This window comes from Dermacentor albipictus, unplaced genomic scaffold (genome assembly GCF_038994185.2).
Source record: "Dermacentor albipictus isolate Rhodes 1998 colony unplaced genomic scaffold, USDA_Dalb.pri_finalv2 scaffold_16, whole genome shotgun sequence".
Taxonomy (NCBI): domain Eukaryota; kingdom Metazoa; phylum Arthropoda; class Arachnida; order Ixodida; family Ixodidae; genus Dermacentor; species Dermacentor albipictus.
The window spans coordinates 13,200,689-13,489,046 of record NW_027225570.1 but is presented as its reverse complement, the minus strand read 5'-3'; the positions used below and the strand labels follow the sequence as shown (position 1 = coordinate 13,489,046).

The window sequence follows — 288,358 nt, the reverse complement described above, 5'->3', positions numbered from 1 at the left end:
GTTCTGCCAAAGCCACATGCGCACGGGTGATTTATCATTCTGAATGACGGCGCATAAAGTTTGGGATGTTAATAATACTTCCACGGAGTTTTTTGTTTGCTAGGTAGCGTTTTAAACTTTCTTTATTGCTTTCTATTAAAATAATATTGATTTCGAAACTCAGTGCTTCGAATGTATTTGAATATAAACGGAAATTGTAACTTCCCGTGGACTATGGTTGGCACCGTGGCAAACCCATTTGGGCGGACATCGGAAAAGCCATCCGACTATGCTGAGACCTGTGTTTAAAATGGCTGGTTCAGTATTCTTTGGTCACCATTTGCGTGAATAATTTTCCCTTTACTGCAATTTCGCGTGACTTGGCACCAGGCGCACCCGCGTTTCAACCGACATTGCTTCTGAGGTTGTGCCAAGTTCGCTATCTCCACAGATTACCACGTGCACTGTCGGTTGTACGTACTTCCACGAGTCCAGCGCCGAGTCCGACGGAATCTCCAAAGGCCCCGAGAATGATCACTCGAGAATACAGCCTACTGTAGGACGATGCATCCAGCTTGTGTTTTTTAAGCCCACGATGCGATTACCACTTGGTTGCATTGCTCCAAACGACAATCCTGTCGTAATTCAGTATGGCAGGAAACAGTGTGGCATTCCAGAAGCGACACAGGCAGCTTATGTGTTCACGGCGAATGACAGCAAATATAGTATGTAATACTCGTTACCATCACCATCGGTAATAGTTCGGCTGCGCTCATCCTCTGACGCTCTAGCGATTGCGCTGAGACTTGCTACAAAGAACTGATGTGACACAAAAAAACGTGGCACTTCTTTATAAAGGGTCACGATGAACAGGACCACATCAATAATTGGGATCATAGTAACTCCGGCAGTGTGTCTTTCTGAATTTGCCATAAAACCTCCGACGTTGCGAAGGATTGATGTGCTCGACGTGCTCTTTATTCTCGGCAATTCACATGTAGCTGTGCGTTCCATCGCCTTTGCATCAAGGAGAATGCAGCCACATTCGCAACCTGACTTTTTAGGCTTGATTCGCATGACGGCAAGGAGTGCCAATTTAGTCTAAGGAGGACTGTGAAGCGGTTGGGCTGTAGCAACTGACGCCGGTAGCACCTCGTCTTCGGTGTGTTTGAGCGTGGCGTGATTCGGCGGTGCTGTGCAACGTCATGCTCATCACTTGGCTGGATTGTCAATCCATCCTGTCATGTGAATCTCGCTTCAATCACAAAACTCCGTTGCCGCTGAACACGTAGCAATGAGAATGTCGAAGCAGTGCGAATGGGAGTGGTGGAGGGGAAAACTGTAGCAGACGACGCGCCAGGTGCTCCGCCTATCGCTCTGACTGCCCTGCGCAGCAAGGCTTCACGAGGTGGTGGCAGTGCGCAAAGCGCTGCCACAGGCACCCGCTAGCAGTGACTGAACCTGCATACAGTGCTTCATCGCCATCGATGATCAGCGCCATCGATGATCGCTGGGTGATTGGTGAGGCGCCTAACGCAGTTACCATGCATCACAAAGGCTGTCACTTTTGTGTGATGAAAAACTTTATCAGCTCGGTGTCGCCAGCATTCACTGGTGGCGCAAGAAGTGCAGACAGCCGCACGTTCCGAGTATCGAGTTTCAGTCGCTGAACACGGCACCAGAAAACCGGACCGGTTTGGCGAGGAATATTCGGTTTGCAGAGACATTGGTTCACTTACGGTGCGATGCAGAGTTACAAGCTTTCATTTTGTTCTCGTGTATTATTCCCAACGTTCCCTGAGAGAAGTCCTTCTGAAATAAATAACTAAATTAATAACGAAGATCTTCAAAATACATTCTTACACGTGATAATAGGCATATTTCATTGGTAGAACCTAATAAGGACGAACTACGCACAAGCTCATTAACAGCGCAAGATCAGTCGGACAAAAATACGACACGGATGGGCGCGGAGACTCTTCTATGCGGGCTTCTCATCACACACGAAAATTCGTGCGCAAATCTCGGCACAATAAAAAAAAGACATATTCCTGATAAGAATGTGACAGTAATGGTCAATTTACCGGTTTTTTTCCGCCACATGTTATGAAATACATTCTCTTCAGTTTTAAAACTTTCTTTTTGTGCGTGTGTTGGCGTAATGTAAAAGCACTCTTTTTTCAGCTTAGGAGCGAATGAACACGTCTTACGGCGCAACTACGAGCGGTTGCCGTAACCAATGTGCTCATTAAGTCTGCGTTGCCTTGCACGCTCCTTAAAACCCTGTCAAAGCTGTTCACTGGAGATGTTACCTCAATAGAATGCTATTTCCTAGACTACATCCTTATTAACAGAAGAAAGTTTAGTTTGGCCATTAGACGGTGCTGATCTGAACGTGTTCTTTATGATTTATTTATTTTTTGTCTGGTTTCTCACATCTTTGTACATGACGCAGCACGACAGTTACAGGTGCGTCTTCCTTCCTTAGCTCCAGAATACTACCATGATAATGAATTATAAAGATCGCTTCCCAATCGAAATTGCTGGGGCGTTTCACATGCAGCGCCTGTCCGATTTTTGCCTTTAATTCTCTTTCTGCATGATTGTACAAGAGCGAAATCGGTTTTTTTGTAACATTTCATTTTTCCGTCTTTTCTGCGAAATTTAGGTCAGTTATGCATCGAAAGTAATTCCTATAGTTGCTAACGTTATATTACGTCACTGTTGCAGAAAACAAACCCTTCGATCGCTGCAGCCCGGACGTGCACATGGACTGCACCGACGTGAAGCATCTAGCTTCTGGGTCGGTTGTGGTTGGGAGCTGCCTTCACGAAAGCATATTCAGCACCAATTAGAATCGCTGGCACTTGTGCATGCAAAGTCTGCGGCTGCGAAGAGAAAGTTTAACTCATATTGCGCTACTGTCCTCAATTTGAAATACATATGGAATCTACATCCAATGCACTGAGGCTGCTGATGATCGCCCACTGAGCGTACAGTCACTACCAGAACACAGTCGCCGCTTTCATTAACTCTGAAGGCGGTGAGGGCGGTGTTGTGCTTTTTGAAAACGAATCATTTTCAAAAGGCTGGTGCGAGTGCCTATGGCTGTGTGATGCTGTCCGTACGCGTTCACCACCTTCCTCTGTGTCTTCCTTGTATTCCCCTTTTTCCCTTCCCTCAGTGTAGGCATGCCAACCGCACACTCTTCTGACTAAAATCCCTTCCTTGTCTATTTATTTTCTCCGCCTCACTTAAATGAAGACAATCAGAGTAGCCTAAATGAAAGGGCTAGTGCATAGAGTTGCGAAATGGAAAATCGACCATGTCAATTGCAATGCGTTTCAATATAATTCCAACTAACCGACAGGAACGAGCCAGCAAAGAACATGCGCATAAAGCGAATCACGGAAATGCGTATGCACATAAATAGAAAACAGAAACAGCGTCCTCGCACGAGGACAGGTTAAAGCGATTGAGCGTATAAGAATTACGTGTACTTGGGATGGTAGACACAAATTTAGAATTAAAGGCTCAACTATTGAATTCGTAACGTTTTAACGTAACGTAACGTAACGTAAGAAGCTTACGTGCGGGAGCAGCTTCCTCGGAAATTGAATGAAAGCACGTGAAAAAATTGAGGGTATACCATGTCCAAGATTGACGACGAACGACACGTGTGGTGGGCGATATGGTCAGGCGACACGGTGAGGTGGGCTTACAGTGAGATGGGCTGTGGTACTTCGAAAGAATCGGTAATTGCTACCTTTCTTTTTTATTTTCCTTCCTATTTTCTACGTCAAATGGATAAAGCTGCGGTGCTTTTACTCCGGAATTCGTTGCTAACGCTCCTTTGGTAGATTTCAAAGCCTCTTTAGGTTCATTTCATCTGACCTTCATCCCCGCCGAACCGATGCGCCGCGGACCATTCTTTTAGAATTACACCAGCAAAAACAAAAAATCAATTTGGAACCGCCAGATCGGGAACGCAGCTTTAGGGTTGAGTTAACGGCAACGTTTGGTCTGCAGTATAGACCTCGAAAAGAGGAGCAATGCGTTCGCCCGCGTTGCCTCAGGCTACGCCGCACGCACGTCACAATAATAGGGAACCGGAGAAAAAGAAAAAGTGAAAACCTCTGTTGATTTCCTTGCGTGAATTCCATTTCATGTCTCTTACTTCGGGGGCTACATCGAGCAAACTACAGAGCATCCTCTGGGGCTTAGATGATGGGCGGAAGCACGAGCGGTATTTACAACTTTGGGTACCGTGATGTAATTACCTAGGAAACCATCAGTGTCGTTGCAACTGAACTTTCTGCAATTTTAAGGAGCGTGCTAGGAAATCGTTGCTCAGAACTTCCTGTGCGGTTTTTATAGCACTAAACTTGCCTCTAATGGTGCTGTGAGCAGATAAACTCGAAGTAGGGATATTAGGTTGTCTATGAGCAGCTTTTTCTTCTTGAATGCGTTCTGGAATAATAGACTAATTCCTTGGTCAAAACTTCAGTTTCAGTGTTGTTTGCGAAACTCGTTGTGGTTGCTGAAAAAATTAAGCCTGGAGAAATGTGAACTGGACGAGCATTGACGTTTGGCCATTCATTCGGAATACGCAAGTATTGAAGGGTGTACAAGTGAGTGGTGTTATAGCGTTATGATTAAAACATATGGCGCAGAAACACACAGGACGTTGAAAAAGAAACACACAGCACACGCACTGTGGTAGGTGTGTCTTTTTCTACGTCCTGTGTGTCTGTAGCACCTTTTTGTTTTACGGGAAACTGCTATAGTGTGTCCACATTCGATACTGGAGAATTGACGCTATGTTTAAAAATTCTAAACCATTAATTCTAAATAAGAATTCTTGCTAATACTTTGGGTGCAGTCGCAGTTTTAGGTACGCTGCCCCAAAAAAGGACATGCCTGATTGCCTGCTGCACTTTCTTTGCGTATAGGAACAGCTGTTCCTAGACATACGCGGGATATACATTTCGATTGGAAAGTGCAAGAGCTTGCATATGAACCGCAGTTGATTGTTTCGAGTCTTAAAACACAATTAATTCTTTCTGGGTAATATTTAGTGTGATCAACGTAATCCACTACCTTATACTGCGCATTCCCTTCATTGGGGCATAAACTTTTTTTTTAAGTTAGCGGCACGGAATCATTGTATAGTGGCCAGGCGAGCATAACCTATTTTTTTAATACAATGAAACATTTTTGACTATGCGGTTACACACCCAAAATAACCAATGTTTGTGCTTTCATTAAACGATACCTAATCGCACTAGTTGTGCATGTTTAGACTTTCTGCCATTTCTTACGTAACATATCAACTGGGCATATCCGATTGAATGCGAAACCTTAACGACCCTTACCAGTTATAACAAAAATACCGCTGGTTTCCTCCTTTTTCGCCCAAGTGTATTAGAACCTCATCTGTAGTTTTTCGCATGAACAGGCACTTGTAGGTGCTCGTGCCTGTTCAGTGGAAGCGCCTTAAGAGAAAAAACTTCGCATCACGCATAATGAAAATGCTCATTGTGGTATCTGTGAAAAACAATGCCTTCATTTAGATATGTGTCATGTGATATCGCATGCGCCGGCAATTGAGGATGTCAAAACGCTACGTGGCTCAACAAGTTTCCAATCTGCAAGCGATGACCAGTAACTTACACAGCAGAAGTGATTTCTCGCATGCGCAACCCTCATCGCGCAAATATACAAAACGGCGACTTGGCGTTTCCTGGACCGTAGGGACAGTTAGATTAATAAGGCCTCATAATGTGAGTGGTAAGCCCTCCTCACACGTGAGGCTCCTAGTATTTGCTTGCGAATGCAGAAGCAAGGCATCATTCATGTTTTCATGTTTTTTCCAGGTTGCAGTGACACCAAATATTGTAAATAATTTCATGCTACATCTCAAAACCTCCTCCCAGCTGTGTTTTCTGGATTCCTACGACCTCCATCAAAGATCCGTTTTGTGCAGTGGGCTAGCGACAGAGCACTTCATTAAGGAACGTATATTGTTGCTTGGGGTAAAGGTAATGAAAGGAAATCTTGGCATGCTTGGTCTGACAAGAAAGAAGGGCGTACTCGTCACAACTAGCATGTTTGCATTTTTGTACAACGGTATGCATTGTATTTCCCTAGTCGTTCCCAAAACAGATAGAGACAAGTCGTAAGAATCATCCCTTTTCAAAGTGGCACTGCATCGCAAACAGGAGTTTTTATTTTTGTAAGCGATTGTTTGATTAAGTTGGTGCATACTGACGATTTTATAATGCCACTATCATGCTATGGGTAAAAAGTGACAGCGTTTGTTTCGGTAATCTGCTTTCTGTTCAGTTGCCTGTACTTCAGACAAGAGCTCATGGACTCGGTTGTTGATGCGAGAGCATCAAATGGCCCATTGAATGAAAAAGAAGGCGTCTGTAGCAGCGAAACGCCGCCTAAATTCCCATTGGCTGTAACTCCACGCGACGAGCGCGCCTCGACGGAACAGAACGGGCGAAATGGAACGCCTGCGGAAGCACTAGCACGCCAGGCATTGCGTGAGGGGAGAGGGCTCTCGGAAGCCGGCGTGCGGTTCGTATCTTTCTCTCTCTCTCACCCCCACTGGGCGTAGCTGCTGCGCACCTGCTAGCCTTGGTGGCCGCTGCGGCTTCCCCGTACGGCAGCGCACACAGATAGTGCGACAGATTGTGATTTGCCATCGATATGACCAAGGCGCCGGAAAAGACGCATTCTCTCTTGGAACAACACTGCCCGGGACAGAACGTTGCGGCATTCCATCTTTATCACTCACGCCTCGTGTTGATTCATCGCGACAACGTACCCGACCTCTCCACAACAAACGGGTACTTCCTCGTCCCCCAAATCTGCCCATCTCGCACAAGTGAACCCCGTCAGCGAAATACTCATTTGCCCACGATTGCCGTTGACGAATAGTAAAAAAAAAATTGCGCCAACCTAATCGCAAAATTTGATAACATATCGCGCACCAAACTCGAAAACAGTACTCGCACCTCAAAATTCGGAAGACTGCCTAGCGGCGTTAAATTATACAGTAGTGCTTCTGCATTCACAAATCGTAAGAACCGCTCAAGTGTCCTCGGATTTTCTATTTCATGATCATCAATAACACAATATGGCATTGAATTCCAGTTGCCTATCATGTCTGTTGTTCGAGGCCTTATAATATTGTGAAAGTAAAGAGCTCAGAAAAAAGCACTTACTACAAGTGCACCAAATTGGGTCTGCTACGTTCTGTTTTCATGATAGGGTGCTACGGCCTAGAACAAGCCGTATTTACTGTAAGAGAAGGAAACCTAATTATAGAGCATCATCTATATGTATGGAATGGAAACAGACAGCGCCTACGGGTGCCCGGCTGGCTCATCTTGTTTATTTCTGCCGACAGTCAAGGAATATGGCGATCGTATACTTCATTGTTCAAGCCAGTACGTCCGCTTTCGCCCAATTCAGTGCCTGCTTGCGGGACGCCCTATAGTGACTCCATAAGCGGCTTTCATTTATCCAGCTACTATCGCGCGTGATCGTTGCTTGATGCACGATAATCGTAAGCCTTCCCTTACTTAAATCGCCATGCCTGAATGACGGGTGTACCACGAAAGTTTCCATCTTGCTCTTGCTTCTGGCCGCGAGGACGTGACCTTTCTGTACAAATTATCATGTCGCTGCTGCCTTGGTTTATCACTTGCTTCTGGTAAACAGAGCCATGTTACGCAATCTTATTTTGTGAATCAAACTGAGCTCCCTGGGTAGGCGCAGGTTCTGCGTCTTGCGCAACATCCATTACTGCGAAGAGCACTTAGTTTTCAAAAAGAAATGCCTGGTGCTGCGGTTTGCTCGCGCTTTCATCCGCTCTACTTCTGATGTCTGACATGCATCTCGCTGCCTCTCGTGCAGCGCGTGGTACAGGAGCAGTGGGTAATTGGATTTGACGGTGCTCTGCGAGGCTTTCCAGAGAGATTGCACTCCATGCCATGTTTGTGCTCTCTAGCTCATTTTCTACAAGTGTGCGTACCTCACTATACTATTACTTGTGGGAAAATGCGAGGGAAAAACGCGCCTTGTCTAGCAAAACGTTTAATGGTAAACTAGAACGTGCACACAGATGCACTGCCTGCGACGCATCGTTAGCATGAAGGCTTCCAGTCAGAATTACCAGAAAGCATTTTAACTCATTTAACTCACACTTTTGCACCTACTGCTCATGTCATAGTTCTCTATACGGATCACGACCATCTCGATCCGACCTCTACCTCAATGTTCAATCAACCATAAATTATTTTTCATAGAACACTTCCTGAATTTTAGCCACCTTTTATTACCGCGCCAAAGCAATCGTAGCAGCTGTCTTATCACTTTAGAGTAAACCAATTTTCTTTAAACACGCATTTTCTTCCATCTCCCCAGAGACAAGACGTTGCATTTCGCAATGTAGTTCCAACGCAATGTATGCCTCTCCATGTGCCAAAGTATCTCAAACATGAAGCTAGGATGCGTTACAGCAATTGTTCCGGCAAAACATTATAGAGCACAAAGTAGAACAAAGCTTCTTCGTTTTGCTAGGACGTCATAAAAAAAACATTGTAGAGTGGATTGAACGATGGCATTAGCATCGTTGTGAATGACAAATTAGTGGAGAGCTATCTGAAGTTAGGACAGTAGTTTTATCGGCAGTTTAAACTTGCAGACATAGGAACACTAGCTAAAGTTACAAGCGCGGTGTCACGCACGCACAAGCAAACATGAACAAATCTCACTCGATGACCCCAGACACTCGCTGTCATAACGTTGAAGTGAGAAAGCGTGGCAGCAGCAGCGAATAAATTGACTTTCGTGCTGCGTCTCGCATTACCGCGAACTAAGCTGCGAAAGCACACCCCGCGGCGGGCCCTGTCACCGTCGCAGATGCCTTTCAAGATACAGTGACCCGGGCAGACGCGCGCGGTAGCTCAGCCCGCCCTAAGTGGAACGCCCCCCCCCCCCCACCCTCTACCTTCCCTCCGTAGCCTTCCACGCGACGGAAGGGGACGCGCATGTTCGCCACTTTCCTCCGTTGCGCCAGCTCGCCCTCTGATGCTGTCACTGACACATACAAGATACGGTGCGCGGCGACGATATTACCGCCCTTGGGCTTTATACAAAACATCACGGCGACGGCGACGGCAGAAATACGCCTGGTGTATCCATATATTTTCTAACGCAATAATAAATTTTCACTAGGGAACTTGAAGGGGTCATTTCCCGAAGATTCGGTTTGACGTGCATGCGTTTTATTTCTCTCCATTTCGCTCTCTAACGCGCTCTACTTCAGAATGTATTGGCAAGATTGTTGGATTTATTACAGACGCACCTCAAGAAATATAGCATATGCATCAATACTGGACCCTAGTTTACGATGTTCACAATATTTCCCGTGTACTTTCATACTAAAGAACTGAGCACATCCAAGAAGAACTTAAACAAAATGGCAGCAGTGCTAACAGAAAGTAACTAGCAAAGGCATCAGGCCGTATTTTTCCGAGGTGGTGAACACCAGAGCTCTTTATATTGAAAATGCTGTGCATTTTCATGCGCGTTGTTGGGTTCCATATAAAACCTTGCTTTACATAATCTCTTAGACGACACTTAATAAGACAGGCATAGACAGCTGTGTGTTCATTTTGCTGTAGTAGTAAATTTGTAAATCCCGTGACCAGTGGTAACAATTGTTTGTAAAATACTGTTGCTTGCGCGTGCAAAGTGTAGCATTATTTCTGTAACATATGACAGGCATTTTGAATCCATGTTGGCGGTAAGGGCTTGTACAGTTAACGATGTTATTCATGCATTTTGCCTACGACACAACCAAATTATTTATATTATAATGAGGGTGAGCAGATGTGGAGAAGTAACTCCATGTACGGCCGACGGGAAGCTGGTGCGGAAGGGGAGGGATGCATAGCCAATTCAGCGGCAATGGAAGCTAATCTCCTTGTCGTACCGAGCTTTCACCTAAGCCGAATTGTGATGGTCAGGAGCGAAATTCTGGTCTTTGCCAGGCGCTGCCATCTGTACCAGTCGTGACTTAGGTCGGGAGATAGAGCAGGAGGAAGAGAAACCGTGATTGTCAAATTTTTACTCCATGACTGCCTGAATGCGGCAGATGGCTTGGGCTTAGTAGTCAGTGGGGCGGTCAAGTGGTGGAGCATGTGGCGGGGCCGGACTTGCAGCCTGAAGCACACGGCGAAGGAACTGCGCATTATGTCCTAGTTCGAAGGTGGCGCGGTGCAAATATCATCGCAGGACGACATCGCAGCTGTATTAGGTACACGCGAATTTAGAATGACTACAGTCAAACATTTACGGAACATGTGCCGGTTTCGAAAAGAAGACCAAGCGATGGGTGCGCTACGTGCATGCATCTGCCCAACTACTTGCACATGGATTTCAGCAACATTGATATCCAGAAATGTCCAAAATTTCCATTGGATGACCCGAAAAACCACAAATTGCCTCTCTTTTCTACGTTTTCTCTAACGCTCCGAGTAATTCAATTGGTGCGTTTGTACTCACTTTGTCACTCAAGTGTAGGTAACACACTATCCTTGACAGAAAAGGCAACTTTTATCTGTCTATCCGCCCACGGCGCCTTAATCACTTGTACGCAAATCATCACACCCATCTGAAGCAGCATGCTATGCATACAACCACGCAAGCCTCTCTAGGATAAAGTGAAGAGCTATCTTTGTCTCGCTAATCTTGCTTTGTAAAACCTACGAAAGCAAGAGCTTTCGTTATTACTTTTAAAAAAATACCTGTCATTGGGTAGGCTCGAGGAGTACATTTAAAAGCAGTGGCTTATTCCTCACTAAACAAAATAAGTAAAGGTGCGATGGACATGCATGTGTACTTTTTAGAGCATGTGAACTCATTGACTTCGTTTTGCTGCACGTAGGCTGCGCCCTGTAGAGAAGCTAATTTATATAACCGTGTTCATTGTGGTGTTTTCCATATCTAGGAGGCACTCAGAATAAATAGGCGTTACAGCGCAAGGGTACGGACGTTTTTTTTTAGCACATTTTGTTTGGTCGAAAAGTGTCATTGATGTCATCAAAATTTCCACGAGAGGGACCTAATCAACTTTAGTGCCAGGCGCTCCGCTGTAACAGGACTTCTGGCACCGCACTTACACGTTGCGGGCCGTTGTAAATTTTGCGCTTCTTGATGTAACCCGCTGCTATAGGAAAACCTCGTATAAGGTGCCGCTATTCATGGCATGCAACCATAAATAATGCTAAGAGTACCAGGTTCCGTTAAAATAGCGAAAATGAGCCTTTATAAAACCTACAATGTCAAAACTATATTTACCGCACGCTAGGTTACCGTTGGGTTAGAGCCCACCCATTTTTGCAAAGTCTCGGAAGTTGCGGCTGCGTTTGTGGGTTGCAGGGATCCTAGCTGCCCGACATGCAATTAGGCGATACGTGCACTTGGTGAAAAAACCACGCCCATGGAAGCGCAGCACTTCCTGCAAGGAACACAGTCGGCACGTAGAGGTGCACGAATACGTGACGAGACGCGACTTTACGGACGTAAATAGTGTCGTCCTGTGCACGGCGCAGTTTCTGCTGTGCAAGTCATCTCCATTTGACTAATTATACGTGTTCATCAACTTAAAACCAAAACTACCTTTGCAGTGTGAGATTCTTTAACTGGTAGACCAGCCACGGTGTTACATATTGCCTCTCCAGTTTGAGACACGCCAGATCCCATCGCCACCCGCCACGAAGTCTGCAAGCTTAAAATCGTCCTGTTGGAACAAACAATATCGAGGCTTCTACACACGGCTGGAGGAGGTCAAATACCCATGGTAACGCAACCGAACACATATTCTAATCTTTTATGCGTTGCATATTGCAATCACTCAGTTCATCCCTTGGGCGCAGCCGGGCAGCCACCATTGAGGGTATGAGCCATTGTTCATTGCTGCGCATCTCATATGTGGGTCTATTCTCTTTTAAGTTTGCTATGTTTGTTATTAGGTTGCTTCTATTTTTATGCGTTGCACATTGCAATCACTCAGTTCAGCCCTTGGGCGCGGCCGGGCAACCACCATTGACCTTTAGCGCAACCACATGACGTGACGTCACGACAGCCGGAGGAAAAGCTGGGCCCCAACTCGCGCAATATGCAACGCATTCTTGGCTTAACCAAGCTAAGCCTGGCCATTTTGTTCCTCATAGTTCAACACTCGGGCATCAAACATGACAAATATCGGCGTGATAATGAGTCGATCCCCTCCGTGTTTCGTCGAATAACGGGCAGCATAAACTTTTTTTGGAAATCTAGGCAAGCCATGCATTTACTCGGTATAGGACATAAAGTCTTGTGTGTGGTGTACCAAGTTTCTGTATGCAGTCGCGTAGATCAAAGAAAATGCGGCAATAAAGCAATAGGTATTGCGCTATTTTTATTCTGCCTTAAATATCAGTTACCTTATCGACTCTTTCTCATCATCAGTTAAGCACGTTTTGCATGCTTCTGCTTGTTATGGAATTTCTAAACCACGATATTTCCCCTAATGTACAAATCTTTCTCATCCACTTAAGCAAATGCGGCATGCTCTTGTGTCTTTAGCGGCCGAGAGCTGGAAATACATCCCGCTTATATGAGGCATAGTCATGTTTCGCCAATATTAGCACATAGTTTCGGTCTCATATACATAAGCACCCGGCGAAGTAGGCTCGCTTCCCATTTTCTTGGTTTATATGGTTTTATAAGCTCAGTCATTGGACTCATTCTGCAAGGATGCTACACAGCACTCGACAAATCCAGCGCTAAAGCAAGTCATACCAGATAGCCCTCCAAAAATAGCTCACCTACAACAATATCAGCCACAAATAGAAATGGTTCAATCAAGTAACGGAGCTTTCCATCTGGTCCTTATACGGACAAGCAGCGTTTATAGACCTTTATTGTACACTGACTATAGCCTGCAAACTTTATGCGTTACATAATTTCAGACGTTGATTGGTAATTTATACGTTCGACTGTTACTGTTAGACGTTGAAGGTAATAATTAAACAATCACATCATTTTCATACGATAAAAGAACCTTTACACTTTAGATTATTTGTATATTGAACTCACATAATACATATACCATAACACAGAAAATAAAAGTCTTGTTTTCTATAGTTTAAACATTACAGAATACTTTGAAAATTTGTTCCCATGTACTGTATAATAAACTGAGTTTATTAGTCGATCAAAGTAAAATTGATCCATTGTCACAAATTATGTGCACAACGACGGTTTAAAATACGGTGGTTCTACTGCCCATCCGCGAAAATTGTCTGCCTACCTAAACACCATTACGTATTTGTTATCAGTGCTTCGAACGTTATGTGCAACGACTGTAGTTTCCTTCCGCATATATTGATCATCCTATACTTTCTTGCCATTCGCCTGGGCGAAAAATTCGTAGTTCCTCCCGAAAGGCGAAGCACCGATTGCGATAGAAAATTACTAGATAGCTGTACGAAGTAAGGTTAGTAGTTCTATCCGACGTATATAGTTGTAAACATTCGCTTACTAACCAAATTAACAATGATAGAATATGTAAGCGTGACTCAACGAGGACGTAGTAAGAAACATACACACAGAGACAGCGCTGACTGTGCGTTTCTGCTTCTTTCTACGTTCTAGTTCAGTCCCGCTTACCCATTCTATCATGGATTCAAACCAACTAGCCCGTGAACGTATTTTAACTAAATTAACCAGCACGGTGTCATTCACGCACAGGTAAACATTGTGGGGTCTTAGGGTCTCACAGGGGTACCGACCAACGCGGGTTCGAGCTTAGCGAGCTACAGGGCCGCGTCAGCCGTCAGCCTCTAGCGCCGCTGCGCGCGAGCTCAGGCCACAAGGGGCTACCGAGCGACGCACGCAAGAAACACAATATTGCCCTAAGTTGACGGAAACCGTTTATTGTCTCCAACGGCACCCAACACTGCACAAACGCCCGGTCCCGGGACGGCGGGGAACCAAAGGGGTCCCGCACCAAGGGCGAAAAATGTAGTTAGGGGCGCCTGTAGCACGTCGGTGCGAGAGCGCAGGCTCAAGCTGGGACGCGCCGCTAGGAAATGTCCCGGCGGCTATGCTACTTGCTCTCACGATAACCAATGGGCCAACTCGCGAGAGCTCGGGCAATCTCCTTCGGCTTGGGCCTCCGATGAGTGCGGCTCGGCGTGGTACGACCTCGTGCGAGCACTAGGCACGCGTTCTTCTGCTTAGCGTCGGGATAGGAACAACACGAGGTACGCGTTCCCCGCACGGGAAAAGGCACCGTGCGTGAGCTCAATCCTAGTCACAAAGGTGTCGGTGGACGAGAGAGAGCATGTACGTACCGGGTGCTCTCCGAAGGAGGAAGAGAGCCGGTACCGTCACGGCAGTAGCCACCAGGGGCCGCCTCGTGACGTCACTAGCCCCGCCCTCACCGCGAACCACCGCGAGTGGAGCGCCACCGCTAAAACTGGTCCGGAGCAAGCACGAGGTGGCTACGGATTGCAGACATGGGTGAAATGCGCCCGCGCAATGGCGCGTCGAATTCCCCAAATCCCCGCAACATGAACACGTTTCGCTCGATGACAGCGGAAACTGTCTCGGAAAACGATGGAGTTAGGAATCACAGCAGCAGCCACGAGCCAATTGGCATCCGTGCATCTGTTGCTTCAACGCAAATGAAACGTCGAAAGCACAGCGCATACGAAGCTACTCACACTACGCGCACTCTGCAAACATCGCAGATCGCTTTGAAGATGAGGCCTTTGCCGGCGTGGACATTGACCACGTCGCAGATTGCTTTCAAGACACACGAGCACTGGCAACGCGTTTCTATGCCAAAGGCGTCTACTATGGCGACTGCAATTCGCGTCGCCAGCGCCGTAGTAAAGACCACATTGTCGCCACTCTGTACAGAGCGACGGGCGAGCGGGACACAGACACCCTGGCAGCAGCCGGACAACGCCCTTCCTCCCATGCGTGACCTCTTTACCACAGGGGACGGCACGCATCCTGCCGGCATTCCTTGCTCGCGAACGCCATATTCAACCGTATTCGCAGGCTCAGCCTCAACCACTTTCGCTCATTCGGAGCCTCACGACAATGGTGACGGCAAAAATGAACCTGGGGAGTATCTTGTAGAAGTCCACCTAGTGGACTGTCCATTTCGGCCGCTGCTGATTGACTGGGGCCGCTGTTCTTCTCCTCACTCGTACAGCTGCATCCAATCAGCAGCGGCCGAAATGGACAGTCTACTAGGTGGACTCTTGCAGAATACCCTCCCTGGAGTGTACATATAATTGGTAGCGCAAAAAAAAAATGAAGGCGGGGCCTGTGATGTACGCGTCACGCGATCCTCTAGGTCCTGTGTGGGAGAGCGCAGGGAAGAAATTTCACTTCCGGGAGGCTAGACGGGGCACGTGGAGAGAGCCTCTGTGTTTGCGATGAATCTCGCCTTCTGAAATCATTGGTTCGCGACACAAATATTTTACAGCGCATCTCTTTGGCCCCTGTTCCTGCTCTTCGCGTCGCCATTGAGCCTCGTCGTCGTCCTCGTCGTAACCAAGGTCACGCGCTGCTGTAGCTGCGCGCATTCCTGCCGCCATTTCTCAAGCGCGGCACGATTCTCGCTCTCCCCTTGTCCTCCAAAGCGCGTGTTCTCGCCTATCCTCACGCCCTCTCCCTCCGCGCAGCTGCGTTGCGGTGACTCGCCACTACCCTCAACTCCGCCCTCACCGTCCTCGCCGGTGCCGGCGGCAGGCGCTCCTTGCCGCCTCGCGCGTGATCCGCCGCTCTCTGTCTCCGCGTCGCGTGGCTGTGCGCATCCGTACACCGGCACACTAGCCATAATCCTTAACCAAAGCTCGAAACATGACAGAAGACCTGTGCAGACAAGGTAGAGGGACTTATGTAACCCTTAATTCGGCGTCATTGTTACCTCGTTATATCCGTATTGTACTTCTTGTAAACCTCCTTCTTTGTATTCTACTTCTTGTTAAACCTTAAGTTGCATGTGATCAAAATATATAAAACAAATATTTTTGTTCCCACCGCCACTTACTCTGGAAGGGCCTAAAAACTTTAAACCATTAAAGCATCGTTTCCTTTAACGTGTTGGCTTTGGTTCAGAAGCAACGCACCTGTCTATGCGGTAGTGTAAGGCCGTTCAACTTTTAGAGGCTAAACAATAACAGTCCTACCTTTCAAACAAATATCTGATGATGAATTTCCTTTAATAGGAGCAATGTAAAACGCAGAGCAATGCCAAGACAAATCATGACACTGGTCCTCATTTTACAGCTCACATAGGGGCTAGACCACAGGCGCGCACGCTCATATTACCGCGATGTTTACGAGTGTTCCCGAAATTCAGTAGTTTGTAAACGTCGTTTTTGAGTAGCTAAAAAAAACAACAGTTGCCATCCAGTTCAATGTCGCCCGCACCTTGCAGATGTCGGCAGAACTTATTTGCCGCGATATTCTCCCATCTGTGAAAATATACAAACGTTTCGTGTTCAGCGGTTTAGAGCACCAATATTTCTTAGTTATTAAGGAGAAAAGACTGTAGAATATTCCAACACCGGAAAGAACATGGGAGTCGCGTGATGTTTGCTGCAACACCACGGTTCCCTGCTCACATCAAGCGAATATGGCGCCCTTAGCCGAAACCTGCATGTCCAAAATCAGGTTGAAAGGGACACTAAAGCGAAATAATAAATCAGTTGAGACTAACAAAGCGTTGTTTCAGAACCCATCATGCACTCATTTAAAATAATAGTTTGATTAGATAACAAAATAAAAGTCGAAGTATTAGTATTTGAATTTCGAGCAAAAACCTCGACGGCTGTATGTCAAGTGACGTCAAGGATTCCAAAGTATGTTTTCGCAGTTAGGCCGCCTTGGCTGAGTAAAGGTTCCCGAAACTTGCCATGTTTGATAGTTCCTTTAGAACACAATGTAGTCTATCTGTACCGCTATGTAATTAAGTAGGCTTTAGAAGATGCCATCAAAAGCCATGACGTCACAGCGACCAGTTGCGGAACTTCAAGAAGACGTCGCCATCCGTCCATCATTCTTGCGCATTTTCTGGTTTACCAAGCGTCTTATCGTGGTAAGGTTGGTGTTTTTGGTGTCATAAAACGGCAATTGACTGATTCAGAAGAAATAAATTTTCTCTTGAGTGTCCCTTATACTTTTCACTACCCGGTAACTGCCCCGCTATTAAAGAAAAGACAATGATAAAGAAAAAATACAATCTGGACAGGTCAGTAATATGTCTATGTCCTTCGAATAATAAGATCAGCTCCTTCCCCACTCGTATGAACACGGATTGAAGTGCATCGCAGAAAAGATAAATGTTTAAAAGGTTTCTGGATCAACTACCGAAGAAACTCATACAGAAAGCCTGTTATTGCTGCTCCTGGAGATAACTGGAAGCGTGTTCCTACCTATTTTAGTGCACAGTGAACGATTAGTTGTCCATCAATAATAACATCCAGTGGCGAAAATTCTAATTCATAACCAATACACATAAAAGAGAAGAACAAAAAAAAACATAGGATTACTTTAACTTTCATATGCAAAAAAGATCATGATGTGTTATTTTTTGTGAAGACAATTTATGCTTAAAAATCACGGCAACTCCTAGGAAATATATTCAGCACTAAACCAAATAAAGTTCATGCGCGGTTTAATAACATCACTCAGGAGTGCTCCGATCCCTGCATTTCATAAAAACAGCGCAACGGAATTGAGAAGAAAGTGGAAAACCAATGAACAAATTAAGAGGCTTCTGAGTTTAGATTTTTAGTCTCAAAGAATTCAAAGTTTCTGCTTTATTTTATGAAGCAAGATTATATTTCTAAAGTGGAGACATTTAGTAGGAAAAGAACGAGGGATGAAAACTGGTGACGACGTGGGAGGACATGTCCAATGTCGACAGAAAAGCAACGCAAATTCATCTGTGAACTGCTTCCAGAACCAACAATATTCCCGCGTGAGCATCACCGGAACAATAATGAGATCTCTAAAACTACGCTAAATGTCTTAGAAAGTCGTAGCTCTGTGATCAATGTACCCGACTGCGGAGTGAAGATTTCACGTAGGTCCCACAAACGTAATCGGTATACTAGTACATTCTACCAACCAACCACAGTAAAACAGATATAGTGAAACTACCTTAGGAAAAAAAAATGTTACCAGAAGAGGATATTTTCTTTCTATGAAGTCAGCGCATCTAAATACAAGTCTGTTAGCGCGTAACTAGATGTACCTCCATTTAGAATTGCCTGCACGTATGCACAAATTGGAAACGCAACCGTATCGCAGTGTTCTACACACCTCCAGATACAAAGACTGAGATGCAGGTTTGATTCATAATTAACTTCCTGTTCTTACTGTCTTTTCACTGATCCTAATATTATGTGGAAGCGCCATCCATAACACAACAATGGAATATGCATTTGTTTGAAATGTAATTTTCCTTTCCTTATTTAACGTTTAATCCGAGGCTGTTTAGGTTGCTTACACCAGTTGCTTTTAGGTTTGAGTCACCATGAAGTGCAGATTCAGAGTAGTTCTTCATAGAGTTTTTGTCATATGCAGAGTTAGCACATTCGGCACTAAAAAAAAATTATTATTCGTGTCTACTAAACGATACCAATTTGCTATCTACGCAGTAGCGTTACATTGTTTAGTATCTGCGCTTTCGAAGAGCATGAACGCTACCGAAAAATTCTGGAAGGGGTGGAATATTAATATGTCGTTTCCTGCTCCCTCGACCCATATTCCTTTTTGCTTATGCAAGCGAGCTGATTACTATTCTTCCAAGCAGAGCTTTTCTGGAGACGCTGAGGTGTTTCTCGCACCGCCGTGTTTTGCGGATCCGACGCAAAAGAAACATATCTGTTATCTTTCTTGGTAAAACGCTTAGCCGTTCGTATGTGATCTCCGTGTGGGCGCCGTTTTTTTTTACCATTTCTTTAATGAAATTGTTACCGACTAGACAATATTATTGCCACCTCCTTGCAAGTAAAGACAACAAGAGTTTCCCCCTCTTTCCAAAGACGGTTCATAAGACAACAAAAGAAGCGCGAATGTTGGTATGTTGAACAGAACGTTTGGCTAAAAAATTGGAGGACGCTTAAGCTTCGCCTTCAAGAGTGGGACGCGACAGCGTTCCCGTCGACCCGCCAAGGGGTATAAGACAATGCGCTACGGCACAGCGATCACTTACGATGCGCCCCGCATCGGACTTAGCGCCCACCTATCACGCGGTGAGCGTCGAGCAACGCAGCGTTCGGCGCGGCTACGAAACGTGCGCCTGAGCGAACGGAACGAACCAAAGAACTCGGTGTCTCGGAGGGGAAACGATCTACGCCAGCCAAACGTCGTGATCGGCACGGGCAGAGAGATAGTAATCTAAACCGGGAGCACAGCGAAGCGTCGTCAGGGGAGAGGGAGTCCCGCGACGCGCCTGGCAGTGGTCCCAATGCGGGCGCGGCGCGCCTCCTGTCGGGGCAGCGCCGTACATTGAGAGGAGGGAGTCTTCTGTGTTTGCCGCAAGATGGCTCTGCGTGTGCGGAAAGCGCAGAAGAAATGCAGCGGAAATTCACTTCGCAACTCGTGTAATTGCGACTTCTGTACGTTACATGTTCATAATTACCGATATACACCGCATTATTACTTTCCACGGCTCGTTTCGAAGGCAACACCGCATTCACTAGAGGCGCGTTTGCACCGCTTGGAAGCATCGAACTCGTGGCTGAGTGGTAGCGTCTCCGCCTCACACTCCGGAGACCCTGGTTCGATTCCCACCGGGCCAATCTTGGAAGTTGCTTTTTATTTATGAAGCGCCTGCCGTGATTTATCGCTCACGGTCAACGCCGCAAACGCCGACACCGACGCCGACACCGACGCCGACGACACCGGCTTTTCTGCGACACGAGCTCCTTAACGCTATCGCGTTAAAACCTTCCGGCCGAAGAGGCTATGGAGGAGTTGGATGCCCAGGCGGGACTCCGTGACCCAGCCTGGAGGCGACATTCACATGGTTAAGTGAGGCTGGTTTAAGTGCCTTCTTTCTTTCAGAGTCAACCTGGTTCCTTCTTTTTATTCCCAGCCCTAGGAGACGAAAGGCGTGAGACGAGGCTGCGCTGTAGATAGACACCATTGTACCAATGTTGGTACAAGCCGAACGCGCACTTGCGATTCTTTTAAGGCGTAGCTTTGAAATGTGGCAATGCTTTGCATTGTTTACGCAGAGGATAGTGTAGAGAGGAGGGGGTGCGAAAGAACGGAGCAAATGCAAGGAAGATCATAAGACTGCTTGCTGCGTTGGCCCGTCATCGGATGACATTTATTTTAATTTTTGCCTTTCTCTGATGATTTCGGTGATTTCAGCGAAATCTAAATTATCATGCCCGGAAAGTGGGCAGCAATGTTTTGTATTCCTGAACAAGTTGCGAAGGTCCTCCACTTTCACTACTACTTTGTCGACAAAAATACAAATTATCGTTCAAGACTGTAAAGTGTATTGGGAGTGTGGAGATTCCATGTAAAATGGGCATTATCTGTCACAGCCCCTTCGCTGCTGGAATGTCGCGTATCATAGCGTATAGCTATTGCGTGAACATTACACTGCATGAACGTGGTAAAAATAACCATAGGCACTGTATTTCGTCAAGAGATATGTTGTTTTCCAATTTTTCGATCATTGATAGTAGCCGTGAAGAGTCTGGGCGACAGCAGTGACTCTTGCATGACCAAGCCATTGAGGAACGATTATAAAAACGAAAAAAAAAAAGAAACTGAACTGCATTGTAGCGCAACTTCGCCAAAGTCTCTTCTGGCCACTTGGTCTAATGTCACATGTAATGGTGCGACATCTTACTATTCCATTTGGTGAGGTTTGGTTGTAGGAATAACGTCCCACTGAAGTATTTGAAATATTCATACGGCTTAGGAACCTAGTACGATAATGTCACGGTGCTCCAACCTTCTGGAGACGTTCCCAAGTGGGACTTTTTTATTCAGATATAAATGGAACCCGCATTCATATCTGCGCTTTTTTCCAGGAAGTCAATTTTTGTCTGTGGTGTGATTACAGCTACATAGCGCCACGTGCACGCCGGGCGAGAGAGGGCATTAGACGTCTCGCGTGCATGGTGTCACGCCTTATTGGGCGTGGCCTTCCATTGCAGCTTTTAAAAGAGATCGGTACGTGAGCCTTGTAACAGGCGCCGTCGAAAAGTTGGACAAAGCCACGAGCGAGTATGCGCTTCTACTTATTAATCGATGGTGGCGCATTTGGGCCGTATTTGGGGCGCATCCTGAAACATGTTCAAAATATCTAAGTTTATTTTTTCTCAAAATGACAGCCAGGAACAGCCGCAATAAGGTACCATGGAATAAGAGGTACCAATGTCGCACATTGCTAATAAATATTTGTTATTTCTTATCTATATTACATATTTCTTCTTTGTCACGTTTGCTACTTTTCTCATTTTTCTTCGTGTCGCACACAGGTAGCTTTAGACGTTTCCTTCCGGTATTGGGTAACGTGTCCATACAGTGCTTGAACTGACCAGCCCTCGGACACAAGCGCTTGGACTCATGCGGTATGTGCAATGCTTTCGTAACTCTCAAACGAACTTTAACGTTCCACTTGAAAAAAGAATTTCTGTTGTTCCAAATACGAATTTCGAAAATACGAAGCTATGTTACCTGCGTGTGCTGGGTTAGTTTTCGGTGGTTGGTCTGCACAACAAAATTCGGCGACGGCAAAAAATAGAGCAACAGTGAGTGAGGATGACAACCACATGGCGAGGAAGAATGGCTGACGTGCTCTTCACATAGTTATCAACAGGTAGATGCGCCTGAATCCGTCCACGAAAATGAGGTCTGAAATGTGACGCACGTGTCAAATGCACCGGATGTCGCCCACGGTGTGTCATGTGTTCTCAACTGAACCGGATCAGATCGCATCTTTGGCGACGCAGACGGAGGGGCCAAGAAATATGGCGAGTCTTCCAAGGGGAACGCAGAGCCGAGGTGAAAACCAACGTTCGCTAACGCTACAGCATAATCCAACGCAGCGGCAAATGTAGGCTAAATCTCGCATTGTTCGATATGCGCCATATTCTCGACTACATATGGCATACGAAGCAAGTGGATGGGCTTGCAATAGGCAATGCATTGTTGGCATTTGGGAGCCGCTGGAACACCTGTGCATTTTAGCGACCCTTTAGACCTTTTCTTCCTCAATCTATTTGCCCTTTGCAATATCCTGTTTGTCTGTGGGATTCCTAACCTACCGAAACAGATGCAAATTGTCACTTGCAATTCCTTCAGGCACGAGGTAAACCAAGTCCGATACTCTTATTACAAATGTTCGACAGAATGCCACGGAATCCCTAATGTGCACTGTAGCACAGCGGATATGCCTGAAATACCGAGGAATGTTTATGAAAAGGGAGAATTGTCATCCCTTCGACTACCCCACGTAACTAGAGATGAAATGCCTAGATGTTTTCCTTACCCTTGCAAACTTACGCAGAACTACATTTCCACGTTCTCTGTCCCTGGTGCTTCTAGAGCATGATTATTTTTGTCTCTCTGTATGATATGTTAGCCACCTGGTCAGCTCACATGTTAGAACGAGCTCTAGCACGTTGGTCCGCGATTAGATTCGCATTCCAGGAAGAATTTTCCTTAGACAGCAAAGCTTTATTTCTTACTGTAGAACGCAGTATCCCAAAGTAATAAGGATGACTCAATGTGAAGGCGCGCAGGAGGACGAAGTTACAAGACTTCGTATAAAAACTCTAGTCGTCAGTGTAGAAGCCTATTGATCTCCTTACCGATCGCTCACATGCACTGAGCTGGACAGTGCAGACAAGGTACTTAGGTAGGCTTACAAGCAGGCTCTAGGCATTGACCCTTCACTTGCACTCTCTGCTTTAAATCCCTCGGCGTCTGAAATACTGCTACAGGGACCTTCGGGGCGCACATAATGAACCAACAAGAACGTCTAGTAATCACACCGGCAGACCGCACCATCCACCACCACCTAGGGTACCCTGTTGCACATTTCTACTTCGCTACCACCAAAGCACTACCAACAAAAATCTGGCAGTACATAACCGTTGGCTGTATGCCAGGAAATTAGCACTCAGATTTCCATGCCTAACATCGCCACACGCTTGCTAACACGCTACAACAGTAATATCGCGATCAACCCATGCGACATTACATATGTAGACAGGGCTACGCACCCCGGTCGGCAAGTCCACATGGTCAGAGTGGTCGACCACACCTTGCAAGAGGTAGTGTAGGCTCCGTTTAAACTAACCTCCATCACTCAAACTGAAGATCCGGCCTTTTACCTTGCCATTACTTGTAGACAAAACAGAGAGCACGTATCCGCGAACACGTCAGCGTGATCTCTGATTCCCAAGATTCTTAACACAGCTTCATACGAGGCCGTCTCCCCAATGCAGCCAATTGCGTCCTTTGCCATGCTACCATAGTACCAACCAGCATCAGCATCGTATAAACCCAAGGCGACCATTCCCTCAACGGAAACCAGCGACCCCATGCGGTCGCCCGAGGCTGTGTCATTCGGGCGCTACATTACGCAGATCATAACTCCGAAGTCGAGTCAATACACCGAACTTATCACACCCTACTTCAGCACAATCTACTACACCGCCCTCTTTACCCGTTTCTAAGAAAACTTTCACGAGAAGAGCAGCTGTTGCGTGGCGAAAACGACATACCTTCCCACGTACACCTAAACCATTACCATGCTATTCACCCCAACCTCTACTCCTGAAAACGTCCACACTGCGGCGAGTACGCAACCTTTATCACTTCACTTGCGTCGGCGCAACACAGTGAAGGATGAAAAAGTGAAGGTGGAGCACTGGCGGGGTCTGAAAGACGGCGATAGTGAAGAGAGCGCGAGAAGGAAAGTAGAGAAGGAGGGTGTAGCGGAACCATGGGTGGGAAGCGGAGGAGGAGGAAAATAGGAGGAAAACCGGGCAAGATCGACGATGCGGCGATGACGGCGACGAGATGGCATCACAGAAGGGTGCCGTCGTCCTTTCACCGATGGCACGCAGTGTGCGCCCGCCGATGCCATATATGGAAGCAAAAGCCCTGCATGAGCGGAGGTTTTTCTGCGGCGGCTGCTTCGAATCGCGCCCACGCACCACCACCGCTGTCTCGCGCGATCTTCCGATTAGCTAGAGTTCCCTGTGCGGGAGCCTTATGCAGTGACTCTACGATTAGCCAGACAGTAGCGCCACACTTCGCCCCATTTTGAATGTGCAGCACGAGACCGATTTTTCGTCGAATGAAAACACGTATAGACTTCGCATTAGGGATCATGGTATTCGATGGTGAATTTTTTACTCCAGAAAGAAACCGTACAACCTGGGTCGAACCAAAGGGTGGTACAATGTCTCACAGCGTGTTCGTAGCGTTTAACTACGAGGAAAGCACTGGGGAATGAAAGCCTACCGCAAAGGAGCACGTAGGGTGGGGTGCAGCTTAAGACAGCGTCCCGCAGCGTCAGCTGCCACAAGGCGAGAATGGGACAAACTGGCACACTGCTGCTCGTGACGCAAGGAAAAAAGTCATGAATTCTGGTGACCGAAAGGAAACTATAAAGTGCACACATGAGCGCTAGTTCGTTTAATGTGGGACTTGAAGCCTACGTGCCAGTCGTACCAAAAGGTGTAACACAGTACCACCTTTATAACGAAGTGTTTGGGGCCTCCGAAATCTCTCGCTATGTAGGTCACTTCATTGTAAAGATCGCGCAGCACGCAGCTGACACAGACACAAACAGAAAATCACCAACCCTTCCCCTACTGGGAAATGGGGGTAAGCGAAGCTTGTACTGCGTGCACCTGGCCTTCGTCACGGTTAAGTAAGCCACAGGTAACGGTGCCGGATTGCTTCGGCCTCCCGCTCCATCAGCTCGGTATCTTCTTCTCGTTGCTGTCGGGTTGCCTGGTCTCGCACGACTCTAGCGGCTAGATCGGCGCACGGCCGGCGAGCCCTCCAGTGGGCGTGTTCTAGCCGCCGCTCGTAAAACGCTGCATCTTCCTCGGGCAAACCCGCAACGTATCGCTGGCCCATCCGTTTTCCCAGACTAAACTGAACGGAAACGAAGCCGGCGCAGCGCGTGCGACACCCTTTCCTTCCCCGGCTAAAGCGAAAGCACTCTGATTGTCGGCGCGCGTGGCGACTATACTGCTCATATCCTTCCTAATGGCTTATACTCCGGTGCCGGCGTTGCTGTCTATTCATGAAACCGACCTTTCCCGCAGCTGCTCTGCTCTAGGAGCAACTGGTTTTCTTGCGTGAACATAACCCCGCCGAAATTTGCGAGCCAATACCAGCTTCCCTTGAAAACAGGGACAGAATTATGTACTCGGTCCACAGGTAGGTAATTAACTGTTACCATAGAGAAAGAAATTCAACTTTCTCTATGCTGTTACTGTCGTCGGCATAAGTTGGCTGCTACGCCAGTGTCATCGGAACTCGCGAGCTATCGCACTTGCAATGGAGCCGAATAATGCACGCACACGTCTACGCGCTATCGCTCATAACCACTGCAATTCTCTCCCGACGTTTGAAGTTTTATGACGAATACTACGTCAGTTTATAATTGTTGAGAAAAACCAGAACAGCTGACCCTAACCGTTTCGGCAGCAGCAAAAGCCCTTTAGCTAAGTTTTCCATGCAAAACTCTCAAACAGCAGACACAAGATGTTAAGGGTCATCTTTCATAAGAAGGCACTTTTTCAGAGCCCCGCCAAAAAAAGCGGACGCGTAAGCTTCGCCTTCAAGAGTGGAACGCGACAGCGTTCCCGTCGACCCGCCAAGGGGTGTAAGACAGTGGGCTACGGCGCAGCGACTACGCGCCCCGCATCGGACGCGGTGAGCGTCGAGCAACGCAGCGTTCGGCGTGGCAACGAAATGTGCGCCTGAGCAAGCGACGCACGTCTGAACCTTAGAAACAGCTCGTTTCTAAGGCAACACCGCGTTCACTAGAGGCGCTTTTGTACCGCTTTGAAGCATCGAACTCGTGGCTCAGTGACCAAATTATTCAATGAGCCACGAGTTCGATGCTCAGTGAATAAGTTGGTCACGAAAACAATTGTATAAGGATCTTGCTGAAATGTTTGTACCTACACCAGTGTATCGTTCTATGTATTACTTAGGGCCTGAACGAGATGTTTTCAAGCGAGTCATTAATATGCCTGTACCAGCTAACATAAAATCATTCTTTTTCAAACTGCATACCGGCACACTGCCTGTTAAGCCATGGCTAAGAAGCAAGGGTTTGCTTGTCCCATGGTCAGACAACTGTCTTATATGTAACAAGGAAAAAACTGTCGAACATATTTTTCTTGACTGCCACGATGCCCGCTTTTTTTGGACATCCTGCAAAGAACATTAAAAAAGGAGCTTCCTATCACTGCGTTCGCAATAAGGTTTTTGCCATGTGCTGAACCTGACGGTGTGCCGGTGGACATGTTGATGCTATTGTGTATGCAAAGTGTGTGGCGAACTCTTATGGCTGTACGCAATGCTGATGTTGATGCAAGGCCAGCAATGTATTATTTTACTGAGAATGTTAATTATACAAGCGAAGTGTTGAAACTGCTAAGTGATCCGCCAAATTGGCTTTCAGTGTTGGACAGTTTGGCTTCGATGAAGCCATTTTAACAAGACACGTCAGTCTTAGTAACGACTAGACGTTTTAACATTCGGTTTTATTTGACAATATTTGTATGTACATGCCAAGCCGGTAATAAAGAAAAAAAAACTCGTGTTTCAGTGGTAACTTCTCCGTCTCACACTCCGGAGACCCTGGTTCGATTCCCACCCAGCCCATCTTTTTTGAGGGCGAGGTATGGATGGATGGATGGAAGGTAGGAGCGTCCCCTTTGAAACGGGGCTATGGCAGTTGCCACCATGCTCAGATTTTTATTTCGCCTTTTATTTTTATCTTTGTTGTGTGTTATTGAATTTCTCGATTTTCTTTAAATACATCTTCCTACCCTTTTAACCTTATGTCACCTATCTGCTTTTGAGCCACCAATCCTCCAATCGCCTTTTGCTAATTTCCACCGCACATTTATTTACATGACTATCATTATCTCGGAACCCTAGGGCCTCAGGAAGGGTGAATGTGGCCGCACCGACATCGGGATTGATACCATCACATTCTAGTATGAGGTGTTCCATCGTTTCTACATATTTACCACACACAGTACATGTGTCTTCTTCTTCGTTAAATTTCTTTTTATAGCTCCGCGTTCTAAGACATCCTGATCTAGCTTCAAAGAGTAGGGCAATGCCTCTTGAGTTATCATAAAACGCTTCCTTCCTGATCTGCTGTTTCCACTATCGATATAGTTCTACACTATGCTTCTTTTCCATTGAATTTATCCAATTTTACCTTCCGCATTTTTAACCTGTCGTTTATTGCTCTGTCTTTCTTCGTCCTCGTGTCTGGCATATTTACTGGTTAGCTTCCTAGTTCTTTTCCGCCATTGTGAGTCAACGCTCTTTCTGTATAGGTATTTAAACACCTTAGTTGCCCACGTGTTATCATCCAATTTCCTCAGACGTTTTTCGTATAGGATTTTACTCTGAGCTTCCCGTGCTTCGAATGATGCCCAGCCCATATCTCCCTGTACTGCTTCGTTTGTGGTTTTCCCGTGGGCACCTAGTGCTAACCTTCCCACAGCTCTCTGATTTACTTCTAGTCTCGACTGAACCTCTGCCCTTAAACACAGGACCGCATTCCCGAAAGTAAGCCCCGGCACCATTACTCCCTTCTAAATGCCTCTCAGTACCTCATACCTGTTGTAACCCCACAATGCCTTATGTGTCATTATCCCGGCATCTCTTCGCCCTTTTGCTATTAGAGACTGTTCGTGCTTTTCCGTGTACATCTGCCCTTTGTTTATCCATACCCCGAGATACTTGTATTCGGCCACTCGGGGTATTTCGTGGCCTTGTATTGTATCACGCGCTGTATCACGCCTTGGTATGGATGGATGGATGGATGTTATGAGCGTCCCCTTTGGAACGGGGCGGTGGGTTGCGCCACCAAGCTCTTGCTACTATACAACCTAATATTCTACCTAGGTTAAACAATGAAAACGGACACCAAAAAACACTATGAACTGCCACGTCCAAATTTTCTGATCCCCTATTGCGAACTGTGCTTTTGTACGTCTCCGTCTTTTGTCGTTTCCCTACTTTTCTTCCACCAATCCTCCAGTCGCCTCTTACTAATGTCTATTGCGGACATGTTTGCTTTACCACTGCTCCCTCTTAACCCAAGGGCTTCAAGGAGACCAGTGGTGCCTAAATCGACCGCTGGGTAGACGTCTTCACATTCTAATAAAACATGCTCCGTAGTTTCCCTAGCTTTACCACAGCAAGCACATGCATCTTCTTCCTTCTTATATCTCGCTTTATAGGGGCGTGTTCTAAGGCATCCTGATCTCGCTTTGAAAAGTAATGAGCTTCCTTTGAGTTATCATAAATGGTTTCTTTCCTGATTTTGTTTTTTCCTCTTAAGTAGTTACTCATGGCAGGTTTCTTTTCCATTGCTGCCACCCATGAGATTAATTCAGCTTCTCTGACTTTCCGCTTGACCTTTGTTGTTGTGTTGTCCACCCTACAGGCCGCATACATGCTGGTTAGGCTTCCTAGTTCTTTTCCTCCACTGTGAATGAATGTTTTTCCTGTACAGATACCTGAACACTCTCCCAGCCCATTTACTTTCTTCCATATTCCTCAGCCGTTCTTCATACTCAATTTTACTTCGAGATTCCCTCACTTCAAAACTAGTCCAGCCCATATCACCCTGCACAGCTTCATTTGTAGTCTTTCCGTGAGCGCCCAATGCGAGGCGACCCACTGACCTTTGGTTCCCGTCGAGTCCTGATTGTACCCCTGATTTATAACAAACAACCGCATTTCCAAAAGTAAGTCCTGGAACCATTACACCTTTCTACATACCTGGGAGGACATACCTCGGAGGTATCACGCGCCGGCGCAGCGCCCCTAGCGGGAGGAGCGGGAGTCAGGTGGTGGCTGCGGCCGCGCGCGACCGCGCGAGTTGTGGCCCAGCTTTTCCTCCGGCTGTCATGACGTCACGTCACGTGGTTGAGCTCAAGGTCAATGGTGGCTGCCCGGCCGCGCCCAAGGGCTGAACTGAGCGATTGCAATATGCTACGCATAAAAAAACACGACTTCGACGCCGACCGTCTCTTGCAAGGGAAAAATCTTAAGTGACTGTCGCCGTGCAGGTGTGATGTTGCTGTGATACTAGCAGTTAAATGATTCACTGAAGAGCGGCACACACCGGTAGGCCTCTGGGGCATACGCCAAGGTGCACACACCCAGCAGCCCCATGGATACAGATTATTATTATTATTATTATTATTATTATTATTATTATTATTATTATTATTATTATTATTATTATTATAATTATTATTATTATTATTATTATTATTATTATTATTATTATTATTATTATTATTATTATTATTATTATTATTTTGTTGAAAACATATTTGCATTTAACAGGAAAGGGAAAGCAGGAGCAGGCTGGCAACTTCCGTCAGAAGGGGCACAACGGCTGCCTACCCTTCAGAAGGGAGATGACAGCAACACAGAAATGGATGATAGGAAGGAGGCGATAAAAGAGGAAAGAAAGAGCAACAGGAGAAATGTAGAAGAAAAAAAATTACCGACGATTACGTTACTTCCTAATGCGAAATTTGAGCGCAGCAAATAAGCTGTTTCACCTTTTCGATAGATTGAGGCAAAGAAATCGAGCAACACATGTATGCGCTGGCCTCGAGGGATATTTGTAACCGTTTGTTGTCGAAAAATGAGGAATGTCACCTTTCCGCACAGATTGCATGCATGAAGAACACAGTCTGAATTGACACAAGTCCGAGTTGGGAAACGCACACCGGAGATTCTCACGGCACGTATCCGGAAGCGGTTTCACGTCATTTTGGAACCAGAGCCGATCACACACTGAACACAAACTTCCAAACGGATTGTCTGTAAACTGTCGCCGGAAAGCATTTGTTGCACCCTGACTGTTTGCGAGCCTTTGTTTGCGTTTGGCCTCGGCCTCGGCCGCGCGAACGGTAGAGTCTTCTCTGTGACGGCGATGAGCTTCTGCTTCAGCCTCGCTTACTGCTGGTTGCTCTCGACGGCGGCGATGAGCCTCCGCTTCGGCGGTGCGAACGGCAGGGTCTTCTCGGCGGCGGCGATGAGCTTCTGCTTCAGCCTCGCTTACTGCTGGTTGCTCTCGACGGCGGCGATAAGCCTCCGCTTCGGCGGCGCGAACTGCAGGGTCTTCTCGGCGGCGGCGATGAGCTTCTGCTTCAGCCTCGCTTACTGCTGGTTGCTCTCGACGGCGGCGATGAGCCTCCGCTTCGGCGGCTCGAACGGCAGGGTCTTCTCGGCGGCGGCGCTTAGCCTCTGCTTCGGCGACGCGTACTCCTGGATCATCTCGATGGCGGCGACGGTAAGCTTCTGCTTCGGCGGCACGCACCTCTGGATTCTGACGGCGACGGCGCTGGGCCTCTGCTCTGGCAGCTCGTTTAGCAGCAGCAGCAGCAGCAGACGGAGGACTTCCATCGGTCGTCTCGCTCATGGCTCAGAAAGAACTGGCAGATAATTTCGCAGTGGCGAACGGCAGCGGCAATTTCGGCTCGGGCGGTGCACATATACAGATCCGCCGCCACCGATCTGGCTCTCTGATTGCCACCGCACAGGGCGAACGGCAGCGGCAATTTCGGCTCGGGCGGTGCACATGTACAGATCCGCTGCCACCGATCTGGCTCTCTGATTGCCACCGCACAGGGGTTGCATTGGAGGAGGAGCGAAGAAAGGAATTAAGTTCGAGCCGGCGCTTTGACAACCGCAGACTCGCAGGAAGAGGGGGGAGGGGGGCGGCGTGTACACCCAGCGGCAAACGATGGGGGCAGAAGCGCGCGCAGCAAGCGGACAACACGATAAAGGGAGGAGGGAAGAGATAGCAGCGACTGACTGATGCCGCTGACGCCGATAGTGAGTCAACCCCAGCTGCGGAGTTGGTTTCAGGGACAACGCCGCCGATGCCGACACAAACAATATGATACCCTCGCTTCCGCAGCGCTAAGAACCAGGTCTAGCCGTGGGAAGGTGGTCACGTATTCGTCGACGTGCCGGGGCCTACGTGAAATAACCGGCGCGTCGGCAACTGAAGAGCACCCTATCCGCCACACAAGAACAGGGGGGGGGGCCTTTCCTCCTCTTTCTGCAGGGCGGCGACGGTGTTCTATGCAGTCACGTTATCTTGACTCTCTAGCGGCGTCAGCGGCATCCAGCGGTATCAGTCGGTCGCTGCTAGCGCTGGGGGGATGAAAGGGGGGCGGAGCTGGTTACGAGGCCGACGACAACGCCGACGACAACGCCGACGACGACGCGAAACACAGGAACGGACGCCAAAGAGCTGCGCTCTAAAAGTAGAGCACGCAGTACAGATCACACACAGTAGGGCCGGTGACTGAAGGTCAGGCAACTACAGAAAGGTAAATAGAAGAAAAAGTATCGGCCTTACAAACGTGAACCTAAGTTAGTTAACTCTAGAAAAGCAACCACAGCGCCAAGAGTCTGATCACGTTGAGACGCACAACCACTGGGTAGAAAGATTCGTCGAGTGTCTTACAGTGCAAGCCAAGGAGATGATAGTTTGTCACTAGCGACATGCGCTGCTCACTGAAAGCGCGACACGTATATACCAGGTGCTGAAGTGTCTCGCAGCAGCCACAAGACGTACATGATGGACTTGCCACACGTCCATGTCTGTAAAACGTTCGTGTACGTTCACGCAGCCAAACCTCCGCTTGAGTAGTTGCGCTCTAGCGCGATGAGGCAAGCCCCGACCATGTCCAATGGGTGGTAAGTTCCATTTGCGACGTGCTGGACTGGATGCTCCTTGAATAGGTGCCGACAAATCAGTGGTCGAGTGTGATCGAACTTGCAGAAAATTTCAGGGCAGGCAGAGCTATGAGCGCTAACTTAAGCCAGCTGATCCGCATCTTCATTACCGACGATTCCTACGTTCGAAGGTATCCACTGAGCAACCAGAGATACCCCATGCGGTGAAATTTTGTTTACAGTGATAGTCATCCTTCGCACAACTAGGCAATCAATCTGACTGCATTGCGACCTGCTTAGGGTAGCGCGGGAGTCCGTAAAAATGGCAATCTTTCATGTGGTTAACTCTTCTTTCACGTATTTCAGTGCAACATTAATCGCTCCTAGCTCCGCAGTTGCTGATGAGGTTGCATGAGATATTTGAAAAATGCGTTGTACTTGAGTCGAAGGGCAGAAAAAAAGCTGCAGAGGCACGTTGACCGTCTCTTTGTACAGATGCATCTGTGAATACTTGAAGACAATCTGGAAATCTTTCGAACGTGGGGGACTGAGCCAATGGATATTGCCGAAACAGGCATAGCAGACCTCTTGTTTGTCAGGGTTGTGAGGCGAATGGGGAATATGTGTTTCGGGACATTTTTTGAAGGGGTAGGCGTGACTGAAGCAGCAACTTCACAAAGTTCAGTGATATTGCTAAACAATACCACCGTTTCTCCCATGCGAGATAACAGCAGGTGAATGAGGCGATCAAGGAGTGATTGACCATTCGATGCGCGGTGCAGACGCTCAATGTAATATAGAGGTCGCTGGTCTGCCTGCAGCCTCAGGGGTAACTGATGCGCTTCAGTGAATAATATAACAGATTGCGCTTCACGAGGTAATTCAAGCAATAGTCCAGGGTCAACGCGATGACCTCATTCCAGTTGCACAATCAAACTAGGTTGTACGTTCAGCACTGGCCGCGCATACGTAACGCCTGAGAGTAAAAAAATTACCGACGATTACGTTACTTCCTAATGCGAAATTTGAGCGCAGCAAATAAGCTGTTTCACCTTTTCGATAGATTGAGGCAAAGAAATCGAGCAACACATGTATGCGCTATCACAGAATTTTTTTTTATTTTTCACACGTATTCCTTTAACAAAGACTCCAATAACAGTTCTTGACAGTCATGAAGGAAGCTTTGTGGTCGGAGAAATAGACTGATATATGTTCGACTTGGTACACCAATGCTTGAATCTCAAAGATGAGATCTATACAAGTGCCTCGCGAGGTTGTCACAGCCGTGGGACGCGTTACGAGCGAGAGGAACGGGATGTTCTCCCGCATAAGTGTTAGGAAATTGCTGTTTGTCTTTATGTCAACATTAAAGTCCCCCACTACTAACATCGGTGTGGATTGATGGACGGTTAATGCGAGTTGCAGGAAGTGCACGACGTCTTTCGTGAGTGCGGTAGCGGACTCACGAAAGCGGTATCAGTCGGTCGCTGCTAGCGCTGGGGGGATGAAAGGGGGGCGGAGCTGGTTACGAGGCCGACGATAACGCCGACGACGACGCGAAACCCAGGAACGGACGCCAAAGAGCCATTTGTGTAGCCAGCCCTCCTCCACAGTCTCCCCTCCTCCCTTCCATCATCCTCCCTCGCCCGGAGAGCCGACAGCGCGCATGCGCGGCGGCGGAGCAGATTCGTCGGCGAGCTGGTTACGAGGCCGACGACAACGCCGACGACGACGCCGACGACGACGCGAAACCCAGGAACGGACGCCAAAGAGCCATTTGTGTAGCCAGCCCTCCTCCACAGTCTCTCCTCCTCCCTTCCATCATCCTCCGTCGCCCGGAGAGCCGACAGCGCGCATGCGCGGCGGCGGAGCAGCAGATTCGTCGGCGAGCTGGTTACGAGGCCGACGACAACGCCGACGACGACGACGACGCGAAACCCAGGAACGGACGCCAAAGAGCCATTTGTGTAGTCAGCCCTCCTCCACAGTCTCTCCTCCTCCCTTCCATCATCCTCCGTCGCCCGGAGAGCCGACAGCGCGCATGCGCGGCGGCGGAGCAGCAGATTCGTCGGCGAGCTGGTTACGAGGCCGACGACAACGCCGACGACGACGACGACGCGAAACCCAGGAACGGACGCCAAAGAGCTGCGCTCTAAAATGACTGGTACACCTGGAGAGCCGTTGTTTGGTCGCAGCCAGCACCTCCAGCAGTCAAGGAGGGAGTGAGATTTGCGTCGTACAAGTTCAATGGCAGGACGTCAAGAGATGCGATTATCCACAATTAACCCCCAATAAGGGTGTTGTTATAAGCATTTCGTCAAGGTACAGTCGACTCGTTCTACAAGCACGTTGTTAGTGTGATATGTTATTGCAGCCGGCTTAGCAGGTGATATGAGCAGGCCAACTTCACCCAAATACTCCGAAGTCACGTTTAGAGTTTTTTGCAAGCTTGCACGAAACCGTGGACCAGGGTGCGAAGGACCGCTTATCCGCAGAGCAATGTCATCTTCGTAGACAGATATTCCCAAAGGGAAGTCACTCTCCCGACGCAAACGACTTGGAAACGTGGTGAGTGCGATGTTAAACAAAAGCTGCGATAAAACCCTTCCCTGTGGGACACCGCACTTCACATTTGGGTATTCACTAGTTATTCCTCAGGCATGCACTTTTATTCGGCGCTCCGACAGAAAATTGTGCAGAAAATGGAGCAGACGAGCCGAAATGCCTGACGTTGTATAAGAGCGAAAATATTCGCCTAACGGGGAACTGAGTCGAAGCTTGCTGTATCTCTAGGAAGAATGCTTGTTTGCTCTTGCAAATTCAAGCGCTGAGACAAAGTCTGAGATGCTGTCCAGAGGCGACAAAAGGCGACAAAAACCACTCATGAGATCAGGGAAAAAATTCAGCTTCACTAGCCTGACATATAGGCTAAACAAGACCATTCGCTCCATTAACTTGATGACATGTGAAGTTAGCGTACAATGGCCGCTAGCACGTTGAAGTGTTTTCCAGGGCGCCCGGGTTTCAAAATTGGTATCACCATGGATGATTTCCATTCAGCAGGGATTACATCGGTTCTCCACCTTCATTATACTCGTCCAATATACGGTCATGAAAACTCTTATCCACATTCCTCAATACTTGAACATCACACCATCTTCACCTGGAGGAGTGACGCGTTTGGATTGCCTCAGCGCGTGTCGCAGCTCCTCAAGAGTGACATCTGCCTCGTCCATCTGGCAGGCTGGACAGTAGGAATTAGGGCACTGTGACTTGTCAAAGAAGGAAGGTTGCCATTTGTGGCATCACTGAATGCAGGAGAGACATAACCAGTTGTATTTCTTTGACAAACTAAACATTCATCACCAGTGAATTTTTTTCTGGCTCTTTTCCTATTAACATGATTAAGTACGCAGAAATGTTCACGCGCAGAGCAAAATAAAAGCTGGAACATAAATGCAGCAGCTCCACGTCTCAGCTTCCGCGGTGAGCTCTGTTGACGAGGTGTACCTGCAGCGAAATTCGCACTAGTTTTCCACATTATATAGTACCAGGTACCATGAATGTGGCCTGGATCGTACAACTGGCGATCTTTCTCAAAGGCGGAAACACGAAAATGCGTTTTACAGTATATCAGGCATTACCCGCAGTGCGAAACCACTCGAAGCACCATGATCGCCTCCATCCCTGTCGTCTGCTTTGCATGCCAGTGCTCACTTCTGCTGTTCGCCAGCACGTCGTAGTGTTCCTGTATATGCTCGCGCAGGGAGCACAGTTGCGCATAACTTTTCCGGCGGCGCTCGCAACGCTATTCGCTGAGCGCGATCACGTGGTGCAAATGACGTCGAAAGGCCAACAGCGAGCTCCGAAGTGAACTTTACGGAAACGGCGCCAACTGGTTGGTGTCAGTGCCATCGAAATTGCAATCAGCGGACCGTCGAGCAGGCGTTGCAACGATCGGCTCCTGGTTGCAGGTACGCTATTCCAGGATATTAAGTCGATGACTTTGGTGAAGTGCTACGAAGCAGATCATTTTGACAATTGTATTCCAGCATGATGGGGTGCAGCGCACCAGACTCCCCCAATCACACGGAAGGTGGCAAAGCTTTTTACGTGGTGCCATGCGGACGGACAAGATCAGCCGGCTCCGAAAGGGGTCAGGATATGCGAGGTCCCTTTGCCTTGTTTAGAGAGGCAAGTTCGGCTTGTCTACACTAAAGCGGCATTTCTCTAGAGTAACACTCCTGTGCACGCTGAAATGCATACGCCTGGCATAAGAGGTTGTTTTCTAGTGAAATTTTTGGTGTATATGTGCAGCGCGACACAGACGTGGTGCAAAGAAAGGACGACATGTCTGTGTCACGATGCACATATACGCCAAGAATGTTAACTTACCAACTCACTCAATTCGCATTGTCGCTTGTAAGATTTTTCTGACTATGCGGCTCCGGTAAAGTGTGTTCAGAAGAGACTAAATACTAGCAGGCACCGTTTGCCCGTTGCACCCGGCTTTTCTCTGCTCCGTGTTTTTCGTTTTATTTTTTGTTGGCATTCTGATTTTTCATGTAAAGTCAATTGATGTGCTGGTGTTCATTATTTTGTAGTAAGCGAAAACACCATGCTCTCCCGCTTATGAGACAGTTGTGATAGCTTTAGCATTTACCGCCCCCAATATGTTGCTGGTTCTATCAGCCTTAGTCAACGTGAGGAATGTGATATTATTTTTGTACGTTTAAGAAGTGCTGTGCTATAGTAAATTAACCTGAGTAGTATAAAGATATAACGAAAATTGAGCTGTCGTATTACAGTCTGCAATGCGTGAATAATTGCTTTGCCAGTTTGTCCTCTTATGTGATCAGTCCAAGAAAGATAACCTGTTGTTACTCTTAGTAACTTGTTGCCTTTTCGCTGGCTTTGAATTCTGCCCCCCACGGCTCCAAGAAGCAGCACTCATCCCCTGCTGCCACCAGCCATTGCTCATCTGTTCCCTTGTACGAAATAAATTTGATCTAGAAGCTCATGCGTCTTGCATCTTTTTCCACTTGCAGATTTGCTTCTTCGAAGCAGCTGTTAAATTTTCCGGATGAATTGTAAAAATAAGCTTTGCATAAGATGTGCGCATGTGTACTTTTGAAATGCGTTTAATTTTAAACGTACGGCTGCTTTGAACGACGTTTAGTGACGAATGATGGTCAATGGTCACTGACATAATTGCAGGCATGATTGTTTGTTGGAGACATTATTTATTCGCCTCGTTTCGGCAGCCAAAGAGTGCTCAAATAATTGTCTACCACACGTGTGAGAAGTTTTCTTTAAGCACCCTTTAAAACTTTTCTTGCCTTCCGCTTTCGCGAGAAAACTTCGTGTGCATGCTGAAAAACATTGCACCGCTTTTTGTTGCAAGGTAATGCGCTTTCGCGCGCGAACGTTTGAGCTGTACGAGCCATGGGCATAGTCAGGATTTTCTTTCAAGGGATCGAGGGGGGTCCATTTCATTATATGTACATTCATGCGTGTGTTTGTATATTTGCGTGTATATATGTATGCACAAACTAAAAATTTCGGGGGGCTGGCACCTCTCCGGCTACGCCAATCGTTCGAGCTTAGCCTGGATTAAAAAGTGCCATCTTCCGCACCGCTTGCGTACAGTTGCCGCATGTAGCTCGCGACCAGCAGACAAAAAATTACCGACGTTTACGTTACTTCCTAATGCGAAATTTGAGCGCAGCAAATAAGCTGTTTCACCTTTTCGATAGATTGAGGCAAAGAAATCGAGCAACACATGTATGCGCTATCACAGAATTTTTTTTTATTTTTCACACGTATTCCTTTAACAAAGACTCCACTAACAGTTCTTGACAGTCATGAAGGAAGCTTTGTGGTCGGAGAAATAGACTGATATATGTTCGACTTGGTACACCAATGCTTGATTCTCAAAGACGAGATCTATACAAGTGCCTCGCGAGGTTGTCTCTCCTCCTCCCTTCCATCTTCCTCCCTCGCCCGGAGAGCCGACAGCGCGCATGCGCGGCGGCGGAGCAGATTCGTCGGCGCGCTGGTTACGAGGCCGACGACAACGCCGACGACGACGACGACGCGAAACCCAGGAACGGACGCCAAAGAGCTGCGCTCTAAAAAAATTGGAGGACGCTTAAGCTTCGCCTTCAAGAGTGGAACGCGACAGCGTTCCCGTCGACCCGCCAAGGGGCGTAAGACAATGCGCTACGGCGTAGCGATCACTTACGAGGCGCCCCGCATCGGACGCGGTGAGCGTTGAGCAACGCAGCGTTCGGCGCGGCAACGAAACGTGCGCCTGAGCAAGCGGAACAAGCCAAAGAACTCGGTGTCTTGGAGGGGGAAACGATGTACGCCAGCCAAACGTCGTGATCGGCAATGGCAGAGAGGTAGACAGATAGTGATCGAAAGAAAGGAAGGACGCTTGATTCTGCAACCCGTGAGGAAGCGAAGCGAAGCGTCGTCAGGGGAGAGAGAGTCCGGGCCGCGACGCGCCTCGCACTGGTCCCCGCACAGCCTCAATGCGCGCGTGGCGCGCCACCTGTCGGGGCAGCACCGTACATTGAAAGGAGGGGTTCTTCTGTGTTTGCTGCAACATGGCTCTGGGTATGCGGAAAGCGCAGAAGAAATGTAGCGGAAACGCACTTCGCTACTCGTGTAACTGCGACTTCTGTAAGTTACATGTTCATAATTACCGGTATACACCGCAGTATAATTTCTACGGCTCGTTTCTAAGGCAACACCGCATTCACTAGAGGCGCTTTTGTACCGCTTTGAAGCATCGTACCGCTTTGAAGCATCGAACTCATGGCTTAGTTAGTTGTAGGCAAGTCTCCGGGACCTGATGGACTCGGAGCGGCCTTTTATAAAGCCTTCAAAAGTGATGTCAGTGAGATCCTGTTACGGTTGTTTAAGGAGGCCTATGCGCAAAAACAGGTTCCTCCTTCTTTTCGGACATCGCACGCAGTCCTGATACCGAAATCAGAGGACCCAGAAAAATTGTTAGCTGTTGACGCTTACCGGCTGATATCACTAATGAATGTAGACTATAAGATATTTACAAGAGTGCTGGGAAAGCGATTACAGGGAATGGTGACCAGAATAGTACGGTCGCATCAAACATGCGGCATTAAAGGAACGTCTATCTACAAACAGTTAGATATGCAGAAGGCTTTCGACCGTGTGGCACATAAAATTCTTTTCAGTATTCTAGAACACATAGAGGTAGGGGATTTGATCTTAGATGGGGTAAAGATGTGCTATCAAGACTGTACCGCCAGCCTCATTATAAACAAGGTGGTTACCAAAACCTTTAGTGTCCGATCATCTGTGCGCCAGGGGTGTGGTTTGTCGCCTCTTTGATTCGCAATTTACCTAGAGCCGCTTTGTAGGAAAATCAAGAATGGCAATAGAATATCGGGTTTCAGAGTGCAGTCCGCGGAAGTGAAAGTGCTGGCATACGCGGATGACATCGCGTTGTTTTGTCGGGATAAAGAAAGCATCGAAATCGCGGTCGCAGAGGCTTTATCATACTGCAGAATGATAGGCAGTGCTATCAACTTTGATAAATCCCTAGGGGTATGGATCGGCAACTGGGAAGACCATCCGAGTACGTATGCAAATATCCGCTGGACAGTCACGCCGGCAAAGTACCTGGGGGTGCCGCTTGAGCACTACCGTGACGCCGTTGATTACTGGAATGCCGAAACTGAAAGGGTTCGTAAAGGTACACTTAAATGGGGAGGCCACAATTTCTCTATGTTTGCTCGTGCGACAGTGTGCAACCTGTTTGCCGTTGCCAAAATTTTTTACGTGCTCCAAGCATTGTGCATGTAAAGGGCTAACGTACAACGTTTACACAGAGTACTCACAGTGTTTGTAAGGGGTTCAAGCTGGGAGCGCACCAGTCGCACTAATCTCTTTCGTTCGGTTAAAAATGGAGGATTAGGTCTGGCACATTTGTTCATTAGGCAGATTGTGTCGAGGTTTGTTTTCTTACGGGACCAAAATGACCCATTTTTATTAACTATGTTTCAAACAAGGCTGAGCGCAGCTATACCTGAGTTTATTGTATCGTCACATCGGTGCAGTGAAGGCAGAGCGCGTGGTTTCCTAAAAGAGGTAGTCTTGGCTTTTCAGCTGTTAAAGGTTCGGTTCTCCATGGAATACCTAAGTAGGGTACCACGAAAGCGCTTATATAAGGGCCTGGTAGACACAATGTTGCCGGTGCCATTGTATCGCTCGATGTTCTGCATTGGACCTGAAAAGGACGTACTAAAAAGAGTAAAACGAATGCCAGTACGCCCGTCGGTAAAGTCCTTCTTTTTCCAGCTCCACACCAATACTTTACCTGTGAAACCGTGGCTAGATGAAAAAGGTTTTTCCGTGCCTTGGAGCGTCAACTGTTTACTATGCCGGAAACCCGAAACAATAGAACACATTTTTCTTGACTGCTGGGATGCTGTGTTCCATTGGGACATCATACAGAGAACACTAAAGACGGACTTGCCGATTACACCATATGGGATTCGTGTCTTGCCTACTCTAAATACCCTATGACATGTTCATGCTGGTGTCCTTACATAGTTTATGGAAAACTAGAATGGCCGTGAAACACGCCGAAGTAAATGCCCGGCCTGTTAGAGAATACTTCATTGAAACAATTTGTCATATTAAGGAAATGTATAATTTGCAAAAAGAAAAACCAACATGGCTCAGTGTGATAACTGAGCTAGCAAATTTCAAGCGTTTTTAGCCCTGTGACTGCCAACCAATGGCAGAGATATTGTCGTGACAGTTGTCTATTGTTAAAATGTCTTGTTTTGTAGCCTTGTTGCCATGTCGGTAATAAAAAAAAAACTCATGGCTGAGGGGTAGCGTCTCCGTCTCATACTCCGGAGACCCTGGTTCGATTCACACCCAGCCCATCTTGCAAGTTGTTTTTTATTCATGAAGTGCCTCCCAGGATTTATCGCTCACGGCCAACGTCCCCGACGCTGACGACACCAGCTTTGCTGGAACACGAGCTCTTTAATGCTGTCGCGTTCAAAGCAAATGGAACACCGCGTGGCATCTGCCTCCTGCGCGCGCGAGGAGTGGCTCCACTGCAGAGCTGGATCCTAAACCATACCTATGCGCAACTCTAAAGGCACACTAGCGCGTCGGTAACGCGCCGCTGTCGCATTACGACGGCCGCCCGATGCCTATAAACCCTCTCACTATTTGTAAACTTAGTACCTGGACGGTTTCCGGTGTTGCTCATTAACGCGGCCCCCAAAATTTAGCCAGAAAGAAAAGCATTGGCTGAGATAATGACTAGCAAAAGGGCTGTAAAATCCAAGCCCGCATTTCAACACTTTTCATCTGTACATAAGAACAATTTTACAAGTGAATGTTGCCCTAAGCTACACAAAAATGTTGATGTATTTGTCTGGGGGCGTATGCGCATGTCTTGCATCTGAAAACATAAAAATAACACTTTCTGCGAGTAAAAACAACTTCAAACACACTTTGTGTTTTGACGCAGTAAACTGATAAGGCCCACGACTGGAAGTTTCTACGGGGCGCACTCTCGCTGCAGTAATCGCGCGAGAAAAACCGTCTATTAGCGGCGAGAATTAGGAGTGGCGCCCTCTTGCGAGTGACGTCACGGCCAGGACGCCGCTCGCTCCGGCTCGCTCGGCTACCGCGCGCGCTCGTTCTCTTCGTGTATGCTTGGGGTATGGGTGGCTCGAGCCGTACGTATGGAAGAATACGTCGGCTTCTTTCAGCTGCCATACATTAACCACAGTTTCTTCTTCAAAAGCGTGTGAGTCGAATAACTTTGCGGCTTGGATATCGCAAGCTAAGTAGCGTTAAAGGGGTCTACTAGGTTTTGCAATGCATATATGCGCCGTGTCTATCGGTAAATTTTGACTAAAAAAAGAATATCTGCAAATTCAACGCGCGAAGTTGTGTATGATGCTTCGCTAAACACTTAACATTCCTTTAGTATTTAGCTATGAGAGGCATTGCATTTTACGTGGAAGAAAAATTTGGTAATTGGCGTCAACATATTATCCGATGTTAGAAAGACACTGCCCAGCGAAGCTGTCATCATGATTCCTATTACTCTGGCGTGTTGTTCTATTCAAATATGGCCATTCATTAATGCGTAAAAAAATAGTTAGGTGCGCATTTCTTCTGAAAAAGTTTGCTGCTACTTTCATCCCTCTCTGAAACAGGCCTCCAAAAAACGAATTGCTCATGGCTGCTAACATGACGGCGCGTCATGTAGAGTATTTACATAGTTAATTCACAAACACCATAGTAGCAATCACCTGAGAGAAAAGTTTCGTTGTTACGATCGAGAGCCACTCAATTGAAAGTGATGAAATGTTTCATAGTGGCCCTCAAAAGCCTTTATCGACAATATGGCACGCCCCTGATCACGTAACGGTAGCAATCGACTGTCCGTATGGCGAGGCACGCTATGTTCGCGAAACCCATCAGTTCACTACAACTTCCAATTAAAACCATAAAGCATTTTTTTACAGTGCCAACTGGAATGGCTAAAGTATTCTCGAGCTACTACACCGCAGCTTAGATTGCCTCTATACAAAAGGAAAATTCAAGCACCTTCTGTCTCACCATGTCTCGATCCAGCGTTATTTAATTATACAGGCGGATAACTATTCGCTTCATCGGTACACAAAAGAGAACCTCGCAGGCTAAGTTAAGTTTGCTCCAATCCAATCGCAAACATTTATAAAGAAAACACCACAAGCCTTGCATATACTTTCACTTGATTTCTGACCCTCCACCGGGGGAATGCCATATCTTCAATACGTCCCATACTACTAGTCATTGACGCTTCGACTTCTTTCTGGCTGCAGCTATGCGGTCCAGCAGGCATACTTCACTAAAAAAATTGGGCCGAGCAGCCTGTGTCAATTCGCCAAACAGATTCGTCATGTATATTCCTCAAGCAACAAGCACCAGTAAATTTATCAAGTGAGTTTGATTTGATTTGATTTATTAATTTCCATTAACACACACATGTGTACATAGGAGTGGTAAATGGAGGTGGATGAGGGAAAAAAGCCGCACAGACGCGGCTTGAGGTAACCTCACCCCCTTAGGTACAATATGGCTGCATAGGGTAACACATCAAGCGCCATATAAATTACATTTATATAGTGGCCATAAAACATCGCAGTTATACAATATATGAAAGAACAGTGAAATATTTTTACAATAATAATGCAAAACACACTGCGGCATTGAAATAAATAAATGATATACACTTGGTAACATAGGCAAAAAAAGAGGAACATAACATACATTATCGATCATTAACAAACGCACTCTCAAGAGGTGAGTTGAACGTGTAGCACGGAAAAGGGAATATATATTGGTACATTCCTATGTGTACTCTGTAAATAGCTGTAAGCCTTCATTAACTTTACTTCAAATTTCCGCCGCTTAAAAAAGATGAACACGTGAAGAACCGCCTAATGTTGACAAGCAGTTAAAGAAGCAAGTGAGGCGTGTAGAATGTAAGCTCCAGTATTAGTTAAGTCTCCGTGCTACTGCCGAGCGTTCCTGTGAGGAAATGCAAAAATTCGATATTATACCATGAACAACTCGTCGTGAGCAAACCTGTGTTAGCGGAATAAAATCAACGTAACTGCTGTAGAAGTCATATATAGCCAGCTTTGTGACATACTTGTTGCACCGCGGCAGGTATGGTATCATAACTGGATTCCTATATGCTATGCTTTTGCGATTGTCTATCCGCGTATGCAAAACCCGCAATGGGCTGATCTGCGTCGCTTCGGCTGGCACTGTAGCGTTGCCTTCGAGAGCTGCATTGTTGTCTAAGAAATTAGCTCTTTGAATAAATGTTCGCAAAGGAAGACGTCGTAAAAATATATTTGAGACGACCACCATCAGTATACAAGCAGAGAGAACGAGGGCGAACAAACGAAAACACCGCAGAAAGCGCCCGGACAACGCCCGAACTGTAGCAGACGACAGGCGCGAGTCCGTGCCCTGACGTCACGTGAGCGGCGCTCGCAGCGCCGCTCGTGTTCGTTCTCGGGGCTAATACGCGGCTTGTTAGCTGCGGTGGGCTTCGCTGCGTAGGCACCGCGGCTGCCGCGGCGTGCCGCCACGAGTCCACTAGCTAAGCGCACTACGGCTCGTGGAGGGAAACCGCGCTAAGCTTACGTTAAGAACGTCGTAGGCATAGAAATCGGTAGTCGTGGCCTTCTACCTTAGCATGCAAACTGATATTGAGGTGCGCGGCAAGTTGACATTTAGAAGGCGGAGCGTTGTGGACACGCCCCATTCCGCCGTAGCCTTCGCAGTGCAAGACATTGAAGAAGGAACGGGAGCGCAGCGGAGGCCGTGTTTCAGTACGAATAGCCCTGCTTCAGCTGAACGCATTGAAGTACTTTTTGCGGCGAAGTATTTCTGAACTAGCTATATTTTTATTTTAAGCGATTTTCTTCATTCCGATAACAAGTGGTTCAGAAACCCTTTATTAACATTTTTCCTCCTCCTCCTTTGAGAATTCGGTAAGGGCGCACAAGGGGAGAGTTCGTTTTTCATGGCGCGCTTGCGACCGTCTCACTTTTGTTTATTTCGTTCACGGAAACAATTAAAAATGGAAATGGGCACTAGATTTTGCATAAGCACTTGCCAATCTTTCTTAGGCGATCAAGTGATCGCTTAAAAAGATTTGAGGAGGAGCACAGCTGTAGAAGTCAACGACGTCGATAGCTGCTTCGCAGGTCGTACCAAAGTGAGAAGGTGGACTTCAAGAAAACAACAGGAATCGAAGTACCTGCACATTGGCCGGCAAGTCTTACCGCGAAGTAATGACTCACCGCCACCTTGCACGCTTTGCGAGTACCATGCTGCACTGTGGTGTTTTGTGTCATCGGTTCGCCGCGAAGCCGTGCTTCCCAGGCACGTAGCAAGGACTTTATTTTTTTTTTCGGGGGGGGGGGACAATTAAAAGTAACTTTTTTTGCAAATGAGGGGGGTGAGGTACCTTTACTGGTGCAAATGTGAGTAATGCCCACAATTCGCAATAAGCACGCGTAAACCCGCAAAAGAGAAGTGAAATATGGTGCTGCTCATAGGTACGCCTGTCAGGTACAGCTCTCCGTTACTTGGAAAACAAGGAACCACATGAAATGCACTCGCACATTGCAAAAGCGCCGGAAAATACTGCCAAGAGCAATAAACAAGCGAAAATGTAAAATAAAGATTTCCAGTAGCGTAGCGTTGTTTGAATTAGCTCTGGAAGGATTATTTCTCTCTCTCTCTCTCTCTCTCTCTCTATATATATATATATATATATATATATGTATATATATATATATATATATATATATATATATATATATATATATATATATATATATATATATATATATATATATATATATATATGCGGAACAATCACAGTTCTTTTGGATCCCTCGTGTGCTGCTCTACCAATTTAGGTGCCAAACCCAATTCGGGTTGTTCCTCGGGGAACGCATAGCGTGTGGCCCTCCCATCCGTTTACAGAGACTGAACTGAAAGGGAACGAAGCCGGCGCAGCACGCACGAAACACTTGCTGGCCCTTCCGCTCTCCAGCTGAGACGAAACGGCTCCGATTCCGTGGCGTGATCGTGCGCCTCTGCAGCTGGAATCCTTGCTACTGACTCACGCTCGGGCACCTGCGTAGCTGTCAGCTCCTCAAAGTGCCCTTTCCCGCAGCTGTTCTGCTCTGGGAGCAACTTGTTTTTTTTTTTTGATGGCGTGTTCACACCGCCACCGAAACTTGTGAGCAACTACAAGCCTCCCTAAAAACGGCAAACGTACAGGCACTGAAACATTGAAACACGCCCAAAAAAGCTGTTTTCGCCGGATAACTGTTCATGGCTTGCTCATATATGCGCATACTTGCGTGAATGCCCTTAAGTTCACGGTTTCTGAACTGCTGCAAGCGGAGTAACCAAAGGGAGGACTTTCTTGCTCTACATTGCAATCAATGCTGTTGCGTTTTGCAGATTCCATTAAGAGACGAAGATTGACGTCATGCGCGACAATGATTACACAGGAAGAATTTGAGCGGTTATAAGTGTAACCAGATATGGTACAGTAAGTAAAATCTCGATTGCCCTCTCTAAAAAATAATTGTAGCCCCTGGGTTGAGCGCTATTTATTGCTCATTTGTATGTAATCGGTCTTTTTTGCATTTGGGTGTTTCTATTCGCGTCATTGTTGCTTTATTTCCAATATGTTTTGCGATATTTGCGGTCACGCGTTCACACATTTGTCTATGTGTGTGGGAAAAGTAAACCGTAAGTCGGAGGTCACCGCTTTCGTTAGTATTATTTATACCTCACCTACGCAGCGCCATCACCTCACAACCACAGCGGCCTGCTCAGTCACTGGTCACATTTGGTCTCTCCGTTCCACTTCACCCGTTACCTGTCCATCAGTCACTGTACACTCGAGACCGATGGCCAATTTTTGTGCATATGTTAGTGAATGTCTGATTTTATAAACGTCTTTTGCGCTCTAGAATTCGTGAGAACGTTCAAGAAATTTCGGATATTTTGGGTGCGTTTTGCACCGAGCGAAAACTTTTTCTTTTAAGAAAGCTTTTAAGCAAGAAATCCGCATGACACAAGACAAAGACGCTTGGCAATGCATCAAAAAACGTGGGACATTTTCTCTTCATGTGCACCAGAAATATAAAACTTAACAAGTTTTTCGCACGTTCGAGCACAATACCCGTACGTCGGCTAACTGCACAGGCGCTTTTTGATCGCATTAACGGTATTATTGCCCATGTGGCCATGGTTTGCCACAGTGTAGCATCTGCAGCAATTTCTTCGAGTATTTTCGCAGCTCTCGACCTTGGAGCGCTGCCACGCTATAACCAGCTTCGCAGTACGTGCCTGCCGGTGATAACGACACCCGCGGGATGTGACAGTTTTTGTGAAAGTTTGAATTGGCAGGGAAAGGTAAATGACCAAAAAGGCGTGCCTAATGGTGACCGCGCAAGCCTTCCCTACGACATTTCCTTTTATACAGCACGCGGTACATTTCTGCGAATACTTGAGGTCGAATCGAAACATTATCCCGCTTTCGTGTAATTGATGGCTGAAACAGGCTATGCGTGGGCTCGTGTCTTGACAAAGCTAAATGTCTGCAACAACACGATAGAAATGACAGAAGGGGAAACGGTGGCCACTACGTTGTCCAGTGTTTTGTGTTAGTTCGAGTTGCCTGGGAGTAACATATCACTTTATAGAAGGAACTTACAAAAACTTGCTCCTATTTGCATACCTACGCTGATCTACTAATATCTACAAATATCTCATGTGATGTCGTCATAAATTTGTAATGAAAAAACATTAGGCAAGCGTGAATACCAATGTCATATAATAAAGGTTCCTTTGTTTGATCTCATCTTCTATTAGTGCAGTATCTATTATCTATCTCTTAGTGCAGTGTTCTCTTTTACGTCTCTTGCCTACGGAGTGTTTTTTCTTTCTCCTACCTAGAGACTGTTCTCTGCGGCACTTTTAGTCACGGCGGCATTTCGTTTTGTGCATTCTTGTATCACAGCCAGTTTGATATTTCGAAATGAGTGAACATAATAAAATCTCTTCTCTTTTTGGTGTGTGCTCTTCTTCTTTTTCAAAACGAACACTCCACAGGGTGAACAACAATCTCTTCAGTATGAGCGATCTTCATCATCATCATAAGCCTGGTTACGCCCACTGCAGGGCAAAGGCCTCTCCCACACTTCTACAACAACCCCGGTCATGTACAAATTGTGGCCATGTCGTCCCTGCAAAATTCTTAATCTCTTCCGCCCACCTAACTTTCTGCCACCCCCTGCTAGGCTTCCCTTCCCTTGGAATCCAGTCCGTAACCCTTAATGACCATCGGTTATCTTCCCTCCTCATTACATGTCCTGCCCATGCCCATTTCTTTTTCTTGATTTTAACAAAGATGTCGTAAACTCGCGTTTATTCACTCACCCAATGTGCTCTTTTCTTATCCCTTAACGTTACATCCATCATTCTTCTTTCCACAGCTCATTGCTTCGTTCTCAAGTTAGGTAGAACCCTTTTCGTAAACCTCCAGGTCTCTGCCCCGTAGGTGAGCACTGGTAAGACACAGTTATACACTTTTCTCTTGAGGGGTAATGGCAACCTGCTATTCATGATCTGAGAATGCCTGCCAAACGCACCCCAGCCCATTCTTATTCTTCTGATTATTTCCGTCTCATGATCCGGATCCGCCGTCACTGCCTGCCCTAAGTAGGTGTATTCCCTTACGACTTCCAGTGCTTCGCTGCCGATTGTGAATTGCTGTTCTCTTCCGAGACTGTTAAAAATTACTTTAGTTTTCTGCAGATTAATTTTTAGACCCACTCTTCTGCTTTGCCTCTCCAGATGAGTGAGCATGCATTGCAATTGGTCCCCTGAGTTACTAAGCAAGGCAATATCATCAGCGAATCGCAAGTTACTAAGGTATTCTCCATTAACTTTTTTGCCCAATTCTTCCCAATCCAAGTCTCTGAATACCTATTGTAAACACGCTGTGAATAGCATTGGAGAGATCGTATCTCCTTGCCTGACGCTTTCCTTTATTGGGATTTTGTTGCTTTCTTCATGAAGGAATACGGTGGCTATGGAGCCGCTATAGATATGTTTCAGTATTTTTACATACGGCTCGTTTACACCCTGATTCCGTAATGCCTCCATGACTGCTGAGGTTTCGACAGAATCAAACGCTTTCTCGTAAACAATGAAAGCTATATGTGAGGGTTGGTTATATTCCGCACATTTCTCTATCACCTGATTGATAGTGTGAATACGGTCTATTGTTGAGTAGCCTTTAAGGAACACTGCCTGGTCCTTTGCTTGACAGAAATCTAAGGTGTTCCTGATTCTATTTGCGATTACCTTAGTAAATAGTTTGTAGGCAACAGACAGTAAACTGATCGGTCTATAATTTTTCAAGTCATTGGCGTCCCTTTTCTTATGGATTAGGATAATGTAAGCGTTTTTCCAAGATTCCGGTACGCTCGAAGTCATGAGGCATTGCGTATACAGGGTGGCCAGCTTCTCTAGAACAAGTTGCCCACCATCCTTCAACAAATATGCTGTTACCTGATCCTCTCCAGCTGCCTTCACCCTTTGCATAGCTCCCAAGGCTTTCTTTACTTCTTCCGGCGTTACTTGTGGTATTTTATGTTTCTCTAGACTATTATCTCTTCCACTATCGTCGTGGGTGCCACTGGTACTGTATAAATCTCTATAGAACTCCTCAGCTACTTGAGCTATCTCATCCATATTAGTAATGATATTGCCGGCTTTGTCTCTTAACGCATACATCTGATTCTTGCCAATTTCTAATTTCTTCTTCACTGCTTTTAGACTTCCTCCATTTCTGAGAGCATGTTCAATTCTACCCATATTATACTTCCTTATGTCAGCTGTCTTACGCTTGTTGATTAACTTCGAAAGTTCTGCCAGTTCCATTCTAGGTGTAAGGTTAGAGGCTTTCATACGTTTCTTGATCAGGTCTTCCGTCTCCTGCGATAGCTTACTGGTTTCCTGTCTGACGGAGTTACCACCGATTTCTATTGCACACTCCTTAATGATGCCCACAAGATTGTCTTTCATTGCTTCAACACTAAGGTCCTCTACCTGAGTTGAAGCCGAATACCTGTTCTGTAGCTTCATCTGGAATTCCTCTATTTTCCCTCTTACCGTTAACTCATTTATCTGCTTCTTATGTGTTATTTTCTTCCGTTCCCTCTTGAGGTGTAGGTTAATTCCCGTTCTTACCATCCTATGGTCACTACAGCGCACCTTGCTGAGCACGCCCACATCTTGTATGATGCCAGGGTTAGCGCAGATTATAAGGTCTATTTCATTTCTAGTCTCGCCGTTCGGGCTCCTCCACGTCTACGTTCGGCTATCCCGCTTGCGGAAGAAGGTATTCATTATCCGCATATTATTCTGTTCCGCAAACTCTACTAATAGCTCTCCCCTGCTGTTCCTAGTGCCTATGCAATATTCCCCCAGTGTCTTGTCTCCAGCCTGCTTCTTGCCTACCTTGGTATTGAAATCCCGCATCAGTATACTGTATTTTGTTGTCACTCTACCCATCGCCGATTCCACGTCTTCATAGAAGCTTTCGACTTCCTGGTCATCATGACTGGATGTAGAGGCGTAGACCTGTACAACCTTCATTTTGTACCTCTTATTAGGCTTCACAGCGAGAACTGCCACCCTCTCGTTAATGCTATAGTGTTCCTGCATGTTACCAGCTATATTCTTATTAATCAGAAATCCGACTCCTAGTTCTCGTCTCTCCGCTAAGACCCGGTACCAGAAGATGTGCCCGCTTTTAAACACTGTATATGCTTCTTTTGGCCTCCTAACTTCGCGGGTGGCAGGGATTCTTCGCACCCTCTGCTGCGTCGCAGGTCTGACCGCCGCCGTGGTCAGTTGCTTCGCAGCTGCTGGGCACTGAGGGCCGTGGTTTGATTGTTGTGTTCATATAGGAGGTTGTGGCCAAGTACTGCACCAGGGTGGCCAATCGTGCTCTGGTGAGGGAGTGCGTTACCTGTTCTGGTCGACAGGATCAGGCCACACTCCAGGCCTGTTTATGCAATTTTATCAACACGCGGATTTTTTTTTATCCGGTGGAAAATTGTGCGGCACTGGCATTCGAACCACAGACCTCTTGCACGCGAGGCGGGTGTTCTACCTCTACGCCACCGCTGCACCTTAGAGGAGTTCTCGAGGGGAGGTAATTGGCGGAACCTCCCCATGCGCTTTTCGAGACACTAGACAATGGGCTACCCGGGTGCGCCACCCGGGACGGCTCCGAGTTCGACGAAGCAGGCTTTGTGCGCAACACGACAACGCGGCCCTGTTCTGCTATGAGTGAGGGAGTTGCCACGGGAACGCCTACGAAGGCTCCTTCCCACGCACCGACCAAGACGCAATACAATTTGCTACCCGGGCGCCCTTCCCAGGAAGGCTCAGACTTCTACGAAGCCCCTCTGACGTCGGCTCTGGACCATTGCACCTATGTGTGTGTCTGTGTACGTGTGTGTGGGCCCTCCTCCTCCTCCTCCAAGTGGAGAGCCTGCCTACTCCAAATGGGTGGGTCATCTACAATGACGTCGAACTATGACGTCGAGCGCAGTGCTTCTAAGCAGCGATTGTCGGCTGCTAGAGGGTGCTCGTCGTCGTGCTCTGTGCTCGAAATGTACTCGTGAGCTGTGTGCTTGTTTGCTGTATGCTTCGTCTTGCGTGCTCCATTTGGGAGTCACGCTAGACTGTCGATGTATCTCATGTTCTAATGTAAATGCTGTAAATAAATCGTGCTTTCCTAAGTACCGACGAAGAGTCAAGTTGATGCCTACGACTACGACTGCCAAAACCTTACAACTGAATGACAGTGGTGAGATCTGCCTACGGCTCGTAGTTCGTAAAATTCTTCACTTCATCAAATAAAGGAAACCATTGTTCTAGCGCATTGCTTAGACGGTGGCGAGTGGACTTACGCAGTTTCCATGACTCATGTTCCAATCGACGCCCTAAAAATAAATCCTGTTCAAAACATATCATTCTAGCGTGGAACTTGCATGTTTTCTACATAGCCACTGCAGGGTGCATAACTATCAAGTTACACGACTCAAATCTTTCCAGAATAGATTATTGCAAAATATTCTTCTTTCATTCTAACCAATCGCACATAAACACTACGCTTCTTTTATGGTAATTTTACAGATCACCGCATGCTTTAGACCATACGCTACATGCACGACTGGATCTAACGTATAATCGTTGTTGTAGTCTGACACACAGCCAGATTAGAAGATGGTAATGCCTTAGCCGCAAGTTCTTCGGTAGAAGCGGCGTATTGGGCGAAGGTATGTCAATGAAGAAAATATGCCCAATAAATGCGCCAATGCTGAACAAACTGCCACATGACATCGTATATGTCGAAGGAAAGTTTGCTTATCGCCTCATTTTCACTAAATTAGTATTTGACTGGTACTCGCATTGCCGTCGACAGTCACTGTGAGACGAGTGCTGCCCTAGTTCCTTCGAATACGAATCACATACAAATATAGTAAGCGTGGAATATCGAATGCAAAATCTAATATCCAAACTCAAACGCATATATATACAGCAGGGTTAGTTAATTTCACAAAATTAAATACCACGTCGAACTGACAAGCGCAAGAAAGACAATCGTCAGGGATAAATCGTCATTATTAAGCACAACATTAGCAATTGTCCCTTAAAAAGGAAAAACTGCAAGATCACTATCTCTACCTATTTGTCGCCTTGTAGCACACGAGCTTTACAAGAAATAACTAAATGTATGGTTGTCCAAAAAATACAACAAGTTGTGGCAAAAAAATAAATATATCTGCTTAAAGTATTGTGCACCATACGCAAATCAAAACGGACCTGTTGCAAAGAAAACATGATTCATTGTAACCTAAATTATACAACTGCTACATGACCACACATTGAAAGACACTTCATGACGTATTACAAGCCAAAAAAAAAAAAACGTAGTTTTCCGAATACACGGCTTGAATATCCTTTTTTTTTTTTCGGCATTGCTTCGCAAACCTTTGCTCATGTTCCACTTGAAATAATTTGCAAAATGTTCTGTAGTTTACAGATAAAAGAAGGCAGACATTAACGCACGGTGGTTGCGAAATATTTAGCTAGTTTCAGTATTAGGAGTAGTTTCATTTCGGACAGGAATACGAATAGTTAGTGTGTAATATTCGATTCGTATTTAGAACTTTGAGTATACGCCCACCCCTTAAATAAGCACGGAGCTGCGTACACACGAGAAGGGGCTAGTGTCTGACATCATATTCGGTAGTCACCACTTATTCCATGCTGATTTTTTTAGTTCTTGTTTCTCGGTGATAAATATTTCGACGCTGAAAATTGTATCTTCAAGAGTGGCCGTCCCAAAGTAAATTTTAATTTTCCCCACAAAACAAAAGCAATGGAAACATGAGCAAGGCAGCATCCCCACGCGGAATTCAGCGTCTAAGAAACCGGCAAAGTAGCTTCCAGTGAAGCTTCCAGGGGGAAAGCCGATTCTCAATTTTCAGGCGTTCGTGCGTGATCGTTTTTAAGCGTCGCTAGAAATCAAAAGTAGCCGCGACGAAACGATCCACTTTAGGAATGATTATAAGGTCTTAATTGCTTGCCAAAATGTATTAAATGGGCGCTCTTATTTCCCTAGGACAAAGAACACAACGACATCTTTTTTGTTGTTGTTGTTTCAGCACCGACAGTTCTCACTTGGTCCACGTACTCCAACACAAGACCTTAATTTTTGGCGTGCTTATGGTTACGTTGAGACTTATTCCTCCTTGACTTAGCAGACTGTCAAAAATGAGTTCCACGTCACAAACGACCCGTAAGGGTTCCCTTTGTAGCAGTTGCGACGATCGGATGGAGGCCTCATTTTCCCTTAATAATAAGTTAAAATGATGGTTGGGATGCTTGTTTTCAGGATGTTATTTATTGAAACATACGCTGTTCTGCGTGCTGTATGGGTGATTTCGATTAATGAATAAAGCATTGCATTTTTTGCTTGCTTACGAGGATTGAGCTGTCAGTGATAATGATAATTTTTGTACCACTCGACTAGACGCCGCCTTAAGGAGATGTGAGCCATTGCAACGAGCCACTGAAGGGTATCACTTTAATAATACGAAAAGCAAAACCCTTGTCATTGGCTTCCCTGCGTATTCTCGTGACAAACATATTTTGAAAAAGCGTCTTGCAACTTACCAGACTTCCAAAAGCTTTGTCCGTTTGAAAACTAAGGCAAGACTTTCGACAAATTCATAAATACCCATATGCCACCAACAAAGCAACAAAATGGTAAATAAGTAAAGCGGCAGCATTTCTCAAAAGTCGATAAATTTACAAATCACTTGCTCACTTTTGTTTCATAGAATATTCATTGTGGTCCTTTTCGGATTGATATATATTATAACTTTAGTGGATAGATATGTAATAATACATTCCTTAGTTTGAGCGCAGAAATTGCGTTTCTCTTTATTCTACGTTACTTCTCTCGATGGTTTGTTTGCACATTCCAGAACTAGATATAATTTCCCAACACAGTGTCTCTGTGAATACCAGGGTAAACGTAGCCAAATTTCTGCATTTGGGACAATTACCTGCGGTGCGACGACAGTAGAGCAGCTAGCTGTTAATTATTACTATTTTAGAAGGCGGTACGTTGCGCAAGCTACGTTCGGAGTTCTGAATGGTTTGGTTGGAACGGTTCTAGTACTTTCTTCCTTCTTTATCCTTCACACCCCCTGCAACGGGCACCAAAGCCAATCAATTCTCGAGCCCTGCTTTCTTTAAACTGCTAGCTCTCAAACACCAAATTATACACCCCCGTCTTCGTTCCGGATAAATTCGATTAAGCTATAGCAATGTCTGCCAAATTTCCACATCTGGGGCGCGGTTACCCGGAAGACCTACGACCCTGCGATTGGCGATCGCATGCGTGAGAAAAATGCTTAGCCATAAAACTCCATAAACGACTGCCATAAAACTCAATCAACGAAAGAATATGGCTTAATTTACTCGTAATTGTGGAGCCAGAAATAGGCGTCACGCCGTGTTATTCAACCTGTATAATATTTTATTTGAAAATTTCGATGTAGTTATATATAGTCAAATTCAGGCAGTGATAGAGTCTTACTCACATTTCTTGCTGTGCGCTAAACGGCCAACTTCATGACGCCAGAGATAACTGCCTTTTTCTTTTAATGGTCCAAGTTATTTTGCCGTTAATTGCAGAACATTTGGTCCATCCGTAGCGTGGTTTGATAGGTACGATATGGGGCGAACTATGGAATACTTCTAACGCAACAAAAATGCTAGAGATTATAGAAACTATGTGTACAACCATCGTTGAGATTAAGAAATATGCGAGGTAAATCTAAAAAAAAATATATGGGAATTTTCTTCAGATCGAGATATTGCCGAAGTGCCGTTCAGGAAGCTCCATGGCGCTTAAAATAATACTGAATAATCTCTACCATCAAAGCGTTAATGTTTTCGGCGTGAAATTTTTTAAAGTAATGAAGCAGACCATCAAATTCAATAGGTGCCCTAAGGGTGTCTCTAAGGCAATATATAACATTTGGCAGAACAAAGAAAGGCCACAACAGTTCGTCCCAGCATGCGTTGAAATCGGAGGCGAAGTTCAGCAACTGCCCTAAAAGCACTTTTACAAGCGCACGTGAGGACGCTTCCATAAGAGCGTTAGGTGTAACACGGGGTGCGTTAGAATGCCACGGGTATTAAACGAGGTGCACAATGTATTGGATATGTATTTGATCACCACAGGTCATACGCACATGCTTACACCCTAAAAACAGCACCAGTCATCACCTGTAGTTATGGTGGATAGCGACCGCTCTAGGCCGGAACCCTCTCCAATCGGCTCGATGTCTCCGCAGTCTCGCGAAGAAATCTATGGCATCTTATTACGGAGCTATTAACGCTGTAGAAAAAACACTTCCCCTATGTTACGAGCTGTAGAAGTAAGAAGTCACAAAGGCCATGGCTAACGAGTCATCTTCGCAGCCAAATCAAACTAAAGAAATATCTTTACTGGGATTTTATAAAAAACAGAAAGCTTAGCAAGTGGAAAATTTTTAGATTGTGTTGAAATCCCTTGAATGCCAGACTTAAGAGCGCAAAGAAAGAGTACTATGCTATTTATTTCACCGTCGCGGCCAACAATACTGAGCTGCTGTGGAAACGACTAAAAACCATAATTAATCATAACGCTGACTGTAGAATTTCAGGTCTGTGCATAGAGAGAGAGACACAGAGAGAGAAGGGAAGAAGGAAAGGCAGGGAGGTTAACCAGACTGAGTCCAGTTTGCTACCCTACAAGTGGGGAGGGGAATTGGGAGTGAAAGAGAGAGAGAGAGAGAACTTAGGTGTAGGATGTCTGTAATCAGACACTCAAGTCTGTTGCCCTCAGGTAGTGAAAAATCGCTCGAACTGCTTTCTGGGCTTATGAACTGTGAGGCCAGGCTCCCAAGATCTTCGTTTCCGTAAATGGCCTGTCATCTTGTCTATTTAAGGCACACTGGAGAGTCTCACGTTGATTATCGAAGTGAGAACAGTGGCACAGAAGGTGACTGATGGTCTCTTCACACTTGCACTTAGCGCACATTGGTGAATCCACCATTCCAATACGATAGCTGTATGAGTTTGTGAATGCTACTCCTACCCACAGCCGACAAAGCAGTGTTGCGTGACGTCGTGGAAGGTTCGCTGGTAATTTAAGTTTTAGGGATGGGTCGAGGATGGGTCCAGTAACCTAACGTGATGGTACGCGTGAGACTGCGAAGCTCGCTTGCAGCGTCGACTCTCGATAAAGGTATAAGGTGTGTCGGCGAGCCAGCCTGGTCAAGTCGGGCAGCGTCATCGGCGAGGTGATTACCAATGATGCCACAATGGCCCGGCAGCCACTGAAATATGATATCATGTCCACGTTCAGAAGCGCAATGGCAGGTTTCGTTGATTTGTGACACCAGCTGTTCATAATTGCCACGTCGTAAACTTCACAAGCTGTGGAGGGCTGCTTTCGAGTCACAAGATATTGCCCATTTGTTGGGTGGTTCTTTCTCAATGTATTCGGCCGCAGCGCGAAGAGCGGCCAGTTCGGAACCTGTAGATGTCGTTACGTGTGAAGTCTTAAGCTTGATCACGACCGATCGAGATGGTAGAACAACGGCGCCCGTAGAATTTTCCGATGCGGAACCATCCGTGTAAACATGGATTCGGTTAGCGTATGAATAATGCAAAAGTTCCAATGTGATCTGCTTGAGAGCCCCGGTAGTCAGGCTAGCTTTCTTCACTATTGCTGGAACAGAAAGGTACAGAGGAGGCTTTTTCAAGCACCACATAGGGGATGGCGTTCTTGTTGCGGGTGAGTGCCTCAAAGACAAAGAGTACCGGTTAGCTGCTATTGATCTGAAGAACGCTGCCTTGGGTCTTTTCTCAGGCAAGCGAGCGAGATGGTGGTCAGAGATTCTGGATGTATGGTGAACATGCAGCTGGAGTTCATCGATAGCTATATAGGTCATTATGGGGTGGTCTCTCGCGGCAATTATTGCCATGGTTGATGATGATGAAGCAACATTTACTGGGCCCGACATAAATCGGTGGTGCACTCAGGCACCAGATGGGGTGGTTCCCTAGTTACGGGACCCATATGTTTATCCTCCTGAGACCCGGGGTGCATTTGGGTGCACAGATTTTCCCCAAACTTTCAGAATAAGTCAGTAGGGTTATGAAGGTGAAAAGTGTTAAATATTTTTCCAATAGACCTGATAGTTACAGCTCAGCACGATGTCCAATATATTGGACACTGGGATTCTGCCCGGTCTTTTCTCAGCCAGCGCACACGTAATGACGTACCGCAGATATTGCGCTCAAACTCGTGTGCAAAAATATTTTAACAACTTGAAAGGCAAAGTAGTGAATAATGTACATAAAAAGAGCATTCGTCTGTTAAAAAAAATTGCTCTTGTGTTCACTTCCTGTGAGAAACTTCAAAACACCTTTTTGTCCTTGGTGATGCAGAAGAAGAGCCGAAGAGCTGCGCGTACGATGTTGTATTAGCTTTAATATAAAATCAAAGATATGCCCTGAAAGCAGGTAGAAATACCAGAAACAGTGCTTACTTCTCCGGCAGCTGCCGTAAAACGCCGCACCGCTGAATGCCGCCATTGTGGAACTGTTTCGGCGGGAATTTTAACGATGTATTTTAATCAAAGCTGCATAGATGGCGCGATTTGGTGCTAAATAACTTTGTTTTCATGTTGCAGCCTTTGTTGTCTGCAACGGGCAGCGTTTGCAGTGTCTGCCAGCATTTAGCAGTGGGTAGTGCTCTTTTCTTGGGGTTCCCCAAGAGACAGTCAAGCCTGCTTTGATGGTGGATGCCACTCGGTTTCGTTCTCACTCTCAGTTTCATCGTGCTGCTTCCCTTGAGCCACGAGAGTCTCAGCAACAGATTGGCGGAATTGCATATATTTCAGTATTTCTGTCCGCTGTTCCTTTAGGGAGCGTATGTCCCGCGTGTACTGCACCTTGGAATTCCTGAGGGCAATGTCGAAGAGGTGAAAGATGGCTCTGATTGCCCAGTTGTTGACGCGTGCTTTTATCCTGTAGTAACTTTGCATTCCGTCTGCGTTGTCAACACCGGCCATGTTGACCGTACATGCGCACAATATCTGGTAGAGGGATATCGATGTTTTTTTCCTTATGAGACCGCCTGCGATAGGTGTCTTCCGGGTTCTAGCCATCGATTGAAAAAAGATAAGTTATCGGCTTAATTCATCAGAGACGCGAGGGCGGTCCCCTAAAGAAAAAAAAAGAGACGTGATTTCGTCCACAAGCCGCTAAATGCCAACAGTAGTCGCCTGCTGTTCATAACAAGGCCATCACAAAAGCACGGTCAAAATAACCGGGTTGAGTCCTAGCGTCCAACATAATGGACACGCGAAATCAAAGGAAGCATAAAAAAAAGTGAGCGCGCGAACAGTTTAAATTCCGACGTCTGCACGTACGCTGTTGTATTAACTTTAATATAAAATCAAAGATGTGCCCTGAAAGCCGGTAGAAATACGAGAAACAGTGTTTACTTCTCCGGCAGCTGCCGTAAAACGCCGCACCGCTAAATGCCGCCATTGTGAAACTGTTTCGGCGGTAATTGGAACGATGTATTTTCATCAAAGCTGCATAGATGGCGCAAGCAGGTATCCAATAAGTAGGACAGCGCGGTTTTATGAGGATGAAAGCCTTGTCACAGGAGTACTGGCTCATTCATGAATGTCCAATATATTGGACAAATCTCCATAGCCGGGTCTCAGGGCCAGCTCCTGGCCCCTGTCCGTCAGTGCGAGCTGAATTGGTAGGGCGGGGCTGGATAACAAGGTCTCCCATCGCTCAAGGGGTTGGGGATTGGGGTGTTGGGGGGAAGGGGAGGAGGGGGGGTCTTGAGTCCTGTTTACTCTTCCAAGACGTGCGGCAGGGTGCCCTTTTCTCTTCTGCAAAACGGACAGAGCATATCGTATTCCGCAGGGTACATTCGGTTCATCAGTACGAGATACTCAAGCGATCCTGCCTGCGCTCGACGCAGGATCGTCTGTTGTTGCCTGGTGAGTTTGGGTTGCGGTTCTGGCAGAGTGCACCTTTCCTCTCGGTACATCTGGGTAATGTCCCAAAAGCTGGTAACCGGGTGCGGTAGCTCTTCCGGCTCGTGCTCGGCCCGGATTGACATTTCTCGGGCATGGTAGTCGGCGATGGTGTTGCCTGCTACCTGCGAGTGAGCCGGCACCCACACGAGCTCTATGGCTCTTCCCGGAGGCTTGTGCTTGGCTAGAATGGCTTGGGTCGCGGAGGAGATTACCCCCCTGCTGAAGCTTCTGTAGGCTGTCTTTGAGTCGGTGACTACGGTGTCCACGCTCGGCTGTGCGAGTGCGTGGGCCACGGCCGCTTCTTCGGCAACAGCGGGGTCTGTTGGCTTCAGGGACACGCTGACGATCAGCCTGTCTTTTGATGTAACTATCACCGCTGCACGGTCACTGTGTTTTCGGAGTGAGGCATCCGCGTAGAGGACCCTGGGGTTCTCTTCCAGCTTCCGGGCTAGGGTTCTGGCTCGCGCGGTGCGCCTCTCATCGTCCTTGTCCGGCGTCATGTTCCGGGGAAGGGGTTTTGTCTGAATGATCGTTTTCCAGTCTTCCGGAAGGGCCGTCTTGATGAGTACTGGCTCGATATGCCATCCTATCTTGCGTAGGACGGCTCGTCCGTGTTCCGTGTGACTGAGCCGGATTCTCGGATTAGAGAGGTGGGCTTCGATGAGCTCCTCCACCGTGTTGTGGGCGCCCATGTCTAACAATTTTTGCGTGCACGAGTATACGGGCATGCCCAGTGCTTGTTTCGTTGCCTTACGAAGCATCGTGTTTAGGGTGTCCGTATTCGCATTCGTCAGCTGGAGATGCGGGACGGAGTAGGTAACCCGCGACACGATGAACGCACGTACCAGGCGCATGGCATCGTCCCTTTGAGGCCTCGGTTTCTGTGGGATACCCTCGGAATCATATCAAGTATCTGTTCGGTGATAGTCTTGATCTTTGTGATGGCGGCCTGTGCCTTTCCGTCACTTTGAAGAAGTAGGCCGAGAATCCTAATCTGCGGTGTTGGCTTGATGGTCGTTCCGGCGATCGTGATAATCACGTTCGGTGGCAGCTTCTTCTTGGATTTTCCCGGTTGGATCATGAGCAGCTCTGATTTCTGGGGAGCACAGCTCAATCCGCACGACTCTGCGTTCTCGTGTATGGTCGTTGCCGCCCGCTGCAAGACTTCCTCCATCCAGGCATCGGATGCGGCTCGGGCCATCCACACCGTAATATCGTCGGCGTAGAACGCGTGGTCCACGCCTTCAATTTGCTTGAGTAGATCGGGCAGGGGCAGCAGGGCCAGATTGAAGAGCAGGGGCGACAAGACCGATCCCTGAGGGGTGCCCCTATCACCACACTCGACACGGTCCAACTTCTCCTCCCCTATCCTGATGGTCGCCGTTCGGTTTGACAGAATATCTTTTATGTAGCTGAATGTCTTTCGGCCACACCGGGTTTTGTCTCGATTCTGCAACACGATCGCGTGGGACACGTTGTCAAACGCTCCCTTCAGGTGGAGGGGGAGTATCCCGCGCGTCGCGCGCCTCGTTGCCGGCTTGACAACCAGTTCGTGGAGTTGGATCATCACGTCTTGGGTGCTGAGATGTTGCCTGAAGCCGTACATCGTCTCTGGCATCTGATCCGTTTCTTTGAGGTGCTTCTGCATCCGGCGAAGGACCATGCGCTTCATCACATTCCCCACGCAGGATGTAAGGGAGATGGGCCACATGTTGTCTATCGTGAGGGCCTTGCCGGGCTTTGGAATGAAGCGGACCTCGGCGTCCTTCCATTCCTTCGGCAACTGCGAGCTCTCCCAGGCTTCGTTATTATGCTCTAGGAGGCCGCGGGCCGCTGTACCACTCATGTTACCGAGTAATTTGTAAATTATGGCGTCCCTGCCGGTGGCACTTCTCTTGTTACTGTCATCTATCGCTGTCCACAGTTCCGTCATGGTAAACGGCTGGTCCAGTTCTTCGTTGTCGGGTCCTTCGTACCTCTCGGGCACCGGATACTGGCCCTTCTCTGTCTTTAGGCACTTGGCCTTCAGGTCTTTCAGGAGCCTGCGGCCGTCTCCCTTGTACGTGTTCAATACTTTGGTGAGGTTGCGATTGGCCGCAGTTTTGCTATTCAGTGGGTCGATGTGGGCCTCAAGAGACATGTGGGCCTCAAGAGACACCACGTCTTCCACGTCGAGACCTTGCCCTGTAGGCAGTCGCAGGTCCTCAGCCAATTTTCCTTACATAGTTGGCCGCGTACTCGGCGATCTGTTTGTTCACGATGCGTTTGGCCAGCTTGCTGTTGTGTCGCTGACCTTTCCACCGCCGCGTCAACGAGTGTCAGGCCGCCCACATGTGGGTCAGTCTGGTGTCCACGTACGCTGTCTGCGACGTCATTGCGATTTTTTGTGTAAATTTACCGAGGGCCTTCTTCTGGTCCCTCACCCATTCGGTGTAGGTCCTCTGTGTTTCAGCTTGTCCCGTTTTTTCCTCGGACGCCGCTTCTTGTTCTTAGGTAATCTTTCTCATCTTGTCCCAATCCGTGATCCGCGCCATCCCCAACACAGCCCGATATCGGGAGCCTCGGATCGTGATGACGATCACGCTGTGGTCAGACCCCAGGTCCACATCTTCGCTTCTCCAGGGGACATCTAGCGTGCCCGATAACCACGACAGGTCTGGCGTGGTGTCCCTCGCGGCACTGTTGCCTCTTCTGGTGGTTACGTCCGGCTCGTTCAGGAGGGCCATCACGTGATCCTCCATTGCTTTGGCCAATGCTTTTCCTCTCTTGGACTGAAACTTATAGCCCCACGTTGTGTGAGGGGCGTTAAAGTCGCCGAGGACCAGGAGCGGCCTGGTCCCCGCCAACCCTTTCGCCTGGCTCACGATGCGGTCAAATTCGTACTGCCGTTGTGACGGCCGGTAGTACGCACTCATTACAAATAAATTGCCCGAGCTGCCGAATTCTCTAGCATGAATTTCGACCAGCGTGTGCTCGCACCCACCCTGCGCCGTTACATGCCGAGTTGCCACTACGTTGCTGCGGACGAGCACCGCCGTTCCGTTCTCCGTGGGGTCCCTGTAAGTGACGTACCCCGGGAGTCTTGGTTTCCCGTTTGTTTTTTGTAGAGTAATTACATCGGGCTTGTTTTCTTGCCCGTCAATGTGTAATAATAGCTCCGCTTCTTTGTTGCGATTCCCGCGGCAGTTCCATTGGTAAATTACGGTGGTATCCCCCCCGGTTTTCTTCTTGTGCTGCTTACTTGGCTTCTGCATCATCCTTTCCGGACGTCTCGAGTCGATTGCGCCTTTTCGCGATCACGCCTTTGATTTTTTCGGACCGCTCCTTTTTCAGGGACGCGAAGCGGTTCTTCACCGAAGTTGAGGCTACTTTCGGCGCTAGGCGCTTGGGCTTCATTGATCGCGTGTGAGGCTGACTCTCGACAGCCTCGAGTCGGGCGTCCATTTTGCCTAGCCTTTCATTAATTTGGGAAGTTGCGGCCATATTAGCCGACAGCTGTCCTTCTCGCGGGATCTGCGTCGTTGCCATGATCGCGGTCTCTGCGATCGCCGCTTCCTCTCCACTCGCGGGGCTCATTTCGTTGTCCATCACCTCGTGATTACTTGAAGCACGTTGCGTAACCCCAGCCTCCCGTCGCCCGCCCTAAGCGGGATGAGGGGGGGGGGGAGTCCCTCCGCGGCAATATGCGCAAGCCTGCGGCGTTGTTTGCCGCCGTACTGTTGTTTTGGGGGCTAGCATTTGCCGAGCTGCCGTTATTCGCCAGTGCTTCGATCTTATTCATAAGTGCCCGTATTTGGGCGTTCTGCTTCTGGGTCTGAGCGTTTTGGCGCTCTATGATCTTCTTAAGTTCTATCACTTCGCTACTGTCGTTTTGCGGATTCGCTTGTGAGTTAAGGCGTTGGGAGGGGTGAGCGGTGGGAATTCGGTGTTGTTGGTTCGAGTGACGGGAGACCTGTTGGTCCAGCCCACCTTTTTCTCGGCGATCCCTCGGCGTCCGGTTGACTCGCTCCGGGACCTTGAACTGGCCCCAGATCTCGAACTGGTCCGGGAGCGCGAGCGGTGGTTGCCGCCGCCGTTGCCACCCCCGGATGGTGTCTTCGATCGGGAGCGACTCCGGCGGCCGTTTCCACCTCCACTGTTGTTGCTGCTGCAGCCTGGCGTGTGTGACCGGCACCGTTGTTTGGAGGCGCTCCGGCGGGGTCCGCCTGCAGGACCTCTCTTGTCTCGGTTGCTTCTTCCGGCGTCTTCTTCCTCTGCTCGGCGCCGTTCCCAGCGTCGCCAGCGTACGACGTAGGGCGTCTTGAAGCGGGCTTTGCAGGCCTTGTCCGCGGGCTTTGCAGGCCTTGTCCGCGGGCTTTGCAGGCCTTGTGTTTGCTTCCGCACCGTTCGAAGGGCTTGACCTTGAATGCTCTGTAGGACATGAATGTTAGTTTTGTTAGCATTGGTTAGCACTGGTGTGCTCTATCGAAAATATCCTAGGAATAGTGTCCTGTATAGTTGAAGCATAGATGCTACGGATGTGCCCCACGTTTTACCGGCAAGAAACTTTACTATATGGGAGACAGAAGTAAGCCTCTTCTTCAAGTATGAGGTGTGGGGGCTCCGTGAAAGATCTCTGTCTATAATACCGCCTAGGTATCGGTGAGTTTTGGCGTACGAAATTGGTTGATGGTCAATAAAAATGGGGTACCGGGTCATGGGCGTGCGGGTGAAAGTGACTAAGGCGCACTTCTCGGTTGAAATGCTGAGGCCTTGAGCATGCAGGTACGATAATGTTAGGGTCACTGCTTTTTGGAGCCATGCACGCACCTGGAGACGTGTAACTGCCGAGGCCCATATGCATATGTTGTCAGCATATATGGAAAGGTTTACTGTATGTGGTAGAAGGTCGGCAAGTCCAAGGATTGCAAGGTTGAAAGAAGTGGGGCTAAGAACCCCACCCTGAGGGACGCCACAGCAAGTGTAATGGTCAGCGGTTCGGCCGTCTGCACTGTGCACAAAGAAGGATCTTTTGAATAGATAGCTCCGAGTCCACTGAAACACGCGTCCACCAATTCGATTATTTTCCAGGGCATCAAGAATGGCTTCGTGCTTTAGATTATCATAGGCGCTTTTGACGTCGAGGAATAGTGCAACCGATATACGCTTGTGGTGTTTTTCTTGTTCTACAGACGTGACGAGGTCGATGACGTTGTCCATAGAGGAAAGGCCTCTTCTAAACCCTGCCATGGCCTCGGGGTATACGCTGTGGCGCTCAAGATACCACTCTAGGCAGGTGAGAATCAATCCATGACTTTCCCAACACAGCTGGACAGCCGAATGGGTCGGTTGGACGCTAGGTCAAGTGGCGACTTTCCAGGCTTCAGGAGTGGTATCAAGTGGCTGGACTTCTACCACTCAGGAACGACGCCATCATTCCATGAGTGGTTATAACATACCAGAAGCAGCGTAGGTGATGCTGTCTGGTCCCGGCGACGATGAGCGTCTGCGTGTGGACAGAGCAGCGTCCAATCCCTCAAGTGAGAAGGATACAATCAATTCTGGGAAGCGTGTCGCAGGAACCTCACCCAGAATTTCGCTATTTATGGTGACCACACTGCCCGCAATCTTCACACAGAAATCTTCGGCTATATCGACCTGTGAGTGGCCTTGATGGATGGCTAGGGCTGAGAATTGGTGTCGTTGCTGTGGAGACGAGCTAAGGCCGCGCACCGTCCTCCATATGATAGACAGTGGCTTGCGGGGGTCAAGTGATTCGCAGAACGTCTTCCACCGTTGTTCCTCCAGCCTGTCCACACTACATTGCACTTTCTTCTGTATGCGTTGAGCGACTCTAAGGTCATGAACTGACTTCGTGCGCCTGTATCGCCTCTCGGCCCTTCTGCGAATCGTTCAAAGTCGCTCAAGTTCCATGTCAAAATCCGTGCGTTTTTTTAGCGGATGTAAATGTGTACTTATACGATTCCAGTACACTGTAATTAGGTTCTCAATGCTACTGATAAATCCTTCATTGTATGCCTCTTCCACCTTTGTCTTATACGTTGACCACCTTATATATAGTTGTCGGGAAGTAGAAAAGGAGAAGCTTCCAAATCCAGTGATGCTTAAGTAGCTGGGAATATGGTCACTGCCATGAGTCTCGATGTCAGAGAACCATCGAACATTTTGAACAAGTTGCCGTGACACCAAGGTCAAATCTAAGCAAATCCTACAGTTCTAACCACGCAAGTACGTCGGAGTGCCATCGTTCATAATGCTGAGTTCATGGGCGGAAGCAAATTCCACAAGTTTCCGGCCCCTGGAATCTATCCTGGAGCTTCCCCAAGCCAAGTGAGGAGCATTAAAGTCTCCTAATTCAGGGTCCAGAAGACCCCGTCAGGATGTTTCGCAGTCGGTCGCCGTCGAACCGACTATATGGGGAGATGTAGGCGCCGATAAGGGTGAAGGCCACTTTATTCTTTGTAATGCGGAGACACAGGTATTGGTTTCCATCATGAGGCTGCACCGAGTGGGGAATGTAAGTCAGTTCTGTACGGATGTAAACAATTACTTTGCTGGATTGCCCGCACGTCGACGCCATAAAGGCTTCATATCCAGAGAGTCTTAGCGCTTTTGACACGTTTGGTTCACATATTGCCAATACAGGAAATCGGTTCGTAAAAACATAGTGGCAGAAACATGAAATCAGTGATTTAAGTCCTCTGGCATTCCCCTGGAAAATCGTCGCGCTACGCCCTCCATCAAGGAATGAAGGCGGTGGAATAGCCATTGTGCTTACGCAAGATTTGCAAGCACTGGGCTAAGGGCATTCAACACTTGCACTGCGCTTCGAGCTGTTGGCGTATTCGAGTGGCCCACAAGCGTATGAACTGCATTTATCAAATGCTTGAGCATTGTTACAATTCGGCGGTCATGCTCTGTCAGCTCATCTGGGTGAGGGGTGGAGCATTGTGGTGCCGCTCCTTATTGGGGTTTTCCCACAGGGCTTATCCTTGGCCGTCGTGGCCATTCTTCATCCACGGTATTCTTTTCAGCTGCTCCGTTATCTATACGTGGTTTGGACACATTCTGCACTGGGGTTGGAGCAGTTTCAACGGCAAGAGGCTTTGCGGCATGTGTATTCTTTGTGCGGAGTGCAGAATTCCTTGATGAGCGTCTGCGACGAGAACGACGTCGCCTGACGTCAGCAACTGCTTCACGATGAGTCGACCGGTCCCTCACCATTTTTTTCAATATGGAGAGTTCTCGCTTAACTATAGGACATTCCTTTTATGAGGCATCGTGAGGCCCTTGACAGTTGGGACACTTATAAGTTTTTGCCTGCCAGTTACGTGCAGAGTGTTGTGCTGCACAGCGGGAACATATAGCAGACTTTCCACAGACTGCGCTCACGTGACCGAATTTCTGGCAGTTTCTGCACTGAAGCGGCTTGGGAACAAAGGGCGGGACAGCATGTCGCAAATGACCCAACTTCACATGCGATGGAAGGCAGTCACCTTTAAAGATAATATTCACGCATCTGGAAGTTCCGAGACGGGCCACCTATAGTATGTCGGTCCCATGATTGGCAGGCTCTATTGAAAGTGCCAAATCCTTGCCTGAGATTGCCGCATCAATGTAATATATGACGCCTGTTGTAGCCTCTTTTCCCATCGGGGTGATGGTACGGACGCTCATGCCACCGAGAACAGTGACAGCTCACAGAGAATCTAACGCCGACGCGTGCATAAATGGTCAAATAAAAGATGAAAGAGATTTGTCAGGTGCACTCAATGACCATATTATAGTGGTAGGCCAGCCAAATTCTTACCACGTAAGTCTGCACCCTAGTCGGGGAACTAGTACATACTCTTCTACTATCATGTTTTTTCCCGACAACAGATTGAACTTGTTCAGATATGTAACAGCCTCAAAAATTCAAGTTCGCTTGAAGCACATGAGATGCAAATTCGCCTTATCATATATATCAAACATCCTTGTTCCTATGCTGATTAAAATGTTCAATTCAGTGCTCGAAACTAGTTCTTTCCCGCAAAAGATGCAAACGGCGAGGGTGATTGCAATTCACAAGGACGGCGATAAGAATGATCTGGGAAATTTTAGGCCGATATCCATACTACCAGTGCTATTCAAAGGATTGGAAAAGATTATGCACGTGCGACTTGTTCGATTCCTAAATAAACACCATCAAACTCACCAGGCCCAATGCGCTTTTTTCTGAGAGGCAAATCTACAGAACAAGCTCTTCTTGCTCAAAAAGAATTTATAATTGATGCCTTTGAGGATAAACAGCTTGTCTTAGGTGTATACATTGACTTCTCGAAAGCTTTCGACTGGGTGCAACATAATCTATAATTATATAAGTATAACAGTATGGCGCGCGTGGAAAGTCGAACGACCTTCTGCGTTCATATCTACAGTACCGTAGTCAATTTGTCTCGAAGTGTAATTTCAACTCACAGTCTAAAACAATAACACTGGTGTCCCTCAATGTAGCATACTTGGGCCGCTATCATTCATTTTCTATATGAACGACATTTTTGGCTCTGTTACAAATTGTAAACGGCTTCGCTATGCAGATGACACAGCACTTTTTTGAGGGGTGTAAATCCAGATAGGATGCTTTTTTAGCAAGTGATGCGCTTACACAGGTATTAACTTGGTCAAAAATATATATTGCTTGAAGATCAATAAAAAGTCAGGGTATATTTTATCGCACTAAGCACACTATTCTTGAAATGACAGAAATCTTGTATATTGATAACGATGCACTTGGTATTGTTCACGAACTTAAGACTTGGGAGTTGCATTTTCAGAGACACTATTATGGAATAAGCAAGTGGGAAATATCTCCAAGAGCTTAAATTGAGTCACTGGATTCATTAATAAAAACCGTCAAATAGTACCAGTAAACTTTTAAACGCTTGATTTACAATGGATTATTTTCACCAACAGTAAATTATTGCACACTCTAAAAACAAAGAGAGATCCGAGCACTCTCTTTGTGAGAGTAACTGCTTGTCCCATATTTCACTCTCTTTTCGAGAGTAGATCGACCCTCTTTGAGAGAGAGTAGGTCAACTCCTCCTGACAGAGTTTTGTTACCCCATACAAGGGACTGCTAGTATTCTTCTAAGAGTGCGAATACTCTCCCCATAGGGAGTGCTAGTACTCTTCCAGCAGAGTGCTAATACTATCTCCACTGGGGTAACAGCACTCCACCAGACCGAGTGCTTCCACTCCTCCAAGCTCAATGTTTCTTCTCCCTCAAGCAGAGTGCTTGCACTCCTTTTGAAGAGAGTGCTAGTACTCGTCCCAATAGTGCGAAAGCGCGATGTAGATCCATAGTCACGTTTGAAGGGATTCGCAATACGTACCTATGGGGGACATTTCATTCCTTCATAAGCAGCTTCTGCACTTATGCTTGGTGAATGGGTGGTAATCTGTAGTCGCCGAGTTACTCAAATGAAACATTTTCTCTCTTAAAAGGTCAAAATCTTTACTGATCAGTCACAAGTCAAATTGAATATTAATCTGCGAAACATACTGACAAACACGTCAAATCAGATTACAATAATGCCCAAGAACTTTAGAACGCATCTTGTAATAAAACATAAGTATATTCTCTAAAGTTTCATCAGTATTACAGTGTAAAAATGTCCTTTAATTTCAATTGGCTCCTTCTTGTCAAAAAGATAAAATGGAAAGTTAAACGTAGAACAAACCTGTGCAAGCTCACAAAGTATTGACACTATGATCGAAGAGAAATGTGCTCCACATTACTGGCCAGCAAACGCATTTCTGGCACAAAACGGGTGCCCTTTTACGGCAGAGGTCACCAGATGAGCTCTTTAGCATGGGGCTCGTAATGTACATAAATTGTGCAAGAAACTCTTTTTGTGTGCCACATTTAAGACAACAGCTCATTTGATAATATCCTGTACAGCGCATGAATGTTCCTGACTCAGGGTACAGTGTATTTAGAAATGTGTTGTATATTCTCTTGTGAGGCCGCAGGTCTACGAAGCTTTGCTTATACTTCACATAAAGTTATTCATGTATGGGCTGCACCCCATTGTTTCTATGTGTCTTTTGTTGTGGTTCTGCAGCAATATCCTGGGGACACGGTGTCCAACCGGTACCGAGGCATATATTTCCTGTTCGGTTGGCCTCCTCACGAAAGTAGTTTCCTGGTGCTGTTGGGAAACACTTTCTCACAAATAAATAAAATTTACAATATTATCTAGTGTGTCGCAAATGAGTAGAAAACTGCAAGAAGCATTCGCATTAAAATCTTGCGCATGAAATTTCTTGTCATCTATGGTAGCTTTTCATTCCCCTTATGGTGTGAATGCTATACTTCTGAGGAGTAGCTTGCATAACTACAAGATCAAGTATTGTGACACGATGAATATGCGATGTAACTAAAGTATAGCATGGCTTAAGATGTGAACCGAAAATCAAATGTGTGGAACACGATGCATCCAAGGGCAAATAAGCGTAAGTACAGGCAGGGAAATGCACGAACACAAACAAAGACAAACAAAGAAGCAAAACATAAACTGAGAATGGCATGAATTGATAAAACCTGAATTGAGAATGGAGTCCGATGCTTGAAATAACAAACCAGTTGTTAGTCTACGCTCGTATTGTGTACTTCCTCTCGTCCTTTGTCCGGGTTGCGCTGCCCACCCATAGGAACATGGTCAATCACCAACTCGCCCAGCTTGCCATGTGAATTCAAAATAAAGCTTCCCGGCTACAGCACTATGGCGTACGCTGCCCGCACCGCAATTCTTGTCAAGAAGACACTAACCGCACAGCCTCGCGAAAGTGAAGACACTGAAATAGAACAAACCATAATGGAGGTGTTGCCGACTCGCAAGAATCAGCAGAGCCTATACTTGGCCAATCTTTACAGCCCGTCGCGGGAGCAGCTACTCCACTACGACCACTTCGTCCGGGACCTTCGCAAGAATGTTAACGGCAACCGGTTTGTTATAGTAGGGGATTTTAACGCCCCACACGTGGCCTGGGGCTCCCCAATGCCACCAAGAAGGGGCACAGGTTCAAGACGCCGCACAGCAGCACGACCTTACGTTGTGGAATGACCTGCTCCAACCCACTCGAGTGGGCAACAGCGTGTGGAGGGACACCAATCCTGATTTCACGCGCACTCGAGACGTGCGAAAGGCCACGTGGACCCGACTCCCGAACACGCTAGGGAGCGATCACCACATAATTCAAGTCGAGGTTGAACAATCTCACCGCGCGGCCAAGACAGGAAAGGCACGACTCACTGACTGGAACGCGCATAGGAATGAGCTTGACAACGATTCGGAAATCAAAGACATTGAAGCTTGGCTGAACGGTATCCTAGGTGTGGCTGACGGCCACACCGGGATGATTAAACTAAACTAGGACAATCCGGTGGTCCGTAATCACATGCTGTACTTATGGGAGGCTCGGTGATCCCTCCTCAATCGATGGCGACGCCAAAATCTCAACCGCAAGCTCCAGCGCCAAATTTCCCTATTAAGCACGCAGGCACAAGAGTACGCTGAACCGCTAGCAAGTCAGAACTGGCGATCCTTCTGCGACCAACTTCAAGGGACCCTTAGCACAAAGAACATTTGGCATATACTTCGAGCCCTGGTCAACGACACCTAAACCAAAACCAACAAAGACATGCAATTCACCGAATATTCCACAACTATGGCGGCACAGATGATCAGCTACTCCAAGAACTTCAGACCTAGCTACACGGCTGAGCTAACCCGCAAACCACTGCCACCAACCTTTCCACCTCTAGGGAGTACCAAGGAGCGCCGAACGAAGAGCTAGGTCGGCATTTCACACAGGCAGAGGCACAGGCGGCCCTCTCTAGGCTAACACGCAATACGAACGCGGGCAAAGACAGAGTCACTAACACGCAGCTTCGACAACTACACCCTTGGGTGCTTACGGCTCTCCTTCGGTATTATAACCACTGCTGGTTTAAGGGCGAGCTACCAACAGCCTGGAAACACGCGGAGGTAACAACGGTACCCAAGCCAAGCAAACCCATCTCTATCGCAAATCTGCACCCCATCTCCCTTACGTCCTGTGCCGCGAAACTGTTTGAACACATAGTAAAGGAGCGCCTCACCACACATCTTGAAGAAAACCATCGCTATCCGCACACCACGGTCGGATTCCGCCAGATACTCTCTACGAAGGACGTCCTCTTCCAGATAAAGGAAGACATTCTTGACCATTGGACCAAACAAAGCAAGTCTTCCATTTTAGCTCTAGATGTAAAGGGCGACTTTGGTAACGTGAGTCATGAACCCATTATCAGTAACCTAGAAAATATCATCTGGGGTGCCAAAACACACGCATACAAGCGTGCTTTCCTCGTCAACCATAGGCCACGCTGGGGATTTCCAACCTCCGGAGCAAGACATTTCACCTACCTAACAGGGGTAGGTCACATGGTTCAGTAGTCTGGCCACTCCTCTTCAACGTGGCCCTCCTCAAATTTCCCCGCCTCCTATAGACACCGTCCTATGGATATTCCATGGTCTATATGCAGATGATATCATACTGTGGACGAGAGGCGCGAGCACGGGCGAACAGGAGGCTCGTCTTCAGGAGGCGGTCAACATAATCGAACGGTACCTCAACACCTGGGGCCTGCAGTGTGCCCCCGATAAATCCGAGCTATTAGTACTCGGGGCACGCATCCGGGGCCGGCCCCCAAGCCATGATGCACCGGACGCACAAGTTCTTCATGGTGTCCCGATACCGAAGGTTTACTCACTTCGAATCCTCGGAGGCCATATACACAAGGACGAGTCCAGGCTGCGCCACACTCTCCAGGCTACACAACACTGTAGCGCAGCTTACTCATCTCATACGACGGGTGGCCAATCGCCAGAATGGCCTCAAAGAGCACGACACCTTGGGAATGGTACAAGCCCTCCTTTGCAGCCGCATTACATACCGAACTCCTTACCTCAACCTGAAGACTGCCGAGTAACAAAAGCTAAACCTCGTAATACGAAAGGCGACGAAGCTCGCCCTAGGACTGCCGACAACCGCCTCCACTGACCGATTGCTTCGCATGGGAGTTCACAACTCCTGATCAGAACTCGCGGAAGCGCACCTAATCAACCGGATAGCGAGACTCAAGCTCACAACCACAGGCCGAGCAGTGATCCAACGAACAGGATACGTAACCAAACTAGAACACGATGACGAACGTAAGGAAAAGATCACGTCGAAGCTCGTAGAATGTCTACAATTTTTCAGATACCTCGGAACATGCATGCAGAATACCATCGAGGCAGACGGCTCACCAGGGTAAACGCCATCGGACACAAGCACCGTTACGACCCGAAAGCGCGCTACGCGGACGCAGCTAAGTATCCAGGCTGAAACGCCTTCACCATCAGCGTCACAGACTACAGGGGGACGACACTGGCCTTGGCGACAATTCTCGCCGAACGCGGGGACACAGCTGAGGAGGTCGCTATAGCACTCGCCACCCATACAAGCGAGGATGCCACATTGGTATTCACCGACTCTCAGACAGCGACACGCAACTGCATGAAGGGCAGGATCCCCATCAAAGCGATCAACATACTGAAACGTGGCGACGCTCCTCCCCCTACACCTGCATGATGTGTGTTCCGGGACAGGAGGGACTCGAGGGAAATGAAGAGGCACAAACCGCGGCCCGCGCAAGCCTCAACCGGGCCTCCCCGCACGAGATTCTAGACATGTTCCACCCACCCAAATCAGTGGAGGAAACGGAAACAATACCGCTAAATTATCAAGCACTAATGCAGCACTATCGGTTTGGACGCAGAATATACCCTCCACCACATCCAAAACTAACGAGAAACGAAAGCACCGACTACAGGCGACTCCAGAGCAATACCTTCAGCCACCGAAGCTTACTGCATCATTTGCACCCGACGCTATACAGCTACAGCTGTCCGCACTGCAACGTGCCAGACACACTCGTGCACCTCCTACGCAATGCAAGAAAACCTGAACAAGCATCACAGCGACACAACTAGTACCAGCAGACGCAGACCTAAACCTCCTCGCTGAAACGTGGGTGGCTGCGATCTCCAAGCCGGACCTGGTCGACCAGCGCGCACTCGTCGCCCGGGCCCGGAGGGCGATCCAAGCCATAGAGTTTTTGCAACAAGGGACCCTCCCCCCTCGACTGACAAGTCACTGTTTAGATTAAAGGTTTCATTCTCTCTCTCAGGTCACGATATCATTTAGTCCCCCCATGCCCATCAAGCCATTTTACCGTCTGCTGCTTCGTTAGTTTCAGCAATACCGCGTATTATTTATCGCAGCAGTCGCAAAAAGCTGCCAACTGCACTTCTAGCGCATTAGTTTGTCAGTGACTATCTGATTCGTTTTTCTTGAAGACTGTTTCTTTTTTAATTTTTCCCTGGTACTAACTTCTTACTATACGTCACAAATTTTTCTCTTTGTGCTTTTTTGGATTTTTCTGTTACTCTGTTCTTGAAAATGGCAAACTGTTTTTGTTCCCTCTTTCCATTTCGAGATTTCATATGCTCGATAGGACACTGATATTTCAGCGTCATATATTGGTAAATATTTTTTCCCTTTATATATTATTGTATGTTTCCTTTTAGTTCGCAGCCTTGTAATTCGTTTTGATCGAGTATTTCTGATATTCCCACGCTGAATAACGAATGAAAACCAATTCTGCTCATTGCGTAAATTATAGGTTATTTGTATATCTCTTGTCAATGTGTATCTTTTTTCAAACAAGTATGTTTAGTTGTTTTCCATTCGCATTTATTCAGAAGTGAAAGCGCGCTAACTTGGTGCTTGACATTGTAGGGCGCCAGAGCCTTGTCAGGCTGCAGTTAGCGGCTTTTTTTTTTCCGTACTCCCCCCCCCCCCCCATATTTCTCTTGGATAAATGAAAGTTCCTTTGATTGATTCACTTGACTGAGACATCTGTATTGGATCAATTCGGGCCATACGCGAGTGCTTACACACACGAAAAAAAAAGAACACCACTCGTCACCTCTGGTTATGGAGGACCGTGGCACCCCTAAAATGGAACCTTCCCCAGTCGCCGTGATCCCTCCGCAGTCTCCTGAACAAATCTACGGGGTCTTAAGGTTTCTACGGGGAATTCAGCGGAGTGCCGACGTACAGGTGATAAAATTAACTGGACTTCTAAAGTTCGCATTTATCTGAGAGTGCCTTGTATAAACGTTTTTATTACGTTGAGTTACATTTCTATTACTCCTACAATGGTTATTACTGATTTGGAAAACAGAAAGTAGAAACTACCTAAAAAGAAGGCCTCTCAAATTTCCCTGTCAACATTATTTTATCTATGTTGCCGTTCCGCGTATATTTTTGAAGATGTGTCGTTTTCAGCATCCTGGATTTTCACCATTCGCCGTCTCACTTTCCTCAGAATTCAAACCAAAACACTTAAACTTAAGCCTTTGTGGGTGTACAGAAGGAACAGTGCCAGATGTGAGCGACCGCTCATATTCCCAACAACATTAACAAAGCCGCACTACAGGTTACTTATATATGCGAATGCTTACACGAGAGACATAAAATATATGAGAAAGCCCTCGGTTGGATGCTTTGCCAGCCTCTCCCTTTACCCTCGTATTTCGTCTTCATTGCAACTTTGCCGATAAATTACAGCGTCAAGTGCGACTTTAAACTTCCCATTCTTCACTCTGAGGGAATGCTTCGTAACTATGCTGAAGTCCGGACTGAGCTTTCACCGAAGTATGTGTTTACGAAACGGGTGGTAAGAAAGTGCATCTCAAAACTATGCAATGGGTTAGAGTAATTTGGATAGCGATTTGATCGGGTTAGTCCAAGTTCATTATTTCAATGAACCGCAAATCACCCAAGTTCGGGAGAAAAACGATGTGGTTAGCATAAAGGCGTGCTAACACATGCATTGTGCGACTTTTCTTACGGCTTTTCGTTAACCACGTACTACACGCACTACTGTGCTTTTTGCTGAATTGACATTGTTAAGTGCTACATAGAGCTCATGATAAAGCCAAATGTGATGGAAGATGCCTCCGAGTGTTCAACAGCCGCACTGTCTGACTACATTGTCATGCCTGTATAATTTTCAATATTTTTCACTTCCTATCTCTCATGTCTGTCAAATATTTCTTTTTCTGACCTAACCTTTTGAGAGAAGCTATTAGGCATATGTTCCAGCGTTGAGCATCGGCGTCGTTGTCCCTGGGCGTAACTGAGCGACCGAGCACTGCGAAGGATGAAAGAGCGAACGCAGAGCTCAGCGGGGCATAAAAGACGCCGATAGGGAAGAAAGCGGGAGGAGAGCGGCGGACGAGGTTGAAGCGCAAGCATGAGGAGGAAAGCGGAGTGGGCACGTGTTCTATGGTGGTGACGAGGCATGTGGTGAGCGCGTCCACCGATACCATATATGGACACAAAAGCTGGCGTGGGAGTCGGACCTAGTGCGCATGCGCACATCGCTTGCGGTAACGGCGCTGGAGAATGCGCTCTGTGCTTGCGACATGTTCCCCTGTTATTCCTTTCGTTCTGAAGAATTATCGACGCAATCGGTGTAGATGCTTCGTCTGCGGCTGTTAATAAACGAGCTGCCCGAGCTGAGGCGCACGCGCCGCTCAGAGGTCCCTGTCGTTCTATGCCACAGTATGTAGTGAATTGAAACGCCCTACACAGCTGCGCTCCAAGCTCAGGCTGGAGAGTAATGTTATCGTCGGTGAGTGAGTGAGTGAGTGACGAAACTTTGTCTGAACGCCTGCAGAACGGTTAGCCTTCCCCTGTTAGGGAGGCGTTACCGTGACGCGGCCATGACGTCTTCGCGGCGTGTGGCGCGTCTACTTCGGCCGCGGCCACACTATTCCCTTTGGTCGACCGCACCTGCCCCTCCTTTGGGGTGGCAGCCTCCCTCCGGTTTCGCTCGGTCGTTGCCTTTCGAGGGCCGCCGAGATCTGCTGGACGGCCTGGGTTTGAACATCTTGGTCATAGCATCTCGTTGTGGCCTCGAGCCGCGGCGGGATCGTTGTTAGTGTTGCAGCTTCATGCGGATTCCTAGCACAGTCCCAAAGGATGTGAGCTGCAGTGGCTCTTTCCTTTCGGCACACACAACACAGATCACTTTCATAAGCACTTGGACACACGTGCCTTATCAGCACCGGGGTGAATAACGACCCCGTTTGAAGTTGTCGGTATAAAACCGCCTCCTTACGGGTCAAGCCCGGATGAGGTGGCGGCATAGTCCTTCGCTCTAGTCGGTACCATTTCACAATTTCATTGTAGGAATTATCATCGGTGAATTTTTTCCTTCGGGTGCATACGTACAAAGTGGGCAAATGAACAAAAAGTTACAGTGATGTTTCACTTCGGCAACTCGAGTTACGCGCACGTGTGCGGACACCGCGAGCATGCACAGTGGTCACCACGGCGTCGAAGCCGAAAGGGAAAGGGCGCGAGCCCGTAAGCGGATGCTACATCAATCTCGACCGTGCTACGCCTTCTGTGCCAGACCGAACGTTCTCATTGCTACACATGCAAAGAAAAGACGCCGCGAACATGCACTGTGAGCAACGCGGCATCGAAGCACAAACGGAAGACGCGCGAACTCGGCGACTCTTTTCTCCATGGCTCAGTGCCTTCCTCCTCCGGGCTCGTTACTCTCGCGGCTTCAAATATAATGTCGACGATCTCAAAGACGGGCCATCTACGCTTACGCATAAGAGAAACAAAAAAGAAACTGGTTTTATTGCGATAGCAATTATATGGACACTCTAGGTACGTTTCTGCTGTTGGCGTGGGCATCGCCGTGATCTTACGAATGAATGAAAATTTAATCTCGCTTGCACGAGCGAGGAACACGGCCTGTAGGAGTGCCCGATCCTGTCACGCTTGAGGCAGGGGTTTCAAACGAGGGAGGAGGGCCGTTCTTCTCTGGCGGCTGTTAGGATGCAGAATCAAGCGTCTTTCCTTTCTTCAGGTCACTATCATCATCAGCATCGTCATCCTCCTCGATGACCTCCTTGTCGCGCTACCGGGGCTTGTGTGTCTTGAAAAGGATGTGCGACGTTGTCAAAGTGCGCGCTCGCGCGGGCCTCATCTTCAAGACGATCTGCGAAGTTCGCCGAGCGCGCGGAGTGCCGGTAGCTTTGTATGCGCGCTGCTTTCGATGTTTCGATCGCATTGAAGAGCGACATGCATGAAGGTCAATTCGCTTGCTGTTGCCGCGATTCCTCACTCAAGAATTTTGACGGTGAGTTGGCGCGCGCATCGAGCGAGATCTGTTGAAATCTACCTGCGCGCGCGTGACACCAGGGTAGTTAATTTAGTTAAAACACGTTGGCGTGTTAGTTGGCTGGAACACATGATAGAATGTGTAAACACGACTGAACAAGGACGTAGAAAGAAGTAGTCACACAGAGACAGCGCTGTCTTTGTGTTTATGTTTCTTTCTACGGTTACAAGTTTATACGGCCGACAAAACTACTATCCTTACTTCTTACAACTATTAACTAATTTGCTATCGCAACCAGTGATTCGCCTTTCGGGCGGCACTGCGATTTGTGTTTTACGACCTAACGCAAATACGCAGTCATATTTGGACCATGGCTGTCGGTAGCAGCTGGTGACCTTTATTTTATTTTGTATTAGCCCTAGACAGAACATATTTTAGAGCGCAGCTCTTTGGCGCCCGTTCCTGGGTTTCGCGTCGTCGTCGGCGTTGTCGTCGTCGTCGTCGTCGGCGTTGTCGTCGTCGTCGGCGTTGTCGTCGGCCTCGTAACCAGCTCGCCGACGAATCTGCTGCTCCGCCGCCGCGCATGCGCGCTGTCGGCTCTCCGGGCGAGGGAGGATGATGGAAGGGAGGAGGAGAGACTGTGGAGGAGGGCTGGCTACACAAATGGCTCTTTGGCGTCCGTTCCTGGGTTTCGCGTCGTCGTCGGCGTTATCATCGGCCTCGTAACCAGCTCCGCCCCCCTTTCATCCCCCCAGCGCTAGCAGCGACCGACTGATACCGCTTTCGTGAGTCCGCTACCGCACTCACGAAAGACGTCGTGCACTTCCTGCAACTCGCATTAACCGTCCATCGATCCACACCGATGTTAGTAGTGGGGGACTTTAATGTTGACATAAAGAAAAACAGCAATTTCCTAACACTTATGCGGGAGAACATCCCGTTCCTCTCGCTCGTAACGCGTCCCACGGCTGTGACAACCTCGCGAGGCACTTGTACAGATCTCGTCTTTGAGAATCAAGCATTGGTGTACCAAGTCGAACATATATCAGTCTATTTCTCCGACCACAAAGCTTCCTTCATGACTGTCAAGAACTGTTAGTGGAGTCTTTGTTAAAGGAATACGTGTGAAAAAAAAAATTCTGTGATAGCGCATACATGTGTTGTTCGATTTCTTTGCCTCAATCTATCGAAAAGGTGAAACAGCTTATTTGCTGCGCTCAAATTTCGCATTAGGAAGTAACGTAATCGTCGGTAATTTTTTTTTTTTTCAAGCTTACGTTACATAAAAGCTTCATGCTACTTCTGCTGCTGTATAGTGCCACATGTGCTTTTTTTTTCTTCAATATATTCAGTTTGAAAATTATGTTAAGTAACTTACGTAGGTACCTTGAGAAGCAAAGTACGTTATACAAAGTGGTATGTCACGGCCCTGCCGTAACTATTGGCTCCAAGGACAGTCACAGGGTCCCCGAAAGTACCAACCGATATCTTTCAAATGTTCGCATTATGAAACATTTGCCTTTACAAATTCTGCAGCCAGTCTATGAAATAGCTTGCCCAAAGACATAACATGATTCTTATCTATTCAGTACTTTTTATGCTCACTGCACCAGTATTTCCTGTACAAATATTTAATTCACAAAAAGTTTTTTTTCTTTTTTATATTGTTAACGTTCTGCCTTATATTTAATGTGCACATCCAATATTGTTACACGGGTGTAAATAACACTATCTATCACAAGGACGCCTTCGTCAACTCGCTTTCAGTTCGGGAGTCCGAGCTGCATAAATATAAATGCAATCTATTCTATCCCTTTGTCGGATCGCGGGACAGATACACTGCACTTTCTGCAGAAAACTTCTGCGCCAGCGCCCATCGCAACCAGCGCAATAAGACGGTGCTGAAAATATAACCTACGATAATATCAGCTAAAAAAAGCGTTTGAACACGCTTTCAACAGGCGGCACTAGTGCCATAATTCAGCTAAAATTTGTTCTGTTCCTTAGGACAGCTTTTGAATTTTCTCCCTGTTAGGTTTAAAAAACCTGCCCTTCATAATGCAGTCAAGTTACACCTTTTGTGGTTTTTTAGAAAAGCAATTTTATCTCCCAACCATCTTGTGTTTTTTTTTTTACGAATTTCTGCACTAACTTGAGCGGTAAAGGCATCAAAGCACAGTCCGCAACATTGCGTCGTCTCTCGCTAAGCTTATTTGTTGTGAATGGTACATTGAAATATTGCAGGGAAATTGGTAGAAATTCAGGGACAGCAGCAGCATTCGACCATATCGACAGCAAAAAGTAGGAAAAAAATGGCCAAATTGTGATTGGTGTATGCGATCAAGTGAGATTCGTAGGAACAGACCACAATGCTATGAAGGTTCCCAAGAGGCGCAGAAGCAGTTGGTGTTCTACTGCTGGGAATGAGGTGCGCAGAAAGTTCCTCAGTGCAGCTCGTGAAGTGCCACCCTCAGAAATTTGTTTCGAGCCCTTTCATGCCAAAAAGCTGACAGACTGTTTCACAAGATGGTGGCGTCACGAGACAGTGGAACAACGTTTTCCCGCTTTTGTAGGCTCCCTCATGTGTCAGCGGGACATAACTGTACTAGCTTCTCTTTAAATAATGTATCGGCTTGATTTTGATGAAATTTCTTTTATACTATTTCTAAGTGCTTTATACGTATAAACCACAGCCGCTTTTGATATCATCAGATAACAAATATAAAAAAAAAGCAGGTGGACAGGCTTGCTATAGGCAATGCAGCGGTGGGAGCCGCTGGAACAGCTCTACATTTGGCTACCATTTCTTCGTCAAACGATTTGCCCTTTGCAATATCCTGTTTAACTGTGGGATTCCTAATCTACCGAAACCGATGCAAGTTGTCGCTTGCAATTCTTTCAGGCACGAGGTAAACCAAGTCAGATACTCGTATCACAAATGTTCGACAAAATGCCACGGAATCCCTAATGTGCAGGGTAGCACAGTGCACATGCCTCTAATATGGAGGAAAGCTTATCAAAAGGGATAACTGTCCTCCCATCGACAACACCACGTACCTACAAAGGAAACGCCTAGAAGTTCTCCGTAACCTTGCACACTTCCGCAGAACTACATTTCTACGTTATCTATCCCTGCTGCTTCTAGACGACGATTATTTGTCTCTCTATGTGATATGCTAGCCTCCTGGTTAGCTCATACCTTAGAACGAGCACGGAAGGCATAGGTCCGCGATTCGATTCGCTTTCCCGGAAGAATCTTTCCTTAGACCGCAATGCTTGATTTCTTACTATAGAACGTAGTATCCGAAACTAACAAGGATGGCTCGGCATCAGGGTCTGCAGTTGGACGAAGTTACAAGTCTTCGCATACAAACTCTGCTCGTCAGCGAAGAAGCCTATTCAGCTACATGCGTGTCGCTCACATCAAAGCTGGGCAGAACAGAAAGGTGCATAGGAAGGCTTACAAACATGCTCTAGGCCTTCACATTTTACTCTCTGCTTAAAACGCTTGGCGTCTGCAATAATGCTACAGGGAACATCGAGGCAGACATTATCAACTAACAAGACCGCCTAGTAATCACCAAAGCAGGCCGCACCGTCGTCCACAGATAAGGAGACCCTGCTGCAGATATCGACTTCAACACCAGAGCACTACCTCCAAAAATCTGGCATTGCATAATGGTCGTCTACATGCCACGAGATAAACAACCAGATTTCCACGGCGAACATCGCCGTAATCATCCAAGGGTACTAAAATGGCAATATGGTGATCAATCCATGCAGCATCATCTAGGTAGACACGGCTGCGTACCTCGGTAGGCAAGGCCACATGATCCGATTGGTCGACCACACCCTGAAAGAGCTAGCGTAGGCCCCATTTAAGGTAACTCCCTTCACTCTAGCAGATGTTGCGTCCATTTACCTTGCCATCCCTGGCAAACCAAACAGAGAACACGTAATCTAGAACACATCAACATGGTCTCTGATTGCCAGACTTCTTATCGTAGCTTCATATGAGGCCGACTACACACAGCAGCGAATCGCATCCTTTGCCGTGCTACCATAAGGCCACCCAGCATCAGCACCGTATGAACCCGAAGGCACGATTCCCACCACAACAAGCAGCGACTCCACGCAGTCACCCGATCCTATGTCATCCGGAAGCTGCACCAAGTACCCCATGACCGCCAAGTCGAGCTCTTACATCGTACTTACCACCCCCTCCTCCAACACTATCGTATAGCGTAGTCATTATTCCCTGCTAAGAAAACCTTCTCGAGAGAAGCAGCTGCGGCGTGGCGGCAGCTACAGACCTTCCCGCGCGCACCTAAATGGAAGCTGAAACGGCTTTCAATTTCCATGAATTGCTGGGGTTGGGAAGAACAGACCTTTTAATTTACGATTCTGAAATTTCTTATTTGTGTTGTCAATATAAGGGGCAGAAATCGCTTCCCCCCCCCCCCCGCGGACACGCCCCTGCGGCTTTCCGTAGCGCCGGATGAGGAGGCAGCCGGAGGAGAGAACCGGCGAGAGTGACGCCATTCCCGGGGTCCGTACTGCCGGACCGGCATGTTGGCAGGTGCTGGCATGTTTCTTTCCGTCCTGCGCTTCATTAAACGACGCTACGAGAGATCTGCCGCTGCTCACGTTTGTTTTCGTTTGCGATTTTCGTGAACTGTGCTTCCTTTCTGTGCTGCGCGAGTGCCTAAAGCTGAGGGCGTCCAACATGCCCTCGTTCTGTGCAGCATTCGGCTGTGCGAACACAGGCGGGCGAGACGATGTGGTGTTTCACATGTTCCCGAAGGACAAGAGACGTGCAGCGCAGTGGGTCCGTGCGGTGAGGAGAGATAATTTCTTGCCGACGAAATCAACTTTGGTGTGTTCGAACCATTTCCGCGACAGCGATTATCATCGGAGCTTGACAACGAAGCAGGCAATCGGTATTCCAATTAAATCGGCGTGACTGAAGGCCGGTGTCGTTCCGTTTATATTTTCCCACAAGAGAAACACCTCGCCACTTCCAAGAGCGGCCTTCGCCAAGAGGAGAAAGGGTGATGTAAGGGTTTTAATGTGCACACGGGCAATTTTTTAAACGGATGATCCCCTGAGTGTCAAACAAACGGCCTTACAACGGCCGTTTGTTTGACGAAGCGAGGTGGAGGCACAGCCTGGAATATACACATGCGTGCAAAGTGCTTGCCGATTTCATCCTGTTTTGCCACTCCACTTTGTCACAGAAAACTGCACTACGGCTCTTTGTTCGGCGCTGTTTTGGTACGGCGAAATAACTGGCCGGGGGTAAGCTTGCGCATTCAGAGGAATTTGCTATTCCTCCTGCCACGTGGTGCCCGAATATTTAGCTGTTTAGCATTCGTGTTCAAATCGCCCGACAAGAGGCGTTACGGTAATATTTTCATGCCCGCATTAGCGTAATTGAACTCGTTGTGTAAAAACTTCTATCCGTAGATTTCGCACTCCCAGCTTGCTACCAGCAGCGAAATGCCGCAAAAACGAGCGTCGGCACAGCCGCGCCCGAGGCAAGGCAAACGGGCTCAAATAATGAAGTAACGTTGTGAGGTATTGAACTTGTCAGCGTTCGACCTGGTCTAGCCCAATACAGGCAACGCTGATGGACAAAAAATGTTTTCTTGCCTTTAACTAGCTATGCATCACGCATAGAAAAATTATTATTTGAAAGTAAATATGATACGTTACTCAATAATTTCTTATTACGCTCATTGATTTGAATTACACTACCAATTACCGCTTCCAAAAGAAGTAATGGTACTACTTTACGATCGCTTCCAAAAGGTTTTCATGCACACCAGAAGCAAAAAGCAAAGTATAGAGGGATGCCAACCTTTCTTCAAGGTAACATACACTTGCCAACATCTCATGCCCTCCCCCCCATGTGCCTGCACGACCACCTCAAGACACTACGAAGGTTATGGCGCCGTACACAGCTCACTGGTGCATATTTAACGCATTAGTAAATTACTTTAGCCATGAAATTACAGACACCAAATAATTCACATTACTATATCACTAGACAAATAATCCATCACATAATTTACTGAAAAAGTATTTCAATTACTGTAAGTAATCCAACTGTTGTCATGTTTGCTGACACGCATGATATGCTGAAATTCGTGACATCCATGCCTTGCACTATTTCAGATTCTAGCAGAGCACCTTGAGACCCGAGCCCCGGATGAACCTGTTCCACTACCATCACCAATCGAAGAGCTTGGAACAGCCAGTGTGACACGGGCACATAATATTGCACTTATGTTCGCGAACGTGTATCAACACGCAAAAAACCACGGAACTTTGGACGAGCAGCGGCAAGGTGCATGACATCGCGGAATTGCACCCGTATTTACAATATAATGATGTTAGTGCTTCGGCATTCTTCCAGCAGCAAGTTCCCACTGACACTTTAGCGCGTTTTTTCTCCCGTCATTGAAACGTGCAGCTACATGAAAAGACGCATGTACCAGCTAAGATTTCCAACGCGCGAGAAGGTGTACACATCGCTCTCGCTGTTGGCACACTCAACATCGTTGTTGCCCCCGTTGCCGCCATCGTTTTCTGTGTCGGCTGTCGGTTCGAACATGTACGGCGAAAATACAAGCTCTCCGAGACAGCGAGAACTTTCCATAATGCTTACAACTCAGCTGTGAAGCCAGTACAGAACAGCGTGCTACACTCTGAAACGGCGGCGCCGACCGGCGATCCCCATGAATGACGTCAAAGCGGTCCCGACAAATCCAGGGCAACAGCGGCGTTCGCGCGATGCCCTGAGGCGCTGGTACGCGTTTTCATGCACAAAACTGCCGCTTGAGTTTGTTTCCGCCCTTTTTAAAAAGATATTCGTGTTCAGTGGACTCAAAACTGTAGAATGCCGCAGGGAACTCATTTTTTTCGAAAAGTGTTTCAGCTTCCCTTTAAGTCAATACCATCCTATTCACCCTACACTCTACTCCTACAAACGTCCACGCTTCGGGGAGTACGCAACCTTTATTACTCCAGCAGGACACGCTCATATACGCCCACCATCGCCGCATCACAAATCCTCCCCTCGAAAAGTGAGAGGCCACGCTGTTCTCATTGCAACCCGCGTGACCAGCAACAGCACACGTGGCGGGCCCAATTAGTAGCCAAGTCGGTAAGCATCCTCCAAAAAGAAGCCCCAGCACTGGCGTAGGTCGGAAGTTGGACAAAGCTGCCGACGCGCGTTCTTTATTTTTCTTACATAGTTTGGTGAAATCACAGTCCGAGTATTGCGCTTCAATCACTGAGCATTGTACATTTCCTACGGTGCGTTGCTATTGTCGTGTAGTTCTAACATTACCATAGGAGCTGTTCATAAGCAAGAGACTTGTGTCCCTTGGAAATTGCTTGTCTTCGCCTGCGCAGCTGTAGTGTCTCCGCAGCTTGGGCTACGAAGGCAAACAGTCAGATTTGCAGTCGCCATTTTGTCTCATTATTAGTGCAACAGCCTTCCGTTTAATGTATGCTAACCGTCCTCGCACTTCCCAACTCTGCTTCCGTCCTGCGCGTGACAGTTCGCTCTTCATCGACGGCGAACACAAAGGCACCAGCGCATTCACACTTGCCGCCACCGACGGCTATTGATCTACATTCTAAGCCATTAAGAATGACGAAGTATTGCAATCATAAATACGATTACAACGGACGCAGAGCAAGAACTTATCGGCATATATATCACCAGCGAAGCCGTTCAAGAGACAAAAGAAAGGGAAACATACGTTTTCTGTTTGTGTCCATGTCTTTAGAGCGCAGGTCTCAGAAGTCGGTTCCTCCATTGAGCGTAGGCGTAACCGAGCGGACTATAGCACAGAGAAAGATGAAAGAGCGAAGGCAGAAAGCAGGGCGGGGAACGAAAAACGGCGATAGTGAAGAGAACGCGAGGAGGACAGCAGAGGAGGAGGGTGCGGCCGAACCATGAGCCGGAGAGCGGAGGAGGAGATTATGGCGAAAGCGTGAGGAGAAAAGCGTATTACCGCGCAGGACGGGCTCTGCGATGACGACCTCGACGAGGCTGCAACACAGTAGCGCGCCGTCGTCTGTTCACCGATGGCATGCGGAGAACGCACCCACCGATACCACATATGCAAACAAAAGCGCTGCATGAGCGGAGGTCTGCCTGTGGCGGCTGCTGTGAATCGCGCCCACGCATCACTCACGCGCTCTCTCTATTGATGTCCCAATTACGAACCATTCGCGCCGCAGGTCGTTCCGTTTTTAATTTGCTGCACGTGACTAATTTTATGTACAAGCCAATATATCGTGAAATAAAAATACATATAAACTTCTTATTAGGGAGCAACGTAATCGACGGCGAATTTTTTACTCCAGAAAGAAACGATATAACCCGGGCCGTACCCGAAGGCGGTACAATATCTTGCAGTGTGTACATAGCGTTCTGCTTCTAGGAAAGGAGTGGGGATAGAGAGCCGACCACGAAGGCGGAGATGCAGTTTAACACAGCGTCCGAAAGCGTTAGCTGCCACATGGCGAGAGCGGGACGAACTTAAACGCTCACACTCGTGACCCAAAGAAAAAAAGTCATCACCTCTGGTGGTAGTCGAACGGAAGCTGGTGGGCACACAAGTGCTCTAGCTCATGCTATGAGGGACGTGACGCATACGTGACAGTCGTATACAAAGTGGGCAAATCGACAATACCTTACAGTCATGTTTGACTTCGTGAACTCGAGTTACGCGCAAGCGTGTGGACGCCGCGAGCACAGCGGCATCGAAGCGCAAACGAAAAGGGCGAGAACCCCGTTCGCGGACGCTACATTGATGGCACACTCTCGACCATGCAACACCTGGCAAAAGAAACGCACTTATTGCAGCACATGCAAAGAAGAGACGTCTTCAACATGCTCAGCGAGCACCGCAGCATTGAAGCATCATCGGAAAAGGCGCGAACGTGGCGATTCTCTTCTCCACCGCTCCACGCCTTCCTCCTCCGGCGCTCGCTTTCCTCGCGGCGTCACCCATTATATCGCCGATTTCACAGACGGGCCTTCTATGCTTACTTATGAGAGAAGCTTATAACTGTTTCGTAAAACCTAACGTCAAAATGAAAAGCGTAATGTTTCGATGGTGGATGTCGGTAGCGGCTGGTGACATTTATTTTATTTTAATTTTCTATTAGGACTACGCGGTACATCTTTTTTTTTCAAGCGTAAGTTAGCTGAAAGGTTTATGCTAAGTGTACAACTGTATTACACCACCTAATATATATTTTTTTTGTAAAATAATCAGATTTTAAAAAACTATTGTTAACTTACATAGGCACCATAAGCATAGGTTCCAAGGACAGTTCCGTCGATGTCCATTTACCTTTAAAATGTGTTTCCATTGTTAGCATTCACACCATCATTGTACATAGCCATTGTGTAGACTGTAGATATAACGGCATTTTATGTAACGTCACAAATAGGTAATGCGTAACTGTGCATTTCTCTGGGTCTTTGTCATAGGATTTGGTGCCAAAGACAGTGCCGTCAATGTCCATCGACCTTAAGGATGTCTTTCGACTGCTAGCAGTCACATCATAATTGAACATAACCATTGTGTACACTGTATATATCGAACATCATTTTTTGTAATGTGACAATTGCTTTATGTGTAACTGTGCGTTTCCATAGGTGTTGGTCGTTGAATGTGGACTCAAAAACGTGTTTCAAAATGTGCCATGTATACAATGCTTCGCACTTTGTACATGTTATCGTCCTGATGGAATTGTGCCGCGATTGTGACTTCGTGTTCGTATCGTATCTTGTTGAACTAAACTTTTCTCAACCAGCACTCTCACGTACACACACAGATTATGGAATATTTTGCCTTGAGAAACTATGCAAGTTATACATAGTTTTTGTCTGTTTTTCTACAGTGGAGGTGCTAGAACCTCGCTAGGTTTCTCTTGACGTTTGCAGCTATGCCAAGCTGGGGGAGGGAGAGCTGAGAGAAAGAGTGAAAGCAGAGTATTAAAATAGCATTGCGCAGCATACGCGGCGCGGGTGGGTGGAGCCTAGCGGGGCAGAATGAGCGGCGAAGCGGGGACACAGTTTGTGCGACGTCATTGCTCTCCGATAAGAAACCCGCGCGCTCTCTTCGCCCCCCTCAACAAATCGCTTCTGTTGCGGCGGCCGCCTCAAATGGCGCGCCGTCCCAACGAGAACTAGAGTCACTGGAAAAAATTTCAGAGTACCGCAAAGGTCGGGATGTGCCTGGCAACAGTGAGCGGCCACCGCCATATACCTTCCAAGCCGCCTGCGTCGCGGGAAGGCCACCGTGTTGGAAGAGCTTGATATTCGGTGACACATCGGGTTGAGTGTTTACTCAAGTACAAATACTTTGTGCCCGGAGATAATGGTTGCTAAAAACGAGAAGAAAATGTTATTTTGTGCGAAGTAATGCAGCCTGTGGTTTTTGCACGCCGATCGTGTATACTGCTGGAACTGTGCTACGATTGTGGGCAGCAGCTTAGCGCTGGTATCGGGAGCTTATGCACGCGTTTTTTCCCCTTATGCACGCGTTTTTTTTTTCCACGCGCGACACACTACGACTGCCGTGTGCGAACCATTGTTTGGCCGTGATCGTAAAACGATCTTTGCACAGCAGGTGTAAAAACCAACTTCGATGACAATTTTGCGCACTAAATCTTGTGGAAGGCCAATATGAGCCATTTGCGTGATTACAGCAACGTATATGTGCACTGATAATGAGCGAGTTTGCTACATTGCGACTTATGAACGCGGCTGTCTAGTGCGTGAGCGGCTACTCTTCTCAACGTATTTATGACTGTTACCTTAGACTGCCAAGATTTGCTGCCTGTGTAAAAAAAAAAGCAGGAACACCCGCTGGTGACGCAGCAGTGTTTTTTCTAAATTGCATGGGCGATGTATAAAATTCTTGTGCTATTCATCATCATCATCATCATCAGCCTGGTTACGCCCACTGCAGGGCAAAGGCCTCTCCCATATTTCTCCAACAACCCCGGTCATGTACTAATTGTGGCCATGCCGTCCCTGCAAACTTCTTAATCTCATCCGCCCACCTAACTTTCTGCCGTCCCCTGCTACGCTTCCCTTCCCTTGGAATCCAGTCCGTAACCCTTAATGACCATCGGTTATCTTCCCTCCTCATTACATGTCCTGCCCATGCCCAGTTCTTTTTCTTGATTTCAACTAAGATGTCATTAACTCGCGTTTGTTCCCTCACCCAATCTGCTCGTTTCTTATCCCTTAACGTTACACCTATCATTCTTCTTTCCATAGCTCGTTGCGTCGTCCTCAATTTGAGTAGAACCCTTTTCGTAAGCCTCCAGGTTTCTGCCCCGTAGGTGAGTACTGGTATTAGAGCGGTTTATCTAACATGCATACTGACGTGAAACTAAAGCTAATGGGTGTTTTGTTGTTTTCTATTTCTTCTTATGCATCAAGCACAACATTATTTTGGTATGCACCGTAGCATTTGAACATAAAACATAATATGTATGCTGACTTCAGTTCACTGCATGTGCTCGGCCTACAAGCTCGAAATTTGAAGCATGTGTTGAGAATATCACCTGGTCGTTTATTTCAACCTCAAAATGCGTATGTATAAGTGTGCAAAGGATAAGTGGAATGCCCATCCACTCTAGGCTTATCAAAGTCTTCAGCACAAAAGTGGTCCTGCAGATGTTTGTTGCATGGTTAGAAGTGTGATGCGGGTCACCCTAACGCTGGGCTGCCCAAGGAGGTTGCCGGGGCTTTTTTGAATAAAGCCCTGTTTCAGACATGTGAAACAAGAAATACTTGGAAGATAGCTGTAATAATAAGTTGAAAGACCCAACTAAAGGGACGAAGAATACGTTGTAAAGGTTTAGAAGTTTACGTACTGAGACAATTAAAATAGCTCAATAGAGATGTACACGCGCGTTTGGCCGCAAACGCGCAGCTTCAAGGATTACTAACATTTAACCCATTTGTATTTTTCGACCAGTGCCAATACAACTGCACAGCAAGCGGCCGTTATGTGGACGCACGACATGCACTGACCATGTTTTTATTAACTGCGATCCTCACGGTCTGAGAAAAACAAGTGCTATATGGGTCGAGTGACTCGAGGCGACAGTGCGCTCACGTGCGCGGAGAAATAATGCAAGTACGTGGTGCACGTAAGGACGCGGAATTCTCGCGCGACAAGTGTGCCTTCGCGTGCCACGACCATGGAATAACCGCGTGTGTTGAGCAACAAACGCGTACACGTGTACCCGCGTCAAGCGTGCAAGACGCGAACGATCCCTGCAATGAAATCCTATTTTCGTAGCGTCGCTAACAGGGCGTGCAGTTCGCTTAAATATCTTCTAAAACAGTGCCGAAAAGCACAAGCAAGGTGTACGTATACCTCGCACACTCGGGCCGATTTGGTGTAACTACGCAGAACGACGCTCTCGGTCATTTTTCCCGGTCGGAATCGAATAAAAAGTCTTTCCAGACTCGGTTCGGTTGCTGCATCCAAAGGCGCAGCAGCCAGGCATGATTTCCTTGCAGTCAAACGCGAGCGCGACAATCGCAACACAAAAAGACGTAGGGAAGCTGCGCTGCCTGCGCTCTAACTCAGCCGTGTCGCCCGGCGCTTGGAAGGTATATGGCACCCCAAAGTCACGTGGTACGGTTGGGCCAATGAACGCGTCGGCGGCATGGGGAAAACGAATGCGGTACTCTGAAATTTGTTCCAGTGACTCTAACGAGAACACCTCCAACCCCCCCCCCCCCCCCCACACACACAGATGATGGCATGGATTTTTTTTTAAGCCTTAACTTCCCCGACCTCCGCCAGTCTTTGGTGTTTCAGATAACAAAATCACACACAATTTTTTTTCAAGCGTAAGTTAGATAAAAGGTTTATGCTGCGTGCGCAACTGTGTTGCGCCATATCCGCTTTTCTTTTCAACGCAATAACATTAAAAAATATTGTTAAATAACTTACGTAGATAGGTTGAGTAACTATATGAGTTATACAAAGTGGTATCTCGTGGCCCTGCGATACGAATCGGCTCCAAAGACGACGCAGTCCACGATTGCCACTATAAGTTTCACGTACACGCACAAATTATGGAACATGTTACTTTGAGAAAATATGAGCAAAACGTGAACAAGGTGAGTGCAGGAGCCAACGTTTCGACAAGTGGACTTGTCTTCTTCAAGGCGACATATGCTTTCCTCAAACGTCACGCAAAAGTCAGCCAGCACCATTCCCCCGTAATAATATGATATGATAGAATGTTTTCACCGTCATCTCATCTGAATATGTTTGGTTTAACCCCTCTTTCCCACCGTCGTCACATTATATCTCTGAAACTTCTACACTCTCTATTTTACTCTCCACATTATGCTTCCCCTAACACATATCTGACCCGTGCAAAGCCCCTAATCACGAGAAACAGCAATGACTTAAACTTATCCGTCTTTTTTGCTCGTACCAACACTTTTAAATACAGTTTTTTTCCTCGGACAATTGAACTCTGGAATGACCTGCCTGGTTCCATCCGTTCTTTACCACACAGAGAATTTGGGGATGCCATTGAATGCTCCCCTTAGTCATGTCACTCACGTATGCTTCTTTTGTATAGTGATTTTATTTCTCGCATTTGTATTCACCCACTCCTGCAATAGCCCTTCTGGGCTGCAGTATTTGTAAATAAATAAATAAATAAATAAAAGCATGTTGTCGCCCTAGGTGCAAAACCTGCAGGCACCTTCAAAGTGACATTCAAATTAAAAGCACCGCAAATAATTATACACTTGAAGTCAAATCTAGCTTCACTTGCACAAGTTCGGATGTGATTTATATGCTTGAATGTTCCTTCTGTAAGAAACAATATATCGGTGAAACAGGACAATCAATGAACGTCAGATTAAATGGACATCGCGCGGACACAGCTAAAAAGCTTCCCAAAGCCGTCGCCGAGCATTTCAACTAACCAGGTCATAACTTTAATGAACTTAAACTCTACATGTTACTGTCAAATTTCCGTTCTGAACGAGAAAGAAAATACAGAGAATCATACCTTATTCATAAGTTCAACACATTGCAACCAATAGGCATAAACGTTTCAAAGGGAGCTTTACAATCTATTCGCTATGCTAAACCTCAAGCTATAGGCAACAACACTTAGTTTGATTTCTTGGCGTATCCCCCCCCCCCTTTCCTTTTTCTTCCCTTCTTTTTTTTTGTCAGCCGGCGTGTCAGACGCCCTCGACACGCCGGCTAACGCGCGTGGGTTAACAGACTGGGGTGAGGGGAGGGGGGGTCCTGGCTTTGACCTTGTACACAGCGTTCCTTTACTAATTCGACACGCTAACACACTTTCCCTCGTTTCCGCGCCTTCCCGCCTCACACCCCCTCCCCTTTAGAAGAACCCCACCTATATATACTGTGGCGAGGAAAGCATATGTCGCCTTGAAGAAGAGAAGTCCACTTGTCGAAACGTTGGCACCTGCATTCACCTTGTTCGTATTTTGCTCATCGTCTTGAATTGCCATCTCCCGCATTCCCCGTCTTTGAGAAACTATGTAGGTTATACAAAGTGCTTTCTCATGTCCTTGAAATAAGATTGGCTCGAAAGACAGTACCATAGATGTCCTCTGAGTTTAGAGATGTCTTTTCGTTTTTACAGTTTCATGTGCACGAACAAGTTAGGGAACATTTTCCTTAGCAAACACTTAAGCCAGTCTTTGAATTGCCGTTCCTAAAGACGTGCCTTAATCATCATCCATTCAGTATTTTACAACGAAACTATATATGGCTATGGTTTCGTGAGCTTTTATTCTCCCTGAACAGAAACTCTCATGATGAATGGCTCATATCCCCGGAAGCACGTAAACACTTATAGCTCGTATCCCCATAAGGCAGAGGGTACAAGCACTCAGTAGTGCTTATATTCTTTGTTTTGTTGCGGAAGCATATATACGCTTGACCGTACATTGTAATCGAGGAGCACACTGGAAACTGCCACCGGAAGGGGCACAATGCCTGCCTACTATTTAGAAAGGAGGAGACAGAACCATAGAAAATCACGCATACAACATACAGAACAGCATACGTTTCAACAAAACACAAGCTGAAGAAAGCACTGGAACCCCATAATTCATCATAAGGTGCTCGTGATAGCAATGCGAATCACGTAGCGCTCTCCGCAAACGCTTCCCGGTAAACATTACTGTTACACAAGCTAACGCGGCGACCCCAGCTGTCGACATAGGGTGTGACGTCTCTAGCCTTTCGTATATAAGATAACCAGCCGAACAACTGATCTCAATGTTGTTGCAGCACTGCTATGGGCCGCGGTGTGCTGTCAAAATTACGATTACTCCCATTCCTACCATTACTAATGTCACTCCCATTCCTACATCACCACTGTCACTACTCTAAAGCCATAAATCACTGCATAACACCCTCAGAGGTTGTAGTGATGGTTTCAAGAGCTTCGCTGGTCATTTGCTTCGGAGTCGACTGGCTAATGTTTATTTCTTCAAACTCACAGCGCCAGTACCTCCTGTAAAATTCTTAAATTAACAAAAAGTTTCTTTCGTCTTGTGTATTGTATAACGTTTTGCCTTTATTTTTAATGTGTACACCCATGTATATGATACTGTGACAGATACATAATTAGCAATATCTATCATAGGGACCCCTTCCAAAGCTCACTTTGAGTGCTGGGGTCCCAACTGTATAAATAAATAAGATGCACTGTATTCTACTTTGCTATGAATAATAAACTAATTGAAAGTGATATGTACAACAGTTCTGAGTACAAAAGGGCGGAAGAGCCACTTAAAACTGCTTACGTGCGGGAATGCGTGCCCGTTTAGTACCTTCGGTCAAATGTTTTACAGCGCGGCTTTTAGGCGCCGTGCCGGTTCCTGAGGCGACCTCCAGCGTCGGCTTTCTGTCGCGTAACCGAGCCAACGTGCACAGAGAAGGATGAGAGCGAACGCAGAGCGCAGCGGGGGTTGAAAAAAGCGATGAGAGCGAAGAGAGTGCGAAGTGGAAAGCGGAGGAGGAGGGCATGGCGAAAGCATGAGACGAAAAGTGTAGTACCGTGCACTCAAATTTCGCATTCGTAATAGTCAGTGCTGTTTCTACTCACACTTTCGCCATACCCTCCAGCTCCGCTTTGTCTCCTATAGTTCCACTGCACCCTCTTAATACGCTTTCCTCCTCGCACTCTCTTCTCTGTCACTGTCTCTTATCTTGCGCTGCACTGCGCGCTTGCTTTCATCATTCGATGTGTTCGTTCGGTCGGTTACAAGCATAGAGTTTCCTACAAAATTACTAGAGGGAACTGTGGCACTGCAGTCGTTGTCCTACCATGGGAATGATGGGAAGTACATGGATTTGTCTGATCTTCGTGCTTATGGATTCAAACGTTCTTGTGGCTTTGTATATTACGCTATATAAATCTTATTGTCGTATATTTCAGCGCAATCTATATTCTTCGAAGTGCAGAAGACGCCAGGAACGCGTACAATTGCTATTAAATGCAACAATTGAGCTTGTCTATGTGCCCAAATCGAAACGCGCCAAGCGTCTCTAGCGTCTCAAAGCACTGGCATGCCCGCGATAAGTTCATAAGTGCGTTTCATTCGCTTGTCGATACATGCATCCGTGGCTTAATGGCTTCAATATCAGGCTTCTGTACTAGAGTCCCTGTGTTCGAATCCTGCCGTCGGGCAATTTAAATAATATTTATTTAATTATTTATTACGCAATAAACTGTTGAAAATGACGAGTTTACAAAGTCACAAAGCTGTTTGAAGCCAAAAGGACGAAGTTTAGGCAAATCCATGTACTTCCCATAATTCCCATGCTGGGACAACCGCTCCCATTGTAGCTCACATAGACACTAGCGCCAGAGTTCCCTCTAGTAATTTTGTAGGAAACTCTATGGGTTACAAGGGACCACGCCCATGCTCGTGGCAGGAACGCGCGCCTAGGAGCTGCGCTCTAACGTTAAGGGTGCGAAACAATAACAGAGCTCATACTTTAAAGTGATGGTATTTTATTGTCGCGCCTGTGCACTATCTCCGTGATCTGCCCAGGAGGGAGGTTCGAAACGTACTCAATGACCAGAAGTCATGGTAAAGTCGCTAAGAAAGACGCTGGCTTTAATTAGTAAAAAAAAATCGGAATTGCCCGACGGCAGGATTGAAACGGAGAACCCCTAACACAACAGCGTAGTATTACTTAGTCAGCGCCTTATGTTTTCCTGAATTCGTGCTAACACAACATCTACGAGTCTTGCGTATAATTCAGTGTCACGCTGGAGTGACGAAGAAGAAAACAGTCGCGAAACTAAACAACGAATCTAACTTTTAATTGGGTGAGCCTGTGCCCACAAAAGCAAGTTACACTCATGTCACAAGGCTTGCGGCGAACACAGTCGTCTATCGTCGAAATCTCATCTGCGGGGCAAACGCGTCTGCTTTTAGGCATAAATCATCGAACGTTCCCGAATAATTGCTGGTGTCGGTTTGTATTCTCTAAAGTACTACACAATTCGCTTGACGCATACGATCAGATTACGAAAAGTTCGATGACAACAGACAACAGATAGAATCATCGATAACATTAGAAAAACTTCCGATATATGCAGGTGCGTCCTGCGCTGAGCGATAACATTTACGCTTTGTTAGATGGTGAAAAAAAAAATGGTCTCCCGAGAAAGATAAACAAGTACACGTGTCAATAATAACGTGTTTCTATCTCATTAATTGTGTCAGTATTATGCCAAAACTGTGATATTTTTATAGCGCAGCTCTTAGGCCCACGTTCCAGAGGCGAGCGTCGGCGTTGTCCGTCGTAACCGAGCAGACGAAAACAGCAAAGTATGAAAGTGAGCGCGGATCGCAGCGGGAGATGAAAGACAGCTATAGCAAAGAGAGCGCGAGGAGGACATCGGAGAAGGAGGGTGCAGCGGATGCACGAGACGGAAAGCGCAGGAGGAGGATATGGCGAAAGCGTGAGAAGAAAAGCGTAGTGCTGCACCAAACAAGCTTTCCGGCGACGATATTAGCAGAGCATAGATGATGACTTCTGAGTTTTAGGTGCCGAAACTGCGATTTGATTATGGGGCATGCTGTAGTGAAGGACCCCGGATTAATTTAGACCACCAGGGAATCTCTATCGTGCGCCTCATGCATTGGGCACATACGTTTTGACGCGATAGCGCTAACGGCCCCATGTCGCATAAAATCCGACGTCGGCGTCCCGCCTCCGACGACCGGCGCGAGGCACGGTGTCTTCAAAAAGATTTTTGAACCAGCCACATCCAGGCCCTTCAGGTGGCACAAGGAAGCTACTGAATTAATTGAATTTATCACGGTAAAACACGTAGACAAATTGTAAAGTACGATTTGCACACAACCTACAAACATGACAGCATCGTATTGTAATTCGACAATACGAGAAAACATAATTCTGTTACGTGTGAAAACTCAAAGAAACGCTTTTTCTAGCGTTTCACGATCCATAGACCGGCCACGGCGTCCACCATTTGCGCGTGCCGGTGCGTGAGTTTCTCGCAGGCCACTGGGCGGCGCGCCCGGTTACTGGAAATACCTCCAGATGGCGCTCGCCTCCACAGATCGGCACTGGCCTCCTTGAAGCCTTTGGGTTCAGCGAGAGCAGTGGAAAAGTAAACATGTCCACAATAGGGATTAGTAGGAGGCGATTGGAGGAATGTTGGAAGAAAAGTAGGGAAACGACGAAAAACGGAGACGTGCAAAAGGAAAGTTCGCAATAGGGGACCAGAAAATTTGGTTGTGGCAGTTCATTGTGCTTTTTTTTCTTTTTTCTTGTTTAACCTAGGTAGGACATTAGGCAGTATAATAGCATGAGCTTGGTGGCGCAACCCACCGCCCCGTTCCAAAGGGGACGTTCATAACATCCATCCATTCCGTCGCAGCCCACGAAAGAGGACGCGCTTATATCAGAAAGCCTGCCTTCGTGCATAGTGTTCGCGCCCAGCTATTACCGCTAAACATTACGGTTACATACGCTGCAGTTGGCGGGAAGCTTGAGAAGTAGTCAGGGATCTTTCTATGCAATGGTGTTCCACTCTTAAAAGCGAAGCTTAAGCGTCCTCCGTGTTTTTTGCATTTCGCCTCAATCAAAATGCGGCCGCCGCAGCCGAGATTCGACTACGCAATCTCGTGCTTAGCAGTGCAGTACCATAGCCGCTGAGCAACTGCGGCGGGCCGCCAAAGTAGCGGGCGTCGTCTGTATGGTAACAAAGCGCTGCATGAGCGGAGGTCTGTCTGCGGCAGCTACTGTGAACTGTGCCCACGCGTCAGACACGCGCAGCCTCGTACGATGTCCGGATTACTAAGGCAGTCGCACCACATATTGCTCCGTTTGCAACGTGCCGCACAATACAGATTTGCTGCACCAGCCAATATATCGAAATGAAAACGCGTATACAGCTGCGCTCAAGTTTCGCATTATGGAGAATTGTAACCGTCGGCAAACTTTTTTCTGTATATTTTCATTGTTACTTTGTAACAGCGGATTTCTTTTTTTTTAATGCCAAGGTCTTTACAGTGTCTGCGACGGACTCAATCAAGTCAATATAGTCCCCAATCCAGTTCCTGAAGCTTGTGAAAGCTCAAGAAACCTGACCAACAAGAATCTGTCCTTTTCGCTCTGTTTCTTTCCTTTTCTTTTTCCTTTTGTTTTCTTCAACTTTATTTCATACCACAATAAAACGGTGTGGTTGTCAAGATCTCCCGTGCCAAACCTTTCGTGATAACATAAGATTTCTACATTTAACACTTTATATATTATGTGTTATAATTAACTTTCTAATAAATCTTCTTTTGGGTGTTCAACCACTACTATGTGTAATAGTAGTAATAGTAGTAGTAGTCTCGAAATAGCAGAGTCCTATAAATATCTAGGTGTCACTGTATGCAATGATCTATCCTGGCATAAACATATTTCTAATATCATATCATCTGCTAATAAAACACTAGGTTTTTTAAAACGTAATCTCCGCTAGGCCCCTCAAAACGTAAAACTGCTTGCCTACAAGTACCTTGTTCGGGCAAAACTTGAATATGCATCTGCCATCTGGAGCCCGCACCAAACATATCTTATCACCTCACTTGAATCTGTTCAGAACCGCGCTACTAGGTTGATTCGACCCGCCGTGGTTGCTCAGTCGCTATGGTGTTGGGCTGCTGAGCACGAGGTCGCGGGATCGAATCCCGGCCACGGCGGCCGCATTTCGATGGGGACGAAATGCGAAAACACCCGTGTGCTTAGATTTAGGTGCACGTTAAAGAACCCCAGGTGGTCAAAATTTCCGGAGTCCTCCACTACGGCGTGCCTCATAATCAGAAAGTGGTTTTGGCACGTAAAACCCCAAATATTATTATTAGGTTCATTCACTCACAATATTCATATGATGTCAGTATTTCGGCACTTAAAACACAATCCGGACTAACATTACTATCTAATCGCCGACGCATTGCTAGTCTTGAGCTCTATCACAAGTTCTTTTTCAGTACCCTTCATCATGCGCCATACATCGTTCCTGCAGCACGCATCTCTCACCGCACCAGTCATCCGCAGCAAGTCGCACGGCCACGTGCCCGAACCACTCATTTTTCCGCCTCGTTAATTCCTCGAGCAGCTAAAGACTGGAACGGCCTTCCTGCTGACATTGTTAGCATCACTTGCCTGTCTTCATTCCTACAGCGTGTGATTGATCACTTTGAATATAACTTATGAAGTGTACCAAATGTGGAACTTATGTTAAACCCACCCCTTATGTAATACCCCCTCCGGGGGTCTTTAAGGACAATAAACTGAACTGAACTGAACCACTACTATGTCCTTTTCCAAGGCTTTGCAGGGGAGCTATTTCGTAGGAATTCTATTCCTTGCTTTAAGCCTTTTGCCGCCATCACCGCGCATCCATTGGTCGAAAATGACCGGGCCGCGCCCATTTTATCTGTCAATCACGCGACGTCAGGAACCCGCGAAAACTGTAATCGTCATCGTGACGTTGACGCACTCATTTTGCGGAGTATAAGGCACAGATTTTTGGCACGGCCAGAGGCAGGTTCTTTTCCGAAAGCATAAAAAAAAATGGCCGCCCCTCTGACTGCTATGGCCGTGGCTCTTCGCCGTCGCCGACGTGAACACGGAGAGCCAGACGACGCGTTTGACATGAAGGATGACCATTTTCGACGGCATTTTCGACTCTCGAAGGGAACGGTGTGGTTGTTGTGCGAGGAACTGGCGGGGGAGCTACAAGCGGAGCGAGCGACGGGACTGTCAGTCGAGCGGAAGGTGTTGCGCTTCTTTTCCACTGGGAGCTTCCAAGCGTCCGTTGGGAGCGAGGAGACGATTCGTGTGTCGCAGTCGGCAGTGAGCGAGTGCGTGCGACGGGTGGCAGAGGCTCTTGTGAACGTCGGGGCGCGCAACAAGTGGGTGCATTTTCCTAAGGCGGCTGAGGAAAAGGCAGCCGTGAAGGAAGGTTTTCTTCGGCGCAGTGCTATCCCCGGCGTCATAGGATGCGTCGACGGCAGCCTCTTAGCTATTGTCGCACCGAAGGGTGAGCGCAAAGCTGCGTTTATGTGCCGCAAGGGATACTACGCCCTCGCGTGCATGTTCGTAAGTAAACCTCACGTTTTCTGGTGCCGATCTTTTTTGACAGTTATGTTGCTCATATCAACGGGCACTTTCTCTGTTTACGTTTTACCAGATCTGCGATGCGGACATGAAAATTTTAGCCGTGGACCCTCTGCGACCGGGCTCGGACCACGACGCTTTCGTCTGGCGGACGACATGGCGGCGCCGGCGGTTTCAAGCGGGCTGCATCGTGAATCCCGGGGAATACCTCCTCGGTGAGGCAAAACACCTTTTTTGGCGCAGTCACGCTCCAGTAGCGCAGAACGCCGTGTCCACTCCAACCCAAACGTTTAACCGAATTACAAACACATAAGTCGGGAATAAAAAAAAAATGAATTCACCATTGTCACCATTGCGACTGCCACCATTGTCAATGTTCGAATTGTTCAGTTACAAGCACATTATGTGCCTGCAAGGAGCAGACGAAAGCAACACGTATTAGTGCTGCTACTGCACCCAGTGCCTGCCAGAAGCAGAAGAAATTAACAAACATTAGTACTGCTACTTCTACTACTGTCATTGATAGTACCAACAAGTGTTGATTTATTTTGCTTGTGGCAGGCACCAAGTAGTGCACTTGTTGAAGTTGAAGTTGAAGTTTATTTTCCTTCAAAGATGAAAGAGGGCACTGCGGCAAAAGGCGGTAAAGCCTGACGAGGTCACAGTTCCCCAAAACAGCCGATACAGCAGTGAGCAACACAGAAATAAATATTAACATAGTATGATAGTGAAGAATACATTGCATCTTAGTATGATAGTACAAACCACAAACTATGATAGTACAAACTACATTTCATAAAACGACAATATTACCATAAAAAATATTACATTTAATACAGAGACAGTGCACCATAAATCGAAGGCAGTGTATAAACATGGCATGAGGTCGATAAAGAAAACACACACATAAACAACTTGATACGAAAACAAGAGATGCTTCGCTAAGTAAAACACTGAAATTATATTGAGTCAGCGCTAATTAGTAACTATTTTATGTCTTTTTGAAATTTGTTCTTAGAGAGATCAAACATGACGCTTAAAGAGGGGTTATTGAGAACAACTGTCATTTCGTAATCGAGGTTTTGTTTGCCGTAATTTGTCCTCGTTTTTTTTTTTCTGTGTTGCCGAAGGGAATATTTAGAAGGAGGGCGGTTTGGAGCAATGGAATACAAATGATTACGTTGGATGTACTGTAGCAGGCGATATATGTAAATATGCTTTGCTTTAAGTAAATTATGCTGATGATATAGTGGTAATGTTGGTAGGTTTTCGGGCCTACCATGGTAACCCTCAATAGTCCGCAATGCCTTCTTTTGCAAGAGCAATAACTTCTGTAAATTACTTATTGTTGTAGTGCCCCAGACCAGTGCACAATAGGACAATTTGGAAAAAAATTGTGCATAGTATATGGACACCTTTAGGGAAACGGGCAAGAGATCGCTGATCCGGTAAAGACAACCTACAGTTTTACTAAGGTCCGTAATAAGTTTTGAAATATGTGTCTTCCATGACAAGTGCTCATTAAACCAGACACCAAGATATTTCTCAGTTGTTACCTGTTGCAGTTTTGTGTTGGGGTATATTAGGTTAAGTGTGTAATGAACAGAGGCATTAATGGGTCTGAAAATTATGTACCTCGTTTTTGACAAGTTTAAACTAAACTTAGTCGCCTGCATCCAAGCGTATAATTTTACGAAATAAGCGTTCACGATAGTTTCTAATTCCGGCAGAGTACGTGATGTGAAAAAAATATCTGTATCGTCAGCATACATAACCAAATCTGGAGAATCAGGTATGCTACAGATGTCATTTATATACAATAAAAACAAAAGTGGACCGAATATAGACCCCAGCGGAACCCCTTGGGTAATATGCAAACGGTCCGAAACAAAACTATTCCATTTAACGTATTGTATCCTGTTATTTAAGTAACTTTTCAGCAGGTTTAGAGCTATTCCGCGTATACCGTTACTGTTCAGCTTACTCAAAAGAATTTCATGCTGTACGCAGTCAGAAGATTTCCTGAGGTCTAAGAACAGACCGAGAGTGTATGCTCTGGATTCAATGTTGTCAATGATCTTTTCTTTAACGGCGAGTAATGCTTGCTCAGAAGATTTATTTTTCAAAAAACCATACTGAGAAGGGTTAATAATGTTATGTACGCTAAAGAACTCTTTAATCTGCTATTAATGGCTGCTTGAAATACCTTAGATAACACTGATAACACGGAGATGGGACGATAGCTTGTGATTTCATTTCGATTTCTTCCTTTATATATAGGACAAACACGAGCAATCTTCAATTCATCTGGGAACGTACCACATGTGAACATCAAATTTATAATATACGCTAGAACCTCGCATATTATTGCAGACACATACTTCAATGGTATCGCTTTGATGTCGTCATGGCCTGCTGAGACATCGTTTTTTATTTTCCCAATGTAGGTAGCTACTTCTTGTGGGATCACAGGGAGCAACGAAATGGAGTGAGGTAAAGGGATAATGAGGTTGCATGCGGGAGCATTAGACAGAGCTTGATCTAATGTAGGCTTGCCAGCTTGTTAGCCTTGCTAAGTTAACCTTGTTAACCTTGTTAAGCTTGCTTTGTTAACCGTTTGTGTCGGGTATGGACATGCTCAACTCATGCTTTTACTTGGGGTTGACCTCTGAAGCCTGCTGTAAATTTCCTAAGTTTACAACTTGCTTCTCGTCAGAGGAGTACTCAATGTACTATTTCCATCTTCGTGCAGGTGACAGTCGCTACCCCTAGGAGCCGTGGCTCCTGACCCCAGTTCCTGGCCATCCTCCAGCGCAGACAGCCGAGGGGCAGTACAACACAGCACATGGCGCCATGCGTTCAGTAGTGGAGAGGTGCATTGGGCCCTTAAAGATCCGTTTCCGCTGTCTTCAGCGATATAGCACTCTCCTCTACGAGCCGGAACGTGCAGCCAACACTGTCGCGGCATGTGCTGTGTTGCAGAACCTTCGCCTTTTTGAGGGCGACATAGAATCGGGCGATACCGCAGAAGCTTCAGTTATCGCGTTAGCTATTAAAACTAAGCACACTCTGGGACAATCGTCGATAACTCTTACAGATTCCCAAGTCGCATGTAGACTCTTCCTCACCGGGAGGCTACCACAAAGCATCACTAACCTATTAGGATCCAACCTAACGCATAAACACATGATCATCTGGTGCCCGGGTTCCGCAGGGCTCGAGGGAAATGAGAGAGCGGACGGTGCAGCTCGTGCTTTTGTCAACCGAGCGGCCGACCACTCTGACGAAAACCCCTTCTTACCACGAGACATCCTTGAGCACCAGCGGCGCGAGCGAGGAAAGTACAGTGCACCTCACCCTGACCTATCCTGGCGGGACTCGTATGTCTGGCGCCAAATGCAGACGCACATATTTGCAAACTTTTATTTGAGACATGCCATTCACCCAACGCTGTACAGCGTTCGCTGTCCTTGGTGCGGAGGCCGGTCAACTCTCGCCCACCTTACGGGGGATTGCCAGAACAGGCCACCCTAAATTAATGCACCAATAATAACCGACAAACTTTCCGGAAGGGAGCAGTGGGAGACTTGGCGCGCCAGCGAGGATCGGGAGATGCAACTAGCGCTCCTCGACCAGGCACGGCGGACCGCTCAAGCCAGTGGAGCCCTGGACTAAGGGCTCCACCCACTCGCTTTCTGCACTTTTTATGCGAAGCATATTACGAGAGCTCAACCCAGCTCCTCAGGCGCGGCGGTGTCGCCTTGAATACCACGTGACACCGTGACGTCACGACAGAGGAGAAGTGGCTTTGGCTCAACTCTTGCAAGATGGGCTGGGTGGGAATCGAACCAGGGTCTCCGGAGTGTGAGACGGAGACGCTACCACTGAGCCACGAGTATTTTTTTGTCTTTATTACCGACATGGCAACAAGGCTACAAAACAAGACATTTTAACAATAGACAACGGTCACGACAACATCTCTGCCATTGGTTGGCAGTCACAGGGCTAAAATCGCTTAAAATTCGCTAGCTCAGTCATCACACTGAGCCATGTTGGTTTTTCTTTTTGCAAATTATACATTTCCTTAATATGACAAATGCTTTCAATGAAGTATTCTCTAACAGGCCGGGCATTTACTTCGGCATGTCTCACGGCCATTCTAGTTTTCCATAAGCTATGTAAGGACACCAGCATGAACATGTCATAGGGTACTTTGTCTTCATTTAGAGTAGGCAAGAAACGAATCCCATATGGTGTAATCGGCAAGTCCTTCTTTAGTGTTCTCTGTAATATGTCCCAATGGAACACAGCATCCCAGCAGTCTAGAAAAATGTGTTCTATTGTTTCGGGTTTCCGGCATAGTAAACAGTTGGCGCTCCAAGGCACGGAAAGACCTTTTTCATCTAGCCACGGTTTCACAGGTAAAGTATTGGTGTGGAGCTGGAAAAAGAAGGACTTTACCGATGGGCGTACTGGCATTCGTTTTACTCTTTTTAGTACGTCCTTTTCAGGTCCACTGCAGAACATCGAGCCATACAATGGCACCGGCAACATTGTGTCTACCAGGTCCTTATATAAGCGCTTTCGTGGTAACCTACTTAGGTATTCCATGGAGAACCGAACCTTTAACAGCTGAAACGCCAAGACTACCTCTTTTAGGAAACCACGCGCTCTGCCTTGACTGCACCGATGTGACGATACGATAAACTCAGGTATATACGATGCTTCAAAGCGGTACAAAAGCGCCTCTAGTGAATGCGGTGTTGCCTTAGAAACGAGCTGTTTCTAAGGCTCAGGCGTGCGTCGCTTGCTCAGGCGCACATTTCGTTGCCGCGCCGAACGCTGCGTTGCTCGACGCTCACCGCGTCCAATGCGGGGCATCCAAGGCGAAGCAGAGTAACGCATGAGTTGTTTCTTCGTCTAGCCGAACCAAATATATCCAAGCAACAGCAGTTCACCAAGCTAAACAGTGGTTCAACAACTAAAATAAAGGCTAGTATGCTTCGCATCCTGGGCTTAACCTTACCTAAGCCACAGCCATTTTTTTTTTAATAAGCGTTTTGATATATATGGTTCCGTTCGCTTTCTCCGCGTGCCACGCCACTGAAAGCGGCTGCTCTGTCTGCTGCCACAACCTGGAATATACTGGAAAAAGTGTGTTCGCATGCAGGAACTTTTCCAACAGAACTAAGGCACCTGACCATAATTTTAGCCATGCCGTGGAGAAACGACGGAAGCTATTCCTCTTGATTACGGCAGACAGTGAGCGATGGCCACTCCGTGAGGCTAGGGATACGGTGAAAAGCCGTGTTCCTTTTAGGGCCTAACAATAAAGCAATAACAAAAAAAAAATAAAACAAAAAGAAAACAAAAGCGAGCTCTCTTTCCAAGGGAAGTTTCTATCACCCTTCAAGTTTTTTTCTGCTGTGTAAAATTTATTCTACACAATTATATTTTTATCTCAATAAACTGAAGTGGTAGCTCTTGTGCAATTTAGTTAGAAGATGGGACTGAGAGCAGAAATAACGAAATCACTGTGAGATGAAATGCAACAGCAATGACGGTCGCCAATTTTATTCAGCGGTGTGTATGGACAAGGCGAATCGAATAGCGAACTTTTGTGCTTTATTTTAGGGGCTCGAGCTGATTTGCACAAAGAAGTGTTAACGTTCTAGAGAAGAGAAAAGACAACAATTATGTCAGATATACTAAAACATCGCGACAGGCAAGTTCTTACAACTCAGAGTATAGCCTGCGAGCATCGCTTCCGCTAACGTACCACAGATGTCCTTTAGCCGCCTAGGAATGACAAATGAGTTCTCCGGAAGACCGGAAAGAAACAAGACATCATTGCGATAGTTGGTTGGAGAGCTACATTTTGACCTACAGACGTAGCTGAAACTAGGAATGCGACTTTGCTATATCCAAGAATTCATGGTAATACACTCCGGATAAGCTCCCTGAAGGCATTTCACTCAGTTGATGGTGAACGTTCATAAATCACACTCTTGTGCCGGCTGGTCGACATTTCCCCACGAAAAGAGAGCATTAGACAGAAAAATTACAGCAAGCTCGCTGGTTCGTATGCTCGTGGAATGAGTTGCGTCCGGAGAAAACGCCTATTGCGTTTAACATTTCCTTTTGCTTCATTATTTTCTCGAGTGATGGCTCGCCGCGATGGTGGCAGATCCTCGGAATGGTATACCCTCGTCAGTATGCTTATAGACTATAATTCACATACGAAGTAATAATAATAAGCTGATTTGATTTGATATGGGTTAGATAAGATGGGAAATAAAACAACGCGAAACAGCGTCGATTACCAGACCCTGGAACAACCGTTAAACCCATAAGCAATATGACTGTCATCCGTTACCTTGTCTGGCTTTCCCTAATTGTACAGCCCTTTTCCTGAAAAATTGGCAACTGAAAACAGGAGTCGCAAGGAGTTGAGAAGTTAAGCGATCTACTAAGGAAGAGTGCCAAGGCAACCAAACGGGAAGCAAAAGCGAAAATGAAAAAAATAACCATTGTATGTGAAATATTTATGGATCAACAACTTTTTTTTAGTAAGGAAGTAGAGGAAACGTGGCCAGAAGTGGGGAATGATTCCATGTGTTTAGTTGACGCTTCTGCAGTTATCACTCGAGCCGCCTGACGTAGCCACTTCTATGCCGTGCTTATGTAGGTGTTTTTCTAATCTTTCGCGGTGGGCGCAGCACGTCCAGAACCGCATATATATATATATATATATATATATATATATATATATATATATATATATAAACGAGAAGAAAGGGGGTTAACCGAGGGGCCCGCTTTTTATTAGTCATATCATGAGAAGCCAACAAACACTGACACCAAGGACAACATAGGGGAAATTACTTGTGCTGAATAAATGAAATGAAGAAACGATAAATAAGTGGAAAATAAAGTGGATGAAAAAACAACTTGCCGCAGGTGGGAGCCGAACCCACAACCTTCGCATTTCGCGTGCGATGCTCTGCCAATTGAGCTACCGCGGCGGCATTTCCCCATCCACTTTCTTGGGTATTTATGTGCACTAGTAGAGCCCTGGGAGTGTTAGCCAGCGCCACCACTTATAGACTTTGGCGGCGGACGTGGAACGTCATTTTCGCCGCAGGCGTCACGAGAACGTGATCTTTTTTGGGTGAAGGCAACTGGTCAATAAACCCACATATGCTACCCACATTACAAAAATGACGTTCCACGTCCGCCGCCAAGGTCTATAAGTGGTGGCGCTGGCTAACACTCCCAGGGCTCTACTAGTGCACATAAATACCCAAGAAAGTGGATGGGGAAATGCCGCCGCGGTAGCTCAATTGGCAGAGCATCGCACGCGAAATGCGAAGGTTGTGGGTTCGGCTCCCACCTGCGGCAAGTTGTTTTTTCATCCACTTTATTTTCCACTTATTTATCGTTTCTTCATTTCATTTATTCAGCACAAGTAATTTCCCCTATGTTGTCCTTGGTGTCAGTGTTTGTTGGCTTCTCATGATATGACTATATATATATATATATATATATATATATCTTCCAGACCTCATTCAAGAAATGCTACTAGAAATCTTTATTTTGCATTTTCGCGTCTTCACTTCTCCTTGGCAGTGTTCTTGCTGCATTTCTCTTTCGCGGCTTTACGCGTCTTTAGTTGCACTAGTAGAAGTACCCCCCCACTCCCTCATTTGCATAGAAAAGTTGCATTGGGTTCCCCCCCCCCCCCCAAAAAAAAGAACATCCTGGGTACGTGCCTGCTACCCGTTATTAGAATTGAATCACATCTGTAGGCAGTATCGGTTACTTGTGTTTCTCTCCAAGTGGAAACCTCAGATTTTACAATATGTCAGCCAAGTTATCAGAACATTGCGTTGTTACATTTTGCCATTATCGCGAAAGCTTTCAAACCACGCTATGCCGGGTATATCGTATTGAACATTCGATAAGCGTAAGACAAGTTTCCTGACAAAACGCACATCTGAAAAGCTAACCCCACATCAGCAAGTAATGTAAAAAACATTGTCGTGATAACCTCCCAGCGCTTTTACGACCGCAGCTTCTAAAAGAAGTTGCGGAGTAAATGCATTACCATCAGGCTCCCCTCGCGGTATTTTTTTGTAGTTTTGTCCTCACGCGATGTACTCGTACAATATTTACCAGCTCTGTGCAGTAGAGCAAAAGCTACGGTTCGCGTTACCAGTCCAGAATAGTATAGAAGCACAAGGGTCCCACCGTCGTCCGTTTCGGATCGTCCTCTGTGTGACGAAAAGTGAGTGCAAGCTCCTCGGGAGGGAGAGAAGCTATTTGTTGGAAGGGCGATATTTCGTGTGTGCATGTGACCACGCTCTAATATTTAAGATCCCATTCTCGGAAGGACTAGTTGAGTACAATTGATGAGCCTTCCTCCCATCTCCGAATGCGCAACCGATCTCATTACTTAATGAATGACAAGAATGGCGGCCTTCGCTGCACTGCGCTAAATTAGTGAGACTTGTTTGTTTGGCACAGTTGGTGCCACGTGTTGGCAAAGAGATTGCGAGAAAGCTTTGTTCTAGTTAAATTTTTTTCTAAAAAAGCTAAGGTCTCAAATTTGCGTTAGCGAGGAAAGTTGTTTTCATGATATCTACAAGTACACCCTCTCTTTTGTAGCACTTTAAGATTTATTTATTTATTCATTTATTTATTTAATGATAAATTTTCGTTCTGGTGGTAAATTTCGCAGCGTTCGAATAATATATACCACAAGCTATAATAAAATACAAAAAAATGGGGGGCTGAGAAGGCTAATCACGTGCTATTCAAAAATAGAAGTTGAAATGCGTATTACCACCGTACTGCTGCTTACTCGATCGATTGAGCCACGGTTGCCTAGTCAGCGGAGATGAACATGGAAAACAACAGAGGAGCTACGAGAGGCGCTGTAGTTAAGGGTTGCCACCGAAGTTTGATCATAGCACTTGCAGAGCACACAAGCAATGCAGAGCACACAATGCAATGCAGAGCACACAAGAGCATCTGCATTCCACCGTCGTCGAAATTGAGACGCAGTGGCCAGGAATCGAACCGGGAACCTCGCGCACCTCAGCAGAGTGTCGCAGCCAAGCACTGAGCCAAATGGGTGAAGGCCGTTACTGTGAACAAGTTCCCCTCATTTTAAGCCGTATATACGCAGCAAATGCTAACAATTACGCCTATAGGCGGTCCTACCAGCAAGTGTTTATTTACAGTATCTCTAATATAAAGCAGGCCCTCAGTTAAGCTCTAACTACTGTCACGTGGTATATAACTTTCTATTCAGGCTTCAGTGGAGCCATTTACGCACGGAGGAAGGAAATGAGAGGAAGGAACATACCGCAACGCGAATGAAGCCGAAATCTGCTGGGCCAGTGGTGGCCCAACACGTGGTTACACGTAAAAGTGCGTGGTAGGTTTTAGCGTTCCTGTTTTGCAGGAAGAGCCATGGCAGGGCAGCTGAACAAGCGCGCACCAATTAAAAGCCACTGGCATAGCTACTGGGAATCAAACGTGTAAGGAAACCTCGATTCCTGCTCCACGATCTCGACCCAAGAGGTCACGTGTTGGGCCACCACTGTGGCTTCACGGAGCGTTCGCTTGCCAAGGCTAGCTGCGTGACGTGATGCTCCCTCGTATATTTTCATTCGTCCATTCATTTATGAACCAGGCGGTGGAATGCACCGCCATGTTCGGAAGGTACCGCCAATGAGGTGGGGTCTTTGGACGGTGATAATTAATGCGATAAGAGGCACCGTTGTCACGAAAACATTTGAAGCTTCTTTTATGTGGTGAGCAACTGCACCGCCATCAAATTCGAGTCAGACGTAATAAAGCATTAGTGAAAGCCAATGCTCTGTTTAGTAAATCCTAGTCGAATTCTGAATGAAAGTGGGATTTGTGTGTTTTATGGGAGCATTCGGCAAACACCGAGGTGCGCCGTTGAAGTCGAGTAAAGAAGGTGCCGTTACTCAAATGTTCGCACAGAATCACATGATTTCCCCTGACAGATCTGTCAGAGAAATCACGAGATTCTTCGCGAGAGTATTATGTGACTTATTACGAGAGTACTACGCGAGACTATTACGTGGTTTAGTACGCCACAATATTTCCTAAAGTGAGTCTACGTTAAAGCGATTACTCATCACAGGGCATATTATAGTAGAGTGGCAAGCTTCAAAATGGGAGATAAGGCTGCGAAGAGGTAAACACGGAAGATATGTACGGGTATCTTTTATTTTATGGCTTTTACACTACCAGCTGCATCATCCATACAAGACGTCATCATAGGTCGGCGTTGTAGTAGCTTCACGACAACATGAACATGTCATTGCGCAACAGCTGAAGCACACTATGCATAACATACCAGAGAGAAGGACGTATATCAAGTTTCAACCTGCGACGTTTCCTCTTGAACACGCACGTTTTCAACAACCACCTCGACACGGCGACGATAAAATACGATGGCATAAGACAGCACTGGCTCAAAATGCGGTCGTAGCCATGCGCTACAGTACAGTAAAAGACCATCCCTGAATTTAAACAGGTAAAGTGGTGCCGGGTGGGTTTCAATGACCGCCAAGTCACAAGGCTGAAAACACCGAGACTCGTTTACTTTCAGCCACACACAGCTGGACACTGGGCATGCTCAAACCCCTTTATTTTTGGTGGACCCTATGTGTGGAAGGAGGCACAAGTCGTGTAAGTGGGGGTATTTGAGGCGCGTGCAGAAGGAAATTATTCCTCAAGGGCCTCGCAATAGACGATGCGATGGAATGAGACGAAGAGGGAGTTGGTTTGGCGTGTATATTTAAAATGTGCATACTGCAGACCACTGCACCTGGCCGCCACTAAGCTACTTGGCCTGCGCGATAACCAATTTTTTGAACGCAAAATAGTTCGTAGATTGTCATCGTGGCCCTGATAATGTTTCTGCAAGTTATGCTGCGTAAATAGACTTGAGGCTCATCATGTATAATAATTGGCCGGCTGCGTATGTCACGGCGCCGAAATATGGGCAATGCTGCATGTTCTTCTATACCGATGCTTGAAGCACAAAGAAATGCGGGTTCTTGTACGTGAGACTTTCTTCAAATTGCACAAATAATCTTACTCTTCCTTACAGTAGTCTTGAGAGTGTGAAAGAAATTAAGGAGGTGATTTTTCACCGATAGGGAGCAGGACTGCCAGAATCAGGCGTCCCAATCCCGAAATTCAATTTCAGGATGCCTAATGAGATAACTTTGTCAGAAGGTAAGATAGCCATCAGCCGCAGGTATTACAGCGACCTGTAATGGAGAACGGCTCAATTCGTTCCAGCAATGAGTTTTCAAATTCAAGCCTTTCTGTCACAGGCAAGATCTCTTAGCCCCGCTAAATCTATGGAACTTCCGTTTAGCCGCAGAAATACAATAATAAGAAAACTTTCGTCCGTTCCCAAGGGCTTCGAAAGGAGCTCTCACTTTGTCTTTCACATGCATAATGCATACGCTGATTTTAATGCGTTAGTTTGAAGAGTGCCAAAGCGTGAAAAAAGTTTGTGAGGTGTGGGGGCAACGAACTGCGAGATAGAAGTGTTTACATATATATATATATATGTATATATATATATATATATACACACAAAACGCCGAAAGGTAGATGTCAATATTTGCACTTCGATAGCAGCTACGTTAGACATTGCAAGACTAGCATTCCTCATAGCCAAGCCTTACGTTTTAAGGGAATCTGTTCTGAGCAATCAGAGTTTCAAAATAATTGCGGTACACTAAAAAAAGCTTTAGCCAAACAAAATTACCCACCACAATTAAATGACGATGCAATAAAACGCGCAGACGTGCATGACCGAATGACGCTTCTTTGCATTAAGAACAAACCGACTCCCTCACCCCAGACAAATCTTGTCTTAACCCACAATGCGTCAGTCCCAAGTGTTTCGCATGTATTAAGGAAACGCCACAATATCCTAATGCAAAGTGAACGCCTCAAAAACATATTCTCTGATCCGCCTAAAGCAGTGTACCGTAAAGCTAGAAATATTCGAGACATACTAGCATCATCATCTAAGACTGACTGCCCTGATGCCATCGGATGCCATCCTTGTCGAAAACCGCGATGCAAAGTATGCCCCTACTTGGTCACATCGCAACAGGTTACTAGTACGTCTTCAAACTTTTGTTTAAAAATGAAAGGCGATTTCGACTGCGACACAAAAAACGCAATATACATGCTTGAATGTACGCTCTGCAATAAACGGTACATCGGACAAACAGAAGGGCCTTTCAGATTCCGCTTTAACAATCGTAAATCCCACGCTAACACGTTGCCCAACCTGCCCATCTCAAGACACGTTCATCTTCCTGACCACTCATTTGATAAACTGAGAGTCACGTTGCTTGAATCTGGATTTCGTTCAAATTATGATAGAGAAGCCCGCGAATCCTTCCTTATATATAAGTTTGATACCGTCGCGTGTGGTATGAATGAATGTGTAGGAAAATTGAGTTGCCTGTCTTTGTGGCCCGTCGCTTGTCCCTTCTGCTACTAATACGTCGCTATTCCCCTTTATCTGTGCCTGTGTTTGCTTGATAACATAGCACATATTGAGCACATATTGACGTTTTGTTGTCACGTGGTGATTGCTTTTTACAATTCATTCCAGTGCGTTTTTATGCTTTGTATTTTAGATGATATGTTTGCAATCGCCATAGGTCAATACACGTGTCAGCTATCCTTTGAACGATTCAGATGCATTATGTTCACCCATTTTATTCGTTTTTCATGTAAACGTATCTTCATTTGGTCGATAAGCACATGTATATTAACTGGACTGACACCATGCAATGTATTCTGGTGAAGGCCGGACCACGGCCGAAACGTCAATAATCCGCTTCATACGCGCGTCTAATTCATTGTGTATGTATATATATATATATATATATATATATATATATATATATATATATATATATATATATATATTATATATATTATATATTACTGACACCAAGGACACCATAGGGGAAATTGCTTGTTAATAAATCAAATAAAGAAACGATCAATTATTGGAAAATGAAGTGGATGAAAAAACAACTTGCCGCAGGCGGAATCTGAACCCACAACCTTCGCATTTCGTCCGCCGCCAAGGTCTGTGAGTGGTAGCGCTGGCTAACACTCCCAGGGTTCTACTACTACACATAAATACCCAAGAAAGTGGACGGGGAAACGGCGCCGCGGTAGCTCAATTGGTAGAGCATCGCGCGCGAAATGAGAAGGTTGTGGGTTCGGTTCCCTCCTTCGGCAGGCTGTTTTTTCATCCACTTTATTTACCATTAATTTATCGTTGCTTTAGTTCGTTTATTCACAAGCAATTTCCCCTTTGTTGTCCTTGGTGTCAGTGTTCGTTGGCTTCCTATGAAATCCCTAATAAAGCAATCGGGCCCCTCGGTAAACCCCTGTCCTTCTCGTTTATACATATACACACACACACACACATATATATATATATATATATATATATATATATATACGTGTGTGTGTGTGTGTGTAGCGCAAGAAGCCCACAAACAAAGAAACCAAGGGAATAACAGGGAAAATTGCTTGTAAACATTAATTTACCCCCAAAATCATAAATAATTGTCTATAATTTAATTATTAAGTACACGTCATTTCCCCTGTCTTGTCTTTGGTGTCTTGTTTGTTGGCTTCTTATGATAGGATTTAAAAAAGTTGGGTGGTTCTTGTTCAACTATATTATATATACTATATACTACAACTATATATTGACACGTGTACTTGTCTTTATCGGGCGACAAGTATTGTCGCCTCACAAATGTTATCGCAGAGCGAGGGACGCGCCTGCATGTATCCGACGTTTCTGGAAAGTTATCGATGCTTCTATCCGCGTGCCTGTTGTCGCCGAACCTTGTGTTATCAGATTTCATCGCGTGACACGAATGGTGTAGAACATTTTAGAAGGCATGCGGGTCCCAACGTTTAATCTGGAACATTCGATGATTGCTGTATAAAAGCCGACGCGCTTGACCCGCTGATCAGATTCTCGACGATCGCCGAGCGTGTTCGCCGCTATCGTTGCGCTATAAGTGTAGCCTGTTTTGTGGGCACAGGTTCGCCCAATAAAAGTTAGTTTTGTCTATCACAGTATTGCTACTGTGTTCTTAACGTCACCCACCACGTGACATCTGGTGGAGGTGCATTTGGTCCATGTACCGTACGCCCCCGACAAGCCGTGATCCAAGCCCGGAACGAAAAGACAACACCAACGCAGTCCCGGACCATCGAGCAAGCCGCCGTCTTCAACAACTGCCCCCGGAGCACGGACTTTTGCCTGAGACGACCAAGAAGATCGCCACCAAGTCCATCCCAATGGCAGCCCCGGCATCGCCCATCGTGCTGCAGCAGCCCAGGGAGCCTCCGACGTTCCGTGGTTCAACTTTCGAGGACCCGGAAAGCTGGCTTGAGACGTACGAGAGAGTCGCTACGTTCAACAACTGGAACAGCGACGACAAACTGCGATATGTCTTCTTCGCATTGGAAGACGCGGCCAGGACGTGGTTCGAGAACCGAGAAGCCACCTTAACGACCTGGGAACTTTTCCGAAGCGGCTTCCTGCAGACATTCGCAAGCGTCGTACGCCGAGAAAGAGCCCAAGCGCTATTAGAAACCCGGGTGCAGCTACCTAATGAGACGACCACGATCTACATGGAAGAAATGAGCCGTCTCTTCCGCCACGCCGACCCTGAAATGCCCGAGGACAAGAAAGTCCGCCTGCTGATGCGTGGTGTGAAAGAGGAACTTTTTGCCGGAATGGTACGAAGCCCACCGAAGACCGTCGACGAGTTTCTTCGCGAGGCCACCAGCATCGAGAAGACACTCGAGATGCGAAACCGGCAATTCGACCGCCGCACGACCTCGACAAACTACGCCAGAGTTCAGTCACTGGCCGCCGACGACCTACGCGAGACTATCCGAGCTGTCGTGCGGGAAGAGCTACAAAAGCTCTTCCCATCATCACAGCCTCAAGTGACTTCGATTGCCGACGCCGTGCGTGAGGAGCTGCAACAACAACTTGGAGTAGCCCCTGAATCGCCGCAGCCTGAGCCGCAATCGATGACCTACGCCGCCGTCGCACGCCGTCAAGGACCCCCTCCGCGACCACGCCAGGGCCCTGTCACGCCGCAGTTTCGTCGTCCGCCGCCGCCGCCGCCAGCACGACCATCCGTCGCCCAGCGCACCTACGCGAGGAAGACGGACATTTGGCGTGCTCCTGACCACCGCCCGCTCTGCTACCACTGCGGAGAAGCGGGTCACGTCTACCGACGATGTCCGTACCGGGAGATGGGACTGCGAGGTTTCGCCGTCAACGCGCCGCGCCCACAGCTTGGAGAGCGCCCACGTGACATCGTTGATTACCTCGCCGCTACTCAGTGGAGTCCTCGACGGCCATCCCGTTCGCCGTCACCAGGACGCTACCTGTCGCCGCAGCGCCGACCATACACCGGCCCAGCCCGGGGCCGCTCTACGAGCCCATATCCGGAAAACTAAAAGCAGCAACCGATGGAGGTGCGGTTGCTGTTCGTCGAACTGACGAACATCCTCCGCCGCCGACGAAGACGACAAAGAAACGATCTCGACGACCTAATGATGACACGCCGCCGACCCGACGAAGTCAGGAAGCCAAGACTACACCGACGAAATACGGCTTAACGACGCGACGTTCCAGCTTCAGTTCAACACGACGCAGCCGTGATCCGACGCCAAGACCCAACTGCAACGCCAGACAAAGAACCACCGACCTCGATGTACTTCTAGACGGCCACGCAGTCACTGCCTTAGTCGACACAGGGGCCGATTACTCCGTAATGAGTGGACACATGGCCGCCCAGTTGAAGAAGGTTAAGACTGCATGGGAGGGCCCCCAAATTCGGACCGCTGGAGGACACCTCATTACGCCGACTGGAATCTGCACGGCAAGAATAACCGTTCATGACCGGACTTACCCTGCCACCTTCGTTATCCTCCAGCAGTGTTCACGAGACGTCATTCTCGGTATGGACTTCCTGAACCAACACGGCGCAGTCATCGACCTGAAGTCGAAGTCAATAACGCTGTCGGAAGATAAAGCGATACCGCCGGAGAGCCCTCGTAGTCACCACGCCTTGAGTGTGCTCGAAGACCAAGTGAGCATCCCGCCCCGCTCCAGCATTGTTATTTCGGTCGGCACCGAAATACCCGCTGACGTAGAAGGTGTCATCGAAGGCGACCAACGTCTGCTGCTAGACCGTGAAATTTGCGTCGCAAGAGGGATCGCTCGACTGCACGGAGGGAAAACTGAAGTGTTGCTGACGAACTTCAGCCAGGAGTTCAAGCACATCAACAAGGGCACGACGATCGCGTACATCGAGGAAATTGTGGAAACCGGTAATGCGTTTGTCCTCTCGGATTCCGCCGCATCTACCCCGACGACCATGGTTCCCGAGCCAGACTACGACATTAATCCAAGTCTCCCAGTGATTAAGCAACAGCAGCTCAGAAGTCTGCTCCGACGATACAAAGGCTGCTTTTCGACGACATCGAGGATTCGACAAACACCAGTCGCCAAGCATCGCATAGTCACCGAGGAGTACGCTCGACCACTCCGCCAAAGCCCTTACCGAGTTTCGCTGCGAGAACGCGAAGCTATAAGAGAACAAGTCGACGAAATGCTGCGCGACGACATCATCCAGCCGTCGAAAAGCCCGTGGGCATCCCCTGTTGTCCTGGTGAAGAAAAAGGACGGAACCCTACGTTTCTGCGTCGATTATCGTCGTCTGAACAAGATCACAAAGAAGGACGTATACCCACTTCCACGGATAGACGACGCATTGGATCGGCTCTGCAACGCTAAGTACTTCTCGTCGATGGATCTCAAGTCTGGCTACTGGCAAATAGAAGTCGACGAGAGAGATCGCGAAAAGACCGCCTTCATCACGCCAGACGGCCTCTACGAGTTCAAGGTCATGCCATTCGGACTCTGCTCGGCGCCTGCAACTTTCCAGCGCGTCATGGACACGGTGTTAGCAGGATTGAAGTGGCAGACCTGCCTTGTTTACTTGGATGACGTCGTCGTCTTCGCGGAAAATTTCGACGATCACCTTAGGCGGCTTACGACAGTACTAGAGGCCATCAAGTCATCAGGGCTCACTCTGAAGCCAGAAAAATGCCGCTTCGCTTACGACGAGCTTCTGTTCCTAGGCCACGTCATCAGTAAATCTGGAGTACGCCCCGACCCCCAGAAAACAGCTGCCATCGCAAAGTTCCCGCAGCCCACCGACAAGAAGGCAGTGCGTAGATTCCTTGGCATGTGTGCCTACTACAGGCGCTTTGTCAAGGACTTTTCACGCATCGCCGAGCCGTTGACACGTCTAACTAAATGTGATGTTGAGTTCAAGTGGGAAACGCCGCAGGCCGACGCATTTGAAGAACTCAAACGACGCATGCAGTCGCCGCCGGTACTTGCGCACTTCGACGAGTACGCCGATACAGAAATCCACACTGACGCCAGTAGCCTAGGCCTCGGTGCCGTTCTAGTCCAGAGGAAAAACGGAGTTGAACAGGTGATATCTTACGCTAGCCGGTCGCTGTCAAAAGCGGAAGGCAACTATTCTACGACCGAAAAGGAATGCCTCGCCATCGTTTGGGCTACAGCTAAATTTCGCCCTTATCTTTATGGCAGGCCATTCAAAGTCGTCAGTGACCATCACGCGTTGTGTTGGCTAGTGAGTATAAAGGATCCTTCAGGACGACTGGCGCGGTGGAGCCTCAGACTACAAGAATACGACATCACTGTAACCTACAAGTCCGGACGAAAACACTCCGATGCCGATTGCCTATCACGCGCCCCCATTGACCCGCCGCCGCAAGATGACGAAGATGACGACGCCTTCCTTGGCATGATAAGCGCGGAAGACTTCGCTGAACAGCAACGGGCAGACCCGGAGCTAAAAGGCCTGGTAGAATATTTGGAAGGGCACACTGACGTTGTCCCCAGGGCATTTAAGCGCGGATTATCTTCCTTCACGCTTCAAAACAATCTCCTCGTGAAGAAGAACTTTTCACCAGTCCGCGCCAACTACCTTCTTGTTGTCCCGTCAGGACTTCGTCCAGAAGTATTGCACGCCCTACATGACGATCCGACCGCTGGACACCTCGGTTTTTCCCGGACACTATCGAGGATACAAGAAAAGTATTATTGGCCGCGCCTGACCGCCGACGTCGCCCGTTATGTCAGAACATGCCGAGACTGTCAGCGACGCAAGACACCGCCGACAAGGCCAGCCGGATTACTACAGCCAATCGAGCCTCCTTGCCGACCATTCCAGCAGATCGGGATGGACTTGCTGGGACCCTTTCCGACGTCAACAACCGGAAATAAGTGGATCGTCGTGGCGACAGACTACCTTACCCGCTTCGCTGAAACTAAAGCACTGCCGAAAGGTAGCGCAGCCGAAGTGGCGAAATTCTTTGTCGAAAACATCCTGCTTCGACACGGCGCCCCAGAAGTCCTCATCACCGACAGAGGAACGGCCTTTACAGCAGAGCTCACCCAAGCCATTCTGAAATACAGTCAGACAAGGCACAGGAGGACCACGGCCTACCACCCGCAGACGAATGGTCTTACGGAGCGGCTGAATAAGACCCTCGCCGACATGCTAGCGATGTACGTCGACGTCGAACACAAGACCTGGGATGCCGTCCTGCCGTACGTAACATTCGCTTACAACACGGCGGTGCAAGAAACAACACAGATCACGCCGTTTAAGCTGGTTTACGGCAGGAACCCGACGACGACGCTCGACGCCATGCTGCCCCACGTCACTGACGAAGAGAATGTTGACGTCGCTAGCTATCTCCAGCGCGCCGAAGAAGCCCGACAGCTCGCCCGCCTGCGGATCAGGAACCAACAGAGGACCGACAGCCGACACTACAACCTCCGACGACGCTTTGTTGAGTACCAGCCCGGCGACCGTGTTTGGGTTTGGACACCGATACGCCGACGAGGACTCAGTGAGAAACTACTCCGACGCTATTTCGGACCCTACAAGGTCATCCGACGTATTGGCGCTCTGGACTATGAGGTCGTGCCAGACGGCATTTCGCATTCACAGCGACGTCGCGCACGACCTGAAGTGGTCCACGTGGTGCGTCTTAAACCATTTTACGGACGCTAACGAACTTTCCTTATTTTTTTTCTTTGCTATGAGTGCTTATTACTTTCGTTTGTTTGCAGCATCGGGTCGATGCTTTTTGAGAGGGGGGTATTGACACGTGTACTTGTCTTTATCGGGCGACAAGTATTGTCGCCTCACAAATGTTATCGCAGAGCGAGGGACGCGCCTGCATGTATCCGACGTTTCTGGAAAGTTATCGATGCTTCTATCCGCGTGCCTGTTGTCGCCGAACCTTGTGTTATCAGATTTCATCGCGTGACACGAATGGTGTAGAACATTTTAGAAGGCATGCGGGTCCCAACGTTTAATCTGGAACATTCGATGATTGCTGTATAAAAGCCGACGCGCTTGACCCGCTGATCAGATTCTCGACGATCGCCGAGCGTGTTCGCCGCTATCGTTGCGCTATAAGTGTAGCCTGTTTTGTGGGCACAGGTTCGCCCAATAAAAGTTAGTTTTGTCTATCACAGTATTGCTACTGTGTTCTTAACGTCACCCACCACGTGACAATATATATATATATATATATATATATATATATATATATATATATATATATATATATATATATATATATATATATATATATATATATATATATATATATATATATATATATATATATATATATATATTATAGCTGCAGCACAAGTACACCGATGAAAAAGAGCACAACGCGCGTAAGCGTTGTTGTCAAGATGAAAGAAATCGCAGTTGCGCTTTTATTAAAAAGGCGACCGGACGCTGCGCCTCCTGCATAGTGCTTTGCGACCTCTGGTTTTCACGTTGCGACAATATATATATATATATATATATATATATATATATATATATATATATATATATATATATATATATATATATATATATATATATATGATTCAATGAGAAGTTCTGTAGGTCCGGTGCATAAGTAGATTTAGAAACGAAGGTGCACACTTACGAAAATTGCATCTTTAATGTTTGTAACGTTTCGGCCGTGGCACGGCCTTCGTCAGAATAAAAAGATTCTGACGAAGGCCGTGCCACGGCCGAAACGTTACGAACATTAAAGATGCAATTTTCGTAATTGTGCACCTTCGTTTCTAAATCTATATATATATATATATGTATATAGGCCTGTGTGTGTGTGTAGGTAAACTGACGGTGGTCCGCTCCGTACCCTGACCATCAGTTGTAGGACGTGTGGGGTGGAATGAACTCTTGAACAACATTTTTCGCAATGTTGTGAACGAGGTGTAATTCGTTGATGCGATACCTCCAAGCGGTCCGACGCATTGCTAACGGATTTCTGTAGTATGTACCCTTATATCGCAACTTAGAAGGGGGATGGGGTCCTCAACATATATAGAAGGGGGATGGGGTCCTCCACTGGACTTCGCCTGCTTTTTTTTGCAGGTATATATAGCGCATTGTGTTGTCGTCTCCCTTACGTCCTTGTTTGCTGGCGCTAAATATGCTTTCAATTTACCAACACGCCCAACAAATGGCAATATATAAAATCCCCTTGGCCGCTGTTAACGCTCAGCAGGCGCGATGCTGCCACAGGGCTGGATAACACGGTACATTCAGGAGGCGACGCGTCATAAACGCGATTGAGGCCGCGATTGCGCGGACTCCCACACGGCCTCCCTCGCACTAACTTAGTTTGCCTCAACTATTTCTTGCTGATATTGTTTTGAGTGGAGTGGCGCCAACCCATATTTTTTCTTTCTTTTCTTGGCTCCACTCTGGGTTCTCCGAACGCGGCTAGCATTTGTTTTGTCCTTTAGCTGTTTTAGTTTATTCCGTGCCTTGTAGAGGTGGCCGCGCGTGCCACACAACGCATTCTCCCCGGGGCCCACTTCATCGCCTCTCCGCGAGAGAGATGAGTTTTCGCACTTAGCTGCGGACATAACTTCAAAGTTATATCTACCGACAACGTTACTGCTTTTCAGACGTTGCCTTTAAACAGGAAATAATCGTGCCGATAGGTGTTTACTGCTGGCACCTGGCAGGCACTGTTTACTACTGTCATTGCGAAGGCACCGTCGTGTTATCACACGGGCAAAAACGATGCAGACATCGAAAGAAGAGAAAGAGAGAGAGAGACAGACAGAGTGATAGTTAGAGAGAAAGAGAGAGAGTGACGGAATAAACTAAAGATAGCTTGAGCAGTTAAACGAGCGAACGACGAATTTGCATTGAGCGTGTACACCTGTAGAAGTTTACGCTAAAGACCAGCACTAGATTAAAGAGCGGCAAATACAGCGTGCAGACATTACTCTCAGTCAGTCGAGGGAAAAATTTAGATCACAAGGGGCGGATAGAAAAAGGGTAGAATGTTTTTTTTTTTTTTTTTTGGTCGATGACTCGTTAAAACCACAATGCCCGATTGTCTCCAAAGCTGTAGAAAAGTCAGGTCGCGCGCAATACATTGTTGAAAATGTCAAATGGAAACCAGTTTGTTGCACGCATGATGTCAGGAACAACCATGTCTAAGCAGCGTTATCATCTTGTAGAACTGATGGGGGCAATTAATGCTAAAGAAAGACGCACGAACAAGGTGGAGGAAAACGACAGGCGTCCCCTCTTCATGGGGTGCGTCTTCTCTTAGCCGTAATGTCCTCCAATGTAAAACCAACAAGCTCCAAAAGTTACTATTTACGCTTCTCTTCATCTTACGCTTGGTATTCCGCTTTTGCAACTAGTCGCCTTCTGGTTACCCTGCAGCTAGATGAACATAACAAAATGTGCATGAGAGTGCGAGAGAAAGTAGTCTAAAGAAAAGCAATTTTTGTCGGCCCTACACACCAAGGGCGCTACACTGGCTACATATGCGTTAGATGTGAAGGTATACAGAAAGACCCTAGAAAACTATTGACAAAGAAAGAAAAACGTCAAGAACCTTGCGTAATGCTGCTATAAAGGCTCCGGGTGTTTGAAGAGCCGCTTTCAGAATGAAACATCTGAAAAAACGTTTCTGACTCACCGAGAAAAGTCAGCCTCAGTTTTGAGAGAAAACCCGGTTTCGGGTTTTCTCTCGGAATAATAAAACTAATAGTAATTCATTAAAGTTTATGGTGGCAAGTTCAGAGACTCAGCCTTGCAGTGCAGCCCAGATTGTACAGCGCAGCCCCGTGATTTGCACCAGTCAGCTCTATGCTTGCTGTGAATGTGTACAACACAAATGTAAAAGCACCAACCTGTGCATAAAATGTCGAAAAACTATTTGATACGTATAAAATCACGCAACCCGAGCTTGGTTTTATGTCGTCTTTAACGTAATGTTGAATATCGCCCGAAATAGAAAGACATGGTAGCAAAAGTGCCCATACAATAAGGATAATATCAAAACTTGTATGGCTTTAGTTTCCTGTGGTCTACAACCTTTGAGCGGTCGTGTTCCAGAAGGCAATATTTTGCACACATGCGGATTTCAAAAGTTCAACCATGTAATGGCATTTATTCTAGATTTCTAGCCATGGAATTAATTTGATTCTGAAGAGAAAGCTTTAGCAAGAAAGGTTAAGAATACTGCTTACATTCTATTTGTTTATCAGAGTAAATGGCGAATCAAGTGTGGTGTATCAGCGTGTCACAGGACATGAGTGTTAACCAAGGGCGCTATAACGTAAAACTATTCCAAACTTTTCTATTCCAATTCTGCTATCAGCCCTCCGCGATTGGTCAAAAGCTTTTTTCGACCACCCCCCATTTCACCTGTCTGTCAAGCGACGTTACAAAAACCGCAATACCTCCCCATCTGATATGATGTGTGCACACTGATTATGCAAGATTTGACAGAAAAAGAAAAACAGTTATTTCTGATTCGATTTCTTTTCGCCATTAACCCTCGGCTATTGGTAAAAAGTTTTCGGGCTGCACCCACTTCCCCTGCCTGTCACGCGACGTCACAAAACCGCACGAACTCACCGCGTCAAAGTGACGTGTACGCGATAAAGATGCATTAATATGCCGAACAAAACTGAATTTTTTTCGGAATAGCCGCAGGCTGCCCCGTTCCGAAAGGAATACAAGATAGCTGCCGCCGATCGCTGAGACGCTGGCTACTCGCACCTGCCGGAGAGCATGGGTGTATTTGCGTTTAATAAAACTTCTTGTGTGGCCGTGTAACGTTTTTAAGCACTTTCGACACGTTTACTACCTCATTCTGCCAACTCTTCTTTGCTGAGGGTCAATTTTAGCGTCATTCTTAAGCTTCCGTTACATGCCGCCGCGATTTTCGACCAGCCACCACAAGCTAAGTAAGGGAAAGCCGACAAATCGCAGACGCCGGCACCACCCTCTTCATCCGGTTATCGGTTTTCAGTGCACTGGCTCTGCCCTAGTGAATCCCTCTCCACTTGAGCGTTCTCCTCGCCTCTTGTCAGCCAATTAGATACAACAAGCCGCTCAGTGTAGGCAATGTTATTCGTTTTTCAAGCAAACAAAAGGGACCTCCTATGAACGAGGAGAGCGTTTGATTGGTCTGTTCAGACAACCCTATGGGTGACCGCCCGGTGCTTGCGTCGGTGGTTACGCAAATTTGACGTCAGGAAATTGGAATAGAAACATATTGGAATAGTTTTACGTTATAGGGCCCCAAGTGCAGTTTATTTTTATAGCGCCTGTTTTTCTTTCTGTTTTTTTATGCCTCCTGAATTTCTCTGTAATGTTGTTTGAACAAAAGCCATGCTTTATCAAGGATGTCGTACGTGTTTTTGGCCTGACCTACATTTGTCTGTGATGCACAGTGAACAACAACAAAAAAAAAACAATACATGGGAGAACGACACAACAAAAAGAAGTGGCCTTTTGTGTCCGGCTTTTTCTCCGTCAGTGTGTACACTTCGCGAATATGACTCAAGGATCACAATGGATGGAGAGAGTCCAGGGCGAGAAGAATAACTGACTGAAGAAAGCATGCCACTCTCGGTTGTGGCCGTGTTGGGGAGCGATTCCTCGTTTGTGTGCGCACATCCCGTTTAATTCGGGGAGCGTACGCTCAAGGCGCCGGAAGAGGGCTACCGACCGCTGGGGGATGCAGTGCTGACAGAATCAGACGGGACAATCTGAAGTCTTTATCGATAGTTTTTGTATCACTTGCGTTCCGCGTTTCTCCACTTTTGTTTAACTATTGCTCGCGAAAGATGCCAAAACTGCAGGTTTTTGTCGCCAACGACTACGACTAATCGTGGTAAAACAAGTTTTCACGTTATAAAGCGAGTTAGAAAGCGTCTTTGCTGCAAGACGAATTCTGTTATGGCATTTGAATAGTGCCAAATATTGCTAATAATATAAAGTGCAGACGTGCACAGTTAAAGGAAAGAAGAACTTAGTATACTGTATTCGATTGTTGTTGAGATGTGAGATAAAATCCCACAGTGAGTTCATTTCAATGAAGTTGAATGAATTTTACCGTTATGTGCATTTCATTGATGTTTACGCTTTCCAGTTATCAGTGAACTGCCAGACAGGTGTCAGCCACTGCCGACGCCCTTAAGGCGTCGGTAGTGGTTGGCGTGAGCCGCGGGACGAACAACAAAGCTACCTCAAAAAAAGAAGTAAGAACCATTTAATGCCTGCCCACAAAGTAGGACTGTGACATTCGCATTTTTATTAAAATGTAAATGTGGCTTTTGCCCTCCCTGACATTTTTTGAGATTGTGGAACCGTACATATGGGAAACGTATTTCGAAAGACTAATGTTAAGTAACTGCACACTGTAGTGTTCAATATCATGGAACCATTCTGTGCTATACGAGCATGCGGCGCCAATTTGTCAAGTTTATTAAACGGCATAGTTTCCCATACTTCTGCAGAGCTTAGTGTGGTAGTGAAGAAAAGGCTACGAGTGTGGAGATGTTGGGATTGAAACCGATCGCGCACATCTCTGCCATACAAGTCGTGATATTACTGGGCATAAAATAAAGAATTTGAATTTGAATTTGAATTTGAAAACACGCCAAAAGGAACTAAAACACTTAGGAAGGACGTTTCAAAAAGGTTTCTTTTACTTCATTTGGTGCTTAAGGGCAGAGCTCGTCAAAGACACCCCTATGCCAGTAAATATGTTACATACGACCAGACGCGGCGAATGCAGGGGTGCGATCACGCAAACAGTTCGCTTTTCCGTTCTCTCACTTGCCCTCTCGTGATTCGTTGGCGATCGCGCGTTTCGTCACGACCGCCATTGCGCCGGGGCGGGACCACAAAATGCGCTTACGTCACACTCCTGTCAATCATTCCAAAACCGAGTGAAATCGGCCGCTATCGTGGAACGGTCGACAAGGGCATTCGTTTCGAAGAATGAATGGCCATTGCCATAGCAGCGCTAGTAGCAGACGATGCGCCTGTCGTCTGCTCGTAATGTCGTCGCTCGCCGAACATAGCTGGCCCTGCCGGGGGTCCAGTTTTTCGAGATTAAAGCGCGATCCGCCACTGCAGAACGTTAGCGATGTTAATTATTGAAAACAACTGTGATCACAGTGAAATTATTTGTTGTGCCTGCGCTGTGATTAATATAACTAGTGTTCTTCTTTTTATTGTTGTTTGATCTGAGCTCATTTGTCGAGAATGTTCGCCGTTTCACGTTGTGCTCAGAGAATCGCGTTCACTGTTCGGCGGTTTGGCGCTCACGAGTCACGATGGCCGCTCCTATTATCGCGCTTTTGGAGTCTCTCGGGCAGCCTCGGCGACGCATCTTTCGGGACGCATTTGATGAGCTTATCAAGGAAGAGTTCCGCGAGCACTTCAGGCTATCGAAGAGCACTGTGCGGTGGCTCTGCGAGCAATTGGAAGACGTCATCGGTGGCCTTCGAACCGGTGGCATCACGATGCAAAACAAGGTGCTTTGTGCACTCCGTTTCTTCGCACGGGGAGCTTCCAAAGATTTATCGGGAGCGAAGAATTCGTATCCATAGGGCAGGCTTCCGTGAGCGAGACCATTCACGCAGTTGCGGAAGCAATAACCGGGGTGGGCCGGCAACACGGTTGGGTGAGTTTCCTGTTGACAACGGCCGGCAAGGCTAGTGCAAAGGCGGCCTTTGCGGATCGCGGCCGCATTCCCGGTGTAGTGGCCTGGGCCGCTATTTTGTAGCGATGCCTTATGCCTTATTCTATGCTATTCCTATCCTCTACCACACACGGCCGCCTGATCCCGTTGATAATGGGGGCAGACCGTCGCTCTGACCACTGGCTTAGCGCAAAAAGCCTGAAAAAGCATATGATCGGAAAAGGCATCGCTACAAAATACCGGCCCTGTGTCGACGGGACGCTCTTGGGTCAGCGCGCGCGATGTCCGCACAAGGTACGGGTGGCCCTTATGAACGCGACCAACAGTTCGCGTTGGTGCGGTGACACGTGCGGGTCAAGTCTTAGATTTTTTCGCGACGGCATAACGATTCGCAGTCGATGAACAATGATCACCAATTGAACTGCGCGTTCCTGCCAATTTGTTTTGGCGTATGCGATACCACCTAGCGGATTAAACCAAAATATATGCCGCTTAAATTAGTTTTCTTCGCTCGCATCACATTTCCGACGCAAATTATATGTTGCGACAGTAAGAGTTGTTTTCTTATAATACGTGTTTAATTATTAAAGCATCAGAAACATTCTGCACTTTATATATCGTCCCCTATCAAAGCCCAAACTGGTGACGCAAACTTCCGGGGCTGGTCTCGCTCGTTTATTGGCTGTGCTCTCCCTCCCGTTCTCACAAATCTTGCGGACAGCCCACTTTGTGACGTCGCAGCCAGACCGAACGAACGGAAAAGCGAGCTGTTTGCGCGATCGCACCCCAGCTTTCATGGCTTGGACAACTGCAACAAAAGACACTCTGTGGACGACTTAGGCCACCTTTATGATAGAATACGGTCAAAGACTTCGTCTAGGCCTGCCTTGATATCGCGCTTGAAAGTTCACCTGATTTACTGTTCTAAAGGAAGTCAGGAGCAGTGATCCTGGGAGGTAGCCATGCCACGGCGATACGACAGAAGTGCTGGCGGTACTGTGGAACACCTTATGAGAAGCGACCAGCTACTGTCTTCGTAGTTGCCATAAGCATAACGAAGAGGTCTGCCCTTCCGAAGAGGTCTGCTGCACCGATAACGGCAGAGTGGTGCCCCACCCTTGTGTCATGGCTTCCGTGATGACATTGGATATTACCCCACATCTGGATAACCCACGCAGACATACTCAAGGTGAGGGTTATATTTTATTACGTCATTTGTAATCTCTAAGAAACGGAATTTAGGTATGTCGCTTTTCTGCCCGGCTTCTTTGACTAGCTCATTTGCTGAAAAAAATGCGTTTCCTGAGTGCTACAGGTACGCAGCGGAGCTTACTCCAACTAAAAAGAAGTTGCTGGTTATAAATTCCTGCTTCAAAGAAAGCAATAAGAGAGCTTTCAGAGGCAAAAAATTTAAAAAATCCGATGCGTCTTGGAGTACACTGGCACATACTGAAATTGGCATGCATTCAAGTGACGCCCTTTATTGCATGACTCTGGGCGGATGAAGACACATGAAATAATGGAAAGATTTACATGTAATCCCAGACCTCCACCTGCTGTATAGTCACCTGCAATATACATACTTGCCAAAATTTGAATTAGTGACAACACAGCTTGCCGCGCTGCATAACTGACACAGACGCTTTCAGAACAAATATCGTACAGAAAGAACGCTTGAAGGATGATAGCACATCAAACAAAACAAAAAATATTTTGGCATCCAACTGCACAAAAGCGAGGTTTATACGAGGGTAAGGGAGGGAGAGCGTGGGACAGATAACTTCTCGCATGTTTCTTAAGCTTACTTCTATTATGGCACTTCTTTTCCAACATGTATGTATTTCCTTAGAAATTCGACTACACATACCATTAGGACGTTAGTGTCTTGCACCATTCGGCTTCCCAAGATGTCAATGATAGTAGTGCTCCTCGTGGTAATGAAACGTAAGATGTTGAACACCGGCATCCTACTTTTCTTTTTCCGAGTTCTGCCTTGTATATAAAAACTTGCCGCGGCCTGAAGCTCTGTCGCCATGCCCCTACGCGTAGACAGCCGTCGTCAGTTCAGGTAAAGCTATACCGTCACCTCTGTTCCAGGAGCTGGAAAAAAACACCATTCAGAAGCAAACAACCAAGTGCAAATGCGTCCGAGGGAGAAACAATCGACCCGGAGCGTTCGCAGAGTGTCCATCGACCCATGGTAACCGTATGACCCCTGCTGCCTAACGATGGTCCTACACCTCCGGTTTTACACCTTGGCGCTACAGGGCGAGAGAGGTTAAAGTGAGCCCCGGCGGCCGTTCCCGGGAAAGGTTTACGAGGCAGCACTTCCAGTAGCGTTACAGAACTCCAAGTAGGCGTGCGTGCAGAGAGAGGTGGGCGTTACTTATGGACATCGTTGGACCGAAAGCCGCACTGGCTGCATCGGAGACGCAAGTTGTTGTCAGTTTCCGGCAGGAAAGCTGATAAGGGCGTGCCTTAGTTATCGGGACGACTGCATTCTCAGCCCTGTCCCATTGATTAGGCGCGTTCGAAATGGGATTGGCAGTCGAAGATTGGCACTTGGATGCTCCGCTCGGCGCCCTGCGTTTTCTTATTCTAGACTTGCCAGTACACTGAACGTTTCATTTTCATGTTTCTGTCTAACCTTATCCCTTTCCTAGTGCAGGGTAGCAAATGTCCTCCGAATAACCTCCAGGCACTTCAAATCTGATTTTTCTCCCTTAAGTGCCATGCATCGAAATTGAAATGAACGTTTTCTTGAGAACCTGAGCTTATTTCCAAACACAGCTTATTTCCAAATACTCCCCATGTTTTGTGTAGTAAAGTCTTAAACTGTCAATTAAGAAGGCGTGGTGAAGCGCAAACCTCCAAGGGCATTAGTTTAACTTCTTTGGGTGCTCAAACCGGCATTGGTTGCGAAAAACACGAACGTTCAACTTCATGCTCGCAAATGCTCAGAAATGCGTACCTATTTACTCCGTGAGAGCGTCTACTCTTTCCCTAGCGAAAGTTCTGAGCTACATAATTGAGGCACGTGCTGGAAGGACGTATGCTCCTTTAGAAGCCCAACTTGGCACAAAGGCCTAAATTTTACCTAGCCCCTAGCACCCACCGCAGCCACCCGAAGGGAGGCTTGAACACAGCAAGAACCGCTGTTACCGTTCGTGGAACATCACCCTGCTTTAATTGAACCTGCGTTTACAGTTGGCTAGCGAGCTTTCAAACGGTTTCACATTGGTTTCGGGCGTACATGGCGAACGGGATGTCTTCTATTACTCCACGTCGTCTTTCTCTCGGTTGCTGTGAGTCTGGACTTGAATGTGCCGTGGGTTTTTTGAAACGCAAATTCAGAATAAAAGGATATTGCAAATATGCGATGCGCGCCGCTTTCTGGGCCAGAGTTTCTCCAACTCACCAGAGATTAATAGCCTGCAAGCATTCTGCAGGAGCTGAAATGGTATCTAACGTTTCTTTTAATTGATGTGTAGTAACCTAATTTATTTATTAGGTCGTCATTTATAGGTGTTCCCAATAATAGCTCTCGTTAAGCCAGTGAGGTCTGGTTGAATAAAAAGACAGCGATAGAATGTAAAATAAGCATGCGCTTCTACATACGGCCTTGGCATCAACAGAACAAACATTCCGTTGTACAGACGGACAGGCCGCCAGACAGGCCGCCATTGGAATATGAACCTGGCAACGTTTAACGCTAGAATGTTATCTAGTGAGGCGAGTCTAGCAGTGCTATTGGAGGAATTAGATGGCAGTAAATGTGATATAATAGGGCTCAGTGAAGTTAGGAGGCCAAAAGAGGCATATACAGTGTTAAAAAGCGGGCATGTCCTGTGCTACCGAGGCTTAGCGGAGAGACGAGCACTAGGAGTCGGATTTCTGATTATAAGAATATAGCTGGTAACATACAGGAATCTACAGCATTACCGAGCGGGTGGCAGGTCTTGTTGTGAAGAATAATAAGGGGTACAAAATGAAGATTGTACCGGTCTACGCCCCTACATCCAGTCATGATGACCAGGAAGTCGAAAGCTTCTATGAAGACGTGGAATCGGCGATGGGTAGAGTGATAACAAAATACACTATACTTATGGGCGACTTCAATGCTATGGTAGGCAAGAAGCAGGCTGGAGACAAGGCAGTGGGGGAGTATGGCATAGGCACTAGGAATAGCAGGGAAAGTTATTAGTAGAGTTTGCGGAGCAGAATAATATGCGGATAAGGAATGCCGTCTTCTGCAAGCGGAATAGCCGAAAGTGGACGTGGAAGAGCCCGAACGGCGAAACTAGAAATGAAATAGACTTCATACTCTGCGCTAAAGCTGGCATCATACAGGATGTGGACGTGCTCAGCAAGGTGCGCTGGAGGGACCATAGGATGGTAGGAACTCGAATTAGCCTAGACCTGAGGAGGGAACGGAAGAAACTGGTGCATAAGAATCCGATCACTGAGTTAGCGGTAAGAGGGAAAATAGAGGAATTCCAGATCAAGCTACAGAACCGGTATTCGGCTTTAACTCAGGAAGAGGACCTTAGTGTTGAAGCAATGAACGACAATCTTGTGGGCATCATTAAGGAGTGTGCAATAGAAGTCGGTGGTAACTCCGTTGGACAGGATACCACTAAGCTATCGCAGGACACGAAAGATCTGATCAAGAAACGCCAATGTATGAAAGCCTCTCACCGTACAGCTAGAATAGAGCTGGCGGAACTTTCGAAGTTAAACAACAAGCGTAAGACAGCTGACATAAGGGAGTATAATATGGATAGAATTGAACATGCTCTCAGGAAGGGAGGTGATGAGTAGCGTGCAGTAACACTTATACCCAATCACTGATCACAGAAAAGCTTATCTTGCTGAGCACTATATTGCTCGTGAAAAAAAGAAATATCCTAAACGTTCATGTGGTGTTTTATATTAGAAATCCTTTAATGTTCGCGCTTTCCCGTGGTCGCGTCATACGACCCACTATTGCACTTCAGCCTGATAAATAAGGGGAGATAAGTAAAAAAAGACTATTGTCTCAAGCGCCTTCGTTCGTTAATAGTCTGGGCACGGTTATTTTGTGAACGAGTGAATGTTCGTGACTGCATGCGTTCAAAAGCGGTCGAATTTGGGTTTTAACGCCATCAGCATTGTTTGCCAACTTATAGTACTTGATGATACTCATGCCCGTATGAAACTTCTTTCATGCCAAGTTGCCCGACTTGGCATGTAAAGATGTGTATGCGTAGCTCGCGATGTCACTCAGTAGAACATTGGGAAATAGAGGATGATGAAGACGAAGTGCGTTTCAGGCAAAATACCGAGTCTTCCAGCTCTATTTATTTTGTGGATTTCTTAGACTTAGCCAGTGAACTGCTGTTTCCTCCTTAATTGCGATGGAGATGGAGTCTCACGCGCGTCCGCCGGACTCGGCAGTGCCCACGGCGGCTGCCTCCGGGAAGCGCAATGGCACTGAGAGCGACACTTTCAGCGACGACAGCATGCAGTACTATGTCAGCAGTCAAGATTCTTGCGACGACACTTCGAGGTGGTGCGGAGTCGTAAATCAAAGCGAAGGTTTCTTAGCGCATCCTCGAATTCGAGTGAGTTCACCACGAAACCTTCGCGGAATACCGAGGAGCTCACCAACCTGTTCACGCCAGTTCTCGCTACTGACAACCTGAGACGCCTTAACAGGCAAGCCGTGTCTTCGAATCTAGAGACACTGGTTCCGAATGAAATCGAAGACATCAGAGTGAACACCCGTAAGAACGTCCTAGCGATTGACATAGAACACGTGGCTGCGTTGGATTCTTTGCGCAATGTCATGGAACTTGACGGGATGAAAGTCCGCCCTCATGTTCCGCTGGGCAAACAAGTCAGTATTGGGGTGATTTACGACGTTGACGATACCATTGTCGACTCCGATCTGTCGATCTTAATGAAGCCAGCTACAGAAAACACCATCATCACAAACGTGTTTCGTCTCGGCACGTCAGGTTGTGTCAAAATCATATTTAAAGGTGAATCCCTACCATCACATGTCAAAGTGGGCCGCTTCCGACACGCAGTTCGTCCCTTGATATCAAAACCACTGCAGTGTTGTTGGAAGTGCATGAAGTTTGGGCATGAGAATAGTGCGTGTAAGAACACTACCTTCTGTTCTCGCTGCACTGGGCCCCAGACCACTAACACCTGTGAGACCGGTGTGGTGAAGTGCACAAACTGCAGTGGCCCTCATGATGCATCCTTGAAGAAATGCCCTTTAATTCGCAAGGAAATGGCAATATTGAAGAAAATGGTTAGAGACCACTCGTCTCACTGAGAAACAGCAACATCTATTAGGCGGCGACGATCGCGCCGCCGACGTCGATCACGAACCTCCAAAGCTTCTGCAGAGCTCCAGCCATGTACATTACCACCCACTCTTCCACCCAGGCCAAACGCAGCCAGCTCAAAGGACAAACGTGCAACGAACAGCCCGGCCGCTGACGCTTGGCCTGCATTCCCGTGGCTACATGCTCCTACGGTGCGAAATCAAACTTCTACAGCAAGGGATACTTCGACTGTTCCTGATAAACTGATGGACCAAGATCAACAAATTGTTGCCATGATCAGCTCTCTGGTGAGCGCTATTCGAGATCTGGACAAGGTACAGACACCAACAGCTCGGAGCGCGTTGCAAGTGATGGATGCCGTCAATCCGGTTCTCGGGAGCCTTCAGAAGTCCAGTGCTTGATAACTTCTACAGCAAAACCATGGCTCATCGACAGCAACAGCGATAGTTCCGGTATGATGTCAGAAGTGTCTCCATATTCTAATGGAATGCGAGAGGCCTGAGGTCACCTACTTTGGATTTTCGACAGTTCGTGTTTGACTACCACTTTCCTATACTGGTGATCTGTAAACCGAACTTATCAGCCTCCATAAGAATATCAGGATATGTACCTTTTGTTTCAAACACGCGTGTCCGTAGTAGTAAGGTTCTGGTTTACATTCGCAAAGACCTAACTTATTTTTCGCAACCCGTAGCGCCACACGACCGTAACCAATACGTCTGTGTTAGTGTGAAAAAGAAGAGGCTGTTTTTACTATTATTGGCGTCTACCTATCCCCAACAAGTCAGTTTGACAGCAAAGGCAAGACGGTATTATGGCTGCTACTCCCGGTCCTTGGATAATAACAGGGGACTTCAACACTCATCACCAAATATGGGGAAGCTCCAGGATAAATTCGAGGGGCAGGTCACTAATATCCTTTGCATCAGGCCACAACCTGTGCTTTGTAAATGACGGAAGCCCGACATTTCTGCTAGGAACAACGTACAGCAGCTGCCTTGACTTGACTTTCGTGTCACGTTGCCTGACTTCGGGCGTGCAGTGGTTCACTGATATTGAAACCCATGGAAGTGATCATATTCCGACCTATCTGAGAATCGATGGACTAGACGCCACATTACCGGATGTTTTCGCCAAATCGAGTGGTCAGTCTTTCAGGATCGAGTAGAAGACACCTGCAAGAAACATATCGCACGCAGATTAGAAGACATAATTGCAGACGCAATGCAAGATTGTACGCGTTGCTTCACACATTCGTCAAAGCGTACAGAGAATGACATTGATTTGGAAAGGCTTCGTTGAATACGTCGCCGTTCTGAAAGGAGGTACAGGCGCACAAAGTCAATTCCTGACCTCAGAGAAGCTCGGCGCATGCAAAAGAAGATAAAACGTCGAATGGACAAGCTAGCGGATGAAAGATGGAAATGCTTTTGCGAGTCACTAGACTCCCGCAAGCCATTGTCTCGTGTGTGGCGTACCCTACGGGGTCTTTGCTCAAGACCCCAGCAACGACACCCTTTTAACGCCCTTGCTCTCTATCAAAACCGCCATGAGATAGACGTTGCAGATGAATTTTGCGCGAAAATCGCCGGCTGCACAGTTTTAGTCCCTGACATGGCTTTAAGCGACATCCCCGGTCCACGTGACGCAAGTATGGAGGCTCCATTCTCTACGGAAGAGTTAGAAGCTGCTATGGCCCTCTGTAGGTGTTCACCTTCACCAGGGCCCGTTGGCATAACATATACTGCTTTCCGCCACCTAGGCCAAGAAGCACGAAGAGAACTCCTCGGCCTTTTCAATAGTTCATGGCAAGATGGTGTGGTCTCACAGGAATGGAAACGCAGCCGCCGGGTACCGCTACTAAAAGCAGGAAAGTCGCCGCTCGATTGAAATCGTATCGGCCTATAGCACTTGCCAGCTGCGTCGGGAAGCTCATAGAACACATGATCCTCATGCGTCTCGAATGGTACATAGAACACCAGAATATTTACCCTGATTAAATGGCGGCATTTCGACGAGGCCGTTCATCGATTGACACTGACATCGGTCTAGTGTCATCTGTAGAACAGCAAAATTTTGGGAAACGATAATCAGTAGCGCTCTTTCTGGACGTGAAAGACGCTTACGACAACGTTTCCCATCAATCCATTCTAGACTCACTTTTGACAATTGAACTAGGAGGGCGAGTATATAGATGGATCGACAACTACTTGACACAAAGGTCCTTGTTCGTACGTAAGGAAAATGGTCCGACTACGGACCACTACATATACCGAGGAGTTCCCCAAGGTGGTGTTCTAAGCCCTATTCGTTTCAACCTCGCGCTTCTTGGGCTAGCCGAATACCTACCGGAAACAGTTAGTGTCTCAATCTACGCCGACGACATCTGCATCTGGTCATCAGCGGTCACTCGCATGCAGGTTCACGCAAGGCTACAGAAAGCAGCAACACAAGTATCTCACTATCTTCACACACAAGGCCTTACCATCTCAACAGAAAAATGTGCGTTAGTCATTTTACACGAAAAGTCATGTCTCGTTATCCAGTATACATCAATGGCCAGTCTATCTCCTACGAGAGAAATCAACAGTTTTTGGGTGTCATTGTGGACTGGGACCTCTCTTGGAGCCCTCACATTGCGCACTTGAAGAAGCTCACATCTATTGCTCATGTCTTCAAGTTTCTCGCCGGAAAAACATGGGGATCGTCAGTGGGTTCTATGCTAAAGTTATATCGAGCACTTTTTATCGGATTGCTACGTTATACTTCTGCCGTGCTTGCTAAAACATGCAAGTCAAATATTCGAGAACTCAGAGCGGGCAGGCACAGGCACTACGTATTTGCCTAGGCCTTCCGCAGAGCGCCTCAACAGCAGGAACCAGTATAATGGCTCGAGACCATCCGATCGCGACTTACATTAGCACCGACACGCTTAGGGCCCATGTTCGTCATGTTTCACGCATACAGTCAAGTTCTCTTGCCTGCCTGCCGGAACGACGACCACAGGCGTCCTTCTCCAACGAGCTCAGCATCCATCGTGCCTGTCTGCCACCGGGCTTCACCCCCTCAGCACGTTCAACCTCAGCTTTATGGTGTTTAAACCAACCTCAAGTGCGTCTTACGGTTCCAGGGATAAGAAAGAAGACCACCCTGCCTACATTGGCCCTGAAGCAAGCAGCTCTGAATTGGTTGAACACTTGTTTTTTTTTACCGAGTCCACATATATACGGATGGCTCTTCCACTCAGACCAGCTCCACCGGCGCAGTGGTTATACCATCATAATCAATTACCATCTGATATAAGATTTCTCACTTGACAACATCAACAGGTCGGAGCTTGTTGCCCTCCGAGGTGCCATTGATTACATTAACAACCAACCCGCTAATCAGTGGGCAATATTCTGCGATTCGAAGGCGGCCTTACAATGTCTTCTGTCATCTCTTCGTCGCGGGTCCTGTGAACAAAATGCACAATCGTATGATAGCGAAGGGACACGACGCCGTGTTTCAGAGGCTTCCTGGCCATTGCGGTATCTCCGGCAACGACCTCGCCGACGAAGCTGCTAGGAAAGCACACGGAGGAGCAACCCTTGTTTATGTACCTTTATCGCGGACCGACGCAGCCCAGCACTTAAGCAAGGTAGCACACCGTATGACATTAGAGAATTGGCACACACCTTAATTCATCCAAGATCGATTGCATTCCCTCGACCCCTCTATGCAACTGCGGCTGTTACCAGGTCTTCCTCGAAATGAGGACACAATGCTGCGCCGCTTACGCTTGGGCGTCGCATTCGCCAATGCCTATATGTTTTTGATTGGAATGGCTGATAGCGCCGACTGCAATGCCTGTGGTGTCGAGGAAACTATACAACACCTACTATGCTACTGCCCATCTTTTCAAAACGAAAGACATGACCTCTGCACCGCTCTCAATCAGCTAGATATAACAACGTTCACCTTGAACAAGATCTCGGGACCATGGCCTCGCATATCACAGCTACAAGAGGCCCCAAAAGCGCTGCTGCGATATTTGAAAGCAACTGGATTGAGCCAGCGTCTGTGATCCGCACTGAGTTACCGAACGATATCCCCAGTAGGCTTTCTGTTCTTTTAATCTTTCTGTCCCCTTTTCCCTTTCCCCAGTGTAGGGTAGCCAACCGGGCTCAGTCCTGGTTTACCTCCCTACCTTTCCTTTATCATTCGCTCTCTTTCTCTTGGAAATAGACAACTTGGGTATATGCAACAGCGAAAAAAAAAGTTAAGGGAGAAGCTTTTTTTTATCTGCCCTCCTGGGTTTGGCGTAGCTGCCAATGACAGGCCGGCTGCAGGGTTATATATAGGCAGACCTAATTGTATAAGTAGATAAGTTTATTATCAGCGTGCAGGATGCAAGCGAAACCAAACAAGCATGATGCCGTCCAAGAAAGCGCCAGTAAGCGCACAATTGTTCTGCTCAATAAAAAAAATGAACACCTTCGTAAATTGTTAATACGCACATTGCCGTCAGACACATGTCCCTGAAGAACACCGTCTTTGTCATAGGACATTTCAATTACTTTATATTGGGAGTTAATCTTTTGGTAAATGCTACTGGTCGTATGCCCGGTTTCGGCGAATACTCCGAATGGGTACGTGCTACGATGTCGCAAGAGGTACATGGTCTTTAAATGCAGCTAGATATGTGCGGTGCTTGCGTGTGGGCGCGCCTGCTTTCCCCATTCCCTCGGTAACCACCATACACTGCCTTCGTCTTGATGACATCTCCGCATAGACATCTCGCACTATGCATTCCCCTTATCCATATTTGCATGATGAAATGGGTTGTGACTTGTGCATTGCATCGACATAAAAATGGCATCAATGTGACCTTTGTGATGGTAAACAAACCCAGCCTAATGTTGCCTTGTTTCGTGGTATGAAAGTCGGCATATTGCACGCATCGCCGTAAGTGGTACAAAATTTAGCACACCCTGTTTGTCGAAATATTCTCCTTCCATAGACTGCAGCATGGGCGTTAAATTTGCACAAATTATTTATTTTCCCAATCTTTGACTTCAATTCTCCTACGAATGAGCACTGTTTAGCCATGATTATGTGTAGCAAGTACAGTTAGGGTCAAAACAAGTGCTGTGTAAGTTCTGTGGGCCTTCCGAGTACAATCGATGGATAGCCTGACGTTAAATGTGCTGTTACGACACGTCTTTACAGCGCAGGCTTTTTTGGGCTCATTTCAATAGCTCCAATAGCATTCCAATAGCATTCCAATAGCATTCCAATAGTTCTGGCTAGCGATGTTGTCTGCCACCACCTCTGGTGTCCGTCGCAGCTGTCGCCAGGAATTAGCGAAAAAAAATTGGAGGCTTATCAATTCGCATCCACTGGGCTTAACCTTAGCGTATCCTTAGCGTTTGGAGGCATCTTGACCGCATACACGCCCGGCGCAAAGACGCTGGCGCGGTTGCGGGCACAGATCACATGATGTGACGTCACGTGATGACGTCACACCGGCTGCAGATGGGGCCTCATATCGCGCCGTCGGACGTCGCCCGGCGGAGGCCTCCACGCTTCGGTTCGGGCCGTCGCGCGCGACGCGGCGGCGGCGCCACCATCGCTGCATCACGTGATATGTGACGTCACGCCAGGGTCAATGGTGGCCACCACCAAGAGGCGACCGACGGCGCGATATGAGGCCCCATCTGCCGCCGGTGTGACGTCATCACGTGACGTCATGTCACGTGACCTACTTGAATGTCAATGGTGGCCACCGCCGGAAGGCGACCGACGGCGCGATATGAGGCCCCATCTGCAGCCTGTGTGACGTCATCACGTGACGTCATGTCACGTGACCCACTTCAGGGTCAATGGTGGCCACCGCCGGGCGTCGCGCGAAGGCCCGAAACCTACGTTAATATGCTTCGCATAAAACCACACTTCCCACCAGGATAGAACCGGGGCACTCTGCGCGGGAGTCAGCTACTCTACCAATGCGCCTAGCCAGCGCTTGCTCATCATCATCATCAGCAGCAGCCTGGTTACGCCCACTGCAGGGCAAAGGCCTCTCCCATACTTCTCCAACAACCCCGCTCATGTACTAATTGTGGCCATGCCGTCCCTGCAAACTTCTTAATCTCATCCGCCCAGCCAACTTTCTGCCGCCCCCTGCTACGCTTCCCTTCCCTTGGGATCCAGTCCGTAATCCTTAATGACCATCGGTTATCTTCCCTCCTCATTACATGTCCTGCCCATGCCCATTTCTTTTTCTTGATTTCAACTAAGATGTCATTAACTCCCGTTTGTTCCCTCACCCAATCTGCTCTTTTCTTATCCCTTAACGTTACAGCTATCACTCTTCTTTCCATAGCTCGTTGCGTCGTCCTCAATTTGAGTAGAACCATTTTCGTAAGCCTCCACGTTTCTGCCCCGTAGGTGAGTACTGGTAAGACACAGCTATTATATACTTTTCTCTTGAGGGATAATGGCAACTTGCTGTTCATGATCTGAGAATGCTTGCCAAACGCACCCCAGCACATTCTTATTCTTCTGATTATTTCCGTCTCATGATCCGGATCCGCCGTCACTACCTGCCCTAATAGCTGTATTCCCTTACGCCTTCCAGTGTCTCACTGCCTATTGTAAATTGCTGTTCTCTTCCGAGACTGTTAAACATTACTTTAGTTTTCTGCAGATTAATTTTTAGACCCACTCTTCTGATTTGCCTCTCCAAGTCAGTGAGCATGCACTGCAATTGGTCCCCTGAGTTACTAAGCAAGGCAATATCATCAGCGAATCGTAAGTTACTAAGGTGTTCTCCATTAACTTTTATCCCCAATTCTTCCCAATCCAGGTCTCTGAGTACCTCCTGTAAACACGCTGTGAATAGCATTGCAGAGATTGTATCTCCCTGCCTGACGCCTTTCTTTATTGGGATTTTGTTGCTTGCTTTATGGAGGATTACGGTGGCTGTGGAGCCGCTATAGATATCTTTCAGTATTTTTACATATGGCTCGTCTACAGCTTGATTCCGTAATGCCTCCATGACTAAAGTCGCCATTAAAGTCGCCCATTAGTATAGTGTATTTAGTTTTCACTCTACCCATCACTGACTCCACGTCTTCATAGAAGCTTTCGACTTCCTGGTCATCATGACTGGATGTAGGGGCGTAGACCTGTACAATCTTCATTTTGTACCTCTTATTATGTTTCACAACAAGACCTGCCACCCTCTCGTTAATGCTATAGAATTCCTGCATGTCACCAGCTATATTCTTATTAATCAGGAATCCGACTCCTAGTTCTCGTTTCTCAGCTAAGCCCTGGTAGCACAGGACGTGCCCGCTTTTTAGCACTGCATGTGCTTCTTTTGGCCTCTTAACTTCACTGAGCCCTATTATGTCCCATTTACTGCCCCCTAATTCCTCCAATAGCACAGCTAGACTCTCCTCACTAGATAACGTTCTAGCGTTAAACGTTGCCAGGTTCATATTCCGATGGCGGCCTGTCCGGAGCCAGTGATTCTTAGCACCCTCTGCCGCGTCGCAGGTCTGACCGCCGCCATGGTCAGTTGCTTCGCAGCTGCTGGGGACTGAGGGCCGGGGTTTGATTGATGTGTTCATATAGGAGGTTGTGGCCAAGTACTGCACCAGGGTGGCCAATCCTGCTCTGGTGAGGGAGTGTGTTACCGGTTCTGGTCACCGGGATCAGGCCACACTCCAGGCCTGTTTGTGCAATTTTATCAACACGCAAATTTTTTTCTTCTTTTTTAAATCCGGTGGAACATTGCCGGCACCGGGATTCGAACCACGGACCTCTTGCTCGCGAGGCGGGTGTTCTACCTCTACGCCACCACAGCATCCCTTATCAGCAGCGCTTGCTGCTGCTGCGGAAACATGCGTATACAGGCATCCTAGCGTGCGTGGAGTTACGCTAAGCGTGGACAGCTGCGGTATTTCTTTGTGAATAGCATTATGGAAACATCATTTCAGTGCACAAAGAAACATGGACGAGCCGAGAATGATGAAAAGAACGCCGATAAATAAATGGAAATGAAAGCAGATGAAAAAGACAACTGGGTGTAGGTGTTATAGGAACATTTACATTTGTTTATCATTTCTTTAATTGAATTAAAAACTGTGAATAATTTTCGCCTATGCTGTCCTTGGTGTCATTGATTGTTGGATTCTCATGATATGACCATACACACTTATATGTATATGAGAAGATAACTGAGAACACACAATGACTGACGAAGTTTTCAAGTATTATATACATTTGCTTCGATCACAGGTCTACGGACGCCTAAGACACGGAGCTATAGGACATCAAAAATATGACTACGAAACATATGATAGTATACTTCTCATACTATATATAACTGGGGTAGTAAGATGTCGAACTCGTAGGCGTACCTACGCAGACTGCACAGGAGAAGATGTATTGTTCCAAGGCGTCACGCCGCAAGTCAGAAATTTCAAGCAGTAGTGTAGTGGCCGAGTTACAACGCTGATGGTACGCTGTACCTTTGAATGCAGAGTTTTCTCATTAGAAAATTACACTGTTTTCGCAAAGAACACAACAATTTACCGCGTCAAATACAGAACAGAGCAATCCTAGCGTGGTCATTGAGATGCGAGGACAAATTTGTTTCACCGCAGCACAAAACAAATTCTTTTCGGAGGAACACACTCCAGCTTGGTAAAAGTATACCGAGGAGCAAAGGTACGTGGAAGAGTGCTCGCTTTGAGTCCTCTCTAAAATGGATTTAAGAAAACCGCGTCAAAATAAACTGCCCGTGGCGCTCAGGTGAGAGAACGATCACAGAAATGCAGAACGTTCGTGACCCCTCCCGTAGCTACAGAGGTCGGTGCCAACTCTCCGGCCGTCTTCGAAAACCGCCAGTAAAAGAAGTGTAGGCAGCGGTGCTGCAGCTTTCCCGATCTGAATTGCTAATGCGTTTCCCATCTCGCGCCTCGTGAGAGCAAGTCACCTCGTCGACAGGGCACAGCGTCTCACGCTTGGCCTTGCGGCCAAACTGCGGACGATCCTCGGGTGTCACGCAGTCCAGGGGAAATGACGGAGCATTGTCCGGTGCGACGGGATGGTTGCTTTTGTGAATGCATCTCGCCGACGACCGGCCGTGAGAGCTTGCATTCTCTCAGACAACACGAATATCGTCGCACGAGTCACCTGTCTTCTGTAATTCACTTTCCTCATTGGTCGTTAAGTTCCATCTCCTTCGATGAAGCTTGCGCACTTTGCTTCTCAACGGCATCGCCGTTTACAATATTACTCAGAAGTTTTCAATCATGACACCAGTAAAAGTAAAAAAAAAACTAATAATTTGTGTATATGGTGTTTTGCTTCATTATGAGACCTGAACGAACGAAACCATACTCGAAACACTGGCTTCAGATTACGGAGCACAGATCAATGGGAATTTTCCGGACTGCGGAAAAATTATCTGGCGGCTCAGAAATCGTGAGAGGCTGTGTTGCGTCCATATGAATGTTTGGTTTTTTATTGCTGCCAAATGTAACTGTTATTTTCGGATGGGAGAAGTGGAAGAAGAATGGTGGAAACCCGAGGACGAGCGCGTGACGATTGTGCCAAACACATCGGCGTTTGCGCTCGAGAATATTTTTTTCGGTAGTTGTAGAGACGCCGGCGTTGACATGGAACCTGACCCTTGTGTCCACTGTTGCGAGGCGCGTTCATAAAAAGATATAAAAAACACTGACGTGTATAAACGTACTTGAAGAAGCTAATGTTTGAATGCATGGTGGTCTTTTTGTGTGCGTGTGCTTCATGTGAACGCAAACGGACGTGCATTTCACGGGAAAAGCTAGCAGGCCCGTCAGAACCAACATGTTCCAGATATTCAGCGTTAAAACAAGAAACAGAGGAAGAACGAGGAAAGGGAACATATGATGAGTGTGGAGGAGGAGATTATGAACACGAATAACAAATAAAAACAATATTACTCCGCTGCGCTGCACATAGCTGCGCTTGTTTGATTTGTTTTGCAATAATACGCAGTTTTATTTAGCATTGTCGCGCAGATTATTTTGGCTACGGACACAATAGAATATAAATTTATGCGATGGATTAACCAATCCGCACATTCGAAGGCGCCAGAGCGTAGGCGTACGGTGTTCTTTTAATATTTTTATTTGGTTGGTTTTCCTTTTTCGAAGAGCATATCGCGGAATTTTTTCTAATAAGGTTCATTACGCGAAGCACCTGCATTGTATTAACGACAAATTGCAATAGCCCCTCCCACTAGTGCATTGGAATTCAATTTCACATTGTCCTGAAGCGCTAGAGCGACGCTTTCAAGAAGCTGTTAACTGCAATACCCCTGTAGTTCCCCGCATGTATTAAGGATGGATAGCTCGCAAACGGTGTAAGTGCTTGGACTTCTGCTAAGCCGGCATTACTTCAATTTACTGCCGACGTTGTATTTCGCAATTGCAACGTGCGCCCTAAAGTGATTGGATAGGAGATAATTTAGGGAATATACCTGTTCAGCAACTTTCAGATTGTGACTTCTCGCATAGGTAACACATAGCTTTTTAAGAAAGCTACTTGAACAAGCACAACAGTGCTGTGGGTCATGCGCGTTCTTAATGTGAAGCTTTCTTTGCGAACCCGATCTCATTGTAACGTGAGTGAGAGTCCCCAAACAAATATAGATAGGCGTCGGGCTTTTGGAGCATGCACGTCCCATCTTTTCTTTTTTTTCCTCTTTCTTATGAGGCATCAAATATGACCTTGGTCCTCGTGACACCGTTGCTTAGACGTACCACGCTGTGCATCCACCTTATTTGGTGTTGGCATTCCCGAGGCGCTTGTGAACGCCAGAGAACTTAAAGGGAAACTCCGCCGCTGTTTTTTTTTTAACCATGTTACGATATTGTCATTTTCAAAGGGAATTGACAATTCTGCCGCCGGTAGGGGGTTCAATTTGCTGAGAAATTCATCAATAACATTAAATAACCAGTAAACGAGATACCGAAACCGAAAGTGGTGGCTGCTTCGTGTGACGTCAAATCCTACTATATAGTAAACACGCAGTACACATTGCGCTAATGCCGAAGAAGCGAAGCTAATGAGGCCTCCTGATGACACAGGGAGCTTTTACAGAGTTTCCGAAATAGACAGCGGTGCTTTAGACAGCTGTTTCAGCGACGGTAGTGGCGTAGTCCCCGACGTCTCAAGCACTGGGTGGCCAGTAGAAAGTCATGAGTCAGCAGCATAACCAATTTTAAACTTAATTTCTAGGAAACCTAAATGACTTGCAGCTATATAGCTTGGCACAGATTATCAGAGTGCAAATGGGAACATATATTGAAACTTTCAGTAAGATCAGTGGACATCGAAGAATTGCTGGAGTTGCCTTTTAGCATATACGTTGCGTAAGCACATAGTTGTGATCTATGAAGTGCGTACAATTACGTATATGAACATTGCATGGCATTACACTTTGCACAAAACGACAATAAACAGAAGTGATCGCATCCCATTAGTATGTGTCACTTAGTTAACAGCTTCACTAAAGCTTCTCTTACTGCAGATTCGAACACGTGCATTTGCCTAATTCGTTTTATTCAGTGTATGTGCCAGCTGCACCGTAGACACGGCCATTGATATGTGCTTCCTGCATGTTTGCAAAGAGCGGCTACAGTATATGTTTCCTAGTGTATATTGTACGCTACAATATCTGCCGCGGTATACCATAAATGCACTAGAATTTTGGTCTTCAACACCTTTAAGAGCCTAATTTGCGTCCACTGCAATGCGAACGGCCTCCCGCAGAGATTTTTATTCTGCGAGTATTTTTTTGCCATAAAGAACACATCAAATGCTCCAGCGGAGAGGCTTCTATAACGCACTTAACATTCCACCAATTAACCGCCTTATTCATTGGTGTTAAAACGTGCACTGCTGCTGAAACCAGCTGACGTCGACCATGGGACCCCTGCAGTTTCTCGAATGTTCGCGCAGGGTCACATGTGCAGCTACAGGCGTTGAAGGAACAACATGAACAATAACTGTACGCATTGAAAGGAAGAAGAGACATGCAGATCGCCGGTCGCTCCTCTCCTTCTTCTGTCCCTCCGTTCTTCTCCCTTGCGCGCGCTGCTTCGTGCACTTCACATTTACACACGGCTACGCTCCCATGGTGCGGCTTGCAACATGGGACGCGCAGACTTGGCATATGGAGTCGATGACGTTGGCTCCGGCGGTTCTAAGGGTGCGCAGGTGGTGAAAAACCAGTCACCAGGACTGGACACGTTATCGTCGTTAAGCAGTGCGGCACGCAAACAGCTTCTCTGGCGGTCGCCGCTGACTACTGCGCTCCGGTCGAAGCTTTCGTGTATGGCTACTTGACCAGACAGTTGGTGGAGTAGCCGATTTGGCTCAGGACATCGCCGAGCGATAGCGCTCGGCGATGTCTTTGTGTTGCCGAAAGAGAATGTTTATGCGCGTTTCTGCTCCCTCGTTCATTGATCGGGAACAGTTGGGGCGGCGCTCGTCGTCGAATACGAGAGGAACATGGGCGGTTTCTAGTGGGCACTGACGTCATTCACACGTTTGTTGGGTCAGAGGTGAGCAAACGGCGGTTTAGTTGACGTGCACTGGCTTTGCGGGCCTTGTCTCATCGGCACTGGCCGACGGCGTTGTTAGGCACTCTCTTCCGCTGGCGACACAAAGAAAAAACTCGGAGCAACATATTGCTGCTGCGTCGTCATTGTCAGAAGGTGGATTAACGGAAGGCTCCACGGGCAGATCTTCAATAAATGAGACTTCGTAGGTGTGGGTCGCCTTGGCTGCTTCCAGGGAGACTTCACTCATCGCGTGACGAGCGGCAGTTCCTTCGGCCAATGGCTGTGATATTCAGTGAGGCTGCGATAGTTCAGGAAGTTTCTCGTCGCTCGGGTGTACGCAGAGGGAGGGCTTCTGCCGGTCTATCGATGGTTGAGGCTGTGAGCTGTGTCCACTTGAAAAGAGCTGTGCGAATGGAACCATTTGCAAGATATGCGTCGTCATATACTTGCACTGTCGTTCTGGTTACTTTTTCTGCACAACGTCATTTCATGCATTGCAGCGCGGAAACAGCTGGAATGTCAAAGCAGTTCTCCGCGAAGTTCGGGAATCAGTATCTCGAACATGATGTAATCCTGCGAATTCGTTCCCAGCAGATCCGCCTTGCCAACTTCTCGGCTTGAACTTGTAAAGTGTAATGTGAGCCCCAAGGTAATTGGTTAAATCTGAGTTAGTGATCTTTTGTTAATTAGTCCATGATGTATTTTTTTTGCAATAAATGTCCGCCTCTTCAAGTATACCAGCTCATGAACTATAATTGTGCTATCTGCCACAGGTAACTTATAAAAAGTTTGAAAGTATTCGCTGACTCACTCGGAATTTCATAAGCGAAGGCCTTAACCAGGAGCGGAAGAAAAAGAAAATAAATACAAAAATTCAGAGCCCTTCCACTCTATCAAGAAGGATGACAAGCCAATTAAGCTGTGAAGGAATCTTAAGTGCGATCTTAAGCGTTGGTGACATTGATTACGTAGGAGTGCAGATGTTCCCATTAATTCGCTGAAGCAGGAATAAACACCTGAAAGGTATTCGTGTTTTAAAAATGCGCGCCTACATTCTTGGCGCGACTAACACGATATTACGCCTCACGTTCTCCGCTTCCGACATGGTCTCCAACCGTTTGTAAAATCACGAAAAACAAGGCTCACAACCTTAGGCCAACGTCGCACCTCACATAAATCATATCTTATTTGTTGCATATTTGGTAGAAATAAACGCGGTCATTATCCGCATAACGCAAGCAACTAAAAAATAAAACAAACCAAACATAGCTTTGGAAGAAGTGTTAGTGAGCAGCAACTGTCAGTAAAATTGTCTAACGGTCTAGGACTGGAAACGAAAGGAAGAAATGAACTACGCCCAATGGTGTAGTGAAACGGCAAGTGAAACAAGATTGTCATAGTTTCTGGCTCCAAAAAAAGACAGTGACACTGCCAAGCTCTGAGTCCTAATCGTGTTCGCGACCTCCTGTACTCAAAGGAGCCTGGATCAAAGAAGCCGACTTGATAACTTGCGCAAGCCGGAATTAGCTTTTCTACAAAGCCTGCACTACCGACTATTTTCACAGACGGGGAGGCACGACAGTCATTGAACGGCGGCCCCAAGTAATCACCTTTCCGCCTTAGCACTCTGCCCTCTTTCGGGCTTCTGCAAGCGCCATCGGCTGTCTCCGCCTCGAAAACTTCTCCCGCTCAACTACTTTAGGGGGCCCTGCACTCTCTGTTACGTTTTCCGCAGTTTCACCAAGGTGCAAAAACCCTACAGGCAGGAGCATCGTTAGGCGTCAGGGGTCGTACGGTTTCGGTCGGTCGATAGGCAGTCATAGTCGCGCCCCCTGGTCGATTGTTTTTTCCTCTGACACATTCTTCCGTTCCTTCACCTCTTAGAGATTCAGGGTTTGATTTCTGCGTTTCTACCAAGAGAGGTGAAGGTAAGGCTTATATGCAATGACAGTGCTGAACCACGCGCTGAAGCGCGGAAAGAGGAGCCGTAAGGTTCCATATTGGGCTCCTTCTACATGCCTGATCGAGTTGAAAATGGAGAAAATTTAGCCGCCATTTCAATTGTGCGGCCGCGTCAACCAACGGGGAAATCGCACGCGTTGCAGCTGAATCGGCGTTTTTCTCTAAGGCTGCACGTTCAACGCGCCTAGAGCGTAACATGGTCTGCGTTGAACTTCTCGGAGGTGACATGAATTGGTTAAATTATAAGATTCTGCACCCGAAAATCAGGATTTGATTATAAGGCATGCGTCTAGTGGAATAATAGTAATTTATTTGGTCACCTGAATTTCTTTAGTGGGCAGCTAAATTTAGGTACGCGACCATTTTTGGCATTTCACACTCATCAAAACGCCGCCGGTGCGGCCAGAATCAAACCAGTGACGTCGAGGTCAGTGGCGCAATGCTATAGGCACTAAGCTATCATGATGAACCTAAGCTGAAAGACAGTAACGGTGAAAATAATCTACAGTGGCTGAAGAAGATCCCTTTGTCCCAAAGCCAAAACGCATTAAAGTCCCATTATAAAAACTTGCGCCTGAAGTGCACGTTTCGACCAAGGGGGTTTGTAATGCAGCGCTAGTCTCCTTTCTAAAATATCACCACAGGACACCTCGGCTTCACGCTAAGGCAGCTCTAGTTCGTCCCTTGTCTCCATCATCTCCATGAAGCCGTGACCGCTTCACGTTGTTTGATCAGAAGCAGTCAATGTGAGGTGAGAGAGAAAGCAAAGGTGTGAAAGGTAAAGAGGTCAGCTAGACAAGCATCAGGTTTGCTAGCGTACACTAGAGACAAGATAACAGTAGAGTAAAAAGAAGGGAGAGAGAGAGCACAGAGCCCACGCCGGAGACGGCACACGAAGAATCGGAAAGACCATTCATTCACGCTATTTGGTGCCGAGTGTTCTTAGGGAAGCGGAAAAGAGAAGTACCGCTGCAGTACACGCCTCATACATAACGTTTTTGGACGGTGGCAATACACTATATCGCTATGTGGACTCAATGCTAACGTATTACTTTCGACAGCTGCAATGTTTTATTTTCATACTTTATCTGCCTCAGAGAAGATTAGTAGAGTAGAAGGCATTCAGCTGGGTGCTGAATTGTCTGTCTCATAATGTTTCCTCTCCGTTTAAGTTGTCTTCACCTTCAGATGCTTTAGAAATCTCCATATTTACTACATATACCTAACACGTCAAATTCTTCGTATGAGCCCGAAAATGCACGTCTGACATGAGTTCAAATGGGCTGCAATGTTGTTGTAGCGCAGGGATGAAACCCTTTTAACTGCGTGTGGTTCTCTTGCATTTTGCTTTATCGTGCTTGGGCGAGGAACGCGTACAGCCACTGATGCGATGCCACTGATCGTTTGTGTATCCAACAATATTAAAGCATGTAAGGCTATCAGTGGTGTTATGTAAACAAACGCACACCCAGACATGTATGCAAACTTCCATTCCTGCAAATACAAACACAAACAGGGAAAAACCTATGTGACAGATGGTAGAGGTTTCGCATCAGCTGCTTTTGGGCAGAGTATTCAGTCTGTGTAAAACTACAATGTTCTACGCTATTTGCACATGTATTCTTTCTCCCTTTCTAGAGTCTCCTTCTAGGATGAGCTTTTTGTTATGTAAGTTTGTTTCGCTGACCCCGCAAAACTAAAACACCCGCACATTTCACCTTATTATCTAAGCACTAGATGTTATCAATGAGTTCACTGTGCCAGCTACTTCGTTCACGTTCGCAACGTTCGATAGTAAAACACTTCGCAATGCCTTTCTTCCCCTTTGTGGCTGCCGAAAGTTTTTCCTTCTATTGCTGCTGCTTGCACAAATTTGAACGGCCCGATATAGAAGGAGAGACAGAAAGAAGGAATAAAGGAAAAGCCGGGAACTTAACCAGTCTTTGCATAGTTTGCTACCCTATAAAAGGTGAGGGCAATAGGTGAGTGAAATAGAGAGACAATACCCTAGTCTTGATCGCAGTTTCGCATGCACTGCGCCAGGTGCAGCATATCTAAAGTTGGGCACCCAGGTCTGCCGCCTTCAGGTGCTGCCGAAGAGCTCTAACGGCTTTTTGGCCTGACGAGCCGTGACGCCAGGTTCCCAAGAGCTCTGCTTCTGTAAATGGCCTATCGTCCATTGAAGGCACACTGGAGAGTCGTTTATCGAAGCGAGAACAGTGGCACAAATGGTGATCGATGGTCACTTTACATTTGCACGTAGCGTACGTGGGTGCGTCCGCCATTCCAATCCGATAGTTGTACAAGTTAGTGGACGCTACTCCTACCTACAGCCGACACGGCAGCGCTGCGTCACGTCGTGAATGGTTTGTTGATAATTGCAGTTTAACTGATGGGTCCAGGCTGTATAATAGAAGGTTAGAGTTCTTCATAGTGTCCCAGAAAATCAACGTGATGCTACGGGCGAGACTGCGAAGCTCTAATGCAGCGACTGCTCTCGCTAAAGGTAAAAGGAGTGTCGGTGCTCCAGCCTGGGTAGGTTGGAAGCGTCATCGGCGGGGTGATTACCAACAATGCAACAATATCCCTGTAGCAATTGAAATATTTCATCACATTTTCAATAAAAATAGCAATGGTAAATTTCGGTCAATCGGAACACTAGTTGGTCGGAATTTCCACGTCGTAAACTTGACACGCTACGAACGGCTGCTTCCGAGTTACAAAACGTTGCCCCTTTGCTAGGCAGTTTTTTTTTTTTTTAGTGTATTCGACGGAAGTATTTATGGCGCGGGAAGCCAAAGAGGCAATTTTCTCTCGTGCGACACAGGACTGTTTGCACGAATGCTTTGAACAGGCATTTCTATCAGGCTTTTTGTTTCTTGAATGCGCAAGAAAGTAACTCCGTCAGGACAAATAACATTCTCGAAGCACGCGCGTGCATATTGCTCTCACAGGTCCGGCTGCCTGAAGGTGACTCTTCGGAGCGCTGCACAATATTCGCAGGAAGAACAAAATGCCACTTGCGTGTTTGCATATCGCCGAGGTCGATGTCTCCTCTTCTTGAAGAACCTAATTGAGCTGCAATATTATGCATCCATGCGCACATATTCGACATTGTTTCAGTGGCAGTGTGCAGTAAGCGAGAAATAACCCGCTGTTGAAAACAAGTTACTTGAAGTGTGCAAGCTTACGCTTTTCTCCCTACGAGCCTTAGACGTGAGTCCTAAACGTGGTTGTCAGAACCTGAAAGAACTAGGAAATCGGTTAACGAGGTCGATGACTTCCGCATTCTGACTCAGTTACGTTGGCATCTATAGATCGAGCAAACGTTCTGTCACATGGCGGTACAGACGCAGTGGGAGAAAGAGCCATGGCGCCAACATGTATAGGAGCCGGGTAATCAGGCACACCCTATAGACACAGCTCGTGTGAACTCCGTCAGCACAACCGAGGAACTTACCATGGGAACTCAATACATCCTCTCTGACTTCATCTACAAGCCGGTGTTCTCAACAGTCCGCCCTTGTAAGTCATTTTTTATATATATTTATCCATCCTATTCACCGTGGAACTATATCGCTAGTTTAGGTAATACCGCTGACCTTTCTACTTCTTTCTTCTGCACTGCATTTATTTGTATTATACAATTCCTTCACTCTCTCTGTTGTTTTCTTTCTACTCTATGCTTTCTTGCGAGTTGGTTACCCACCTCAACCCTTTCCTACCCATGCCCCTTTATACGCACTCTTTTTTGTAACATCCTTATTTATTGAACTATATTCCCTTTGTTCGTACATCTCCGATGAACAGGTTACTGTGGAAATATTTGCGTAGTAAATGTCTCGCTTGGTCAATTTATATTGCTTTCATGAGAAAATGTAGACACAGTGTGCAAAACAAGAAACAGCAGCCGCTATACGTACCTTCGTTTCTGTTGTCATCATCTCATTCGCCTCGTCTTCATTTGTTCGAGGAGCCAGGTTAGGTTTGAGCTGGAAAGCAATCTCCTCATTCGCAGGGAAACAATGGCAGCATTTCACGATACTTTCACTTTCCCATTCTTTACTGCTCGGTACATGGGTGAACTTCCTGGAGTGCTGTAGAGAACAAATACAATCCAGAACAAAGAAACAGCTGCGACTTTAAGTTGTCTTATTCCCTTACATGATGTTCCCTTCCTTCCATTCTTTCTTTCGTGCCTCAGGCTCTTCATAACATTATTTACATTTTAATTTAGCTGTGTACATTTTTCTTCTGTTTATTTCGGGCCAACGGTCCTTCCTATTTTATTTATTTTACCCCTTTCTTTATTCCTGATGGCCCTGTGTTCCTCACGTTCCTGTTTCCTTTATTTTTGTTCACATCATCTCTTTGGCCAATGTATTCTTTCCTTGATTCGTCCCAGCATCCAGGTTTATATATGAGCTGGATAGCCAGCGGTTCGATGCCCGTGAGTCCAACAATGCCGCTTTCCCGACTCTTTCGCCCCCATAACTTCTGTACCGCCCGACAGATGGCGCCACTTCACAATGCCCTCGCCAGGCCGCTCAAAACGCCAGGCGCTGCGCCAGCCCCTCACTTCAACGGTACATGCGCAACGCCGCCGCGGTTCTGTCGGGTCTGTCAGATCCTCTTCGCGTCTCTTCGCCGGTGGAAAGTCAGGCACACGATCGCTCGCGCGATCGCGCGTGTTTGTGTACGCGCCCGAATCCTACGTGCGCTCTGTCACGCCGTGTGCGCTCCCATTAGCCTGAATGTTTTCCTTTATTCGAACGCTGCGTATGAGTGCTCGGGTAGGAGTTTCAGGTCCCGCCATCCCGTAGGCTGGTCAACACAGGGGTGCGGAAGCCTGCAGAATTAGTTTCAGTGTAGCTAGCACCGGGTAGCGCATGCGTAGGCAACGACAGGGACAATGATGCCACTTCGAGAGATATACAGGTAGTCATTCGATACCTCCACTTCTTTTCCTTTATTTTTTGTATTTCCTTCTGTAGTAGTATTGCGGTCGCTGTTCGCGCCGTTGGCATGTAGAGCAGGCGGCCGGCGCTGGCACCCCGAAGCGGAGGCAGTCATCGCCTTTGTTTCGCATCTCTCACCCGCGTGTTTGTCGAAGCATTGCGTCCCTTATGCAGATCTATCTCGGATTATGATGTTGTGTCGGCGAGAGCGTCGAAGAACACCGTCGTGAGTGGACATACTCCTGGATACGCTCTGGCGGCCGTGAGTAAGCCATCCTACGCTGCACGTGCTTTGTAAGCGCCGAATCGTCCATGCCGTTTTCCGCTGCCTTGTGTGTGCGTACTGCATTGACTTGCAAATATCCGCACACGGTGTTTAGACAATTCTATTCGAAACTCTGTTCATTGTGTGACATCCGACTATGGCTATAGGAGGTTGGCTGGGTGGAGGTGCGGAAACGTCCTGGCTCCGTGCGTACCTAGAGACTTCTGGAGATGCGCCCACCACAGTGACGTGTAGAACGGAAACATCAAATAATTCGAACGGTGAGCGGAAGCGCTGCCATCTAAACTCAGTGAGCAAAGTTCGCCGTAGCAAACCAGCGCGCGGTGCAGGCATGGTGCGTTCGGTGACCGGCTCGCTGTGCGCCATGTGGACTTCCGCAGTTGCGAGGACACATGACTACCTTGAACATCATTCGGGTCCCGAACTCAGTTTGAGCTCTGATCCAGCAGAGGAGCAGCAGCGCACATGACCCCACTGCCGCCGACACCACCATCCGCAGCAAGACCAGCAAAAGAGGCGTGACGGTGCCGGCGCAAAAGTACCGACGTGCATTGACTACGGTTTTAGACGGAGGTGGTGTACGACGAGTGCCGCGTGGATACCCGCTATGTGTGCCGGTGTTGTGGCTGTGCTGTGTTACGTCAACTCGCTGGATGGAGATTTTGTGCACGACGACATGGTGGCGGTGGTGGGGAACCCAGACGTCACCGGTGAGAACAGGCGACACGCGTTGTCGTCATCGTCGTCGTCGCTTTGGATGAATGATTTCTGGGGGCGACCGATGGCCGATCCCCGGAGTCACAAGTCATACCGGCCTCTCACAGTGCTCAGCTTCAGGTGAGAACGGCAGAAGGCAAATCTTAGTTCATAGAGGCGCCGTGCTGTTTTGAAAGAAGGTGTATAGTGGAACAATGAATCTGCAAGGTAGCATTGCTCAAAGAGTGAGCTTCCCGTACTAGGCACAAAAAAAAAAATTACCGACGATTACGTTACTTCCTAATGCGAAATTTGAGCGCAGCAAATAAGCTGTTTCACCTTTTCGATAGATTGAGGCAAAGAAATCGAGCAACACATGTATGCGCTATCACAGAATTTTTTTTTATTTTTCACACGTATTCCTTTAACAAAGACTCCATTAACAGTTCTTGACAGTCATGAAGGAAGCTTTGTGGTCGGAGAAATAGACTGATATATGTTCGACTTGGTACACCAATGCTTGATTCTCAAAGACGAGATCTATACAAGTGCCTCGCGAGGTTGTCACAGCCGTGGGACGCGTTACGAGCGAGAGGAACGGGATGTTCTCCCGCATAAGTGTTAGGAAATGGCTGTTTGTCTTTATGTCAACATTAAAGTCCCCCACTACTAACATCGGTGTGGATCGATGGACGGTTAATGCGAGTTGCAGGAAGTGCACGACGTCTTTCGTGAGTGCGGTAGCGGACTCACGAAAGCGGTATCAGTCGGGCGCTGCTAGCGCTGGGGGGATGAAAGGGGGGCGGAGCTGGTTATGAGGCCGACGACAACGCGAAACCCAGGAACGGACGCCAAAGAGCCATTTGTGTAGCCAGCCCTCCTCCACAGTCTCTCCTCCTCCCTTCCATCATCCTCCCTCGCCCGGAGAGCCGACAGCGCGCATGCGCGGCGGCGGAGCAGCGGCGCATGCGCGGCGGCGGAGCGCGGCGGCGGAGGCGAGCTGGTTACGAGGCCGACGACGACGACGACGACGCCGACGACGACGCGAAACCCAGGAACGGACGCCAAAGAGCTGCGCTCTAAAACTAATAAAGTGAACAAGGTCACGCTGTGAGATGCATCAGTGCTTGACGGACTACTGCTTCTAAATTTGTTCGCTCTTCTGGCCTGTTTGGTGTATGAGCTTCATTGACTGCGGTCGTAAAAATTCTGTTATCAGCTTAAAATGTAGATGGTAAAGTGAAGTGGCCGCTGCACAAATCATTTACGCGTTTACTCCCCCCCCCCTCCCCCCTGTCCCCGATGCGTAGCTCTCTTACTCAAATATCCACCGCTTCATTTCCATTTAGCTATTACTACGTGACGACAGTAGGACAAGTCCAGAAAAACATACAAGTGCACTTTCCTCTCACGGAAACGTACAAATGAATTAGAAAAGGCAGCGTTTTTAGCATAGGTGGTTTAATAAGTGCCAGGCTAAAAATCTCTCATTTATTAGGCGCATTTTTGAACACTAGAATGAAAGGCACAACAATTTACGCCTCGCTAATTATCATTAGTTTAGAGTTTCATGGAATTGTATGGAATGCAAATTCATTGGAACCGAGACACGGAGCAAAGTAGTGAGTTCGCTTAAGCATAAATTCACTACTGTCTTGGTGCTATACTTATTGCATTGTAAAAAGGATTTCTTCTTGGGCAAGTTGGCGCTCAGATTTCCTGTGTATACTTTGTGGCGCAAGATACATTTCTTGAGAAGGGATAGAAGAAAGGAAGACAGTCAGGAAGGCGAAAGGAAGACAGGTGCTTTACTGTCTTCCTTTCTTCTGTCCCTATTCAAGAAATGTATTTTGCGCCACAAAGTATACCTAGGAAATCATTGCATCGTGTATGTAACTGAAAAGCGACTGTAAGACAAGTCCCTAAACGCGCATTTTCAAATACGATAGTATTGCGCAAATTAGTACAAAGGGCTACCAACGATTCACCATTTAACCATACTGACTTTTTCCAGAGAACGTTCATCTTCCCGTGAACGCCTTACGTTTGCGCGACAGACGGATAATACGCAAATACCACGACAAAAATGTTCAGTCACCATTTACAAGTCGTTTTATTCAGCTAGGGGATGGGGAGTATTATGTAAGAGTCCACCTAGTGGATTGTCCATTTCAGCCGCTGCTTATTGGCTAGAGCCGCTCCTATCCTCCTCTCTGGTACAGCTGCATCCAATCAGCGGCGGCCGAAATGGACAGTCCACTAGGTGGCTTCTTACAGAATACCCCTCGCTGAATCCTATTGGAGTTAAGTTACGCGCATCGAACCAATCTGAGTGCGTGTACTTAGCAGCGGACAATGTTGCCAGCCAAGATACTTCACTCACCGCAGAGAAACCAGATTTGAAGTGCAGAGAAAGGCCACCTTAAAAATTTTTTTTAAGATGCTAGTTCAAGCGTCAAGTACTTTTTGTTGAAAACTTTCTTTAGCGTAGCATAAAAAGTGAAGCCAGTAGTCAAACATGGATTACGCTTGCACTTCGTGTCATCCAGAAACCGGAATTATGACATCTTGGGACGCATCTCGTTCACCGATATTCTCGATTGTTGAAAAAGATATCTTCGTGAAAAAAAGTTCGGGAGTGCGCGAACAAAAACTAAAAAAAGCAACGCTCGTTAAATTATTTTCGCACGTACGATCTCCAAGGCTGGAAGAGCTGAATACGCTCATCACGAGCTTCAGAAACACAAGCAAGCATTGGGGCATCTTGTAACTGACAAGTGGCGCTATTATAAACATCTTTGAGAGCGGTTCTCGTGGTAAGTGATGAGCTTTCTTCTTTTTTTAGTTTTTTATGGCCTTCAAGGCCCTTCAATAACATTAGTACTTGCGATTGCTGAAGGATCATGGAACATGTGTATAACTTTAGCAAAGAAATTATGAAAATGACGGTTCAAGTACCCACCCTGCCATCTATCTTTTCTGCTCAGGTGATGCCCAACGAGCCAACGGTTAGATTACAAAGTTTAACATTCCTTACAAGCTCCTTGGCTGAATTCCTTTCATCGTCACTAGGCAACCGCGCGATATGCAAAACTTTGAGATTCTCGTTTTTTTTTTTTCAATTTTGACCTACCCGGAAGTTTAGTCACACAGTTGACAACTTTGCCCCGGGAACTCGGTAGGCGTGGAGCAGCCTTCGTTCTGATATGAATTGCGAATGCGCCCGTGTTTTTTTTTCAGGCAGCCACGTGCGTCGGCTGGCGTTCGGAAGGGCGCCTAACCTTTCGCTTTTGTTGTATCAGATCTTTCTTTTTTTTTCTTTTTTCGCTGAAGCGGAAGAAGTGGTGAAAGGATGCGGGAGGAACTGTTGAAACGCCATTTGCGCGCGTAATGACCCGCAGTAGCGGCCCAGTCACGCCACGCAGCTGGCGTAGCACGCCTGGTGGCAAACGTAGCGGGAAAACTGGCGAAAGTACCTGAGGCATGTCTTATTTTTCTTACATCAGCTCTGCTTGTGGCCAGTAGAAGAAAGGCGAGAGGCGAGTAAAAGATGGTAGATGCATCACTGACCACCGAATGAAAAGACCGGGGTTGTTCTAATATGCACATTCAAAACTGAAACTTTCTGTGCGATGTGGATTCCTTGCATAAAAGAAAAAGTACACAAGAAAAATAACCTCCGCTTTCGCTTACACTCGGCAAAACACTACGTAGACCACGCACACTATGGTAGAGGTGCCAAAAATGGGCCGCATTTTCAGAAAGCTTATCCCGCTAAAACCATTCAAGAGCATGTGCCAGTCACTCGTGAAGCTGGCCATATTATTAGCCCTTCATCACGAAAAGCTTCGTGAATTCGGCCCCAAGATTCCAGGATGCGTACCCTAGCTTAGAAAATTTGCGGCGCTTTTTTCACATTCCGCACTTCCAAAAAGGATTATATGTTTTACAGCTTGGCCATCTGTCATGGCTTGTGCCTCTTTAAAAAAAACTGCATTCGTAAAAGTGTGGTTTGCTTAGGAATAAAGTGAAACTCCATCATTCCTGTTCTTGCACGTCTGCGGAGACCCTCCAGGCTCTCATCGGATTTCTTGTCTGCTAAGTTTAGAAGACACTGGAGCGGGCGAAACAGGCAATCAGATGTGTGCACGATGATGTACGTCCATGCTGACTTCTCCTTTAATGTCAAGCATGCCACCGATCACATTCAGAACGGTGCCACTGTAGGCAAGTTCGCGCGAGATACTTTTATATAACTAAAGCGCTTACGAGTCGGGTTAAACGCTGATGGCAATACGCGTTAGAATGTCTGTAACTGACGCTGCCTTCGTAATGTGCTTTGTACCTTGGAATTGCCTTGTTAACGCACATTCTTTCAATCACCCTGAGCAATAGCGTTTTAATCATGCGTCGATTCCGACAAAAGAAATATCAGATCTCTAACTTACCCACTGGGAAAGCATATTACTTTCACTGGAGCAATGAATAGTGCCGAAACCTTCTCGAGCCACTGAAAACAAATCCTTAAACTATGTATTTAAGCTAAAAAACATACAGTCGAGCAAGCTCTCCGGGCAACAGAAGCCGCTGGCTCTTTCTACCAGGGGAGCTTACCATGAAGACTGAAGATCTTTACGTTCCTTTAGAGCAATAGAAGTTTCTTCAATCAATGATTCAAAGCATACGTGAGTTCAGTGAAGAAGTCGAAACGTAGTTCGGAAGAAGGCCGCGCTGCAACCTACAAAGCCTCAGCACAAAAGAAAGTGATCCAACCGCTTTCGTTAAATATCCGGCTGCATGAATCAAGTCATCGTTGGCTCCCAACTATAATAGATGGTTGTATTGAAAGGGTACCACTGTGAAACTAAAAATAAATGAAATTCATTTTTGTTTGCTGATATTCATGTCATGCCCTCCAGATGTCAAAGACCCCCCCCCCCCCCCCCCCCCCGCCATTGACTTCTCTACTTTCTCGCCATTAAGCAGGGATTACTTGACAAAGTGCTTGTCTTCCTTCCGTATGTCGGGAAGTATACAGAAGTTGCTAATTCCAATAACTCCATTTGTGCTGGCACATCTCCTGTTTGTTCAAATATCAGCGCACTAAGTTCACAAAGATTTCCATTCGTAAAGACATTTCGCTTGCTCGCGAATTGTGTTGATATTGCCGTTTGCGGCTACACACTGGTTCGTCGCCTGCTCCTGTGGACCGATGTAGCTGATGAACTGCTTGAACTACTTTGTGAATCATGGGTGAGGACCTGCACTCAAAAGCCGACTAAAGTGATTGGCCGCACGTAAAGACTGCCTATCATAACAGGCAGCACTAAACAGCGATAAATAATAACTGACCTGCGTATGGTGCCATCTAACACAGAATGGTCTTCACGAAAGAAGAACGCCTCTGTAAATTTGGCCCCTGTTCATAAGTGAATGTTTAACAATTTTTACAATAAAAAAATGGGAACGATGATCAAAGACAGTGATTATGAAGCAGAGAGGAAGGTGGAGCAGTAGGAAGATAACGACTAGAGACATCTGACGACGTGTAAATCAAGGCCTGAATGAACATCATTCCTCGTCTATGCCATGTCAAGTACACGCACTGGCAAGTAGTGATAGCCAACTTACTACCCAAGGCCGTGGAGCAATAACAAGTAGGCATTAGGGTAACAAATACTGCCTCTTGATTATCGCGCATGTTCTATATCCCCAGCATAAATAGCGAGAGATAGAGACACAAAAGGGGAAGGAAAGACAGGAAGGTTAGCCAGTGTAAGTACCGGCTGGCTTGTAACCGTTCATGTGTACGGAAAAGTGCCCTATACATGAAGCTCTCTACTATTATTTTAGATGATCAGCAAGTAATTCGAAAAAGATCTTGCTGGGTGAGAATACATAGCGAAATACTGTCTTTCTGTTAATAACAAAGAAATCTTTTCCGTCGTGAGAGTCTCACAAGCAATAGGTGAACGTAACCTTATGCCGTTCTTTTCTCTTTGGCTAGGCAAGAAAGCCCGCTTTCTATACGTGGGTATGAAATGCTTTGGATGATGCACACAATTCTTCTGACCTGCCGGCGAAGCAATGACGACGACATATACAGCAGTGACATGTACCTAGTTGATAATTCTGAAGACTCAAAAAGACACTTGTGCCTACGCGTGCTAGACTTTACAATGCCGCCAGTTGGACTGAGCATGATGATGATTACTACTGCCTGACACAATCTAAAGCTAGCTATTCAGTGACACAGTGAGCAGGGGTTCCATTGAAAGAGAAAAACAAAGGCTCCTTAAACTCGTTATGTTCAAAGTGTAGCACGATCAAGTTTGTTTAATACGCATATTCTTCTTGGGCACCTTAGCCGCATTGATATCAATTTGTGCGGCAATGTTTAAGTATCGTGTGGAGTATTTTGTGAAGACCACTACTAAAGAAAGAAAGCAGTGCTCTATAATAAATTCTCGTGAGAGAACATTAGTCACATTATTAATTTGACCCTCCTCCCAAAAGCCAGGATGTCAGAGGCGTCTAGAAATATTTTATCAGGAACCAAAATAATATATCGCTGCTCTTGTGCTGTCCATTTCCTTAGTGCGTTGCTGAAAGCCAACGAAATAGACCGCAACAGGCCGCACTAATGGTGACGCATTGTTTCCGGCGCGCAAGGCTACACTCTGCTATAAAGTGTTGGCTCATTGAGGTAGCTTAGAAAGCGATCCCGCTCTTTCGGTAATCTTCGCTCGCTGAGAAAGATTTCTAGAGCCTTAAGGGCTACAGTGGATGTGCGTGTAAATAGAGGAACGATATTTCTCAACCTCTATAGGATCCGTGAAGGATTACATGGGTTTCTGAAGTCGCTATTCGCATGTGGAAACTTTTACCGATTTGGAAACGAAGCGATAAAAAAAAGCACTGCTTCTATAAGTCGAAAAAGTAGATCGTCGTATGGCAGTTTTGTTAGCACGCCTTAGTACTTCAGTCAGCGTCCTTCAAGGCTTATTTTTTTATTTTTTTTACCGTAAGAGTTACATGTAAGACTCTCTTGCCAAAACCTCCGCTATAGCATCGAGAACATTAGAAGCGTTGTTTCGTTGCCTTTCTTCCTTGGGAAGACAATTAGTACAGGAACTGGTTACTCTTGCTTTCTTTTTTTTTACTTAGGGAACAGCCAGATGCCGCAGAACATATCTAATGCAACGCACAACAAAGCATTTTGCGTTTTATCTTCACATCTCCTGCAGCGCAAAGTGAGTTTATTGTACCTTAAACGCTATTCACTATGTCGCGATAAATTTGCTTCGGATGTTTGACTTGGCCCGAGCTCTCTATATCAAGACAACGTAGCATTATGGACACACACATACGTATGAATGCGGTACTGATTGCTTGTGCGCCGGCTAATAGCAGTAAATCGACATCGACAGAAACCATGTAATGCGGTTTCTTGTCATGAACACGAGAAACAATAACAATTGTTCATAAAAGAAGTATACTTGGAAGGCGGGAGATGAGAGTTATAGAAAATGTTTACAGTTTTTTTAGGTAAGCTCACCTAAATCAATTCAATTTGATTTCATCAATTCAAGTAATTAGAGCGTTGTACCCCTGTCATATTGCGTATTTTGTCTCGACGGTATATAGCGTTTATTAAGCTTTTGTCTTCGGAACACATGTCTCGTGATGGCTGTTTAAGGTGTGACAACGAAAAAAAAAAGTCTTTCACACGCTATCATTAAATAGGCAAGCAAAAAATATTATTCACTGTCTCTGCTCCTTATATACCTTTGATAAATAAAGTCAAAGCAGAAAATGCCGAAGCGTATTTTTTCAACACACAATGCGAAATCGCGAATTTCTTTCAGGACTCGTATTTTTCAAGTTCATGCCACAAAGCAAGCAACTGTACAGCAAGACACACGTGAAGGGAAAAAAGAAAGAAGCAGCGCAATGGTCAGATTACAGATATATTTTGTGGCCCATTTCAAGTGAGGGAACAACCATCCTAATTCTCTGCATCTTCATTCATAGCTGGCGAGAGAAGCTGCAGACTCACTGCACCGTATTACAGACTCTGGGCCATATAACGTAAAACTATTCCAATGTGTTTTTATTTCAATCTCCTGACGTCAAATTTGCGTAACCGCCGACGCAAGCATCAGGCGGTCATCCGCAGGGTTGTCTGAACAAACCAATCAAATGCTCCCCTCGTTCATAGGAATTCGCTTTTGTTTGCTTGAAAAACGAATAACATTGCTTGCACTGAGCGGCTTCTCTTATCTAGTTGGCTCACAATAGGCGAGGAACATGCTCAAGTGGAGAGGGATTTGATGGGGCCGAGCCACCGCACTGAATATCGATAACCGGATGAAGAGACTGGTACCGGCGTCTGCGATTGGTCCGCTTACTCTTACTTAGCTTGCGATGACTCGTCGACAATCACTGCGGCATGCAACGGAAGCTTAATAATGACGTTAAAACAGATGCTCAGCAAAGAAGAGTTGGCAGAACGAGGTCGTGAACGTGCCGAAAGTTCTCGAAAACGTTACATGACCACGCAAAAAGTTTTATTACACGCAAATAAACCCATGCTCTACGGCAGCGGCTAGTTGTCAGTGCCGGAGCGATCGGCGGCAGTCATCTTTTATTCCTTTCGGAACGGGGCAGCCTGCGGATATTCAGAAGAAAATTCAGTTTTGTTCGGCATATTAATGCATCTTTAACGCGCACGCGTCACATTGACGCCGTAAGTTTTTGCGGTTTTGCGACGTCGCGTGAGAGACAGGTGAAGTGGGTCCAGCGCGAAAACTTGACCAATATCCGAGTGCTAATGACAAAAAGGCGTCAAATCAGAAATAACTATTTTTGTTTTGTTCGGTCAAATCAGGCATAATCTGTGTGTACACGTCATATCAGATGGGGAGCTATCGCGGTTTTCGTGACGCCGCGTAGCGGACAGGTGTGGGGGTGGTCCAAAAAAGTTTCTGACCAATCGCGGTGGGCTGGTTGCAGAATTGGAATAGAAAAGTTTGGAATAGTTTTACGTTACAGCGCCCTCACTGTACAGGCATGCTGCACCGTATTACAGCGCGTACGGTCACGCGCACGAGGATCGTCGGGCAGGGTCTCGTCGTCATGCCTCGGAGGCTCTGTCTGTGCACTACGCCAACGAGCTCGCGCGAAGTGTGGTGACTTTCCACGGGTGTGGTTGCCCGTAGCTGTGCTGGAAAAGAAAAAAAAAACGCGAAATGCACTGAAACGTGCCGCTCTGCCGTGTCCGGTAACGAGCTGGAAGCCGAATGCCCATTTGCTATAATGGCGTATTCTGGTGGACTCTGCGGATTGCATTAGTCACTCGTGAGTACAATGCCCGGTACCTTTGGTAGGCAAGTTCATGAGTAAGTTTATTCAACCGTACCGTGGCAGTTCATTACTCCATGACCAATGTGCGAACGTACGGGTCTGAAATCAGAAACGTTCCGGAGCACCGAGTCGGAGCTATAGCAGTAATCAGTAATAATTTTTCTTTACTCAGGTGGAGGTTGCAAAATATTACAACTGGGGATATTTAAGAAAATATTAAAGCTGTCAGTACGCCAACAGGATTCGCTAACGGGCAGGTTTGTACAGCTCTCTAGAGTATTACGTTTGTACCGAGGAAATTGACAGGACATCAAGACGCGGAGAAATGCGGTTGCTGGGTCTTAACTACGTTTGCGTACTTTGTTCTCAATCCTTTGTATTTCTGAAGTCTCAGTAGCTTAAACGACAATGGTGCTGGCTGGCATCCGTGCTGACGGAATTACCGCTGATGCGAGATGTATGCGTGTACGCTGCCGCACAAATTCAGTCACTTGAGCTTCCAACTTAGTAAACGTTCCGTAGTGCCAACGTGGGCAATGCCTGTCCACGTTGTTTTGCATGCCTTCTTGTCCTGTTTGTTTGCGCTGTACAAACTTAGTACCACTATGCTACTAAGTAAAAAAAAAGCAGTATTACTGATACCACTACTACGACTACTACTGCTACTACCAGCACTACTACAAGTACTAAAAAGGACCTAATCTCCTCAGTTGTTAAAAGAGTAGTTTCCGTGTCAACGGCTGAACCAGTGCTAACTGATCTCTGTTCACGTGTTCTCATGGTCTTTTGCGCCTAATTCGCAGGATAGTCTCAGTTTATCGTATTTAGTACTTACTCTAGTGATAAGATTAAACGGCTTTTTCTATACGTTGTCTTTTTAGTATTCACTGGTAGGAGTCCGGAATCCAGAACTAATTTAACAAAGGAAATTAAATGTGAATCGCTGGGAACTTCACATGGAGGTAAAGTAATAACTAGGGGATATATCAACCGCTTGGATGTCGTGAAGTGCCATGCGAACTAGTCGTGAAAAAGTTTATGCTTGTTCCGGATATACGAGATGAAAAAAAAAAGTGCAGTGGATGGCAATGTTTTGCAATAACACGCGTGCCCGCTAATCAATGCCTAATGTAAAGTGCCGATGACGTCCACTGAAAATTAGAAATGAGTTTTACTGTTCGCGTGAATGAAGAAATGATAGTACTTCAGAAAAATGTACTTACGCCCCAGCTGGGTTACCGTCTCGATCCGTGCGATGACTGTATGGCAAACAATACAGCTCCCGAAAATCCCTGCAACATAATGGACAGCTCTTCGAATTCGTTCTCACTTTCGTACAAGTATACCGAAAGGTTTCAGGAGCGCAAAAAAAAAACCTAAACACCTACCTATCAGTGCTCACTATCGCTTGCTCTATCAACTAACTTTGAGAAATACGCGAGAATGTTCAATTTAAGCTTTCATTCCGTTAGGAACTTGCGAAAATCTTGAGTATGCGAACAAGAACAGTTGCCAGTAAGTGAAACTGGTGCTTGAGCAGAGATGAACATCGGGAGAGGAGGCAGTTTGCTGTGCGAGAGACCAGCCTTTCGTAACCACGCAGTGGCGAGACATCGTCTGGTGCTTGCACGGAGCTATATTCCTGGCAGACATACCTTTGTGTATTTCGGTTCTGTATGCTCGCTACAATGAATAAAAAAAAAACAGTTTGGTGGCCCCAAGACACGTTCTGCATAATGAAATAAAATGGGAAATACTGTGTTTTTAAAGCAAAACAAGACGGCTTTTTCCGTGCAAACTCTTTTTTAAGGCCTGCAGCGTTTCGCAGCTTCCCCTTGTCTCGTTTTATTTCGTTTTAGAGCGCAGCTCTTTGGCGTCCGTTCCTGGGTTTCGCGTCGTCGTCGGCGTTGTCGTCGGCCTCGTAACCAGCTCCGCCCCCCTTTCATCCCCCCAGCGCTAGCAGCGACCGACTGATACCGCTGGATGCCGCTGACGCCGCTAGAGAGTCAAGATAACGTGACTGCATAGAACACCGTCGCCGCCATGCAGAAAGAGGAAGAAAGGGTCCCCCCCCCCCCCCTGTTCTTGTGTGGCGGATAGGGTGCTCTTCAGTTGCCGACGCGCCGGTTATTTCACGTAGGCCCCGGCACGTCGACGAATAGGTGACCACCTTCCCACGGCTAGACCTGGTTCTTAGCGCTGCGGAAGCGAGGGTATCATATTGTTTGTGTCGGCATCGGCGGCGTTGTCCCTGAAACCAACTCCGCAGCTGGGGTTGACTCACTATCGGCGTCAGCGGCATCAGTCAGTCGCTGCTATCTCTTCCCTCCTCCCTTTATCGTGTTGTCCGCTTGCTGCGCGCGCTTCTGCCCCCAGCGTTTGCCGCTGGGTGTACACGCCGCCCCCCTACCCACTCTTCCTGCGAGTCTCCGGTTGTCAAAGCGCTGGCTCGAACTTAATTCCTTTCTTCGCTCCTCCTCCAATGCAACCCCTGTGCGGTGGCAATCAGAGAGCCAGATCGGTGGCGGCGGATCTGTATATGTGCACCGCCCGAGCCGAAATTGCCGCTGCCGTTCGCCCTGTGCGGTGGCAATCAGAGAGCCAGATCGGTGGCGGCGGATCTCTCACGAAAGACGTCGTGCACTTCCTGCAACTCGCATTAACCGTCCATCGATCCACACCGATGTTAGTAGTGGGGGACTTTAATGTTGACATAAAGACAAACAGCAATTTCCTAACACTTATGCGGGAGAACATCCCGTTCCTCTCGCTCGTAACGCGTCCCACGGCTGTGACAACCTCGCGAGGCACTTGTATAGATCTCGTCTTTGAGAATCAAACATTGGTGTACCAAGTCGAACATATATCAGTCTATTTCTCCGACCACAAAGCTTCCTTCATGACTTTCAAGAACTGTTAGTGGAGTCTTTGTTAAAGGAATACGTGTGAAAAATAAAAAAAAAATTCTTTGATAGCGCATACACATGTTGCTCGATTTCTTTGCCTCAATCTATCGAAAAAGTGAAACAGCTTATTTGCTGCGCTCAAATTTCGCATTAGGAAGTAACGTAATTGTCGGTAATTTTTTTCTTATTTCTTAAAGAAGACATTTTTGCAGAGCTAAGAAACTGGTTGCGTATTTTTACCTTTCACAAAACCCGCGATAAAAAAGTTGAAAAGCCGCCGTGGTAGCACAATGGCGATGGCTCGGCGCTGCTGGGCTCCATTAGCGCATTTTAATGAGGGTGAAATACAAAAAGAGCTCGTGTGTCTGTGTTTAGGTTGTACTTCAAGATTCAAATTATTCCGCAGTCATCCCATTATGCCGTGCCTCATTATGAGATCGTGGTTTCGCTGCGTAAAACCGCAGATTTTAATGAGATACTATCAGATAATCAGGCACTATACAACTACCCAAATCTTCATGGAGCATCTAGTTTGCAGTATCCAGTTTACTGCCGTTTATTTAAACGTCGCAGCTAGCGTAGCACTTGGTTTGGGGAGCAACTGCAGAAAACTTGTTACCAAGCACATTCGGTGTTCCACTAAGCTCCGAGTGCTCCGCTTTAAACATTATGACATTTCCAATCTTATCCAATGCAGAAATAAGTTAGGAAACAAAAAAAAGAGAGTTCGATACATAAAAAAAAGATGTTAAATACAGCAACTCATGCAAAGCCTTCAATGCGTGATCGCTGGTCATTTAAAGCAATATTTCAGATGTGATATTTTCGGATGGATTGAAGGTAAGACAACTTTTCCATCACGGCAAAAGACCAAGAGTGATAAATCGCGTAAAATTATTGTGGCCTGCTATCCGATAACGAGTAGCATCTTCCGCAATTTGAAGGCATCAATCTCTGCCTCTAGCATTATCTATTTCTTGACACTTCAATATGTACCTTGCCTTATCAGTGCGCACTCTTTATCTATTTGTTCGCAGCCTTACTTCCCAATGCGCATTGTATTTGGCAGCTAGTAGTTTCACATTGAGCGCTGACCGCGCACGTAACACTGCACACAAATCTGTTGAATGGAGCTCATGCGGCTACCGAGAAAGTGAACCACGTTGTGGGAGTAGTGCTCTGTCGTTGATCAAATACAGTGATCTGGTGGATCTCTTTTACATCAAGGGCAATTTGTCATGTTGAACAACAGAAATGCTCTCTCTGTTGGCAGCACTTGGTTCTTTGGAAAAACGCTGAAATGCCTAAAAGCTAAAAAACTTTGTTAACCTTGCAATTTCATTGCGTGCAACAAAAGTATTGTTGAAGTTCCTGCAGGACACCATGCTCGACGAGCGGCTCTAGCGAGGCAACTGTCTCATGTACATAAGCACTCACCACTTCTCTTATCATCATCATCCATCCCAATACTTTCACTCCCCTTCCCTCTTCCCCAGTGCAGAGTAGCAGACTAGAGCGCACTAGCTCAGGTCGACCTCTCTGTCTTTCCTATGAATGAATTCTATTCTTCTTCTTCTTGTTAGGCGCCATCTGCGCTCTCTGCCTATAGAGTTGTAACGCCAAAAAACGAATGAATTCAAATTTTGGAAGTGCTTTACGCACGGTGCATGTTCCTTTCTTTTTCTTTCAGATTATGCATTTCAATATTACCAGTATGTTATAATACCTGCATTCCCATATTATTGATCGTGTCAGAGGGAATCTCGCTGTACAACTGTCTGCAAACATGAGCTTCTGTTATCGTAAATTACACAAATATTTTAAAGCGACTGTACAATAAAAAAAAATATGTGAAATGTGATATGAATATGTGATATGTGTGTGAAATGTGCGCCGTGTGATCTATTCTAATGACAGCCGATTTTCAAGAAATGCATTTAAACGATGCGATGATGTTTCGTTCACTATTCCTTCTTCCAGCACGGCGGACACTGTATCCTCGGAAACCAACCTGTTCGATAGCTAACCAAGATTATTTGATTAAATTATTAGTGACAGCTTTTGACGCTAACGTGGCAATGGTAGCATTGGAGGGGCACGCCGCAGGGAACAAAAATATTTTACACTGCTTTAAAAGCGCCATTTGTTGTCCAGGCATTCTTGGACAAAGATTCTCCTTTTTACGCTCCCATACCGAGACTGGGCACGGAAAGAGCTCCGGAAGCCCTGCCCACGTTACTGTCGGCACCCAGCGCAGAAGCCTGCTAATAGAGCACCGCTAACAAAAGACCGCTCTATCGTTCACCATATACGACACTAAACTTCTCGGAGAACACGATTCGGCCCTACGTACTACTTCTTACAGCACTTAATCCAGAATGCAGTGTATACAGTTTATGATCATGAAAACGGAATCGAACGACAAGCTCAAGGCGTACTTAACAAATACGACAGCTAATCGAAGATACAAAGACGCCTTTGCTACTTACCTAGGCTTTAACAGGTAGCATTTTCGTATGCACTCTATGGAAGAAGGTATTCTCATGTCACAGTCGAATAGCTCTTGGAGACGTTTTTCCCGTGCGTCACGTGACGGGTTCTCGTGATTTTCGTTTCCCACGTGACAACTCCCGCTACGAAAAGCTGTCTTATGCTATCTTTGGCTGGTCGTTTCTGAGCACTCTGGAGCGCTCTCGCGAGCGGCGTTGTCTTCGGCTGGTTGAAAGAGGGTGCGCGCCCTGCGTTCGGCTGGTTCCTCTCGATTGCTCTCCTCTATCTTGGAGCGCTCTGAGGCGCTCCGAGCCCTGTCGTCGGAGCAGTCATCGAGATTGAAACGTCATCGCAGCGCCGCATCGCTGCTGTTGGCGACGGCCCACCGTAACCTTGGCAACCTAGGCCACTGCATGCTGGCGTCTCGACGAACGTTCGTCCCGCCGGCACGTCCGCCGGTTTTTCGGGCAGCGCCGGGAGCTTTGCATAGGCGTAACATCGGACGTTCGCAGTAGTCACGTGGTTTCGCATGAGCAATTTCCTCCTCCGAGAGCGAGTCGCACGTTCGGCTTGCGCGCGTGTCGCCTACCTTTGAGCTCGGGAAACGACCGATCTACCCGACTCTGCTTCGTGACATACAGGCGACCAGTCGAAGATACCATTAGACTGCACTATTATCGGGATCGGTACCCTTTCCTGACCACTTTCATCGTATGCACTCAGGAATATTCCACCCTGACAGGTGTTTTAGTGCATCAAATTCATCCCTTTACACCTATAGAAAAGGGAATTTAGATGAACTAATACCCCGATTTGTGAGGGTGAAATTCATGGAAATTCCACCAATGTGTGTTTTACCCAACTTGAAGCAACACGAAGTTCCCTATGCAATTGAAGAAATCCAGAGTATTGGCACGTACCAGAATCGCGCACTTCATACGGATCGCTAATGTACGCTTCAGGCTACCTCGGTTACTAAATGATCTTATTGTTAATGATACTCTTGCTTGTCTATCTCTTATGTGACCTGTATACTATTATCTAAGGTGAGGAAGTGCACCTAAATTTGCTTTTTTGGTGCCTATTGGTTCGTTTTTTTCCCCATCCGTGATCTTTATGCACGGTGTGTTATAGTACCTGAATTGGAAACAATTATAAAGAAACTGCGTTTCCGCTGTGCCGCTCCTTTTCTTTCAGGGCTATTAGGCGCTGGTCAAGTTGCCACGAGCAGCTTTTTTTTTTTTCGACACGTTCCCCCCCGCAATACTGTATTTTTGTTCTGTGGAAATAAAGCATGCGTACCTTAGACAGATCACGTACTTTCACAGTCATTTCCATAAAGTACTCATGCACTGATAAGCCTTTAACATCAACGCGTCTATATGCCAACACATAATGGACTTTATTTCTATAAAGATGGACATAATTTTTTTTTGTACTTGACCATCCCACCAACAAAACCATATAGAATAATACAGCACCTTAAAAGTGCTCTAGCGCCTCAAGCTGCCCAGATGTGCTGATGCCACGCCTTTGGGGGAACTTCAGTTTATTTATCAATATGCACCAACGCAAGACAATGTAAGTGAAGCTCGCAGCAAGATGTAAAAGGCAGAAAAGAGGGAAAATCGATGACAAAGAAGTGTTTCTCTACTTTACCACCAGGCCGCGCCACTTTCACAATGAACGTTCCGTTCTAATAGGTATAACACTGCTCCGCATGCACTTTGCGAATGTTTATTCCAACCCATACAGCACCAAACAATGCAAGGCCTACTGTGCGCAATACTGCGCCAGCCCCAATCACACAGCCGAAACAACATGAGCCTTAAGAACGATGCTTGGCTCAATCATTCTCTGATCATTGGCAGCTGATCTATCAAGCAGCACCGAGCGAAAAGCACTACACGAAGCCAGTGGCAAAAAAAAAGTAAAGTGGAGAGAAATAGATCAAATAACTAAGTTTTTTTTTTTTCATTTCACCATCGGTGTTTATTCATGTCCTACTGTTACCACATGACGTTTTCAAACAATGACTTTTTCAGTAATAGCGCGCAGAAGAAGAAGCGCGTTGTCGCAATTCTGGGTTCAGCTTTGCTTAGACTTGTACAGACGCCAGACCTACAAGCGGCATGAGAAGCAGCAATATACGCTCAATACATGAAAGCACGCACTCAATGCAGCATTCACAAATTCACAGCACATGCAATGGCGCAAACGCCACCTGATGCCATAGTCAATACGGAGAGCAAACGGAAGAGAACGAGAGGCCGGAAGGTGAACCAGATGAGCGTCAATATTTTCATATTCATTACTTATGTGTGGGCAAGAGTAATGCTGTATTTTCTCTTCTCTTTCAGTGCGTGTTCCTAGTCGCATTATAGTTGTTTGTGTACTCTGTGGTTTTCTATCAGTATATTTATGTACAAATTTGATTCATAGCGAGCGAAAGCTCTGTCAAAGACATGAGTATACCTTAATAAACGGGGATAGCGGGAAGGACTATCACATAATCATGTGATCCGACATCGGGTAAATGCAGCACACAGAGATGATTTGGAACGAGAGAGCGTGACCGAAGTGAAGGAAGCCCATTTCATCAGGAGTATGCCAAGATACGAGTATTCCCTTGTGCGCATACGCTCATACGACGAGGCTCCAGTTTCTTATTAGGTTTCTCTGCATTGATTTCATCGAGCGTCTCGAGAGAATCAATGACGGCGATAGCAAGTGCTGTTTTATCCTTGGAGACCCTCGTCTTCGAGATCACTTCGAAGCTTATTCGAAGAGCCGCCTTTGTTACCGGAAGCGATGCTGCACTTTCATTTTTTGTCGCTGTGTTCTACATCCGCTTTGTCGGCTTATCGCAGCGCTGGATGGCGGCGTTCTCCAGAGACGACTTGCTAAGTGTCACCACACTGCGCCTTGAAGCACTGGCATCGGTCTCCCTGGAATAGCGCTACCATCTCGAAGCGACCACTGAACGGCCCCGACGTGTTCGGATTTGCTCCATCTTGAACCAACCGCCGCCAGCCACGTGCCTAACCCCTCGCTGGCACAAAGTATTTCTTAACACCACAGACGCAGATTTACGCTGTTTTATCTCTCTCAGGAGCCCTAGATAATGACGTCAGCTAGAATTCATCACATTAATACATGCGTATTGCGTGTTTCTTGTGGCCGATGCACGTGGGCGCCCCGACGAAGACGACGAACCCTCTCTGGCTTTCGAGCTGTCTGCTGAAATGGCCAGAGCTGCAGTTGGCCTTTGTAAACATACTTTATAAATAGCGTCCAGTCTCAATCCTTTGTTCGCGTAACAATATTTTCTCTCTCTCTCTCTCTCACCTTTCTTCGTTTTAGAGCGTATAATAAGCATTGCACTGTTCCATATTCTTCCCTTTCTTTTACTTTTTTGGACTGGCAATTAAACACTATTCAATTGACTTGTGATAGCGTAAGTACTTATACGCAATGTATTTTATATATTTCCGGGCAAGACGATTCAACTTTTAATTATCTTGCATATTTCTCTTGCTCGGTTCCACTGATGAGCAGTGGCGCTACATATAGGCTTGCATGAAAGTGGCCGTAATAGCTGTTCTTTTGTCTTTATTGCGTTGCGGACAATTTTTGTGTTCAAGATGTTCTTCGTCAAAGAAATTGTATTTGGGCTACTGCTAGACTGCTGGACTCGCTTAAATAAGATGTCATTGTACAATACTTTAGTGACCACTCTCAGGTACCAGTGCAAAGCAGTATTTCGTGGAATACTACATTTTGGAGTAGTACAATATGTGGAGTACTACATGGTACTACTACTAGTGCTAGTACTACTACGTACTACTACTACGGCACTAGGTACTGGTACTACTACTACTACGTGGAGTACTACAATACTGCATTTTGCTGTGCAATAAAACATTTAAAGAAAGGGTTTGTTGCCTGTATAGGAGATATTCGAAATTCTGCAAGTACACTCCTCCACACATCTCATGTAATCTGCACTAGACGGAAATAAATCCGTAGCGCATGGGCGGTTGCCGCGATCCTTGCACGATACCTTTCTGTACTGCACGCCCCCCCCCCCTCCCTTCGCTGTTTGGTAACCTGTAGCCTTGGCTGAACGGTGTCGTCAGTGGGAGGTCGGCCATAGATGAGTGACGGAGAACGTAACAGTGTGGGACAGCGTACTTCCGGTATATCGCATATTCCAATTCATTTTCCCCTGCCGATAAGCGACATGCTGATATTTCGCTCTGGTAACTAACATAGCAGGTGATGTTGTCTAGCAAAGCCATTTTCTTCAACTTTCCAACACTTGCCTAAGTTCTGTCCTCTTCCTCCACAACAGCCAGGCCGCTTTGGTATCATTAAAAAGGCTCTACTTTGGTGCCAGCAGTGAATTCAGCGTACAAATACGTAGGGGACGTAAAAATGCCGCCACAGGACAGCGTTGAACCAATTGAGTAAAATGTGTTCCAATTGAAGGGAATTTTTCAGGCTGTTGAAAGTGAACTTTCGATCTGGCTGGCAGATTTCTTGCGAGATTCTCGCAAAATTTAATTTCTGTCTAAAAAAGAATGTAGCACGAAGTGGAAAATTTGTGATGCGCTATAAGCTGCATTCATTACATCTCTAAAGTCCGCAAATACAGCATAGTTCTTAAGAATCAATATGAAAGGATCAATGCTTGGTTGGTCTTCTCGCAGCGTCATATAATTCGGTGGTATATTGCAGAATGCGATGCAATGATGGTTAATTTTGTAAGATACTCAAACAGATTAGAATGAGCGAGTGTTCAAGTCTATAATTGTGGATTTACAGGGATCGGGAAGTTGTCGTAATCTTCAGAACCGCAAATAGCTCAAATTTTCCCACAATACTGTTTTAAAATAAAGAGCTGCATTATTATTCCTGCTGTACTCACGATACACTTCTCATAGAAAAAAGTTTTATTCTTATCGCTTCACCAGTTGCCATTTGAGAGCCTCTTCGATCCGCGTCTCATGTGCATAGGAATAGGAAGGATCCGATGCAAACCTTGCTCGTAAACGTGCCCTTACTGTATCACATCGACCAGGCCACTGGTCTACCACATGCATATCCGCGTTTAGCGGGGAATAAAAGTATTTTCTTACAGATCGGCACAGTTTACCGAGCTTGCATGCGACATTCCCCGCGCCCAGCCATTACGAGATTCCAAAGCGCAACTGCATCCCTTCAATTTACAATGGCATTGATTACTTCACGCCGTACAACTCGTGCCGCTGTGTGTGCCAACCGGGGACCCGCGATCCCCGAGCCCAGCCGTTATATGTGCCAACTGGTGACCCGCGATCCCCGAGTCCACCTGGCATGTTTCGGTGCTAGCTGTATGAAATGTACCGCTACTGTAACCCCATGTGCGAGATTCTGTCGTATCTGGCCCGAACTGCACGTTTTGATACAGAAAACATCAGTACACACTCTTCAGTTTCAATGCAGGCAGCCGAAGCATTGTACGATAAGTTTATGGATTTAGTTTGGCGTGCGGCCGTTTAATGCGTATGCGTTGCGATTACAACGAGCGCAGAAGGTCACTTACAAATACACAATGAGACACTCCATATACTTGTCCATAGCATTGTTTTAGATAGTTTTACTTACTTTCGTGTTTGAATTTTTAGCTACGTCAGCTCTGCACAATATCTATAAAAACGTGTTGGCAGGTTGTCCTACCATTTTCGCCATTGATCCATCGACTTATCAGAGGGTAGATTGCAGGAGAATGAGTAAGAGTATATGAGCAATGAGCAAGTACGAGGTATCTTTCAAATACCTCATCCAACTTCGTCAACAACTGCAGAACTAGCAGCGATTAATGTTGCACTGAAATACGTGCAAGAGGAGTTAACTACATCGAAGGCTGTCATCTTTACGGACTCCCGTGCTGCTCTTAGCAGGTTACAACGCAGTGAGCTTGATTGTCCACTTGTGCGTAGCATTATCGACTCTGCGAGCAAAATTACATCACGTGGGGTGTCTCTCGTTGCTCAATGGATACCTTCACACGTAGGAATCGCCGGAAATGAAGAGGCTGATCGACTCGCTTCAAGTTGCGCTCATAACAACTGTTACTGCCCAGAAATTTTGTGCAAGCTTGATGACGCTCGTCTGCTGATTCGTCGCCACCTACTCAAGCAGCATCCAGATCAGCGCATCGTAAATGGAACGTTCCCGCCCCGTCTTCGCGGTCGAGGCTTGTCTCGTCACGCTAGAGCACAACTGCTCAAGCTGACGGTTGGTTGCGTGAACGTGCACGAACGTTTACACAGACAAGAGCGTGTGCCAAGTCGATTGTGTACGTCTTGTGGCTGCTACGAGACACTTCAGCACCTTATATTTGAGTGTCCTGCTTTCAGTGCGCAGCGCATGTCGCTAGTGAGAAACTATCATCTCATTGGCCTGCGGTGTGCGACACTCGAGGAATGTTTATACCCGGGTGGTTGTACATCTAAACGTGATAAGGTCCATCGCGCGCTACTAACCTTTCTAGAGTTAACTAACTTAGGTTAACGTTTGTAGCGTGAACATTCAACATTCTGTAGTAGCGTGACCTTCAGTGACCGGCCGTACTGTGTGTGATCTGTACTGTGTTCTAACGCTTCTTCCTTTGAAGATGGGAGGCGGCGGGTTCAAACACCTTGTAGTGTATATTGTGAACCGTCTACCGGTGAAACCGTGATCGCGTGCAGCTGTACTTGGCGTCTCATCGGGGAGCGCACAATTACCGCATAGCGAACTAGCCATGGATGTGATTGATAATTGTGGAGGCTGTTAGACGCGGCGTCACTTTAATTCCGGCTGCAAAGTCGAAGCTAGGCAGAACAACGTGCGTAGTGTACTGTGTTCTACTTTAGTCTTTAGGTTTGTCCTGTTGCTCTTCCTTTCCTCTCTCCTCCCCTCCTTCCTATCTTCCATTTCTGTGTTGCTGTCACCTCCCTTCAGAAATGTAGGCAGGCGTTGTGCCCTTTCCGGTGGCAGTTGCCAGCCTGCTCGTCGCTTTCCCTTTCCTGTAAACTGTGTATATGTGTATATGTGTTCAAAGCAAAATAATAAGAATGAGGAATGGTTGGAAAGTCGCGCACACTCGCCTCTAATTATTCACACTACACATGGGTAAGCAGGTTAAGACAAGAAAACAAACAACAAGAAAATGGGAAGGCAGAATGCACTGGCACTGCGAAAGTTGATATAAAAAAAAAAGCTGAAGTAACACCCGCATTGTTATGTTAGCGTTCGAAGTACTGGGCTATAGATAGGTCAAAGAAACTTTTTTGGGTGTTTGTAGGATGTCTGCATAGATATAAGCTGTCAAAAAGTTAACGGTAATGTGTCCAAGGACAGATTACAAATACTCTTTGGACTTCTCAAAAAAAGTTTCTGAAGTACCCATGTACTACACTTTCAACCTTCGTTCCATGTTAGGTCGATTAAGTAAGTGGAAAAGTTTTGTAAATATAACCCACGTAGTTGCTAGAACCGATGTGAAGCGAGGGTAATCCCTTGATGCTCGATTTACTTGAACACAGGCCGAAATTTCAAACTGTGATTTACTTGGATTTGGCCCGTATATTAAGGAAAGACACTTGGTAAAACTTCATCGCGCTTGTTAAAGTCGGTACGTCACTGACTTGCCACACCGGGCATTTGGTGCATCGTGAGCGAATGCGGAAAATTTATGCTGCCAGGCATGTACTCAGAGAATGCCTGGTTTTATTCTTCTGAAATTCTTCTTATTTAAATAACTCGTATTTTTTTTCTTGTTGGATCGAGAATTGATGGAAATTGAAGAAATTGTTATTGTATTTTCTCAAAACATATGAACACTGCATTTGCAGTATGCGAAAACCGCCTTTTCATTGCAGCTACGTAGCTGCAAAACTCTGCGAAGTGCCTTTTACAAGTGTTCATTGGCGCGCCCTTTCGTCCTGGCTTATTCAATTGCAACTACGTTGAAGGGATCTCTCTTCTTTCGCATTAGGAATGTTTTGATGAAGAATGAGGCCCTGCTGGCACTTGCTTTGCAGCAATGTGCTTCTCCTGTCTTATAGGACGCCAATTTGTAGGAAAATTCAGAAATTCTCAACTGGAATCTTCATCCTCTGAGGCTCAGGCATATCCTTGGCACAGCAGGATCTAACATTTTTTACACAAGATGTTTTCGCCCGCTCCATCTTTTAAGTTGCTAACATGCACGTGGTCGTATCAACTTCACTTTTTGCCTTCCTCTTCGTAGCTGGTTGCGTCGAATCTTGGAGGTGTGGCGTCTTCAAGTCTGTACGCATAGTTCTCGTCATCGTAGTCGCTGACACTCGAGTTGTCACTATCGGCTACCAGTGGAAGGTTTGTCTTCAGCAGACTTAACCCATAAAAAAAAAAACATGTGCAATTTTTTTGCATCCAGTGCAAGAAACGAGCACATGACGCTCAGTATGTTGAAACCCTTCTCCAGGCCATGCGCTTATGCTCAAGAATATGAAAAGCACAAGAGCTTGACACACAGCCACACACTGCTTACTGCATGGCGGCAGAATTAATAGAATTGAGGGTTTCAATCTGCGCCAGCCTTGAGACAAGAATCGCCAATGGTCGGCCTGTTCATTTCGCCAGCGCTGCTAGCTTACGATCCCATTGTATTTGTTTAGTTACAATGTTTCTACAACGCGAAAGCAAGGCGTCCAATTAAATATACACCAGTCGAAAGGCCTCACAGGATCACTTTTCGCCGTGAAGACCAAAGTTATCGTAATACTTTAAGAGGCAGTGATCTGGGCGTGTCATAAATTTCTGCAAGCTGACGAAAACACAAAACGTCGTACATTCAATTCGCACAACCAATTGATTTTGTCCTGTAGTGACAGCTATTTCCCTCGTAAAGCGCAAAGCTTGTTTCTGGGACGAGGGCGTTACCACAGCGACGATATAAACTTTTGTTGTACAATTTACACATCGGGATGACGAAAGCTTTTGTTGCCCTTCGCGGACATGACCTGACGCCTTCTTTCCAATCAAATATTCGTGAGAAGCGACGTCGCGAAATAAATACTCTCTGGCGTATCGTCAAAATAGTTCCTGTGCCAGTGAATTTTTACAAAGGTCGAGAAGCTTTCCGAAAAGAAGAAAGCGACGAGATCAACAAACAAACACTATTCGAATATATTCGACTCCCACTTTGTTTTTTGCCTTTATAGCTTGCGCCGCATGCGACTTCATAGAAAATCGATAGGTGAAAAATCATGGCGTGGTGCTGAGCGCGTATTTTTGAAACGGTGGGGTCTTTGTGTTTTGTTTTATTTCTCTTAGCATGCCTTGTTACCTCGCCTGTTTGTTTTTCGCTTCGCGTTTCGGTGCCCGCTCGAAAAGTAGACGCTGACATTTTTGACGATGGGTGCAGCTTCCAGAGCGAAATACCCGAGTGGAGTTGTATCCGCACTTTCTTACGCTGTAATGTCCTGGTACTTGACTGATGGTGAGCCCCGTTGCGTTGGCGACGTTGGGACGCCCCTTAATGCTTCCGAGTAGGATGAGCGGCTTTAGATCCCTTGTCATAAGTCAGCGGTTGATGGGCGGCGAAAGAATCAACAGCAGCGGAAGGCGCTTTCATCGCGAATGCTAGCGGAAGCGGCTGTACTCAATGGAATGAGAGCGCCAGGCATTACCCGAGCCGTTATCAACTTCCGTACTTGAAAGAAGCTTGAAGATGTTCGGTTGAGAAGATTGTCGTTACTGCCAATCCGCTGCACAGAGGCGTCACTCGTATACGGAATTTTCCTCTACTGAAGCGGTCGCGCAGGTATTCGGATTCTTCATTGCTCGTAAAGTCGACGAATAAACTCAGGTGGGGTAATTTAGCAGGTCCGCTCTACGTGCTGCTCATGGACGCCATATAAGAGGTGTTGCTGGATTTCTGATATGACGTCTGCCTTGATATTACTGTATAACGACGTATTGTTACTGGCACTGCTATGAACACTACTATTACGAGCATTACTGTTATTACCACATATAACTACGCCGTCAGAACAGGCGCCGTCTATAATTTAGACGCCATAAACGACATTACAGAAGGTGCAGAAGTGTTCAGAGGCACTAATATTTTTTATCCGTTTACAAACGGCGCGATAATCTTCGTTCCATGGTTAGTGTACCATTTCTTATGCATATTTTCTAACGAATTCCCCCCCCCCCCTTTATTTTTTCGCGGTGTTTGAAAGCTCAAAATTTTAGCGCCAAATTAGTGCTTTAGGAGCAGCACGTAAACGTCGTGTGGCAACTCGCAGATCTATCGATGATTAAAACCATATCAACGTAGCTAGATGTCTGCCGTGACTACAGACGTCGAAAAATCGAGCTTTTAGTAATGTTAGGTATACAGAATAAAAAAAATTCCATGGTTAGGATGGGAAGCAGACGAACGTGAAGCACGGTTGTCAAAGAAGCCAAATGTCAGCAAGAATGTAAAGAGATAGTTGGCTTAAGAATAGTGGCCAAAACTGTTTTCCGAAGGATTAATCCAAAAATACTGTTCTATCCGAGTAACGGACAGCCGTTCTTTTGAAACAGTAGTACACAGATTCCGTCTAGGCGCTGCGTATGCAAAGCTTTTTTGTTTCGTTTTTTTTTTACTTTAGGTGCGGGTTTTCACTTGTTTACAGGACTGTGTGTGTCTTTTAGTGTTTTGCTTTTGTTTTTAGTTTTGCTCACCCGGCGAATAGGAGCAGCCGGGGTGTCAGTAATGCCTCAACTTCTCTATTTATTTCGTATTACCATAAAAAATCTAAGCATAACAATGTTCGCTTAGAACGCTTTATATTAAGAAACAAATTTGTCATAGGCATTTTTTCAATGTCAATTATAACAGTTGCTATACATATTGATTTAATGGGTGCACTGTAACAAAAAAATAACTGAAAAAGTGATTGTTTATAATAACAAGAATATTTAACGACAGTCAAAGTCGCTGTTCAAAACGCCTCCATTGAGCGATGCAGGTACTTCTGCATTAATTCATATATCAATATGCAAAAAGCAATCTATGAAATGACTGAAATAAAGACATGTGCAATGAAGAGAACACGGGAAACTGGGAAACATGCAGGCTTTATCTTGTACATACATGCAGGATTTACTAGTTATCACTGGCAGAACGAGTTTTTATTTAGTTAAGTAAATTTAGAGCAAGGCGACGTGCCGAAGGTAAAAAGCGACAGAGTAAATCATCTGAACTGCATCTGTTCTTGACGTTCTACTGCTGTACGCTTAGCAAAGGGCTTGACGGTTAGCCTGCCGTCGGGCCTTGGTGGAATTATATTATGCTGGCATTCCCACTTCTTTATTTCTCTGGGCGACGGTTACGATCCTAATTAAGCTATATAGAACCCAAGAAGAGGAAGACATAGCTACTGTAGCGCGGAAAAACATACAAAAAGGACAGAAGACAGGACATTACCGGTGCTATATTGACAAATCATACCATTAAATATATATATATATATATATTGATTGATTTATTCTTATACCGCCAGGGCTGAAAGCATTAGAGAGAGAAGTGGTTACAGCAGATGATCAAAAATACACCAACAAGAATATGAGTTACAAGTTCTGATTAGATAAGTTAGCATATAGTTCACAACACACTGCTTAAGTAATTTAAAGAGGCATGATGTGTACACAAGAACAGTTGGTTCTATTGCAAAAAATATTGTGGTGCATCCATCTTTTGGAGTTGATCGGCTAGTTTAATGCGATTAGCAATCCATCTATGATGAATGTGTAATCGGTGATGATATGTTAATACGTTAGCATTCCTATAGATACTTCACGCACTTTGCTTGGGCTGTATGTTTACCTATTTATCTATTTATGTATGTATTCCCGTTGTCCCGCCTACGTGAATCACTGGGTAGTCCTTGGTCGAATAGGTAGGGCATCGGGCTGATGTGCTGAGACACATTACAGTCCCTCACCATTAGATGTATTGGCGAACCTCACGTAGGCTTCAGCGAGCACTGCCAACGTGTCTCTCTTTCTCTTTTTGTGCGTGTACGTGTGTGTTCGCTTATTTCCCCCTATTCATTCCACTTATTCATCCATTGATATTCATTTCTTCATAATGCTTGAATCTAATCCTCTTGTTATACCTGGGACTTTTTCCACAGAACATGCGTACGGTGCGATGCTTATCGTTATCTGCACCCCATTATTGCACACCTGAGATGTGAGCTTATTCATGCAGTGCAGTTTAAAGAAACGACGGTACGCATCGCTTCCTTTATACTAATTGGTGTGTTCAGCAAGCAGGTGGAGCTTTTTCAAGTCGAACTAAACATTATTTTATCAAGAAGTGCGCTGCATTCTAAGACCATCACAGTCTAACTGCCGAATTTCTCCAGTCCTCCTATAAATTTGAGTTTATGTTTAATTTACGCTCTGTGAATTTCGAAATTTTGAGGGAAGAATTAAAAGAAATTGCTCGGTCATCTCCTTCGCTGCCACGCGAACGATTTAGGTTCCGGACCGTGTACCTGCCCCCGGGGATCCTCACTACAGCCCTCAAAGAGACTTCACTAAATCAGCGATCGTATATTCCTAGCACCGCCGAGAGTACGTCTAGAAATTCCTGCGCTTTACTGTATCGACCGAGCAAGCAGCGAGGTGCTCCAAATGCTACTGCACCGCACCACCGAACATCTGTCAACACTCCAGCACTACGCCCAATGCAATTACTTCGAATGAATTCTGTGACCGTAACGAGGTATGGCAAACAGGGTTGGACAGCACAGCCTCAACAAACACGGGTCTTTTGAAAGGGCGCGCATACGCGTACCTAGCCTGCAGAGTAGTGCCTCTCGCTCTGCGCATAGATGCGCGTTCTTGGCGTTTCGATTCACGCGTCACGTACCGTTTTTATCGTAACGTACACTTTGAGATGCTTCGAGAAAACATCGCATTTGCGTTTAGCATTCGCAATCCATTCTCGTCAGCTGTATGTAGGCGCAACTTCGGAGCTGCGACCACAGTGTTGTCTGACTCTTTGCGCACGCCAGTGGCCCGACCGGTTGCCTTTCTCTCGGTCTGTGTGTTTCCGCAGCCACCGTACGCGGCTCCATTTGCAATTCCTGTCACGACACGAAGCTTTGTCTGCGCAGTGCACACCGCGCTCTCTGCTACTCGCTACCGCCACTCCCGAGGAGACGCAACGAAAGCAAGCGAGAGAAAAAGAGAATAAGAAAGTGAAACTACAAGAAGCAGAGGAACTTTCTTTTTAGTTTATTTCTCTGTTGAAAACAGAAGTGCACGGCCAGACGCGCTAATGCTTGCCGACTATGCGTGGCCGCAAATTGCGGACGTAGGTGTGACAAAACGTGCAATGAAATGATTTGCGCATTTGCAAAGCCGCTGTTGCTTTGTGACTGCTTATCTAGTTTTATGTATCTTAAGTTTGTTCTCTGCAAGACTGTGTTCGCTTTTTCGTATACTGGCGGACCGGGGGCGTCCTGTTGGCGCTTGAACGATTGCATTGCCATTGAAATGAACTGGCAGCCAAACTATGTTTTTGTCAAAGTTTTGTTCTCACCGCAAAATCTGTTTTTCACGAGGCCCCCCGCTGACTTACATTCCAGGAAAAATACGGATATTGCGGCGCCAAGCTTGCCCACTTCAGCTCAAACGCCTAGTCATTGCTGACCCATGTGCCCCCGTTATATGAAGTGAATGGTGCTGTACACTTTCGCTACTTTTCCTCTCACGACGGGAGCTAACGTCGGGCATTGTCTTTGTGGCGTTAGGTCGCTTTTGCGCCGCTGGTGAAATCCGAGATGGTGGGCCGAATTTGGAGTCGTGCAGTCTACAGTTCCCCTGGGCATGTGACGCTGAGCATGCACCAGTGGATACGCCATAATGCCACTGGGTGTGGCCTGTCGTCGTCAGTGAGCCGTCGCCGCGCCATCGTCGTCATACACACGATACTATTGCCGTGCCGTCCTCGGCATACGGCTTTCGTCGATCCATTGGCGGCATTCCTTTTTTGAAATTCCATAGTAATCCTGCTGTTGTCATTCAGTAGGGATTATGACGCAGCTGTATGCCTTCGTCGTCATACAGTCGTCCTCTTGCATTCGTTGTCATGCCGTGGTTGTGACGTCGTCATGCTCGTTCCAAGGTTGTCATTGCAGCTTCTTCATCCAATTATGATCGCACCGCCACGCCATTGTCGTCATATACAACCGCTTTCATAGAGACGTCGTCATACAGTCATCGTCGTGGATACACGAATTATTGTGCGTGCTCAATTGACTGCGAGGCAGAAAAATAAGATAGCGCTGGTAAGTGGCTGCACACGCGATATAAAATGAAACACTTGGACCTCGTGCACCCTGCACTGGCCCAATAATTGTATATGTTGCCGAGTGTGTCCGTAGTTGGTGTGAAATGCTGCTCGTGCATGTTTCGTGACAGCCTTGCGTAAGCACGTGGGAGCATTTACTGTGCACAACGTGCAGGGCATACAAAAGAACTTGATTGTATCCATATAGATCGCGATATCTTAAGAGCCCACGGCGATCCAGATGACAATGCAGGGTGAAAATACAGCAAAATGTGTCACAGTAACACGCTGCCCAAATATGACACTCGTCTTTAAAAAAGAAACCATTTCAGCGCACTAGATATCGTTTAGTAGCATTCGTGCGGTGCCTGAAGCTCCAAGAAGACGCCTATAGTTAAGCACATATAGTAAAAAAATGAAAAAAAAAAGCTTGGCCAACCGCACGTTGTTGCAACTGCAGCTTCGTTGAAGCAGGTGATGCCCTAGGCTGTTCTCCCTAAATTATCTGCGTGGTAAATACATGTCAACTCAAATGTGATCGCATTAAAAAAGACACACTTACGGGCGCTCAGAGACGACAAGGGGGCTGCAGCCTTTTCTTTTGGAATTACGAATGCGCTGGGGCCCGCTACCACCCACGATGTCCCAGCAGACCCCTCACTGTCGTCATCATGATCATAATCATCGTCGTCATAAGAAAAAATGGCGGCCGCCTACAGGTGCTGGAAGTACTGGTATGTACAGCGTGCAAACGGCACTGCGCAGTGAAGCAGCAATGAAATGCTATAATGAATCCGTCAATACATTGTTTCATATCTATGCATGCCGGTAGCCGATAAGGAAAGAAAAAACCAGAGTTCACTACTCACTTTAGCTTAGGTTTTTCGTGTTTGTTTGTTTGTTTGTTTGTTTAATAGCTGTGTAAACACGTGGCGAGCACCGATTACGTATTGGCGTTGCAGGTAGCAAGAGACTTGGTTAGGCAAGCCAGAGGCTTATTTACATGCGGTCTTCGTAAAGTGCAAGGTCTAAGTGGCAGGAATCTGACCATGACCGGGATAACGTAATACTCCTATGACGATGCCTTTTTTTGCGCTTGATCAATAGTCTTAGTGACGCTCCGCCTGGTTATCAACTGGATCAGCAAGCCACGATCGATGGATGATAAGAACAACGTTGAATTGCGCGCAAGGAATCACTACATTGTACCTGCACCGGGTATTATAAGCTTTCTGTGACAGTGCTATTCCTTGTTCCACTTTGTCACTGGTCCGAAGGTGAATCCGCTCACATTATCACCGCGATAAGCTTGTCGTGACCAGTTAACGATTTCAAAGAAATCGAAACACACTGATATTTCCGCGCGAAACTAGCGAAGTCGCGTGATGGCAACGCTTATATTTTACCCGCATATATTTCTTTTTATTGTTTGCCTTCACGAAACATTTATTTGTGTTTTCTTTGCATCGAATTTCTTGAGTCATTTTACGCTCTTTTGAAATGGCAATCCGTATTAATTTATGAGACCCCGTCTACACAGTCCCAGGCGCGCTAAAAAAATCGCTCCTTTGCACTACAAAAAACAAAAAACACCTTCATTGTGTTTTTTCTTTTTTTTCTTCGAGAATGGGGGGCGGGAATCTTACCGCCTGGCTATTGCGCAGAGAGGCTACCAAGCAGCGACCCATTCATCCTGGCCCCTCGCTGTCCTCACATGAGGGGACGGGGACGTGCTTCGACCATTTCCTTGTGTGGCTTGTCACGTGCCGTCCACCCCCGACACACACACACACACACACACACACACACACACACACACACACACACACACACACACACACACACACACACACCCTGGCACGGACAAGCCAGTTAGCGCTCAACGCGTGAATCCCTCGCTCAAAACTTGGGGATAGCATGGCTGGGATATCAGCAATTGCGTGCAGCACACAGGATGCTGAAGACATTGCGCCGTAGTATCACGGTGGAAAAGCATGACTTTTCTCTCTCTCTCTCTCTCTGTGTGTGTGTGTGTGCGTGTGTGTGTGTGTGTGTGTGTGTTTGTGTGTGTGTGTGTGTGTCTGTGTGTGCTTCATTAGTGCAGGAAACGCGTTCTCGACTATATGTACGTTCGGTGCATTGTATGTATTGTGCTGTTAGTTGCCGAAAGTTCGTACCGACGCACACCTCTGAAGGAAGGCTAATAAATATTGTCACCATTTGTGACTCCACAGACGTAGATTAGTCGATCGACGGGAATCACTTATTTGTGGCAGTTCGGTGGATAATGCAAAAAACAAAGGAACTGCGCGTCTGCTGCAGCTGACGTCTTCCTTGACAAGCAGGGCGGTCGCAAGAGCCTTCGCGATCTGTGCGACACGCTGTGTCCTTTCGGACGAAGGCGCTGACTCCAACGGTTCGTACGAAATGCTGAGCTCAGACGTTGACGATTGGCATTGTTTTTTTTTTTTTGGTGTGCCTATCTCCACGTTTATTGTAACTCTTGCTGTTTTTACCTTCATTTCTATATCTTTCTTTCTTTCTTTCTTTCTTCTTATATTGATTCCCTAACTTTCCACAGGAGAACTATTGCTTCCGCACTCACCCGAGTGCACTTGTGACATTCTTTTCTGCCCCTCTTTTTTTCTCCTTTTTTTGGTATCACGGGTTCAGACCATAACCGCTGACTGTGTCCGGTGGGGTGTCACGTTGCAAGATTAGGAAGGATATGTCAGCTCGCGTGCATGTGTTGAAGCAGGAGCATGGTTGGTTTTTTTTCTACTTTGAGTTGCTCGCAAAGCGATTCTTCGGGTGGTATTCTGCAACCCGTTATTTAGATAGTTGAAATTTCTTTTATGCGAAGCATATTACGAGAGCTCAACCCAGCTCCTCAGGCGCGGCGGTGTCGCCTTGAAACCACGTGACACCGTGACGTCACGACAGAGGAGAAGTGGCTTTGGCTCAACTCTTGCAAGACGGGCTGGGTGGGAATCGAACCAGGGTCTCCGGAGTGTGGGACGGAGACGCTACCACTGAGCCACGAGTTTTTTTTTTTCTTTATTACCGACATGGCAACAAGGCTACAAAACAAGACATTTTAACAATAGACAATGGTCGCGACAACATCTCTGCCATTGGTTGGCAGTCACAGGGCTAAAATCGCTTAAAATTCGCTAGCTCAGTCATCACACTGAGCCATTTTGGTTTTTCTTTTTGCAAATTATACATTTCCTTAATATGACAAATGCTTTCAATGAAGTATTCTCTAACAGGCCGGGCATTCACTTCGGCATGTCTCACGGCCATTCTAGTTTTCCATAAACTATGTAAGGACACCAGCATGAACATGTCATAGGGTACTTTGTCTTCATTTAGAGTAGGCAAGAAACGAATCCCATATGGTGTAATCGGCAAGTCCTTCTTTAGTGTTCTCTGTAATATGTCCCAATGGAACACAGCATCCCAGCAGTCAAGAAAAATGTGTTCTATTGTTTCGGGTTTCCGGCATAGTAAACAGTTGACGCTCCAAGGCACGGAAAGACCTTTTTCATCTAGCCACGGTTTCACAGGTAAAGTATTGGTGTGGAGCTGGAAAAAGAAGGACTTTACCGACGGGCGTACTGGCATTCGTTTTACTCTTTTTAGTACTGAGCCACGAGTACGATGCTTCAAAGCGGTACAAAAGCGCCTCTAGCGAATGCGGTGTTGCCTTAGAAACGAGCTGTTTCTAAGACGTGCGTCTCTTGCTCAGGCGCACATTTCGTTGCCGCGCCGAACGCTGCTTTGCTCGACGCTCACCGCGTCCAATGCGGGGCGCGTAGTCGCTGCCCTGTAGCCCATTGTCTTACACCCCTTGGTGGGTCGACGGGAACGCTGTCGCGTTCCACTCTTGAAGGCGAAGCAGTAATGCATGAGTTGTTTCTTCGTCTAGCCGATCCAAATATAGCCAAGCAACAGCAGTTCACCAGGCTAAACAGTGGTTCAACAACTAAAATAAAGGCTAGTATGCTTCGCATCCTGGGCTTAACCTTACCTAAGCCACAGCCATTTTTTATTTGCCTGTTTAACTCTGAAAAATGACAATCATGCAATCGCCATTCATAAAGCTATTTAACAGTCATTGTTGATTAGTCTTAGCAGCATTGCTCCGTAAGACAAATGTTTAATGTGGAACGGTCGTCCGCATTTTCTTAGTGCATCGTTGAACAGCATTAAAGCAGTCTTTTGAACTGTATTTCAGTGTAACAGTGCTAAAGAAACTTTGAAAGCATGTTTAGTGCCAGCGCTCCGGTAACGCGGACTCTAACACGGTTCATAATTGTAGTTGACTTCACTGGCAAACGGCAATTGTCTACCCAGAGAAAGCCAGCTCTTTAGACATCACTGTGCAAGGTCCTAAACAGAATCGATATCGACCGTTTTTGGTGCCCCGGTGGTCTGCTCTGTGGCCCATAGTGCCTCTGTCTTCACTTGGGCTTATGTTGTTTTTTTTTCTTCTATAACTCCGGAAGTAATGTACGAGAATCTAGAGAGCTGGTCAGTTGTGTCGCAATGTGGGGGGGAGGGGAAGCATCAAACAGGAAAAAAAAAGGCGAGAACGAAGTGATGAGGGGAAACTATAAATATACTGTGCAGGTCCGTGGCATGTGAAGTGCTCGGAGGTCAGCCTTCGATATGGACCTCGTCGTCATTTATAACAAGTGCCCGGGGATTAATCGATGCCCTCGGAGCGCACATCTACACCATCCCAAGAGGCATTCCTCCCCTCTCTTCGGTCCCTCTCCCTCGCTACTCGAAAGAGCGCGATAGGCTTTTAAGCGCCAGGGATCCGCACAACTGAGCGCCTCTCAGGAGTGCGGGAACGTTGAGAATGTGAGTACGGAAGGAAAAGTCCTTCAGCCTCGAAATATTAAAGATCGAGAATGTCCGGAAAGCAATAATGCTAAAGTAAGGCTATACCAAGTAAAGAAATAAACAAACACAATCAAAGGATAACTAAAATTGTTGAAGAACGCCCGTAGGGTAAGCCTCAGATAGAAACACCTGTATTTTTGCGCATAAATTGGGCATAACAAGAAAGCTCTTTCTATATTAAGCGACACCGAGAATTTCAAGAAGAAAGAAAAAAATGAGAATCAATAGGTTCATATGTACAGAAACCACTACATTTAATAAGCTATTGGTGCGTGGCTGCATCGGTTATTGCAATTCGTTGCCGCTGATTAGCTAATGAAATAATGCAACTGAAATTTTTTGTTCTTAACTTCTTTACTGCCTTACCGAAAACATCCCGTGTACTTAGATTTAGGTGTACGTTAAGGAACCCCAGGTGGTCGAAATTTTTGGAGTCCTCCGCTACGGCGCGCCTCATGATCAGAAAGTGGTTTTTGCACGTAAAACACCATAATTAAAAAAAAACGAGACCATGATGTCATTTGTAATCAAGGGGCGTTGAAGGACACTCTAGTCGAGTGCATATGACCAGTAATTTCTCGGCAGCGCTGTTTCAGGCCTAGATAGTAAACCCATAATGATATATCCAAAAGCAAAGAAACATATATGATAGGGCAGTTCAGACAGCTTTTCTGGAGTTACCTTTTCTTTAGAACTTTAAAAGTAGCAACTTTTAGCATGCGGGAAATGCATAGAGATGGGGCTCAATAATATTCGCACGTCTGGCTCACGCAGAACGCCCACTTTTCTCAGAGAAGAGACGACCCCATATGACTCTGCAGTTCTATTTTTGGCGCCGGCAACTCTAAGGATGCAGACACTTCTCCGAACACCTTTGAGTGGAAGGTCTGAGTCTCCGCTTCGGAGGGCTCGTAGGTTCCAGTAGGGCGTGTGCACTTGATAAGGCACAATCCGAGTAAACTGGCTCCGAAGCCTCAAAAATGGAGTAAAGTGAGACAAACCATAGCGTCCTCTTTAAAGAATTTGCGAGCGCTTTACTGTTCTTTAACAAAGTAATATAGCACTATGCCCCTCTACACCGTCCACTACAGCGCTCGACGCCATTCTTCACAACTAATTCACACAGCTCTTCTATCTCCGTTGAAAATGGTATCATCGCGCCTCGGTGCTGTTAGGAAATGCCACTTGCGCTCGAGTTTTAAACGGATTGTAGTAGGGTACGTCGGCAAGCATATGAAGTTGACAAGACTAAGTGCATTACATTTTACTTCCACATATACCACGCATCTCTACGCGGGCGTTGTTTATTATTTTTACTGTATTAGTAGGCTATAACATTTGTTACAGGTAAATAGGTGCTGAAGAGTTAAAAAAAGATAAACATCTGAATTTTCAAGTATTTTGATGTACAAGGAGCAAAACAATAATGCCTTTTTTTCTTGGGTTGGTTCTTCTATTGTTTGCTCTTTTCTTTACCATGCTCTGAATGGGCGACAACGGCGCCGTCAAGCCTTTGGAGCTGTCGCATCCAAAATTACCATGTAAATGTGTTTTTATGTGTCTTAGAGTGCGACTTGAGAGACATTATAATTGAAAGCTTTATTACAGTTGCCTATTACACTGAATGCTTGCAGACGGGCGCACAAGTGCCTGTGTTATACATTGCGTAGTTGGCGTGTAGCCTAAAAAATCAGTATGAGTCCCTTGTCAATGTGCGACAAGTAAGCATGAGTGGGGAATAAAATCATGGGACATATTGCCTTTAAACTTTATAGACTTGTAATACCCATAAAGATTCTATAACGTGTTCACTATTCTAAACTCCAGTCTTTGGCACATTCCTTGTTATATCACAAGAAGCGCACTACAGCCCAAAGCGTATACTTGCACCATCCCTCTAAAATGTTTTAGTACGTCTCAACTACAATCCAGTGATGCCGGCCTACAGAGTAGGCAAACCATAAGGCAATGAAGGCACTAGTGAGCTTCGCACGTTCAAGTGACATATTTAAAGAAGTAACACTCTCCCGCTTCTTCTTTCGCACTAGTGCTTTCGGTCTGCCTTTTCTATCCATTTTCATATATGATGGCATACGTTCCCGGTGTAGGGTAGCAAACCGTATGTTTAACAACCGATTTACCTATCGCTCTTTCTCGCATCCATGTCTCTTCTTTGAGGCACTCTTGAAGACCCATTCGTAATATTATTATTTTAATGTATAATTGTTGTCCATCATATCCTGGTTTCTCTATGACACTGACCTCGCCAACATAATGTTACACACGAGGTGTTTTAATGCAGAACCAGATGAATCTGGTTGATAGGCGTGGTTGTTGAAGAGCGGTCTCGCGGCAGCTTGGCTCACGTCGTTCTCTTCTTTCTTTCATCTGGTTGTTTGCGCGGCAGGCGTGGTTCATGACAGCTTGTGACATTTCCCCGCTGGCAGACGAAGCCCGCCGGGCGAGTCAGTCATCTCGCGGATTGTAACGCCTCAGACGCGCGACGTGTGTCACTTCAGCCTTGGCCGAGCGTCGTCCACTGCTCGTGAGACGCGCAATGCGGTAGTTTACATCGCTGAGGCGCTCCAGAATAACGTAAGGGCCGACGTAGTGGGCGAGAAACTTCTGGCACAAGCCACGCTTCCGCAACGGCGTCCAGAGCCACACAAGGTCACCAGGATCGAAGGAAACGTGGCGGTGACGCCCGTCATAGCGTATCTTGGACCGGTCCTGCGATGCTATGGTGCGTAGCCTAGCGAGGCGTCGCGCTTCTTCTGCTCGACATAGGAGCTCATCAATTGATTCGTTGTCATGAGCGAAGTAGGGAAATATTGTGTCGAAGGTGTAGCGCGGCGGACGAGCATACAGAAGGAAAAATGGTGAGTAACCAGTGGTCTCGTGTCTCGCGGTATTGAAGGCATAGGTAATGAAAGGCAAGATACTGTCCCAATTCTTGTGTGCTGAATCGACGTACATGGACAGCATGTTGGCAAGCGTTCTGTTTGTGCGCTCGACCAGACCATTAGTTTGTGGATGGTAGGGCGTAGAATGGCGGAAGCTACATGAACACAGACGAAGGGTTTCTTCAACCACGTCCGCGGTAAACTGTCGCCCACGATCGCTGATTACTATGCGAGGAGGTCCATGTCGGAGTATAATGTTAGCCAGCAAGAAGATAGAAACTTCTGTAGCTGTGGCCGATGGCAATGCGGCGGTCTCACAATAGCGGGTAAGGTGATCTACGCAAACGATAACCCAACGATTACCCTTGGAGGATCGCGGGAAAGGGCCCAGAAGATCTATACCAACTTGCTCAAAGGGGACGCTAGAAGGGGGAACTGGTTGAAGCAGGCCATGTGGCGCTTGTGGCGGACGCTTGTAGCGCTGGCATTTAGAGCAGCTGGCGACGTACCGTTCGATATCTTTCCGCATCTTAGGCCAGTAAAAACGTTCTTGAGCCCGGTAGAGTGTCCGTGTGGAACCAAGATGACCGGAAGTTGGGTCATCGTGCATGGCGTGTAATACTTGGTGGCGAAGGTTCGTGGGGACAACTAAAAGGTAGCGTGCACCGGTGGTCGAGTAGCTCTTCTTATACAGCGCGCCACCATCCCGTAGGCGAAAGCGACTGCCCGCAGGTGACTCCTGTGCTGCCGCGAAGAGCGGTTGTAAGCTCTCGTCCTTGTGCTGCTCGGATATGACGGTACCCATATCCGGAAATTCCGGGGACACAAAAGCGATGTACTCATCAAAATTGTCCGCATCACATTCAGTTGTTTCAAGTGGCATCCGAGAGAGACAATCAGCGTCAGCATGCCGCCGGCCACTTTTGTAGCAAATAACGAAATCGTATTCCTGTAGACGGAGGGCCCAGCGCGCTAGTCGTCCTGAGGGATCCCGCAGATTCACAAGCCAGCATAGCGAATGATGATCTGTAACGACAGTGAAGGGGTGCCCATAGAGATACGAACAAAACCGTTGCACGGCGAAGATGACCGCCAGACACTCTTGTTCGGTGACTGTGTAGTTGCGCTCGGAGCGGCTCAAGGACCGGCTAGCGTAAGAGATCACGTGCTCTCGGTCGCCAACACGCTGAACTAGCACAGCACCGATGCCTACGCCACTGGCATCGGTGTGAATCTCAGTTGGTGATGAAGGATCAAAGTGGCGAAGAATTGGTTGGGATGTCAACAGGAACTTGAGCTGGCGAAATGATGAGTCGCAATCTGCAGTCCATTCAAAGGGAACGCCTTTTTGGAGAAGGCGTGTAAGGGGATGAGCCATGTCAGCAAACCGGGGAATGAAGCGGCGAAAATAGGAGCACAAGCCCAAGAAACTTCTTAACTGCTTGACAGAGTTGGGTACTCTAAATGCTTCTACGGCCGCAGTCTTTTGCGGATCTGGTCGGATGCCTTCTTTAGCGACCAGATGGCCTAGCACAAGAGTTTGCCGTTCCCCAAAACGGCATTTTTTTGAATTGAGCACAAGACCCGCTTTCTCCAAGCAGTTCAAGACCAAATCCAAACGTTTGTTGTGCTCACTAAGCGTTCGCCCGAAGATCACAACATCGTCTAAGTAGCACATGCAAACTTCCCATTTTAAGCCGCGTAATATCGTGTCCATGAACCTTTCGAACGTTGCGGGCGCGTTACACAACCCGAAAGGCATCACGTTAAACTCGAATAGTCCGTCGGGTGTTACAAATGCTGTCTTTTCTCTGTCGTCCTTGTGTATAGGAATTTGCCAGTAACCTGACCGTAAATCGATTGAGGAAAAGTAAGATGCCGCAAAGAGACAGTCGATGGCGTCGTCAATTCGGGGGAGTGGATATACATCTTTCTTAGCAACGGCGTTTAGGCGACGGTAATCAACACAGAACCGCCACGTACCGTCTTTCTTCTTGACCAATATTACGGGGGCTGCCCAAGGACTAGATGATTCTCGAATGACGCCTTTGCATAGCATTTCTTGGACCTGATCACTGATTATCTTGCGTTCTGATGGGGATACACGATAGGGTTTTTGTCGGATTGGCTGGGCGGCTCCTGTGTTGATGCGGTGACGAGTTCTGGACGCAGGAATTGATGGCGGTCCATTGTGCTGCGCAAAGTCGAATACCGAGGTATGTTTCGTAAGCAGGGCCATCAAAACTTGACGCTCATTATCGCTGAGTGACTTATCAATCATGGAAAGTATCTTCGAGCTCCCGGAGCTCGAGACACTGGTTGCTCCTTCATCGGGGAGTTCCGCAAGTACTGCCACCGATACGGGAGAGTCTGTCGGAAACGTGGCAATCTTTAGGCCTTGAGGTAGCACTGCCGCTTCAGAGGAACAGTTTAGCGCCCACAGCCCCGCGCATCCATTGGTCACTGAGACCACGCAGTGCGGAACTAATACGTTTTTCTTGAGGCAGTTCCGATGTACAGGTTCCACTGCAGCATCGAACGAGACAGGAGTCGGAGATGAACAGGCGACGGCAACACGCATCGCGGATAAGGCGGGCACAACTGTATCCTCAGACACGCACAGCACACTCTCCGGGCAAGCTTCACCTTCAAAGAGCACAGGTGAAACACTGGTGTCGACACTGAGTTCTCCCGTCCGGCAATCAACATTCGCACCACACAACTGCAAAAAGTCGATCCCCAGAATCACGTCATGCGAGGAGCGAGGAAGAACAGTAAACTCTGCATTAAAAACTTTCCCACCCAAAGACACATCCACGTTACACACACCGACCGGGTATAATGCGTCACCACTGACTCCACGGAAACTAGTGCACTGGTCCCAACGAAACATAACCTTGCGTCCCAGAAGGCCTTTAAACCCCACACTCATGACCGAGACAGTTGCTCCCGTGTCGACTAAAGCCATTGTGGAGACCCCATCAATCAGTACATGAACCTTATTCTTTAGCATGAAAATAGTTGGAGGCAGTTTTTGCAGAAAGCACCTCCAGGAGCGACATGAACTATCAGATGTCACAAATGAAACTATTGTGAACGTTACATCAAGAGTTGTTTCAGCTCATACTATTTCAAAGGAACTGGACAAGAAATGGGTCGAAGAAACTGTATTTCGACATATATCAACATTTTTCTTTTACTCTTATTCATCCAAGCATAAAATGCAAAGCGGGTAAAGACAGGCACTAACAAATACGGTGGAAGCGGGAAATGAACCGAGAAACCGGAACGGGAAACCGGCGATCGGTTGCTTCCCGCGCGTCATTTATTTCCTTGATTGTTTCAATGTATTAATGGACGTCCTTGCATCCCAGTTTGCAAGTTCCGAAAATAGGCTTACTTGCAGAGCGTACAATCATCGAGAAAGCGATTCTTATAGAAAGTTCTGCTTTGGCATTATTTTCTATGCGGCTCTCCAATCTCCAACATAGAAGAGGTTCGAGCTAAAGAAAGTGTCGTTTCCAGTCAACAGAACAGCAACATCACCCGGTTGCCTAATACCTTGCGTTTGTATTAAATTATTTAATGCGTATAGTAGGGACCGTGTTTCTTTGTTTTAAATTTTAGGTTGCTCTTTTACGGCTGCTTCTACGATGCTTTCGATCTTCAGTCTCTTTCTGGTGTTACGCAGTTAGAAAGAAATATGAAATACACCCTCTGTAATGGATGCAAGAACAAAAAGAACAGCCCTCGATTATACAGAGAGACCCTTCGTTTTTTCTGTTTTCTGACACTCTCGATTCGCGACATCTGTTCTTTTGAGCGAGGAAGATTTGCCGCGCACGCATTCGCTGCTGAAGTGCTTTTGAGGAGAACTGACACTCGACAAGAAGAACATGTAAATACATTCAAGAAACTACGGGCAGTCTGGCCTCCGCTGATAGCACACGAACGACGTAGAGTAAGGAGAAAGAAGTCCGCTCAAAAGATAAAAGACATCATCTGCTGGAAGCATAATTCTCCGAAAAAAAGAAAGGACGGTTTCTTTGAGCCGGCCGGTCTTTAAGTACGCGAGTTAAAAGACGTGAAATATTACCCAGGGAAAAGAAAACGAATGCGTAGTGAAGAGCGCGATGGTATACATATAAAGCAGGAGTTACCGGTCTTTTTCTTGCAGCTGACTTTCTTCACTGCGGCACCGGTAGGATTCGCCGGAAAGGCGTAGTTGCGAGGCAGTCGTAATTTTCTTTTCTCTATATTGTGAGACTAGACAGAGCACACGTTTTCCCATTCAAGGCTTCAAGAATGAGTAGAAAAAATACGAAAATATTTCCGACGCGAAGGGCTAAGAGAGTGAAATAAACGGGGTGGGAAAGGCTGAAAGATTAACCGGAGAAGATTCTGGTTTGCTACGCTGCACTGGGGGTAGGCGAAATGAAAGACGGAATGAAGAGCGCAGAAAAAAAAGCAAAGACAACAAGAATAAGCAGAGGAAGTTGGGAACGTCCAAGATAGCTTGAGTCTCTCTAACAGGCCACTCAAAGGCAAAAAATTCCAAGAATGCCTGCCCCGCCTTGTAGTGTGACGACTGCACAGTTCGCCGTTCCAGGACTGTCTGCTCCGAAAGCGGCGGGTCGTCAAGACGTGCCAGCGGGGTCGCGAGTGACTGACTGCGTGTGTGCGCTGTGTCGGGGACAATGACAAAGAACGTGTTCGATTGTTTCCTCGTCGCCGCAGTGGTCACATGCAGCACTATCTTTCCTTTGATGCGGAAAGCAAAGGATTTTGTAAACGTGGCACAGGCCCACAGTCGGCAGAGAACCGTTGTCTCGGATCGGAAAGAAAAACTGAATGAAAACGCAGAAGAGGGGCAAGGTCAATAATACATCAGGTGCTTTCATTTTTTTCTCATAATTTCTCAAAATCCCCTGTGGCAGGTGGCACTATTCTAATCGTTGCCCTGGATCACTAGAAGAGGTAGATATTACCTGCATGCGAAATTGCATTTCACAATAGCCTAATTGACAAAATCCCATTAAGTTTTAACCTACTTAGGCTAAGGCCTCGCACGCGTCGAAATGAACACCTAAGTAGTCTTTTGTAGTTGCGTGACCCCTCCGTGCCTTTTCAAATGGCTCTTATGAAATATTTTTTTACCGGACTTAAATGTTTGCCATATAACTAAAGCAGATCTTTAACGCACGGTGTCGTTTCCTTTATGTGCCTTCGCTTAGTGCTTGTCCATAGCGCGGTTCCTGGCTGTTAAAGTATACCCAGCTTGCCGTTGACTCAACGCAACATATATTTGCTTCGTCGGACCTCTGGCACATACCGTGTTGTAACAATATCGATTCACTATTGTTTCCTGCACGTTTCCCATAAAAGTGGGACGTTTCAAAAAGGCACATTGAAATACCCCCCAAAATGTTTATTTCCTATTTAAATGTGCCAAACCAATCGATGTAAGCCCGATCAGTGAAATGGAAAAAAAAAACGTATTTTCCCTGAACACTTCGTAATTTGTAAAGGCAACTATACAGTCATATCTGGATGATACGCATGCATTTCTTTTCCTGCAAATCACGCGTCGGATACGACTGCAGCCAGAGACCTTGCATCGATTGATCTCATCTCACCATGCTTTCAAAGAGAACGCCCAGTCAAGTAACAAACTTCTTTTTCCTCGTCCCGTGTTCCTGCTACAAAACTACAAGTGACGCTTTCCCTCTCATCCAGTGTAGGTTGCAGACAATCAGCCAGCAGCTTTTGAGCTCAATACCAATACTCTGCAAGCTAAAAGCTTTAATTTTCGGGCATGTTGCCTTTAGGCAGCATTTGTCCATGAAAGGTTAAGTGCGTTTCACATCTGCGGAACAAGCGACCTTGAGTGTCACCTCTTTCTCCGGTCGGGGTTCTTACCACTGTTACTCGTTATCACTCTGATCATCGTTTAAGTAAAGCAAACATTCTAATCTCCTCCCACGTAGGTTTCATGAAGTAAGTTAAATATGTTTGTAAATGTGTTCCACTTATTTGAACTTATGTGGAAAGAGACGAGTGTAGAGTCTAGCTCAGCTCCTGCTGGTAGAGTGTTGAAATTACGCATTTGATTTTGAGCAACAAGTTGGAATTGCATATCAATGCACATTATAGATGTATATTCTGGGAATGTACATCTATAATGATTTTATAATGATTTTAATATTGGAATTTAGCCAGAATCAGATGTGCCCACGTATGGCATAGGTGGCAAATCTGGTTGACATGGTTTGAATGTATCTTATGTCTACCCATGGAATAGCGCCGAAGTGTAGAGACAAACGCGAAGCACCTTGTTGGATAAATTTTACTGCGTCGAAGGCAAAAGAGAGCGCTTTAAGTATAGCGTCGATAATTATTGAAATTAACACAAAGTGCTTGCACTTATTCACACGCGGTTGGCATTCTCTTATGGCAAAGCTATCAGCATATGCATGCAGTACGGTAACGAATGAGGGAAGTGAAATAATCAACTTACCCTCAAAGCTGGTTTCTGATCTGTAGGGGCCATGTGTGTCGTTTTCTGTTGCGTGAATTTTAAATAGAGAGAGGGAAGGAGAGAGAGTTGCATGTGCACGTAACAGCTGAGCAGCTTTTTCCTAAATTACTTCACATTTATGCGGCCATATTGTCTAGCACCGCAAAAGAATACTCGCAGCGCTGTTATTTCCCACACGGAGACGTTTAGCACAAGCTTTACACGACTACAAAGGCAGGACGGATAACGGGTGGTCACTTCAAAATTTACGGCGGGGATTCAGTGCAAAAGCACAGGGGGAGATAGAGCCGACACTGGTAGGGCTTGCGTTTTTTTTTCTGCGTAAGCGTAGCGTGAATTCCACAAGACAGGGGTTTGATTTGTGGCCGGCTGAAGAAGATGCGAATCGCATTCTTCATCACTTCACCTGGATGACCAGTGCGTTTTTGTTAAACTTCAGATCAGTATTGTAAGAAACCGCGAACCTTAAGGACATGTGATAGCGCGGTTTGAGCTCTGAACAGCAAGGCTTGATGGAAGTGAATGCCGGCACTGGCTGCAAGCCTTGCGCTGCCTGTGACATAGGTATCATCATCCTCACCCTCTGCGCATTTACATGCGTTCCCATCGAGTTCCGTATTTACAATCCTATACTGCACTCACTGTGGGAAAGAGAAAAAAAATGATGCCTCCAAGTCTCAGCGTAGTAAGCAACTCCTGGGATGTTGCACACATTTGCGAATTCCGCCACTCGACGAGTATTGCAGACAACAGTGGTAGTTGCTTTGAAAGCACAGATGAATGCGCTGCTGTACGGACAGTGCGAGACCTTCTCATCTGAGCTATCTGCGCCATTTGCGTAAGGCGGGTCGCCCTAATATAGGCGCTGTTTGCTTTCATGTCGTCAAGAACGAGGCGTGGGACACTTCATTATTGAGCTTTGCTTTTACACCGCGCAATCGCAGTCCGTGATGTGCGTGGTTTCCTGAAATGACGCTGCACTTGACTTAATCATCCCCGCAAGTTCCCCGCACGTGCTCAACATCCTGTTCTTGCTGCAGGTAACCGCTGCTCATGTCGTTAGCTGCACTTGGTTGGTGGACACGCGACTGCCTGCCTCGCGATAATCAGCTAGATGCGCTATAATAGCGAAAAGGACGCGATGTAATGATTTCCCTAACAAGTTTCTAATGTATGGGGCCTGTTTATACAGCTAGCGTTTGTTCGCGCCTTCTTGTAGCCTCGTCTGTGCTTTCAGAGCCTCTCACGAAATAATGATTTGTTACACGTGACAACTCGAGTTCTTCTGTCAGATGGCAGCACTACAACGCGCAAATACGGTAGAAAATAAATACGAGAATGCATGCTGCGTTTCCAAGCGCGAAACTTCTGCAACAAAGTCCAGAATTGTTAGGCCTTGTTAAGTACTGTTGACAACCTGTTCGACCTTGATACATTTTACATACTATGGCATAGCTCTGAAAAACGCGACCGTTCCTGCTCTCATGGACAAAGGTATACTGCTGAGTCACACCCCTCTGAACACCATGCGCGAGGCTAAATATAGCTTCGTTTAAGTCGAGCGTGGCGCGACATGGGCGCTCAAGTCGCTCAACAACGGACACAGCCCCAGACAACGAACAAGGCAAACACAGAGAGCAACCTAAGGAAATAACAATGCAAAAAATATAATAGAAAACAAGCTTGCGCGAGACAATCTGCTTAAGGTAACTGCACTCCTTGCGAGTCTAAAGAGACATCCAAAACTGTTTAGCTTTTTGGCAATCCCAAATTATTTATATAAATCGCAGTAACAAAACTGTGATAGTCTAATAACACCTTTGTACGGCATTTAGAATGCCATACTAAAATAGCATGGCTGTACAATGTGTGATGTCTTGTGGTCTAATATAATTAGTTTTCTTTGTGCCAGGTGAACTGTGGCCTAAGTAAATAAAACTTGCTTTTCGCATCCAGTGAGAGCACAGCTGCAATGACAAAAAGGAAAGCTTCCTTTTAAAACGCAGCTTTAGTATTGCGGAATAGCATGTCGCGACCATATTGGGGGAGAACGGGAGAAACAGTCGCGCGTTATGCGGTAAAGCCGTTACTGATCAGCGTCTTCACCCTTTCTCTCACAGAGCCAACTACTACGCAAATGAACGCCAGGTGCGCGGCTACCACGTGATCAACGTAGCTCTGCACTGCGCATGCTCGGTGCTGGTGGCCGTCGTCGCACGCCGCGTCATGCGGATGAGTGCCCTCCATGCGTGCTTCGCGGCGACGCTCTTCGCTGCACATCCGGTGCACACCGAGGCTGTAAGTGGTCGTGCTTCATTTTAATTTTTGTCAGGCTGTAACCTATTTTCGCAAGTGCTGAGTGCTTCCTGGCTCCACGAGTTAACTGCGAGTTGCGGTCTTGCACCACTTGCGATATTTTCCCAAGGAGCCGCTTTGAAGCAAACAACTTTTTCATGCATTATCGAGAAAAAAAAAACAGTTACAGTTGCCCTTGCCTGCAAGCGGCTGAAGAAGGCAAATAGCATTCCTATCACTTGTATGCCTATAGGTGGCTTACACCGACGTTTCCAGATCACCCGCGAAATGTTCGCAAAATTAGCGGAATTAATTCTCCGATAGGCTCTAAGTTTCGTCCGTATTGACATACCGCTTTGACAGAAAATATTTTGCGATGCTGAGTCAACGCTGCATGGAGTAGGGTACACAATAAAGTGAGGGGGAACCGGGCAATTCACCATAGATATTGATCTATTGCATCCCAACGCTGCTCGCAGACGGCATACATCTGCATCTGCCTCCTGGATCTTCTGCTCCGAAATAGGCCCGTCTTTCAAACAAGACAATGTGGCATTAGCAGGAAGCTTTACCTTGAGGTCTCCTATCTAAATACATGAGAGCGGAGAAATCATTTTTTTTTGTTTTTGTTGCGAATTACTGCACCGATTTTAATGACATTTGTTGCATCTAAAACGAAGAAAGGTAAAATCACTTTATTGCAATATGATTATTTTTTAGTTAGGCACTGACTTTTATTTTGAAGGGATTGTGAGAAATACACAAATAAAGAAACAAATAACTTCAAAGCTCTGTAACTCAATAAAAACAAAGATTTCATAATCTTACAAACCAAACCTAATTGTGCATCTAAAGCGGACAAAGCTGTGTTTATCTTTCGGTTCGTGCGGCACATGCAAATACAGTGGCATAAATAAAAAAATACAGCGGACATGCGTTGTCTCACAACTGAGATCACGCACTTTATGCGACAGTGCATTTCAGTGTGTTCCTTCTCTTTCTAGTTATTTTTGTGTACGCCGCACGAACGGAAAGGTAAATGCATAACAGCTTGCCCAGTTTAGAGTTTTATAGTTAATGGATTATACACTTCTGGAGAAATACCACTAATCACCACTAATATATGTGCACCAAGTATACCACTAATTTGTGTGCCAAACTACCGCGAAGCCATCGTTAACATTGTAACATTTTCACCTAAGCTGTAAGTGAATACAGTGAAGCTGTGTGCACTAGGTGCTCTATCAGATGCACTTACAGAACCTTGATGCCTGTTTTTGGTGCAGGGTTACGAGTTTTCAACTTCGCTCTCCACTTATATTGAAACTCACCAATTTGCGGGAATTTTGCGTTAAAAAATTCAAGCCCTAAATTAAATCTTTGTTTGCAGCAGTCCCCGAAGAAGAAGAGGTGCCGAGCAGTGCAGACGTATCCACGTCGGCTCCCGCGTTCTTAAATATTTTTGGGCGTCTTTCCAAGAAGAAGCTTGGATATATATACCTCACCGCAACCGCCAAGTTTCAAGGAATCCACCGATGCCAGAGTTTTATCGGTGGGTGGACTTTTCGCCATATCCTGAGGCTTTCGCTCTACGATCACGCCGACGAGGGAGCTAGCCCTAACGGGCACAGCCTGCTCTCGGCGCTGCGGTGCAGGCAGGCCTGCCTGTAGAGGCAGTCCCACGCTCGCGTTTTCCCGTCTCTGTGCGCGACTGAAGCGACGACACGTGCGTTCATCGAAAGCGACGCAATGCCCGAAGTCGTAACTGTGGAAGGCATGGACGTAACCCAAGCAGATCTCAACGGTGCGGGGTGGATCACTGCCCTCAGCAACCGTAAAAAGCAGGAGACGAAGAGGCCGCCATTACGAGATGGCCAACGTGGTACCGTGAACAAGACGGCTGGCTACCGCACTGCCAAGGGACCGGCTAAAAGTCTGTTGTCGCAAGTAACGGCAGCTTCGCGACTTCCGAAGCTCCCGAAGGAACAGATCAAGGTTATCGTGCGCCCCAAGGGAGGCCTCGACGTATCAAAAGCCGACGTAGTACTGCTCGCTCAAGCCCTGGCCATGGCGGCGGCCCTGCCTGAACATCAAACGAAGGAAGACACCGTGTGCCCAAACAAGGTACAGAATATTTTAATCATCGCCACTCCGCACGCCTCTAATGCGAGGGCCTATGCGAGACTAAACAAAATCCATACCAAGTATGGCGCCTACGAAGTCTCGGCGTACGTCGCCGCCCCCGAAGATACGTGCAAAGGCGTAATAAGGCACATCGACCCCTGTCACGATGAAGCCACGCTCAGAAACATGATTGTGAATGAAAGAAATCCCACGGCACTAGAAGCCAGACGAATCAAGGACTCGCACGTAGTCGTGATTTTATTCAGAGGCATGCGCGTGCCCAACCACGTGATCTGCGGCACAGCCTTGTTGCCATGTTCTTTATACCGACGCCAAGTCGACGTTTGCCATGCTTGCGGCCACGTAGGCCACCGTGCCGACGTTTGCATCAGCAGCGAGGAAGAGAGAGGTAAATGTCGCGGTTGCGGAAAAGCAAAATCGGACAACGAAGAAGAACATCAATGCACCCCCAAGTGCGAGGCGTGCGGTGGGCCCCACGTCACCGGAGACCGAACGTGCAAAAAGCGCTATCAAATCCCGTACATCGTACGATGCCGACGCCGAAGACGCCGACAAAGAGCAAGGAAGGCACAACTGGACGAAGAATCTGACGTCACCGAGGTAATTGGCGACATCTCGTCGGTTGCACCAGCTGCGCGGAGCGGTTTCATCCTAGCTACCCGATCTCTATCCGGAGGGCGCTCACGCTCGAGAAGGAGAGAACCCAAACCGAGGCAAGGCTCCTCCAGATCGAGATCCCGGTCTCGCTCCCAGTCCGTCAAGCGGGCCACTTGGGCTGACAAGGTCAAGGGAGCGACACAGCCGTCTGGGAAGAAGAACGCATCAAGCAAAGGAACGACAGGTGAGGCACAGCCAGAGCATAGGATCGATCCCCGTATCCAAGCGCTCGAAGCAGAAAATAGGGAACTTAGACGCGAGCTCGCAGAGCTTAAGGAATCTCTTAACAGCATGAAAGGAAAACCTATAAACCGGCATGAGGTTAGCAACAGTAACCCAGGCCCGTTAGCCGGGCAGTCGAAACGCAAGGCGCCCAACCCGGAACCTTTTAGCGACACAGAGGAGGAAGTAGAAGGTGACATAACCGAGGTCAACGAGTCCCCGTCCGCCACCTCGGCTTCCCCCGTCAAAACCGAGGGTAAACTGGAAAAGACCCTGAGTAGGATTATGGAAATGCTCTCCGCCATAGAGTCGAGAGTAACGCTATTAGAAAGACCTAGGGCTCAACCCAAAAGTAGACAAACAACACCTACTGAACCGCTCCCGACTGGATCAAATCCCGACGGGGGCGCCATAGGCTTCTAAAATTTCATAGTAAACAGGATGGCTATCACAAATAACAATACCGTTAAAATTTGGCAGTGGAACTGCGCTAGCTTCCAGAGGCGCAAGGCTCCGTTAGGTCAGCTCGTCAGATCGGTGACAGACAAGCCACAAGTCATTTTACTGCAGGAGACGTTCGCGGAAAGGGAGATTACTCTGTCGGGGTATCGTGCAGTAGCGTACAAAGGCGAAACGGGGAGAGGCATCGCCGCCTTAGTTAAAAAGAGCGTTTCTTTTGTGGAGCACACCGTTCCAAAATATCGTAGCGGACTAGAAGCACAACTGATCGAGCTCGTGCCCAGTAGATCGAGCAACGCGAATGTCTTTATTCTTAACGTCTACAGTTCGCCTGCAGATAAGAACAGGGACTTTAATGCACTATTCCATTCCGCAATCAGGGCAGCCAGAGACGCGCCCCTCTTAATTGCGGGGGACTTCAACGCTCCGAACACGGAATGGGGATACGGGTTTAACAGCAAGAATAATAATATTTGGGGTTTTACGTGCCAAAACCACTTTCTGATTATGAGGCACGCCGTAGTGGAGGACTCCGGGAATTTCGACCACCTGGGGTTCTTTAACGTGCACCTAAATCTAAGCACACGGGTGTTTTCGCATTTCGCCCCCATCGAAATGCGGCCGCCGTGGCCGGGATTCGATCCCGCGACCTCGTGCTCAGCAGCCCAACACCATAGCCACTGAGCAACCACGGCGGGTTAACAGCAAGAAGGGCACAAACTTAGCCGGATGTGCAGCCGATTTTAACCTCACGCTTGTTACAGATCCTAGGTTTCCCACTAGAAGGGGTAATTCGGTCAGTCGAGACACAACGCCCGACCTCACATTCTTCCGAAATATCGAGGGCACGTGGGATAATCTCCAAGAGGACTTGGGTAGTGACCACTACGTCCTCGATATTGCGGTGCGGGTCAAACCCAAACCTCCGGTCAAATACGAATACGTCGATTGGGATCTTTTCCGGAAAATTCGAGCCGAAACCGCCCCCTCAAGCGAATCCTACAAAGAACTAATTACCAATCTTAAACAGGCCGTCAAAAACGCGACCAAAGAAATTAGCACAGAACTGGAGGTCCCCAAAATGGACTCGCGGCTAGCGCATCTCCTGGAGGCTAAACACGCTCTTAGAGAGAGGTGGAAAACACAGAAATTAAATCGCCGACTGCGAGCAAAACTAACATCACTAAACAAGGAAATAGAGTGCTATTCCAAGCAACTGGCGCTGCAACAGTGGGACGAAACGTGCAACGAAACGGACGGTCGCATGAGAAGAGGTAGTAAGTGGAATCTGCTTAAAAGCCTCCTAAACGATAAACAGTCCCGAAATGCGCTAAATCTCGCCGTCGATAGGGTCATACATAAACAGGTAACCTCAGGCCTCACAAACGATGCAATTGTCGACGACCTGGCGCGAACTTACCTACCCGTCAAGGAAGGAGATTCGCAAGGCGTAAGCGTGAGAGCGGCTTACACGGGGCTAGACAGGCCAGAATTAGACGAACCTTTCACGATTTCAGAAATCAGAGACGTACTCTTCAGCCTAAACGGAAGATCGGCCCCGGGGCCAGACGGGGTCACCAACAAGCTCCTCCGGAACCTGGACGACAAGGCCATCGAAATCCTAACGGCAGAGATAAACGAGGTGTGGAGCTCGGGGCAGGTACCGTCGGAATGGCGCACCGCCAAGGTGGTGCTCATCCCCAAACCGGGGAAACCTCCGCACATAAGTAACCTGCGCCCCATCTCTCTAACATCGTGCATTTGCAAAGTGGCAGAACATGCAGTGCACAATCGGATCGTCGAACACGTAGAAAACCAAGAACTATTTAGGCATAATCTAATAGGTTTTAGAAAGGGACTCTCCACACAGGACGCAATGCTCCTCCTGAAAAGATCTATATTCGATAACGAAACGCGGGACGTACGAGCTATCATTGCACTCGACCTCACTAAGGCCTTTGATAGGGTGGCTCATGAACACATCTTGACCGAAATTTCCAATCTCAACCTAGGGCGGAAATTCTTTAATTTCACTCTCTCGTTCCTATCGGAAAGGACAGCGTTCCTTCGACTGGGCACGATCTCGGGCGGTCCTTACGAACTGGGCAACTGCGGAACCCCTCAGGGCTCGGTTCTATCCCCACTGCTATTTAATATCGCCATGCATAAACTGTCCGAGAGGCTGGCCGCACTCCCAAAAATAGGCCACGCAATCTATGCAGACGATATTACAATCTGGTCCCCGGGGGGATCTCTGGCCGATCTAGAGCAATCTCTCCAGGCGGCCATAGATGTAACGGAAGAATTTCTTACAAGCACGGGTCTCAAGCTGTCACCGACCAAATCCGAACTCCTCCTCTACAGACAGTCGAGGCAGGGCGTTAGGAACCTTGAGCCTCTGGAAACGCTGCCAGTCAAAATTACAACACGAGAAGGGCACCCCATTCCGAGGGTGAACTCCATCAAAATTTTAGGACTTCTAATCAACGCCAAAGGCTGTAATGCAGAAGCTCTAAACAAGCTGGGTGCGCAGGCGAAAAACATATTAAGACTCATAACTAGAATCGCAAACAAAAGGGGGGGACTCAAGGAGGACAACCTACTCAGGGTCTTCCAAGCTTTCTTCATCAGTCACATTACTTACACGGCACCGTACCTCAAATGGAGCAAAATTGAAAGGAACAAACTCGACACGCTCATCAGGTCCGGCATCAAAAGAATACTCGGTATCCCACAATCCGCTAGCACAGTGAAACTACTTCAACTCGGAATTCACAATACCACAGACGAATTAATTGAAGCGCAGTTTATTGCACAGATCTCCAGGCTTTCGTCAACTAAGCCGGGAATCAAAATTCTCGATGAAGCTGGTCAGCTCCCTATACAGGCACCGCTCGACAGACACCCCCTGTCTAAATTAGCCCGTGAAGGTATAAAGGTTGAGCCCGTGCCGAGGAACATCCACCCAATATATAACGAAGGTCGCAGAAGAGCGCGGGCTAGAACCATCCTTCGACGAATCGATCCTTACGGGGCAGACGCATTCTTCGTCGACGCCGCCAAATATGGCAGCGGAGACAGGTTTGCAATCACGGTCGTTGACGCGCGCGGTACACTTATCAGCGCCGCATCAATTTACGCTAAACACGCGAATGAGGCGGAGGAAACCGCGATAGCCTTGGCTCTTCAAGCCGCAAAAGGCCCAGCGACGATTTTCTCCGACTCGCGCACGGCGGTTAGGGCTTTCTCGTCCGCTCTAGTCTGTAAATACGCAGCCGACATCGTCAACAGATCCTTTCGTATTACTACGCGAGAACACATTGGAGGTCATACATTAGCGTGGTTCCCGGCGCACATGAACGATGTAACTAACCAAGCGGGTTGCAACCCTAACGAGCGGGCCAACTGCCTGGCGCGTGAATTCACGAACCGCGCCCGAGATAACGGTCCGGCTCTCCCGCAGGATTGCTCCTTCAAAGATAATCTTACGACCTTTCATGAAATTACATCACATTACAGACTAAGCAGAAGAAAATTCCCTCCCCCCAGCCCGAAACTCAACAGGGCTCAGGCTGTTACTTTCAGACTTTTACAGACGAGATCCTACCTCACCCCTAGAGCGCTGAGTTGGATAGACCCGAACTTTCCGCAATCGTGCTCCAAATGCGGTCACGCGTGCTGCTCCTTCGACCACATGCTCTGGCTGTGCCCGTACAACGCGGGCTCCGACTTTCATAACAAGTCCAAGTGGGACGCCTTGCTGAAGAGCTCGGATTTCACAAACCAACTACAGGCCGTCCAGAGGGCCCGCGACGTCGCGGAGAGTCACCACCTCCCTGTCCCGTCGTGGGCGGAGCCACCAACTTGATCGGGGAGCCTTCGGTCCCCCCAATCGAGTTCCTCAGGACACTCTAAATAAAGTTCTTGTCACTGTCACTGCAGCAGTCCCCAGAATTTGCCACTTTCTCAGATGCAACACATTTTATACCAGTAAGTTCACAGGTTGACTCATGAATACATTTCTGTGCTTTACATGTATCTCAATAGCGAAATGAGAGTTTGCCTTCAGCTTGAGATTTAATGTTTAACTAATTATTTGTGGACTAATTCTGTGAACTTCTTTTTTTTTTCTTGTGAATTTTGTCTCTCTGCAAGGATTGGTCGAAATGAGTTTCCTAAAGGGCACTTCACCAGGTCTGGCCATATTGAGCTGACAGGCGCCGTGCATACAATGAGCGCTGACGATCATGTCTGCTAAGAATTGCGTTGCCATATGCACCATGGAAAGAGCTGAAATTTCAAAGTGAAACGCCGTTTGCCCTCCTCCTCTCTGGCGCCACGCCCCCTCCCGGAGAGTCGACGTATATCGCGTTAGTGCGCCTACGTGCATGGCAGTGTTGTGACGTCGCTCATAGTGGCACGCGACTGAGAATAATTCAACGAAACATCTGTTATTTCTTTGAGCTGTTGCTTCAATTGAGGAATTAACGTTTAGAGAAATAATAAAACCTACAAGCCGAACGTCTGCTTCTCTTTGTTTCACTGCGTACCGTAGCTAGAGAGATGTACTTCCCTATCGTCCGCTTGTTCCCACGTCGTGCAGTCGCGCGCGCAGACAACAAAACCATGGAATTTACTGCCGTGTTTCAGCGCTCGCTCAAGCTCTGTTATCCGCTTGTGTCTGCTTCAGCATTTGTGTAGCGTTGACTTACACCACTATATAGTCAGGTATAATCACGGGTTCGCGGCACTGAAATATTCCTATCTTGGCTATTAATGAACCAATTTGAAAAATTCCTGGGAGAGAGTACTCCATAGAGGGCACGTAGCAACTTCGTGCTTATAACCGAAATGGGCTATGTGGCCTGATGAAGGGACCGTAAAACATAATGAGAAAAATGCGTTGATACAAACGCGTTTTCTTTTTCTAAAAAAAAAAAATCCATTCTTGTACTAGTGTCAACAATAGGATGGATAGAAGGGCTAGTTGGTATTTCATTATTAGAAAACTCAAAGCGCAAAAAGTCCCTCGACGGAGAAAACACACACACACACCACGCGAGCGCGTGCGGTTTTGTGCTGCATTTCTTAGTCCAGTGTATTTTTCGCGCTCTAAGTTTTCTAATAATTGTATCAGCAACGTCTGCTTCATCTTCGTGTCTTCTACGCGGCGCCACTCAGTGAATATTCACCGAGATGTCTTTTTTAAAGCAAAGCTCTCTCATGCAACGAAATTTCTTTTTCTTTCTTATTTGTGCATATTGCGTTTTCTTTAAGCTTTCTCTGCGTCAAGGCGCGCACGTTTCATAACCTTCATATTTCAATTTGATAATATAGTGAACTCACCTCTGGTCATTTCGTTCCGTCATTATGACGCAGGTGTCCAGCATAGTGGGCCGAGCCGAAGTACTGTGCTGTTTCTTCTTTCTGCTGTCGTTCCTTTGCTACCACTGGTGAGTGCACGTTTAAGCAGGCAGCGTTCGAATTATAACGTGGCTCATGTCACACGCTACGTTGCTATTCTGTTAGTTTGGACCATTGTACTGCCGGCGTATGCTTGTGTAGCATACCGCCCACATATCTAGACCCTGCCCATTCCTTGACTGTCGAGCGTAATCTTCGTTTACGATGCATCTTGTATGTGATGTGCCTTATAATTATATCTTGATTCTGGCATGTGGTGATCTAGAATTAGATTTTATTTACGCAGAGATCAGTGCTTACAACCTGGAAGGCTGAGCAGCACAATACTCAAAATGAAACTCGGGGCAAGTACGAGCAGAATGAGCGAAAAAATACTTTTTTTACATGTAGATACATGTACACAAAAATATCCCACGTAGTTTCATGTCCTCATAATTATATACGAAAATACAGGCGCCACCACACCCATTTCATCGCCTCAGTCACAAGGGCAATCCTAGTGCAGGAGCTCCTGCCTAGGAGGACGAGTGCGTAACCCTGCAAGTGCAGGCCATGTTTTGCTTTCCCAAAACCATGTTTTCTGAATGTAGCAGCTTCCGATCATTACCCAACTCTAGGCTGAATTAACTGCGGGGACAAAAGGACACGATTAAATGAGATATATGCGTAGACATGACCACAGGTAACAGGCAACTGCACAGACCCATGCTGATTCCGCTAACTGCTTCCTTCCAAATCCAGGAAAGATTAAGTTGAACGAGAACCTCTACTAGATTCTTACGCTCTGCAAGTCATAAAATATTTCCCTTTAAGCTGACAGCCCAGATAAACAAAATATCACAAGTAAATTGGAGATCTGAAATGTTTTTCTTGATTTGTTGTTATATATGGCACATCTAACCTCCACAAAACGAGGGTAACATCGTTCCATGGCATCTGTGATGGTGAACTTGGGAACGATAGGGCTGAACTCCACGTTGTGTCCTGTGTAGAGATCAATAAAGAATTAACGCCGCAGGTACTTTCTAAAAGCTGTACATATGTGCAATTCTGGAATAAAGAAAGTCAAAGACAAACAAAGAGGCATCTATATTGGAAGTACCGATATAAGAGCATACTTATTTTCTGCTGCTACTTCTCATATCTTCAAGAAACGAAAGTATTTCCGTGCTCGGAGACATGAGTACCGTTGAAAGTTAATTTGTGTCGAACAAAAACATGGCCGCACTGGCTACAGACAAAGGAAATGCTACGTTATAGTTCCAGTGTTGAATATATTAAACATTTTGTGGCTGAGAGAAATCATGCTGAATACTTCTGTCTAATTAGCACAAGAAAGATATACTAACGAAAAGTAACCGGCTGAAATAACAAGCATGCCGCGGTGCGCAAGGAATAGCTTAGTTGCAACCATAACCTCAAAAAGTAGAGGTGAAAGTAACTATTTTGGCCAGTTCCATTACAAGCAACACGTCTGATCAAAGTTTTACTGGGTAGTTTATTTCATTTTGTTAATCCTCTTTCTTCGTCAGAATAAAGCGCGCTAATTGGCCCGTCTTTCGTGTTCTTTTCAGTGCAGCCGTCCTTCGCAGGACGTCTGCTAGTGGTGTTCAGTTCACCGTAGTGTAGAGGTGCTTTTACTTCTGGAAATCTGCACGCCTTATTTTTTTGTTTCTGACAATAATAAATTGGAATGGTTGAATTTAGTGCAGAGAAAAAACCCAGACTTCCCAGGTGACACGTTCCCGGCCAGGTTTCGCAATTTCATTGAAATTGCCTTGCCTGAGTTGCGCAATGGCCTTCCCGGATGGCGTCGCAATAGCCGTGCCACTTTCGGACTTCCTGTACGACTGACCAATACAGAGGGGCGTACCTTTGGCGAATGTTCCGCATCTGGAACTTACAGGGCTAGGAGAATTTAAAAAAAAAGCCATGCTTATATATTTGCTTCTTTGCGCAGCTGCTAAAAAAAAACTGCAATTTGTTCTCTGGTAGTAAATCTCTGGTCGTAATTCACGTTCACTCAAGTAATATTTTGGGGTAAAGAGAATTAGTTTTGCCGTATTTATTCCTGACAGTTTTCAGAGATATGTTGCCTGAAATATAAAGTTTTCTAGTTTTTTTCATGCCAGGTGTTTTGAAAAGCAAACCGTTCACCTCGAATAAGGTTCCCTGTTCTGTTCTCTCTAAAGCGGTAATAATTTTTTTTATTGTCCTATTCGCTGCCCGCTAAAGCAAACGAGTTTGGAAATGAATAATGGTGCATCCCGTCTAATAGCGTTACGAGCATTCTTTCTCTTTTCTTTTACTATTATTATTGACAGCCATTAAAACGAACCTAGTTTATGAATTTGGAAGAGACTCTATTCGTGCCATCAGTTGTGTGAGACGTCTCACGTTGTGAGACGTCTGTGAGTTCGTCTCGAGTTCTGATAAAACAGCGCCAACCTTTGGAATATTTAATCTGTCCAAATATTATCCAGAACTATACTAAGGCACCCAGCGTGGTGGCTGAGCGGCTATGGTGTTGCGCTGCTAAGCACGAGGTCGCGGGATCGAATCCCGACCGCGGAGGCCGGATTTCAATGGGTATGAAATGCCAAAACGCCCGTGTCCTGTGCAATGGAGTCACGTTAAAAATCCGCTGGTGCTCAAAATTAATCCGGAGTATCCCACTACGGCGAGTCTCATAAAAAATATCGTGGTTGTGGCACGTGAAACCCCACAATCTAATTCATTAAACTGTGCTTAGAGAGGATTATAAATAAGTTTGCTTTCAAAACGCTGTAACTTCTTGCACACTATGCGTCGCAATCCCAGAGATTTCCTATTTCGATGTGCTGTCGAAGAAGTCCATATGTACATGGCTCCATATGCGCCCTAAATAATGGCTAGTACGAAGCGCCTGTGTTAGTGAACTAATCTTCAAAGAAGAGAAAACGCTGGTCCCTCAAAAGAGGCATACAAAGCAAAGGTACACTATCTGAAGCTGGACAAGTCACTAGGTAACTTTTTTTTTTCTTTTTACTGCAACCGCGTGCCACGGTCTTGCCAACTGCTCGACCAATATTCATTTCTCTCAAACAATACAAATAAATAGCATTTATATAAGCGTTAGTTGCACTGTTCTTTTCCTAGTTTTTCTTGAGCGGAAAAACACTTTTTGGGCACGTGAGAGCTGTTTGAATTTCAAGAAATGGTGGAAAACGAGTTACAACACAAAATCTTCAAAAAATAGACCTTCTCGCGTATTCAATCAAAACTGGCGTTTTTGCGCAGCCTGAACGCTTCTATTTCAATACAAAACAGCTTCACAACATACTTTTATGTTCATCAAGCCATAACACTGCGACAAAATGCGCAAATTATAGCGCTTTGGAAAGTTTTTCACAAAGAATAACCAAGGAAGGAAACGTGATTTTTTTTTTCGCAAATCTCTCCCTAAAACTACTATCATTTAAATTTACCTGGCGTATCCACTTGGAATGAATTTCCAGAAGGAGTTCATTAGCGAACGTTTGTTAATTAGGTGAATACGTATTTCGATTTCTAGGGCTAGTAATTTCTGCCTCTGCAAATAATCCAGCACAAAAGCAACAATTACGCGGTGTGCCAAAGCGAATTTGTATCAATTACGTAAAACTAAACATTTATCGCCCTGTATAACATATAACCATATACTGGGGATATAATACCCGTAAATGTTTTTTTTTTTTACTCAGCAAATTCATTTGCTTTGTGTGTTCCGCCAACATGTTATGCGCGAACGAAAATATTGCAATGAGGTGACTGTACTTTAAAAAATAAAACTCTTTCCTGGATGCAAGCGCAAACTACTTCGAATAAAACTTCCGTAGCGAAAGTTGTCATCATTCTCAATTATATCCGCTTTTCAGCATATTTTCCCATGGACCACGTTAGTGTGCTGCCAACGTCTAAACATAGACCAACATAGCATTTTTGCCAAAGTAAGGTTTTAATATTAGAGCATGTGCGCAGCATGTTGGCGAAAATAAAATTTTAGAAGATAGCTTGTTTTAGGGACAGTTCTCTAAAAAAATAATTTCAGGTTTCTCTGCGTGACCGTTTCTTGTGAAAAAATTTACCCCCCAAAAGAACGCAAGAAGGTGAGAATTTTTACCTTGGTGCTAAGGATTAAAAAATAACATAAAGGTATTCAGTGAAACTGTTTGTAATGGTTTTAAAATGTTAAAACAACGCAAGAACTAAATTTTTGAAAGAATGTGCGAGGCGGTCAATTTGCGCAAATTTTTCTTTCCCACCTGGTCTTCCACCGTTTCGTGAAATTCAAACGTCCCTCACGGGCGCAAAAATACTTTTTTTTGTTGGCTCGAAATATTTTGGGAACATACTCTGCAAGTAATGCATGCTCAATTTTTTCAAATTTTTCGAGAGAAATGGATATTAGTCGAGCGCCACTGTTGGGTCTGTTGGCGTGGAATGACCCGTTATTGCACACAAAAGGGACTAAAATAGGAGGAAAACGAAAAGCTATCGAACGATCCGGAAGGTGCTATGCAAACGCATCGAAATGGCCTTCTTCAAAGACCCGCATTTTTTTTTCTTTTCCTTTTTTCTTTTTTTCTTTCTTCTTCTTTTTTTATTTGTTTTTTTTTTACTGATCCGTGTTGCTCACCGGGCGCATCGTTTAGCATCAGCCAGCGCGCTAACAGCGCGCAATGTTTACAAGTCCAACAATATTACTGATGTAAGCAAGAGTTTAATTAAAAAGGCTTTTCCGAAAACATAAAGCGCCTTAGCACCAGCTCGCCTTAGAAATCATGCTAATTAGTTCTCAGGAAATACCGCATTACCATGGATTAGCGCGTGCTTTCTGCATCAAGTACGCGGACTTTGGGGAAACGTTCAGCAGGAAAATGCAGCGCTTGTTAGGCTGCGTACTTCGCGCGAGTAAAACCCAGGAAGGACGCCTTAATTGCGAAAAACAAGGAAGCTTAGGATTTCGAAAGAGCAAAGTCCACTCTCTATTAGGGAGAACGCATGTTATGAAAATTTTGAAAGACTAGCGTATGAGCTGCTCTGTTTTGTGCTTTCTGTAAAAAATAAAAGAGAGAGGGAGAGAGACGTAAGCTGCTTACGGACAGTCCACTACGCTTAACAGTGTACGCTTTGGGCTGGCGCGCCGCAAAGAAGCATGGCGATATAATCCGCTGAAATCAAGGTTTAGCTTAGCGTCATGTCTCTTCGTCAGACATGCAGCGTGTTTTTCATTTATAAGATGCATTTTCCCACAGGCTGCTATTCAAGCAGAAAGCAGAACCTAAAGATTTTGCATTTGGGCGGCGCTTTCTTGAGAAGCCAAGGCAGACGCGAAAGCTATTGAGCCCAAGCGACTAAAACATCTTCTTTGTAAAGCCAGCATGATAATAAAAAAGAGGAGAAGAACAAATCAGGAGTACCTTGATGAAAAACACAGAGGTGCCCGTTTACATCAAATTTCTCAGAATTCTCTGTCCTATATCCTGTCCTTTTTTTTCCTTTATGTCCGGTCACTGCTGAGTAACGTTGTTGGCGTTTGTTCGCGATGTTTTGGTTTTGGTGCACATTTATGAGAATTGCAAATGACAAACTCAACGGATAATAAATCAAAACGTACGACACTGCTAGTCACGTCACAAAGCGTTGAATCCAGCATCGCATTTTAGTATTGCGCGCACATCCACATGGTTAGCTACATCCACATCATATTTATGTACCTCGTGTTTGCCTGTTCCAAGATAACAGGCAAAACGAATCATATTTTCTTCACTTCTTAATCCTTTTAGGGCTTCGATTCTCTGTGATGGCTTTCGGCAATTGTGTTCAAATAGGTATGGAACTGCTATACCATTACACGGTTAAGGGACTAAGCTACACAGGTTGTATAACACTCAAAATTTATTCCTTTTTTTGCGCATGACTGACATCATCCATGAAACTCATTTCCGAGGCCTTCATCCCGTGAGTACTTTCGTAGTTCTCATTCACGCGCATTCCTTAGTATGCGCCGGCAATGAGTCCTTCAAAACCGACCTCAGCACATCTTGCTTCGCGTTTCAACCAGACTCACGTCGTCTCTTCTTCAATACACCCATGGCTGTGGTGTCGGGCTGCTAAGGATCAGTTCACGGGATCGAATCCCGGCCACGGCGGCCGCATTTGGATGGGGGCGAAATGCGAAAACACCCGTGTGGTTGGATTTAGGTGCACGTTTAGTAAGCCCAGGTGGTCCAAATTATTCCGCAGTCTTCCACTACGACGTGCCTTGTAATCAGATTGTGGTTTTGGCTTCTAAACTCTCTTTTTGTTTCTTACTAAGTACGAGCAGGATGAACGGTAAAAAATGTGGTGGCACCGATGCGGTTCATTTCCTGGCATTTGAAAGTGGTGAATTTATGAAAACTAGGGTTGCATTAACCAAAACAAATTCGGAATGAGCAGCTCTACCAGAAACCGCCACGCTGTACTTTCTATAGGCCTCTCCGACACGGTCTTATAACGCTTTTGAAAAGGATGTTTACGATTATAAGAAATTGGGAATTAAGTTTGCATCGTCACACCTAGTCAGAAATCACAGCATTGAAGTCAAGTCATAGAAGTGCATTGTATGTCTTTTGCACTGACACAGCTGCCAAGAGGCTAGCGAAGGTCGTGGGAGGTCGAGCTGGTTCGCAGCCTGCGGTCTACTCTCCGTATGTGCACTGCTCTCGAAGGAGCAGGGCATCACCGTGCTACCGCTGTGCATGGCCCTGAGGATACGCGCATTGGTCGCTGATTCTACGCCACCAGAACGACAGGCGCGGTGCCAAGAGGCTGCTCACCAACGACGGTGGTAAGTTGTTGCGGTGCCATTTTCAAAACGAGCTCCCATTATCGCATTCCGTCAGTACGCAGTACACGTCGATAAGGTGTTGACACCCTGCAACCTGTTCGCACGTTCCGCATAGGTTTCACTCAGTAAGTGGAATACAGTTGCACACATGTTTCACGTAGTGACGGGTATTGAGATGGAACAACGGCCCTTGAGCGTCGGCTTCCTCTTCGGTCGAACTTCTTATCACTGATACAGGGTGTAAATCTGTAACTGTTACTATCCGTCCACATAAGCTTTACTTCGTAAGTTCAACGTCGTAATACCATTCCGCGCAGGTTTCGCCCTGTGAGTTGAACATAAATGTCAAAATGTTTTTACATACTCAGTGTAACTGGATTAGAACGTGATTAGGAGTGTACGTATGTATGAGCAGTTACGCAGGTCAGTGCAAAACAAGTCTGCATCGCCAGGCCTGTCTTTTATGAGACGTTGTAGAAAAAAAAGGCAGGAATGCATGCTAAAGTCGAAAGTCGTTAACGTAAAAAAGCAAAAAGCAAAAGCAAAATAGCATATTCACGAGCAAAAATTTTTAGCCGCAAAAAAGACGCTGACTTAAGACGTATTAATGAAAATCGCCAGCACAACTCAATTAGGAGATTATGATCGCGTAATTCTGCGTTTTGCCACAACTTTCTAAATCATATAAGCTGACGAATGTCATGGGTTTAGCCAGCATGACTCGCCTAAACAAGACAGAAAGAAATGGGAAAACAGCTGAAGGCCTGCCCCTCTGTGTTCCGTTATGCTGACCGACCCTAACCATATTCGCGAGCTGCTCTAGCAATATACTATATCAAAGATCTCGGAGCTTCTGTTTAGGCGTTTCTGTAATTGAATGTTCCCACCAACTGTCAGGTTTCTATTCACCTTGTTTCCAATGCCAATTTGGATGTGGAGGCATGGGCACTGCAAAGGGCAGAACATTGAAGACGTGAAACTCATAGAAAGACCACATACAATTGTTTTCATCTGAGCCATCGCTAAATAAATGGGCTTTCTTATGCCCGGGTGACTTTACTGGTGTGATCAAGGAGAGCGAGAGAGAATGAAGAGGAAAGGCAAAGAGGTTAACCAGATATGAGTCTCCCGTTTGCTACCCTACACTGGAGATGGGGGATGGGGGTTAGAAAGATGACAGAGAGGAAAACGCTAAAAAAGGAAAAAAAAGAAACACGCACACATGGAGACACACGCAAAAGAAGGCGTTCCAGTTAAAGTCGTTCACACAGGCCGGTAGATCGCAAAAAGCGCAATATATGTATTCAACTCGACCCCACAAATTGGCGTGCTAACTCGAGCGTTTCAGCCGCAGCGGTATATTAGCGCCTATAGCGTTGGGCTTTTATAGGATACAGGTCAGAGGTTCTATCCTAGCCGTCACGACCGCTATTCGATGGGGGTGAAATGCAAAAACTATTGTCTATTTAAATCTAGCGCCACGTTAAAAAAAAAAACCCTAGGTGATCAAAATTATACCGGAGCCTCTCACTACGGCGTGCCAATAATCAGTTCATATTTTTGGCAGGATAGAAAGCCAGAATTAAATACTCGATCCTTTAAATAGGCCATTGCGTGTGAATTTCAAAAATCTTTTTAACAGCGCCTCCTAATACGATAGAAAATTTACTAAAACAAACCACCTCAGAGTATATAAAATTACGTCCGCAGTGGTGTCCTTCTTTATGATGTCTGGTGGAGATATCAGTTACCTATAATACCCCTCTCCCTGAATTACTTTTACCGTCGGGTATATAATGAGGTATAAAATCGGAGCATGAATGAGTATTTGGTCGAGGAAAATGTAAGGCGCACATGAATGTAGAATTCGTATGCGTCTTTCGTTCGGAAGCACAGCTTTGACCGTCCTAAAAGAAATATGCTCCAAATTTCAGGCCAATCTGCAGACACTGCACACGACAAATTGCCTACCGGTGCTGCTTGGATCGTGACCTTGCTGCTCTCGCAACATTGGTAAGTGGAGTTCTAGTTCACATTCAGCTGTGTTGAACTGTACACCGAAAAATGGAGGCGTGGGTGGACAGCCGTGCTAAAACTTTCAATCGTATAAGACATGACGTCATAAGGCGCCTGCTGAAGAACCCCAGTTGATCAAAATTACTTAGCAGTGCCGCACTACGCTGCGTCTGATCATTCTGATAATCAGATTGTATTTTGGACACATAGAACCCCAAAACCTAAGTTAATTTACAATAAAAAAGCAGGTATTTGCTAAGGCATCACAAATACCTTTGAGTCCAGTGCCTTCTGGCCTCACGTGCCCCTATCAAAAGTTCACGCGTGCAAACATTCTGCCCGGACTAAGCATTCCTTGGCCGCTGTTTGTGTACCTCCGCAAAGTGGAACACTATATACAAGACACGCACCGCAGCTACCGCAGCCTACTTTCCAATAGTAAATGAGAATATACATGGCCAATTCTTATATACCTTGACCTCCGTTTCACCAGTACAGCGGCGTCGTCGTTGGGCTCCCTGCAGGCAATTTTTTTCGATGAAGTGTTGTCGCGTCCACTCGTCGAGACCGCGCTACGACTCCGCCGTAATGAAGGCCGGAATGCGGTCCCCCTGTTTCCTGCTTCAAGTAGATGGAGCGTGATGCTGCGCTGATTACTGGGCAGGCGTTGCGCTGTGCGAAATTGGCTTGGAGGAGGAGCCTTACGATGGGGGTGGAAATACATATCTGTGTATTCGCACGAGAAGTACATTCACTCGCCGCGACAGGGTGGCCGGAGTCATGTGTATGGTGTCCACTACGCTGATGGCTTTGCGAATTAGCCCCCGTGCTAGAGATTCTTCGGGCGGCAGTACAATGATGATTTCGCTTTCGGACAGCTGAAGCAATGTCGAACTATTTATTTCACTGCGACAGATAACAGTCTTCCGCACTGGAATAAGTTGCTCTTAGTCTATTTCTTTTTTTTTACTTTCACATTTCATGGGCACCTACTTTTCCCTTTGTATCCTTATCTTCACATTCCCTCCCGCTCGTTCAACTCTCTTTATTGCTCACGCCAACATTAATATTGCAGGCCAGAACAAAATTTTGAAATTAAACGCTGGAGTTTTACGCGCCAAAACTACGATTTCATTATGGGTCACGCGACAATGCGGGGAGACCCTGGATTAATTTCAACCGCCTGGGGTAATTTGACATGCACCAAATACACGGTTCATGAGCTCCCACTGAACTGCGACCGTCCCGGTTAGGATTTGTTTCTACGACCACGTGCTTAGAGCAGCGGAACTTGACAGCCACTGAGCAAAAACGGCGAATCGGGGCTGGACCACAATAGTTACGGCTGACCTGTCTTGTTTGTTTTTTCATATCATCAATCTATATTTCTCTCTTACGCGTGACCTATCTTGTTTATTTTTTCATATAATCAATCTATATCGCTCTCTTAATCTCCCTAGGACCATGTATGAAAATTCACGCTGCGGGTGTACTTTAAACTGTTTTCCTAATTAGGCTGAGGGAGGTGCGAAGAAAGTATTTTGCATACATAGAGGAGGCAATTAACATGATTAGCAAAATTGAAAGATTCTGGGCTAATTAGCGTAATATGTGTAATCCTTGGGAAGTTTCTGCTGGAAGTCTCACGGTGAGTCGCTTTTCTGTAGGGCTTAAAGTGCACATTCTCAATATATGCTCTCTGCCAAGCTAACACCGACACGGAAACAATATTTTGCATTAAGAGATCCCGATTGTAAATTCGCACAAGCGTGCTGCGAACAGGAGAGGTAGCCAAACAGGTGTAACATGATGTCCTGTTCATACCGCGCTTTTCCAAGTTTCTTATGAGGTATGAGGTATACGGGGGACGGTAAAAAATCCCAGATACTGAAAATTACACCTCAGCCCCCATGTGTTCTGCTAACCTCCGAAGCCAGGTTTCTTTTCATTCAGATTTGCCTATTTTCCTAGATTTCCTTCGATTTATGTAACATACGGCTGTTCAGTTTGTCAATATGACTTTTGTAATCATAACATTTTTTTCGTAATGCAATCAGACTACTAAATTTAGAGTTCAGGTTTATTACTAATTGGTTTCAATATGTAAAAATGAAAAAGTCAAAAAAGTGATTTTGAAGTGCAAGTTGATTGCCAACAACACAGCCTGCTTCTTGAAGCCATATTCACAAAGACGTCAACTTATTTACACATTTCTCTAGATTAAAAATAATTTTGGACAACTATGTGCCAAAATCATCGCCTAACGATATTCGAATTATAAGGAAGGTTGGTGCCGAACCAGCTTTACAGAAAGTAGCAGTGCCAAAATAATGTGCCACTTAGCGACATGAACGTAAAATACACGAGATAAACTTTTAGTGCATGCCGTGTGCCGACGCGGCGCCAGCACGCGTAGCGTGATGGCGTCATTTGAAGCGTCATTTGAAACGAAGCACGTGATTGCTCCATGCCAATGCACCGCCAAACGCGTTACCACAGGGGCTACACAATGGGACACTTTCCAAGGTTGCTGGGCCTATGGACGGTTCTGGGTAAATTTGCTTGCCGTCGGCTTGCGAAGCACCACGACCAGCTTGTCGCGCTTAGCGCTAGCAACACGTCCGCGCTCGTGCCGAGATTTGCTTGTGTTGCAGCACACCTTTGCAGCGCCGGTTACAAGAAAATAGTTTTGTTCAAAGGAAACATAAGTGGGCAGCACAGCTAGAAGTACAAAACTTCGATAGCGCAGTAGTGTTTCCCGGGACGTCTACAACGTGCAGTTTGTTTGGCGAGATGCGTTCACTACAGTGCGGGACGATCATAACTGATAATTCGCCTACTAATGTGAAAGTATAAGCTGCGGTGACGTTCCATGCAAAGGCCACCACGGCGCTGCAGAGGTGTTTTTTCACATTTCTGAGCTTTTTCTCTTCTTCCTCCAAGTAATAGTACGAATTTTCCATCAAATAAGACGCATTTCACATTAATCCCTAGATCAAAGAAAATTTTCCTCCGATTGACAGCATTGTCATGCCTCCTCCTCCCTCGTCCGCACCTGCCTACCGCATGCTTCATGTGAGGTTCGCGATATTGACACGCGAAAACCGAGAATTTCATCATCACATGCATGGCACGCCGTGAAATGTAGTGAACCCCGTATGGGCTGTACGTGCATTTGTCGCAGTAAGTTTATTCATATTGGGTTCCTTTAGCATCCCCTGTCATTTGTCGTAATCGCCCTGTACATGAGGATGTGCCTGCTAATTCATGCAACTTTTTATATGCACCTGATTCCAGCTCAGTGCACATGCATCTGTTTAACGTTTGTGTGGGGACATTTTAAACAAAGTCACCACAACACCCATGAATGCGTAAAACTGTCAACAGATTTGTCGCGAGCACTCGTAAGCGCAGTTATTGATTAGGCGGATAAGAAATACTTGTCGCTGTATTCAGTCGAGCGATTGAACATATAGAAGTCCTATAAACACCAACCTTAGAAATAGAAAACTACTAGTTCTAATAAAAGATCAAATTTCGAGAATGCTTTTTCGGGTGAGATAAAAGAAGTGATCTGTTAGTTCTGTGGTGAACATGCTCCATTCGTTTCTTGGCGTTATTCTGTATCGAATTATCAGCTCTTCGGAGCATTTCCGTCACTAACAAGAGCATACACGTTTCATGCTTGCGAAAGAAAGAAGACCAGCCGGATTCTCACAAGCATACCCGACTTCAGCGCAATTTCTTCAATATAACGCGCTACGTTAGGAGCGTCTACATGGTACGCACACTATTTCGCTTATCTAGGAAGCCAGTGGGAGAGACAGAGAATGAACGTTGTGCAAAAGAGCGCGCGAGTCAAACGGGTGTGAGTTCCGCTCTGCAGTGGTTGGCCCCCTCTGTCCAGGAGGCCAGTGGCCTTAGCTGCGCCTCCGCGCTCAGTACACCAGGTCGAACTGGTCCATCCAGCATGAGCAGGACAGCGTCGCTCCCCGTTCCTGTCTGGTGGGATGTGTTATGGGCGTGAGCTCAGGGGTGTTTGTACAACCTTGAGCAAAAGTATATGGGCCACCGTGTCGCCGAGAAAAACGAAATCTCTCCGTAATAAACGTGCAGAAACGGAAACTGAGGAGTGTATTAGAATATTCGTAAGGCCAAGTTTAGGCTGTCGTCTTTAATTTCCAGTTCCATTGACTGACAGATCAGAAAAATGAATTTTATTGCGCAATACCTGCTCCGTATACTTTTGCTCACGGGTGTACATGCCCGTACCTAGCGCTCGAGCGTTGGGCATTAGTTTGCCCGCATGTGAACATTAATAACAATACAGTTCGGAGTGTATATATATAGCGCGGTACAGATGCAAGTGGGCGATATGTCCTACTTAGTGGTTCCCGCCGTACTGCGGATATCTCATGCGTTAGCTAGGGGCGTTGTAGGGCACGGCATTGGTAGTGTTCTATGTGACAAACGGTATAGGGTTGTATGGACTGTGTGTGTTTGTGTCCGTGTGCGTGTATGCTTGTGTGAGGGGGGAGGGGGGCGTGTCCGTGTGTGTGTGTGTGTGGGCATGTGTGCTTGTGTGCGTGCGTGCGTGTGTGTGTGTGTGTGTGTGTGTGTGTGTGTGTGTTTGTGTGTGTAGACGAACGAGAGGGTATCGGCTCGGCATGGAACCCTTCCTTGTGCTCCTCTCGCGGGGTCCGGCGTTCGTGGGCTCGGCCCCAAGTGCGATCTGGTCGGGATGGCTCACGACATCGCTAGTTCCACTAGCTTCAAAAGCGCTCACTCCTCAAACCAACATCGCATTGATCTTGTTTGCCCTGATCTTCGACTATGCCGGTGGTGAATGCGGTGTTTCTCCTTGCCGTGCTGGCGCCGTTCGCATACGAGACGCTGTCGTGGTTTTCAAATTTTGAACGTGCTACATCGTGGGCGGCGGGTTATTAGGCTATGGAAGAAAAATGAAAAAGGAAAAAGAAAGCTTAGTTATCCCGAAAGCCTCAAGAACGCAGCATAAGGTAAAGGAAAGAAAAAAAGCAATCTCTAATGACTTTAACGTTGAGCGATAATAGACGCAAATATTCTAAAGGAAAAACCCCTACGTTCCATATTAGCGCGCCAAGTTAAGTTTTGGATAAAAAAAAATATACACGGAAGCTATGCATGCCCTGAGCCTGTCAGTGATGGTAATGTCTTGTCGACCTTTCCAGATACAAGATTTTTGCGCGAATGATTGTGCGCTGAGTCACCGAGCAGTTGGCGTAGGTGTGTTGTCTGCAACTGAAAGAAATTTGCGACAATATCTAACTAGCGCTTTCTTGTTTTCGGTGGTAGTTATGAATGCTCTTGTGCTCCGCATTTAAACATTTTTATTATACATGCTATCCCTATTCGTAAAGCCAGTATTAAAAGGGTATTAAGAAATAAATGAAATCGCCTACTCGACTAACCAACCGTTGCCAGGGCATGTGTCTAACATGGCCTAGCCCTCGAAATACATGCGTATGCAGCGATAAAACAATAAAACAGCCATTTTATCGTAATATGTAAATGCTCGTCGTGTTTTCGCAGCTCTCTGCACGGTGTCGTCTGCTCGCAGTGAAACCTAACTGCCGGGCGAATGGAATGGAAATGCCCGCCAGCGAATTGAAATTTCTTTTCACGAGGGTGGCCTACACGCGCTTTCACAAGCAATAAATGCCGATCGATAGCCGACGGAGTACAGTACCAGGTAAAAATTAGTGCCTCGTTTCACATCGATTGTATGACTGCTCTCGAGGGGTAGTGGCACAAAGCGCGGCCGTAACCATTGTTCTCGTCGTGCTTCTTTTGTTGAATATCGCTCCCTGGCGTGCACGTCTGCTTGTTTGCTTGCTTGCTTACTTGCTTGCTTGCTTGCTTGCTAATGCATGCGTATGCGAGGCTGGAGCATAATCATTTCCGCACGTGCGGTTGTGTGGTAATACTTGGAGTGGAGTCGTCCCATCTCCGACAATCACTCGGAATGTTTCTGCTTTCTGTTCTTTCTGTTGTCGCCAGCGCCTTCTGTTTGGGAACGGGACTTCTACGCGTCGAGCAGGGAAAAAGATGCGCGCCTCTCTATTACGCGCGACCGCCAATCCAGGTCATGGCTGTTATTATCGCTTGAGAAGCCGGAAGGGTTATAACGCACAGTAGCGATTCTTACACGAGCTGCATAATAAAAAAATTGGAGGACGCTTAAGCTTCGCCCTCAAGAGTGGAACGCGACAGCGTTCCCGTCGACCCGCCAAGGGGTGTAAGACAATGGGCTACAGGGCAGCCATCACTTACGAGGCGCCCCGCATCGGACGCGGTGAGCGTCGAGCCATATGGTCGAGCAACGCGGCGTTCGGCGCAGCAACGAAACGTGCGCCTGAGCAAGCGGAGCGAACCAAAGGACTCGGTATCCCGGAGGGGGAAATGATGCACGCCAGCCAAACGTCGTGATCGGCACGGGCAGAGAGATAGAGAGATAGTGATCTAAAGAAAGGAAGGATGCTTGATTCTACAGAGGGAGCAAGGCGAAGCGTTGTCAGGGGAGAGAGTCCGAGCCGCGACAGCTCCAATGCGCGCGTGCCGGAAAACGGTTGCGCGACGATGTTGAGGACCTCAGCCAAGACACCGACGGCGCGGGTACCGAAAGACCGCCACAGAAAACCCAGACAGGCCGAAGGTCGACGTTGAAGGTCAAACTCAACGTGCCGCCAGACAGACGGCTGCTACACGGGCCACCTCCGCCTTAGCGGAGGTTGTGTCCCGGGAAGAACTTCCAAAACCCGATCTTTGATCGGGAACGGGCCTGCGACTACGTGGGTTGGCAGTCGTCGGCTCGAAAGGGAGGGCCATGTTCAACGAGCATCACTGCATACCAGAGTCCGTATGTTTCCTAAGAAAAATTGTGTAGGGGCGTACCCTAAATCTAACTAAAACAATGGCAGACGCTATTAACCTCACCAGTCCGCTTCGTTTGGCGACATTAAACGTCAGAGGGTTGTCGCAGAGCCGAAGACAGTGTCAGATAAGTCGCATGTTACTAGAAAAAGACATTGATTTGATGGCTGTACAAGAAACAAAAATTGAATCTGAAGAAAAAACGGCTCGTTTGGTTGAAATTTTCAGAAATAAGTACAATGTATGCGTTTGCCACGCGAGTGGTACTTCTGGGGGCTGCCTTTTGTTTATTAGAAATAGCATTGGGATAATACAGCAACAAGTTACTTCATGTGAAGGGGGGCGTTTGCTTATTTGTGATTTTTCTTTTTCTGGATTGCTGTGGCGGGCGGTTTGTGTATACGCCCCTAATAATGCTCGAGAACGTGAACAATTTTTCGTTTATCTGAGGTCTTTCTTGCGGTGTGAAAGACACGTTCTAATGTTTGGCGACTTCAATTGTGTATGCCGGCCGATAGATCGATCGAAAAAGCAACTTAGCCACGATAAAAGTGCCGCACTTCTGCATGAAATTTTGTGTGATGTTGATCTAGAGGATGTTGGGAGTGTTCTTGGTTCTTACAGTCATGTGCAATATACGCATTTTCAAGGAGACAGCCACTCAAGGTTAGACCGCATCTATGTTCCTGTTCACTTAGTTCCACTACTTTCTGAATATGGTGTGGAATGTGTCAGTTTCAGCGATCATTGTTTGGTAACGGTTACGATAGGTATGAAAAAGAAAGAACAGAAATTTAATTGGCACCTATGGAAACTTAATGACAACCTTATTCAAGATGAAGTATTTCTTAAAAAAATAAAAGAGAAATTAGACGTTGTTCTCCTTGAGGATGCAAAAAATGTTGTAGAAGCTTGGGAGATGTTCAAAACCGAAGCGAAAACAATTGCTTTAGAGAGAGCATGCGTGTTGCGGCAGAAACAAAAGCAAGAAGAAAAGCAACTGCAATGCACGTTGGCATACCTGTTGAACATGGAAAGCGGCGGGGCTGGTATATTTGCACATGATATTAAACAAATTAAAGCGAAACTTGAAGTGATTGATGAAGAGAGATATCGTGGCGCGGTTTTAAGAGCACGCGCTGAACGCGTATGGCTGGGTGAAACGCCCACCAAGCGAGCTTTAAGTGAAGAGAAGAGGTACGCTATGACCAAGGAAGTAAAAGAAATCGTTTTTCAAGGGCAGCTTACAAATGACGGGGAAATGATAGAACGTGCTTTCGTTGACTACTATAGCACGCTGCTAAGCAAGAGGACAAGCGAGATCTCTGCGTTTAAGAGTGAATATTTACCTCTTATGCCGAAAATTGATGGTCAACTCAAGGATGCCCTTGAGAGGCCGATTTCTGTAGCAGAAATTGAAAAGGCTATAGATGACCTTAGTGTAAGGAAATCGCCTGGACCGGATGGACTTGGGGCAGCGATATATAAAATTTTCAAGGTTGAAATGGCTGAGGCTCTGCACCGCGTCATAACCAAGTGTTACGAACAAAAATGGACGCCTCCTTCTTTCCGACAGACACACGTAGTACTGATACCTAAATCAACAGACCCCATTAAACTTCAATCCGTAGAGACCTACCGGCCAATAAGCTTAAGCTTATTGAGTTAGCAAATATTGATTATAAAGTATTTATGAAGGTGCTCGCCCATCGTCTTCAAAGTGTAGTCAAATCCCTAGTAGGTACACATCAGACATGCGGTATAAAAGGCAGGACTATATTCACAAATATACATATAGCGCGAAGCATACTTGAATGTTGCGATACGATGGGAGATCATGTAGCTATGCTACAACTAGATTTGGCCAAAGCTTTTGACAGGGTGTCCCACGAAATCCTGTTTATACTTCTTGATTATGTTAATGTCGGATCAGTCATTTTGGACGGGGTAAAAATGATGTATGATGGTTGTACCACAAACTTAATCATTAACAACAAACTGAGCAGTCGGATTGCAGTAATGTCTAGCATAAAGCAAGGCTGTCCGACCTCAGCCTTGCTCTTTGCACTTTATTTAGAACCTTTCTGTTTAAAGTTACTACATAACCATAATATTCGCGGCTACACATTTTTTGGTAGAGAAATAAAAGTTTTATCTTATGCCGACGACATAGCAGTGTTCTGTCGCGATAAACAGAGCATTGCAGAAGCTGTGAGGGAAGCCCAAGCGTTTTGCAAGGCTTCCGGTAGTGCCATAAGTTGGTCAAAATGTTTAGGGCTTTGGCACGGGAATTGGCCAGATGCACCAGAGGTCTTTTGCAAAATGCAATGGAGTGTATTACCCGGCACTTATCTTGGGGTTCCACTCAGTGCCTACCGTGAGCCAATCGAATACTGGACGAGCGAGAGAGACGGAATGAAAGAGCAAACTAACAAATGGGGAGGCCACAACTTTTCGATGTTTGCTAGGGCCAAAGTATGTAATATCTTTTTAGTAGCAAAAGTGTTCTACGTCCTGCAGGTGCTATGCATGAGCCGATCTTCAATTCAAAAAATACACAGAGTGTTTGCAGAGTTTATTTGGGGTTCGGTGTGGGAACGCACGAGCAGAAGTAATTTGTTTCACACATTGCGCAATGGGGGACTTGGTTTAACGCATTTGTTTTTCAAGCAACTTGTATCGAGATTTGTTTTCTTCCGCGACCAAAGCGATGGGTTTCTGCGGACGGTAATCCAAGTGAGATTGCGCGACGCTTTGCCCGATTTTGTTGTATCGTCGCACGCAATCAAACCGATGGCACTAAAGGGCTACCTGCGTGAAGTTTCCATGGCGATACGTCTTCTAAACGCTCGTTTTTCGAAAGACTACTTGTTTGCAGTGTCACGAAAACAATTGTATAAGGATCTTGTTGAAGTGTTTATACCTACACCAGTGTATCGTTCTATGTATTACTTAGGGCCTGAACGAGATGTTTTCAAGCGAGTCAATAATATGCCTGTACGAGCTAACACAAAATCATTCTTTTTCAAACTGCATACCGGCACACTGCCTGTTAAGCCATGGCTAAGAAGCAAGGGCTTGTTTGTCCCATGGTCAGACAACTGTCTCATATGTAACAAGGAAGAAACTGTCGAACATATTTTTCTTGACTGCCACGATGCCCGCTTTCTTTGGGACATCCTGCAAAGAACATTAAAAAAGGAGCTTCCTATCACTGCGTTCGGAATAAGGTTTTTGCCATGTGCTGAACCTGACGGTGTGCCGGTGGACATGTTGATGCTATTGTGTATGCAAAGTGTATGGCGAACTCGTATGGCTGTACGCAATGCTGATGTTGATGCAAGGCCAGCAATGTATTATTTTACCGAGAATGTTAATTGTACAAGCGAAGTGTTGAAACTGCTAAGTGATCCGCCAAATTGGCTTTCAGTGTTGGACAGTTTGGCTTCGATGAAGCCATTTTAACATGACACGTCAGTCTTAGTAAAGACTAGACGTTTTAACATTCGGATTTATTTGACAATATTTGTATGTACTTGCCAAGCCGGTAATAAAGAAAAAAAAATCGTGGCTGAGTGGTAGCGTCTCCGTCTCACACTCCGGAGACCCTGGTTCGATTCCCACCCAGCCCATCTTGGAAGTTGTTTTTTATTTATGGAGTGCCTGCCGTGATTTATCGCTCACGGTCAACGCCGCAGACGCCGACACCGGCTTTTCTGCGACACGAGCTCCTTAACGCTATCGCGTTAATACCTGCGGTTGGAACGAGACGTTCAAGGAAACATCTCAACAACACGCGCTTCTTGACAGTTCATACGCTCGTAAACGAAAACGTTTAGTATGATTTATTATTTTCCCGCAAGATATTGTACGCGAAAGTCATTTGGTGCGTCATGTTGCCCGTAGAATAAGGGGCTGTGTTAGGCACATATCATTCAAGAAGGCGAACGCGCAACAAAGCTGACGACTTCGGCTCATCCATGAATAATGGCGCTTTTCAACTCGAGCCAGCGATGTGTGGCAGCATTCGTTACAAGCATTTGGGCAATGAACTGTTTTCTGCCTGACTGCTACACATTTTTTTCGCGATAGTAATTATATGGACACACAGGCGAACTTACGTAGTCGCAGTCATCGTGACGTTCAGTGGAAAGTTCAGGCACGATAATATCCTATCGATCACGACACCTTCGCTCGTAGCTGCCGTCGCTCTTCACGCCAGCGTTGTGACAGTCAGTGCCCGTGGTCGTCCATTGAGGTCTGTTCCTGTTTGCCGGTACGTGCGTTGTAACAAGCTTGTTTTTTTTAAATTTTGATGCGAGTGCGTACTTCAATCTATAGAGGAGGTGAAAGCACAAACCTTCCTTCGCGTTTTTAGATAAAGCTTTGCTATTGCTATCAAGGCTTCGCCTTTCAGGCAAAACTATGGCTATTTTTTCTGTAGATGTCAGGCGTGTTTATGGCTTCTAGTATCAAAAACTAGTTTTGTATTGAATAACTTCCTTTGAACCTTTTGTCTATTTTCGTGGTCGATGGTTTATTAGTCGAAGGTTCGATTTTCACCGACCGCTTGTGCCTTGTGTTTAGCGCTTGCGTCTCGTCCTTGATCCATTGTGGTTGCATGTACTGGCGCTGTTATAATCTTTAAATCAAGTACAAAGGGCAAAGGGCATGTACGTAGCCTCACGCAACTGAGTTGCGCGGGAGGTTGGTCAGCGAACGCCCACGAGCTCTGGAATAATTCGGACCACCTGCGTTTCTTTAGCGTGCACCTCAATTTAAGTACATTAGCGTTTTTACAGCGAAGCCGTTAGCCTATGGCAAATATACATTGAAGTCACCCGTAAACCACACACAGAACACCATGCGTTTCAGTAAACAACAAGTTCAAAAGAAGCATCCGAAGCATCAATACCCTCAGCAATTGTAGTGGTAGTTTTGCAACAGCTTGGCTACGTATCCACTTTCGCAGGGCCGGGATCGCGAGTAAATGTTTTTTATTCCTCCTCTCAAAATGCTGCACCCGCGCTCAGGTATCAAACCATGGACCTCGTGTTCAGCAGCAGAACGTCATATCTATTGAGCTGCCGCGAAGGGCTGTTCCATTTCAATTTTTTTCCAGCACTTGTACATGCGTTATAGCGTGCGCTTATGTAGAGTCGGCAACGCTCGCTGTGATTAGACAACGTGCAGCACTGCTAGCGGCGTATGCATTGCGATTGACAGGCCTGACTTGTCATCAAACTGGTGATAATGTTACTACCTTCCTGAAATCTATGTCCCCAAATGGCGATAAGGTGATAAAGGCAAATTGTTTGTGCGGAAGCGCACAGGATACCGAAAGTTCTCATGAAAGGGGAAAGCTTTTCACCCACCGGACAGTAGTGATGGGTTACAAAAGAATGCCTTACCAGTTTCACATTTCAAGAAATATACGTTTTCGTGTGTCCGAACCAACTCCTTTCCGGCGGCGTGGTTGCTCTAGCAACTGAACAAACCAATTCGGCTTCGCCTTGTGGTCTGTTAGTATTCTGCTTAGCTGAGATGCTGAAGCAAACGACTCGGATTGGTGCTGTTCCTGCGTTCAATTCCCGGACCAAGGCAAGTTTTTTTTAAAGGCAATTTTTTTTTATGCGAGAATCAGGTACGATTTTATTTTGTTGTATTGGAATACAATTTCTCTCCTTGTATAAGCTAACATTTGTCAAAGCGATCGTTTCCAAAGAAATTACCAAAAAATTATGGAGTTTTACGAGCCAAAACTATGATCTGATTATATATGAGGCACGCCGTAGTGGAGGACTCCTGAATAATTAGGACCACCTAGGGTTCGTTAACGTGTACCTAAGTTTAAGTACGCTGGAGAAAGGACCAATACGTGCGTGTCAATGTGCAGCACCTTGTTACATTCCCGTTATTTTCTTTTTCTCTGCAGACGGCTTTACTCCTGTGCTTCAGGCTATGGATTCTACAGGGAAGCTTCCCCGAATTCACCGCGATGGACAACCCTGCGTCCTTCTCGCCAATGCGTCTTACCAGGTGAACACAGTGACTAAGCTAATCTGCTGGCATTTATAAATGATTTTGCCTTGAACCACTTGAGTAGGAAATTTAGTGACCCTTTCGAACGGCTTACATGTCAGGAGGGCTGGACCTTGAGACTGCGATGGGGCGTTGTTAAATATTTACTAATTCAACTTATTGAATCATTGAAAGAGTGTGAAATAAAGATACAAATGTACGCTTATGTTTCACATAAAGGAATACCGATAATTGCTGTAACTTTTATTAGACATAATCGATTGATTATGTTTAGTAAATGTTGTAATAAATCTGTATAATAAATAATAAACATTCGTTACACATAATCGATCGATCAATCAATTAGTTAATTAATTATTTAATTATAATGGCTCCGAAGGTATTTTTATTTTCCTACAGTATGTGCAAGCTTCTGCACTTCTAACACCAGGACAGTGAACGCGATGTAAATCACTGTGCTCATTGCTAGTGTAAAAAGTACGGTGTTCGCGATAAATGCTCTGTAAAAAAAATAAAGGGAGAATTTGACTATGTCTTCAAAATTGGGTTCTATTCATATGTTTGTGGTGTAAACTTCTTTGCCAAAAAAAAATGTTAGCCTCTTTTCTCGTTCTTCCATTAATCAAATAGTAACTCCCACATGCCAGCGCTTACGCGATAGGAAACTCATCCAGCTTGCGTATGACAGGAAGGTTATAGCTCGCATGTTTCGTGCTATGACGCCCTAGACACATTTATGTCGTAATTTACTATTCCAGAGTAAGCTTTAATTTCCAGTTACAAAATAGTCGCTTTGTGGCTTTAAAATACGGAAGCAAACTATAAGATGTGCTACCATTCAGCTGAAGTTCTCGAACTGAAACCGATGAAATCGTTTCCCGTTCTATCAATATTAAGTTCGGTCTAATGAGCCGCATATTTCACAACAAATACAATCACTACAAGTGTCGCACAGAAACCACATTAACGCGATCATAATAAATGACCCAAAGAAGGAAAATTATTGTGCAGAACTTTGAAGGCCCTAGCTATAGGAAATGCTGAATTTTATAAAAGCTGTGATTCACGAATAACTTTATGGCACAGCAAGTATTCCGGCACACAATATGTAGAACAAGATTAGTTAAATAAAATATGCACTATAAAAACTGTAGGCTGTTTTCGATATGTTGGACGATGTAAATACCATTTGAACAAGAGTTAAACGTTATTTATGAACCGTTGAATGAGGATAAGCATGTTTTAAATGTCCTATGAAGAGATAGCTGAACGTTCAAGCACCACTGAAGAACCACAAGAAAGCTGCGCGAGAATATGTGCCATCATTTTCATCGTGTAAAAGGACAGCTAGAGAGCCCACTGACTGCCACAGTTAATTTTCTTCTAATTTCCTCTGTAAATTCCGTATTTTTAGTCTTTTCTCTCTCTTTTTCTCTCTTAATCACAGGCTGCTGACTTATAGCTACCTGTGCGCCTTCAACGCATGGCTCGTCTTGTGTCCACGTACCCTGTCTTATGATTGGCAGATGGGCAGCATACCTCTCGTGACGTCACCTTTTGATCCAAGGAATCTGGCAACACTGGCGATACTTCTTTTGCTAGCAGTTCTCGCATGGCGGGCCTTGATTTCATCGCAACACAAAGACAGCGTGAGTTATAATTACGCTTCATGCGTCCCTTCCTGCATGATTTCGAACATAACTGATCGTCGCATATCCATCTTCTTTAGGTGGTGAGATGGCACTTTCTGTGTGTCTGTCATAGTGCTTCTCAGGTCACGCGGCGCCTAAACATTGCTCCATATTCTGATGCTCAAAAATTATAATTTTGTGGCAGTGATGTAGTGAGCAAAGTAGAAAATACTGTGACTTAAAGCCTTAAACTTCAGATTTATCCAACTATACTACTGGGTTTTTCTACAGCAAAGTTAACCGTAATAGTTGTGTTCAAGCAGAAACTAAAGTAGAAAGTCCAAGTGAAAATATGCTAAATTAGGAACAATTACGACGTGTTTGCTCGCTTATGATTTACTAGCTTACTTGGAATGGGGTTCGCTACCTCTGCACCCGGGAATACGAACGTGTGTGTGAGTGTGTGTGTGCGTGCATGTTTGTGTGCATGTCTGTGTGCGTCTGTGAGCGTGAGCGCGTGAACATGCTTTGTGTGCCTGTCTGAATGCGCAATTAGGAACAATCGGGTACATTTTGGGTATCTTGATGTCAGCAATAGAACGGGAAATTAGGAGAGCCGCTTTTAACGACGGAGTATCACGTTATACTTTTCATGAAGACTGCTGGTGGATCAAGACAGCAGTGCTGCTACTACAGAACTCCCGAGCAACTGCAAGAGCCTTCCTCGGGACTACTTGTTGCACTGCTTCTTACTGTGCTGCCTTTCCTTCCGGCGTCCAACCTCTTTGTGACAGTCGGCTTCGTTGTGGCCGAGAGAGTTCTCTACATACCCAGGTATGGAGCCCTTCGATCTGAACAAGCATGAATGAGGGCCGTGCAAAGGACAGGGGTTGCGTGTATTTTGGCGTTTACAGATGAGAAAAGGGAGTTCCCGTAGCGAAACTTCCGAGTGAAATTGAATATCAACAATCGTGAGAAACTGCCGTTGTATACCGAACCGAATGTGTAACACTTATAATTTCTAAAAGTGGTGAATGAGAGTGCGTGTGTGGAGCCCGTCTGACAACGAGGGGCTCAACTGCATTATCTCGAGTAGGTAATGCTGTTAAGAACTGGGCGCTTGCTCTTTCGAAAAGCTTGCAAATGAGATGCGTAGAAAATTTAGAGCATATAGTACCATGAAAATGGCACTAATGGAACTACGTAAGAGCACGTCACGAGACGCTTGTACGAGAGTGTAACGTTCGTTGAAATAGCTAAATGCGATACTGCTGCACTGCAGGCACCTTGACTGCGATAACATTCTTTGCCTACTCCCACCCACTTTAGTCTGGCTATTTCTCTAGCCTCAATACACTGACCGCGTAGAGAAGCAATTAAACATTTTTCGCAGCCTGCGAGGAATCGAACCCTGGCCCTGCAGCCCGGGGCTAGCGAGTAACTTATCTGCAGCGTGGCGCTTGCAGTTGACGACGAGTGCGCAATAGTGCATATCATACTTCAGCGCGCATTATACTGGCATAGCTGCCTCGTGCACAACGGGCGATGCGAGCAATATTGTAATGTACCTGATTGCGATAACAATTTTACGGACCTCTAAGGCGCATGCGCTCCGTCGCCGTTGTTTTCGCCCTTGTGTCGATATGATATCCACCCGCGTGCACGGAACGCGCGTGGAAAGATACAACTGTGCCCACAGACGTCAGAGACGCGCAGCGCGCTTTGCTACTAACACGAAGACCACGTGGGCGCATGGCCCTTCACCGTTTGAACCAGTGTAGTCTTGTGGCTCCCTCTGCCGGCAGCAGCATCGTGCGCTACTGAGCAGCGGCCCGAATGTCACACCGTATTTCACGCAGTGGTCAGAGCGGGAACGACCAGTCATTCGACGCTACAGAACGCTGAGAGTGTTCCTTTAGTCTCATTTCGTGCGCCATTGATGGGTGACTCTTGCAACGCCAGCCTTGGCGGCGCTCGTCATCGAATCAGCGTTGTAAGACACTTGATAGCTGCCAGGGCAGTCTTTCTGTTGTGACGCACCTGTTCTCTCGCGTGCTTTGTCGCACCAAACTGTTGCCACCAGGTATCCTCAAAATGTGTTGTCGTAAGCTCCAGGTTAATGATAACCCACGTGCTATCCATTTTAATGCTGAACGCTTCGGATAAAACTGCCCGATGTTCAAGTATAATCGTCATATTGTTAGACTGCGAAATGCTTCCTTCATTTGCCTAAATTGAGGTATCAAGTTCGTGGGCTACCAAGGCGAAGCTTGCTTACTTCACGACTAGAGAAGGTACAGTGCAGAACTGACGCCCTTCAGACGTTCGCGCCAGAACTGGTTCGTCTGCGCAAAAGCTGCGGTTTGCTTGCAGCCTATCTGGTAGGGCCTGCAGCTTTGTCGGTCCTTCCCAGTGCAGAGGGGAACAAATGTGGTTCTCCCTTGCATTATTCTAACAGAACAAATATTCGACCTATTTGAATAGTACATTATCGAATTGTAATGCGAGTCGAATTAAAAAAATAGGGCTCGCATCTACAGCAGACCGGGTATAACTGTATAAAAAAAGTTTCAAAGAACACGTGCGGTACACTGTGACTGCAATTTCTGGATGCGTCATGATAGATGCTTCCACATTTTAAATATTCCTAATTACATTCTGGGGTTTTACTTGCCAGAACCACAATTTGATCATGAAGCACGTCGTAGTGAGGGACTCAGAATTAATTTTGACCTCCTAGTGCTATTTAACGTGCACCCAATGTAAGGTATACGGGCGTTTTAGCATTTCGCCCCAATGGCCGGGGTTTGATCCCGCAACCTCCTACTTAGCAGCGTGATGCCTCTACATTCTCGTGTAGAGTATACTGGACTATTGTAATAAATTTTAGTTTCCATTTGGATAACACCTACTGCCATTTTTGACTACAACTATTTTGACAACACCTGCTGAGTGGCAAGCCACCAGTGCGTTACAGTTGTTTGGTCTTCGCCGTCTTGCTGTTTTGGCGGCTCAGCGCACCGGTGACGTAGACAGTACATCATTTCGAGGGCAGCGCCTAGGCGTGCACTTAGCTTCCCGGTTTCGGTTTCCCACGCTCTGATAGCAGAATGTTGTTGTGCCTCAGTTTCGCGGGTAATACCATATTTCGAGATCTCGATGGATCTCGAGATCTCGATTTCTCGCTTGAATTGGCCGATCTCGATGGAATCACAAGTTTAAAGGTTAGTAAATGCAGTTCTGCTAATTAGCGACTAATCGTTCTCGCATCACGCGTCACCACACGGTTGTCACCGCTCAGGGCATGCCTCTGAAGGAACCATCATGTTACTTCAGAACAGCTAAATTTCAATTCTTGTAAAACCCTTCCTAGAAACACCCGGTATAGCCATCACCTTTAGGAGGCTATGTACTAGTGGGTACACATGTATTTGGGTAAATAAACAAATTTATTAACCTATACTTGTGTGCCGTACAGTCTGCTCCACAAGGAAGCACGTAACTCTTAATCGAACCTAATAACGCAAACTACACTTCGTCTAGAAATCGCATGATGACCGCCACTACACAGCACATTACACAACGGGTAACCCGCGGTAGTACCTAGTACTAAGTCATTTGTAAAATCCAGTGTGTGCTCTTAGCAAAGGCAGCAGTGACCAAGTATGAATTATCAAAACTTGTAAAGAGCCATGGAAAGGTAATAAAGGGGGTAAAATGAGTAACTGTGCCCCTTACTACTTCTTTTTATATTTTTTTCCAAGAGTTCGGCACCAGCAAGTATCAAGCAACTTGCCCAAGAACAAGTTGTTCGTGAGTTTTAGGGCTTTCTTTACAATTGTGTTAGTCTACGTTAAAACTACATGTCTCCAGTGGACACGCACACTAGCATCCCGTGAACTTCTGGTATTTTACGTAGTGTGCAAGGCGCCCAACGTTATTCTGTAAGAGTTCCTATATACGCATTCGGACAGGCACGCCCTGTGTACCTACGTATTTTGTCTTTATATTTACTGTGTTTGTGTACGGCATGAATTGCCGCCAAGTAATGCATGTGCAAACGTACCAAAGCGCTTGATAAAGCACCTCTTTCAATGACGACGCGTACAGGAATGGCCATTTCGCAAGCCACTATTTCTTGCGCTTGTTGCGTTTCCTCTATAAGGTGCCAAAAATAAATTCTCTCGTATATGCGGCGCATCCTCACGTAATTGCAACGCTGCTGCAGTAAATTGCCGCAGTGGTCATTCGGTACCGTCGTTTTCATTATTTTTTTTTCGAATCACCGGCGCCACCGTTTCTCGATGTGTTATGTACTCTCGGCAATAAGTTATTTGTTCGCGGCTATGGCCCATCACCCGATATTTTTTTCTCTCCTATCGGGAGTTGCGGCTGTGCTTTGTTCTCCACGTGGAGGGTCATTTCCTGTCTCAAACAATGGCCCTCAAGGCTTGGTTTCGATCGGGTCCGTTGTTTTGCTTTAAAAGTATTTATGTTATTTCTTTCACTATGTGCGTTGTTCCTGCGTGAAGGCGTTATTCTGTAGCACACAACGGTGTAAGCGCTTACTTCTCCGCCGTTGTGTAATTTTCTCGCCTGTCTTCCTTCTTGTTACTTGGTATGAAAAATCGCCCATGGCTTCGCTCATTCATTAACCGTTGCCAGTTATTCACCAACAACGCAGGAGCGTCTTTTATCCTCGAGTTATTCTACTTTCGCAAAAATTTCTCGCTTGCCCTCATGCGTTTCACGTGTCGCCTCGTTTTATTTTTTCATTCGTACATTTATTATGCAATATGCTGTTGGTTGGTTGGCTGGTTGGTCGTTTGGTTAGCTAAGGTGTCTGGACACAGGCGGAGTTAAAAAAAGAAAGTTATCGGCCCAAGGACTGCCTCTTTGATTCTGACGTAATTATCTGGCTCTACAACGACACTGCTCACTCAGCAGAGTAAATAATATCATCAAGGAAGCAAAACACAACAAAACCTACTTTCGCTCTCTCGAGCTGACTTCGTGCCTATATTGATGATTGTAATAACAATTGCCACACACAACGCCGCGTTACTAGGAATCCATTGTCCTATGAGCATAATGGTATATGATGCCTTTGTTAGAGAAAGCGAACATGAATTTTTTTTGCATTACCCTAGAGCTAAAACGGGCTGTACAGTGTATACGTGCTTTGCTTACCCTGAATAATCCATAATTCTTATAATGCGGCGCGTAAATGGCGTAACGTATAGTTGATGAGTACGATGCTGACGATGCAGACAGGCCAGCGAGTTTTCTAGTGACGTCATTTAGACAAAATGACTTCACGTCATGTCTACGCGATCTTCAACCCTGTAATGCCTGACGTATTTAAGGGCACGCTGTTTCGAAACCTACATATTCTGATTTGGGCATGGTAAAATTAGCACACAGACTTTACTAGCGTTTTAAGTACCCTGAGAAGTTTTCAGTGGTGAATTAAATTTTGAGAATGTAACTACTGTATCAACCCACTGCTGCAGCTCGCTGGCTGCGGCGTTGCGCTGCTATGCACCAGGTCACCTGTTCTATCCTGGCCGTGGCGGTCACATCTTGTATCGTGAGTGTGTGCGTGCGTAGGTTTCTTTAAATCTTTTTAGAGCGCAGCTCTTTGGCGTCCGTTCCTGGGTTTCGCGTCGTCGTCGGCGTCGTCGTCGTCGGCGTCGGCCTCGTAACCAGCTCGCCTCCGCCGCCGCGCTCCGCCGCCGCGCATGCGCCGCTGCTCCGCCGCCGCGCATGCGCGCTGTCGGCTCTCCGGGCGAGGGAGGATGATGGAAGGGAGGAGGAGAGACTGTGGAGGAGGGCTGGCTACACAAATGGCTCTTTGGCGTCCGTTCCTGGGTTTCGCGTTGTCGTCGGCCTCATAACCAGCTCCGCCCCCCTTTCATCCCCCCAGCGCTAGCAGCGACCGACTGATACCGCTTTCGTGAGTCCGCTACCGCACTCACGAAAGACGTCGTGCACTTCCTGCAACTCGCATTAACCGTCCATCGATCCACACCGATGTTAGTAGTGGGGGACTTTAATGTTGACATAAAGACAAACAGCAATTTCCTAACACTTATGCGGGAGAACATCCCGTTCCTCTCGCTCGTAACGCATCCCACGGCTGTGACAACCTCGCGAGGCACTTGTATAGATCTCGTCTTTGAGAATCAAGCATTGGTGTACCAAGTCGAACATATATCAGTCTATTTCTCCGACCACAAAGCTTCCTTCATGACTGTCAAGAACTGTTAATGGAGTCTTTGTTAAAGGAATACGTGTGAAAAATAAAAAAAAATTCTGTGATAGCGCATACATGTGTTGCTCGATTTCTTTGCCTCAATCTATCGAAAAGGTGAAACAGCTTATTTGCTGCGCTCAAATTTCGCATTAGGAAGTAACGTAATCGTCGGTAATTTTTTTTCATTTTTTTTCCTTTTCTTTCACCTATCGCATCGCTTTGCACCTCCCCCAGTACAGAGTAGCCAACCGGAGATAATCTCTGGTTAACATCCCTGTCTATCTCTGCCCCTCTCTCTCTCTCTCTCTCTCTCGGCGTAAGCTCACTGCGAAAATGTTCGTGTAGCGTGATTTATGCGCACGTGATGAAAATATATCCGGAGTCTCCCGTAAGAGCGTGCTCGTAAAAAATATCGCGGTCTTACCACGTGACAAAGTAATATCTAGAATAACATCTCAATGTTTTATTTTCCGTAAAGGTGCTCTCCATGGTCAGAAATAATGGTTAACAAACTGTTCATATTTATTTCCATTTCGAACTGTTTTTTTTTTGGGGGGGGGGGGGCGGTGGAACCATACGAAGACGCACCACGTGACTGTCTGCCCACACTGTAGGATCAAACTGCAATAGGCTGCGGCGCAATCGTTATGCTGCCACTGAATTGCGAGCGCACTGCGGTTTCTTTCCGAGCGCCGCAGCTGAAAACGAGAAATATTGTCGCTGTATTAAAGCGTTATTAGCGAAAATATCTTTTTGCTTCCCGATCATAGGTTACTTAGGAGGAGGAGACAAAGGAGGGGAAAGACAGGGAGGTTAGCCAGTGTAAGTACCGGCTGGCTACCCTGTGCTGGGGAAAGGGGTAAAGGGAATAAAAGGAGAAAGAAGAAGAAGAGGAAAAAAAGGAAAAAAAAGAAAATTCACACACTAACGCGAAACTACGCTCTGCAACGTTCAAAGGCGGTCACACAATTCGCATGTCCTTAAAAACTTCAACAAAGCCCTTAAGGCCTTGAGTGCCGAAGCCAGTCTGGACCAATGTCCTAGAGCTTTTTCCTCTGTAAAGGGGCGATTGTCCAGTTTTGCGAGAGCGGTCACAAGCACTGTTCTTCGCACTGCGTAACGGGGACAGTCACAAAGGAGGTGTTCAATCGTCTCCTCGCAGCCGCAGGTGTCACAAGTAGGGCTGTCGGCCATTCCAATGCGGAATGAATATGAGTTCGTGAATGCCACGCCGAGCTACAGGCGGCACAGAAGTGTTGCTTCCGCTCGTGGCAACCCTGGTGGTAGGCGGAGTTGCAGACGTGGATCCAATTTGTGGAGACGTGCGTTCGTGAAGTCACTGGTGTTCCACAGATTTTGTGTAAGCTCGCGGGTGAGGGAGCGAAGGCTTGTGGCTGCATCTGTTCATGACAGTGGTATGGGTATAATCTGGGCGCCATCATGAGCCGACCGGGCAGCGTCGTCCGCACTGTCATTCCCTGAAATTCCACAGTGACCCGGTATCCACTGGTATATGATGTTGTGTCCCTTGTTGATTGCGTGATGGTGGAGTAGTCGGATGTCTGCGACTAGTTGCTCATTTTGTCCATGGTTGAAAGGGGACATCAGACACTGAAGAGCTGCCTTTGAGTCACATAAGATGGACCATGAATGTGATGATTTCTGAACAATAAACTCTAGAGCAGCACGGATAGCTGCGAGTTCTGCAGCCGTCGATGATGTAATGTGAGATGTCTTGAACTTGAGGGTGACGCACTCTGTGGGAATCACCACTGCTCCAGCTGAACTATTAGAGGATACAGAACCGTCTGTGTAAACGTGGATGCGTCCTCTGTGTTGTTCATGTAGCACTGAAAGCACGGTTTGTTTGAGGGCAAAAGTTGACATCTCTGTTTTCCTTTTGATACCGGGAATAACAAGGAGAGCCTGGAGTGGATGGAGGCACCACAGCGGTTGAGATGGTCGTGCTGCAGGCGAGAAGTTGTACGGTAAAGTTCCATGGTTGGCGGGAATAATCTTGCTAAACGCTGAACGAGGTCGAGCGGCAGGAAGGGAGGCGAGATGATGCGATGGAAGTCGGGCGAAGTGCCTGATATGCATCCTTAAAGTGTCGACTTGAAGATACGTGTTGATAGGGTGGTCATGCGCGATGGCTATTGTTGCTGCCGTGGACGCACATCTGCGAAGACCAAGGCAAATTCGCAGAGCTTGAGCTTGTACAGATTGGAGGGCACGGAGGTTGGTCTTGCCGGTCCCACCCAGTACAGGTAAGCTATGGTGCAGGAGACCGAGGAACAGTGCGTTATAGAGTTGGAGCATCGCACTCACAGACGCACCTCATGACTTTCCCGCAAGAAATCTGAGCACGTGGGTTATCATGACTAATTTCCTTTTTAGGTAGGAGATATGAGGACTCCAGGAAAGGTCTCGGTCTATTATCACTCCTAGAAAGCGGTGCGTCTTCTCGTAGGCAACTGGCTGTCCATTAATTCTGATAACGTATGGTTTCATTGCTTTACGCGTGAAAGCGACTATAGAGCACTTCTCGCAGGACAGCTCCAGACCTCGTGCTCGAAGATAACCTGATGTTCGTGTGGCCGCTTTTTGAAGTCTGGCGCGCACCTGAGGACGCGTCGCTCCTGATGACCAAATGTATATATCGTCTGCATAGATCGACACATGGACGGATTCCGGAAGGGTATTAACCATGTCGATGAGCACGAAGTTAAATAGAGTGGGGCTCAAGACTCCGCCTTGTGGTACGCCTCGGTAGGTGTTGCGTTGTGATGACGCACCGTCCTCTGTTTGCACAAAGAATGACCTGTCCTTCAAGAAGCTGGATATCCACCGAAAAACAAGGCCGCCTAGGCCGACATCACCCAAGGCGTCCAGGATGGCTTGATGGGTTACGTTGTCATATGCGCCTTTAACATCCAGGAACATCGCCGCTGACAGTTTCCTGAGGCTTTTTTCGTGCTGAACAGACGAGACAAGATCTATGACGTTGTCTATAGAAGAGCGTCCGCGTCGAAAGCCTGCCATAGCGTCAGGATATAACTTGTAATGTTCTAGATATCACTCTAGACGCGTCAGCGCCATCCTCTCCATCACCTTTCCTAGACAACTGGCCAGAGCAATGGGACGATAAGACGCCACGTCTACGGGTGATTTACCTGGCTTGAGCAAAGGCACAAGGCGGCTGGACTTCCATGCAGCTGGAACCTCTCCTTCACGCCATGAATTATTGTACACGTCTAGAAGTGCATGCCGGGCTGTGTGACCGAGGTTTCCAAGAGCTGCGTATGTCACCCCGTCAGGCCCAGGTGATGAGGAACGTCTGCACGCTGCCAACGCCGCCTGCAACTCCTCGATGGAAAACAGATTGTCCATACGAGAATCCCGCGAGATTGGAACATCACTGGGATCACGTGTAGCGAACGATGGCGGTAGACCAGCGACCTTGACACAGAAGTCGTCCGCTACGTCGATCTCTCTGCGACCTTGGTAGAGAGCCAGGCATTTGAAGGGGTGGCGTTGTTGCGGTGATGTTCGAAGACCACGCACTGTTCTCCATATATGTGACAGGGGTTTATGCGGATCAAGGGTATCACAGAAGGTTTTCCATCTTAGAGACTGCAGGGAGTTGATCCGACGCTGGATCTTCTTCTGTATGCGTCTCGCCTCCCTTAGGTCGTAGATGGACTTGGTGCGCCTGTACCTTCTTTCCGCGCGACGGCGGATTGCTCGAAGCCGCTCCAATTCTGCTTCGAATTCAGAGAATTTAGGAATAGGCCTAGAAGATCTTGTGGCTTCTTGAGCAGTGGCGTTAATTAGCTTCTCGATGTTGCCAGGCAGACAGTCCCGGATCTCTTGGCAATTCTTCTCCATGATCAACGTGTATTTAGGCCAGTCGATGTGATGAAGAACTGTAGTAGAATGTGACTTGCGTATGCCGTCGATTTTAACATACGTTGGAACGTGGTCACTACCATGCGTTTCGTTGTCCGTGAACCATTTCACACTGCCACTGAGGCATCTTGAAACAAAAGTCAAGTCCAGGCAGCTGCTGTATGTCAATCCCCGCAGAAAGGTGGGACTGCCATCATTTAGGCAGCAGAGCTCATGGTCCGACGCGAAGGATAGTACACGTCTTCCTCGACAGTCCATCTTTAAGCTTCCCCATAGCGGATGATGCGCATTGAAGTCGCCGGTAATGACCCATGGTCCAGGTGTCGCTGTTAAAATTCCACCTAGTCCTGCGCTGTCAAATCGACTCGAAGGTGAAATGTAGGCACCTATGAGCGTGAGTGCGACGTTCTTGCATTTTATAGTCAAACACACTTACTGATTGTTGTCATCAGGTGCCACTGGGTGTAAAACATATGTGAAATCGCATCTGATATAAACGATGACTTTGCTGCGGTCGGTACAGGTGGCAGACATGAAAGCTTCATATCCTGATAGGCGGATGGCACTCTCAACGTTTGGTTCACAAATGACAATTATTGGAAATTTGTTCCTAAAAACAAACGGACGAAGGTCCGAAATGCGCGATTTAATGCCTCTGACATTCCATTGGAAGATAGACGCTTCCTTGACCAATTTAAGGAACGAATGTAAAGGAGCAGCCATGGTACTTCTTAAGACCGGAAAGTACCGGATACAGGGCATCCAGTATTTGAAGTGCGCCTCGAGCCGCCGGAGTGTGTATGGCAGTCAGTAGTGCTCGTAGCGTGTTCATAAGGGCCCTTATCATGGTGACAACTTGTTTGTCGTTGTCTTGGTTGCTGCCAGAAGGTGAAGCATGATTCGGCGAGCGTGCTACATCTTGTCGCTCCGCTGGTGGATCTAGCCGTGGCAATGGCGACCACTCCTCGCTTGAGGCAATGATATTGGAGACTTTCTGCTGAGGAACGTCGTTGCTGCTATTGCTAGTTGTATGCGGAGGTGCCTGGACTGTCAGCGCATGTGGTGCATCCTTAGCAGTAGCAGTGGGTTTCCTAGATCTCCGGCGACGTGAACGTAGACGTCGCACCTTAGCGGCAGCCTCCCTGTGCGAGGAACCATCCCTGACCATTTGCCTCAGCTTTCGCCTCATTTTTCACATGTGGGCAATTCTTCGAAGTTGCATCGTGAGAGCCCTGACAATTCGCGCGCTTTTGGTTTTCTGCACGACAGGCGTCGGAGCTGTGCGACCCAGAGCACCGGGAGCACACGGCAGCACGGAGCACACGGCAGTTTGTGCAAACAGCACTAACGTGCCCTATCCGTTGACACTTCCTGCATTGAAGCGGCTTTGGCACAAAAGGCCGTACAATGTGTCGGAAGTGACCGACCTTGACGTGGGACGGTAGGCTGTCTCCTTTAAAAGTTAACTTGACACACTGCGAGTTTCCCAGGCGACGGGCTTGCAATATGACAATTCCCTCTGTCGCCGGCTTGATGAGTATATGCAGGTCAGCATCGCTTATAAAATTATCTCCGTCATACACAACGCCGGCCATAGAGTCATGATGGTCTTGTTTATAGCAGCGTACGTTGATGCTATCCAGCACCCTAACGTTGCTTAGAATGTCTAGCGCGCTGCGGTTTGTGACATCTATAGCGAGGATGTTCTTACGGGAGTTGATCCTTATATCTTTGATCTGACCCGGAACGAGTGCCTCGAGCGATACAGATGTGGCTTGGCGGTTGATCCGGTTTAGATTGTCGCTAGCAGCCACAGGCACATATAAAATGGTGAGGTCTGATGGCTTTCGCGTCGGGATCACAGTTGCCTTACTTGTGGAAGGCGACGTCCTGACGAGTCTTCTCTTTGCTTTGTTCTTCGCTACGGGCATGAAGTCGCTGTCATCCGAGGTTTCATCACTGGTCCCTGAGTAGATCACAGTGCCCTCGCTGTAGGTGTCACTCGGGCGACTAGAGCGCTTTCTCGGTGCGGTCGCTGTTGACGTAGAAGGACAAGGAACCTCTCCAGGCGACTCCACGTCCATCGCCTATTTAAGGGAGTGGCGTCTCCCACAAAGTAGCTTCAAATTCACAGAGACGAAAAGGCAGCGTTCCACACAGGACACTTCGTCGTCGTCATAGGTTACTTAACTGACCTACAGCGGTAGCTAAGTGCGTATGACGTCACGCTCGGAGAACGAGGTCATGAGTTCGGTTCCGGCCGCGGCAGGCGCATCCAGATGGGGGCAGAATGCCAGAACGCTCGTGTAACGTGTATCGGCTTTACGCTAATGAACCGGAGTTTCGTTTCATTGTATTACCTTAAGGGCTCCAATAAATGGAGCGTTACATAAGGGGTGGCACGAATAAAAATACATAGTCACAATAACAGGAAGTTTTTTACATTTTCGATGAACTTCGATGGGCACATAATGACAGCAACGTCCTTAGAAAGGCCGTTCCAGTCTGCAGCTGTGCGAGGAAAAAAAATGAATTTGAAAACATGACAGTGCGTGAGCATGGACCGGCAACCTGTAGCTGATGGCTGGTGCGGTGAGATATGCGTCTAGGAGGAAGGATATAAGGTGCGATGCGCATAGGCCTATGAAAGAATTTATGAAATAAAGATAGACTGGCAATGCGACGACGGACCGATAAGGGGTATAATGCGGATGCAGTTTTTAAGGAGGAAACGCTGATGTCAAAGGAATATGACGAGTGGATAAAACGAGCGGCGCGATTCTGTACAGATTCAAGATCATTAATTAGGTTAACAGGAATCTGGATAGCTCATTACGTCGTGCCCCATAATGAAATTGTTGTTCTGCCAAGTAAAAGCGCAACAGTTTATTTTAAAATTTCACAACTGTCATTTCCTTCTTCCTCGTGGCTGACAGAGCGTTAGGGTGGTTTCTAAGTAATTGCTCGGCAGCAGCATTTTCGTCACCGCAGTGTTATTTCGAAATGTGGTTTTAAACAGAACTGTGTGCACAGCTCTCGATTCAGAAATCGCCGTCCCTTACATTACGTCGTTACAGTTACATCTATGCACGATATTTCTCTGTGGGTAAATGAGGCCCTCCCTTCGCACCTCCCCCCCCCCTCGTCTTTGAGGAAAATGATTTGTAAATTTGAAACTGTTGTCTACACTTGATAGCAGTGTGGCTTCTTATTCGTTGCTAGAATGATTTCGAGCTTGAAGGTTCGCTGTTCCACGATACCGACGCTTTTTCTTTCTGTCCTCTCGCGCCCACGATTGCAGCATAGGAGTTACACTGCTCGTGGCCGAAGGATTGTGCCGCCTCGACACACGGTGCTCTCGAGCGATGAGGTGGTGCACCGCGAGCTCCTGCTTCATTCTAGTGCTGCTCTTTGCTGCCCGTACTTGGAGCAGGAACGGCGTGTGGGCCTCTAGAGAAGCCCTGTTCAAGTGAGTTCAAGCATATTATTTCGGCTGCTTCTAATTTATTCAAATTCCGCGCTTTTCAGAAAAATATCAACAAGAGTTACGATTTGTTTCTGTGCTCTTGAGTGGAATAATCTTTCGTTGGATTAAAAAGACGTGAATATTTTTTCGTCCAGGTCAGGAATCAGGGACCTTCCAGGTAACGCCAAGATGCATTACAACTACGCTAATCTGCAGAAGGACATCGGAAACTCTGACCTGGCCGTCAAGCACTACAGGCTGGCGATCAAGTAAGGCATATCATTTTTTTTCAGCGATGTAGTATGCAGTAGTGATAGCAAATGTGAAGTAGTAATCCTCACTCGCTGCTTGTCTTTTGCGATTAACACCTATTCCGCTTCGGCTGTGCATCCTACTGTTAAGATTGAAAATGCGGCTAGCTGAGGGCTTACTCCAAGTATGCTGCAAAAAAGTTCTCTGTAAAAGTTGAATACCCTGCCTCACGTTTGCGACTATTGCTGGCTCTTTGCTCAGGTTGTGGCCCGAGCACGCCAGCGCTCACAATAACTTGGGCACTGTGCTGACGTCGACGGAAGAGTCGGAACGTCACTTCCGGTACGCCTTGCGCGTCAATCCAAATCATCCAGGGGCTCATTTTAACCTCGCCACTATATACAGGTACGCATTACTTTGCTTTTTTTGTGAATCACTCAAGGAGTAAATTTATTATAACCAAGCAGTCAGAGAGAACCAGGTTTATGAGGAGAAATATTGCAAATGAATAAAAGTGCGTTGGTGCCAGTGGTGCCTACTCTAGAAATATGTCCGTAGATGTAGGATTACGGAAACCAACTTCCAATTGATCAAATTTTCCCCAGTATCTAGGGATCTGTAAAGGTTGAGATGTTTGTGGTCATACACCCAACAGACAAACTAATACATCTCACGGCCAGGTCGCTGCGGCCGCCTCCATTCCTCGCTCTTCCTCGGAGGAGGCAGAGGAAGCGGCCATATCCCTGGCCCTCACAATTCCAAATTCATCAGTTATCGCTAGCGGCTCCAAAGCAGCCATACATAACTTCGGAGTGAGTAGGGTCTCTAAGCCAGCCCTTTCTCTCCGCTTCGTCCATGCTTTCCATCAAACTGTGGCATTAATCTGGACTCCCGCGCGTGCGGGCCTTGCCGGAAACGAGGCGGCTCATGCCAGTGCCCGAGGATTTACTGTCCGGGCTCAGGCATCAGATGTGTTGGACCTCGCCATGGAGGAGGCGCCGTTTACAGCGCGGGATCGACTTATTACTTAGCACGACATCTGCACACACTACCGATTAGACCGCATATCCTTTCCGCCACTCATGGGCAAATCCCCGCGTAGGTGTGAAGTTCTGTGGCGACAGCTGCAGACTCACACCTTTCCGTCCCCTTACCTCCTCCACCGCATTCATCCCGCCATTTACCTTTCTCCATCTTGTAAATTCTGTGTCTCTCCCAAAGCAGACTTAAACCACATCATGTGGGGCTGCCCTAAGCACCCCCTTCCCCCTTTCCTCAAGCAATTAATATCTAGTGAGGAGCAGTGGGAGGCTGCCTTGCGCAGCTCCAGGCCCGATCTTCAGGAGGCCATCCTGGAGTGGGCTGGGAGGATAAAGAGGCCTACTTCAAGTAGTTCCTCCCCCACCCTCTATTCCATTGCCCCCTTCCCTTTAAAGAGGGATAAATAAAGTTTTTTCATCATCTGCCAGCGGATGATCTATGGCTGATTCGCAGTTCAGTCTGCATCTTTTTGAACAACTCAGTTCACGGATATAGTTATTGACACAAGCGCTTTTTTTATGTTCGTAGAGAAAACAAGAAAACTTGGGAATCATGATCACCAACTGCTTTTCAGAAATAAACTCGGCAGCATTGCAACTGAAGGCTGCTGACAATGGAGTACATAACGTCGTAGCCTATGGTTTCTCAGAAAGCCCTGGCGTAATCCTCCTGAGCGACGTTTGCAAAACTTTTTAAATGTGCCTCTAAGTATTGAAATGCTTGCCTTATCCATGCATGCTCAGTATAATGCAGTACCTTTTCGTTCTCTAGCCTTCCATTTTCCAGGTATCCCGAAAGCGCCAAACTTATTGGGTGGTAAGCAGGTGAATAACTCTTATTCGGACAGACGCCGAAATAGAGCATCACGCAGAAGAATGTATGGCGGTGATTCATTTTATTCAAGTATTTATTTATTTATTTATTTACTTCTTTTATTCAGACTTATCACATTCTCCGAAGTGAAATATTACTACATGGGTTTCGAAATTTTGAACATAAGAAATGCTTGTATTCATGCATGTGTGTGTATTGTATAAGATTAAGGCATAGACACTGGGTTGAAATTTTCGAGTACCATTTCCAAAACACATTTTTTTTATGTGTTTGCCTGTGCTATTTACTCGCCGCCTTGCATTGACATCCCAAATTGAGTTAGAGAGCACATGTATACCAGAGTAAGCATTCGCTTTGCAGTGCACGAAAATTCCCCTTCGATTTTCACGCGCAGCAAGCAAGGCCAAAAGGAGGTTGCCCGGACTCTGCTGGAGCGTGCGGTGGAGCTGGAGCCCAATTTCTGCGAGGCCTACTCGTCCCTGGCCGCGCTCGCCGCCGAAAGGGGAGACCTTGCTGGAGCCGAGAGGCTGCACCAGATGGCGCTAACGAGCGACGACCGAAATGCGGATGCGCGCAACAACTATGGAACGTTCCTTCAGTCACATGGTGAGCGCGATTCTATGAATGCAGCGTCGTTTTCACGACTTCGACATTCAAGCTCCGTACTTGGGGTTTCACAATGACATGTCGTCATTGATGCTGCCCTGCGTTGTGTGCGTCAAAATTCAACCCGTATAGCTGAAACAGTCCGATACAGCACCGAAACGCAGAGCAATTAGTATATCACGTTTCTGGCCATGGACATGACATTTGTTATAACTTATGAATAGAAGAATGTTATGCAAGCGAAGCGTGTCAGGAATCTTAATCAAAATTTCGATTGGTTTTGTTGAACTGCGCACAGCTGGAAATTTATTCCAATGTATATGAAGCACTATATATACTGTCAACCGGATCACTTTCCATGGGTTCCTGATTGTTGTGTTGGTATTGGATATGAACTCACTGAATATCAGGAAAGATCGGCATTCCCTTTCTCTGACGGAGTACGGATTACCTGCCCGCGACCCGAGAAATACTTATCGATCACTGAACTCACGCAAGACCTCACAAATTCATACAGAACCCACGCTCACAACATCCACACACGGCTACGTGCGATAGACCCAGACGGTAAATTATGTTTGCCCCTTAAGGCTACGCGGAACAATGGCGTCATCCCTACGCAGGTTTCGACTTGGCGTCGCTTTCAGCCGCAGCCACGCCCACCTCATCGGCCAGTCAAACATCACAATTGCGAACACCGTCGGACGCGTGGAACGCTGGAACACATATTATGGGATTGCCCAGCATGTACGTTGGATCAGAGGGCGTTGGAACAGAGGGCCCTAACCAGCTATGGCAGGCAACCACTGTCGGAGGAAGCTATTCTCGGTCAATGGCCTGACAATGCAACTTCAACACGGGCAACTTAAAGCGCTGTTGAAGTTTGTGCAGGACTCCAAGCTAGACGAGCGGCTCAAGCAGGGAAAATGTGTCATTTATATGAGCACTCACCACTCCTTATCATCATCATCCATGCCAGCACTTTTGCTCTGCCTCCATCTCACGCAGTGCAGTGTAACAAACCAGATCATACTAGCTCATGTTGACATCTCTGTCTTTCCTATCAATAAATTTGATCTATGTTTTTAATGCGCCTAAGTCACAATTTTAATTCGTCAAATTCACTGTAGCAAAAATTATGCGTTGGGTATCATAGGATTAAGACGTTACTTTCTGGGCTTGCATATCCTCGGTCATAATTGATGACATAAAAATACAACTGTTTCAACATCTTCAAAATTTAAAGCTCCAGGATAGGGCCCACATGACAAGTATTGGCGTGACTACAAATCACGTAAACTACTTTAGGCTCTTAGATGGAATAATGAATTGACTCTTAAGCTTGCTTAGGTGACCTTATTACATTTCCTGCACAGGGCGCACAGATGAAGCCATGACACAGTACCAGCAAGCTCTCGACCTCCAGCAAAATCACACCGTGGCCCTCCTTAACGCAGCTAGAAGCCTTCGGAGCATGAACCTCAACATGCAGGCCGAGAGTCTCTACAAGAGGTATTCTACACGATTACGTCTCGACCTTCCTTAATACACAGGCTTGAAATAAGCGTTGGGTGAAGGACAACATATCTGTGTTTATTGGAGTGGGAATTAAGGGAGGTGGTTCCTATTTTTCATAAGTCGTTTGCTATGTGTGAGAAAAATGTGCCCTATTATTAACGTTACTTGTAACCTGTAAAGCAAGGTGATTAGGCAAAAGCACCAGCAAATCGATGTTATGTTCTGTCGCTTGTAAATAAATCAACGCTTACGTTAGTTGTACTGGTTCTGCATCTAGTCTGCATATTGTCACTATAGCTAACATGTCACACCGCCAATACCGTACTCGGGATTGCTCAATTATATTTTCACAGCCCCAATGATAATTTTTTCATAGGTCACAGCCCCCTTATTTTCTCTAATTGATATTATATCACAATTCTTAATCGTGTGCGCTGCTACGTTGGCACATGGGATGACCGTTTGTAGATGGCTTAATTTAGATATAGTATCAGAACCTTTCATATAGATTTGAGTTTGTCGTATAGTTACTATAACATTAATCCTTTCCGTAAAGTTCAACTACCACACGATCGGTTCTCGGAATGCGCAAATTGATGCAGTCACATCGGTCCTCCCCCCCCCCTTTTTTTTTCTCAGGTCTTTACCTAACCTTCCGAACCTTAGCCACGGAGAGCAATGGCCGAGCACAAGTACCAACACAAATTACCGGCTCATTAAAAGGCATAAACTGTGCAGAGAAATCTGGAGGTTTTATTCCATAAATGTTCAACACGCGACACTAACGTCACGTTATTGCGAGACGCACGTATTTACGCGATACATCAGCGCTGTCTAACTTTTCGCTCGGCCACTACAATCTTCTCCAGCGTAGGGCATCAAAAGAGCCAGAATGAACGATCAGTTTGCATGTGTGCCACACTTGTCGGCATTGTCTCTGTTCGTCCCGCCGTAGCCCTCGATGACCGGGCGGGCCGCGAAGCGAGTACGGCACGCCTCGTTCGCAAGCCACAAAACTCGGAAATCGACGAGCTGCACGCACTTTCCGACAAGGTGCCTTCAGGTTGCCGTACAAAAAAAGCTGTGAGAACTGCGTGTTGGCCAGTCGTGCACCTTTTCCCTTGAAGAGTGGTGCATTCCCCCGTACAACAGCGTCAGGGTGCACGTGCTCGAATGTGTGCGACATCTGAATTCGTCACCAGTATGAGGCTGACCGCCATTTGACGTCCGCGCTACCCGCATGAATGACGAATGACCGCATGGATGACGTCACATGACGAAGGACTTCCTTCGTCATGTGACGTCACGCCGAGCTTGGAGCGATCTCCGTCGTGTGATTACCGCTTAAAACACCCGTGTACTTAGATTTAGGTGCACGTTAAAGATCCCCAGGTGGTCGAAATTTCCGGAGTCCTCCACTACGGCGTGCCTTATAATCAGAAAGTGGTTTTGGCACGTAAAACCCCATAATTTTTAATACCGCTTAAGTTACAACTCACTGTCTGCTATACACCCGTACAGCAATGTTTCTTCCCAGTAGTCTTTTTTGTCGTAATGTAATCAAAGGCGGCGCACATTAAATCGGATGGTGGCAATTAGACTTGGAGAATATTGAGTAGCCCTCAGAATCAGTTACAAAAAGTCATGTGCGTCGCTTTAGTAATCGCAGCAAACATCCCCTCCGCGAAATAACTTACTGCGTGGAACCTCAATATCTTCCTCTCAGCTCGACAATTCCTTTTATGTATTTGTCTATTTTTGTGAGCAGAGCCCTTGCGGTTGAGCCAGACCCTCAGGTGATGGTGACCGAAGTGATTCCAAAACGGAAAAAGAAAGCGAAGAGCACTTTCGTAATCAATCTATATAGCCCACCTAAAAACAAAGGAAACTTCATTAAACTTTTTGCGGAAGCGAAGAAGCTTGCAGGGCAAAACACCCTAATAATAGCAGGAGACTTCAATGCGAAGAGTCCGCAGTGGGGCAGTAGAATCGAAGACAAGAAAGGGCGCAGTATCTGCACAGCTGCGGAAAACATAGGCTGCGAGCTACTCACAGATGAAAGCCAACCCACCAGACAGGGCAATAGCGTAAGCGTGGACACGTGTCCCGACCTAACCTTTGTCAGGGGCGCTAAGCAAGTCGAATGGGAGAACTTGCAAGAAAACCTCGGCAGCGACCACTACATCATCAGGGTCAGCACAGAGGCAGAAATCACCAGGAGGAAGATTGGCAAGGCAAGTCTAACAGACTGGGATGCCTTTAGAGTCCACTGTAAACAGCTAAAAGGGGACATAACGTCGGCAGAGGATTGGAGCCATCAACTCAGACAAATAAGAGATCTCTACACAAAAGAAGTGGAACGAACAGAACAAGCACCAGAAGTGGACAAACGACTCCTCAGGTTATGGGAGGCACGACGAGGCCTAACCAAGCGGTGGAAGCGTCAGAAGCTAAATAGAAAGCTTAAGAAGAAAATTGCCGAAATAACTCAGCAAGCAGAGGAGTATGCAACGCAGCTGGCAAGGCAGGGGTGGCAGCAGTTTAGTACCTCACTGAACGGCACCCTAAGCACAGCCAGAACATGGCATATCCTCAGAACACTCATGGATCCGAGCAAGAGCAAGGCGGAAAGCAGCAAATCCATTCAGAGGTTAATCCACCAGTATGAAGGAACAGAAGAACAACTGCTCCAAGCAGTACAGGAAAAATGCTACGGAAAGATCTCGATAGAAGGCTACCGAGGCGACTACCAGGGTGACGAAAACTCAACTACAGACCGACCCATCACAAGAGAAGAGGTCGTCGAGGCTGTAAGGGCTGCAACAAAGAACACAGCAGCAGGGGCGGACAAAATCCGAAACTCGCTAATTCGAAACCTCAGCGACGAAGCAATTGATCAGCTCACCCTCTACCTCAACAAACTATGGGAGGATGGCAAAGTACCAGCGGAGTGGAAACACGCCGTAGTGGTGATGATTCCCAAACCTGGCAAAAAACTCCAAATTGAAAATCTCAGACCAATTTCGCTTACATCATGCCTAGGCAAGCTGTACGAAAGAATAGTGACCCGAAGAATCCAAACGCATCTTGAAGACGGAGGATGGTACCCCAACACCATGTTCGGCTTCAGGGCAAACTTGTCTACCCAAGATATCTTGCTACAGCTAAAAGAAGAGGTACTCGAGACAATGCCGAAACACGGGGAAAACGTGGTCATGGCCATCGACATCAAGGGAGCCTTTGACAACGTCTCCCACGCCGCCATTATGGAGGGGATTAACACCACTAATTGCGGGAAGAAAGTCCATGACTATATCAGAAGCTTCCTAACCGACAGAACAGCGACAGTAGGCCTAGGAGACCTACGGAGTGACGCCTTTCAAACGCCATGCAAGGGCACTCCGCAGGGCTCAGTAATCTCGCCAGTACTCTTCAACATAGCGATGGTCAACCTTACCAAGAAACTTAGCAAGATCCAAGGAATCAGTCACGCAATATACGCGGACGACATAACGATCTGGACTACTCAAGGCTCACTAGGGGATAAACAAGAGGCACTACAAGAAGCTGCCACCTGCATCGAAGAATACACAAAGCACAGAGGCCTCAGATGCTCCACGGAGAAATCTGAACTCCTCAGGGTGGGCAGACACCCCACTGATGCCCCGCTCGAAGTAAGGCTAGAAGGACAGAACATCCCGGAACAAAAGATGATTAGAATCCTCGGCATGTGGTTGCAAGGAAGCCGGAAATGCAGCCACACAATTTGCCTGCTAAACAAAGCAGCAGGACAGGTGGGCCGAATGATTAGCAGAGTGGCACACAAGCGATATGGCATGAAAGAGGAGGACACACTCAGGTTGGTCAACAGCCTGATAGTCAGCCGGGTCACATACTCACTGCCGTACCATGCAATCACCAAAACCGAAAAAGAGCAAGTGGAGACCATCCTCCGGAAAGCGTATAAAACAGCTCTCCACCTCCCAAGGAACACATCCAACGACAAACTCATGCAACTTGGAATCAGCAACACTTTTGAAGAACTCAGGGAATGCCAGCTCAACGCACAAGTACGAAGACTCAGCAATACAACGACGGGAAGGGCGCTCCTGACAAAGCTAGGTCGGGAAGTAGAAAAATCACAAATTAGCAGGGCCACAATACCAGACCCACTAAGAAAGAAACTACGCATACAACCTATCCCTCGCAACATGGACCCAAACCTCCATGCGAGTAGGAGACAGGCTAGGGCAGAGTTTTACGAAAAGACGATGGGACATCGGGACAATACAGTCTATACCGATGCGTCCCTATACTCACACGCACACAAAAACAACGCGGCAGCGGTAGTAGTAAATAATCAAGGAGAATTAATCACAGGACTCACGGCCGAGGTGGCTAACATAACCGAGGCAGAGGAAATTGCTGTCGCACTGGCAGCGGAAGAAGGATATAGAACAGGAATATCGCTCAATATTCTAACAGATTCACAAGAGGCGTGCCGGAGCTATATAAGAGGCAAAATAAGCAACACGGCGCTCAAGATCCTCAGCAGAGTTCCAATCGCTGAGGGACAACCCACACATAACATTATCTGGATACCAAGCCACGCAGGGATCAGGGGCAACGAAGGGGCGGACTGCCTAGCTCGAGGGATGACCAGCCGAGCAGGAACGTCAACCGCCCCAGAGGGGCCACAGATCAACTGCGGGAACAGCTATTCAGAGCTATTAAACATCTATAAGGGTCTAAGATATCAATATCCGCCACCACATAAAGCATTAACAAAGGAGGAGGCCGCAGGATGGCGGAGACTGCAAACGGGCACCTTTCCAAACTTACACATACTAAGTAGGATGTTCCCCACGCAGTATAGGGCAACCTGTCCATGGTGTGGAGCTAAGCCAACATTATACCACATTACATGGGAGTGTACAAGAAACCAGGCATTCCACAAACACAAAACACCAAGTGCGGAGCAATGGGAGAGCTGGCTCACCAGCCGCGAGCTAGAGACTCAAAGAGCTCTAATAGCGCACGCGTGCGAGGCGGCCCGGCTCAGTGGAGCCCTGGACTAGGGGCCCATCCATGGCTGAAGAGGACTCAAGCTTCAAGAACGAAGACTTCGGCCTCGACCCGCTAAAACCTTTAAAGAGTGATTAAAGTTTTCCATTCCATTCCATTCCCAGTAGTCTTTTTTGTCGTAATGTAATCAAAGGCGGCGCACATTAAATCGGATGGTGGCAATTAGACTTGGAGAATATTGAGTAGCCCTCAGAATCAGTTACAAAAAGTCATGTGCGTCGCTTTAGTAATCGCAGCAAACATCCCCTCCGCGAAATAACTTACTGCGTGGAACCTCAATATCTTCCTCTCAGCTCGACAATTCCTTTTATGTATTTGTCTATTTTTGTGAGCAGAGCCCTTGCGGTTGAGCCAGACCCTCAGGTGATGGACAACCTCGCCGTGTTCTACGTCAGCGCTGGTCGCCTGGACGAAGCAAGGCAGCTCTTCGAAGAAATTATGCGGCTCTTCCCAGAACACCGCGATAGCAACGTTCATCATGTGAGTGCACACAGCAAGTAGAAAATTGCATTGATAAATAAAATTCAATTCGTACCTGGTTGTCATTACTAGCTTATTTAAAGAGAAAGTATTTCTTTCACGCTTTTTACTGCTTACTTCTGCAAAAAGAAAATAGTTAAAGATAAGGAGAAGCTCAGTCCAGAAGTGGATTTCGTTACTTTCACTTCATAAATGTAGCCCGAATAAGACGGACCACTGAAGCATAAAATCTAGAGCACTTTTTAATCCATAGTTCAGCAATAAACACAGAGAAGTTGCAGTGTTTGCGTGACTCAAAGCATATATTGCTATATGCGACATCTGGTAATTGCTGAATAAATATTTGTGTTGTAAAGTCGGGAATCATAGAACACTCGGAAACGCTGTGCGAACTTGCCGATCTCCAATGTAGCTCTTGACGTTCCGTGTTAATGCCAACGGCGCCAAGTTTATGTTTTTGAGAGTTTATGTTTGCAAGTACCATTTTAATGTGAAGTCAGGTGTTTTTAAAAGCTAAAGCCATGGCGCGTGATAAACCAGGTGAATGCTGGTCCACTTCTGTGTGCTTGTAGGCGAAATTTCTTTTTCGTCTTGTACTTTCGGAATAACATATTTGTACTTCAATTGATCATAGCAGGTAAACTCCGGTTGGACCACTGACTTCATGAAACGGCATACTTTGCCATTCTTCAAGGCTACGCAAACACATTTTTGTATTTTTGTGGGAGGGCATATTGATACGCATGATGTGGGCTTGTAAGGAAGTACTGGCCAACACTAACTATTTACGTAATTTTACATAAGAAATTGCCGAAAAGACTGTCAACGACGATGTTACGTCAGTGATGATTTTGGAGTGCTAAACACTTTACGTCCTGGATCGGGAATTGAGAAAAGACAGCTGAATTCCCTGTGTTTTTATTAAAACTTCAATTTCAGGCTCAGCTCCTCATTCGCCTCCGTAGCTTCCGAGTAGCCGAGGACCTTCTTCTAGACGTCATCGAGAATAACAGCTCTGACAGAGCGGCCTTGCACACTGCAGCTATTTTGTACAACCACATCAACCGCACAGTCGAGGTACGTTTCAGCTACTCATAAACTGCTTGATACAATTTTTTTTTTAGGCAGAACAAGTAAGACATTATTGCACCACGGTGAGCGTCTTCGTAGCATGTATATGGCTCAAAATGCTACTATTTATCTTTGTTCTTTTTTTGGGGGGAAGGGGGGTTATGCTCGTGGAAATGTAGCAATTATTGTTTGGTTGCATTCTTTCGCAGAAGTTTTTCATAGAAGCGTATTCGATAATCCATCAGTCACGGCAAAACGTTTCTTTTTCACTTTTAACAATCAGATAAGAAATATTTAAGGCTACAATAATTCACCTTTGTGGCGTCTGTCGCTTGTGAAAAAAATCGCGCAGGTGCACTCACGTTTTTTTTATAGCAACTTGTACGGTCAACCACAAAAGCTTTCGGCTTATTATTTGCAAAAGAGTTTAAATTCTCCTTAGCCTTTGTTATATTGTCACCCAGCTATAACAACTAAAACAGTTTAGCACCGACAGATTAAGAAAAAACGTCTGCCTGTAGCAATGGCTGGTCCTCGGAGAGCCCGCGCGCAACCACGAACTTCGTCGTTCTCGCCTTAAGGGTCCCGTTTCAACACGTGCAAACCTATTTCGCGTCATTGCTCCCCTCTCAAAAGCGACCGGCCCGGTCGCTTCAAGGGCAGCGGGCGCGCACTCTGGGCAAGAGTGCCAACATGAAAAGACAAAAAAAAAACAGAGGAATGTACACAATGCTGAAGCAGTTTGTGAGGGTTGCTTAGCCCTGGCGTGCGTAGTACGGCTTCATCCGTACTACGTGGACGACTTCAGCCCGGGGACGGCGTCGGTTCGAGCCAGGATCAGAGGTTTGAGGCACCACCTCGTAGTTCACATCACTGAGGCGGCGTACAACTTCGTAGGGGCCGAAGTAGCGGCGCAACAATTTCTCGGAGAGCCCGCGGTGTCGGATAGGTGTCCACACCCACACGCGGTCGCCTGGTAAGTACTGGACATTCCGTCGGGTCCGGTTGTAACGGTAGGCGTCGGTATTCTGCTGAGTGCGGATGCGATTCCGAGCAAGCTGGTGAGCTTCCTCGGCTTTCTCGACGAAATCTTCAGTGTTGTCATTCCTTGAGGTTCCGTGGTCTACCGGGAGCATGGCGTCTAAGGGAGTTGTAACGCGACGTCCGTAAACAAGCTCGAATGGTGTAAACTCGGTGGTCTCATTCACAGCGGTATTGTAAGCAAACGTGACGTATGGCAAAATTTCATCTCATGTTTTGTGTTCCACATCAATGTACATGGAGAGCATGTCGGCTAAGGTTCTGTTTAGGCGCTCTGTTAAGCCGTTAGTTTGGGGATGATAGGCTGTGGTCTTTCGGTTGTCGGTGTGCGTCAGTGTGACGAGGTGTTGCAATAACTCCGCTGTAAACGCTGCCGCTGCACCGCGGTCAGTAATGAGTACAGCGGGTGCACCCTGATGAAGCGCGATGTTGTGGACGAAGAAGCCGGCGACATCAGCAGCAGTTCCCCGTGGCAAAGCTTTCGTCTCCGCATAGCGAGTTAAATAGTCAGTTGCCACGATTATACACTTATTTTGCAAGGAGGACGTGGGGAACGGCCCAAGAAGGTCCATTCCCACCTGCTGGAACGGCGCCGGAGGTGGATCCAAAGGCTGAAGGAGGCCGGCAGGCTTGACGGGTGGAACTTTACGCCTTTGACAGTCACGGCAAGTTCGCACATAGCGCTGAACCGACGAAAATAGGTGTGGCCAGTAGTATTTTTGCCGTATGCGCGCTAATGTCCTCGCGAAGCCTAAGTGGCCGGCACAGGGATCGTCGTGACACGCCTGTAGAACTTCTTCGCGCAGTGCCGCCGGAACGACGAGAAGGAACGTTTCCTGGCTCTTCTTGAAATTTTTTTTATACAGGACATCGTTTCGCAGGCAGTACGACGTCAATCCTCGTGAAAGTGGGCGTGGGACAACAACGTCAGCTCCCTCGAGATAACGGATGACTAGAAGCAGCTCAGAGTCTGCACGTTGATAGTCAGCCATGCGCACCACGTCGACGACACCAAGAAACGGAAAATCTAGCTCCAAGTCGGAGGATGTCAAAGGAATAGGAGAACGTGACAAGCAGTCAGCGTCGCTATGCTTATGGCCGGATCTGTAGACAACAGTTATGTCGTATTCCTGGAGGCGGAGGCTCCAACGAGCGAGGCGGCCTGACGGGTCTCGTAGATTGGCAAGCCAGCAGAGCTAGTGGTGATCACTGATCGCTCGAAATGGCCGGCCGTATAAGTAGGGTCGGAACTTGCTGATGGCCCACACGACTGCTAAGCGTTCTTTTTCGGTCGTTGAATAATTAGCTTCTGCTTTTGTGAGACTACGACTGGCATACGCAATTACACGTTCTGCGCCATCTTGCCATTGAACCAGAATGGCGCCGAGTCCTACGTTGCTGGCGTCGGTGTGTATTTCAGTTGCCGCGGTGTCATCAAAAAGCGCCAGCACTGGAGAGGATTGAAGGCGTTTACGCAATTCGGCGAAGGCCTGCTCTTGGTCTTCCGTCCACGCAAAGGGCACTTCTTGTCGCGTCAGTCTCGTGAGCGGTTCAGCAATCCTTGAGAAGCCTTCAACGAAACGACGGTAGTAAGCGCAGAGGCCCAGGAACCGCTGAACAGACTTTTTGTCTTTAGGCAGCGAGTTTTTCTGGGTCTGGTCATACTCCTTGGGAGCTGACCACGGGGCCTAGAAACTTGAGTTCCTGGAAGCCAAAGTAACATTTTTCAGGCTTGATGGAGAGGTTGGCCTTGTGTATTGCGGTAAGGACACTTCGTAGCCGCGCGAGATGTTCATCGAACGTGCTGGAAAATACAACAACGTCGTCTAGTTGCACTAGACATGACTACCACTTTAGTCCAACGAGTACAGTGTCCATCATTCGCTGAAACGTAGCAGGTGTGGAACAGAGACCGAAAGGCAGCACTTTAAATTCGTACAGCCCATCGGGAGTCACAAAGGCGGTTTTTTCACGGTCACGCTCGTCCACTTCGATTTGCCAGTTTCCTGACTTTAGGTCTAACGAAGTAAAGAACTGAGCATGACGCAGACGGTCCAAAGCGTCATCGATCCGCGGCAGGGGATAAACGTCGCGTTTGGTGACTCAGTTAAGCCGTCTGTAGTCAATGCAGAAGCGGAGTGTGTTGTCTTTCTTTTTTACTAGTATGACAGGCGATGCCCACGGACTTGTCGACGGCTGGATGACGTCATCCTTTAGCATTTCTTGAACTTGACGCTTAATCGCCTCCCGCTCCATAGGTGACACGCGATACGGATGCTGACGAACACGCCGCGCCGACTCCTCTTTAACTATCCGGTGTTGCGTAACGGAAGTGCGCTGGACTTTGGATTCCGTGGAAAAACAGCCGGAGAATTCTGTCAGTAGGCCAAGCAGCTGATCCTTCTGGACATCTGCTAAGTTAGCATTAATGTGGACGCGGGTATTCAGGCTGTCGTGAGTTGTTGCGTCCGGTGAAGTCACTTTTAACGTGCTGATATCGGAGAAGTCAGCAATTTCGTTCAGGAATGCCACAGCTGTACCTTGAGGGACGTGCTGATACTCATGGCTGAAGTTTGTCAACAAAACTTGCGAGCACTTATGCTGTATTCGAACAAGGCCCCGGGCGATGCAGATGTGTTTTTCAAGCAGCAGCGGGATATTTGCCTCGGCAATACCCTCATAGCCGTCGAATGCGTCGCAGGTGACGAGGGCCAATACGCTGCTCCTTGGCGGCACCGTGATGTTCTCGTCAACAATCCTCAAGGCGTTGACATACGTGTCGTCAGTGCTGCTCCCTGCTAAGGCCTGCGCCGTCGAAAACGTTACCAGCGACTTTTGTAAGTTGATCACAGCTCCATTAGCCTGCAGAAAGTCCATTCCCAGAATTAGGTCCCTCGAGCAGCTTGGGAGGATAACAAAATCTCCGAGGTACGTAAACCCACGAATGCTCACTCGCGCTGTGCATCTCCCTACCGGGATTAGCAGATGGCCTCCTGCAGTTCGAATCTGCGACCCTGTCCACTCGGTAGAAACTTTCTTCAGCTTGCAGGCTAGGTCCATGCTCATAACTGAGGTGTCCGCTCCAGTGTCGATTAACGCCGTTATTTCTTCGTCGTCTATGGTGACGGGAATGTTCGACGTTACAACCTCTCGCAAGGTGTTCGACTCCGTCTGTACGTCTGCGTCGTTCTGTTTTCGTCGTTGTCGTCGTAATGGAGGATATTGCGTACGGTCGTCGTCAGGGGCCTCACCTCCGGAGGTCGCTGAACTCAGTTTTCCCGACCCGCCGGGCTAGGCGAGCGGCGTCTCAGAGCGCCGCGAGTAAAAGCGTGGCTTGGTGATGGTGACCTGTAACGAGCAGGAGACGACGAACGGTGCTCCGGCCAGCGCTGATCATCATTGCGACGATTTGTGACGAAACTCTCTATGTGCGGCGGCCGCTCACCAGGTCGTGGACGAGGTGCATTCGGCGAGAATCCACGATGCCCCAGATGACGATAAGGACACATTCTGTAGATGTGCCCGGCTTCGCCACAATGAAAACAAAGGGGTTTGTAGTCCGTGGTGCGCCAGACGTCGCTCTTCCTAGTCCTTGCTTCGGCGATGTGCGGTGGGCTGCGAGGCGGCCTGAAGCTTACGTCCATTTGTTGAGTGGGGTGTACCATGCTGCTCGCACTTGAGGGTGGCGGATGGCGTACTGCTTCAGCGTAACTCATTTCGGCGTGCGGTACCTGCTGTGGTGCCTCGTACTGTCCAGGAACATAGACGGCCTGTCGGACCTCGGCACGCACCATTTCCGCAATGGAAAGTTGTCCCACAGGGGCAGTGGTCGTCTGCATCTTCTGCAGTTCCTCCTTGACGATGGCCCTTATGAGTTCTCGCAAGGCGCCAACGTCGTTACCGAGGGTAATGGAGGTTGTTTTGCCTGGCCCGCTGTTGAAGGGCCTTTTCCATAGTACTGGCTTCGTCATGGAACTCTGCAAATGTCGTCGGCGGATTTCGAATTGGGCCAGCAAAGATTTCCTCTTTGACGCTGCGCATGAGATGGCGCACCTTCTTTGTTTCAGTCATCAAAGGGTCCGCACGTCTGAAAAGCCGATTCATGTCTTCTACGTACGCAGTCACTCGCTCATTCGGGCCTTGAATTCTTGCCTCCAACGCTAACTCCGCTCTCTCCTTCCTGTCCGCCCTGGCGAAGGCATTGAGGAACTGCCTACGAAATTCTTCCCATGACGTCAGTGTCGCCTCGTGGTTCTCAAACCATGTTTTCGCGGAATCTTCAAGAGCGAAGTACACGTAACGTAGCTTACGCTCGTGGTTCCAGTCGTTGAGGTTGGCAACCCGGTCAAAATGGTCAAGCCAATCATCGGCGTCCTCTGAAGCACTTCCGTGGAACAGATTCGGCGTCCGGATGTGATTGACGACAACGTGCGATGCTGCAGGAGTGGCAGGAGGTGGTTGGGTCGTCATTCTAGTTCGTTCAGGTAGCAGACCGTGCTGTGGCTGGAGTCCCTGGACGCGTCGGCTGGCACGTATGTGCACAGGGGTAAACTCGGTTCAACTACTCGCCGGGCTGAGGTCTGGGGTATGCTCCGGAGATCTTAACATCGACCGTACCCAGCACCTCCACCAGAAATGTCACCCAGCTATGACAACTAAAACAGTTTAGCACCGACAGATTAAGAAACAACGTCTGCCTGTAGCGATAGCTGGTCCTCGGAGAGCCCGCGCGCAACCACGAACTTCGTCGTTCTCGCCTTAAGGGTCCCGTTTCAACACGTGCAAACCTATTTCGCGTCAATATAGCCTGCGGCTTCGTCTTTGTGCAGCAAGGTTTGAAATACACCTTTCAATTCGAGGTCAGATGCATTGACTGCGATCACCTGCGAATGTTTTACGGTTGGCGGTACATCATTTGTTGGGTTATTTTCTTCAGATATATTCCGCTTGCCAATTCAGTAATAGAGACCGCGATAACGGCCTAAATTATCAAATATTTTGTTATACATTTCATTTTTAACTTTATTGCTTCACTACCTTAATTTAACAAACTATCAATGCCTAATATTCTGAAACATAAGCCGAAGTGTAAGAAGAACGCTAATCGCCGGCTTTTTATTGTTCTTTGTTATCGCAGGCACTGGACTACGTACTGAAAGCTCTAAAGCTCTGCGACGTCGATGACCTGCTCTGTGCTAGAATACACAGTGATCACGGTGATATACTCAAGGACTTGGGGGACCTCAGCTCTTCAGCACAGGTCAGTTAGTCTAGGTGTCTCACTATTTAGGAAAGTATTCAAAAATGGCTTCCATGCGCCAGAGTAGTTAGTATCAACGAGTATTCTTAGTACATACTGTTATGATTGGGAGTTCAATCCCATCGCTCGTGATAAGTTGTCAAGATTGGAGTCGGGCATGAATGAGAATGTAGCTGGCCCGTGCCGGCGTCCAACTTATCCACGCTGAGGACGTTGATGAAGGGAAGGACTGCTTCTCATCGAGAACGAGGAATATTGGTTTATTTACAGTATTTATATCAGTCTAACATGACTGCTTGAGAAAGAGTTTCAGTCTAACATGACTGCTTCAGAAAGAGTGCCCTGCGCAGCCGCACAACGGTGGTTTTTCAACACACAGTCCTCTCCCGATACCCAGGTGACGGAAACGGCCGTCTAAGCACCGTAGGCGAGTTGACCAGGCACCAAAGGGGAGACGAAGCACCGTAGGGGAGACGACCCGGCATTGTAGGCGCATTTATTCCCCGAACTGCAGCCCTCCCGCCGGGCGCCCATTGTCTGGCGCCTTGGTCGGCGCCTGGGAAGGGGTGTCAGTAGACGTTCCTGCGGCTCAGTAACAATAGTTGCTCCGCCGAGCCCGTTTAGTTACAATGGCGACTTCGTGAAACTCGGCTCCAGGGAAGGAGATTCGAGGACGCACGTATTGTTCACACACAGTCGACTTAGTCACGCCATGGCTAGAGGTGTGTGGCGACGCTCCGGGAATGTTGCCTGCACAGTCGTAATTGGTTGGCAAAACTTGCACTGCAGGTGGCCGTTCTTAACAATACATGTTAATGTCTAAGCGTGCACTGGTACGATGTTTAGTTTTCTAGCGGCAAATATCTGGTCAAAAGGCTACATTACGTCCTTTATAGTCGAGTCGAGACAGACCGACAGACCGACAGACAGACAGACAGACAGACAGACAGACAGACAGACAGACAGACAGACAGACAGACAGACAGTGGGAACCCAACAATATAAAATAATAGGCGTAAAACACTGCAGCATGCAAAAACAGGTATTTATAAAATAAACATTTTTTAAAAATGTTTCTGCATCAGGAGGAGGAGGAATAAACTTTTATTTTGGAAACAGTTTTCCGGGGTAAGCCCTGGTTCAACTCTTGGTGGGAGGTCTCCTCATTCCAGGAACCCTCTGGCCTTCGCTGCTTCCTTGGCCCTGGCAACGAGACGTCGTTGTTGTTCCAGGTCCTCGGAGACTAGCTTGGCCTCCCATGTTTCCATGAGGTCTTCGCTTTGTCTGGCGTTGCAACAGTCTCTCGGTGAAGGCAATGCGTCTTTGTATATATGCCATGGACATTCGATGATCAGGTGCGCTAAGGTGTCCGGTACGCCGCACGTTGGGCAGTGGTATCCTTGTAGCGTTGGGTACAGTCTATGCATGATGATTCCGCGGATATAAGTATTACTTTGCAGTCTTCTGAGTGTAGTGCTTTCTTCTTTGTTGAGCTTTGGGTGAGGTGGTGGGTACACCCTGCGTTCCAGCCTGTGATGTTGAAGCATCTCTGAGTACGTGATGGGTACGGTCTCTGCCTCCGCTGGCGCAGACCGGGCGTCTCGAGAGTAGGAAGGGTTGGCCCGGCAGGTGTGGCCTCGGGCCGCGGCGTGTGCCGCTTCGTTCCCCTCCAGCCCCTCGTGCCCAGGAACCCATGTCACGCAGGTGTAGGGGATCGGAGTACTGCGGTGCTTCAATAGCTTCAGTGCTTGTGTTGACACGCGACCCTTAGCGTAGTTTCTGACGGCTGCTTTAGAATCGGAGAAGATGACAGCTGCGTCCATGCACGTGCTAGTCGCTAGGGCGATCGCTGTCTCTTCTGCAGTCTCGGGGTTTTGTGCACGGACTGTAGCAGACGCTAGCTCTCTGCCCTGAGAATCTACGACGCTCAGGGCGTAAGCGTTTCTTTGCGGGTATTTGGCTGCGTCGGTGTATCTGGCGTCCGGATCTTCCCTGTGTCTTCGCCGTAGTGCATCCACTCGGGCTTGTCTTCTTTCCTTGTGGTACGTGGGGTGCATGTTGCGTGGAATTGGGGCTATGCACAGGGATTCGCGGATGTTCGCAGGAATTTTTTCTTTTCGGTCCGTGGTGGCTATAAAGGTTTCACCGTAGCTCAGCCGTTGCAGCACTGATCTTCCGGTGGGCGTGAGCTTCAGTCGTTCTAATTGACTGGCTTTGTGAGCTTCAACTAGCTCTCACCAGGTGTTGTGTACGCCCATCTTGAGAAGCCTCGTAGTCGAAGCCGTAGATGGTAGGCCCAGGGCGATTTTGGTGGCTTTCCGTATTTGAATGTTAATTTTTTCTACCTCTACATTCTTCAGCGCGAGGTAGGGCGTGCCGTATGTTATTCGACTGGTGAGGAGTGCTTGCATCACGCGTAGCGTGTCCTGTTCTTTAAGTCCGCTTCTATGGCTTGCAACTCTCCTGACGAGATGCGTGAGCTGTGATAGCGTTCGCTGTAGTCGCGGGAGGGTGGCCGCCCCGGACCCGTCTTTGTGTATGTGTAACCCTAGAACTCGTAGGGTTTCCACTTTTGGAATGGGCGTTCGATTGAGGGTGACGTTAGGATCGGGTTCATCGTAGCCGGGTGGTCTGCCTCTCGTTCTTGACTTGAGGACGAGGTGTTCGGACTTCTCGGGAGCACAGCAGAGGCCGCATTTGTGCAAGTAGCTCTCGATGGTATCTACTGCTTCCTGTAGGCATGTTTCTTGTGTTCCAGTGTTTGAGGCCCTTGTCCATAACGTGATATCATCTGCATAGAAAGCGTGTCTTACGTCTGGTATCGCGTCAAGGAGGCTGGGTAGTTTGATCATTGCGACGTTGAAGAGCAACGGCGATATGACCGAACCCTGCGGGGTGCCTTTGCTCGGTAGTCGGAAGCTGTCGCTGCGCAGGTTGTATATTCCAACGGTGGCCGTGCGGCCCGTGAGGAAATTCCTGACATAGTCGTATGTCCGGTAACCGCAGCCCACGTCTTCGAGGTTGCAGAGGATAGCTTCGTGACTGACGTTGTCGAAGGCTCCCTTTACGTCGATGGCTAAAATCGATGATTTGCTTCTGGTACTCAGGTGGTCGATGAGGTCTTCCTTGAGTAGAAGAAAGACATCTTGCGCTGACAGGTTCTGCCTGAAACCGAACATAGTGTTTGGAAAATATCCGTTGTCTTCAAGGTACGAGGTTAGCCGGTTGTGAATCATATGCTCGAAAAGTTTCCCTACGCACGAGGTAAAAGAAATTGGGCGCAAGTTCTCGATGCTGAGCTGTTTATTTGGTTTGGGGATCATGGTAATCTCCGAGTGCTTCCATGCAGCCGGTAGCTTTCCTCTCTCCCAGCATTCATTGAAGTACTGGAGCAGGGCTGCGGTAGCCCGCTGCGGAAGGTTCCGAAGATGCTTGTTCATGATCCGATCTTTGCCCGGGCTGGTGTTTCTTGTGAGCGTCGATAGTGCTGCAGAGAGTTCAGCATGCGTGAAGGGTTGGTCAAGGTCGGGGTTTGGTTTGCCACCGTAAACTTTGTCATATGCCGTCGTATTAACGGGTGGGTCGCCGCACAGCTTCTTCTGAATTTCGAGGAGGAGGTTCTCTTCTGATCCGGCGTGGTTGTGCACGAGCCTACAGAGGTTCTGTCGCTGCTGCGTCTTCGTAGGGACGTTGTCGAGAAAAGCGCGCAGGAGATGCCACGTCGTCTTTGTGCTCAGGGTTCCCTGGAGTTTGTCGCAAAATGCGTGCCAGTTCTGTCTTCCTAATCTCTCCGCGTATGCCTGTGCTTGCTCGGTGAGGAGGGCAATTCGCTTCTTTAATTTCTTGTTTAGCTTCTGTCTCTTCCACCTCTTGAGAAGAGCTCTTCTGGCTTCCCAGAGGTGGAGGAGATGCGTGTCGACGGCTGGCACTACTTCATTCAGCTGTATTGTTTTCGTGTGTCGTTCTGCCGTGTCGAGGACTTTCTCCAGCCAGTCATCTATGTTCTCGATGGTGGTCTCGACATTTAGCACGTCTCTGAATGACTTCCACTCCGTTACCCGGGCCGTTCCAAGCCTAGCGGGCTTGCGAGTGTGAGCCACGTTTAGTTGGAGGATGTGGTGATCGCTGCCCAGGGTTTCTGGGAGTCGGCTCCATTCTGCCGAGGGCACGTTTAGCGTGAAGGTGAGATCGGGGTTTGTGTCTCTGGAGACACTATTACCTATCCTCGTTGTTTGGAGTGGGTCATTCCACATGGTGAGTCTGTGCTGTTGTGCAGTGTCGTGCACTCGGGCTCCTTTCTTCGTGGTGGTCTGGTATCCCCAGGCCGTGTGTGGGGCGTTGAAGTCCCCAACTAAAACGACTTGGTGACCATCAGTGCGCTTCTTAATTTCTCGGACAAAGTGGTCGAAGTCTGAAAGGGCGTCTCTGGGAGGGCTGTACACAGTGACTACGAATACGCTCTTGAGCGATTTCCTCTCCGGTATGATTTCGATTAAGGTGTGTTCGATCGGTGTATTGACGGGTTCCAATTCCTGTACTGTGAGATTCTTCTTGGTGAGAATTTCCGTGCGTTTCGTTTGTACGTGGGCGTTGTACCCTTGTAGCCGGACGTTTTGTGTATTTGTTTCTTGCAGCGCTATGAGGTCGGGTGGGTCTCGTTTGACAAATTCTTGTAAGGTAGCATGCCGTGGTCGATAGGAACGACAGTTCCACTGCCATATGCGGAGAGTTGAAAGCGCATTTGTAGTCCTGTGATTAGGGACCGCCATCTTCGGTTGTTGCTGCTCCCTGCAGGCGCTCGCGGGTAGGTGAAATTGAACGAGAGGCACTTCGGTCGTTTGCTCGCGGCCGCTTTCTGTCGGGCTGAATCTCATTTAGTGACGTGTTGAGGTGCTGTTTTGTTACATACGTCTTCTTGATGTGGGCTATGAAGTTGTTTTGTTGCGCTGCGAGTCCATCCACCTTGGCGTCTAGCGTGTTGACCTTATTGGCTATACTTGCGGTGAAATTCGTTATTGCTGCCTGGACGATTTTCTCAATTGTGTCGTGGGTATTTTTCATGAGAGTTTCTTGGAGGATTTGGAATCTTGCGTCAACTACGGATTGAACATCTGCGTCGGGAAGTGAGAGTCGCGGCTGTGCAATGTTCTCTTGGCCTGTCGTACATCTCTGTTGCAGTTTATCAATGATATCTTTTTGCTCCTCGCACTTCTGTAGAAGCCTGTTTACGTTGTCTTGCTGTATATGTTGACATTGGATCAGCTTGTCGATGAGAGCCTGTTGGCTTTGTAGTTGACTGTTTTGATTGTGCAACGTGTTTTGTTGAATTTGCACCTTATTTTCGAGAGCCTGAAGGGCCGCAGCTTCGGCTGACAAGAATTTGGAACTGCTCGTGGTTCTCGATCCACTCGATCCGCTTACCACATCCGCGTAGCTCACGCGTTTCGGCGAGTGCGAGCGTGAGCGTGATCGGGAAGGCGATAGGAGTATAGATCTAGATCTACTTCGTTTGGGGACGCTGCCATCACTGCCCCTCAAGCTGGTGGTTGAGCTTCCTAATTGTGGGAATTGTTCGCCGCCTGAGCTCCAGCAACTGTCTCTCACTTTGAACCTCGGTTTTGCCACATTTAGAGCAGAAGGCTGGCAATGGTCTCGGGCAGACATCCTGGCGGTGTCCCGTGTTGCCACAAGTTTTGCAGTATTGCACTGACTTGCGGTAGGGTCGGCATCGAAAATCGAGACTCTGGAAGCGGACGTAATAAGGAACGTGCGGTCCTTGGAAAGAGATCACGGCCGCGGACGATTGCCCGAGCATACGAGCGTGGAGGACGGTGTACCTCGCTGGTGCGCGAAGACTGGCCTTGAGTTCTTCTTCACTCGTGCCGGGCAAGAGCCCGCTTATTACGCCTCTGGATACATCATCCGGGGTTCTCGTGTTGCCTTTTACAGTGAAGAAAGTGCCGCCAAGTTGTATTTTGCTGATATTTTCGCGTTTCTTCGCGTCTTCCCAGTCGGCCGTGCTTGCAATAATCAGGTTCTCAATTCTTTGCACTTGAACGCACACTTTTTCGCCGAAATCTTGCTGCGAGAAACCGCTGGCTCTTCCGATGGCGTGCATAATGGCGACATTGTTCCACTTTGCAAGCTCGAGGCCTGGTTGCGGGCGGAATACGACCTTGTAGTCGTCGACTGGTAGAGGCGGCATTCGGGGCTTTCGCTGTTGCGGTGGTGGTGGCTTTCCATTCGCTTGTTGCTTGGCTGGGTTGCTCTCTTGTGTCGTTTGATGCTCTGCGTCCTTCTTGCCTTTTCTGCCCCGCGTAATCCAGATGTTCTCGCGTTCAATAGTTCTTCCGCTGCTTGCGTCAAAATTCCAGGCAGTTTCTGTGTAGTTTACTTCAGTCGGGTCCATCTGCATTGTGTTTGTGTCTTCCAGCTGTTCTCTTGGTGTGTTGATTGCTTCTACTGCTGCTTCGCTCATCTCGGGAGTTCGTCGCTGCGTGGGTAGGCGCCCGTGCTATGCTCGCAGATACGCTCGAGCGGCGCGAGCACGCGCCACGAGGTTGCAGCCGCTCGTTCGGCGTTGGGCTTAGCTAGGCGGCTGTGCGGTCGTTGCAGAAATCAGTAAATAGGACACTCACTTGATGGTGGCTAGTGCCCGCCGATTTCTCTCACCTTGCCGGTTGTGCAGTTGGCAAAATTAAGTTGGTCGCTGGCCGTGATCCTGGTAGACAGGCACGAGAAGCGAGAGCCCATGTGAAGCGCGTCTGTCCTCCACGGCCCCCTAGCGGCTCCTTCTGCATCATGATAAACAATTTCCTGCCCTATTATTCCACAAGAATTTGAAGTGAAAATTGTGATTTGGCTAACTTATGTTATAGTGAGAAAGATTACAATTTTTTTTTCATTGCCTTGGGATAAAAGTTGTAACGACTTTGTTTTGGCAAGGCAGAACCAATTCCTCTACCGCTTAAGGTGTTTAATAGGTTTTGTAATAGGAGACATAAACCACGTGCACAAAATAATCAGTGTCTGTTACACATGTTGGAAACAAATCTTGGACGAGCACAACTAGATTTTTTTTCCAGTAATGGCTGCTAACTTATTTTCACAACATACTGAGACTTGCGATTAACATTGGAAACGTTAAGCGCTTTTTTCACGACTACGGCTATTGAAAGAAGTCAAGATTCAAAGCAAGAATTTCACTTTCTTTTGCAGAGTTACGAAGTAGCCATTCGTCTCGATCCAAATCACGCTCACGCGCATCTGAATCTCGCCGTGATAAGGCACTTAGAGGTGAGTAATCGTACCCTATGTAACATTGTTACTGTCTTTAAAAACTTTAAGAACCGTAGCTTTAGCTGATTATGCGAAACGAGTCACGTATTAACTATGCAGAATCATATCGCCGTGCTTGTTCGATACCGGCTGAATGCGAACTAATCGTTACTATAGAGGACATTGTTCGTGCTAAACTAATTGTCAGCGCAAGAATACACATAGCGATAAGCACCAAGTACTTATGGACAAGGATAATAGGGGTACAACTAAGGGGGTTATTGTTGCATTCTGCACATGGGGTTTACTCCCAATGCTGGCGAACTTTCACAGTGTCTCTACTGACGCCTGACAATGCTGGCAACACGAACCGCTGAATACATCCTGATTAAGCCTTGGTAGCTAAGTTGTACTTGGGCTGAAATTCATGAATAAACGAATTATTTGTAATATGTAATCAGTCAAAACATACTCCGAGATATTTACTGCATTAAGGTTTCAAAACATTTCCCATTAAATCAGCTTCTAGGTGCAAAAGTCTGGTTTTGCTAACATCCACGAAAGCAAAGAACTCAGGGTGCATTATTAAACTGCCTATAGAATACCGAGCGGTTCCAAGGCATTGAGTGCTTGTTTGTGATACTGCACCACAATTTCCAGGGCTTCCTGAGGTTCAGGCCTGTGGAGTGGCAAAACAGTTTCGTATAACTAGCCTTATTGCGTGTTTAAAAATTTGTTCTTTAGTGAACCATGCATTAGCACTGCTATAATTATGCTTCAAACCATGTCTACTTGTTATTCGAGTCGTCTTTTTTATAATATCTTGTTGCAAACATAAAACGCACCACTGAAAGTACAATAGATTATCACAATTCCGTCTACGGATGCCATAACATCGGAGTATAAACGTAGAGTGACTTTGCCCAATCTTTATTGTTATTTCTGAAGAAAGCATCGATAAACCTTATAGACCCTGATTGTATTATTTCTTATTATTAGCTTTTATTTTTACTTCTGGTTTACCTTTGATGCTGTCGTAATAATTTCAACTAGTTCTCCGAGTCTATGTTCCGTGTTATTCCATGCACTTCTGATGCTGCCCGAACCCGCTTGAGTTAGAACTCAAAATAAGGTTTGCGAGATGTTCTTGGAGCCGTAATAAGTGGGCGTTTGAATTTTCATTCCAGAAAGACTACGCTGGCGCTTTTCGACACTACCAGGTGGCCCTGTCTCTCGATCCAAGCAACAAACTCATCATGGACAACATGGCCAAATTAAGGCGGCGAATTACTAGGCCACTGCCGTTCCACGAATGCGTTTAGAGCGGTCGTATCGTCTAAATGCATTTACTGTGCTGCTTACTTTTTGTATAAAGACACTTTTGGTTTGTACTGTATGTGTTGCGGCTGAATTGAAACTCTACCGCTTTTTAGGTTTTTCAACTCTGCCGCTGTAAACGCGTACGCCCGCCCTGCAGACGAAAGCGAAGGGTGGTGCAGTAATACGAGGGCTCGTTAAGGACGATTCTAGAATTTTAACTTTTATATTTTACACAAATTAGACAGAAGGTTGCTAAAGCCACGTTCAAATATGACACAGACCTTGGAATTGTATGTCACTGATTGGAACGCTAATAACTTTCCAAAAGTATTCGTGAAAACCGTGTAAAATCTGCTGGCTGCAAAGAGCCAAAAGCAGGGAACAGCCGGTGCCATACACTCTTTCCAATGAAAGCATGGGATACTTGTGAAACCACCACACCATGTGGATGTGCTGTGCCATTTTAGCAATTTCATTGATTTTGCAATTGGTCTAACACACCATTCCCAGAAGTGCTATTCTTTAACGTACATTTTCTGCACTCCTTTAATATGTGGGGAAAAATTTTACTCCGCAAAAGTTTCTTCCAAGTCCGACAAACCAGCAGTGAATGTGAGCGAAAACGAATGAACACCATGGTACTGTCATATATTTCCTACCATTACGCATTTCCAGCACAGCAACAAATCTAACTAATGAAACTTGCCTGTGCATTGGTTCATGTTTGTCATCCTGTTTAATTTGACCTTTGCTTGCCACAAGCTACGTTGGTTCCTGTAAAAAGGAATGCGATACGTTCTAGTTGTGGCATACGACTATGCAACGACGTGCCTAGATTTCCGACCCTCATGTTAGTAAGAGCGACATTGGAGCTCTACTCTCTCAAAGTGTGACCGATTTGCTCAGATGTGTTGCCGTGTGACTGGACGCTTCAACATTGAGCGGTGTATAGATGACATTCCACTACGATGACATTCACAAAGAAATGTCACCATAGGGTCAAAAACGGCTTTCTTTTTATGTGGCTGGTTGAAGAAATGAATGATTGCTCAAGTTCAATCTTGTGATATTACAGAGAGAAAAAAAGAGCAAATAAGCATCCTTAGTCTATGTCAACAGTTCTGGACGCCATCTTTCTGCCGTTGCTTTGACATTGTAATGCGTGTTGCTTCATTCGCGTAACTTCGTGCGCACATGCTCTTTGTTTAAATCAAACACGCTTTGCAAGACGGAAGCTCAGTAATAGGAAGCTGTTTTCCGATGTTTACTTCATAACGAAAACCTTGATGTACTGTAGGTGTTCATCGTACCCAAAATATTCAACGCATTGGATATGTTGCCTTCCTTCCACTATAGCTGCACAGCGGCGTGTCGATTGCGAGATGTGCTCGCAAGAGCCGGTACTCTTGTCGCCTTACTTACCCAGAGCCTTGCACGGGTAGCCCCTCTGTCGGAAGATGTTTCACTGTGTGAATAATTTGTCAACTGTCGTGAATGATAGGTGTACATCGATATTGTTGTTTGCTGACGTGGGATCACCTCAACCTATGCTGCGTTTTTATAGCCCACAAACAATGGTGTCATCTAGCCCTTGCAAGTTTTCATGGTGTCGTGTCTTCGGCAGAAGTCATAGTTTTGTTACCATCGAAAAGGTGAATCTTCGTTTGGCAGAGTTATTTTTTTTAATATCCTGATGAATTGGAATGAACAATGTACCTGCCCCATATGGTATGCTTGTCTGTCTTCACGTATAAGAGTGTCATTGCTGGAGTTATCGTTTCACATGTGTGCGGCTGAGTGTTGTTTGTGCTTAAACAAGTTGTAGAAAATGTCACGCTGTCCCGTGATCCCACGTTATGAAAAAAAAATGCGAGGCCTTCAAGAAAACACTGTGTCGTCTGGTTACTCGAGTGCTGCCGCTGGGTATTTTGTTTCGTTTCATTACAGCTAGAGATGCGCTACAGCTCTTTCACTTCACTCGTGCTTTCTTTCAGCAGAATCAGCTTTTCTCGCGGTCTCCCACATTTTCCCGCATTTTCTTGTGTTTTTGTGTATTTTCGCACAAAAACCGGATTTTTTCGTTTCCCAAAAAGATACCTAATCGCTCAACTGGGATCAACACAGGACAAGACGCATAACGAGTCAGCGTTAACGTATAGTCATCTGTAATAACCCTACAGCTTCACCGTTCACCGGCTCTCTTCTGTATGGAATCATGGAACCAAAACAACAAACACTACTGCGCTAAAACTGAATCCGAGCTAGTTGGTAAAGCGACATGTTTGAAACTAAACAGCGTAAACAGGACAAGACAGTAGACAGGACGAGTTATTCCTCTGTATGAACTGACGAACTTCGTAGCGTGCCTCTAACAAAGTATTATATTCTGAGGTGTTTACGGGTCACAAACCACAATATTAGAGGCGAAAATGTACGGAGTCGCCATCTGTCGGAAGCGCCTCGCTTGCGTAGTATGGGGCATAACGCGCGGCGCGCTCCTCATAGGGTTGGCTGTCGGCGCTCAATAAGAACACCATGCGGCAGCCCTCCTGGACATTTACGTAAGTACTCTCGAAACGGGGGATGTTTTTTACCATCAAAGTTATGATCTTGGACAAACAGAAAGCAGAGAGTGGTTTACATACGTTATCTCTTTACCGAATAGGTACAGTGAACGCCCACGGCACGCTGTCGCCACGATGGAGCCCCCCGAATCGGTTTCTTTCGTGAAAGGTAGGCAGCCGCTGGGAGCAAACTATGTGAAATACGTTCTCATAGTGAGCTGTCTGTATAAGCAAATAAAGCATAAAGAATTAAGCCTCAATGCAGCCGTCGCACGAGTTCGCAGCGACCGACTGCGCGTCTGCATGCATGTCCGCGCACAATGTTTCGCTTCATGCCGTGAGCTTTGGGCCGCAGCTTATGAGCATTTCTCAGTACACAAGCAACCATTGTTACGTGGACCACTCACAAACCTCCGACGCGAAGGTCTGTGAGTGGTGGCGCCGGCTAACTGTCGCTGGGTTAGTTTCGCGAAACTAACTTTCGTAACTTTCGCTGGGTTACGGCGCCGCGGTAGTTCAATTGGTTAGAGCATCGCCCGCGTAATGCGAAGACGTGGGATCGTTCCCCACCTGCGGCAAATCGTTTCTTCATCCACTTTCATAGCCATTAATTTATCATTTCCTTAACCCTATTCGTAAGTACAAGTAATTTCTCCTACGTTGTCATTGGCGTCTTTTATTGTTGGCTTCTCATGGTATGCTTTGGTGGTAGGAAGATAAACGCTGCCATGTCGAGATACAATAACTAACTTGCTTCTTTATGCATGCCTCCACAGGCACACGCGTTGCGCTCGCGCTCTTTCGGCGCACTTGGTCGCCGTCGGTGTTTCGATGCATCGGCGGCACCACAGTGCTTTTCCTTTAATTATTTCGAAACGAACTTGCCTCATGAGATCATAGGAGAGTAGTGTTTTTACACAATGATGCCACAAGCCAGAATTACAACCGAAACAAAAGTTTTTTTTCTTCTTTAAATCATACCAGCCTCAAATTATGCACTCTGTAGATTTTGTTCGAGGCAGTGGAAGTGAGGGCGAGTTTATTTAGTGTATTAGAGCGACATTTCCTGTATTGTACTCACGAGTATTTGCGCCTTGAATGCAGGAAAGCTGTTAGCTACCCAACTCAAAGATCTAAGCATGAGGGTGTGTTTCCGGGGCATTGTCTTAGAGTGCACGGGAGGTTCGCTGACCAACGAACCGCATTTGGCAATAGCGTTTACAAGCGCATGTCACATACATTACATAACAGTAACAAAGTCATTTCTCATCCACGAAAGAGAGCGCAATAGAAGATTCAAAACTACAACGAAGAGAAAGCGTGTCGTAGTCGAATTGCCCCCCTGAACGATGATGCAGTGTACCATTTGTTAGCCATCTATCAGCACATACTACACAACACCACAACACGTTGACTGGAATAATGCAAACAGTGAACACAAATTGAGGAAAATGTCTCAATGTCCTTTTCACTTGACTCGGGTGTGATGTAAACTGAGATCAAAGCTTCTTTCACGGCTATGAGTGTCATGTGGCTCACACAGGCACCAAGTGTGTCGGAACAGATCGAAAGCAAAAACGAAACAAAACGATATTTTTGACCGGAACAAAAACGCAACCACATGTTTCTATTATTTTTTTTCGGAGTGAAGACGATATAATTTTCATCAGTTTTCGGTTCGAGGAGAAAGTCCGCAATCCGAGCCAACCGACGTCAGGCAACTTCAGGATTAACGCGTATCTCGGGGGTCCACACAAACGGGCATCTCAGGCAGGGATAGCACGAGCGCTAGTCGGTCGAGCGTTCCACTAATCTAAGCCTCGGTGCACTTGCTGATCGGCACCGTAGCACAACCCAGTACTTGCGGCCTCAAGAGCTGATCGTTTCGTTTCCTACGAGTACAATGTTTTGTTACCTAAGTTTTATCATTCGTTTATGTGCTTTTAGGTTTGTTTTTCGAAACAGTGGTCTCGCACTTCAGCGAGTATACACGTTCACCTGCTACTTCTTACGTAATTCTTAGTGCCTTGACTGAAGGCAGAGAACATGATTTGAAAACTAATAATTCTTAAGTTTTTATCGTTACCTAGCTTACAACACATTTGCATGCCAACCAAAACTCTTATGAACCGCTACGGATCACGTTTTTTTTTTCGTTCCGGGGCAGAACCGGTACGGAACTTTTATCAATGGAACGAAACCAAAAACATGAATGAAAATCATTTCGTTCCGACACACTGCAGGTATTTGCCTGCTACGCAGCGATCCATGTCTCGATTCCTGGCCATTTCTTTTTTTAACGCGATAGCGTTAAGGAGCTCGTGTCGCAGAAAAGCCGGTGTCGTCGGCGTCGGTGGCGTTGACCGTGAGCGATAAATCACGGCAGGCGCTTCATAAATAAAAAGCAACTTCCAAGATTGGCCCGGTGGGAATCGAACCCGGGCCTCCGGAGTGTGAGACGGAGACGCTACCACTCAGCCATGAGTTCGATGCTTCCAAGCGGTGCAAACGCGCCTCTAGTGCCGTGGAAAGTTATACTGCGGTGTATATCGGTAATTATGAACATGTAACGTACAGAAGTCACAATTACACGAGTTGCGAAGTGCGTTTCCGCTGCATTTCTTCTGCGCTTTCCGCACACGCAGAGCCATCTTGCGGCAAACACAGAAGACCCCCTCCTCTCAATGTACGGCGCTGCCCCGACAGGAGGCGCGCCGCGCGCGCATTGGGACCGCTGCCAGGCGCGTCGCGGGACTCCCTCTCCCCTGACGACGCTTCGCCGTGCTCCCGGTTTAGATTACTATCTATCTCTCTGCCCGTGCCGATCACGACGTTTGGCTGGCGTAGATCGTTTCCCCTCCGAGACACCGAGTTCTTTGGTTCGTTTCGTTCGCTCAGGCGCACGTTTCGTTGCCGCGGCGAACGCTGCGTTGCTCGACGCTCACCGCGTGATAGGTGGGCGCTAAGTCCGATGCGGGGCGCATCGTAAGTGATCGCTGTGCCGTAGCGCATTGTCTTATACCCCTTGGCGGGTCGACGGGAACGCTGTCGCGTCCCACTCTTGAAGGCGAAGCTTAAGCGTCCTCCAATTTTTTTTTAACGCTACCAATTATCTATTGTTGAACAAATCCAGCGCTTACGTGTGTTAACTTGAGTAAGTGTTCATTTATTTTGCAAATATGAAGCGTCACGGGATGGAGAGATTTCGCTCGGGTGCTAGCCAGCGAATGTTTACACATTAAAAATTTTAAAAATCAGACAACAACATGTGTACAAATATTATTCTGCATATACCAATCGATAGAAGTTCCAGCAAACTCGTAAAGGCTTGCAAGAATTTATAAGCCAACCTCTAGGTGAAAAAAATTATTAAGACAATTCTATGCCTTCCTAAAAAGGCCAACAGTCTCAGTTTTCACACGATGCAGAGGGTCACGTACACCAATACCGTTCAGAGCTCAAGAAATGCTTGCCGCTGGCCTCCATCGGCTGATTAATAGTTCTCTAAAAGTCGAACAGTTAATTACTGTTGGAAGTAGTGCGACAATACCTGTACCGCCTCACCATGAAGATTACTCGACTTACGTTTCCAATCACAAGTTCTACAATCCCGTGTTCAGCGGAGTCCGCCCGCCAGCATTCCCAAGATTTCTTGCAAGTCTTTCAGTTAATTAAAATCTACAGGGTTTCTCTATCTGCGCATTAATTATTTCACCGATGTCTACAACTGCAAAACTCACCACCGAACAAAGTTTAACCCGTGCGTGAATTGTTCAAATGTCGCCCTGGCTCACGCCGAAGACTGGAAGGACGAAGGATAGACGCCGCACAGCGTAGATGAGCTTTCTGCAACTGACGCCCTGAATGTAAGACTGCACCCTATTTTGCCAGGAACATCGTCTTCAAAAATTTGTTTAAACGTTATGCATGGATTGGAATAATTCCATCTGTTTCCTAGAGAAATTACGCCAAACTTATTTAAAACTCGTTTCTAATTCGTAAAGTTGATTATGTATGAAAGCGATCGAACCATGCTGCGGCGCCAGATGCTTCAGTATCGAGTTTATTCTTTGCTTAATTTCTTTACTACCGTTTGGCCGAAGGCACCGACAGCGGCATCGGCCACAACTAATTCTGTACAACTGAATCTCACTCAGAATCAGTGAACTCCAATAATATTGTTCCACTTGAAACATGGAGATAAAAAAAACTTGCGACTTGGATTTCTCAAATAACTATTTCGGAAAAAATAAAGCTCTCCACCCTTCACTGTAACAAATGCCTCTTAAATCCAGTAATATTCAAAGCCACCGCCAGCATACCTTAACTCCATATATTGGAAAAAAGAGGCTCTTCCTTTTTTGCCACGAACCATAAGTGAATGGAATTGCTCAGACTGCGTGTTTATATAATGTCTTTTTGATTGTATTTCTAAAATATAGTAACTGCTTTTTATTATTGTGTTCTTGCATGCTTACGCTTACCCTGCTTAGACCTCTAGTGTGCAGTATCTTATGGATAAAAATTTAAATAAACTGATGTAAAAAAGAAAAAATAGGGGTAAGAAATAAAGAAGACCCACCCTCAATATATCTTTAAAGGCACTCATCTATGGCTTGCCTCCGAAGCTGGCGCCTTCCAGTCATTGGCTAAGTGTAGTTCACCTCGGCATTCAACTATCTTCGGGATCAGCCGACGTATGGGGTGTGCTTAACGCCTGCTTCACCTCCGCCGCCGGTCGCGCCGGTATTGCACTATCTTCAGGATCGGCCCACGTATGGGGAGTTTTTTGCTTACAAGAGCGACACGAAAATTTCCTTGAACGGTAGAGGTATACAGCTGCACTGTAATATTTGATTCATTCGTAAAATGTTTATGAACCGCTTATCGCAAAAAAAAAATGCTATCCTGGTAGCAGCTTTACGGACACCCGAGGAGCACTTGGGCTGTCGCCTTCCTGCCCTCGGTGTGACAGGATATGACGTATGCGGCCACCGCGCCAATTGCGGGAAGCCTCGTGATTGGCCGCAGGTTAGAGGGCGAGCGTGCTAGCGCTGCGGCGAAGAGAAGGAGGCTGCAGGTGCTTCCATTTTCGCGCTGGCTTGCCGCTCGAGCACTGTTCATGGTCACGTGACCTGCTGTGTTTATCAGGCGCGGCGCGGCTAATGGGTGCGGGAGAGGGGGGGGGGGGCAGAAAATGTTCCCTTTGGAACCTGGGCGCGCGCTCTCCGCTGTCACCCGGGTCTGACCTATCGTGCTATCGTTTTGACCTGTAGAGAGTGGACTCTCTTCAGGTATGCGCTTGGGCGCTTGACACAGCCAGTGTTTTTATATGATATACCAACGTTTACCAAAAATTGATACCATCAATAAAAATGCAGGTCTGATTGATTGGAATTACCTAACACCTAGCTATCGCTTTCAATGGTTCGCCTTTGTGGCCAAACTGGCGTATTTGTAGTTGTGCCAATGATAGTACTTCATCAGGATTAATTTTCTTGTCAAGGCAGCTGGACAAGTGGAGGAGTTTATTATCAATTATAGAGACCCAAACCAATTGAGATACCAATTACCACGTTTCACCGAGAACATGTCTTTCGCCGTTATCATCCTAAACATATCGACATGTGCAGCCTAATTTCCCATGACCATTTTGACCGGATCAAATTCGTGGCTCGACACAAGACACGACTTCATGTACCGCAACTATTTGAAATTTTGTCACCGATTCTACAGCGAGGGAACCTTATTTAAATTGCATGCGCGACACGAATAGTGTTCAACATTCTGGACATCACGCGAGCACGAGTGATTACGCTGGAAGCTACGATAACTCGTATAAAAAACAGCCGACGTGCTGGACCCACAGATCAAATTTGCACGATGGTGCATGCCGCTATCGATGTTCTTTGAGCGTTACTTGATTTTCTTGGGCACAATTCGACCCCCTTACACTCAAAAAAGTGTTCTAACTTCTTACCTCACGCATATGGCAGTGGCCCACTCTTCATCGTCACGACAAGATGACATTATGATTCCCAATTGTGATTGCTCCATAGAAAGAAGTAATAAGACAAAAAAGTATAGAGATTTGAGCTCCTAAGTTGTATTGTTTAAGGTTTTGTTTAAGAAAAAGTTGTCATTATTGTTTTTTCGTGAAGAGAACTGCAGATCGTTCTTCGGAATCGGTGTCCTACGTTCTATGGTAGCCAAGCTAAGAAATAGAAACGGTAATTTCATCGCTCAGACTCTTGTCGTGATTGCCGTAAAACACCAACGCTTTTCTTAAATAACATGGCAAGCACAATAAATGTGTTAAACCGTCACCGAGCCGTAGGGCCAGCGCTACGTATTGCTCCATGCAAATTCTAATTCTTGGCTAAGTAGATACGTGCTGGTTGCTCTACTGCTAACACCCCAGGTGGTCAAAATTTGTGGAGTCCTCCACTACGGCGTGTCTCATAATCAGAAAGTGGTTTTGGCATGTAAAACCCCATAATTCAATTCTACTGCTAATGGCTTGAAACAGTTCCCTGGGGAACAAAGAAGCGTATTGAGCCCACTCTTGTAACCTTTACTGATCTATGATTAATGCTTCATATTTCGCGATTGTGATGCTTCTGTGGTATGTCGAAGCTACAATTTAAACTACATCTGAATCAGGAACACTGCGTAAGCATAAAGCTTATTTTTATTGGCATCATGTTCTGTGTGTGAAATATCCAGCTCGTCTATGAAGTTGATGGCCCAAGCCCATAAAACGGCTTTCTTTTTTGCTGTTCTGCTAAAAATTAGGCACACAGGAACCGCAAAAAAGACAATGTTCCACTCCCGAAACGAATGTTCCAGAGAATCGCACGCACTTGTAAAGACGCACAGTGGTCAACAACTGGCTTTGCATATTGTAATACAACTTTTCCACGCCAAGTATAATTCGCTACAATTTCTAGACCAGTTTGCCAAAGTGCACTGTACAGGAGGTTTTCTAAAACACTACAGTGTACATTTATAGTAGGGTTTGTTTATTGGCGAAGGGGACATGTGAACACCAGCACCTTTACAGAGTAGAACACAGATTCGCCCAATTTTGAAAACATTGATAATTGACGCTTTCTTTCGAAGAGCAGCGCCTTGATTTTTACAGACACCTAGTAAGTATAGTTACACAAACGTTTTTATATTGCAGTGCCGCCCAACCCATTGCCGCGACATCACGCACTTATACAAAAAGCACTTTTCCATAAACGCGCAATATCATTTCGGCTAGATGGCGAGGGCACACAATACACTTGAAGAAATCGCCGAAGCTCAAGAACGGGCTCAATGGACAAGACTCTCTGGAACCAAACCGGGTAGAGAAATTCTAGCCAAACTAGGTCATGACACCACAGTAATCGAGAATCTACATCAAAGCGTTCCGATGGACACACGCAGCTCCTACACGGTTCGCCCACTCCCGCGGAACATGAACCCCGCGCACTATCAACCCAGAAAGCTGGCACACGGATCATTCATCCTGCGCGAAATACGTGATAAGAAGATCCTAGCCTGTTTCGTGGACGCGGCACAGTACCCGACCAGGAAGGCCTTCGTTGCCACCACGATCAATAAGCAAGATCAAGTCACAAACGCTCTTGCAGTCAAGACCCACAAGTCCGAGATAGCAGAACAGGTTGCCATCGCACTCGCGCTCACAGAGCCGACCACCACCCACGTCTACAGCGATTCACGCTCGGCCGTCAAAGCCTTTGAGAGAGGAGCAGTTACAAGCCAAGCACTACAAATAATCTATAGATCCGCACCGCTGCAGCATCACACCATCTGCTGGTTCCCGGCACACCTCGGAGAGATCAATGACGCCCCTCGCAATCTGAATGAGATGGCTCACAGGAGCGCGCGAGACCTAAGCCTCCGCGACGCCACCTATTCTGGTCGTGACAATCCCAGCAAGAATCGGGTCCTACCATCCACATATAACGAGATCACAAAGCACATTTATCTAGACCGCAGAATATACAGCACACCTCACAATAAGCTCACCAGGCCTCAAGCCCTCACATTCAGAATGCATCAAACAAACACGTACCCCACGCAGAAGAGACTACATCACTACATGCCTGACCTATACAAAACATCATATTGCGAAAATTGCCATAGCACACTAGACGCATATCACTTCCTCTAGCCGTGTGGTCGGACCTACGCAAACAAAGATCAAGACTCCGCCAGGCTACAAGAAGCATTACGCATTACAGACCTGGCGGAGCAGCTCTGGGCTGTCCAGCGAGCCCACGATGCGGCCAGGGAGTTACAACTCCCGGTCCCAACTTGGGAGTAACCCGCTCTATGGGACCATGCGCCCCGTAGCTCGCAGGACCTTTCATTAAAGTTATTCCATCCATCCATTCATCTATGTTAAAGCAGCACAAAAATATCTACAGATGAGAGAAACGCGTTGTTTTCCTTCCTTCTTTATTTTCGCATTGTGTGCCCTGCTACAATTTATTCGCATATAAGGATATTTCCGCAGTACTCAGCTTGACGGATATTGCCCACTGTGCGTATCTACACCACTAGCTTACCCCTACTGCATCGAACAAGTGATCAAGCAGTTCGCCAGCAACAGTATTAGGAAAAGACTTAGAAACGGGATGCTAGTTCACTCATTCGTAATGTGAATGCCATTCAGAAGCACGCGGCAAGTGCTGCTTTCTTCAACGTTTCTTCACTGATTGACTGTCCCGCTACTGAGATCCAATCTCTACTGGTCTGCGCTTCGTGAAAGAGAAAGGTTGTCATGTACCCGAATGCCCCACAAAGCTTCAGAGGAAACCCATACGGGCTTGTCAGAAAAAAAAAAACAACGAAGCTTCGCAGTTGACGAAAAATTCGTGCTTCGCCGAGACGAATTTTTTTCATTAACTGCGAAGCGTTCTTTCTGGAGAACCCGTCAGGGTTTCCTCTGTAGCTGTGTGCTGCACTCGGACGGATGACAATCTTTCCCGGTTCATGATACGGCCTCCACCTTACGCCATTCCGCAGAAATGATTTGTAATCGTCTCACCTTCCCGTGCGCTTTGTGTTTAAATGAATTTTGATTTATTTCGTAAATATTTCAGTATAATGCCACTGCGGCTTCTTTTTTATTGTGAGATTTTTTGGGAAAGGAACCTAAGTGCAAAGTTGGCGTGCCGCGGAAGCACACTGACCTGCTCATCCATCTTTACGTTCACGAAACCAAGCGGAGATTTTAGCCACCATCTAGCTTCGATCGTTTTCATCACCTATGCTGATGCATTCGAGGAAAACGTTATAAAAAGTTACGTAACCTCCAGCCACTGCTAAATTGAGACTTCATTAACGAACTACCCGGTCCTGTGTGTCCTGGACCCTGACTAAAAAATAATGAAGAAAGAAAAGAATAAGCTTTTGAAAAGGAACTAACATTACTCAAATGCGCGTTTTCTTTTGCCTACATCCGACATGCCACCCGATATGCAATTAAATTAATTGGAACTAAGCGCGCCTAACTCTCACGAAAACCGCTTTTTTCAAAGACGGTTGCTCTTGACAGCGCATGAGCTGCTACTGAAAGATGTGCGGTAAACAAGCGCTTTCTTTCTCTTTTTTCACCATTCACGCTGAAAAAAAAAGAAAGGAAAATACTTCAAAGAAGCAAGCATAAGACGCATACTCGGCATGGAATCTCAACGAGGACGTTCAACGGGAGAACGACGCGAAGGTGTCGTTCAGGGCACGCAGGCGTAAGGCGCATAGGCCTGAACCCCAAGAAGGGATATATCCGTGGGAGCACTACCTGCAGCGACGACGCACATCGGCTCTCACAGCACTTCCTCAGCAGTTCCCCCCCTTCTCCACCAGTGTTTCGTACTTCCATTCCAAGATGCACGGCACTCCTACACTACAGAAAGTATACATATATACCGTGCAACGTGCGTAGTCGTACACATGGCTCACGCGTAGGCTGCAGAGAGACGCGCATCAAATCTCCTGTCGAGCAGGCAGTCAAGCGAACAGCGATGGGATGGCCGCATTCCTTGAGTCACGTGTGCCCCCAGGGGGGAGGACGCACCGCAGACTTTTCGCCTCCCCCCCCCCTCCATTCTTTTCTCAGGAACCACTTTCGATTCGAGCTTCGCGTTATTTTTTCCTTCCTCTCACCTCGGTTGTTTCCCTCGCATACGACTTCAAGACATTACTTTTACTTTTTGTCTTCGCCTCCTCAACATTTTATTTCTTCGTTCTCTCCTTTTTTTTTTTCACCAACACCGCCTGCAATCGACACCCCGCACGACAAGTAGCAGTTACTGCACTTTTTTGAGGTGCAAGTTCCTGGGGACTTCTTATCATCTCTTTTTGTTTTCAAAACTCAGGAGGGAAGAGTGGGTTCCAACAGCGTTGGGATAGCTTGGGTGGTAAAGAAAACGCTTGGTTGGTACAGTGAAGTAATTCTGGAGGCCGAAATGTCTCCGAGAAAGCGCCTTTCGTTGGCTTTACGATGCTCGATTCCCAAGCCCGTTAAAAATTACTGAATTGCGTACCGTGGAGGCGCGCGTGCGTCTTGGGGCCAGGATACATGCCGCACATTTTGCCCCCCCCTCCCCCCCCAAAAGAAATATGATAAAATCTGTCGCCGGCTGCTTGAAGTGGTGTTATTTACTCTAGACGACACTCACTGCTATTACATGTGATTGTCTCTGTCAGTTCTGAAGTGGTTCATGAAATGAAGAGCATTCAAAGATGCTGCGTGAGTGTGTGTGTGTGTGTGTGTGTGTGTGTGTTATGTGCGCTCGCGCGTTTGAAACATTTATAGCATTGGAGTGCAAGCAAATATATGTCTGGCAGCGGTACGCGAGTTTTATTCACCAATGTGAAGCGCTATATACAGAAACAAGCGAAGGCTGTACGTGTTCATACGATGAAAGTGTTGTTTTCTTTGCAATTTTTTTTTTCATTCGTTTGGATTGCAGAAGAACTTATATTTCTTGTACTAAATTTCATGGCAGCGGCGGACATCCCGATTACTCCGATAACCACCGCAGAATTTTAATTTACGACAATCCAATAATTGCCATTAGAAAAAAGGACTGAAGGAGGCGCATTCAAATTGAAAAATTGAGTCTCTCAATAAGTATGCATAACTTCTGGCCAGGCACTCTCTCTTGCTGCAGCTTTGAGACGTTAGTTCTCAAAAGCGAAAGCGAAATAAATTTTTCGTGTATCTTGTTCCCGCGCAACAGAGAAATGAAGTATGGCAGACTCTTAATTACAACAGCAATGCAAACCGCGCGGCACATGCCGTCATTATGTTTCGTCACAATGGACAGATCAAAGTTTCCAGCGAACGGTTCTGCACTGAGTAATAATTCGAAATGAGCCTATTACTGTAAAAGACAGAGAACAATTAATTCCTGAGTGTAAAAGGAAATAAAATTAGAGATTGAAATTATATAAAAATGAATCAAAATATAATATTAATCAATAGCTCTTCGTTATTTTTGTATTCTCATCTAGGGTAGTTTCCCTACCGCCATTAATACGCAACACAGATTCTAAAAAAAACCCACCTGAATTTGTATTTTACGCTGCGCGGCAATGGTTTCCGGTTCTTTTCCTAGGCCTTATCAATTCATGAATACTTAATCAGTCTGTTGGCGGTATCATGTATCATGGCGGTATCATGGTTGTCATGTAACAGATGGCCGCCCAGTTTTCGAAAACGGCACTACAATGAGACATAAGGATGAAAAGAGAAGGCGAATAAACGAGGCGCGTCTCTCTGCCTTGTCCTCCTGCAAGGTCTTCTCTCTTCGTCTTGCATGTGTCCTTGCACCCCAGTTTTCAATATGCAGTACGAACTAGCTGCAGCCATTCAACTCTGCCATAACTACCACCATACCCCAAAAAATTATCTATATTCCCTCTAAAAAGAAAATGAGTCTTTGCATAGTCCTTTAACGAGCGTACCATTCCTGACAATGTGACTAATGTATGAGACGGATCCTTGTTTTACCCCTTTCATGCTTGACAAGCAGCGTCAAGTGACATCCAGTGCGACTTTAGAACCTTACGAAATTAAATATTATTTTATGGTCACAAATTCTTGTTTTTTTCTCGCAATGGGAAGACAGCTCAAGTTCATTTGCACCCAATATCACACTTGCCTACAATAAATTAAAAATTCTTCCTTGCATATACGCATGTTACGCAAATGCTTACCTGAAATAAATCTGGAAACCCTTAGCCATATATCGCTGAGCAACATTGAACATATGCACGTGCAGTAAATATGTGCACAAGGATCGCATCTTTTCATCCTTGCAATGCTTACACGTTAAGGAAATTAACGAAAACAATTCTGTGTCTGTTTGAGACCTGCGCGAGCATACAAACGGCGTAAACACGTGCTGCGGGGCGTATTTTTTTACATTTCCTTCAGAACGAGTCCAAGGCATCAAATGGCTTTGTGAGCGAAGAGGCCGGCGTCTGTCGTCTGGACAAGCGAAAAACGCCTCCTCAATTCCTATTGGCTGCGACACCACACCACGAGCCCACCTCGACGGAGCAGACCGGGCGAAAGGGACAGCCTGCTGCTGCGATAGCGCTCCAGCTCTTGTGTGAGGGGAGAGGGCATCGCCGCAACGCCACGTCAGCTTCGCTCTTGGGAGCCCGTGTTATCGGCGCCTCCTTTAACAGCGCACGCTCTCGCTGGCGCTGTAACTGCTTCGAGGCAATTGCAATAACGAAATTATTGTATAAATATTACGAAAAACTGAATAAATTCAAAAGAAAAAAAAACGTTGGCGGTAGTGAGTTTCGAACCTACGGCCCCACACTCCGAAGCCTGGCGTCTTAACGACAGGGTTAAACCTGGCCAAGCGTCTCAGCGCGCTTGCTTGCCCACGAGGGGTTTATGACTCGAAGGACCACTCAGCGGCGAGCGATTGAACATTATCCCTTCCGACTTCACAACTCATACGAAGTGCTTAAGTACTCTCGGATTTTTTGTATTTACTTATTCATTGCTTGTGCTGTGGATCAGGACCACGCGAGCAGCGTTTGGCTTATTTTTCAAGCTGCCCCCTCTATGTAGTAAACGATTGCAATGCTGAATACATCTCCAAGAACGAGGTTATATATTGCGCTTCCGCGAAATTAAGAAAAAGGCCGTGGAAGTTGTCTAAAAAACAATAGCCGACGTTGCGCTAAAGCTTATATATGGCGATCGCTCTGACCCTGGCTACGCAAACCGAGTCTCGCGTGGGTATTTTTAGCCTCCCGCATCGACGCAGTTACAGTAGCTTGCCGCAGCCCGTCACAAAGACGTCCGATAGTAATAAAGTGGCACCGTCGTTCAAAGCACCGCCATTTTCCCCACCCCGGCATCATTCGTTCGAGCTTTCGTGCGCATCAAGGATGGGAACAAACGTCTATGAGATCGCAAAACAGAGAAAGGCGTAGGCAGAAAGGAAGAAAAAGAGACAGTAAAATACTTCCTGCCAGGCTGCGGGACACCAAAAGTGTACCATCGAAGCAGGCATCCCCTTCTGAACCACCCCGACATTCTCTAGTCGATTCCATCGCATTGCTATAGAAAACCAACTGTGCGAGCAGTCGCGTTGACTTTCCCTTGGCTTTTTATCTCGGTCGCATAGAGCCACGTTTTCGATCACTGCATCGATCCGAAAGGTGTTGTGGCACGTGCACGGTCGCTTATCAGAGAACCTTTGGCGGCGCCGCAAGGTATGGAACAGGAAAGCTTTTTTTTTTTTCACTCTGTTAGGTATAGCTCGGAACTAATTTCGTGTTTTCTTTTTCCTTGACGATTTCGAGGCGATCCGATGGAGCACGAAACTACGTCGCTTTATTTCTTTCTTGTTTCGAATCGTATCGCCATGAGCAGTTTCTTTTATTTTTTATTTTTTGTGGCCTTCTTGTGAAGGCAGCCTACCATGAAAGGAAACAGGAGCAATGAGTTGAATGCCAGTGCGTCACAGCTGACGACGCGAGATAAGTATTTCGCAACGAAATAATGAGATGGGACAAGCTGCTCTCCGCTTGTCCGCAACATAATGCCGCTGCCACTAGTTCCATGGCGACTCCTCCTTTCTCGAATATACCTACTACGACCATTACGCTGTCATTCACAAGGCAGTAATTGTGTAGGCTTCTATAGCTAAAGCTTTTATCGAATATCGTAGGAGCTGAAACTTGGCAAGTATCAGGAAACCGTGATTAAGTTATGGGAAAATGGGAGCCATTAGAGAATCGATAATTGCTGGCTCTTCTAATGCGTGGAGCCAAAAGCGGGCGAGGAGTGTAGCATAGGAGAATTTGACTTCCTGCCCAACGATCTACATGCATACAGGCAGCTGTGCGCGACGTTCGCTATCTGCCGCCTCACACACAAGCGTTCCACTGAAGCATCCGCGAATCATCATTCAGCGAAGTCCGCGTCTGCCAGTGGTTGAGCTGATGTGCGGTTCCGCACTGGGTGAGCACGCCCATGGGGATTTCCACGATGATCGCCGTTAAGCCGGAGTGAGTAGAGAGCCCGCTAGAGCGAATTTCTCGGCCCGTGACACTTTCGGCCCGCTTTGGCGGAATAGTTGCACTTTTAATAGGGGCGTGAGTTTTGGCACGTTGAACTCAATAATCTACGGAGGGCACGGACTGAACAAAAAGGGCATGCACGCAAGAATATTTCACTAGTGCCACTATTCACTTCTCGCGACCCCGTTACTATACTTCGTATCCGCAAACGTTAGCATAAATCAGTGTATCAGTACCTAGGGTGTATTGCATGCGCCTGCCATATTGCGACAAATGGATTAAGCAGATCAGCCGTTGCCTAAGTGACATTTTCGGGGATAACTCTTGCAATGTGCACTGTCAGGTGTTTGTTTCTCTTTTCTTTTTTTTTGCGATGCTTCGGACGTGTGCCGTTCCGCCGTTTTTTTATATCAGCCGAACTGTTGGCGGAAGCAAGAATCAGTTTATGAAGAAGAAAAACAAAGTAATTATGAGTCAAGGTGCATCGTGATTGATTTTGACCCCCATAGGGTTCTTATACCCGAACTCGATTTATGTAAACGTGTCGTTTTGCATTTGGCCCTCTTCGGAATGCGGCCGCCGCCGCCTGGTAACGAACCCGCGACCTCGTGCTTACCCGTACAACGCCCATGCCGCTAAACCACCGCTGCGGGTAATCAGCCTGCGAGAGAAATTATTGAAACGAATCAACAGAACAACTTGGTGATATGTTTGTGAGCATGCGTTTCATTGCGCTAAGAGCGAGATCAGACTTTCCTTTCGGGTTTATAGCACGTACAAGGCGTAGATTAGATAGCTTGTGGTCAGTTTTGCGCACTTATCAATCTGCCTAAGCTGTTACCCTGGCGTCTGTAGGGTAAAAGTAATCGTGGAGTCTGAAGAAACACACCAAGAATAACGAACTATGTGTGATGCCTCTTTCGGCTGTACGCAATAACCTACTGCTGGTAGTAATTTGGAAATATCTAGTTGAATAATATTTATCCTTGACATAAGAACGGAGCATCGAGTTATCTGCAACATAAAAACGGTGTTGTGATGCAGATAATTGAAATTCAACTTACTTTATTCCTCCCAATAGTCATTACCATTTGCAAACAATAAAGACGCATCCCATTAATTCTGATGGTTTTAGCTGCTCTTGCTTTCCATTAGCAATTAGTTGGTGAAATAAATTA

General features: G+C 46.8%; 1 protein-coding gene across 3 annotated transcripts; it reads left to right on the top strand.

The window, feature by feature from the left end:
- The first annotated feature begins 151,140 nt into the window (after nucleotides 1-151,140).
- LOC135921755 (protein O-mannosyl-transferase TMTC1-like) lies at nucleotides 151,141-271,881 on the top strand. 3 transcript variants are annotated; one of them, XM_065456052.2, is made up of 18 exons: nucleotides 151,141-152,622; nucleotides 198,090-198,267; nucleotides 207,127-207,200; nucleotides 213,821-214,024; nucleotides 215,959-216,037; nucleotides 228,888-228,991; nucleotides 230,442-230,643; nucleotides 231,284-231,459; nucleotides 244,092-244,259; nucleotides 244,412-244,525; nucleotides 244,770-244,913; nucleotides 246,778-246,989; nucleotides 248,366-248,501; nucleotides 253,928-254,072; nucleotides 255,012-255,149; nucleotides 261,322-261,444; nucleotides 268,663-268,740; nucleotides 269,910-271,881. In XM_065456052.2, the coding sequence occupies exons 1-18, from the start codon at nucleotides 152,393-152,395 to the stop codon at nucleotides 270,042-270,044; spliced, it is 2,640 nt and encodes an 879-aa protein (XP_065312124.1). In that variant the 5' UTR covers nucleotides 151,141-152,392; the 3' UTR covers nucleotides 270,045-271,881. The 3 variants fall into 3 exon arrangements, with proteins under 3 accessions (XP_065312124.1, XP_065312126.1, XP_065312125.1); XM_065456054.2 differs by lacking the exons at nucleotides 151,141-152,622; nucleotides 198,090-198,267 and adding an exon at nucleotides 199,682-199,816 and having other exon boundaries at nucleotides 269,910-271,880; XM_065456053.2 differs by lacking the exons at nucleotides 151,141-152,622; nucleotides 198,090-198,267 and adding an exon at nucleotides 201,124-201,250 and having other exon boundaries at nucleotides 269,910-271,880.
- Nucleotides 271,882-288,358: the final 16,477 nt, after the last annotated feature.

Coding starts and splice junctions, on each gene's coding strand:
- LOC135921755 (XM_065456052.2), top strand. CDS start 152,393: ATGTGTGCCGGTGTTGTGGCTGTGCTGTGTTACGTCAACTCGCTGGAT. Junction 230,644..231,283: donor CATCGCAACACAAAGACAGC/GTGAGTTATAAT, acceptor CTTTTCATGAAG/ACTGCTGGTGGATCAAGACA. Junction 255,150..261,321: donor ACATCAACCGCACAGTCGAG/GTACGTTTCAGC, acceptor TTGTTATCGCAG/GCACTGGACTACGTACTGAA.